This window comes from Sminthopsis crassicaudata, chromosome 2 (genome assembly GCF_048593235.1).
Source record: "Sminthopsis crassicaudata isolate SCR6 chromosome 2, ASM4859323v1, whole genome shotgun sequence".
NCBI classification, from domain to species: Eukaryota; Metazoa; Chordata; class Mammalia; order Dasyuromorphia; family Dasyuridae; genus Sminthopsis; species Sminthopsis crassicaudata.
In genome coordinates this window covers 273,890,337-274,120,935 of record NC_133618.1, presented here as the reverse complement: position 1 = coordinate 274,120,935, position 230,599 = coordinate 273,890,337, and the positions used below count along the sequence as shown (strand labels likewise).

Sequence of the window (230,599 nt, the reverse complement as noted above, 5' to 3'; positions counted from 1 at the left end):
ATGTTAAAGCTTGAAACAGGGGCCCAGGTCTGGGCTTTGCCTTCTAAATCTGCCCCTGAACAGGGGGAAGAGGATACAGCATATTGGAGGATTTTTTTTCTTGAATTAGAAACACTGCCAAGTGGTGATATGGAGCTGGTGAAGAGCCCAGTAAGAATAGGAATGAGCGGTTCCTATGGCAACGTGCTAGAGATGAGGCCCTCGTCTAGGGCTAGACCCTGCAATAGGGGTTAGCAGCATTTAGCTACAGGTTTCACTGTTTCTTCCAACCAGGCAAAGAGATCAAACTGCAGATGTGGTGATGCAATAAGAAGACATAAATAAAAGAATCCCTATCCTTGCATTTTACAGATCCAGATTACATGGCTTTTGCATAGTATATGATGGGAGAGTCCTAGTGTGTATCAGGATGGGTAAGCTTATGCTCGGGGCGGCCAGAAGACTTGCCAGGAAAATAAAACAGTGCATTTCATTGCTAGGCCACCACACCATCCACATATAGTTTCTTGGGAGTTCCCTTCCTTAATGTAGTAGAAAGACCCCTGGAATTACAAAAATTGGATTTGAATGATGTCATAGCTATTTGCGATCTTTGTCATCTTGGACAAATCTCAATCTCTTGGCTTCGGTTTTTTCATTTGTAACATGACGGGGTTGTACTAAATGATTTCTAGGGTTCCCTTAAATTCTATCATCCATTGATATTAATGCCAATTCAATTCAACAAACATTAGCTGTTTTGTTCAAGCCACAATAGCATGTGTTTGGATTACAGAGATAAAAAAATCTATTCTCATAGAGAATTTACAATCTAACGGGGAAGATGGTATAGGTATAGTTATATTCAGTTTTTAAGTAATCCCTCAATAACCATGATTAACATACACCTGTAAGAGGACAACATTGTGGTGTATACAAACAAGTGTGAACTACTTCTAATTTTGTTAAAGATTTAGAGTCAGCAGAGCGTACCAGCTGCCAAGGGTAGCAAGGAACATTAGCAATTGCAATATGGAATAAATTTGGTTGTTTCTCCTATGATCTCCACTTCTATCTCCCTAATAATAGGATCTGAGTTCCAGATGCCAAACTTTTTCTCCTTGAACTTCTTTACTGAAAGTTCAGGAAGCCATATCCTTGTAGTTTCCTTGTAGACTGCCTATAAATATATGTCTGATGGTCATTCTTCATAATCCTATGACATCATTTTCTCTGATTTGTTCCTTTATGCCAGAGATGATGCTACATCTGTCTGTACTCTTGATCTTTTCCCCTTCCATTTTCTGCAGCAGCTTGGCTTCCTACTTTACATCTTCATTTTCCCCTACCTACTCATTTCTTCTTTGCTGCCTCCAAACAAGCCCATTTCTTCCATTCTAAAAAAAAAAAAAACCCTAAAAACAAAAAAGCTCTCACTAGATACTATCATCCCATTAAGCTAAGTCCTTGATCTCTTTTTCCTTTCTTAGTCAAACTCTGTGAAAAGAAAAAGCCATCTATGCTGGATGCCTCTACTATGTAGCGTCTCCTTTCATTCTTATAACACTCTGAACACCTGGTTTCTGATTTCAGCATTCAAATGAAATAGATTTATCCAAAATTACCTATGATCTTTTAAATGCTGGATTAAATATCCTTTTTTTCAATTCTCAAACCTTTTTAACATGTGACATTGCAGAGCCCCCTTTCCTCCTTGACACTCTCCTTTTTGACTTTTCTCTCCAGATTCCACTCTTGTCCAGCTGTTCCTTCTTAGTCCTCCTTGGTGGATATGCATCCATGTTATGATTGTACTCTACAATCCAGTACTCCCTTGTCTTTCTAAATCTCCTCAACTGACTCAGAGCAGGGATTTTTATGTAGGACATAAAGACATGGATAATTCTGGAAGCCAGTTATTAAAGATCCTTGTACCCATCAGTTGCTGTCATCCAGGAACCAATACTCTATAATTTGATTCCTGAGGAGCTACTTCAATATGATCAGTGACTAACAAAGGTCTAACCTTTATTATGTTTTATTAGGTTGCCTAAGAAATGTCCCAATATTTATACCTCAAATTTGATCATACTTCCTCTAATCCTCCTTTTTCAATTTCCAGAGGAAAGATGCTAACAAGTAGGAGAATTAGGAAAACCTTGCGGGGGGGGGGGGGGGGGGGGGGGGGGAGGGGGGGAATAATCCCTCAGCTACTTTGAGGGAAAACTAGGGATTCCATGAAATTGGAATGAAGAGGGAGCATGTTCTAGACATGGAGGCTCAATTTTGTCAAGTCGTGGAGGTGGAATGGGAGATGCCATGTTGCCTAAGAGGAAGCTACCAGGCCAGTGTTACTAGAACTGAGAGAATGGAAAAAAAGTATTGGCTATTTATAGGAGCAAGTAAATCAAGGTTATTGATGCATAATTTCAGTTAGGTGTAGAGCAGATGACAATAATGTACTCTGTTGGGTGTAGAGGGTAACTTATGCTTTTAGGTAGGTACATGGTACAGTGGGTTGAGACTTGGCCTGGAATGAGGAAGTTCTGAGTGGCAAATCGCAATTTCTGCCTGCCTCACTTTCTTCAACTGTAAAATGGGAATAATAATAGCACCAACCTCATAATTTGTTATGAGGATCAAATCAGATAATATTTGTAAAGTGCTTAGCATATTGCTTGGCACATACTAGGTGCTTAATAAATGTTTATTCCCTTCCCCTTTCTTTATTAAGAGATCCAGATTACTGGAGAATTCGTAGCAGCCAAACCCTTTAGCAGCTAGTTATCTTTAAATAAATGATTTTTTAAAAAAATTTCGATGTCTCTTTCTGACCCTCTAAATTTAAGCAGTCTTCAAGGGACTCTGGCCTCTCTTCTTTGGCAGAATTCCGATTTGTCCTGGCTAGGTTGAAGGGTTCTATGACCTAAGGTTTCAGGAAAGCTGCAGCTCAGGTTCCCATTAACATACTCAGTTTTGCCCATGAGGCAGAGTCTTTATGCAGAGTTGTGTTAGATTACAGGATTGCAGTGTCAGAGACTATATCTTTAGCTTTTTGGAAAATATTGAGAGGTCATGATGCAGCTGAGCAGCAAGGGTAGGGTCACCTTCTGGCATAACTCAGGGATGGGTCTGAATTAGATAACCTCAAAGAATGTTGCAGAGGCTACTCAGTGTGAGAGAGTGAGTCTTGTGGAGGGTTCTGCATTTCTCAGTTAATGTTTCTTCACTCAGGCCAGAAGAGACAGAATATTGGCATCTTTTAAAATCGTTTCCTTTGGAATGCCAGCTCCTTTAAGTAGGAATTATTTCAATCTTTCCATTTGTTTCCAGCACCTAGCATCCTGCCTCATACTAGGTGCTTCATCAATACTTGATCAATAGATTGAGGGATTGATTTTTCCTCCCTTCCCTCCTTTTTACCCACTGACCTTCTTGTCACCCTACAAAGAGCAACTAACATTTTCTTTCTCCCTTTCACCTTTAAATGGTGAAGATGGAAAAGAAGCATTTATGGAGACCTGCTTCCCCTTTCTCAGCTTGGCCTGCTTCAGTCCCAACTCAGACTATCTGACTCTAGCTTCTTCATTGACACTACTACCCATCCAGGAGCTCAGCTTCTAATCTCTGTCCTCACCTCAGGACCTTCTCCAGTGCTCTGGAGAATCCAAATCCACCTCAAATTGTTAACTCTTGATTTTCTTCTGGACTCTCCATAGGCATATCATACCTTCACAGGCTCTTGCCTACTATGAATCAGCAGGACACCTGAGCCGCATAGAATACACCATTACTACCTACTTAGAGGCTGGATCTTGGGAAAAAGGGCTGGAACCTACCTCTTTCAATGGACCTCTCCACCCACTGATATTCTGCTTGGACTCATTTGTTCTTCAATGGTTAGTGTATTCCCACCCCCTCATCGTCTCAGTGATTCTGAATCCCTAAGTGACTTCATACAAACCATTCCCCATCCCCCACTGCCTATTCCCTTATTCTCATCCCCCTCAACTACCTATCCCATCCCCAAGTGTTCTATTCTTATCTAGAACACTCGCTCCACAATTCACAGACTTGCTTTCATTTTAAATCATTTTCTTTCTCACTTTCTCCATCTTATTGAGATCTCCGTTCTTATTGAGATCCAACTGTTATTTCAACACTTCATCACTGACTAACCCTTTCAAGTACTGGTTGTACTTGCACTCATTATTCCACACTCTCTCTCCCTAAAACAAAACAAAACAAAACAAAACAAAATTAGCTCTGTGGTAGGGTAGACCAAATGCTGTTTGTTGTTTGCTCTCTGTTATCTTCTTCATTAAATATCCTCCTTTTAAAAAAGTTCACTTTAAATACATCTGTCACCCCAATTTAAATCCTGGTGTTTGTCATCCACTGACCCTTAAAGAGATCTTTTTCCTTTTTCAATGAGTTCAATGTTTGGTTCACAGCTTTTCTTTCCACTTTAACTCTTGCCTTTATACTAGAGGACTTCAATGGACATATTGGTAATCCTTCAAATATACTAACTTCAAATTTTCTTAGCTTAATTAGCTCATGATCTACTCCAATCCATCATAGCTACACACAGAATCATGCCTTTAATTTTGATATCATTTATAAGTTTTCCATTTCTATGTTCATGAATTCTGAATTTCCTTTATTTGGTCATAGTTTATTATTATTATTATTATTATTATTGTTATTATTATTATTATTATTATTATTATTATTATTATTATTATTATACATTTTCCTTTTCCTTTCAATTCTTAAATCCACTTTTTTTTTTCACTGTGACCTCTAATCTCTTCACCCCTCAATCGTTTCCCAGGTCATTATCCCTGCTTTGGCTACTTTTCCCTGCTTTAACTCACTTCCTTGAATAATCAATTCAACTTTACACTATCCTCTGAGTGCTCAAATCTCTTGCCTTATTGTTGATCTTATCTTGCCAAACCTTACCTGTTGATTATTCCTATCCTCCACCACCTTTACTCCTATTTACATACATAGTGGATCTGGAGGAAATCATGACAGTTTGCTGAGAAGGTTCACTAAAGATTTATGTTATATAACCTCAACTGGGCCCTTACTGTAGTGAGATAATCCTTTTAAACATCAGCTATAAGTTATTTCTTCTGCTTATAGTAGATATCGTAAAACTTTTTCACCATTCCTTAGGCTTTCATTGACACTCCTTTTTCCACTTTCTCATTTGAACACCTTGCCCTATAAAATTCACCAAGACTGAGGCCATTCTCCAAATATTCTTTTTCTCTTCTTCTCCCACGATAGTCCTCATTCTTTCCCTAATCTTTAGTCTCTGTCTTTTGACTGCTTCCTTACTATCTTACAAATACACCTATGTATCTCTTATCCTTTAAAAAAATCTTTATTTGAGCTGATTACCTCTGCTAGCTTTCATCCTCTATCTCTTCTGCCCTTTGCAGCTAAACTGCTCAGAAAAAGCTATCTATAGTTATTTTCTCTACAGCCTTTCTTTTCTCACAATTCTAAATCCTCTGTTATCTGGCTTCCAACCTCATATCCAACTATAACTGCTCTCTCCAAGGTTACCAATGATTTCTTATTGCCATTCCAACATTTTCTCAGTCTTTGTCTTTCTTGATCTCTTTACAGCCTTTGACTTGTTGATCATCTTCATCTCCTGAATATTTTTTAGTTTTTGGGTTTTCAAAACATTGATCTCTCCAGGTTCTTCAAGGTCCGACTTGTCTGACTGCTTCCTTCAAGATTCAGTTCAAATCCCATTTTCTGCAGAATTTTTTTGATTTCCCCCACTGTCACTCCCTTCCTTCTCAGTTTGTCTTCTGTGTATATAAACAGGCAAAAATATCAAAAAATATATTTGTGTGTGTACATGTATATATACATATGGATATATTCAGAGAGAATTACATATATTCAGATAGATAGAATTAATACATTTTTGACTTGTCTCCATTAGATTGGAAGCTCCCTGAAGACAAGGACTATGTTTGTCTTTTTTTGGTATACTGGGTACTTAGAACTATTCTTGGCACATAATCATTCCTTAATAAATGCTTGTTGAATGATCCTTTTTCTTCTGCCTATAGGCTTAAAGGGCCTGATTTCTGGGGTGATCTCTGGCCCCAATATTTCTTCTTCAACAGAACTTTTACCCTATAATAATTTTAAAAGTTAACATGAAGGAGAAGAATGGAAGATAAGATTTAATCTAAGTGTATTGAATTAGAAGCTATCTCTGCCTTTGAATTAAAATTTACTTATTTTCAAAGTATCCTTAGCTGTATTCATAGGATTACAGATTTAAAGAAAGAAGGGACCTTAGGATTCATTAAGTCTAACTCTCCTATTTTCAGATAAGAGATGTAACTAAGACTCATAAAAGTTTGGGGAGAATGGGCTCAAACTTAGCAGTCTCTACATAGTATTGGTCCAACTAAGTTCCACTTCTGAATTCACCACTGAATAAGTTCTGATATCAGCCACTGCTGAGCAAGGACCTTTTGCTTATTCTTTGGGCCTTCCTTGCTGGGCTGAACACAAAAGCTGGTATGATCATTGATGACTTTCTACTCTGACCTTTCAAAGCTCACAAGGTCATAGCTGCCTCCAGTTTCCTTAACATAAAAGCAGAAAAGCTTAGCCACCACAGATGGAAAAATAGTATCAGGGCCATGTGCTCATAGGCTGCCTGCCCTAACGTCTCCCTTCTCAGGGAGAAAGCCTCCACACTCTTCTGAATCTAGATAAGAAAGAACCGAAACAAGAGAATCTCTGGCTAACACCTTTGAAATAGAATATGTTCCAATTCTAGCTCCACAGCATAGCCATAGAAGATTAAAATAGGTTCTTTTTCACCATGAAGTTATCAGACTGGAACCAGTTAAAACTGTCTCTGCATGCTCCAAAGTCCATGTGGAGATTTCATCAGCCAAGAACATTGTGCATACTCACCAGCCTCCTGTTACACCTGATAATGAGTTAGCCTTTTATTCTTCATACAATTTCAATTTGTTCATAGTGAATGACCTTTTCAATATATTGCTGTAACTTCTTTGCTAATATTTTATTGATTTTTAAAATTTATATTCATTTGTCTATAATTTTCTTTGGTTTATTTCTTTGCGGTTCAGATATTAAGGTTGTATTTGTTTCACAGAATGAGTATGGTAAGACACCTTTCTCTATTTTTTGGTAAACAATTTGCAGAATTTTGGAATTAATTATTCTTTGATAATTTGAAATAATTGTATGATTGGAGCCTGAAATTGTTATTTTTTTTCTCTGAAAGATCATTTATAGCCTATTTAACTTTTTTTTCCTGAATTTTAAAACAGTTCTCTATTTCTTGTTTTTTTTTACTTGAACATTACATTTTTAAAAAGTATTTATCTAATTATGTATACATATATTATATTTAACATATACTTTAACATATTTAACATGAATGGGACTACCTGCCATCTAGGGGAGGGGGTGGAGGGAGGGAAGGGAAAAGTTGAAACAGAAGTTTTTGCAAGGGTCAGTGTTGAAAAATTACCCATGCATATGCTTTGTATATAAAAAGCTATAATAAAAATAATAATAAAAATTTACCATAAGATTACATTATGATATATTATATCATATACTATGTTATATCATAGTATAATATAACATGCTATTTGTTGTTGTTCAACCATTTCAAAAAATAAAAAATTTAAAAAAGTATTTATCTATTTTGTTTAGGTTATCAGTTTTGTAAAAGCATAACCGGCAAAATAATTTCTAATAACCTCCTTTATTTTCTCTTTATCTGTTGAGATGCCTCTTTTCATTTTTTTATTCTGGCAATATGATTTTCCTCTATTTTTTAAAATGAAATCTCAGCTGGCTCAATTTTTAAGCTTTTATTTAAATAATTACAAAATGTTTTTTATTTTCAATTTTATTCCTCTTCTTTGATTTTTACTATTTCTAATCTTACAGTTTTTTTCTCAATTCTCATCTTTCTTGGTCTCTCCTTAGCCTTGACACTGCTAATCATCTTCTCCTGGATACCCTTTCCTCCATAGTTTTTAGTGACAAAGCTCTTTTTTTTGGTTCTTCTGCCTTTCTTACCACTCGTTAGTCTCCTTTGCTGAATCTTACCTTGCTATTCAATATTGTTTTGTCCAGGGTTCTCTTCTCTTTTCCCTCTGTACTATCTATCCAGCTTGATGATCTCAACTCTTATGGGTTTAATTTTCATCTCTTTGCTGATACTTTCAGATTTCTACATCTAACTCTAATCTCTTTCCTAAACTTTTAGTCTCACATCACTAGCTGTTTCTTGGACATCTTGAAGTGGATGTCCTGTGAATAGTATAAATTCTAAATATTCAAAACAGAACTCATTAACTCTTCCCCAAGACCTTTCCTCTTCCAAATGTTCCTTTTATTTATTATTATTAGTATTGTAGCTTTTTATTTACAAAACATGTGCATGGGTCATTTTTCAACACTGACCCTAGCAAAACCTTCTGTTCCAAATTTTCCCCTCCTTCCCCCCACCCTTTCCCCTAGATGTCAGGTAAACCTATACATGTTAAATATGTAAAATCCAATATATGTATACATATTTATACAGTTATCTTGCTGCACAAGAAAAATCAGATCTAGAAAGAAAGTAAAAAACCTGAGAAGAAAAACAAAAATGTAAGCAAACAATAGAAGAAGGTGTGAAAATGCTATGTTGTGTTCCATACTCTGTTCTCACAGTTCTCTCTCTGGGTGTAAATGGCTCTCTTTGTCACTGCACAAGTGGAACTGGTTTGAATCATCTCAATATTGAAGACAGTCACATCCATCAGAATTGATCATCGTATAGTCTTGTTGCATGAACAGAGGTCTTCTGGTTCTGCTCATTTCACTCAGCATCAGTTCATGTAAGTCTCTCCAGGCCTTTCTGAAATCATCCTGCTGGTCATTTTTTAGAGAACAATAATATTCCATAACATTTATATACCACAATTTATTCAACTATTCTCCAATTGATGGGCATCCATGTAGTTTCCAGTTTCTAGCTACTACAAAGAAGGCTGTCATAAATGTTTTTGCACATGTGGGTACCTTTCCCTCCTTTAAGATCTCTTTGGGATATAAGCTCAGTAGAAACACTGCTGGATCAAAGGGTATTTGCAAAGGTCTGGTCTAGCTCCTCTTGTCAGGATAAGCAAAAGTCCTTGCCCCACGTGTGGACGCCAATTGTAGCGAGCTGTCGTCTCCAGAAGCTGCTGGATCGCTCTCTGGGAAGAGATCTGCTGTGTCTTCTACTCAAATCTCTCCGACAGATTCTTCTTCCTGTAACGAACTGTTGTCTCCAGGCAGTTGCTGTTAATCCTGGCTCTGAATCTCCTCCAGCTCTTATCCTTCTCCAGGCCGATCTGCTCTCTGGGCCCAGTGCTGTCTCTTTTATCCTCCCAGAGAATGGGCGTGGGATAATGCAAGGGCTTCTGGGAAGAACCACCCCAGCCAATGAGCTTGCCCCCTCTATCAAGTCAACCTGAGTTCTCACCTTGTAATTGTCCAGAAAACCTGAATTCTCACCTTGTCACTGTCCAGACAACCTGAGTTCTCACTTAGTAATCCTAACATCTCCCCCTTTCTTTTGATTTAGAACATAGGACAGTCATGACCTTGAAACATAAATCCATCAATATGGGAAGTATTACAGATAATTACATAAATGACCTTAAAACATAAATCCATCAATATGGGAAGTATTACAGATAATTACATAAATTACATAAGCACATAGTAACATAGTAACATAACACATGCTAGAAGTATATAACATAATCATAAATTGAAAATTTATAAATGTCCATAAGTCCATTGTCCATTAGTCTCATCTTGTGTGAGGAAGTCCAATGATTCCTGCTGGTTTTAAAGTTCTTTAACAGTCTTCTTATTATCCATGCTCTTTCAGTGTCAGATGTTTCTTAGATCTTCTCCTTTATTTTGAGGTCTTTCTCTTTTTCTGTCTCTCTCTGATGGATAAGGCGAATATGACTCGTTGGCACCCATCTGATTCCTTCTCCTGCTGAAGAAATACAAGCAAACCCTCTCCCCCAGGCAGTTAACCTATCTGGTCCCTTCCATTCACCACTTTCTGGATCTCTCCACATCACCTGGCGATTATCTAAGGACAGTGGAGATGCTCGCACTGGACACTGCCCTTCTGGTGGGTTATAAAACCTGTCTGCCGGAGCCAGTGCATCTTTGTCAAAAATTAGAAAATTAATGGTATAGAGAACTAAATTTAGAAGTTCCCTAGGGCTACCTGTGGCTCCCCCTTTCTTTTGTTTTTGGAGGAGTGTCTTAATATCTCTGTTTCTTCTCTCTACTATTGCCTGCCCTTGAGGATTAAAGGGTATGCCCGTGGTATGTAAAATCTTATACTGTGCACAAAAGTGTGTAAAATATTTGGACGTATATGCAGGTCCATTGTCTGTTTTTATTGCTTGTGGCACACCCATAATTGCAAAAGCTTGTATAAGGAATTCAGTGACCACTCGGGCTGTATCTTTTGCTGCTGGCATTGCAAATGTGAATCCTGAAAAGGTGTCTACCACGACATGAATAAAAGATAGACGACCAAAAGATTTATAATGGGTCACATCCATTTGCCAGATTTCATTGGGTCTCAAACCACGAGGATTCTTCCCTGGAGGGAGTGTAGGAGCATGGAAAGGAAGACAAGCTGTACAGCTTTTTACTATGCTCCTAGCTTCCTCTCTTGTGATTCCAAATTGTAAACGTAAAGCTCGAGCAGCCTGATGATATTTAGAATGAGATTCTTGTGCTTCCTGAAATAAAGGACTACTGGCTAACATGGTTAGAAGGCTATCTGCCTTTGAATTTCCATCAAAAATGGGACCTGGAAGTCCACTATGTGAGTGGACATGCAAGATATAAATCTTGCCTGGATGTTTTCTCACTTGCTCTTGAAGTTCCTTAAAGAGCTGATAAATATTGGAGGCTGCAAATTTTATTTGGGCTGTGGCAATTCTTTGTACTACACCTACTGAATAGGCTGAATCAGTAATTATATTTACGTCTCCTGGGTAATAAATAAGAGCTAGCATGATAGCAAATAATTCATTCTGTTGAGTGGATTGAAAAGGAGTCCTGATTACTCTCTTTATGGTTAAATCATGAGAGTATATGGCACAAATATTTTCTTTGGAGGCATCTGTAAAGATTGTTGGTCCTTTAAGAGGACTTAGAAACCTTTTCTTCAAAAATCCATCGCCAATTATGTAGTAGCCGGGTAATCTTTAATGGAGATCCATGTGCAAAATTTGGAGCGGTGGCCAATAAAATTTGCCATTCTGGGATGGTCTCACAGCATACATTAATTTGTGCGTTAGTATAGAATGTGTATATTTTTTCAGGACTTATTCCAGATAATTGTGTTACTCTCTTAATAGCCTTTAATAAAATCCTAGCCACAAGCACTGGGTAAGGTGTAAGGCTTTGTTCTGGTTGTGCTGGGAGGTTCACCCACTCAATCACTCTGTCTCCTTGATGAAGGACTGCTGTGGGTGCCTCTTTTGTAGCAAAAACTGATATTTCCAAGGGTTTTTGAGTGACTCTTTCAACCACATTGGATAAAGCCAGTTCAACTTCTCTCAAAGCCTTTTGTGCTTCTTTTGTAAGCTGGCGTGGTGAATTTAAAGCACTGTCTCCCCTTAAAATGTCATATAGAGGTTGTAGTTGATTGGTAGTTAAGCCTAACACTGGACGCATCCATTGGATATCTCCTATTAATTTTTGAAAGTCATTTAAGGTGTTCAATTTCTCTGTTCTTAAAGAAAGCTTTTGTACTGTGAGTGTCTTAGGATATACTTCATATCCTAAATATTGAAAAGGAGCATGTCTTTGAATTTTTTCTGTAGCTATATGCAGTTTGTAGTACTTTAATGTTTCCATGGTCCTTTGTAGACATGCCTCTAACATTTGTTCCTCAGGTGCACATCCCAAAATATCATCCATATAATGTAACAATATTACTTTTGGAAAGGCTTTTCTTACTGGAGCAAGAGCAGCTGCAACATACATTTGGCACATAGTAGGGCTGTTTTTCATTCCCTGTGGCAAATGTCCCTGTTCGGGCGCCAAATTGCAAAGGTCACAGTTTGATAACTTTTTGAGCATAGTTCCAAATTGCTCTCCAGAATGGTTGGATCTGTTCAAAACTCCACTAACAATGTATCAGTGTCCCAGTTTTCCCACATTCCCTCCAACATTCGTCATTATCTTTTCCTGTCATCTTAGCCAATCTGACAGGTGTGTAGTTTTTCCTTTTATAATCGAAGATACCACTGTCTTCCCAAGTACCTAAGTTTTTAACACTGGTGTCATCTTCAATTCCTTATTCATATTCATACATTAATCTGTGGCCAAGTATTGCTTTTCTACCTTCACAACATCACTCATAGACCTTACCTTCTCTCCACTGCCACTCATAAGCCCCTAACCTGTTGCAGAACCTCGTTATCTCTCACCACGACTATTTCAGCATTGTTCTGGCTAGTCTTCCTTCCTCCAGTCACAACACGAATCTATGCTCTTGACATCACTCAGGTATCAGCATGATTTTCCTAAAGTGAAAATTTTGATTGCATGTGACTATATCTTTCATTCACATTATGTATCTTTTTTTTTCATGTTAGAATTTGAATTAGAGGTTCATTAGACTTTTTAGTATAGGGCCCTTGCGATCAGGAACTGTATTTTTGCCTTTCTGTGTTCCCCTATACTTAGAAAGTGCTAGTTATATAGTAATAACCTAATAAATGCTTATTGACTAAGTGACTGTTAGGGTATTTAATTGGGTTTTAAAATATTTACTGTTTTTTTTTTTCATTTTTAGGTTGCATTTATAATTTATTGATCAATTGTTTCTCTTTTGCTCATGAAAATATTGACAAATTTTCACTAAAAGACTATAACCTTAGACATTGTTGTCTCAATGTAATTTTCTTTGAATAAAGTATCATTTTTTCTTATGATTTGTCCTTTGGCCTGTATATTCTTTTGATTACATTATTTAGTCTCTGTTTCAGTTGGAATAATTTCTCTTATTTTTTATTATATTGTGAGTAAATGATATGTTTAATATTTATCTTTTTTGTATTTATTTATGAGATTTTTAGATAGTAATGTGCCACATATAGGTGAAAACAGTATATATAGTATGCCTTTTAATTCCCATTCAGTAACTGCCAAAGAGCTATCATATCTAATTTTTCTAAAATCCTATTAAGAGCATTAATTTCTTTTTTTGTATAGTGAATATCCTTTGGACTCACTACCCCAAAGAAATCACTGTCCATGATGTGGTTAGCAGATTAGAACCAGCTCCAGGATGTCTACACAATCTCCAAAGACTCTCTAAGGCACTTTAATTACATATTAATATAGCGCTTTTCTGCAACAGCTCTTCTGGGTTTTTTACATGGAGAATAGCATTAGAGTAGTTCTGCCCATGTACCCATCTCCTGTTACATTTATTTTAATTTATTATTTTTATTATTTTATTTTTGCTGAGGCAATTGGGGTTAGGTGAGTTGCCCAGGGTCACAAAACTAGGAAGTGTTAAGTGTCTGAGGTCACATTTGAACTTAGGTCCTCCTGATTTCAGGGCTGGTGCTCTATCCACTGCACCACCTAGCTGTCCCTGTTACATTTATTTTTTTTTGTTAGATTTATATGTATTGGAAAGGGGGTACACTGAAGCCCCCTATTATCAAATCAACTAAAATGAAATAATTTCCAGGTCCTATATTTGTCTTTATCTCCTTTGTGACTCTTAAATCAATCAATCAATCAATCAATAAACATTTATTAAGCACTTGTTATATGACAGACACTGTGCTAGATACTAGGAAGTTTAAGAAATGAAACAATCTTTATTTGTAAGGAGCTTCTATTCTAGTGGGGGAAAAGTATATATATACACACATATACATATATATATATATATAATTTACAATTAACAAATGCATACATACAAAATAGTTAAAATATAAGGTAGGATAGGAGAAAAGGGTTTAGTGGTTGAGAAAAAAAGAGAAATCAGGGAAGATTTCATGTAGAAGATAGTGTTTTAAGGAAGATAGATGACTCTAAGAGATGGAGCTTTGGAGGGAATACATTCCAGACATATGGGATATCCAATTCAAAGATAGAAGATGAGAGATTGGAATGTAGTTAAGTCCACAAGCCTTTATTAAGTGCTTACTGTGTTTCCAGGTACTGGGCTTAGTGCTTCAGCTACAAAGAAACAGTTCCTTCAAAGAGTTGACATCATAAATGTGGAGACAACAAGCAAATAACTACATACATATAAGGTAAATATAGGGAGAATTAGATGGATTATCTTAGAGGGAAGGCACTAATCATGGAGAAATTGGGAAGGTAATTGGGAAAGGTTTTCTTGCAGAAAATAGAATTTGATCTGCCTTGAAAGAAGATGAAGAAACTAATGAGGAAAGGTGAGGAGGGAGAGCATTTGAATATGGGAACAACACATGGTATCCTGTTCTGTGCTGTGCTAAGGGAAAATTACTTTGATAGCAGGTTCTAGTGGTGAGAGACAAGAGGACTGAAATAATCTAGGTAAGAGGTGAGATCTACTTAAACTAAGATTGCAACTGTGAATGGAGAGAAGGTAATGGATTGGAGAGAGATTGTGAAGGTAGAAACAGCAAGATTTTGTAAATGATTGGTTATATGTGGAGATTGAGGAATTGTGGATAATGGCAAGATTACAATCTTGGAATCCTGAAAAGATGTTAATGTTTTCAACAGAAATAAGGAAATTTATAAGAAGGAGGTGAGACCAAGAGTATAAGATAATGAGTTTAGGCTTAGATATATTGAGTTTGTGATGTTTCTGGGACATCTAGTTTGAAATGTCCATAAATCTGGGAGATCTATATACATAGAGATAAAATTAAACTATTGGAGTTTATGAAAATACAGAGAGAGAGAGAGAGAGAGAGAGAGAGAGAGAGAGAGAGAGAGAGAGAGAGAGAGAGAGAGAGAGAGAGAGAGAGAGAGAGAGAGAGAGAGAGAGAGAGACTGGCAGAGACAGAGAGAAGAGGAAGAAGGGAAAAGGCCTGAGAACAGAATATTTGAGCATCAAAAATTGGGGAAGAGTTATATCTCTTCTTCCCTCCTCAAATTCAAGTAATTCCTTATTATATAGCTCTTTCCAATTACTTAAATGTATTTACCTTTCTGGTTTTACTCATCCCTTGTGTTTGGATTGCAAAGATTCTAACCCTTTCTGTTTTTTTCTTCCGGAATGCTTAAAATGATTCTATTAAAGACCCATTACATTCTCCCCCCCCAAACATAGGATTATTATCAATTTTTACAGGGTATATTATTTTATTTTTTATTTGCTTTTTAGAATATTTCATTCCAAGATTTTCTATCTTTTATAATAATTGTAGCTGTCTTGTGTGATGGTGACCGTGGTGTGATGTGCGTGATGGTGTGACTGTGTGGTGATTGTGGCTTGAATTCCTTCAGGTTGCTGGCAGTATTTGTTCTTTGACATGGAAGCTCCATATTTCATTTGTGACATTCTTGTGTATTTCCAATTTTTATTTTCTTTCAGGAGATAAGCATCAGATTCTTTCTATTTTCACTTTGCTTTTTTGTTTGTTTGTTTTGTTCTTATATGTCTGGGCACTTTTCTTTCATTATTTCTTTTTTCTTTGTTTCTTTTTTTCTGTTAATTACAATTAAACATGAATATAGATATAAAATACATATACACACACAGAGATATCTATAAACAAACATATATATATATTTATATATATATATATATATACACACATGGTTTGTTTGTTTATTTCTTTCTATCTGCGGCAGTTGGGGTTAAGTGACTTGCCCAGGGTCACCTAGCCAGGAAGTGTTAAGTGTCTGAGGTTACATTTGAATTCAGGTCCTCCTGACTTCAAGGCTGGTGCTCTGTCCACTATATCAACTAGCTGCTCCCATTATTTCTTTTTTCTCCCCCAATTTTATTCTTTTTTTAAGAAATTTTAAAATTTATTTTAAACAAAAACAAAATGAGAAAAAATATTGCCATATACATGTCACAACATGAGAGGATTCAACATAAAACAAACATTTTAATTTCAAGGAAATCTACATAATAAATAATACATATTGTTTTCAAAGCTTTTCTTTGCTTCCTTGTAGATTTTCTTTTTTTTTTTCTATTGTACTTTATTTTTTCTCCTTCCTTTTCCCCTACTTAAAAGGTTATAATTAAACATGAATATAAATGTAAAATACACATACACACAGATATATTTATAAACAAACACATATATACTCATACACCTATATATAAGATAATATTATTCTTATTTACTCTTACCATCTGTTTCTCTGAAGTTTGATGGAATCTTTCATATGTCCAAGTCTCTCCATGTTTTTCTAATTCAACCTGCTCATTATTTCCTACCCCATAGCAATATTTCAATCTAATCATGTCCTATCTGCATTCTTTCTATTTTTGGCTGCCTAAGTTTTATTTATAAAAGAAATTTTTTTTGGATTGGAAAAAAATTAATCTTTATTTTTATTAATGTCTAACTGAAATTTAACATTTCCTTCATTTAGTTTTATTTATTTATTTATTTGCTGAGGCCATTGGGGTTAAGTAACTTGCCCAAGGTCACACAGCTAGAAAGTGTTTTTATTCTTATTAATTTTATAATTATACATTTTTGACAGTATATATGCATGAGTAATTTTTTTTATAACATTATCTCTTGTATTCATTTTTCCAGATTTTCCCCTCCCTCCCTCTACTCCCTCCCCTAGATGACAGGCAATCTCATACATATTAAATTTGTTACAGTATAACCTAGATATAATATATGTGTGTAAATCCAATTTTCTTTTTTTTTTTTTTTTTAATTTTTTTTATTATATATATATATATATTTTATAATATTATCCCTTGTATTCATTTTTCCAAATTATCCCCCCTCCCTCTATTCCCTCCCCCCGATGACAGGCAATCCCATACATTTTACATGTGTTACAATATAGTCTAGGTACAATACATGTGTGTGAATATCATTTTCTTGTTGCACAATAAACATTAGAATCCGAAGGTACATGCAACCTGGGCAGACAGATATTAGTGCTAACAATTTACATTCACTTCCCAGTGTTTCTTCTCTGGGTGTAGCTACCTCTGTCCATCATTGATCAACTGGAAGTGAGTTGGATCTTCTTTATGTTGAAGATTTCCACTTCCATCAGAATACATCCTCATACAGTATTGTTGTTGAAGTGTACAGTGATCTTCTGGTTCTGCTCATTTCACTCAGCATCAGTTGATTTAAGTCTCTCCAGGCCTCTCTGTATTCCTCCTGCTGGTCATTTCTTACAGAGCAATAATATTCCATAACCTTCATATACCACAATTTACCCAACCATTCTCCAACTGATGGACATCCATTCATCTTCCAGTTTCTAGCTACAACAAAAAGAGCTGCCACAAACATTTTGGCACATATATGACTCTTTCCACTCTTTAGTATTTCTTTGGGATATAATCCCAGTAGTAGCGCTGCTGGGTCAAAGGGTATGCACAGTTTGATAACTTTTTGGGCATAATTCCAGATTGCTCTCCAGAATGGCTGGATTCTTTCGCAACTCCACCAGCAATGTATTAGTGTCCCAATTTCCCCACATCCCCTCCAACATTTATCATTATTTGTTCCTGTCATCTTAGCCAATCTGACAGGTGTGTAGTGGTATCTCAGAGTGGTCTTAATTTGCATTTCTCTGATCAGTAGTGTAAATCCAATTTTCTTGTTGCACGTTAAGTATTGGATTCCGAAGGTATAACTAACCTGGGTAGATAGACAGTAGTGCTAAAATTTTCATTCAATTCCCAGTGTTCCTTCTCTGGGTGTAGTTATTTCTGTCCATCATTGATCAGCTGGAAGTGAGTTGGATCTTCTTTATGTTGAAGATATCCACTTCCATCAGAATACATCTTCATACAGTATTGTTGTTGAAGTGTATAGTGATCTCCTGGTTTTGCTCATTTCACTCAGCATCAGTTCATGCAAGTCTCTCCAAGCCTAAAAGAAAATTTTAAAGTAATAGAAATTATCCATTTTATACTTTAACAATGCTTAAATTTAAGGTCTGATACTGCTGAATCTATTTCCTGCATATTTTTCCCCTGGTTTCTTTGAAGTTCTTGACCTTGTGTTCTTTCATCTGAATTTTGTTAATTTTTTTCTAATTCACTAAGATAATTTTTTAGTAATTTAACTGAAATGATATTGAATAAATAGATTAGCTAAGTAAATTGTTATATTATTTTTATCTACACATGAACGACAAATATTACTTCAAATATTTAGATTTGACTTCATTTGAAAGTATTTTTGTTTATATGGTTTCTGTATCTGTTTTGGCAGGCATGCGCTCAGGTATTTTATACTGTTTATTATTTTAAATGGTTTAAGATTAAATAATATTGTTGACACCTAGCATAGTTTCTGTATTTTTCCTCTTTGGATTGATTCTATTTTAGCTTTAACCTTGTCTGAAATCATGATTACTACCCCTGATTGTTTTTTACATTATAAATTCTATTCCTGTACTTCATTCTGTCTCTCTTTGTATCTTATATTTATAACATTTCCTGAAAGCAACATATTGTTAAAGATTTTAATTTTTTAAAATTTGCTATTATTTTCCATTTTTTGTAGACAAATTCATTCCATTCACAAAGCCATAATTACTTGTATTTTCCTCCTTCTTATTTTTCCTTACTATCCTTCTCAACTTGTTCTTATCCTTCTTCACTCTTCTGCTTTACTTCTACACATTATCTTACCCTCCTATTCCTTAATTTACACATCCCTCCAATACTCCCTCCCTTATTCCCTTCTCCACCCTATCCCCTTGGCCTCTTCTTTCTTTTTGAATGCAGAAACCTTTCATACCCTTTGAAATATATGTGATGTTCCCTCCTTAACCTATTCCCAATGGTAGTAAAGTTCTAGCACTACCTCCCCTCTCTCCTCTACTATATCAATTTTTTCTTTTATGTCTCATTTGTATGAGATGATTTCTCCTTTTTATCTCTCCATACACAGTTTTATTTTATTTTTTAGAACCACTCTTAATATAAACAGCTCCATTCAAGCCTTTTTTTTTTCAAGCTACCTCTATAATAATGACAGTCACTAGAATACTGATATTTTCACATGTAAGAGGTAAATAATTTGACCTAATTGAGGCTTTAATGGTCTAATTTGTCTTTAATGTTTATATTTCTCCTGGATGTTTTATGTAGAATTTCCCTTTATGCTCTGGGTTTTTTCTTGCAAATACCCAAAAGTCTTTCAGTTCACCAATGTCCATTTTCCCCCCATTTAGAATTATATTTAACTTTTCTGGGTAAGTTATCCTTGGTCATAACCCCATCTCTTTTGCTCTATGGAATATAGTATTCTAAGACCTATGGTCTTTCAATATAGTAGATTTGGTCTTCTGTAAACCTTATTGTAGCTCCATGATTTTTAATTCATTTTTTCTTGTTGCTTCTAATTGTTCTACTTAACCTGGGAGCTTTGAAATTTGGCTATGATATTTCTTGTTTTCCTAGTGGCATCTGTTTCTATTTCTTCTTATTCTAGAATATACTCAATTATTTCTTATAATGTTGTATAAAGATTTTTTATCATAAATTTCAGATAATCTGACTTTTTGTATTATTTCTCTTCAATTTGTTCCTCAGATCAATTGTTTTTCTGATATTTCACAATCTTTTCTATTTTTTTTTCATTCTTTTTATTTTGTTTTATTATTTCTTGGTATCTTAGAATGTTATTAACTTCCCTTTGCTCAATTCTAGTTTTCAAGGAATTATTTTATTCCTCGAGTTTTGGATTCTCTGTTTTAAGTTGGTTAATTTTCTCGTCATAATTTTCTTGGATTACCTTTTTTCCCCCTAATTTTTTCTTGCTCTATCATTTGATTTTTAAAGTCCTTTTCCAGTTCTAAGAACTCTTGTTGTGTCTGGAACCATCTGACATTTCAAAAGGAGGGCTTTTAAAAAAATTAGTTTCATTATCTTGCCTTGAATATGAACCCAGACCTTTTGTATCCCCATTATAGGTATCTATGGTTGGGTACTTTCTCTTTTGCTTACTTGATTTAAAAAAAATTTTTTTTAGCAGCTTAGTATAATCAAGTAAACAATCATGAAGTATGGAGATTGATGCACCATGTCTCAGGTCTTTCTTTTTGTTATTTTCTGAGGCTCAGCCTTGGATTTTCCTCTCTACTCTTAAGTCATAGGTAGGATCCCCAAGTCACAATGTAACACAAAGGATTTTGCTCCTGGAGGTCCCTTGGGCAGCTGCAAACTACAGTCATCCTCTCTGCTCTCAGGGATTCTGCTCTCCTGCAAGTGCCCACATTCAGCAGCTACTGCTATTCCATTCTGTAGATGAGATCTAGCTTCTCTTCCCTCAGTTACAGCCTGGGACACATCTGGCCATCCCTCAGCAGTCCTTCAGTCTTCTCCCACTTAGCTGTCAGACCCCCACACTGTTGGACAGTAAAGTTTCTAAGCCTGAGGCTACCTTCCAACCCAGCTGCCCCAGCTTCTTTCAGGTTGGAAATCCACCCCTAGGAAGTATTAAGTGTCTGAGGGCAGATTTGAACTCAGGCCCTCCTGACTTCAGGGCTGGTGCTCTATCCAGTGTGCCCCTGAGTCAAAAGTTTTCTGACATACTCCTCCATCTTCCCAGAATCCTTCTTCAATTACTTCTAAAAGATGTTTTATTTTCCCCCCAATTACATGTAAAAACAATTTTAAAAACATTCTTTTTTTATTATTATTTTTAAAATTTTATAATTATAAATTTTTTTTGTCAGTATATATGTATGAGTAATTTTTTTTATAACATTATCCCTTGTATTCATTTTTCCAAATTTTCCCCTCCCTCCCTCTATTCCCTCCCCTAGATGACAGGCAATCCCATACATTTTACAAAAATTGTGTTTTAAATTCTCTCTCTCACTCCAATCCCCTCTCATTGAGAAGACAAGCATTTTGATATAGATTATATATGTGAATAATGCAAAACATATTTCCCTGTTAGTCATGTTATGAAAGAAAACCTAAGAACCCTCCCCGCCCAAAAAAAAAACAACTGAAGAAAAATAAAGTGGAAAATTTTGCTTCCATCTGCATTAGACTCTATCAGATCTTTGTGTATAGCATTTTTCATCATAAGTTTCTCAAAATTATCTTGGATCATTGTGTTTCTGAGAATAATTAAGTCATTCACAACTGATCATTGTACAATATTGCTGTTATATATATGTACTCTTCTAGTTCTGTTCACTTCTTTTTGTATCTGTTCATATAAGTCTCCTGTTTTTCTGAAAGCATCCTTCTCATTTCTTATAGCACAATAGTATTCCATCACAGTCATATACCATAACGTATTCAGCCATTTCCCAATAGGTGGGCATCTCCTCAATTTTCAAATCTTTGCCACCACAAAGAGAGCTGTTTTAAGTATTTTTGTACATATAAGTCTTTTTTTTTTTTAATAAATCTTCTTGGGATAGAGTAGTAGAATTTCTGAGTCAAAGAGTATATACAATTTTATAGCCCTTTGAGCATAGTTCCAAATTACTCAGCACTAATGTTGTTTTTGAGTTCCCATTTTCCCAAATCCTCTCCAACACTTGTCATTTTCCTTTTCTCTCATATTAGCAAATCTGATAAATGTAAGTTGGTATCACAGAGTTGTTTTACTTTGCATTTTTCTAATCAGTAATAATGTAGAGCAATCTTTTTATAAGATTATAGATAGCTTTGATTTCTTTGTCTGAAAACTCTCTATTCATATTTTTTGACCATTTATCAGTTGAGGAATGAATTGACTGAGTTCTCCATATATTTGAGAAATAAGACTTTTTCAGAACAACTTGGTGTAAAATTTTTTCCAGTTATTGTTACTGTGTATTTTCTTCCATCCTTTTTCCTATTAATACCACTGCTTTCCTCCCCTACTTCCTTGTAAAGTAAGCTAAATTTTTATAGTAAAATGAGTGTGTATGTTATCTTTCATTATTTTTTGAAATGTGATATTCACTTTTTATTTTTAGTCAATGGCTTTTTGGTAGTGTATTTATTTCATTCATTCATTCATTCATTCATTTATTTATTTATTTTTTTATTTGAGGCTGGGGTTAAGTGACTTGCCCAGAGTCACACAGCTAGTAAGTGTCTGAGACCACTCCTTTCCTCCTGAATTCAGGGCTGGTGCTCTATCCACTGCGCCACCTAGCCACCCTTAGTGTATTGATTCTTAAATAATGTCTTTGACCTGTTTTTCAGGCCAGTTGTTGTTGCTGTTTTGATAAGAAATAACTTACATTTTCTTCTTTTTTTTTTTTTCCAGTTTTTATCGATGTTTTATTATTTCTTATCCATGTTTTATTATTTCTTGTTGTCTCATGGAGTCATTAACTTTGGTTTGTTTAATTTTATTTTTCAGAAAATCTATTATTTGGATAATATTTTCTTTCTGTTCTAAGCTCTTATTCTCTTTCCAGTTTTTTCCCTATGTCATTCTGATGTCATTTTTTGTCTCTTGCTTGAATTCTTCCAGCTACTCTTGGCATCCTTCTAGCCAAGACATCTTTGCCATTTACCTTTCCCAGAGGTAGATAGGTGGTGTGATAAGAGTATTGGGTCTAAAGACAGGAAAAGTTGAGTTCAAATTCTGTATCACATACTATCTGTGACATTTGGAAAGTTACTTCATTTTTCTACTTCAATTTTCTCATATGTTAATTGGGAATAATAATAACATCTAACTCCCAGGGTTGTTATGAAGATCACATGAGATAATATTTGCAAAGCACTTAGTCCAGTGCCTGGTACATAGTAAGCACTTAATAATAAATGTTTGCTGTCCATATCCTTCCCTTGAAACAGTTACCACGGTAAGGAAGCTGGTAGAGCCCCCAAAACTGCTTCTGCCCACAAATACTTGATCTCCAGAGAGACATGGCATCCCAGGACAATTCTAGCTTAGAGTTCAAGCTTATTCCTCTCCTCACAATTACCTCTCTCCCCCCTCCTTTCCAGCAGCCCTTTTAGCTTATGAACAAACTAAGACATCTTGCTACTATATAGCATCAGCTATATAGACTGCACATGACCAAAAGCAGGCTCATCAAGCTCTACAACAGTTGTTTCCCATGGTGATGAGGAAGTTGGGCTGCTTCTCTACAAAAATTTCTCCTTTCAATGATATCCACAAGAATTTGGCTGGAAACAAATCTGGTGGTCTAGGAGATACTCTTGGGATTGGGGAGAGTAGAGAAGAAAGAGGGAAAGACAGTAAGAAGAGCAAGAAACTGGTAAGAGCAGGGAAAGAAGAAATAACAAAACAAAGCAAGGCAACTGAGGATCTCAGTCTGCCATGTGGGTAGGCAATAGCCTGCTTTGGGAATTACATCCCCATGTTGTTGGTAGTCATAGTCCATACTGTCTAATATCATCTGTACAGATGTCAAGACAGCAGAGACTAAATTGTGGGTGGTGACAGCAAAGTAACAGGCTTGAATCTGTACTAACGATGTTGAAGGGTTCAGGAGCAGAAGTAATGGGACCAGGCGAAGGGCACAAGGAGAAGATTAGGTTGAGTGGGGGTATTGGGATACTATCAGCTCTTGTAAAACTCAAAGAAACGAGCAAGCTAGGGAGGTTGGGAGGAGAAAGGAGAGGGAGAAGGCTTTGGACAGCAAGCATTTATTAAGTGCTTATTATCTGCCAGACACTGTGTAGTGCTTTACGAAAATATCTCATGTGATCTTCATAGCAACCCTGGGAGATAGGTGTTATTCTTATTTCCATTTAACATATGAGAAAACTGAGGCAGATAATTGAAGCAACTTTTCAAATGTCAAACTCTCTCCTTGTTAAACTCTATTGTTATAACCAGGGCCCCTTTCCACATGCATGCCTGCACACAAAAACACAAAATTACATACACATCTTTTGTCCTACTACATTAACGTGAATCCTGGTGCTTTGGGTTTTTCCTAGGCACTGAAGAATGGGAAGGTGTTTTGCAGAGAGCACTGGGTAGAATGAAGGAATGCTTAATGTGGAGAAACTCTTAACTGGCTTCTTTGATATTTTTAGACCCATATTCCATATAATTCTTCTTGCTTAAATTTAGAGCTCAAGTAGTAACCGCAAAAACCTGGGAATCTGTGGTCGAGGGAAGGGAGACATAGTAATCTGAGCGTTTGTGGGCTGAGTACCCCTGGGGCAAGCTGTTTTCTTTTTTCTGAGTTTCAACTTGTATATGTGGAGTTATTCTCTTCTTAATTTACTTCTCTTAGCCCACAGTGTTTTTTCATTGTATTTGGAGTTTCCTTCTTTTTACTTACATCTTCAGCTTCAGTTCCTGGATTAGGACTTTGTACCAAAGCTAGGGGCCATTGGTTCTGTTGCTTCTGTTGTTTGGGTGCTGATGTCACCACTCTTTTGGATGCAATAGCTGGTACTAGTTCTCATCCTTGCTACAATCTCTGGCTTCTACTACCCTCTCCTGGTGTCCCAATGTAGTTGTTGACCTCGCATCTATCTCTGTCTCCTTTGTTTTGTACAAGTTGGCTCCATCCCCTGCTGTGATCCTCTTCAGTAACAGCCAGATGTTGGGCTTCATGCTGGTCTCACTCTTCCTGCAAGGCTCCATGGTTTTTGGGCTGTGGTTCATCCATACTCTGGGGTATGCCTTACCTGACCTGCCCTTTGCACATTGACCTGTTAGAAACAGGCTCTGTTATAGTTTTGAGAGGTGATCCCTAAGATCACACTGGCTTCAATTTATGACCCCTTGGTATGTCCCTACTCAGAACCCCCACCGGCTTCAGGTCCTGTTTAGTAGAATTTAGGCTGATTTTTATCACACTCTTAGGATTCTGGCCATCTTCTTATGCAGTCTTTGATTGACTAGAAGAAATTATTGCTATTTCTTCATCATTGAATCACTCTTGGATATTTTCAGTGTTATTTATGGAAACTTATGCTAGTTTTTCTAATTTAACAGAAATTCACATTTTCATATCAAATCATTTCTGTTTTTATTTTTATATTGAAAGGTTCATGTTGATGATTATTTGATTCATTTAACCAACTGATATCAATTAGCTTTTACAATGGGATATTTACTTCAAAGTAAAAACAGAAAACAGAGGTAAAAATAGTTTCCCCCACCACTTGAAGGACATATTCTGCCCTATATTACTTCAGTCCCTGAGAAAGTGGGTTCAGACTTAGGACAATTTCTACAAAGCATTCACCCTACCAAGTTCACTTCCATATATAGTATGACTGACTGATTAACTGAGTCTACATCTATTCTTCTACTGGGTCATGCAAGAAGGCTTTTTAGGACATCTCTCCTCACAGTCTTTCAGAAAATTCTGGCATGGACACTGGGTTGTAGTTTCTATTGTCTCACTTTCTTGACCTTTCAAAGCTCACAAGGTCATAGCTATCTCCAATTTTTCTCACCTAAAACAGGAAAAAGTAAAAGTGAAAAGGCAAAAAACAGAAGTCCAACGGGGAGGGTCTGAGGCCTTTTCCCTAACATCCTTGACTCTTTCTTTGAGCAGCATCTAGGAAGAAAAAGAAAGGCCCTGACTGACTATATTGCCTTTTAAATGCATCCCATAATTCATACAATGAAAAAGCTGCCTCTTCAGAATATCCATACTAGTTCTACTACACTTGAGGAATTGTATCAGTAGATCACATTAGCCATTTTTATCAGGACTGGGCTCATTGGCCAGAATTTCATTATATGACTCTTTTAAAGTATCAATAAAGTCTTTGTATTTTTCCAATTTTTTATGGTACACAAATATTCCATTTTATTTATATCCTATAGTTTCTTCAATGATTCTCTGGTCAATAAGGACTCACCTTCTTTTTTTTGTTGTTGTTGTTATTACAAAAAATGCTGCTATAAACATTTTTTATATATGGAACCTTTTTTTGTCTTTGATCTTTTCACATTTTATACATAGTAAGAAATTATATGTATAGCTAAGCCAAAGGTTATTTACAATGGAATGACTTTTTATATTAAAATTTCAATTGTCTTTTCTTTTTTTTTTTTTTTTTTAAAGAATGATTCATGGTTCTACCAAAACTGGATTAATGTTCCTGTCTTCCCAAAGCCTCTCCAGTTTATCTTCTTTGTCTTTTGTTAATTTTACAAATCTATTGGAAGTAAAATCGAACATTAATGCTGTTCTAATTATCATTTCTCTTATTACTAGTGATTTATAGCTTTCTCATATACTTGATAGTACTTCTTTTGAAAACTGCCTATTCATATCCTCTGACTATCAATTGGATAATGCTCCTTAAATATTATATCAATTCCCTTTATATTTTGAATATTAAATCTTTATTAGAGGTATTTGCTGTAAAGATATTTCCCAATAAATTATCTTCTAATTCAAGCTGCATTGATTTTTATCCATGCAAAAACTTTTCAAACTTATGTAATCAAGTTGGGCATTTTATCTTCTATGAACATCTCTATTTTCAAGTTGGGATTTCTCAGATGCAGACATTGGAACATGGTAAAGTTGAGTAAATCTCCTATTAGCAAATGAATTTCCTCTAGAGTCTCATAAGTCTTCATCTCTATGGACATAGCCAAAGGCTGATTATGAACATTTAGGTCCTATATCTATTTGGAATTAATTATGGAGTAAGATTTTTAGTTTGTATTGCTAAATTGCTTCTGTTTTTCCTAATAGTTTTTTTTAATCAAATAGAAAGTCATGACTATTGTAGTTGGTGTCCTTAGTTTTATCAAATATTAGGTTGCTATGTTTAGTTGTTTCTGGAACATACTTATCTAGTCTATTTTATTGACCTTTTTTTTTTTTTTTTTTTTTTTGAATCAGCACCAAATAGCATGATATGACTGCTTTATAATATAGGTTGAGATTTTCTAGTCAATTTTATTCAGACTTTAAAAAAAATCACTTCTTTGAGATTTTAACCTTTTTTTATCTAGAGAAATTTTGTTTTCATTCACTTTATATATATATATACATATGTATATTCTCATACACACAAATCTTATTTTCTAGCTTCTATATTTTTATTGTTATTTTATTTTTCCAAATACATGGAAAGAGTTTTCAACATCCATTTTTGTAAGATTTTGTGTTCTAAATTTTTCTCCCTCCCTCTCTCTCCCTTGCCTTCCCCATTCCAAGACAGCAAGCAATCTGTTATATTATATATGCACAATCTTTTAAAATATATTTTCATATTTGTCATGCTGTCCAAGAAAAATCAGATCAAGAGGGGAAAAACATGAGAAAGAAAACATGCAAACAAAAAATGAAAATACTATACTTCAATTCATATTCAGTGTCCATAATTTTCTCTCTGGATGTATCTAGCATTTTCCATCCTGTGTCCACTAGAATTGCCTTGAATCATTGCATTGTTGAGAGGAGTCAAGTCCATCACAATTGATTATCACATAATCTTGTTGTTATTGCACACACAAAAATCTTTATGAGAATTAGCTACATACATTGAAGTTATCCTTATTGAGGTCTGAGATAAGAACAGGTAGGTTTTCAGCAATAGTATTCTACAATTGACCACATCTTTTGTTGTTGTTCATTTGCTTTTCTATTGTGTCTAACTCTTCATGACCCTATTTGAGGTTTTCCTGGCAAAGATACTAGAGTGGTTTGCTATTTCCTAATGTGGTTCATTTTGCAGATGAGAAACTGAGGCAAACAAGATTAAGTAACTACTCAGGGTCATACAACTAGTAAGTGTCTGAGGCCAGATTTGCACTTCCTGATTCCAAATCTAGTGCTCTATCCAGTGCGCACCGTCCAATTGCACTGACATCTTTACAGTCATGCAATTGTTTCATTTATAGCACATATAAGTGGGAAGGTAAGGTGAAGAAAATAAGCATTTATTATTATTGACTAGAGAAATACAAATTAAAACAACTCTGAGGTACAACCTCCCACCTGTCAAATTGGCTCAGATGACAGGAAAAAATGATAATGTTGGAGGGGATGTGGGAAAACTAGAACACTAATATGTTGTTGTGGGGTTATAAATGGATCCCACCATTCTGGAGAACAATATGGAACTTTGCCTAAAGGGCTAACAAACTGCACAGCTTTTGATCCAGTAGTGCCTCTGCTGGGCCTGTATCCCAAAGAGATCATAAAGAAGGGAAAAGGACCCACATGTGCAAAAGTGTTTGTGGCAGCCCTTTTTGTAGTGGCAAGAAACTGGAAACGGAGTGGATGCCCATCAGTTGGGAATGGCTGAATAGGTTATGGTATATGAATATAATGGAATATTATTGTCTTATAGGAAATTATGAGCAGGCTGATTTCAGCAAAGCCTGGAAAGACTTAACATGAACTGATGCTGAATGAAGTGGGATTTGAGTTTGCATAATGGGTGTGTAGGCTTGTCCATTTGGAGTTCCACTAGACTGTTCCTAGATTTAGTTACTATTATTGTTAATCTACTGGTTCAGAGGAATAGAACTGCAGATTTCCTTTTTGGTCTGGCATTTCTTATCCTGGTTACCTCATTGTAAGCTTTAGACTGTACTAGATATTGGAATTAAAACCCTGCACTACTCCTGGAGCTTGAGCCATTTCTAAAATTTCTCTTTACTCCTGGTTCTTTTGGAGTAATTTTCTTGTAGATTTGTGTCTTAAGGATCTCTATCACCATAATAGCTTTAACAGTAGAATTCTTTACTTTTCATTTGCTCAATCTTCTCAATCAAAAATATTAAACATATATTTATAGCCCATTTTCAAGTGTAGTTTAAATGTAATTGTGAAATATTTGGTAATTATATTAAATACTATGTAATAATAAGGATAAAAATCATAATATAAATAAAATACAGTTGAACATAAATATTATTAATATATATTTTTCTAAGTCAATGTATACATAGCCAGGAAAGACATGTAGTTTTCTAAATCAATATTTCAGTTGGCAGGGCTCCTTATGTATGGTTTAGGGGCTTTTTTGATACCATAGTCTAGACTACTTATTGACTTCAGATTTTCTGCTAGGGTCAAACTCTATATTCTCCTGGAAGGATTTCTCAACTGGTCCTAATGTTTCTTTTTTGGAGCATTGGATGTTGTGTTATTCCAGATTCTCATGGGACCCTGTAAACTTTCAGTGCTCCCAAAAGGTCTGATCTACGACAAAGTCTATTCATTGCTCCCCTGCAAGTTACTAGTAAGAATTTGGATTTGAGCAACAATACATTCTTATACCTCAATTTGTTCAGCCATTCCTCAATTAATGGGCATCCCCTCAATTTTCAATTTTTTGCTACCACAAAAAGAGCTACTACAAACATTTTTATACATATGGATCATTTTTCCTTTTTATGATCTCTTTATCCCCAACTTTATTTTTGTGGAAAACTAAGGCAAACAGATTAAGTTACATGCTTAGGCTCACACAGCTGATACATTTCTGAGGCTAGTTTTGAACTCAGATCTTCTTCACTCCAATCTTAGCACTATCCCCTACTAGATATCTAGTTGCCTCATCCTAGTGAGTGACAAAATTGCCAGTTAAACCCTGTGTGCAAGTTTGGAATCCTTTTTACAATTCTGGAACCTTAATGCTTTCCCTGGAGCATAGTTTCTCCTTGCATTGGAAAACTCTTGGCCAGTTTCCAACCCAGGTATCAGCAAATCTATATCTCTATGTCTACCTAGGTTAAAAAAATGACTCTGTGATTTTTTTCCCTTTGAATTTCCCAATCAGAATTTGGTGTGGTGCATTTTCTAGATCAGTTTGTAGGAATTCTTTTGCAGGAAGTTTACTGTACTTCTTGCTATTCTGTCATCTTGCCTTCCTCCCCCCCTTCAATTTGATTCAGTAGGGCAAAATCCTATTTTAGAACCTTTTAAAAACATTTATTTATTTATTTGTTCATTCATTCATTTATTTATTTTTGCAAGGCAGGTGGAGTTAAGTGATTTGCCCAAGGTCACACAGCTAGTGTTAAGTGTCTGAGGCAAGATTTGAACTCAGGTCCTTTTGACTTCAGGACCTGTGGTCTACTGTGCCATCTAGCTGCCCCTAAATTTTTAAAAAATCAAAACAAAAGTTTTCAATTGACAAGCATTTTTTTCTCTTTCACAACTCTTTCTCCATCAATTGGGTAAAAATATATGCACACTCAAGTAAAAGAAAAATTCTTGCATTTTCCATGTTCATAAATGTGTATTTCATTCTGCATCTTGAGTCTATCAGTTTTCTTTCAGGCAGTGGGGAGTACACGTCAACATTACGCTGGAATTTGACCTATAGGAACTCTTCCTGGTTGTACTATTCAATTGAGTTTCTGGGTTTTTTGTTTTGTTTTTATTTTTCAATAGTATTTTATTTTTCTAAATACATACAAAGATAGTTTTCAACTTTCATTTTTGAACACTTTGTATCCCAAATTTATCTTCCTCCCTTCCTTAACTCTCCCTTCTCCAAGACAAGAAATCTGATATACTTCAAATATATACAATTCTTTTAAACATATTTCCATATTTGTCATGTTTATGCAAGAAAAATCAGACCAAAAGGGACAAAACCATGAGAAAAAACAAGCAAACAAAACAAAACAGACAACAGCAAAAAAACCCAAAAGGTGAAAATACCATGCTCTGATCCATATTCAGTATCCATAAAACTCTCTTTGGATGTGGATGGTATTTTCCATCCCAAGTCTATTGGAATTGCCTTGAATCACTGCATTGTTGAGAAGAGCCTAGTCCTTCACAGTTGATCATCATATAATCTTTTGTTACTATGTACAGTGTTCTCTTGGTGTTGTTCAGGTCATTCAGCATCAGTTCATATAAATCTTTCCAAGCTTTTTTGAAATCATTCTGCTCCTCATTTCTTATAGAACAATAATATTCCATTACATTCATATACCGTAACTTATTTCTCAATTGATGGGCATTCAATGAGTTTCTGTTTTCAAAACCATGCTACTTTAAGGGAAATAAGCCTAATTTATCTCATTGAACTCCAGTGCCAAGGCAGTATCCTTCCTTTTGTTACTACTTCTTAGTGGGCTTGGAGTTTAGAGAACTCCCACTCTCTCTTTTTTAAAATTCAATTTTAATTTTTTCAGTGAACAAAATTTGGTTTTCTTTCTTAAACAGTGCATGCCATTTGACCAAACCATATTATATCTAGGTCTATACTCAAAAGAGATCAAAGAAAAAGGAAAAAGTCCTTTATGTATAAAAGTATTTCTAGCAAAAAACTGAAAAATGAGAGAATTCCCATCAATTGAAGAGTGGATGAACAATTTATTGTATATCAATATAATAGAGTACTATCTATCAATAGATAGATTTCAATAAGAAATGAAGAAATGGATGATTTTAAAAAGACATGAAAACAATTTAATGAACTGCTATGTAGTGAAGTAAGCAGAATTAGATGGATAATTTATTCTGTAACATCAAAAATATAAAAATGAACACTTTTGAAGGCTTTAAAATTTTATATTTATTATTTTTTCTGATTATACATATATATTTTAAAAATACACATTTTTGAATCATGCTGGGAGAAAAAAAGTAAAATAAAAGGGAATAACCATGGAAGAAAAAAATAGAAATTTTTTTTAAAGTGAACATAGTATGTGTTGATTTACATTCAATCTGCATAATTCTCTTACTGAACACAGATGGTGTTTTCTGTCCAAAGTTTATTGGGATTGCTTTGGATTACGGAATTGCTGAGAACTGTCTTTCATGGTTAATCATCTCACAATCTTGCTGTTACTGTGTACAATATATTCCTGGTTCTGCTTGTTTCACTTAGCACAAGTGCATGTAAATTATTCCAGGCCTTTCTAAAATAGCTTGTTCATCATTTTTTATCGAACAATAATATTCCTTTACTTCCATATACTATAACTTATTCAGCTATTCCCCAGTTATTGGGCTTCTACTTATTTTCCAATTTTTTACCACCACAAAAAGAGCTGCTACAAACATTTTTGCACATGTGGGTCTTTCCTCCTTTATTTCTTTGGGATATAGACCCAGAAATAGCACTGCTGGGTCAAAGGGTATGCACAGTTTTATAGTCCTTTGGGCATAGTTTCAAATTGTTCTCTAGAATGGTTGGGTCATTTTACAATCCCACCAACACTGCATCCTAGTTTTTCCTGCATTCTCTCCAACATTTATCATTATCTTTTTCTGTCTTGTTAGCCAATCTTAGAAGTGTGAGATAATACCTCAGAGTTAATTTAATTTGCATTTCTTTAATCAATAGTGATTTAGAGGTCGAAGGATATGAACAGACAATTCTCAGATAAAGAAATTGAAACTATTTCTAGTTATATGAAAAGATGTTCCAAATCATTAATAATCAGAGAAATGCAAATTAAGACAACTCTGAGATACCGCTACACACCTGTCAGATTGGCTAGAATGACAGGGAAAGGTAATGCAGAATGTTGGAGGGGGATGTGGGAAAATAGGGACACTGATACATTGTTGGTGGAATTGTGAATACATCCAGCCATTCTGGAGAGCGATTTGGAATTATTCTCAAAAAAGTTATCAAACTGTGCAATACCTTTTGATCCAGCAGCATTGCTACTGTGTATCCCAAAGAGATTTTAAAGAAGGGAAAGAGACCTGTATGTGCAAGAATGTTTATAGCAGCCCTCTTTGTGGTGGCCAGAAACTGGAAACTACATAGATGCCCATCATTTGGAGATTGGCCGAATAAATTGTGGCATATGAATATTATGGAACATTATTGTTCTGTAAGAAATGACCAACAGGATGATTTCAGAAAGGCCTGGAGAGACTTACATGAACTGATGCTGAGTAAAATGAGCAGGACCAGGAGATCATTATATACTTCAACAACAATACTGTATGATGATCAATTCTGATGGACGTGGCCTTCTTCAACAATGAGATGAACCAAATCAGTTCCAATAGAGCAGTAATGAACTGAACCAGTTACCCCCAACGAAAGAACTCTGGGAGATGACTATGAACCACTACATAGAATTTCCAATCCCTCTATTTTTGTCTGTCTGCATTTTTTATTTCCTTCACAGGCTAATTGTACACTATTTCAAAGTCTGATTCTTTTTGTTCAGCAAAACAACTGTTTGGTCATGTATACATATATTGTATTTAATTTATATTCTAACATATTTAACATGTATTGGTCACCTACCATCTGGGGGGGGGAAGGAGGGGAAAAATTGAAACAAATGGTTTGGCAATTTTCAATGTTATAAAATTACCCTTGCAAATATCTGGTAAATAAAAACTATTATAAAAAAATTTAGTGATTTAAATCATTTTTTCCATATGACTATAGATGGTTTTAATTTCATCATCTGAAAACTGTTCATATCCTTTGACCATTTAACAATTGGGAGAATGACTTGCATTTTTATAAATTTGACACAGTTCTTTATATATTTTAGAAATGAGACATTTATCAGAAACACTGGTTATAAATCTCCTTTCCCCCAGTTTTGTATGTCTCTTAATCTTGTTTGGATTGATTTTGTTTGTGCAAAAATTTTTTAATTCAATGTACTCAAAGTTGCCTATTTTGCTTTTCATAATGTTCTATAGTTCTTCTTTGATTATAAATTCCTCTTTTCTCCAAAGATCTGATACGTAAATTATCCCTTGTTCTCCTAATTTGTTTATGGTATCATCCTTTATGCCCAAATCATGTATTCATTTTGACCTCATTTTGGTATCAGATGTGAGACGTAGTTCTATGCCGTTTCCCCAACAATTTTTCTGGAATACTGAATTTTTATCCCATAAGTTGGAGTTTGAGAGTTTACCAAATATGAGAATATCATAGTCATTGATTATTGTGTCATGAATGTCTAACCTGTTATATGCGTCTAAGCCACTGATTTACACTCTATGCTTTAACCAGTACCAAATGGTTTTGATGACTGCTGCTTTATAATATAGTTTTAGGTCTGGTACTTTTGTATTTTTCATTAATTCCTTTGATATTCTTGCTCTTTTGTTCTTCCAGATGAATTTTGTTACTATTTTTTTATAGCTCTATAAAATAATTTTTTGATAGTTTGATTGGTATGGCACTGACCAAGTAGGCCAATTTAAGTAGAATTGTCATTTTTATTATATTAGCTTGGTCTATCTATAAGCAGTTGATATTTTTCTAAGTGTTTGGATCTGATTTTATTTGTGTGAGAAGTGTTTTGTAATTGTGGTCATATAGTTCCTGGGTTTGTCTTGGCAGGTAGACACCCAAATAGTTTATTTTATCTACAGTTATTTTAAATGGAATTTCTTTTAATATCTCTTGCTGCTACACTTTGTTAAGAATATATAGAAATGCTGACGATTCTATTTCAAAGTCCAATTCTTTCTGTTTTATTTATTTATTTCTCTTCAAAAATTTATTTATTTATTTATTTTTTCCCCTGAGGCTGGGGTTAAATGACTTGCCCAGGGTCACACAGCTAGGAAGTGTTAAGTGTCTGAGATCAGATTTGAACCCCGGTCCTCCTGAATTCAAGACTGATGCTCTATCCACTGTGCCACCTAGCTGCCTCCAATTCTTTTTGTGCAGCAAAATAACTGTATGGACATGTATACGTACATTTTATTTAACATACACTTTAACATATTTAACATGTACTGATCAACCTGCCCTCTGGAGGAGAGGGTGGGGGGAAGGAGGGGAAAAATTGGAACAAAAGGATTTGCAACTGTCAATGCTGAAAAATTACCCATGCATATATCTTGTAAATAAAAAGCTATAATAAAAAAAGTTAAAAAAATGCTGATGATTTGTGTGGGTTTATTTTATATCTTTCAACTTGGCTAAGGCTATTATTGTTCACCTAGGTTCTAGGATTCTCTAAATATATCATATCATCTGCAAAGAGTGATAATTTTATTTCTTCATTGCCTATTCTAATTCCTTTAATTTTAAAAATTTCTTTAACTTCTTTTTCTTTTCTTATTGCTAAGGCCAATTTTAAAAATTGATAAAGCCAGGAGAATAATTTATATAATAATATTGTAAAAACAAAGAACTTTGAAAGTTGTAAGAACCATGAGTGATACAATGACTCTTTATGATTCCATTATAGTAAAGATGACATATGCTATCTCTTATGCAGAGGGAATGGTACAGAATGAGACATATATAAATACACACATATATGTAAATTATATAGTCATATATATATATATAATATAGCCATCAAAGGAGTTTGTTTTCTTTGTACATATTTTCTTTTAAAAATGTTTTTTCTTTCCTTTTTTTGTTCTAGTAAAGTAAGGTTAAGAGGGAGAAAAAATAGATTTCTGTTAATTTTTTTTCCTAAGGCAATTGAGGTTAAGTGACTTTCCCAGGGTCGCACAGCTAGGAAGCTATATGTCTAAGGTCAGATTTGAACTCAGGTCCTCTTGACTTCAGGAGTGGGGCTCTATCCACTGTGCCACCTAGCTGCCCCTATTTCTGTTCGTTTTTAAAAATTGAAAAGTACATAGGGTGCCACCTATGTGAAATGTTACATGCACTTTCACATTAGATCATTTTATTAGTTTTACTTTGTTACAAGAGACTACTCATAATATAGGAGTAATCTGCAAATGTTTGTAATATAAAAACAAAATACAACAACTTTTTACGTTTTTAGGAACTTTTAAAGAAAAGCATAAAACAAAAACCTTTGCCACAAATATGCATAACTAAACAAAACAAATTTCTTCATTGTCTATGTCCAAAAGTATATCTCATTTTGCCCTTTAAGTCCTTCACTTTTCAGTCAGTAGATGGATGGCATAGTTCAGTCACTAAATCAATAAAGCATTTATTAAGTGCCTAAATGCTTATGTGGCAGGCATTGTGCTAAGCCTTGAGATACAAAGAGACAAAAGACATTCTCTGTCCTCAAGAAGCCCATAATCTAATGGGAGAGACAATAAGCAAATAAATATATACAAATAAGCTATATATGGCATAAATGGGAAATAATTAAAAGAGGGAAGACATTATAATTAAGAGGAGTTGGAAAGTGGGATTTGAAGAAAGCCAAGGAAGCCAGGTAGGCAGAGAATAGAGACCTGGGGCCAGTTAGACAAAATGAGGAAGCTGAGAAAGGGTCTTGTTCATGGAAAAGCAAGAACATCAGTGTCATTGGATCACATAGTACATGGTAGGCACAAGGACTGAAGGTCAGGAATGGAGGTTACAGAGGATTTTGTATTTGTCCTCGAGGCTTTAGGAAACCACTGGAAATGAAATTCACTCTGGTGTCTGAATGTGAAAGAATTAAGGTAGGCAGATCTACTATCAGGCTATTCCAGTAGTCTAAATATAAGGTGCTGAGGAATCAGTGTGGTGGAAGTAACAGAGAGTGAAGAGAAGAGCGGTATTCAAGAGATGTCACCAAGATGCAATCTATAGGCCTTGACTATAGGAGGATATGAGAGGGAAGAGACTGGGAGAAGCCAAAATGACACCTAGATTGTGAACCTGGGTAGTGGGAGGATGACTTGACCATCAATAGGGGAGTTAGGAAGGGGAGGATTTAGGAGGACACATATATAATGAATTCAGTTTTAGGCATGTGGAGTTTAGATGTCCACTGGCAATCCAGTTTGAGATGTCTGAAAGACAGTTGGAAATAATCATCAGCATGGAGAGGTTAATTATTCCCCAATGATTCCCAAATCCATGGGAGCTGATGAAGTCATATAGTGAAGTAGCATAAGCGAGGAAGAGAAGAGCACCCAGGATTGAGCCCTGAGGGACACCAATAGGTGAGATTGAGTGTGATCTGAAGATTTAGCAAAGGACACTCAGTGTGGTCAAGGAGGCAGAAGGAAAACCAAGACAGCAGTGTCCCCCAAAAAAGAAGAGAGGAGAAGAGGATCCACAGTGTCAGAGGCTGCAGAGAGATTGAAGAGAATGACGATTGAGGAAAGGCCATTGGATTTAACAATTAAGACATTACTGGTAATTTTGGAGAGAGCAATTTCAATGGATCAAGGAGGTAGAGAGCCTTATTGTAAGAAGTTAAGAAGAGAGTGAAAGGAGAGAAGGTGCAGGTACCTGTTGTAGAGGGTTTTGTCAAACAGTTTGCAACAAAGGACAGAAGAAGTATAGGATGATAGTTGGGATGGAAGGAGGGCTTTTTGAGGATAAGGGAGATCATAGGCATCTTTATAGGCAATAGACCAGGATTGAAGATGAGTAAGAGAAAAGAGATTACAGAGAAGGCAATCTATTGGAGGAGATGGGATGGGACGGGATCAGGTAGAAGGATTTGTTTTAGTAAAGAGTAGGGGCACCTCTTTGTTTGAGATGGAGTGAGGCTTTGATCCAGCAATATTACCACAGGGCCTGTATCCCAAAGAGATCACAAAAGGGGGGAAAGGACCCACATGTGTAAAAATGTTTATGGAAGCCCTTTTTGCAGTGGCAGAAAACTGGAAACTGAGGGGATACCCATCAGTTGGAGAATGGCTGAATCAATGTGAAGGGAACGGAATATTTCTGTTGTATAAGAAATGATCAGGAGAGTGGTTTGAGGAAAGTCTGGAACGACTTACATGAACTGATGCTGAATGAAGTAAGCAGAACCAGGCGAATATTGTACACAGTAACAGCAAGGTTATATGATGATTAGCTGTGATGGTCTTGGCCCTTCTCAATTATGTGGTGATTCAAGACAATTCCAATCAACTTTGGATGGAAAACATCATTCACATCCAGGGAGAGAACTTACAGAGACGAATATGGATCAAAGCATAGCATTTTCAACTTTTTTTGTTTACTTTTACTTTCTCATTTTTTCCCTTTTTGGTCTGATTTTTCTTGCAAAACTTGACAAACATGGAAATAGGCTTAAAAGGATTGCACATGTTTAACCTATATAGATTGCTTGCTGTCTTGGGGAGAGAGGAGATAAGGGAGGGACAAAAATTTAGAACATTTTCTTACAAAAATGAACACTGAGACAGGGTGAAGGAGGAGATATATGAATTATTTGAAATGAGAAAGAGGGGAGAAGCAGCTAGAAAATGGCCTCAAATTTTTTTCCCCTATAAAATATGAGGCAAATTTCTTAGCTGAGAGGGTGGGGGAAGGGGTAGCCATGGAAGGCTTGAAGAGGGAAAAATAGATTTGGAAGAAGCTTTGTGGAGAATGGAATAGTAGTTGATAAGGAAGTTCCAGAAGGATTATTTAGCAATAATGAAAGTCCAGTTGAGATTGTTAGCATAAATTTGTAGTGGATCTGGTCAGAATGGTTGCATGATATTCTCCTCCTTCATTTAGCAGTTCATGTGTAGGAATGAAGGTGAAGAATAATGGGAGTGACCCAAGGCTCATGATTGAGGTGATATGCTTATTCATTTGTTCTATGGAATTGTGGTTGATCATTAGAATGATCATAGTTCTTAAATGTTTTGAGGTTGTTCATACTTATAATGTTTTTATATCAGTTATTTTTCTGGATTTGCTCATCCCTGTGTTTGCATCCCTTCCTTGCATCATTTATCTTTCCAGCCTCTAACTTTCTTTTTTTTTTTTTTTAATTATATATATATATATTTTATAATATTATCCCTTGTATTCATTTTTCCAAATTACCCCCCCTCCCTCTATTCCCTCCCCCCGACGACAGGCAATACCATACATTTTACATGTGTTACAATATAATCTAGGTACAATACATGTGTGCGAATATCATTTTCTTGTTGCACAACAAACATTAGAATCCGAAGGTACATGCAACCTGGGCAGACAGATATTAGTGCTAACAATTTTCATTCCCCTCCCAGTGTTTCTTCTCTGGGTGTAGCTACCTCTGTCCATCATTGATCAACTGGAAGTGAGTTGGATCTTCTTTATGTTGAAGATCTCCACTTCCATCAGAATACATCCTCATACAGTATTGTTGCTGAAGTGTACAGTGATCTCCTGGTTCTGCTCATTTCACTCAGCATCAGTTGATTCAAGTCTCTCCAGGCCTCTCTATATTCCTCCTGCTGGTCATTTCTTACCGAGCAATAATATTCCATAACCTTCATATACCACAATTTACCCAACCATTCTCCAACCGATCAGCCTCTAACTTTCTATTAGGGTAGCAGGACTGAGCTATTAAAATTACCAAAAGGTTTCTTTTCAAATTTCCCCATGAAAGAGGAGATAAAGTTATCAAATCAAACCTACTTCTTGGCAGCCTAATACTTTTTTTGAAGTAGAGGTCACTGAACAGTAGAAAAGAATAGTTTATTAATAATGACATTTAATAGTGAATGCTTAGGATTAGGCAAAATAGCAGGAAATTCTCATATAAATTTTGTGAACACTGCATATAACTGAAGGAAATTATTTAGAGAACAGCACTGATTTTGTAATGTAATAGTCTAATAAAACACAAAATGCATTTATTGACTTGCTGGGCCAAGCTTAAAATTTATTTATTTAAGTTTCTGAAATTAATGAAGCAAAATATTTTTTCATTGTTATTCAGCTATTTTCTCATCAAAAACAGATGAGTCCAGTAATTTGTTATGTCATTGTTACCAGTAGGATTTCTGTAAAAGAACCTTTTATATATTTCATTAATGTGCACAAATGTTCTTGTAGTGAATTGGCATCACAAAAACTTTGTCAGTTAATATTGGTAATAGTTCTGGATTGCTTGGGAAGCAAACCAGGTATTTGCCTAGGTATCCCAAAGATTTGTGGAAGTATAGCTAGATGGTACAGGTTTCAAACCATTTGTTTATAGACCGATATAGCTTTTACTCTCTCTGCCCACATCTCTTACCTCTTGGAGCTCTGGTCTCTAGGTCTTGAGATGGCACAGTCTATGAGTAATCTACAAATGCCTTTGTCCACTTGCTGCTGCCTGAGTCTGATTCATTTCTACATGTCTTACAAATTGGGCTACATTTCTATGTGGATCTACTTTTTGTTCTGCCCCCACTTCTAAAGTGTTTCCTTCTAGTGGAACACCCACTATTTTTATGATTAATATGTACGACATAATTCTCATGTTATTTTGGAAAACTATGTTGTTTTGTTGAGATTTTAGAATTTATATATATATATTATGATTGTCAATAGTAACATTTTTGTATTTTATTTAATGATTGTCACTTTCTCAAATTTTCTTCGACTTAATTTTTTATTTCTTTGATTTTGAATTACTTTTTCAAATCAACTACTTTGATTTTCATCTAATAGTTCATTCAATTTAAAATCAATAAAAATTTCTATGTTTTCCAGATCCAGTTTTTCTTTTACAAATTTATATATTCTTGTTAGAGTCTAAAAATAAAACTAGAGAAATAATAATGGCTTATTTATACATTTCAATGCTAACATATAAATTAAAATGTCAAAAGCAGCTTATAAGAAACATAATGCAATAATAAGCCTTTTTCCCTTTTTAAAAAATGCAATAATATCTTAGAATAATATTAGAGTTCTTTGTATATTTAAAAAATTACAAATTATGAAGGAAGGTTCATAAACTCTTGGTACCCAGGGAGCATCAGGAGATCTTAATACACCATAGAATGAGATTCAATTCAATCAACTTATTATTATTATTAAGTTTTTTCTATGTTTAATATAAAGAAGAGTATAAGTAAAGATGACATAAAATACACTGGCAAATATAGTTCAGAAATAGAAATGAAATGACTGATTATTTATGAGGGAATCATTCTTGGGTTAACTGGTTATATACAATGAAATTATCAATTTATTAGAGAAAAGAAGGTAATATAAACTAGAAGGATTTAAAAAATAAGACATAGTGTTTAAGTAAAACAATTTCATGTGACCTATTTAAATAAGTTATTGGTGCCAAAAAAATGGGAAATGGTTAGAGAACAGGACATCAGGACTGATTGTGCCAATTTCATATTACCAGAATAATGAACTAAAAGAGTTTTAAAATTTAACTACCAGACTACATGCTAACATGCTAAGCAGAGACATATAACAATCAAAAGTAACATTGTTTTAGAATATAAATTAGTTTTTTTTTAGTTCTCAATCGCTTTTTGTGCCATAGACTCTTTTTAAATATTTATTTTCAATACATATTGTTTTATGAATTATGTTGGGAGAGAAAAATTAGAGCAAAAGGGAAAAACCATGGGAGGGCTAAAAAAAAAAAGCAGAAAAAAGAAGTGAACAGAGCATATGTTGGTTTACATTAAGTCTGCTTAGTTCTTTCTCTGGTTGCAGCTAGCATTTTCCAAAGTCTATTGGAATTGCTTTAGATCACTGAACTATTGAGAAGAACAAAACCTTTCTTAGTTGATCATTGCATATTCTTGCTGTTATTGTACACAATGTATTATGGTTCTTCTTGCTTTGCTCAGCATCAGTTCATGTAACTCTTTCCAGGTCTTTCTATAATCAGCTTGTTCATCATTTTTATCTAACAATAATATTCCATTATTTTCATATACTGCATGTTCAGCCATTCCCTAATTAATGGGATTCTATTCCTTTTCCAACTCCTTGCCACCACAAAAACGGGCTGCTACAAACATTTTTGCACATGTGAATCCTTTTCCCTTCTTTATAATTTCCTTGGGATACCCAGTAATGACACTGTTGGGTCAAAGGGTATGCACAGTTCTATAGTCCTTTGGGCATAGTTCCAGATGGCTCTCTAGAATGGTTAGATCATTTCATTTCACAACACACATTAGTGTCCCAGTTTAATCACATCTTCTCCAATATTTATCATTATTCTTTCCTGTCATTTTAGCCAATCTGAGAAGTGTAAGGTGGTACTTCAGAGTTGTTTTAATTGGTAGTTCTCTAATCAATAGCAATTTAAAGCATTTTTAAATATAACTGTAAATGGTTTTAATTTCATCATCTGAAAATTGTCTGTTCATATCCTTTGACTATTTATCAATTAGGGATTGATGTGTATTCTTATAAATTTCACACAGTTCTTTATATAGTTTAGAAATAAGGTCTTTATCAGAAATATTGGCTGTAAAGATTTTTCCTAGCTTTTAAAGTTTTAAAAACTTTTTAATTTAATGTACTCAAAGTTATCCATTTTACCTTTCATAATATCCTCTAGTTTTTCTTTGGCCATAAATTCCTCCTTTCTCCAAAGATCTGATAGGAATTTATCCCTTGCTCTCCTAATTTGTTTATGGTGTCATCTTTTATGCCCAAATCATGTATACATTTTGACCTCGTTTTGGTATGGCATGTGAGATGTTTGCCCAGTTTTCTAAGCAATTTTTCTGAAATACTGAGTTTTTAAAAAAATTAATTTTTTTATTATAGCTTTTTATTTACAAGATATATACATGGGTAATTTTACAGCACTGACAATTGCCAAACCTTTTGTTCTAATTTTTCCCCTCCTTCCCCTCCTTCCCCTCCCTCCCCCAGAGGGCAGGTTGACCAATACATGTTACATATGTTAAAGTATAAGTTAAATATAATATATGTATACATGTCCATACAGTTATTTTGTTGTACAAAAAGAATCGGACTTCGAAACAGTGTACAATTAACCTGTGAAGGAAATAAAAAATGCAGGTGGACAAAAATAGGGTTGTTGGGAATTCTGTGTAGTGGTTCATAGTCATCTCCCAGAGTTCTTTCTTTGGGCGTAACTGGTTCAGTTCATTCCTGCTCTATTGGAACTGATTGGTTCATCTCATTGTTGGAGAGGGCCACGTCCATCAGAATTGATTATCATATAGTATTGTTGTTGAAATATATCTCCTAGTCCTGCTCATTTCATTCAGCATCAGTTCATGTAAGTCTCTCCAGGCCTTTCTGAAATCATCCTGTTGGTCATTTCTTACAGAACAATAATGTTCCATAATATTCATATGCCACAATTTATTCGGCCAATCTCCAAATGATGGGCATCTATGTAGTTTCCAGTTTCTGGCCACCACAAAGAGGGCTGCTACAAACATTCTTGCTCATATAGGTAGGTCCCTTTCCCTTCTTTAAGATCTCTTTGGGATACAAACCCAGTAGCAACGCTGCTGGATCAAAAGGTATTGCACAGTTTGATAACTTTTTTTGAGCATAATTCCAAATCGCTCTCCAGAATGGCTGGATGTATTCACAATTCCACCAACAATGTATCAGTGTCCCTATTTTCCCACATCCCCTCCAACATTCTGCATTACCTTTCCCTGTCATTCTAGCCAATCTGACAGGTGTATAGCGGTATCTCAGAGTTGTCTTAATTGGCATTTCTCTGATTAATAATGACTTGGAGCATCTTTTCATATGGCTAGAAATAGTTTTAATTTCTTCATCTGAGAATTGTCTATTCATATCCTTTGACCATTTATCAATTGGAGAATGGCTTGATTTCTTATAAATTAGAATCAATTCTCTATATGAAATACTGAGTTCTTAATCCAGAAGCTGGAGTTTGGGAGTTTATCAAATACTAGAATTCTATAGTCATTGATTATTGTATCATAATATATATTATAGTCACTCTAACCTGTCATATGTATAACCTATCGATTCATCACTTTATGTCTTAGGCAGTACCAAATTGATGACTGTTGCTTTATAATATAATAACTTTTATATATTTTTCATTAATTGCCTTGATATTATTTCCCTCTTGTTCTTCCAGATGAATTTTGTAATTTTTTTCTAGCTCCATAAAATAAGTTTTGGCAGTTTGGTATGGCACTGATTAAGTAGACCAATTTAGGTAAAATTCATCAGTTTTATTATATTAGCTTGCCTACCCATGTGCAGTTGATATTTTTCTAAGTCTTTGGATCTGATTTTATTTATGTGAGAAGTGTTTTGTAATTATGTTCATATAGTACCAGAGTCTGTCTTGGAAGGTAGACACTGGAATTTCTCTTTCTGTCTCTTGCTGCTGTACTTTGTCAGGAATATATCAAAATGCTGATGATTTGTGTGGGCTTATTTTATTTCTTGCAACTTTGCTAAACTTGCTATTGTTCAACTAGGTTTTGGGATGATTTTCTAGGATTCTCTAAATATATCATCATCTGAAAAAAGTGATAGTTTTATTTCTTTATTGTATATTATAATTCCTTTAATTTTAAAAATTTCTTTAATTTCTTTTTCTTTTCTTATTGCTAAAGCCAATTTTAAAAATTGATAAAACCAGGAGAATAATTTATATAATAATAACATTGTAAAAACAAATAAAAACATTGTAAGAACTTTGAAAGTTGTAAGAACCATGAGCCATACAATGACTCTTTATGATTCCAGAACAGTAAAGATGACATCTGCTATCTCTTATACAAAGGGAATGGAATTAGGATACAGAATGGGACATACATACATACACACATATATGTATATTATATAGTCATATTTGCATACATACATACATATGTGAATTATAGGATCATTGAAGGAGTTTGTTTTCTTAGTACATATTTGTTTTTAAATTTTTTTTCTCTTTTCGTTCCAGTGAAGTAAGGTTAAGAGGGGGAAAAAACAGATTTCTGTTAATTTTTAAAAATTGGAAAGTAGATAGGGTGCCACATATGTGAAATTTTATATGCACTTTCATATTAGATCATTTTGTTATTAGTTTTACTTTGTTACAAGAGACTCATGATATAGGAATAATTCTGTAAATATTTGTAATATAAAAACAAAATACACCAATAGAACTTAAGAAAAACAAAACAAAAACATAAACTTTGCAACAAATGGGCATAATTAAACAAAACAAATTTCTGCATTGTCTATGTCCAAAAATATATCTTTATTCTGTCCTTTGAGTCCTTCACTTGTTAGTGGTAGATGACATAATTCAATCAGTAAGTCAATAAAGCATTTATTGAGTGTTTTTTATGTTATTAAGAGAATAAGTTAACATGCTAAGCAGGGACATATGACAATCAAAAGTAATATTGTTTTAGAATATAAATTAGTTTGTGAAATCTTAATGGAGAAGGATGTTGGAAGAAACCTCATAAAACAATGAGAAGCTGTGGAAGAAAAAAGAAATATAAAAGAAATCTGGGGAGACCGCAACTGAGCAAAATCTTTCCAGATGTATTTATAAGGATAAAGATGGAAGATAAATGGACAAAAGATGGGGAAGATCTGTGGAAATTTTAATAGCTTTTTATTTTTCCAAATACATGCAAAGATAGTTTTCAACATTCACCTTTGCAAAACCTTGTGTTTTTTCTTTCTCCCTTCCCTCCCATCCCCCCAACAGCAAACAATCTGATATAGATTAAATATATACAATTCTTCTAAGCACATTTCCATATTCGTCATGTTGAACAAGAAAAATCAGATCAAAAGGGGGGAGGAAAGCATGAGAAACAAACAAAACAAATTAGCAAACAAACAACCACCACCACAAAAAGGTGAAAATATTATGCTTTGATCTATATTCGGTCTCCATTGCTTTCTCTCTGGATACACATGGCACTTTTCATTTCAAGTCTATTGGAAATGCCTTGAATCGTGTCACTGTTGAAAAGAGTCAAGTCCATCAAAGTTGATCATCACATAATCTTGTGGCTGTGTACAACATTCTCTTGGTTTTGTTCATTTCATTTAGCATAAATTCACATAAGTCTTTCCAGGCCTTTCTGAAATCATCCTGTTGATTGTTTCTTATAGAATAATAATATGCCATAACATTCATATCCCATAACTTATTCAACCATTCCCTAACTGATGGGCATCCACTCATTTTTAGTTCTTTACCACTACAACAAGGGCTGTTACAAACATTTGCACATGTGGGTCATTTTCCCTTTTTTATTTCTTTGGGATATAGACCCAGTAGTAGCACAGCTGGATCAAAGGGTGTGTACAGTTTTATAGGCCTAATTCCTTTCCAGAATGTTTGTATCAGTTCACAGCTCCACCAACAATGATCTGTGTCAATTTTGAAGACAAACTCTTTTCAATATCAACAACAGGGGAGCCACTTCTTTTGGCCTTTAGAGTCAATTATCATTCTTGATGTGCTTCTTGAGAAAGTAAAAATGGAATGAAAGAAAACAAAGATTGGTAAAACTGCTGGACTAGTTCAAGTATATATTAATGAGGCCTATATTGGAAGTGTTTCTTTTAAGATTGATGAAGGATGAAGGATGAGTTGAAAGATACAGTATCTGGACACTAATACATTGTTGGTGGTGTGTACTGATCTAATCATTCAGGAGAGTAATTTGGAATTATACCCCCAAAATTATAAAACTATATCCTCTTTGATCCAGTAATCTCATTACTGGGCCTGTATCTCAAATAGATCATAAAAAAGAAAAGGACCCACTTGTGCAAAAATGTTTGTTGCTGTCTTTTTTTTTGTATTGGCAAGGAACTGGAAACTGAGTGGATGTCCATAAGTTGGGGAATGGCTAAATAAGTTATGGTACATGAATGTTAGAGAATATTATTATTCCATAAGAAACAATCAACAGGATAATTTCAGAGAGGCCTGGAGAGACTTACATGAACAGTTAAGTGAATAGAACCAAGAGGACATTGTACACAGCAACAAGGTTATGTCACCCCCTTATTCAATACAATGGTTCCCTGTTATTTCCAGGATCAAATATAAAATCAACTTTTAAGCATGTGGAGCCTTAATAATCTGGCTTTCTTTTTCCTTTCCAGTCTTCTTATGCCTTCCTTCTCTTCCCCTAAATCCCATACATGAATTCTGTGATCCAGTGTAACTGTTTCTTACAGTTTCCTGCACAAAGCACTCTACCTCCAATCTCTAGCAATTTCTCAGGTGGCTCTTTCATGCCTGGAATTTGCTCCCTCTTTATCTTCATCTCCTGTATTCTGTTACTTTCTTTAATTCAAAACAAAATGATTAACTGTATGGACATGTATGCATATATTGTATTTAACATATACTTTAACATATTTAACATGTATTGGTCAACCTGCCATCTGGGGGAGGGGTTGGGGGAAGGAGGGAAAAAGTCGGAACAAAAGCAATTGTCAGTGCTGAAAAATTACCCATGCATATATCTTATAAGTAAAAAGCAAAACAACAACAACAACAACAACAACAACAAAATTATACCTTCTACAGTAAGCCTTCCCAGGTCCCATTTAATATTAGTGCTTTCTGTTGATTAGTTCCAATTTATCTTATATGTGTTTTGTTTATACATATTTGTTTGTGCATTTTCTTCCCCCTATAAACTGTGAGAACCATTTAAAAATTTTTTGTGTCCTCTATGATTAATGTAGTACCTGGCACCTAATCAAGGTTTAGGGAATGCTTGTTGACTGACTGACCTTCATCTAGACATTTTTGATTACCAATAAGTTAAGTAAAGGATTCATTTTCTTACAGATTAATTTCTCTTCCCCATGATTATAAAATCATGTTCTTAGAAAGCAAAATATCTCCAAGATAGAATTACTTGGATCTCCCAGATCCTCTCTAGGAAGGATTTGTCTGAATCATCCTGGTGGAAAGAGAACTTGCCAATAAAGGAGAATCTGAACTATTTCAATGAGTTATATAAAAGGCCCTGTGGACTCATCACAAAATAGAAAATAATGAAGGGCTGGAGAAGGTTAAGTAGTAATATGTTTAAAAGTAGTCTGTCCTATATAAGATGAGTCTTTCTGAAGGTAAGATCCAAGAAACTTCTATACCAGAGTAGTACTAATCTTTCAAAGACAGAGCCTCTGGGAGGTGAGACCAACAAGTTTGATAGTCAAAAGTATGATGATGACACTGTTGATTTGAAAGGTAATTCTAGTGTTCAGTGATACCAACTGCCTAAGAATGACAAATTGGAAAAATTGGTTAATGTGATCATCATAGACCCAATATCAAATTCTCTCATGGTAAGATAGATTGCAAACTCTTTGATGGTAAGGACTATATTTTGCCTGTTTTTGCATCACCAGTGCTTAGCACAGTATCTGGCACAGAATAGATACTTAATACATATTTGTTGGTTAACTGATTAGAATGGTTGACTGATCAAAGTGAGTAATGCAAAGGGACCCAAAAAGAAGAAAAATAATTTCTCTAAGAACTTTGGCAATGACTACCACAGTGGAGAAGTTAACCAACATTCTAATCCCATATTTTTTCCATGCTTTATTTTTTTATTACTTTTATAATTATAACTATTTTTTGACAGTACATATGCTTGGGTAATTTTTTACATTATCCCTTGCACTCACTTCTATCCCGAATTTTCCTCTCCTTCCCTCTACCCCCTCCCCTAGATGGCAGGAAGTCCCATACATGTTAAATATGTTATAGTATATCCTAGATACAATATATGTGTGCAGAGCTGAATTTCTTATTGCATGGGAAGAATTGGATTCAGAAGGTAAAAATGCAAACAGTTTACAGTCATTTCTCAGTGTTCCTCCTCTGGGTGTAGCTGATTCTATCCATCATCGATCAATTGGAACTAAATTAGATCTTCTCTTTGTTGAAGATATCCACTTCCATCAGAATACATCATCATATAGTATTATTGTTGAAGTATACAATGATCTCCTGGTTCTGCTCATTTCACTCAGCATCAGTTCACGTAAGTCTCTCCAGGCCTTTCTGAAATCATCCTGTTGGTCATTTCTTACAGAACAATAATATTCCATAACATTCATATGCCACAATTTATATTCAGCCATTCTCCAATTTATGGGCATCCATTCATTTTCCAGTTTCTGGCCACCACAAAGAGGGCTGCCACAAACATTTTGGCACATACAGGTCCCTTTCCTTTCTTTAGTATTTCTTTGGGATATAAGCCCAGTAGTAGCACTGCTGGATCAATGGGTATGCACAGTTTGATAACTTTTTGGGCATAATTCCAGATTGCTCTCCAGAATGGTTGTTAATCCCATATTTTGAATAAAAATCAACTTCTGTTAGAGCAAACATCTTGTCCTAAAATAGTGAAAGAGGGTCAGTAAAATTAATCTGTAACCAGAGAGAGGTCGAATACCATATTAGATCATACTGTACTGATCTTGCCAAGGCAGATTGGCACGAGATGCATCACTGAACAGAAGTGGCTGCAATGTCCTTACTTAAGGGAATTATGTGGTCCCACACTCACAGTAACATAGCATAATGAGTCCCATGTCCCAATTTGCGTTGGAACTGGTCTCCTATTTCTATTCATTTCCTGTTTGTATCTGGATTTGGTTCATGATCCAAACATTCATGATCCAAGTGGCCTTGCTATTAAAATCTCAGCAGGGTTAGCAACTGGTAGAACAGGTAGAAAGATTCTCGAAAGTATGAATGTGGTGATTCTGTCCAAGTCACCATTTTTGTCCTCTTACTCACTTCAAAAATCTTCCCACTATATTCTGATATTTTCATTTCTCCCCTGTCTTTACCTATATTTGACCACAAATGAAACAAGTGAAATTCATGTCAATATTACTGTTGCTCTGGAAGATCTTTTATGTCTGGAATTATCAGTAACTTAATATTGTTGACAGCTAACAACATTCTCTAGGGTCACTACCCAAATGCAGAATTATTTTCAAAACAAAAACAAAATATCTTTGTTACTGATGCAACATTTGAAGAGCTTCAGAAAAACAGATGTTTATTTTCCATTCAATACAATATTGCAAACTAATAGATTTTGATGATGTTATCAATGACTGCAATTTATAGCAGTTAAAGAAAATAAAGTTTTAATTAATTATGTGGTACAATAGATAGAGTACTGGGCCTAGAGTCATGAAAACTTAGGTTCATATATGGCCTCAGTCATTTACTTGCTATCTAGTCTGTCTACTATGGCTAAAATTATTGGTGCTAGAACAAACCAGAACCAGAAAATTTAGGAACGAATGAGGATATATTGTTAGTCAATAAGGAAGCCATTGGTTGGTTATTGCCCTTTGTTCTTATAGATAACCAAAATGACATTTACCATGTTAGAGTCAAGTTACAAAATGTCTGACTTCACTTGCATTGGAGCCCTATGGAACAAAAAGATAAAGCTTACATAGGTTTCAATTAAGCAGGAGATAAACTGGGTCCAGTGCACCTCTTGAAAGGACAAGGCTTGTCCCCTGAGGTTTATCAATAAAATTGGGGGTATGTAATAGGAGGGGCTCTTGTTTGGGTAAGCTCTTTCTGGTAACCCTGACCTAGTAGCTTTTGAGTACTTGCTGTTTCAGCAGAAAAGAAGGTCATAGACAGGGCAGGGGCTGCAATATAAACAGGGTTAGAGACAAGATAGAGAAACTGCAAACAAAACTGCTTCAGTTTTCTCAGCTACCCACAGTTCTTCAGTTTCCTTTCTGTAAAATGGAGATCCTAACAGACATCTTCAGACACTTATTGTTAGGATCAAATGAGATAATCTTTGTAAAGTATATCATACAATATTGGCTACCTAGCAGGTGCTTCATAAATGTTGGTTCCCTTCCCTTCATTAGTTTGTGATATTAACTTGATAAGTCACACAGGAAAACAAATGGTCAACAAAAATCTTATTCTCATTCCCCTATTGTTTGCCCTAAACTTAATGAGTGCAAGCCTCTACAAAGGCTGGTGGGAAAACATAATTCCTGAGGAAGCTCATGCTGGGCAGGAAAATCATCCATCTTGTTTGAGAGGCAGACAGGATGCAGAAGTAGTTGGTGTGTCCCATCCTTCTTAGCTTAATCTTGATGTTTGGTGTACTGGAAAAAATTCAGGCCTTTAAATCAGAGGATCAGAGTTTGAATCTCCACTTTATCTTACTGGCTGTGTGACCTTGAACAAGCCATCTTGAAGACACCTGGATTAGATAGTCTCTGAGGTCCTTTGTAGATCTAAATTCATAATTTTATGATTTAACTTGGAAGTCTGTGGTTGCGTTTTGGGAGGCAGTTATCTACTTTGCTAACTTGAGAATCCTTGGGATTCTGTTGGTATGTCTCAGTTTGGGAATGTCATCATCCATGCAACCCCTTTTCCTTTTTTGTCACACTGGTCAAAAGATCATTTGTGTGCTCAGTCAGAAGACTGTGTTGCTACTATCATACCTCCTTCCTGTGGCTTCCTTTATCCTCTAAAGTTTCTTCCAGCTCAAGATCTTTGATGTCATAAATTTTGGTAAATAAAAAAATTGAAGTTCATAAGGACATGTATTTTCATTAGTAATATAATTGACATAGGATGTTTTCAAGAATAAAATTCTGTTGAAACAAACAGTATTGATGAGGAAGACAAGAGGTAACCATTAAAAAGATTGTAACTAAATGCAAACAAAATAACAAATCATTTGATTTAAAAAAAAAGATGTGTGGAAAAAATAATAAAACATAAATAACTATGGATGAAAATAAGGATAGCATCCTCCTTTAAAGATACTATCATGAGTAAAGCTTAGAAAGAGCTGAGCTGAAGTTAAAGATGAATACTTAGTGGCATAGGTAAATTTGAAATGGTTTGAATTTCAGCAGCTTGATGGCATAATGGATTGAGCAGAAGGTCTAGAGTCAGGAAGACTAATTTTTTGGAATTCAAATCAGATCTCAGACAGTTTCAAGCTATGTGACCTTGGGTACTTAATCTTGTTTGCTTCAGTTTCTTCATCTAGAAAATGATCTAGAAAAGGAAATGACAAACCATTCCAGTATCTTTGCCAAGAAAATCTCAAATGGAGTTAGAATCATTCACATTTAAAAATTTTTTTAATTAATTTTTATAATTATAACTTTTTTTTGACAGTACATATGCATAGGTAATTTTTTTTTACAACATTATCCCTTGTACTCCCTTCTGTTCTGAATTTTTCCCCTCCTTTCCTCCACCCCCTCCCCTAGATGGCAGGCATTCCCATACATATTAAATATCTTATAGTATATCCTAGGTACAATATATATGTGCAGAACTGAATTTTTTTGTTGTTGTTGTTGCAAAGGAAGAATTGTATTTGGAAGGTAAAAATAAGCTGGGAAGAAAAACAAATAAACAAACAAAATGCTCACAGTTTACACTTATTTCCCAATGTTCCTTTTCTGGATGTAGCTGATTCTGACCATCATTGATCAATTGGAATTGGATTAGCTCTTCCCTATGTTGAGGATATCCACTTCCATCAGAATACATCCTCATACAGTATCATTGTTGAAGTGTATAATGTTCTCCTGGTTCTGCTCATTTCACTCAGCATCAGTTGATGTAAGTCTCTCCAAGCCTCTCTGTATTCCTCCTGTTGATCATTTCTTACAGAACAATAATATTTTTTTTCCCCTGAGGCTGGGGTTAAGTGACTTGCCCAGGGTCACACAGCTAGGAAATATTAAGTGTCTGAGACCAGATTTGAACTTGGGTCCTTCTGATTCAAGGCTTGTGCTCTATCCACTGCGCCATCTAGCTGCCCCCAGAACAATAATATTTCATAACATTCATATACCATAATTTACCCAACCATTCTCCAATTGATGGACATCCATTCATTCATTTTCCAGTTTCTAGCCACTACAAAAAGGGGCTGCCACAAACATTTTGGCACATACAGATCCCTTTCCCTTCTTTAGTATTTTCTTGGGATATAAGCCCAGTAGTAGCACTGCTGAGTCAAAGGGTATGCACATTTTGATAACTTTTTGGGCATAATTCCAGATTGTTCTTCAGAATGGCTGGATTCTTTCACAACTCCACCAACAATGCCTGAGTGTCTCAGTTTTCCCACAGCCCCTCCAACATTCATCGTTATTTGTTCCTGTCATCTTAGCCAATCTGACAGGTGTGTAATGATATCTCAGAGTTGTCTTAATTTCCATTTCTTTGATCAATAGTGATTTGGAACACTCTTTCATACGAGTGGAAATAGTTTTAATTTCATCATCTGAAAATTGTCTGTTCATATCCTTTGACCATTTATCAATTGGAGAATGGCTTAGAATCATTTACATTTGAAAAATGATTGAATTATTGGACCCAAAGAGTCCAATGGTTAATCAATCCATGTCAACCTGATCGAAGTTCCTTAAGGATAGTCAGGGAACTATCTTTCATTCTATTTTTTTCAGTATTGTCTCAAAGATTTAAATGGAGATAAGGAAGGCACACAATAAAATTTCAAGTGATAAATAAAGCAGGGAGGGATGGTCAAGAGTGTTCCTGAGGCAGCTTGAATTTTGAACTCTCCCTTGAGTCAATTGTTCAGTTTTTTAGTGTGAGCATTTACAATTCATAAATGAGCAAATTTACAAAAAAGGATTTGAATTATTGTTTTGCTGATCATTTAGACCTAGGAAAGTGTTAATGATGCAGATTTCTTGCTGTTCGTTTTCTCTCTTCTCCCAGAGAGCCAGATGTTAAATATTTATCAGCATACTCCTAACAATAGCTAATATGTTAAATAGCTGAGTTTAGATCCAGAGAGAGGTTAGAACATTGGGTTGAATTTAATAAGGTAAAAATGAACAAGAATGAATACAAAACCTATATTTAAATATTCAAAAAATAAAGTTTCAGTGATGTAGAGGAGAGACATGGGTAAATAATCTTTAATATGAAAACATCTAGTAGTTTTAATGAATCAGTCAACAGTGTAACATGGCCACCAAAAAATCTAAAATATCCAGGACCAAGAGGGGAGAAACTTATCCTACTGTATTCTGCCAGAATCTAGAGGCAACATCTTAAGAAAGATGTTGAGAAGATGAAGTTGATCCAGAAGATGAGCAGAATGGTGTGTAGGCTGGAAACCATGCCATAAAAGAATCAGTTGAAGCAATGTAGACCTAGGTGGGACGTGTTAAATATCTTAAAACTTGAAGGCTGTCATGCAGAAGAGTGATGAAATTTTTTCTACATGGCCTCAGAAGGCAATATTGTAATTGATAGAAGTTTCAAATAAGCACAACATTATGAATAGTTTTTAACAACTAAACTACCCCAAAGCAGAATGGACTGCTTTGAAAGGTAGTAAGTTCTCTATAGTTGGTGAGCTCCTCAAAAAAAAGGAAAACTGATCATTTTGGGGGTTTTCGGGGAGGGAATTCCTTTTCATGTATTGTTTGGTCTAGAAGATGACTTTTGACATCTTTTGTAATTCTAATTTTCTGTAATTCTCTTTGTGCATAGACCTGATTATATCACTCCCATCTCACTTCAGTAGTTGCCTATTAAATGAAGTTCAGACACCATATCCTGAGTTTTAGAATCCTTGATAATCTGACACTTCTCTATTTTTCTAGACTGATGTTCTTCAGTGTAAAGGTAATCAGGAGTTTTGGTTGTGTGTTTACGTTCTACTGGATATCTTTGTGTAGGTCTACAGTTGGGTCTATGTTCATCAACCAGTACATAATGTACATTAAAGAAGGCATCTAAGTAATAACTATCAGATTTGGCCCATGAGCCATGAATCTGTTCTTTCATAACTGAGTTCAGTCGCTCATCATCTGAAAAAGATAATAAATGTGAGTCACATGTGACATTGTCATTCTTATACAGTCTGCATTTTTTTTTACTTCCTTGACTTTGCTGTCATAATGAGTATGTCTAATGCAAAGTCTTCTTTTCCTCTGTTCATGAGGCAGATGTAGATCAATATACAGGGAAGATGGCTGGTAACAAGGAGGAAAACACAGGGATGAAAATGGGAGAATATCTAAGAGTTATAACTTTAACTAACCATGTGTACCATGATTTCAGGAGTATGAATATTTATAACCCAGAGGCAAATTTCTACCCCTTTATAGCTTAGCTGGCTTTTTAGGAGTTAATATGGTCCCAAAAGATCATCCTTTGAAGGTCAACTTTTGGTAAAAGTATAGGTATAATAGAGAGGGAGATGTCACATATATACAGCTCTCAGCTCAGGGTCTATTATATCACTAGGGCTTAGAACAGACATATTTAGAGGTAAAAGCAGTACCACCACAGGAAATATAGGAAATAGGATTGTTTGGGCAAGTGGACAGATACTGTCCCTGCTAGTTCTCTTTGTGTCCCCCATGCTTGTCTTATACATCCAGATAGAGCCTGGGATGTGAGGCAGGGAGACCAATTAGGAGGTCGTCACAATAGTCTAGGCGAGAGATGAGAGCCTGAAACTAATGTGTTTGCCGTGTGAGTAGAGAATGTCAATGGCTATCAAGCCCCAAAGAATACTGAAGTAGAAAGCTTTATAATTGTAATAACCCAGCTATGATAGGAAATAGAGGCAGACAAGATCACAACTGAAGTGGGTTATGGATTCTGTCTTCAATTCTCCATTTTCATTCATATTGCTGGGACATACTCCATGGACATTGTGAGTTTTTTCTTTTTCCTACTGAACTTAGAATTGAATTACGAAAATATGATTATTTGCTTTATAATAAATAAGCTTTATGTTGAAAGTGTTGATTGATAACTTTTGTTGCCAGCAGGGGAGCTAACTGAATATCCTAACCTGCCTTCTTTCACAAAGCCAGACTGCCACATCAACCTCTCATAATTCTCAAGGGTATCCTCAGGCGACTGTAGTGTTTGTTTCATATAGTACTGGACTAATGTCCTTCAGAGATTGCTTCTTGCTCCCTAGAGTAAAAATGTTATTCTAGTCTTGAGTTCAAATTCCTGCGCTGTCTCCAATAGGATCTAAGGGAAGATGGCGGTCATGTGTTGATTGTGATGATTTGAATTGACTGGCACATGCGGTCTCCTGTCTTACTCTCAAGTGGGTGTATTTGTCTGTCCCATAAATGGCAATTAGTGGGGATCATTGACCTTTCTCTACTAGATTGCCTCCTCAGATGATGGCTGTGAGGGCTGGCTAGAAGCAAGACTAGTTGTCTAAATGTGTGGGGTCCTTCCATTCCTAAGGCTCTTGTGGTCATCCATGTGCCTGTGGATGGCACTGGTCAGTAGGGATTGCTCATGGTGATGAGGAAGGTGTTTCTACTTCTGAAGCCAGAAGCAGATCTGGTAATATGGGTTTTTCCTAAGGCTTTCAGGTTCAGGATCCTGAGCTATTTTCATCATACTTTGAGGGTAGAAGGTGGTCAAGGTAGTTAGTGGTGATGATTGGACTTGCCTGACTCATGCTGCTTCCTGTCTTTCCCACAGGGTATTTTGAGGCTTAGGTTGTATTCCAAAAATCTTAGTATATTGCCTCCTTATTTTTCATTTTAATGACCTGGTCTTTCACTTACCAAGTGTTTAAGATTAAATTATTTAGTTTTCTCTTTTAAGGTCATCAAAATAACAAAAATACTCTCATTTGACTCCCTGTATGACCTTTAATGATATTACTATTCTTAAGGAATGCTTATATCATCCCCCTTTTTTTCCATTAAAATGCTTATACTTCATCCTTATAATACTCTTATATAGTCTTTCCTCCAAATCTTTTCTGATTTCTCACTTCTATTTTCCTTTTTTATTTCTTTTTACTCCTATGATTTATTATCACATTTCTCCTCAGGTCTGATCTTTTCCTCCGGAATTCTTGGAAGCCCAATATCCCATTAAAGGTCTACTTTTTTTCTTTCATATGGTTTTGCTTTTTTTTTTTTAGGGTAAATTATTCCTGGTTTCAAGCTTATTATTATTATTTTACTTATTAGAATATCATATTACATGCTCCTTGCTCCTTTATGATGATAGCTCAATATTGTATGACCCTGACTATGGCTCCTTGGTACTTGAATTCTTTATTTCTGGCTGCTTATGCTGCATTTTTGTTGTTATTTTGGGAGCTCTAGATTTCTAGTATTATGTTTATGGGGATTTAATTTGGGAGTTTTGTTTAGGAGTAATTGGTGGATTTTTCCTATTTTCAATTTGCCTTTCTGTCCTTTTGAAGCAACCAGTAATACAGTGGACAGAAAGCTAGATCTGAAGTCAGGAAAATCTGAGTTCAAATATGGCCTCAGATACTTTTATATATGACCCTAAGAAAATCACTTAATCCCTGTTTGCTTCAATTACCTTCAATGTAAAATGAGGATAATAATTACAACAACTTTTCAAAGGTTGTTGTGAAGATCAAATGAAATAACATTAAACAAAATAAGAAACAAAAAAACCCAAACACTTAACACAGTACCTGACACATAGTAAGTACAACTTTAATGCTTATTTTCTTCTCATTCCCCTCCTTGTCCTAATATGTCTGAGTAGTCCCCCCACCCCCAGCCATAATGTCTTGAAATATGATAGCCAGGCCTCTTTTAAAGTCAAAGATTATGTAGTTCAAAAATCTGTACATTTTTTCTCTTCCATTTTCCAATTAGTACATTTTTCTATGAAATAGCTTACTTTTTTCATTAAAATAACCTTTCTAGTCATTTCATGTTGTTTTAAAATCGGAAATTAAATGAGGGAAAAACCACAAGGAAACAAATATAACCAAAGAGACAGTGTCTCCCAAAAATTCTGGGAATCTGGGGACAGGTGGAAAACAAGACCTTTACATCATCTACTGTGTAACTTAGTGAAGTAGCTCAAACTCACAAACACGACAGAGGCAGCACACCTCAGATCTACAGCTTTCCTCATAAAAAGGAAAAGTCCATCTGAACTTTCTCTTTCCTGCTGGTCATTCCCTGGTCTGTCCAGTTCTGGATCTTCTCGAATGTTGTTGTATCTTCAGATGAGCTGCATCTTCACTTTTCTCCCATATTATGTCCTTCCTCTTATTCTTTTTCCTCATCATTTTCCCTTTTCCCCTTTTTGGGTTGTGAACTCTATATTCAACAGAACTGAGATGACCATTAGGTTCTTTTTGGTCTTTTCCTTGGAGATCTTCCTTTCTGCCAATTGATTTTCACTCTTCATCTCTACTTTGACCTTCTCCAAGGCATATTTGTTAGCTTTCTGTTTTGCTTCAACCTCTGGTCCCAAGATCCTGGATTTGAACCTGGTGTGAATTTATGTTGCTTTCTTATCTCCTACTTTGGTGGTTGGCTTTATAATAGTGAATCTCTTTTAATATGGCTACCACATCTGTGTTCAATGAGACCATACACAAAAAAATTTTAAATTTCTTTGTTTCAATTTTTTTATTGCTTCATAGTCATCTAATTTTTTGTTTTGTAATGTTTTGTACCACTTAAACTGAGCTGTTTATTCCCTTTTCAAGACTTTTCTTCAAAGCTTTCATTTCTTTTCTAATTCATTGGGACTTTGTGTTAGAAAGAGTGGCTGTAAATTTTTGGTTAGTCTGGGGTCCTGTTGCTATGTTCTTTATATATTTATTTGGTGAACTTTGTACAGATCATAAGGGTGGCTTGATCAGGAGGTAGGTACAAGCTTTCAGTGGGTCCTATGTAGTCTATTTGCTTGCCTTCTGGGATTTCCAGGTTATAGAACCCAGTTTGGGTTTAAGCACCAATTTCCCTATAGAGAGTGGTTGGCCCCAGCTCTTGTCAGCTAGCTAAAAGGGACAGCACATTTAGAACAACTGTGTTGCTGGCGTAGTCCTGTTCTGTATATCTTTTTCCCCATACCTTCTTAGATCCATCAATTCATTTTTCTTCATCTCACATATACAATTAGTTTCTAAATAGTATTTTAAAAATACATTTTAATCACTTAACCCCAATTGCTTCAGCAAAAAAAAATTTTAAATGAAATATTTTGTTTATACTTGTCCTATGTTTCCCATTATATTCTTCTTCCAATGACTTCTGAAGCCTGTTGTAATAAAAAATTTTTAAAAGGAAAAAAAGTTCAGTAAAACTAAGCAACATATTGAAATATGATAATTCCATACTTATAGTACCATTGGGGATAGGTACTTTTTGTAATTTTTGGGGGGGCAAGCTTAGTATTAAAATTTTGTAGCATTCAACTTCTTTGTGTCTCCCCTCCCCTCTCCTCTCTCCCTGCTGCCACATTTATATCACTGTATTTATTCTTTGTTCTGCTTACTTCATGTTTTGTCAGTTCACATGTCTTCACATTTCTGTATTCGTTATATTCATTGTTTTTTACAGCAGAGCAATATTCCATTTCTTTTATATAATATAATTTGTTTAGCTTGATCAAGGATATTTACTTTGTTTCTATGTCTTTGTTGCTATAAAACATGCTGGTATAAATATTTTGTCATATTTAGGGCTTTATATGTCATTGACGCTTATTGGGATAAGTTGCTTAGCAGCAGAATCGTTAGGTCAATAAGTGTGCACATTTTAGTCACTGTCTTTACATAATCCAAAGAATTTTACAGAATGGATGGACCAATTCACAACTCCACCGACAATGCAATAGTCAATCTGTTTTTTCATAATCCCTCTAACAACTAAATCCCGTTTATTCTACCCTTACAATGTCTCCTATATCCATTTACTTTTCTTCATTCATGTGTCCACCACCCTGATTTTAGGCTCTTATTACCTTTCACTTAGGCTATTGCAACTAATTTCTTTCCTTATGTCTCTTTCTCCTAATCTGTCCTCCTAGTGGTAAGGGAGACTAATGAAAGTTTACTAGCATGCTTGTTTGGTGAGTCTTTTGAAAGAGTCTGATGACATTCAATAAGAGCATGCATATTGTTTTGTTTTATATCAATTTAGAAATGGCAATAATTAGTTATTGTCTTTACTTTTATCCATTTATTAGTGAAAAGGTAATTTAAATTGGCAGGGTTGGAGCTGTTGTAATTGAACACAGTGTTATCTCATCTTTATCCTTTTTCTCATTGTGTTAGGTTTTCTTTTTGTCCTTTTAACTGGTGATCTGGAGGCACATGGACAGTTAATTCTAAAAAAATTTCTAACTTCTGTAATATCTTAAGATTTAGAAAACACATTATCTCAGAACAGAGGTGGATAGTATTTCCCCTCCCCCCATTTTATAGATGAGGAAATGGAGGCTCAGGGATAGGCAATGATTTATTCATTATTATATGCTACTAAGTGGTTGAGTCTGACTCATAAAGCTTTACTCTATACAATGCTTTCTCAGGCTTGATATTTCATCTATAATTCCTGCCTAATTATATCTAATAAATTTCATTTTTTGGTTATTTCTAGTGTTTTTTCTTATTTTGAAGAAAGTATAATAATATAGAGGCACAAATTTTATTTTTTAAATAAATCTGTGTTTATTTTTATATGCATTTGTAAATAAATCTGATTCCCCCTTACGCTTCCCTCTCCAATCAAATAAAATTCTTATTATAAACCTTAATAGGCCAGCAAAATAATTTCCCACATTGCTCATGCCAGAAAAATCTATTCTTTTCTTCTACATTTTAGGTATTTCACCTCTCTGATAAGGAGGTGAAGAGCATATTTCATCTTTTGTCCTCTTGACTCATGGTTTATTTTTTACCAATTGGAATTTTAAAGTCTTTCAACATTGTTTTTCTCTGTAATGCTATGTAATTTGTTCTATTGCTACTTTGCTTTGCATCATTTCATAGAGGTCTTCTTTTTGAAACTATCCATTTTCCATTTCTTATTAAATAGTAAAATTATATGCATATAAAATAATTTGTTTTACCTTTCCCTAACTTGAAGACACCCCCTTAGTTTCCAATTTTGGGCTATTAAAAAAAGTTGCTATAAGTTATAGTTGTAGTTGTTTTTTCTTCTTTCTTTGATGTCTTTGGGAGTATAGTATGTTCAGTTTAATCATTTTTTGGCCATAATTCCAAATTGCTTTCCAAGGTGGTTAGGTCAACTCATAGATCCACAAAAAGTTTACTAAGAAGGCATAAAGCTTCTAAGTAATCTACAAAACTTTAATTTCTGGGTCTCAGTGAAAGTATGACATTGATGAATTGATCAAGGTTAGAATATAGGATCTCAGAAGAAAAGTTAGAATTTTCTCAGATGACTTCAGAGAAATTTGAGGAGAGACAATAATAACATTCAAATATTGAAGAGTTAAAGAATTACTGCACATAACATGGAATAGTGCTGGGCACATAATGGACACTTAATAAGTACTTATTGACTAGATGAATAAAATTATGAATTTGCAGAGGTGATTGAAACTATTAGAAGCATTATCACCCAGTTTGAGAATTTATTTAGGTTATTTAAGATCCTCATTAAGACTACTGTGAGGAACAAAGTGAGCCTAGGAAAGATTTAATTGAGATCAAAGGAAAATTCTTGACAATGAGGTATGTCAAACTTTAAAATGAATTTAAGCCCATGAAATAATGGAATATTCTTTTCTGTAAATCTTTAGAGACAGGATAATTTTATTTATCTGACATAAGTAAAACCTTATCTGAATGTACTTTGATTGACTAGATGATCCCCACAATGGTCCCTATAACTTTAAGGGTCAGTAAGAATATTTTTCTCACAATGGCCTCTTTATAATCTACAATGGAGACAAATACTTTGTCTCAGAGTATTTTCTAACTCAAGCTATTTAGATAATTTTAGTGATTGTTGATGGAATATAATTGCATATAATCTAACAAAGCATTTCATATTTTTTCTAGTTTTTCTAGCTATAATATTTAGCAATGGGAAAAATTCTGTCTATTGTCTTTATCTGACGAACAAAGTCTTAGGAATAGGCAGTGAAAAGTATTAAGAAAAGAGTTAGCATCCCATCTCCTCTTCATTCACTTGGCCATCCCTCTAAACAAGCCATCATCACCTATTGTGTGGACTATTTCAATAGCTTTTTCCTTAGTCTCCTTGGCTCAAATCTTTCTTTTCCCCAATTCATACTCCATGTTCTTGACAAAGTGACACCACATTTCTTTCTTTCACAATAAACTTCAGTGTCTTCCTATTATCTTGATAGAACTCCTTTGTTTCATTTATAATTTGGCTCAAGCATGCTTATGATGACACATTATTCCTCTTAATTTAGAACTTCAGCTCTGGGAAATTGCTGTCCCAGTTGATGAGTGACTCACTTATAGTGGTTGACTTACTTGGGCCTCTACACTTGAGTCAGGTTCTAGTCATGCTTCATTTCATTCCTCTGCTATCTTTTCTCTAGTAGCCTTGCTGGATCATGTCTACTCCCTTCCCACCCCGTCCCCATTTTAATAACCAAATCAACTCTTATTGCTTCTCACATGTCATTATATTACATTGTGGCTTTGTGCACTGCCCTCATAACTTTCTAAATCAAAATATTACTTTCTGACCCTCTCTCCCCTATGGATATTGTCTTCCCCATTAGAATATAAGCTCCGCAAAGTAAAGGTTTAATAAATGCTCATTCATTCATTCTACACTGCAGACAAGCAGGAATGCTTATTGTTCCTTGTATATGGCATCTATCTCACTAATTCCCTTTGCTTCTTAGAATTCCTAGGTTTCTTCACAGCTTAATTGAAAAGCCACCTCCTACAAGAGATTTTTTTTCTTCAGATCTCTCCAGTGGAAAGTGGCTTCCTCTGTTCTCCAACAATGAAATTATCTTGGGGAGAAAAGAAGGGAGGATGACAGTAGGGGAAAAAGGAAAAGGAAAAAGAATATGGATGAAAAGGACATGGTTTGTTAACTTGCTTTGATAAGTCTCTCAACCAATTATCTTGAATTCTTTTTTTTAATACCATGTGAACCATACCCATATTTCATTAGGAGGTGCCCCTAAGGTGCTTCTAAACAAAGGGTTATACTGTATAAGGCCAGCAGATTGACTGGGGAACTCATCAAATTGTTCAGGGACTTATTTGACTGAGCAATCTCCCTACCCATCATACCACACCCACACCCCTCTCTATCTTCAGCTTCTCACAAAAACACAATAACAATTTTTACCAAGCTGTAGACTTTTAGTATTGCCCTTTCTTCTTAGGGCTCTAGCTTGTGTGTAAATTTTCTCAGCTGCCATACCTCCCTCAGCATCCTGGCACCATAATTGACACTAGGAGGGGCAGCCTTTCCCCTCTTCTTAACAGAATCCCCACAAAGCATAAAATGTGGATAATGATCCTGTATTTGTCTTCTAGGTTAGTGCAGAGAGGCTTGTCCCCAGAAGGTTGGCCACCAGGTGATTTTTTTTTTGTTGCCATAGCAACTCAGGAAGTACTCTCTATTAAGGTGTGTGTGAGTGAGTTGTGTTAGAGGTGGTGGGGTTACATTCCGCACCAGTGGATGGAATACTCACATCAATGAAATCACAGATCTTTTGAAGCATTGTTGTTATTGTCTAGAGAAGGGTGGTTCCTGACCAGGGTATGCTTGAGAACAAAAGTCAATTGCCTGTATTTTCTTCAGCTTGTAAGGAAAAACTATTATTTCTCCTAATCAATAACTTTAGGAAACTCATACCAAATATCTTAGGATTGACTTGAGTTTTGCATCTTTAGCACTTTTGTTTGATCTGACGTTGATTAGTGGGTCTCATTGCATGAAGAAAGGAGTAATTTGAAAGTCAATGATATCTATTGATAGGAATAGAAATGAAAACTGCTAGAAATATATGCTTAATTACTTCCAGATCATTAGTTAATTATTAAATTATATGCATTTGAAGGTCGTTGGATTACATTCTGATGCATTCCTTTACATTTTTGCTCCTGGCAAAATATTCTAGAAGATAACAACTTAGATATGATAGAGAGGATTGGTTGGCAGGTTGTGCAAACTCAGCTTAACTCATGTTTTCAATTAATAAGGTTCATATAGAATGAATATGGTATTTACCAGATAGGGCCCCATTTTTGCAGGGCTATGTCTACATATTTTTGAGCCAGTGTCAGGAATGTAATACTTATCATTCATATGTTGTCATAAAAATAATGTTAATTCTAGCTGACATCAATGTATTGCTTTAGTTTTACAGAGTCCTTTGCATCTATTTTCTCATTTGAATCCCATAACAGTCCCTTGGGGAAGGTAGTACAGGTAGCAGTTCCATTTTACAGATGAGGAAGCTGGTTTTGAGATTGCTCACTGTCATAAATATTTCCTATCTTGTCAAAATTTCCACTCGTCTTCTGCAAGATTTGCATCTCATTCTTTGTCTTTAATACAAAAGGAAGCCTATTGGTGTTCAGACCTCACAAAGGGAGATCGGCATAGCGTGTTGGGAATTATAGACTACAGTTCCGGTCCTGTGAAAGACAGGGTGGCAGAGGAGGAGAAGGCTTGAGGTTTGCAAGCAGGGTCAGGTTAGAGAAATGTAACCTCAGGGGGCTCGAATATTCTAAAGAGGCCCCTGAGGGGAGAGACGACTGTGATTTGAAGACCCCGGTAGGAGTCTGGACTTCGGAAAAAGCCAACAAAGCCCTCTTTCTTTTCAGTCTTTCTACCTTCCCAGGGCATTGGCCATTTACATTCTGCTTACTGGGTCCTATTAAAAAGGTAACCCTTTTGACAATCCTCTGGGGGCTTTCAAAGGAGAGGGAGGAAACAGGGAAGAGGGTCTTCTCTTTAGGAAAAGATAAAAGCAGCTCCTGCTGGAGGCAGGGGAATAGATTGCATGACCTCTCAAGGTCCCTTCAGTTCAAGGATTCTCTGTCATTTTCTGGAAAAACTAGAGGGGGGAAAGGGCCAGGGGAAACCTCCATGCTGCCATGGTAACACGCCGCTGTCTTCCCTCTTCTTGCGCGGGGGCGGGGCCTTGGGAGGCAGTCGGTTTATTAGTGGCGGTGTGTGCTGAGTGACAGTTACTTCCAACCAATGGGGGATTCTTGTAGTGTGACGCGCGACGGGAAGAGGGGCTGGTTGTGGCGGCGGCGGCGGCGGTAGCTGCGGCGGCGGCGGCATTCTCAGTAGCGGCGGCATTAGCGACAGCAGCGGCGACTGCTTGCTGGGAGACTGAGCCGCGCGCGGCCTGAGCAGCGTGCTGAGACCGTCGCGGCCATCTCCCGCCGGGATGCCCGGTACTGGCTGGAGGGGAGGAGGAAAGAGAGAGAGGGAGAGAGGCTGCCGACGGAGACGGGGAGGGGAGTGGAGACAGACCGGGACGATGGCTGGCCGAAGGGGGCGGGGTGGCAAGCATGGCGGCCGTGACGGCGAAAGGGCTGGAAGGACCTGGGGAAGGGGTGCGGGCGGCGGGGTGGTCGCGGGGAGGGGGCGGGGCGGCAGAGGAAGGGGCTATGGAGGAGGAGGGAGGGGAGGGGCCTGCAGAGAGAAGCTAGTCGCCCCTGTAGAGGGGCGCTGTCGAGGGGCCTCGGGGGAGGCGGGGTCGGCGCTGGCGGCGAGAGAAGAGAAGAGGGGTCTCCTCTGGAAGGTGAAGGGAGAGGAGTGTCGAGGGAAGGCTTATCGGGCGGGCCAAGGGGCGGGAGATGTGAGGTTCGGGAGGAGGGGGCCTGTGGCTCTGGGGAAAATGCCATTTCCACACCGGAGGAAGGCGGGCGGGCGGGCTCTGCTCCAGAGGGGTTTTTGTCCTTCCCTGGCCTCCCCGAGTCTCCTACCCCGGGAGGAGTTAGACGATCGGTCACGCACCTCTCAATCCTGCGCCCTCCTGTTCATTCTAGGGGAACAGATGGACCCTCCTGAGAGTCAGGTGGATTCAGATTTCTCTCAGCAAGGGACACCTTGCCTGATCATCGAAGACTCCCAGCTTGAAAGCCAGGCTCAGGAAGATGATTCTGGTTCTCACTTTAGCATGTTATCCAGACACCTTCCCAATCTGCAGAGCCACAAAGAGAGCTCTGGGCCGGTGAGTTGAAATTCCCTGGTTGAGAACAATTGGGTAGGATTTTTTTTTTTTCTTTCTTTCTTTTTCTATTTTTCCCCCCTTTTTTCTTTCCTTTTGATTAGCCAGAATGCACGAGTACATTGGATATCTCTAGCTTTGCATAGGATCTAGGAAATGAGGGACTTGTATGTTGGTCAACAGTCTCCTCCTAGTCTATTGTTGGAACCGGGAGGTGGAGATGCTGAAATCTATTTGTTTTTTAGGATATTGTGGCAGATGCTGCACAAACAGCTGGAAAAGAAAAAGGAGATAGCAACAATGAGTTTGTGGAACACTTGAAAGAAAACAAGTCTGCAGGTGAGGGAGTTCTATTCTGTTGGATTTTTATGAATCTGGTTGCTGCTAGATGAATTAAAAATTAGAATGATATGCTTGTGTATTACTGTAGCTATCTTAGCTATTCTTGTTGGAGTTTGAATTTGCTTAGGTTTGTGGGTAAGTGCCACTTGTACTAAAGCCCAGTTATTTTTCTTTCCCTTCTCTATCATCCATAGATGATTCTTCTTTGGACACAGGAAATACCAGAAGTCAGATCATTGAACTTTTACCTCAACCCAGTAGGGAAAGCAGGTACATTGATGTTTGATATTTATTTCACTTCAGTTTCTAAATGATTCTTCTCTTATTTTGATTTTTTCTTTATACCTCCAGTGCATATAGGTAGGCATTTAATAAAAACGCTTGTTGAATTATTTTCTTACTAAGCCCAGAAACAAAGAAATTTACTTAGTGACCTTTTAGACTTTTATGAATTGAATAGGGAAATTATAGTTGTATTTGCAGTATCAGTAAGATGAATTGTCTCTTGTAGAGCTGGTAACCATTCATGTCTACACTGTTTAAAGTCTGACCAGACTTAACTATTCATATGAAATGAAACACATTCTCCCAATTCTTAGATTACTTTTTTTCACATACTCAGATGTATGCCTGGGTTTAGGTAGAGTTTGTTCTAGAAGTGTGGTAAAGCCTCTAAAAAAAAGCCAATGTTGGTTTTTTGTTTTATTTTTCTGAGATCCTGACCATAAAATCAGAGGACTTGGGTTAAGACCCATCTCTGGTACAAATAAGTTATATGACCCTAAATAATTCTTTGACCTCTCAATACTCTAGGTGACTCTCTGAATTTCAGAATATAAATTTCACAAAAGATAGCAGCTTATATTGGTAGAAGGATTTTCTCATTTAAGAACTTAATTAAGATCACAGGTCTAGTCATTTATATATCCATTTTCAAAAATGACATTTCCAAAGGTCTGTTTATGTAATAGTCCAACAGAAATTAAGAGAGGCTTAATCAGGATCTGGATGAAAGTAGACTTTTCCCAGTGGATTTTAATAAAAATAGTTTTATTCTATTTCTTTACTACTTTACTTTTTTAGCTTCATGATAACATCCATTTTACCATTACTAGGACATTCATAAATGTGGAAAGATTTTGGGAAATTTTATGATGGTATAAAAGCAATTAAAAATCATATTTGAAAATTTTAAGGAGCTTCATGAGGAAATGTGGAATTGGAATTGTTTTACTTTATCTATATGTCTAAAAAATCTGAATTAGTAACTCCTTTTATGGTTCATCCTTCCCATCTCTTCCTATTTAATCTTTTAACAGTCTTTTTTTTTTTTTTTTTTTTTGAGGCTGGGGTTAAGTGACTTGCCCAGGGTCACACAGCTAGGAAGTGTTAAGTGTCTGAGATCAAATTTGAACTCGGGTCCTCCTGAATTCAAGGCTGGTGCTCTATCCACTGCGCCACCTAGCTGCCCCAACAGTCTTTTTCATAGTTAAAGTCTGCTTGCAAATGTTTTTATTTTTCCACTTGAATTTTAATTTTCTTAATTTTTTTTATTCAAAGTTTTATTGCCCCAGAATTTTTTAGATATGTTTTTCTTCTTTGCCTTTGTGAAACTACTTAGTTGGCTTTTTTTTTTTTCCCCCCTGTTGGGTAGATTATGTCAGCTCTCCAAATTTATATTACTCTTTTTGACACAGAAAGTTATAACTTTGTCATTCGAATTACTACACAGGTATTCTGGTTCTATATTGGATTCATTCTAGAATATGGTACTAAAAAATAATCCCCATGAGTTTTCTCCTGTTTCATAGATTGACTTTTTCACTACATCTGTGCTTATACATGCCTTCTTTGTATAATTTTCACAATCTAAGATTTTTATTTAGATTGTTCATACTGATTCTCATTCTTCTTTCATAGTTATTCCAATGAAACATTAACTATTGTATCTGTATAGTATCTTTGTTGATTCTATACAGCATTTTTTTTTTTTTTTGAGTATTGCTTTCTGTAGAAGGTATTGAAGGGGAATTTTTTTTTTTCCAATTTGTGTAATAGATATTGGTGAGTAGAGAGACTGAAGTCAAAGAATACTTTGTCTAGAGTTTATTTTTTCATATCTTGTGTCACTTTATTGTTTATTTCATCAGCATCCTTGGAATAACAGTAATAGCTGATATTACTGCAGAGGAAGATGAGAAGGAAGAAGATGCTACAGACTGTACTACACATTCAGTTGGTGCTGAAGGTAATCCTCTGAATTCTTCAGGATAATGGATTAAGTTCTTACATGAGCTTCATAATTTTCTCCCTTTGATTAGATTAGATTTCTCATCAAATATCTTGTTAGCTTTAGATTGGGAGAAATGATCAAGAAATTTACTTGATCTATATGCTAGATCAAGAAATTTACTTGTCTATATGATAGTCCATCTAATATTGCATTTAGGAATTAGAAGCTCTTTGCATTGTTAATTCATTCTTTTTCAGTTCTTATTTTCTTTTTGAAAATTTTCTGGAGGATGTGCTTTGTAAGATATCTGTTGCTAGGAGTTGGGTGAGCAGAGGGATGATTGGTTAGAGCATAGTTTCTTAAACTTTTCCCAGGTGGGACCCTTTTTCTCCTTAGAAATTTTTATTTGACCCTAGGCATATAAGTATATAAAATAGGTATAAAAATCAAACACTTGCTGATAATAAATTATAATTTTTGAATCTTCACATTTAATTACCCGTATGGAGTCTTGAATCATAGTTTAAGAAGCTTTGGTTTAGGGTGTTAAAAAGTGGATTTTTTCACTAAGAAAGTCTTGTCTTAATTTTTTTAACATAAGATAGTCTTTCTTTTCTTTTCTAGTTTACTTTTACGATGTTTTTATTTCTGTTATTTTGATGAGTTGAGGAAGGAGGGATGGGTTGTCATCTGAAAAAACTTTGATAGTTCTCTTTCTACATAATATAGCCATTTGTGAATGCATGATAACTTGGGTTGATGTGTAATTTTGGGGGGTGATTTGGTCCTATAGACACTGGTTCATCACAGTTGGGCTTTGGGGCCCTGGAACTCTCACAGAGCCAAGATGTTGAGGAACAAACTGTGCCATATGAAGAAGACAAAGAGCAACAGTTACAGCCAGTAACCAAGGAGTCTAGTCTTCTCAATCCTTCTAATGTAGATGCAAATATAGGTATGTAGTAAGTTCCCTGGGGCTTGGCATATTTATAAATTAGTTGTTCTTTTCTTTCATAGTTATTATTCTTTCTATGTTTGCCCTTTTAAATAAATTTTATTTCTTCCCCAAGGTGAGATTCAGCTTATTGCTAGAATCATGTAGTAAAGTAATAGTAAGCACTGGAGCAGTAATCTTTTTACAAATTGAATCCTGTTGAATTAGTATATATACTAATATATATTATATTAATATATATATATTAATATATACTATAAATTAGTAGTTCTATTATTGGAATGCAGTCATATACTACCTAACATTGTTAATTGGTGCCCTAAAAAATTTTTATTAGGTGAAATAACAATACTAGGGGTGGTTAATTCCATAGGAACAGTACTATAAATATTATGCTATTATGCATCGATAATTAGCTGAATAATCTTATAGCAGGATTTATCATTGTCATAGTAGGATTATTGTATAGTGAATGGACATTGGTTAGAACAAGCCTTTATGGTATTTATTATGCCCATGCACATTTTGAATTAGAATGCTTTCTAGGAAAATCTTTGTGTTTTCTTTTTTATTTTTTCTGGCACATTGGGCATCTCCTTTCTTTTTTTTCCCCCAACAATATAAATTCATTTACTCCCAGAAATTGAAGAGGATAAAAATGAAGCTCAGTCCATTGAAGATATACAAGGGGCAGTCCAACAAGATACAGAGTCTGAGAGGTAAAAAGAACTTTTTTTCTAAAAGGTTTTTAGTTTTATTTGACAGGGTTTATAGTAATTTCATTTCACCAAGGGGAAAAAAAAGTTAACAATTTGAAAGTTTTTTCATACTTTTATTATCTCAAAGCTACAAGAAGCACTTTTTGATATTCACAGCATTGCCATTGTCCCTCACTTCCTATCTTTTAGCATATAACAAGGCTATTTCATTTTTGCATGCAAAACAAGGACCCAGAAACAAAGAATCTCTTAAGTTGCTGTAATTTTTAAAAAAAACTCCCTCTATTTTATCATACATTATCAGAATATCAAGCCATTTTTAGTGTATACTGACAACATTTGGCTTTTAGGGTTGACATTAGACTTTTAGCCACACTAACTGTGCTATTCCTAGCATGACTTGGTGTTCTATGTCTACAACTTCTTTCCATCATGACTGTTGCCTCATATAGGCAGCTTTATATTTTGAAAGATTTACAGTACTCTGGTATATTATGAAGCATTGGGCCTTTGCTGCATATGACAGCAAGCCTTTTCTATACCTCAAGAGACTCACTCCCAGTTATGTTTTGATTCTCAGCTTCCCTTTAGACTGACAGTTTCTGGGCAGACACTACAAGGATGTATGCACTTTCTGAGATCTGTGGTAAATTTTGGACTCTGGTCTTGGCTAGGTAAGATTAGAGTTAGGAAATGTTACATACCCTGTCTGCCGTCATTGTTGGGATTGTAATATCTATACTTTTGGCCAGTAGTAGCTTGATTGTGCCTAAAAATAGTATGAATAATAATAGTTGGAAAAATGGGCCTTTAAAAACTTGCATTTTCTGAGAAAGATAGAGGGAGGAGAAAGAGGGAGAGAGAGACAATGTGTGAGCATGTGAGTACTCAGAAACTTGTAAGAACTTGAACCAAGAAAAAGCTGCTTTTTGTAGAGAAAGCTTTTGGAATAATGGGATTTTCTTTGGATGGTAGTCATAAGTATATGTTCTAATGAGTTCTGTTGTAGGTTAGTTTGGGACTAAAGAGTTTGGAAACTGGCAAGATTTTGTGGCCACAACATAAAGGAGGCAGTGCAGTAAGTTATGAAGAAAGTGGAAGAGAACCTTCTTTAGGAGAACTTTGGGCATATGTGTGTGATAGGTAAGATGGGAAGAAACAACAGAAGGTAGTATGAAATAGGAAAGAGGAGCCAGAGATTACCTTAGTAGCAGTATTTTATTTAAAAAGTAAATTTTTATTGATATTTTCTGTTTCTAACATCATCATATATCCCATCATCCAATGTATCCTTTTCCTTCCAGAGAGTCAACCTATAGCTTATCGATAACATTGAAAAAGTTTGAAAACAACTGTGGACCTCCCATTTTCATTAAGGGATGCTTTGGCCATATCTTTTCATGTGTCTTCGTTTGAGTCCTGTTTTGATCTTTATAATTTAGATACACAGTTTTTTGTTTTGTGTGTGAGTGTGTGCATGTGAGAGATCTATCTATTTACATTGTTGCAGTTACAGTGTGCATTTTTTTTTTTTTTTGCTTTGCTTACTTCACTCTGCATTGGTTCGTTTAGATCTTTCCATGTTTCTCTGTGTACTTCGTATCACACATCATTTTTTAAAGCATAATTATATGCTTTAAAAAGCCACATTTTGTTTAACCCCAATGAATATCTAACTTTGTTTCAAATTCTTAGCTATCACAAAAAGTGATGAATAGCAGCATTTATAACAGAAACTCACTTCTGGACTTAAGTAGAAGTTAGTTATATGGTTTATTCTGAAGATAAAAAAATAAAAACAAGACAATTCTTGCTTTCAGTAACCTTATTGGAGGAAGAATTCATCTTGGAAAGAGATAAGGAAAGCCAAGGTAATTTGAGGAAGGAGAGAACACTGAAATTAGAGGGGATTATGAAAGATTTTGCATAAGAAGTAGCACTTGAGATGAACCTTGGAGGAAGATAAGGATTTTAAGAGGCATAGGTGAAGATGGAGGGTATTTCAGGTATTGTGATCCCTTGAGAATGTGTGGAGATGGAAGATTAGGATATCAGTTTTAGGAAAGAGCTAATAGGCCAGTTTTGTAGGAACACAGCTTCTGTAAAAGGGGAGTAGAGTAAAGTTATTCTGGAAAGATAGTTTGGGATATTGTGGAAGATTATAAATACCAAGCTAAAGAGTATTTATCCTAGAGCCAATAAGAACCCCCTAAAGTTTTTTGACCACGAAGTAGCATGATCAGAAAAACCTTACCTTATTGTAGCAGCTATCTGTTTAGGAGATGGGTTAAAGAAGAGAGAAACTAGAAACAGAGGAACTAATTGGATCTTTAGGTGGTGATTGAAATATTTGGCATTGGGTGATGAGGACTTTTAAATTGGGGTGTCTACATAGGTAGAAAATTGATAGATGAAAGAGATTTTGTGGAGGTAGGCTCAATGAGGCTTGGCAATTGACTGATTATATGTTGAGGGAGAGGGAGAAATTTACAATTGGGAAACTGGGTTAACTGAAACAATAGTGATACCCTTAAAAGAAACAGGGAATTTTAGAGAAATAGACGGCTTTAAGGAGAAAAAAATGGTAATTTCAGTTTTGGATATGTTGAGTTAGAGATGCCATTGGAATGCTAAACCAGATGGGATATGTAGCAAGCTGGAGTATAGAAAATAAAGATTTTTGCGTTATGAGTTAACTCTATATAGATAATGATTGAATTCATGAGAGCAGAAGAGATCTCTTTCAAAAGTTAGTCAGAGAAGAGAAAAGGGCCCAGGATACTTCTGGGATCACAATTCTAAAGTATCACTGGATTATAGATCTGGAATATTAGTCCCATCTGTTTAATAACAAATGGTAAGTGATAGTTTCTTCCAGACAAAACCACACATGAAATGTGACAGCAGCCAGTAAAGCTGAACAGAGATTTCCTACTTAAACTGTTCTATAAGACATTGTATGAAATGTGTTGAAACTTGGTCCAAGTGGATGATGTAGGCTTTCTCCAGATGAACTGTTGCCCTTTATAGAAGTACTTTTTGTACTATCATCTTTGTGTACACTAGTAGTTAAGAAACAGTTTGGTGAAATGGATAAAATCCTTGGCGTCAGGAAAAACTGGATTCAAGTCCTGTTTCAGATTCATACAGCCTGTAGTACTCTGGGCAGGTCATTTAACTCTCAGGATCTTAGTCTCTCTAAGACTATTAGTTGTCAAAACAATTGCCCATTTGTATTGGTAGAGGGAATTTCTGCTGTTTTCCAGTGAAGATCCCTTTTCTAGTGAAATCCCAGAACCAGGCAAAGACTAGTAAATATAGCTTTAAGAGGAGCTTTACTTCCTATAGGGAATATTATTATTTATATGTCCAAGATTAAAATTTTTTTACTTAATCTTTTTAATAAGAGATTGAAATATTTGGATTTAAAAATTATTTTATTGATCTGAATTTTGCAGGTCAGAGAATATGCCTTCTATTTCACAAGTACCTCTTACCTATATGGAAGCCAAAATCCAACTTTCAGCCCAGGAACTGCTAGAAGGTGAATTGCAAGTTCAGAAATCCCTTGAATCTGAGATTTTGTCAACCCAGGAAGACATGTTTGAGCAGAGTAGTAGAACAGGTATGTGAAGTACTTTTCTCTTCTTTTTGAGGCAGAGGAGGGGAATGCTAGGTTTGGAGTCCTGAAAACCTGACATCAACTCCTTACTGACATATAATAGCTATATGAACCTGGGTAAGTCAGTTACCCTCCATCTTGTCTGAAGACTCCCTAATATCTTTCTTATTACTTAAGTCACTGATGAGTTGTTGGGGGAGGGATTTCCTATGTTGAAAGTTGGTCATGAAGACAAAATCACAGATCCTTTTGTGTATTTACATACATTCTCCTCAAGATACAAACTTACTTCTGTGCTCATACTACAGCTTTTTTCATTGGATATACTAATTCAAGATGGGAGAAACACTGGTTTTAAAGGAGATAGAATGGAAATATTTGTGATAGAGGCTTTGATTCAAGAAAAATCATTCTGAAAGAAAATGTTTTCAGGGCAACCAGATGGTTTAATGAATAGAGCACCAGCCTTGAAGTCAGGAAGACCTGAGTTCAAATTCAGCTTCAGATACATGATACTTCCTAGCTGTGTGACTTTGGGCAAGTCACTTAGTCCCAATTGCCTCCACAAGACAAAAAAAGAAAAGAAAAAAAAATTTAGCTAAATATCAAGGACTTTCTAGATTATTATTGCTATTAATTTTTGAGGTTTTTGATATATTGTATATCTTTATATACTGTGATATCTATATGGAGTGTACATGTGTGTATATAGGCACTTATTTAGGGGCAAGCTACATTGAAGGAAATTGAGGTTTAAGTTTTAAGAAAGTGTCAGAATTGAGATTGTCAGTAACTGCAAAGTATTTGTTGCTTGAATACTGAATCCCATAGTGGTTGACTCAGTGAATCATTGCTTTCATCTCTATGACTTCAGTGATCTGAGATGAAATAAAAAGAAAGTTTCTGATTATACAAAGACTACTTTTTATGGGTCCTTATACTTAAATATGAAGCAGTAGGCACTTGAGAATCTGGTTTGTTAGCCACGATAGTGCAATCAGCCTCTTTTGAATAAATATGTTCTGGAAGATACGACTGATGTCTAGTTCTAAATCCCAATAGCTGTACATCTTAGCTAAAACCTTGTCAAGAGTGAACTGAATTTAATGCCTTTGCTAGCTCTCTTAAAAATTCAGGATGGTGGTTTTTTGTGCACTTTTTAGTTTCCAAAGTTTCTAATATCATTTCATGTTTCACATCCTTCCCTGTACTGACTTAACAAAAGGGGAAGGAAAAGGCTGCAGTTCTTTTTGTAGACATCTGCCAAAGCTTTGTAGGTTAGTGTTCCAGCAGATTTTCAAGTCTGAAAGAGAAAAGATCATAGAATCCTAACTTCAGAGGGGGGAGGGATCTTTGAATTTAACCATTTTATTTTATAAATGAAACTGAAGCTTGAAACACCATTTAATGATTTGACCCCAGGTCCTTTGACTCCAAATTCATGGTTTCCAAATGAGAGTAGATTGTTTTGTCCCCCAGTTATTGAGTTTGCAGCTTGTTTTTGTATGCAAAATATTTATTTTGACTCTTCAGTATCAGTTTCTGTAATTCTTTCAGGAATTCTCTTGCAGTTCCTTAGGTTCTCAACTTCAAGTTTGGCAAACCTTTTAAAATATGATTTGAGGTGGTTATATAAGGGTCTTCATATGCTTGCCAATTGAAAATTCTATTTTGATGTTTAGGCAAAGTGGCTTAGTTACTCTGAAGGCAAATAATTTAGGGTAATGTAGCAATTTAAAAATGCTTTGTAGTTCTTTAATTTATCTTTGCAAAAGCCTTATGATGTAATTAAGTGGCAAATGTTGGTCTCTTCCTTCCTGAAATATTGAAGCATAATGGGTCAATTTCATACAGTGATAGTGATTTAGTGCTAGATGATTAGGTATATATACTGCATTGCTTTTAATTTATGTTTACTACTAATAAAGGGCTCACACGCAGCCCTTTTCATAGTGGCTAGAAACTGGAAATTAAATGGATGCCCATCAATTGGAGAATGGCTGGATAAATTGTGGTATATGAATGTTATGGCATATTATTGTTCTATAAGAAATGACCAGCAGGATGAATACAGAGAGGCTTGGAGAGACTTACGTGAACTGATGCTAAGTGAAATGAGCAGAATCAGGAGATCATTATACACTTCAACAACAATACTACATGATGATCAATTCTGATGGATGTGGGTCTCTTCAACAATGAGAGGATCCAAATCAGTTCCAATTGATCTGTAAGGAACAGAACCAGCTACACCCAGAGAAAGAACACTGAGAAATGAGTGTGGACCACAACATAACATTTCTACTCTTTCTGTTATTGTTTGCTTGCATTTTTGTTTTTTTCTTTTTAGGTTATTTTTATCTTCTTTCAAAATCCGATTTTTCTCGTGCAACAAGATAACTGTATAAATATGTATACATATATTGTGTTTAATGTATATTTTAACATATCTAACATGTATGAGACTACCTGCCATCTAGGGGAGGGGAGGTGGAGGGAAAGAGGGGAAAAGTTGAAGCAGAAATTTTTACAAGGGTCAATGTTGAAAAATTACCCATGCGTGTATTTTGTATATAAAAAGCTATAATTAAAAAAAAAAAAGAATGAACAGAAAAAAAAGCAAAGGACTCACACCTGGAATATTATAATGCTTCAAATTTTCTTATCTATAATAGGAACTAAGTATGCTTCTAACCTAAGGGTAGTTTTGTTTTTGGAGAGTGTTTGTGTAGCTGCTTTTAATATGTTGTGTCACTTTGTATGAACAACAGAAGAAACCAGGACCAAAGGTAGAAATTTTTCTATCTTTTCCATAAGCCTAGACCCTGAGTATATGATTCTTTGTCAAAAGAGCTTTATTAATATATGTATATTTTTAGCATCATGCCCAGTCTTGTGTTATATTGGGATTTCAATGTTTATAATTTAGTTTTTTAAAAAAATTTTCCTCAACTTTATTTTTGTATATGCTAATTTATCTTAAGAAATATAACTTAGACAGTTTTACTCTAGTCTAGATTCCAACCTCTTAGAATCATCCATTTTTCTTATTGCTTTCACAAAAACTTCCTATACTACAAAATTATGATCAACATGAATTGTAAACATAACTTCTTCAATACAGATATTTCTCAGATCTTCTCCATTAAAGCCACCTGAGAGCTTTTGTGATAGGACCTGCATGAATTTTCAGTATGTCTAATCTTGCTTGTTCATTTCATAAACCATTATATATTTTTCTATTTAATCTTCCTTGGGCACAACAAAACAAGATCCAATGCGTCTGGTCTGTTTATAGCCAGGATCATTTTTACTGTGTGTAAAGTACCAAATCCATCTGTCTGATTTAATAAAGTCCATTAGAGTTCTCTGAATTTCTCTATTAGCTGAAGTATCCTCAGAAAAACGATAACCACCAATAGCATCTATTTCATCCATGAAAATGATGCGTGGTTGATGATCCCTAGCATAACTGAACCTTTCTCTGATCAAACAAGCACTTTCACCAATGTATTTGTATGTGATAAAACTGGATACAACCTTTAAATAAATTGCAGTCCAACTGATAGCAATGGCTCTTGCCAAGAGTGTTTTTCCTGTTCCTGATGGTCCATACAATAAATTATCTTTTGGATGTGTTATTCCTATATGCTGAAATAACTCAGGTTCTATAAGTGGTAATTCTATTATCTTTCTTAATTCTTTGATTTGTTAACATAACCCTCTAAGAATAAGTAACATTTACAGGATCCTTATAAGACATGATGTAAATGGATCAACTTCTCTTGACAAGTATCTTGTGATAGTATAGTCATATCCAGAGCAACTCTTGTGCGTGATTTTAGTTTAATTTTGTTCTGATAACCATCAACCCACAATATATTTTGGTCCATTTGTTGCTTTAACAATGAATTTTTCTTCTATCAATTGTTTAAGCACTTCACCCACAATCTGCACTTTGTAAGACCTTCAGATCATTTTTAGACTTTTGTATTGCAACTGTTCTCTTAATTCTGAGAGATTCATTGATCTCCTTGTACTCAAGCAGCTTTTTATGATAGTCCTGAAGAGCCTTATCTCTTGGGTCCTCCATAATGAGAAGCTATAATTTGGCTTTTTAAAAAATACTTAATTTTTTTAAAAAGAATTTTGAGTTTTAAATTCTTTCTTTTCCTGTTACTCTCCTCCCCATTCATTGAGAACATTGAGAAGGTAAACAATATGATAGCAACTATATATGTTAAATCATGCAAAACATTTCTGTATTAGCATATTGTACCAAAAAAAGGCATAGAAAATGAAGAAGAAAACTATACTTCAATTTGCACTCAGTTCATCAGTTCTTTATCTTGAGGTGGATAGCATTTTTCATCATAAGTCCTTTAGAATTTTCTTGGATCACTGTTTTGATTAATGAAGCTAAGTCTTTAATAGGCAATCATCGTCATGGTTACCACATACAATGTTGCAGTTATTGTGTACAAGTTATTACCTGGTGCTGCTCACTTCACTCTGTATCAGTTCATGTATATCTTCTCATGTATTTTTTGAAACCATACCGTTGTCATTTCTTCTCTTGTGATAGTATTCTTATCACAGTCGTGATATGCTTTAGGTATTAAAATAATTCTTGTCCTGAGGAACATAAACTCAGAAATCAGAAATACTGTTTTTTTAGAGTATGAAGAGTAGTCTTCTGAGACTTCAGTCTGTCCGAGAAACTTAACTAGGTTTCTTTCCTTTTCCTGCCTAGCTCCTGATAATTGCTCTGCTCCAAGTGTGGAAGATGGGTATTCTTTGGCTTCCACACCAGCTACCACACTGAAACTTCTGCATTTCTCTGGACAGGGTTCTCTTGTGCAGGAGAGTACCACAACGTAAGTAGTAGGAAATTTGTCTTGATGAAGAAGCATATATGTGAAGGTTGATGATGAGATGATGATAGTTAACATTCTTTTACAAATTTAAAAAGATTTAAGGTCTGCATTCTTATCTAAGGGTTTTGCTGGTGTTTATATGAATCCCAAAATTACACCTTCTGAAAAAAGATGGTACTCCCCATTATTTGGAGAAAGTCATATATCCAAAGTAGACATTTTCTTTTTCTGTATTGTTTAATAAGCACAGGCTTATTCTTTACTCCATAGCACAGGCTGAACAAGTGATCATGATATAAGTGATGGTGAATGGAAATCTTTTATTCATTTTCACCCTCATAATAGTTTAGAGATGAAGAAGAGTATTTGTAAACATCCACAAGGTTTTTCAATTCTTTGAAAAAGATTTCATGTCAGTAGACATTTTAGTAGTAGTTTTTATGCTTTTCAGGTCTAGTGTCTTTATGTCTAGGTCATTTACTCGTCTTTTGCTTGCATTCTTCTTTGTTTATTATGCTTTCTGAAATGTTTGAAAAGGGAAATAATGACTGTGCCAGAATATTCTTAGTGTTGTTTGTTCAAGGTGTTTTTGCTGTTAGGGAAAAAAACTCTGATTGTTAGTAAAATAACCCATTATCTTTGTCTATATAGGAGTTCACCAGATCCAGTTGCTCCTTCACCAGATGTTTTCCAACCTACTCCTTTTATTGTTCCTAGCAGTCCAACAGAACAAGAAGAAATAAAAGGTCAGAACTTTTATTTATATATTTTTACCCCAGAATAGTTTTGGACTAGAAGAAGGGACAAAAACTTTTATAGAGCCAGTGTTTTAAATTTCTTTTTAAAATGCCAGATGATGATGATTCATGCTATCTTTTCCTAAGCTCTAGTCTGTCTCCAGATGTCTTCTGGACATTTCCAATTGATGGTCTCATGTTCATTTCAAGCTCAACATGTCTTAAGCCCATTCATCCTAATTTCTCTATTTAATTTGAGTATAAGCCCATTCATCCTAATTTCTCTATTTAATTTGAGTGTAACTTCATTCTAGTTATTCAGCTTTACTAATAATAGTTATCCATGACTCTCAACTTTCCCAATACCATCATCTATCAATTCATTTGCCAAGTCTGTTTGATTGTGCCTGCACATTATTTCTTATATCTTTTCCTTCTCTCTACTTAGACCACAGAAACCCTAATTTACTATTACCTTCATCTTTCATGACTCATCTATTACTCTAGTCTTTAAACATTTTTAAAAATTCAATTTTATTTTCAATTTTCAATTTTGTCTTCTACCTCCTCTCCCTAATTCCTTGAGAAAGCAAGAAAAACAAAGCCATTACGGACATGTATAGTGAAGAAAGCAAATTCCTGTTCTACTCATATCATTTAAAAAAAAAAAAAAGAAGCTTTATTTTGCACTCTAGTCCATCACTTTTCTTTCTGCATGTGGTTTGCATGGTTCATCACAAGTTTCCTGGAATTATTAACCATTCTATTGCCTTGATCAGAGTCCTTAAGTCTTTTTGAATTGTTTGTCTTTACCACAACAGCTTTGATTTCCCTTCATCTGATATTTCCCTTCATCAAGCCATCTTCCATATAGCTACTAAATTGATATTCTTAAAGCCTGACCATGTAATTTCTCTCTTTAATAAGCTTCACTGGCTCCTTTTTACTTCCAGGAAAAATACAGACTCCTCTCTTTTGGCATTTAAAGCTTTTTCAAGATTGATTATACACTACTTCTCTTTACTTACTATTTCAGCCAAATTGGCCTTCTTCTCAGTCCTTATCTACAACATTAGATCCTTTGTCTTAAAGCCTTTGCAGAGGCTTTCTCCCATATCTAGAAAATTTTTCCTTCTTCATTGCCTTTTTGAACTCTAATTACTTTTATGGCTTATGGACAATGCCACCTCTTGTAAGAGGCTTGTCATTATTCTTTCCCTGCTGTTCTAGCCCTACAACTAAAATTACTTTGTGTTGGTTCATTTTTGTGCGTGTTGTTTTCCCCTAGTAGAAGATAAGCTTTATGATTATCTTGTTATTTTCTTTGTAGTTCCAGAGGCTATCATAGTGCCTGGCCCATAATATGTGTGTAATAAATGCTTGTTGAATTTAATTCAGTTGCTGGAATTTTGAAACCAAATATCCTTACTTTAAATCCAGGGTTTGATTCTCTGGTCTCTGGCTTCCTCTTTAGGTATGAGACTGGTATTGATGCTTGTACATATGTAAAAAATTTGAGTTTTTTTTAGGGGGAGTATCATTTCAAAATTTAACTCCAGGTAGACCTTTTGTTATTGTTGTTGTTGCTAAACACCAATTTGATTTCTTTCTTTCTCTAATTGATTGTTTACTCAAGAAATACTAGTAAAACATGATTGTCAGGTCTTAAAAAAAGGTCAGTGTCTTTTAAAAAAAAATCTTACACCATTCCAAAGCTGAATTAAAAAATAAAGTTCTCTGCTAGACTTTTTTTGGGGAGGGATGAGGACCTAGGCAGTTGGGGTTAAGTGACTTGCCTAGGATCACACAGTTAATAAATATTAAGTATCACAGGCCGGATTTCAACTCAGGTCCTCTTGACTCCATGGCCAGTGCGTAGTCTGCCCACTATGCCATCTAGCTGCTCCTAGGCATTTTAAAAGTGCTTTTAAAAAAAAAATAGTAAACTTAACCATCAAGAGAGCATCAAAATATCATTAATACAAACAGAATTTTTAAAAGCTTTGTACATGACATCTTAGACTTTTGTTATTTATATGTTTTTTAAAAGTTGTCTTATTTCCTTCTGTCTTTTTTTCTTTCCTGGGTATTTTTCAAGATTTTTTTGGTGTTAGTTTTTAATTATAACTTTTTACAAACTCATGGTCAGTGTATATCTTGTTTTCATTTTGCTGTCTTTATGGAACATCAGTTTTGTTTCCTCACAGTTCTTTGTAGTTTTCATTGTTGTCATTTTTTAATCATGGGTTTTGGATAGAGTCTTTGCCTTGGGTTTACTTGTCACCTGAGGCATTTGCTGTTTGAATGATGATGGATAAGTCACTCAAACACCTTGAGCTTCACTTTCTTCATAAAATGGGGGTGATGTGGTGACTACTTTACAAGAGTTATTGTGAGGCCTAAATGAGCTAGAGTGTAAGGTGCATAATAGACTTTAAAGTTTTATGCAAAAATTTCACTTGCTGTCATAAGGTAGTAATATTCCATTCTATTTGTGTATTATAGTTTGTTCAGTCATGTTTCATTCAGTTTTTTACTACTTGGAATGTTTTTGCTTAATAACATCTTTAGCACTTAAGTCTGATAGAGGAATCACTGAGACAAAGGGTATTTGACAGCTTTATGAGTCTTATTGTGTAATTCCATATACTTTTCAGAAAGAGTTGCTGTAATTCATGACTTGACCAGTGGTATTAAGAAAATTTTTTTCTACAGCCCCATCAGCATTGAATTGTATAATTTTTAATTGTTTTTTTATAGTTGAGTGATTCAGGGGTCTTTCAGTTAGTGGAATTTAATTTGTTTTAATATGCATTTTTTGGCAGAATTTGAACACTTACATAGTTATTGATAATTTTAGGTATTTTAAGTCTGCTTGTTTCTATTTTTTTTCCCTGAGGCAATTGGGATTAAGTGACTTGCCCAGGGTCACACAGCTAGGCAAGTATTAAGTGTCTGAGACCAGATTTGAAATCAGGTCCTCCTGATAGTTCTCTATCCACTGCCCCACCTAGCTGCCCCTGTTTCTGTTTTTTGATCAATAACTTAGGGAAGTATGGTACTTAAGTTTATAAATGTATATTCCTTATAGCTTTTAGATTTAAGACTTATAAATTGTTGATACTTATGTAATATTTTGCCAATGGTATATATTATAGATTTATTCCTTATTTTACAGATGAGTGAAATGATTGAAATGATTTATCCATGGATATGGGTAGTAAGCATAAGAAGCATGATTTAAATCCAGGTTTTCTTTTGATTCGAATTTTAATATTCTTTCTACCACATTATACTGCCTGTCTCATTTTGGAAATGTTTGCCACAAAGATTCTTTTCCTAGTATTTTTGTTTTATTTTATTCTGAATGCATAGTTGCACATGAATTTTGACACATCAAAATGTCTGCTTTCTATATTGTATGTTCAATCAAGAGTTGATAGCATTTAAATGTATTCATTTGGTATTTGTATATATTTTTTATTGATACTTAACACTCCTTTTTCTGTTTATCTGTGTCATCATCTGTCTTAGAGTATAATTCACAGGAAAAGATTATTCACATAAGAGCAGAGCAATGCCTTGTATAGATAGGATATAGAATTTGATAAATTCTTTTTAATGATAACAAAAAACAAGACGATGTCCTACAATATGTAGCACAATGACAATACTATCACAAAGGTTACATGGTAGTTCCTTTTCTCTGGCGTACCAAATTGAAATGTAAGGAAAGGGTCCCTTAGTTTGGAGGGAGGGTGAGGAAGGGAGAGAAAGAATTTCCCAAGTATCTTATCCCATCTCCTTCCTTTGCAGTTATTTAAACAAATTTACTTATTCTTGGAATATGTTTATTACTGTCTCTGCTCTTCAGAATCTTTATTTTCATCTAAAACTCATTTTAGGTTTGTTCTCTAAAATTTTAACAAAAAATTATTAAAACAGTTGCCTACCTTTTCTTTTACTTTCTTCCCCTTCTGGCATAAATTCCTGTTAAGTATCTAGCTATAGACTCTGTATCTCTGTGAAGTGGTAAATGGTAGACTTTGTTCCAAAATTTGTGACATCAATTCTATGTTACTTATCTGCTCAGTACTTGAAAAGTACTCAGTACTATAAGGGATCTAACAATCTTCTCTACATTTTATATTATTTTTTAGGACAAGGAAAGAAAAAAGCTCTTTCAAAAAAAAACTTTTACTTTTGGCTTTGGTACCCTTTTTTATTTTTTTAAATGAATTTTATTCAAGATTTTTGTCTTGTCAATCATTTCAGAAAATACCTCATCTTTTTTTCCTCTAGATTAAATTCTCCCTTGTAAAAAGAAAAAACTATTATATAAAAACATCCAATAAAGGGACTGTATCTGGTAACATTTTGCCCTAATCTCTCTGTTGTTAGGAAAAAACTGTTTGTTTATTTGTTATTTATTTGTTCGTTTGTTTGTGCCTTTTTGGTGGTTTTTCACTTAATTTGATCTCTTTTTAGTGATATTTATTATTATTATTCTTTTGATTCTGCTTATTTTTACTCTGAATTAGTTTATAGAAATCTTCTGGGTTTGTTTTTTTTTTTTTTTTTTTTTTTTTTTTGAGTTTCACTTGTCATGTCTTATTGTATGTAATATTCCATTAAATTCATAAAGCATAGTTTTTTCAGCCACTACGCAATTAATGGACAGTCATTTTATTGCTAGTCTTTGCTATCACAAAGAGAGCTGCTATGAAATTTTGGTGTATGATGAATCTTTGTTTCTGTTTTCTCTTTAATTTTATGCATACTATTGGGATTGCTGGGTCAGAGGCTATAAACAGTTTTGTCACTTTTCTGGTATAATTTCAAATTAATGTCCAGGCCAGTTTGATCAGTTTATAGTCCACCAATGATGTATTGCCTGTCTTCCCCATAGTCTTTCTTATATTGATTTTTTATATTTTTTGACATCTTTGCCAATTTGCAAGGTATGGGGTAAAAACTCAGAATTGTTTTATTTAATATTTCTCTTAACTTTAGTAATTTGAAGCATTCTTAATTTGCAATTTTAAGGAGTTTTTATTCATATCCTTTGGGGGATGGCTCTTGTTTATATATTTATGTTAGTTGCATATATATGTCTCTGTGTGTATGTATAAATGGTATGAGACTTATCGTAATATATGAAACAAATATTTTTCCTACTTGACAGTTCCCCCTTTATTCTCTCCTTTTGATTTTATTCATTTTTGTCCCTACTGTTTTTTTCGCCCAACTCAAAATGTTCTCTTCCCAATTAAATACAAAAAAATAACAAATTCCTCAATACATACCTGCATAGTACAGCAAAACAAATTCCCATGTTAGCTATGTCCAAAATATATATATCTATGTATTTCGAGCTCCTCCAGTCAAGAAATCAAGGTCATTGTTTTGGACTTACGGTTTGTCATTACGTTGATCAGAATTCTAGTCTTTCAAAGGGGCTCTTCTATATAATGTTATTACCATATGAATCATTCTCATTATATTAGCTTTATTCTGCATTATTCATAAATGCTTTTCCAGTTTCCTCTGAAATTGACTATTTTATCATTTCTTAGGATATAATATTCTATCACATTTATATAACACAGTTTGTTTCACTACTCTCCAATAGGAAGATACCTCCTCAGATTCTAGTTTTTGGCTACCATCAAAAGAGCTGCTATAAATATCTTTGTACATATAGAAATCCCTTTTCTATTTCTTTGATTTCTTTGGGATTATAGGACTATGTAGTAGTGTTATAGCTGGGTTGGTGGGTTGAATGGTGGGTTGAAAGTACACACAGTTTGGTAATTTTCTGGACTTAGTTCCAAATTGCTACCTAGAATGATTGCATAAATTTGCAGCTCTACCAATAGTGTATTTGCATTTCTGTTTTCCTATAGTCCTTTCAACATCTGTCATTTTCTTCTTTTAACTGTTTACCACTCTAGGTATGGGCAGGATCTTCAATATGTTTAATTTGCATTTCTCTAATTGTTAGGATTGTTGATAGCTTGAATTTCTTCCTCTGAAAATTTCTGCTTCTGTTTTTAAACTAAATATCAATTAGAGAATGGTATTTAGTGTTATAAATTTAAATTGCTTCCTTAGCTATCTTGGAAATGACACCCTTATCAGGGATACTTGTAGCAAGGTTTTTTGTTTTTCCAGTTTCCCATTTTCCCTTGTAATTTTTATTATATTAGATTTGTTATACAAAAAAAATTTTAATTTTATATGATCAAAATCATCCATTTAACTTTATGTGATCCTTTCAATCAGTTTTAAAATTATGAGCTCTTTTCCTTTTTGTAAGTAGGAAAGGTATTTTTTCTCCTTGTTGTTCTAATTTGTTTTTAATGTGACTTTTAAAAATATTATGTATCGGGGGCAGCTAGGTGGCGCAGTGGATAGAGCACCAGCCCTGAATTCAGGAGGACCTGAGTTCAAATCTTATCTAAGACACTTAACACTTCCTAGCTGTGTGATACTGGGCAAGTCACTTAACCCCAGCCTCAGGAAATAAAAAATAAATTAAAAAAAAATATTATATATCCATTTGGAGCTTAATTTGATGCAAGGTATAAAGTATTGATAAAAATCTAATTTTTGCCAGATTCCTAATTCTTCCAACAGTTTTTATCAAATAACAAGACCTTTCCCCAAGGAAAGGTTTTTTTTATGTTGTCTACCTAATCTGTTCCATTGGTCAACTTTTTTTCCCTCCCTTAATCAAATGGATTTCATGATTACTACATTAGACTATAGCTAGAGATCTGGTACTGCTAGATCCCCTTTTTTCCCCTCTCCTCCCCAAATGACCAAATTTTTCTTCAAATGATTTTTTTTTTTTTTTTTTTTTTAGTTTTAACCCTAATCTTAACTCTTCCCTAAACCATTTGCATTATTAATCTACACACCTTTATATAACCCACCTCATTTTATTCCTTCCCGCTTTATTTATTATAGATTTTGGAGGGCGCTATATCCTCCTCCTTCTTCTTCTTTTGTTTTTTTGTTATACCCTTGTATATGTGTGTGTGTGTGTGTGTGTGTACTCTCCCCACCACATTTCTCCATTTAACCATTCCCGATGTGAGTAAGTTTTCAGAACTACCAGCTGTCCTCCCCTTCTAATTCTGCTGGGTAAGTTCTTGCTATTGGACTCTATTTGTATAGCATACTTACTGTTTTTACCTTTCCCTAGACAGTTTTGCTTTTTAAGAGTCACATCATGCTCAGCATCACTCCAATTTTTCTTTTGGACTACCCAGTTAAGTAATATCAGTCATAGGAATATGGTTTTCTTGGGTTCAGGTTTGTTTTAAACTTGAAAATCTGACAGTTTGTTGCTGAATATCATTTTTTTTTTTTGTTCGACATATTTAATTTTGCTGGATATAATATTTTCATCCTCAATCCCAGTTCTTTTGATTGTTGATATTTAGTATTCTAGGACCTGTGGTTTTTTTATTGTAGCTGATGATAAGTCCTGTGCAATTCTTATTTTAGCTCCAGCATATTTAAATTTTTTGTTGTTGCTGCTTGTAAAATTTTCTCTTTGATCTTGGGATTTTGAAATTTATCAATGATATTCCTACATATTTTCCTTGTGGATCTTTTTGAGGTGGTGATTGGTGGATTTTTTCTATTTCTACTTTCCCTCTATAACTTCAGAACACTTTTCTTTAACTATTTTCTGTATTATTGTGTCAAGGCTTTTTTTATTTTTGGATCACAGCTTTCAGGTAGTCCAATTATTTTTTATTTTTTCTTCTTGATCTGTACTCCAGATTTGTTGTTTTTATTGTAAGGTGTTTCACATTTTCTTCTACTTTCTCATATTTTAATTTTTATATTTTGTTTTATTACTTCTTTATCCCTTAAATTTCACTGGCTTCCCCTTGCCCAATTCTAATTTCCAAAGAATCATTTTCTTCTTTAAGACTCTGGATCTCCTTTTCTAGTTGGTTGACTTTCTTTCATAATCTTGTTTTTTTTTTTTTTTTTTTTTTTTTTTTTTTGTTTGTTTGTTTGTTTTTCCTCAGTCTCATTTGATTTTTTAAAGTCTTTTTTTGAGTTATACCATAAATTGGGTTTTTTACTTTGGTATCCTCTGAAGGTGGTTTTCCTGGTTTTCCCTATTCTCACAGTAACTTTTTATTGTTGTTTTATTGTTGAGTTCTTTCTCCTTTGCTCATTTTTTTTTTTTTTTAAATAAATAAGAACTTATAAGTGCAAAACCCTTTTGTCCTGGGGTGGGGATGATGGTGCTTCTCTTGGCTCTACTATTTATATACTCACTGGGTGTGTTGGTTCCTTTTTATCCAAGCCCACATTTCAGCAACACAGGTGGGCTTGGCATTCCTTATGAAAAGAGGTTCCCTCAATCTTCCCAAACTCAGACCCCCTACTCCCAGTGCTGTCAAGGAGGTGAAAGTTCAACTTGAGGCTGTCTCTATACCCTAGGCTAGCTGCAGGGCTCCCAGTTTGCTGTTTCATAAAGCTATCCTGAATGTGTATATATTTTATACTATTTAAACCTCTGTTCTGGAGTATATCCTTTTTTTTTGTTTGTTGTTTGAGTTTTGAATAGTATTTTATTTTTCCAAATATATGCAAAATTGGTTTTCAACATTCACCTTTGAAAAACCTTGTGTTTAAAATGTTTCAAGTCCTCTCCCTTTATCCTCCTTCCTAAAGCCAGCAGGCAATTTGAGATACATTAAACATGTGCAATTCTTCTAAATGTATTTCCATATTTGTCATGGTACACAGGAAAAATGTGATCAAAAGGGGAAAAAACACAAGAGAGAAAAATAACCAAGTGAACAAGTAACAATAAAAAAAGTTGAAAATACTATGCTTTTATCCACATTCAGTCTCCATAGTTCTCTCTCTGGATGCAGATGGCTCTCTCTATCACAAGTCTATTGAAACTGTCTTAGATCATTATTGAAAAGAGCCAAGTCCATCACCATTGATCATCATATAATCTTGTTACTGTCTACAGTGTTCTCTCAGTTCTGCTCACTTTACTTAGCATTAGTTCATGTAAGTCTTTCCAGGCTTTTCTGAAATCAGCCTGTTCATTGTTTCTTATGGAACAATAATATTTCATTATACATATATTCCATAATTTATTTAGCCATTCTCCAATTAATGGGCATCCACTCAATTTCCAGTTTCTTGCCACTTCAAAAATAGGCCACAAACATTTTGTACATGTGGGTCTTTTCCCCTCCTTTATGATTTCTTTGGGATACTGACTCCTGGGGTCTTTAGTGCTTCTCTGTCCTAGGACTTTTGTGGGGAACATCCAGCCTGAGGGCCATTTAAGGCCCAAGAAATCATTTGAGCTGATCCTTTGAAGCCAACAACCTCCTATTGCTTGGGTTATTTAAGTTGATAATTTTGTAAGGCCCATGAATGATGTTATAAATATCCAAATAGCCCTTGACAGAAAAAAGGTGGTTCATCCTTATTATAAGAAGACCCCTATTCTGTCTTATCTTTCATCTGTCTTCACCCTGTGGCACAATTTTGTGTGGGAGAAATCTGGAGCACTTGGACTCCATTGTCTTTCCCTGCATGCTATAAATTTGTGCGTATTATCATTTTATTTAAATAAAATGAAATTTTGTTGTCACTTATATAATTTCATAATTTGTCCTCTGACTCGTTTTTAAAAATTATTTAGTCTGCAGTTATTTTTAAATGTTTTCTTTAAAGAACTTATATTGATTATAACTTTTACAGCAATAGATCTGTAAATTATGTGTTCAATGTTTCTGCTTTTCTATATTTTTGTTCAGCTCTTTATGATCCAATACATGATTAGTTTTGGGAAGGGTCCTATATATAGCTTAGAAGTATATAAATTCCTTCCTGTTGCAATTTAATAAATGCTAGAGACCTCTCATTTTTAATTTTTTAAAAGTTTTCCTTAGGTCTTTAACTTATTACTTTTTGGTTCTATGCAAAATCTTTAAAATTTTCCACAGTTGAAATTGTCCATTTTGCCTTTTATGTCGTCTTCTATTTTTTGCTTGACTAACAAATTCCCCTCTTACTATAGTTGTGAAAAATTCCTCTTTCCACTTTCCTCTTTTTTTTTTTTTTTTTTTTTTTTTTTTTTTTTTTTTAAAGAATATAACCTTTTGAGGGAAAGGGACCCTCATGTGCAAAAATGTTTGTGGCAGCCCTTTTTGTAGTGTCAAGAAACTGGAAACCGAGTGTATGCCCATCAGTTGGAGAGTGTCTGAATAAATCATGGTATATGAATGTTATGGAATATTATTGTTCTATAAAAAAACAATCCAGCAGGATGATTTCAGAGAGGCCTGGAGAAATTTACATGAACTGATGCTAAGTGAAATGAACAGAACCAGGAGATCATTGTACATAGCAACAAAATTATATGATATTCAATTCTGATGTGGCTTTTTTCAACAATGAGATGATCCAAGCCAGTTCCAATGATCTTGATGAAGAGAGTTTTCTATACCCAGAAAGAGGATTGTGGCAACTGAGTATGGATCACAACTTAGCATTTTCACTCTTTATTGTTGTTGTTTGGTTTTATTTTATTTTCTTTTCTCATTTTTTCCCCTGATCTGATTTTTTTTTTTTTTTGTGCAGCAAGATAATTGTATAAATACATACTCGTATATTGGATTTAACATATATTTTTAGCATATATTGGATTACTTTACATCTAGGGGAGGGAATGGGGGAAGGAGGGAAAAAATTAGAAGTTTTTGCAAGGGTTAATGTTGAAAAATTATCCATGCATATGTTTTGAAAATTAAAGAGCTTTAATAAAAATAAATTTAAAAAATAATCTAACCTTTTATAATTGAGGTGCATATCCATTTTGAGTTTATATCAGTATATAGTATAAAATATTATTCTAAACTTAATTTTTGCCAAACTGCTTTGTGGTTTTCCTAGAACTTCTGTCAAATAGGGAGTCCTTCATCTAACAAGTGATTTATGTTCTTGAATTTATCACAAACTCTTGGCTACTGTTTTCTTTTTTTTTAATTAAAGAAAAAATTTTCAGTTGTATTTTATTTTCCCAATTACATGTAAAGATAGTTTTCAACATTCATTTTTGTAAGATTTTGAGTTAGGAAATTTTTTGTCCCTCCCTCTCTACCTCCTCCCCTCCCAAAGATTGCAAGAAATCTGATATAGATTATACATGTACAATCCTTTTAAGTATATTTCCATATAAACCATGAAAAAGAAAAAAAAAAGTGAAAATAGTATGCTGTTGAAATATTTTCTTTCTCTGGATGTGGATGGCATTTTCTATCACATTTCTATTGGAATTGTCTTGGATCAGCTCATTATTGAGAGAGAGCCAAGTCCATCACAGTTGATCACCACATTATCCTGTTGTTACTGTATACAACGTTCTCTTGTTCTTCACTTAGCATTAATCCATGTAAGTCTTTCCAGGCTTTTCTGAAATCAGAACAGTAGTTTTCCATTACATTCATATGCCACAGCTTATTCAGCTTTTCCCCAATTGATGGATATCCATTCAATTTTCAATTCCTTGTTACCACAAAAAGAGTTGCTACAAATATTTGTGGGTCCTTTTCTTCTTTTATGATCTCTTTGAGATATGTACCCAGGAGTGACACTGCTGGATCAAAGGGTATGCACAGTTTTATAGCCCTTTCGTCATAACTACAAATTGTTCTCCAGAATTTCAGGATCAGTTTACAATTCTACCAGCGATGCATTAATATATGTGTTCCACTTTTCCCACAGCCCCTCCAACATGTATCGTTATTATCTTTCCTCTCATCTTACTGATTACTATTTTCAATTGCTTCCTCTTCCCCCCGCCCCCAATATTCTTTTCTGTTTCTTAGCTAGTACCAAATTGTTTTTTATTGCTTCATAATGTAGTTTGAGGTCTGGCAAATGCCATGACTTCTACATTGCTACTTTAAAATATTTCCCATAGCAATCTAGTGTTTGACAAACCCAGACACCCCAGATTTGGGGATAAGAATTCACTATTTAACAAAAATTGCTGGGAAAATTGGAAACTGGTATGGCAGAAACTAGGCATTGACCCACCCCTAATATCATATACCAAGATAAGGTCGAAATAGGTTCTTGATCTAGATAGAAAGAAGGATATTATAAACAAATTAGAAGAACATAGGGATAATTTACCTCCCAGAAGGAGGAGGAAGGAATTTGTGATCAAAGAACTTTGCGTGAGATCATTATTGAGCACAAAATAGAAAATTTTGATTATATTAAGTTTAAAAATTTTTGTACAAACAAAACTAATGCAGGGGCAGCTAGGTGGCTCAGTGGATAGAGCACCAGCCTTGAATTCAGGAGGACCTGAGTTCAAATTTTATCTCAGACACTTAACACTTCTAGCTGTGTGACCCTGGGCAAGTCACTTAACCCCAGCCTCAAAAAAAAACAAAACCCAAAAAAACTAATGCAGACAAGATTAGAAGGGAAGCAGTAAATTGGGAAAACATTTTTATATTCATAGCTTCATTTCTAAAATATATATAGAGAATTTACTTAACTTTATAAGAATTTAAGCCATTCTCCATTGATAGTGGCCAAAGGACATGAACAGACAATTTTCAGATGAAGAAATTGAAACTATTTGTAGTCATATGAAAAAGTGATCTAAGTCACTATTGATCAGAGAAATGCAAATTAAGACAACTGAGATACCACTACATACCTCTCAGATTGGCTAAGATTACAGGAAAAGATAGTGATGAATGTTGGAGGAGGTGTGGGAAAAATGGGACACTAATACAGTGTTACTAATATACTAATACTTTGGTGGAATTGTGAATGGATGCAACCATTCTGGAGACCAATTTGAAACTATGCTCAAAAAGTTATCACACTATGCATAACCTTTAACCCAGCAGTGTTACTACTGGGCTGATATCCCAAAGAGATCTTAAAGGAGAGAAAGGGTCCACATGTGCAAAAATATTTGTGGCAGTCCTTTTTGTAGTGGCAAGAAACTGTACACTGAGTGAATGTCCTTCAATTAGAGAATAGCTGAATAAATTATGGTATATGAATGCTATGGAATAACTGTTGTTCTGTAAGAAATGACCATCAGGATGATCTCAGAGAGGGTTGGAGAGACTTACATGAACTGATGCTAAGTGAAATGAGTAGAACCAGGAGACTATTATACACAACAACAACAAGACTATATGACAATCAATTCTGATGGACGCGGCTCTTCAACAATGAGATGATTCAAACCAGTTCCACTTGTTCAGTGATGAAGAGAGCCATCTCCACTCAGGGAGAGAACCATGGGAACAGAGTGTGGAACACAATATAGTATTCTCACTCTTTCTATTATTGTTTGTTTGCATTTTATTTTGCTTCTCTTTTTTTCTTGTGCAGTATAATATTTGCATAAATATGTATGCATATATTGGATTTAACATATATTTCTACCATGTTTAACATATATTGGATTACTTGCCATCTAAGGGAGGGTGTGGGGGAAGGGAGGGAAAATTGGGACACAAGGTTTTTCGAGGGCTAATGTTGAAGAATTGTCCACACATATGTTTTTGAAAAATAAAAAGCTTTATTTAAAAAAATTTATTTCCCTAAAAGCCTTCTAAAAATGTAATGGACTAATTCAAGATCTTCTGTCATTATGGATTTTCAACTGAAAACTAGATGACCATTTCAGTGTCTTTTAGGAATTCTCTAGAGGCATGAATTGAACTAGATAGCTTCTGTGGTCCCTTCCAACCCTGAAATTTTGTCACTGCTGTCTTTATTTCTGGTGGCTGGTATAGTGTCTTGTATTTGGAAGTTACTTAATAAATGTTTATGTTTTGAGACTAGGATGACTTGACATTTCTTTGGGATTTAGTAGTATAGCAATACTGTTTAGCAAGGGTAGATTTTAGAAGGAATATGTAACTGGATTGCTGAGCAAGGTTCTAGAGCAGTTCAGGTTAGGCAACAACTAGGATAAAAATGATCATTTTTTGAAGATTGATTAGGAAGAAGAGAAAGAGGAAAGTAAATGTTTTTTTTTTTTTTTAAAGTAAATATCAAGAGTTATTGTTCTACTTAAGTTCTTTTTTTGGTCTAACACAATCATGTTACACAATAAGGACAGAATGGCCTTTCTTCTTGTAATTTGTCTGACAGTTATTGCTACATCCATCTCAGTGACTTGGAACTCTGGGAAATGATGATAAAACACCAATAGGTACTTTTCTCTATTATGTAATAGGTAAAGTTTACACTGTATTTTGAATCATATAGAGTTAATATTTCTCTTATGTAATAATGTTTTTATACCTGTGTTTTTTTCTGTCGTCATGAAAAAATGTCATCATGGTATATAGGTGTCCAGTTTGAAGAATAGTAAACTTGTTTGCCATTCTTCAAAATGCTTGGCAGTTTACATAGATGTACAAATAGGATACTCTTAAGAGATGCATTTTTAGGCAAAATATTCCCCCAGACTGGGAATGCCTTCATTAAAATTCATTTTAACTTTTTAAACTTGCACAAAGTAAGAGTTTATTTTTAGTTAATACTACTTTGATTTCCAATTAAATTTTTAAAGGAATGTATATTTTTCATCTTGGTGGAAATTCCAGTCATTTTGCCTCTACATTTTTTGTTTGTTCTCACAATACAAATACTAACTACCAGGCACAAGAGTGTTTTAAGTTTTTCTTTTATCAAATGGGGTTAATATACATTGAGGAAGGGGAGTGTCTTGTGGCACACAACATGTTAGCAGGTTGAGTTACTCCTATCCTAAACTTGGGGTGGAATAATAACAATTGCATCAATTGGTAACTGACTCTTGCAGTGTTTTTCTTTTTTACAATCAGATGAGCCAATGGATATGTCAGCAATGCCTGAGGTGGAAGATGATGTTCTAAAGAACTCCCTGGAAGAAGAAGCAATGGAGGTAGAAAATCCTCCCCCTGAACCGACAGTGCTCCCTCAAGCCTCAACACCTGTATCACAGAGCACACCTCTCTTCACTTCTGAGCCACTTTCTGTCCCATCACAGCCTGACTTTTCTCATGTAAGTATTTCCAGGGGCTGCTTATTCCCATTTGTTTCACCATGTGAATCATTTTTAGACCATCATGCTTTGGGGTGGTTGGGATGGAGTTAGGGGAAAATAAGATATGTGCATATAGTTAATGTGCATATTTTCATGGAGATAAACACTTAACAGTTCAGTGCCTTAATTGGTACAGCTTTTAAATTTTAATGCTTTAAGTCATGAAATATAAAAATAAAGGTTCTCAATTTAATCTATCAGTCTGTTCAATTTAAGTGCTTATTCTCTCACAAATTTATGGAAGAGTTATTTTAGTGTTTCTAGAAGAACCTCTGCTCTTAGTATTTCATGCATTTTACTTTGCAGATATTATAATAAGACTTTATATTTAAATTAGCAATCAAGAAGTGGCAAGAATGGGACAACTCATAGAAAGGAATTCCAATTCTGCTATTAGAAATTACATAAAGATGTGTATTTTATTGAAGGGACTTCATCTTGTGTAGACCAGTGGAAAAACAGTGAAAAAACAAAGATGCAAAACTATAGAGACAGAATGAATTTCTTGAAGTATATGTATACATATATATGTGTGTGTGTATATATATGTGTATGATACATATACATATACACACATATATATATACACACACACATATACATATGTATACACATACACACCTATATTTTTATTTCAGTATTTGCAGAATTTATTTTGTTATTAATTAAAAGGCCAACTTTTTTTGGGGGGGCTCATTTTTTCTTTCCATATGTAACTCAGGCTACTGAATCAAGATCATTTGAATTCAGATAGTTATAAAAAAATGAAATTAGCACAGTAGTTATTTTGCAGTGCTTTTTGCAGTAGTACTTTGTGATTTATAAAGTACTGTATGACTATATCATTATTCTCTTCTAGAGATGGTGAAAGTTTTTGATAAAATACAAATGACTTTGGCACTTTGTGATTAATATGCATTTTAATTTGTTGACAAAGAGAGGTAAAATGTGGCTAATTGAAAGTCTGTTCAGCTCTGTCTAATAAATATTTATTAGACTGACACTTACTGTTTGATTGTGAGTACTTTGGATAGTGGCTGGTCTGGATTAAACTTGACCCTGGATGTTGACTCATGTAGATTTAATCCTGGGTGGTATTTTGCGGTTCACAGTTATTCCTCATTCACAGTGCTCCTGAAGCTCAGCTAAATTTTATACTGTAGCACTGATGTGTTGTCCTCATGGGATCATGAAGACCAAAAATGACCAAGGGATGAAATGGACTTAATTGACTAGTAGTACTTGTTATGACATCCAGAATTCACTAAATTCTACTCTGTTTGAAATGCTGTTACTAATATAGAAATTCCCAATTTATGGATTGAATGAGTTAATTCTCATTGAAGAAATTTTGTACGCCAAGCTCATGAATATTATTGAAGTTTGAAAGGCATTTGGTATTTAATTAGCTATCTCTCTTGTATGGTCCCTATTTTTATTAGAACTTTGCTTCACTGAGCCACATCTCTGGACTGTGTTGTCTTCTCAGAGTAGTATAATTTTCACTTGTGGAATTTCAGCATTTTGGGGGAACTAAGTTTTTTGTTCTGCTAAAAAAGACTGGTAATATAACAATCTGAGATTTTTTTCTAGACTTAGTGTTTTGGTTCCTAGTTTGAATAAAAGGGATATAGATTTCTAATGTGAATTACAGGTGAATAAAGAAATATGAATGTGAAGAAAAAATGATAATGTTTATTACTTTTTCTTAGGATATTTTTATTCCATCTCCAAGTTTGGAGCAGGGACCAAATGAAGAAAAGAATACTGAAGACAGATGCAATTCCTCTTTCACAGTAGAGTGCTCTAAGACCTCACAGACTGAGGAAGAGAATCCCACTGAGGATCTTGGACAATCACTGACAGCAGAATCTTGTAAATTGGTGCTTTCTGCTAGTGATTGTAGTCAGTCTACAAAGATGGAGAGTTTGAGCTCTCAGCAAATTGATGAAGATAGTAAAAACACACCGATTGAAGATACTGAACCTATATCTCAAACTCTGGAGTCTAAATTTTATTCCACAGAAAATTCTACTACACAAGTGAACCAAACAAAAGGCAGTCAAGAAGAGCTGAATGAAAACTGTAAAAACACAGAAGATGATGTAAAAATTACAAATGAAATTAACATTTCAGCTACTGAATGCAAAACCAGAGAAGAGATGGAACATGTTTGCATTGATTTTACATGTGATTCAGGAAGCCAAGTACTTCTTTCTGAGGATCTTCCATCTGAGAGTCTTCCATCTGAGGCTCTTCCATCTGAAGCTCTTTCATCTGAGGCTCTTCCGGCTGAGGCTCACTTAAATGATTTAGATCAGGAGGTCTCTATGGAGGCTAAAGAATATCATACAGAGGAGAAATCTTCAGTTTCTGAGGTTGAAGAAATTCCTGAAACCCCTTGTGAAACTCAAGAGGAAGAACAGAAAGAAGAGAAAGAAAAGACAGAGAGTAGTCCAATCCATCTTTGTCTGACTCAGACTCAATCACCAGGACTATGCCTTCAAGAGAAAATTCCAAATCAAGAGTGCCAAAAAGTCATGGAAGTTAATACCAGTGCTAGTGGTAGTGATTCGCCAAAAAAACTGCAAGTATATGAAGAAGAATTAGAACAGAAAGAACAAGAAGCTTGGAAGGAGACCACCTTAGAAGGTGGTGGTGTCATTATAGAAGAGAGAGTCACAAAAGGTGAGTCCCCAACTGATGTTCCCTCTCAGTCTTTTGTGGGAAAAGAGGGACACGAAGATATCCATTCTTGTGTGGATATTGATCCAGGAATAGAATCATGTACTAAGAGCAATCCAGATGCTAAGGGAGAGAAGAGCCAAGAATCTGAAGGAGGTCTGAAATCACCAACTGAAAAGGAGAACCCTCATCAAACTTCAATTTCTTTAGAAAGAATAGATGATGTACTGAGAACTGAACAGGAGAAACAGCTGCCACAGTCTCCAGAGAAAGCAGATAAATTGTTAATAAAACATTCACAAATGGATACTGAAGAGGAATTTGGAAGTGAAGTAAAGGCCCAGCAGCTTGAGAAAGCAGTTGACCACAGTCCACAGAGCCCCTGTGAAAGCTCCAATGGTGAGTACAATTTATAGATATGAATGTAAACCATTTGGCTCATTCAGCTGATAGATAGGGAAACTTAACTAGAATTGATTTTTGAGATGTGGAAATACAAAGGGCTGAAGGTTATTATTGGAGCTAATGCTAAACTTGGACAAATATTAATAAAGAGGGAATAAAAGCAAATTTGTTTGAACCTGATGTCTACTTCACTATAATCCTGCCTGCCTTGTAGTCATAAAAGTGCTTGAATTTCACAATGTAAATTATACTTGTCTTGCTTTTATTTTAGGTGAAGAAATTGTGGGAGGGGGGATAAGAGAGCATAGTTATACTGTATTTTCAGTTGAATTGTCTAGAATAATAATAATTCATTTGATTATTCTTCATAGTAGAACTACTAACTGTTCCAAATTAAATAATTTGCTAATTGTTGTTTTCCCTTTAGGAGTTTTAGACCAAGCTCCCAAATATGATTTCACACACACACACACACACACACACACACACACACACACACACACATGTATTTTAGAAATTAAGAGTTGGAAGATTTGTTATGGTGTATTCTCCACACTTCTTCTGGGATCCATTTTGGTATTATAAATTATTTCGAATATTGAGAGACTTTAGTAAATAAGGGTATATTACTTTTATGTGTCGTCATAGTGCTGAGATATTCTTAATTTTCCAGAGGTTATGTTAGTGGGATTATAAACTCTGGCAAGTCATTCTGTGTCAAAAAAGACTTCCCATTGCTGAAAGGTTAATTACTAAGTAGTTCTTTTTTTTTTTTTGTACCCAAAATCATCTATTAAGGTATAAAGGGGACTGCAATCTGTGAGGATGGATAGTGTATTTTTGCCAATAAAATCATGGATCCTTGAGGTTTAAATATTAAACATTAATATTTAAAGTCGTGCTATGTGAGAGAGCGTAATTGGAAAAATACTATTTGTAAGGGATCAAGAACTGATAACATAATGTCTATAAAGCTGGTTCTAGAATGACTAAAAGTAGATTTCAACATTTGGACATTTCCATGATATTAATTAGATAAAAAGACTCTTAAGAGTATAATTTAATGAATTTAGACCAGTTATGATAAGAGATACTAAGGCACTGTTTTGATTGTGAAATCTAATGGTCTTTTTCTCAATCTTCATCTTTTTTCACCTCTTTCTTAAATGTTTGACACATCACCTTTTTAATACTTTCTCTTAATGGTTTCCTCCTACTTGTTATACCTTTCCTCATTCTTCTTTACTAATTTTGCCTTAGGGTGCATCTTCTCCCCATAGGTGTCCCATAGGATTCTTCTAAGCCCTTTCTCTTACCTTTTTATATTACTTTACTTGGTCATCTTACTGGCTCCCATGGCTTTAATTAAAACTTCTGTGTTGATGATTCTCAGATCTACCCATCCTATTCTAACTTCTCTCCTGACCTTCATTCTTGCATTTTCAGTTGCCTTTTAAACACTCTAAACTAGATGTCCACTAGATATCTTAAACTCAGCATGTCCTAAACAGAACTAGTCTTTTTTTACTTCTAAATTTCCCCCTCCCCCACCTTCCTTTTTATTAATGAGGGCACCACAGTCTTCCTAGTCCCTCAGATTTGAGACCTAGGAGTAGTGCTGGACTTCTCCCTATCTCTCACACTCCATATCCAATTTGTTGCCAAGCTTGTTATTATCATCTTTGCAACATCTCTTGAATATCCTCTTCTCTCTTTTGATACTGCCACTGTTCTGGTGCAGACCTTCATTATCACTTTATGCTTGGAGGATTATAACAAAAGCCTACTGGTGGGTCTTCCTGCCTCAAATCTCTTCTTCTTCTAATCTTTTTTCATCTCTTTTGCAGTATCTTTATCCAGGTCATATCCACTAAGTATGGGTATCATCCCCTGAAGACTCTGCCCAGAACTCTTTCCTTCTTCCTTTATGGTACTTTGCTTGGTGATTTTTTTTCAACTCCAGTGGTGAATTTAGGTTCAGTATGAAAGAAAACTTTCAAAAATTTCAGTATGAAAGAATGAAATGAAAAGAAAGTATGAAAGAAATGAAAGAAAGTATGAAAGTATGAAAGAAATGAAAGAAAATGAAAGTATGAAAGAAATGAAAGAAAGTATGAAAGTATGAAAGAAAGTATGAAAGAAATGAAAGAAAGTATGAAAGAAAACTTTCAAAAATTAGACTAATGAATCAAGGTCAAAATGGAATAGGTTGTGGTAGGATAGGTTACTGAAGTCCTGTTCACTGGAGATCTTTAAATAGAGCCTTGATAGACTTGATGACCACTTGTTGGGATTAAATTATAGATTTAGCTTCATGCTTTGGAAAAAGGTTGAACTTGATGACTTTTGAAAAATTCCTCACAAATCAGCTAGTCTCTGGTTTTATTACTTTTATATAACTAGGATATTGTGATATGCTAGCAATATACTATTTTAGACAAAAAAGAACACAGTGTTGAAGATCATTAGGAAGATTATTTAGAAACAAAGTAAGCAACTTTATCCTATTCTTATAATTCTATTTGCAGCTCTCTGATTGTTGCATTTAATAGACAAGTAGTACTAAAAAAATGTTCAGAGAAGGGCAGTGAAAATGATTAAGGAAGTATAGAGTTTTAGTTATGTAAGAATAATCTAATAAAAATTTTAAAATTTTCAATTGGAAATCTCTTTGATTTTCAGAATTTCTATTTTGGTGTTTAAATTTATGGTTTTCTAGTTTTTTTAGTTGCATTCCCATTTCATTGATCTCTTTGATTCTTTAATTTGGATAGACAAGGGCTGAAAAATCTGCTTTTGCTTGAAATCTGCAACAATATTAAGACAGTGGGTGAGGTGAACTTGCAGTGGGCTGTTGGGTATTGTGGTGAATAGAATATTGGGCTTGGAATTAGGAAGATCTGACTTCAAATCAATCTTGGACACAGCCTAGCTGTGTGACCCTGGGCACTCTTCTTGCCTCAGTTTTTTCATCTGTAAAATGAACTGAGAAGGCAATGGCAAAACACTACAGTAACTTTGTTTAAAAAAAAAAAAAAGCTCCAAACGGAGTCACAGTGTGTCAAATAAGACTGAAACAGCGAATTTGAAAATTCTTTCAAATTCATTGAAATTGAAAATTCTTGAAAATAAAGGCGAATTTGAAATTCTTTCTTTTTTTTTTATAGCTTTTTATTTAGAAGATATAGGCATGGGTAATTTTTCAGTATTGACAATTGCAAAACTTTTTGTTCCAACTTTTCCCCTCCTTCCCCTCCCCCCTCCCCCAGATGGCAGGTTGACCAATACATGTTAAATATATTAAAGTATAAATTAAATACAATATATGTATACATGTCCATACACCTATTTTGCTATATAAAAAGAATTGGACTTTGAAATAGTGTACAATTAGCCTGTGAAGGAAATCCAAAATGCGGGCAGACAAAAATAGAGGGATTGGGAATTCTATGTAGTGGTTCATAATCATCTCCCAGAGTTCTTTTGCTGGGTGTAGCTGGTTCAATTCATTACTGCTCTGTTGGAACTGATTTGGTTCATCTCATTGTTGAAAATGGCCACATCCATCAGAATTGATCATCATACAGTATTGTTGTTGAAGTATATAATGATCTCATGGTCCTGCTCATTTCACTCAGCATCAGTTCATGTAAGTCTCTCCAGGCCTTTCTGAAATCATCCTGCTGGTCATTTTTACAGAACAATAATATTCCATAATAGTCATATACCACAATTTATTCAGCCATTCTCCAATTGATGGGCATTCACTCAGTTTCCAGTTTCTGGCCACTACAAAGAGAGCTGCCACAGACATTCTTGCACTTTCAGGTCCCTTTCCCTTCTTTAAAATCTCTTTGGGATATAAGCCCAGTAGTAACACTGTTGGATCAAAGGGTATGCATAGTTTGATAACTTTTTGAGCATAGTTCCAAATCATTCTCCAGAATGGCTGGATGTATTCATAATTTGGAATTATTTCTAATAAATAGTGAGAAAATTTATTTAGCTTAGCTTATTTAGCTATTTAGCTTATTTAGAATCTTAGTATCCTACAAAGAAGGGACAGCCTTAAAGCTTAAAAGATATAAATTTAGACCAATAAAGGAAGTAGTACTACTTTACAGAATACATTAATTTATAAGATAAGTTAATAAAAGAAGTAATTGGAGCAAAAAAAAAAATTGAAGTGACCTTAAGATTAATTTAAATAAGTTCTTTGGATTCTAGGCTAAAAATAAATCAGTTAGTTATAATTGGCATATCTATATGACCTTGTTTGAGGAGGATATAAATTATCATGCTCTCCCACAAATTATTTTTTGGTATTACTATCAGACACAAAATAATTAAATTAAATGGGCTGTTAGTCTGACCCATTATGGGAATATTTTGTATTATTAGATAGATGGCTTTTATTGATGTATAAGAACAAATGGTGACCAGCTGTTTTTTATCCCACCAAAGGATAAAAGAGGAGGAAAGGAGCTTATATTTAACAAAAAATTAGAGATAAAAGAGAGCTTTCCATCAGTGTTCTCAACACTGGATTGGCCTAATGAGTGAGGTTGTGGTTTTACTTTTCCTGAGAGTCTTTAGAAATATAGTAAATTTCCAAATTCCTGTGGTATTAAATTTCTCCCCATTTTCCTACTTCTAATACTTCTTTATTCTATAAGAGAAGCTCATTTAAGGTCAGTTTGCTAGCATATTCTATGGAGACCTAGGAAAGAAAAAACTTTATGGTTTTCATTCTAACTTTAGGGAAGAAATGCTGTAAGAGGCCTGTAATATAGCAGTTATGAGTAGACATGGAAAATTTTAGTAAGCTCAATGCTAAAAGGCATTCTTTAATAAATAGTCTGTTGTAATAGAAAAGGTTTGGATTTGAAATCAGAAGATCTGATTTTAAATCCTGACTGTATTAATTACTATTTATGTAACCTTGGGCAAATTATTTAATTAATTTGAGTCTCATTTTCCTTATCTGGGGAGAGAGCTAAACTAAATCACTAGGTCTCAAGAGTGTGAAGTGAAAAATCTCTGAGATCCTTGAAGTCAAAATTATTTTTTATAATAATGTTAAAATGTTTTAATTTTTAATATGGTATATATTTTGATAGGTATGACTTATATAAACAAAAACTCTTGAGGAGGATTTTCAGTAATTTTTGAATATATAAATGGATCCTGAGACTATGAAGTTTGAGACCTGTTGCATGCACCAAATCTTATCTATAAGTTTACTTCCAGCACTAAATCTATGATCCATTGATCAAAATAATAGTTCACTGTATGCTTGTTGAAGAAAACCAAAATCTGAGAAGAAATGGTTTAAATATTACAGGGTTTTTGTTTTATACTCTTTTTATTTAGTTTTTAAAAATCTTAATTCATGTGAAAGAATCACTTATTCCTTTATATTTTTATTATAGAATCATAGTTTTTAAATAAAAGGTTACCAAAGATTTATTTTCAGAATTATAGCACTGTGAAGGTAGTATCCAAATAAAAATTTCCAGTTATTTGTTGAAAAGACAAAAGAAATGGCTCACATAAAATTCCACATTATTTTAGAAAGAAATAGTTTGTGTTCTAAGGTTGATAAAGCTTATCTTTTTTCCCTTTATCTGTGGACATTTTGTGTCAATTAAAAGGGCAAGATTTGTTTTCTTTTGTCTTTTGTAAATACATATCTAACAGACTAAAGTAACTAAAAGATAACAATCATCTGAGAAAATTTAGGGAAAAAAAATTCCTGTAATCAATTTTTAGAGAAGTTTGTAGACCTTAGCTTTTTTTTTTTTTTCCTAACTTAAATTGTACATATCTTTGATAAATTCAAGAAAGTTTAAGGTTGAAATGCTTCTTTCACTCTATGAAATTTGGAATGAAAATTTGATGGCTTTTGAATTATAAACAGATTGTATTACTAGTTTCCTTACAAAAGGACTTAAAACACTTTCATAAAATATTTATACTTTGGTGAACTAATCTCTTATTGGTTATATATTTTCTTTTCACCTGGACATCTTGAGCACTAAACATTATTTTAAAATATAAATTTCATATATCTTAGCTCATTGGGCATGATTATTGAAGTTAAGTTTAATTTCCAGATAGAAAAAAAGAAGAAAAAAAAAGGTGAAATGATAGCATTTTGTGCTATTACAACAGCTTTTACCCAGGCTATTATTTATGAGATATATGCAAAAGTAAATATTTTGACTCTGATTATTTGCCATTTCTAAAGAGAAGTTTAATTGATAAAAGCAATCATCATAACAAGGAGGACAAAAAAGCCTAGAAATTGTTCTAGCCAGCAAACTATTTTGTTGTTCAGCACATTCTTTTAAAGAGTAAGCTTATTTGTAAAATGTTATGAGGAGAATGAGGGAAGATTCTGTGTAATAGTCTCACAAAACAATAAAAGATGGAGGGAAAACCAATCTGTAAAAAGTTTGGCCTGACACCTAGGTAAGCCTGATCATCTAAATAATGTTAATAGAGTGGAGGGGGAACAATTAGAGGTGAAATGGAACAAATCCAATTTTCTTATTGATTTATTTTAATTTAATTAATTAAATTTAATAATCTTCAGTATTATTATGCTCATAATTTTAAAACTCAAAACATTATATTCCATGAAGAAGTGGAATGGGCATTAAAGAAAATGAAATTGGAAAAACTGGTTTGTTATTTAGTTATATCTACTGCTTTGTGATCCCATTTGGGATTTTCTTGGCAAAGATAGTTGAGCATTTTTTTCAGCTCATTTTAATGATGAAGAAATCGAGGGGTTAAATGATTACCTCCCTCTAAGTGTCTGAGGTCATATTTGAATTCAGGTCTTCTTGATTCCAGGCCCAGTGCACTATCCACTGTGTCACCTATCTGCTCCTATATGGTACCACAGAATTGTTTTAATTTCCATTTCTCTAATCAAGATTGATTTAGAGGTTTTTTTTTTATTTTTTTTAATTTTTTTTTTTAAACTATGATTATAGATAGCTTTGATTTCTTCTTCTGAAAACTGCTTATTCACAACCTTTGACCAAAAACGACTCTATAAATTTGACTTTGTTCGACATGTATTTGAAAAATGAGGTCTTTCAGAAAAGCTTGCTGTATATTTTATACCACAGTCTGCTTTCTTTCTTGTTTTGGCTGCATTTATTTTGTTTGTACAAAATTGCTTTATGTTTTACTTCCTGCAAACCTCTTTGTTGTTTGATCATAAATTCTTTCCTTATTTGTGGATCTGACAGGTAGAATTTTCCATGCTTCGCTAATTTCTTTATGATATTATTCCTTATGTCTAAATCATGTACCCATTTTGATCTTATTTTGGTGTACACATTGTGAAATGTTGGTCTATACCTAGTTTTTGCCAAGAGAAAACTGCAGTTTTCTCAGCAATTTTTGTCACATAGTGAATCCTCCCCCCGCCCCCTCCCCCAAGCTTGGATCTTTGGGTTTATTAAACACTAGATTATTGTCATTTCCTATTGTGTATTGCCTTTCACTGATCTGACACTCTTGTTTCTTAGCCAGTACCAGATTATTTTCATGATTATCACTTTGTAAGAGTTTGAAATCTAGTACTACTGCATTGCCTTCCTTCACTTTTTTTTTTCCCCCATCGTTGCCTCAATATTCTTGACCTTTGTTCTTCCAGTTGAATTTTATTTATTTTTTTTTCTAGCTCTATCAAATAAAACTGGTAGTTTGATAAGGCACTGGGATAAGTAAATAAATTTAGGTAGATTTGTCATTTGTATTATATTGGATTGGCCTACCAATTAATATTTCTCTAGTTATTTAAATCTGTATTTGTGTGAAAAGTGTTTTGCAATTGTGGTCATATAGTTCTTGGGTTTTCTAAAGGCAGCTAGACTCCCAAATATTTCTATTGCCTTCATTTATTTTAAATGGAATTTATCTTTTCCTGCTGGGTTTTGTTAGTCTATAGAAATGCTGATGATTTTTGTGTATTTATTTTAGTCTCCTGTAACATTGCTATATTTGTTAATTATGTTGACTAGTGTTTTAGTAGATTCTCTCAGGTTCTCTAAGTATACCAACCAATGTATCATCTGCAAAAAAAGTTTTGTTTCCTCATTTACTTCAATTTCTTTTCTTTTCTTTTTCCTTCCTTCCTTCCTTCCTTCCTTCCTTCCTTCCTTCCTTCCTTCCTTCCTTCCTTCCTTCCTTCCTTCCTTCCTTCCTTCCTTCCTTCCTTCCTTCCTTCCTTCCTTCCTTCCTTCCTTCCTTCCTTCCTTCCCTCCTTCCCTCCTTCCCTCCTTCCCTCCTTCCCTCCTTCCCTCCTTCCCTCCTTCCCTCCTTCCCTCCTTCCCTCCTTCCCTCCTTCCCTCCTTCCCTCCTTCCCTCCTTCCCTCCTTCCCTCCTTCCCTCCTTCCCTCCTTCCCTCCTTCCCTCCTTCCCTCCTTCCCTCCTTCCCTCCTTCCCTCCTTCCCTCCTTCCCTCCTTCCCTCCTTCCCTCCTTCCCTCCTTCCCTCCTTCCCTCCTTCCCTCCCTTTTTTTTCTTTTTGTCTTATTTCTGTAGCTAGCATTTCCAGCACAATATTGAATAATGTGATAATGGTCATTCAAGTTTCACCCTTTATCATACTAGACAGGCTTTTAATTTATTCTCATTAGAGATAATGCTTGCTTTTCTCAATTTATTTCTGTTTCCTAGTGTTTTTAATAGGAATAAGTGTTATATTTTGTCAGAAGTGTTTTTTGCATCTGTTGAGAAAATCACAGTTAAAGGATTTTTGTTGTTTTTGTTATTTATGTGATAAGTTATACTTATAGTTTTCCTAATATTGAATCAGTACTGCATTGTAGCTGCTGTATTCACTGTGCCATATAGCTGTTCCACCTGTTTGTTTGTTTATTTAAAGTAGTTTATATTATATAGTATTAGGATTAATTTTTCTTTGAATGTTTGGTAGAGTTTGCTTGTAAATCCATCTGGTCCAAAAGAAACTTAATAGGCTTTAAAAGCTTTTCTTTTTAAGATAAACATCAAAAAAAAAAAAAAAAAAAAAAAAAGATATACATCCCATGGTTTAGGTATCAAAACCCTATTTGTATCATAGAAGGAATTTGGTAGGACTCATTCTTTATCTGTTTCTTTTGTGTTGTTGTTATTGTTGTGTTGTTTCTGTTGTTGTTGTTGTTTTTATTTTTGCTGATGCAACTGGGGCTAAGTGACTTGCCCAGGATCACACAGCTAGGAAGTGTTAAGTGTCTGAGATCCAGTTTGAACTCAAGTCCTCTTGACTTCAGGGCAGCTGTTCTTTCCACTGTACCATCTAGCTTCCCCACCTATGTTTGTTTAAAGTAGTATTAGGATTGATTGTTCTTTGAATGTTTAGTAGAGTTTGCTTGCAAATCCATCTGGTCCAAAAGAAACTTAATAGATTTTAAAACCTTTTCTTTTTTAAGATAAAACATTCCATTTCCACTTCTGTTACACACACACACACACATACACACACACATTCATTTTTTAAAAAACATATTTCCTCATGAATCATGTTGAGAGAGAAAAATCAGAACAAAGAGAAAAACCATGAGAGGAAAAAACCAAGGAAAAAAAAAGTGAACATAGCATATATTGACTTAGATTCAGTCTCTATAGTTCTCTCTCTTATATGCAGATTGTGTTTTCCATCCAAAATTTATTGGAGATTTCTTTGGATTACTGAATCACTGAGAATCAAGTCTTTCATAATTAATCACACAATCTTGTACAATGTACAATGTATTCCTGATTCTGTTAGTTTTGCTCAGCATCAATTCATGTAAATCTTTTCAGGTTTTTCTAAAATTGGCTTGTTCATCATTTTTTATAGAACAATAACATTCTATTATTTTCATATTTTATAACTTATTCATCCATTCCCCAATTGATGGGCATCTGCTGAGTTTCCATTTCCTTGCCAACATAAAAGAGAACTGCTATAAACATTTTTGCACACCTGGATCCTTTTTCTTCTTTTATGATCTCTTTGGGATAGAGACAGAAGCAACACTGCTAAATCAAAGGGTACGCATTTTTATAGCCTTTCAGACAGTTTAGAATTGCTTTCCAGAATGGTCAGATCATTTCACAACTCCAACCAACAATGTATTAGTGTCCCAGTTTTCCCACATCCCCTCCAACATGTATCATTATTTTTTCCTGTTATCTTAGCCATTCTGAGAGGTGTGAGGTGGTACCTTAGAATTGTTTTAATTTGCATTTCTTTAATCAATTGTGATTTAGAACATTTGGAAATTTTTATTTAAAAAAATATTTATCCATTTAATTTAGATGGTCAGTTCTATTGGCATATGATTGGATATAATACCTGCTAATAATTACTTTAATTGGTTATGATTCATCCTTTTTGTTGTTGTTGCTGGTAATTTGATTTTCTTTCTTTCTTGTTTTTTAAATCAAATTGACCCATTGTTTATCTATTTTATTCCCTCCCCCCCATAAACCAGTTTCTAGTTTTATTAATTCAGTGTTTTGTTGTTATTATTTTACTTTCAATTTTATTAATCTCTCCTTTGGTCCTCAGGATTTCTATTTTGGGGATTTAAAATCTGTTCTTTTTCTATTCTTCTAGCTGCAAACTAAACTTTCATTTTTATTAATTTCTTCTTTGATTTTTTCAGGATTTCTCTTTTGATATTTAATCGAAGATTTTTAATTTGTGCCTTTTTAATTTTATTTTTTAAATAGCATGTCCAGTTCTTGATCTGTCTTTTATTGATATAAGCACTTAGATATGCAAATTTTTTTCTAAGTACTGCTCTGGCTGCATCCCAGAAATTTTAGTATATTGTTTCATGATGGTCATTATATTTAATTAAACTATTTTTTTGCGATTTGTTCTTTGATCATTCATTTTTAAAGATTAGATTATTTAATTTCCAGTTAATTTTTAATTTAGCTAAAAAGACTTTTGCATTATGGTCTGAAATGGGTGTATTGAATACTTCTGCTTTCCTTCATTTGTTCATGAGGTTTCTATGCTCTAATACCTGGTCAGTTTTTGTGGTGCCATATACAACTATTCTCCAAAAATCTTTCCTAAGTGTCGACTAGTTTTCTCTATTCTAGTCATTAAGCTAAATGCTAAGGATACAGAATTGGCATTGAACCTGTCCCTCCCCTCAAGGAGCTTACATTCCGTTAGGAGACATGCATATGTACCAATTATTAAACCCCAAACACTCATCTCTTCATATCTAATTTTTCAAAAATTCCATTTAGTTCCTTAATTTCTTTCTTATTTATTTTATGGTTAGGGTTATCTAGGCTTGAGAGGAATAAATTGAGATCCCTCACTAATATAGTTTTACTGTTTGTTTCCTCCTGTTTCATTTAACTTGAATTTTAAGAATCTGGATTCTGTGCCATTTGGTGAATACATGTTTAATATTGATATTACTTTATTTTCTCTGATACCTTTCAGAAAAAGTAGTTTCCTTGATAATCTCTTTTAATTAGATCTGTTTTTCTTTTTGCTTTTAAGATCATGATTTCTAACCTAGTCTTTCAGCTGAAGTATAATAGATTTGGTTTCAGCCCCCCCCCCTTTTTTTTTTTTTAATTATAGCTTTTTTATTTACAAGATAATATGCATGGGTAATTTTTCAGCATTGACAATTGCAAACCTTTTGTTCCAATTTTTTCCTTCTTTCCCCCCACCCCTTCCCCCTGATGGCAGGTTGACCAATACATGTTAAATATGTTAAAGTGTAAGTTAAATACAAAACACTGAATTAATTAAAATACTTGTACATACAATTATTTCGCTGTACAAAAAGAATTAGACTTTGAAATAGTGTACAATTAGCCTGTGAAGGGAATCAGAAATTCAGGTGGACAAAAATAGAGGGATTGGGAATTCTATGTAGTGGTTCATAATCATCTCCCAGATTTTTTTCGATGGGTGTAGCTGGTTCAATTCATTACTGCTCTATTAGAACTGATTTGGTTCATCTCATTGTTGAAAGTGGCCACATCCATCAGAATTGATCATCATACAGTATTGTTGTTGAAGTATATAATGATCTCATGGTCCTGCTCATTTCACTCAGCATCAGTTCATGTAAGTCTCTCCAGGCCTTTCTGAAATCATCTAGGTTCTTTTTTTGATCATGGCTCTCAAGTATCTCTCCATGATCTATTTTTCAGGTTAGTTTATTTTTCCTGTGAGATATAAAACACTTCCTTCTAATTTTTTTTTTGTCCTTTTGATTTTGTTTTATTTTTTCTTATGGAGTCATTTAACTTTTACTTGACCAATTTGATTTTTAAGGAATTATTTTTTTCAGTGAAGTTTTATTCCTCTTTTGCCAGTTGGCCAATGTCAGATTTTAAAGAAATTATTTATTTATTTGTTTATATTAGTAATTTAGTAATGTTTTGTACTTTTTATCACTTTCGACTTATAAGATTTTCTTCAGAATTTTTTTGAGCCTCCTTTACCAAACTGTTAATTCTCTTTTCATAATTTTCTTATATCACTTCCATCTCTTTCCCAAAATTTTCTTTTGACATTCTTATGAGTTGGGCTCTTTTAATTTCTAATGGTGGGTGGTAGTAGTGGTGGGATGTGTGTGTGTGTGTGTGTGTGTGTGTGTGTGTGTGTGTGTGTTCAAGCTTTTATGTCCTGCTCTTTTCAAAGCTAGGTCTTGGGTGCCTGTAAGTTTTAGAGTCTTCCAGAAGTGGATAATCTAGGGAGAGGTCTGATCCCCTGTTCTCCTGATCTCCCTGTGCTCTGATCTTGTACCAGGTGAGACTTCTGCTCCCTTGTGACCACATCTCCTTTCCATCCTTAAACCCATATCCAAGTACCTAATTAATTCTTGCTCTCTTGGGACCATAAGCATTCTTCTCTGTTCTCCAACTACAGTTTAGAACTGTATAATGGGCAATGGAGTTTCCAAACGGCTCTTGGTTGTAATCTTATTTGGTTTTCTAGAGGTCTTGGGAATAGCCTTCGTTTCAGTTCAGTAATCACCACGAGAACAGCCAGGTGCTAAAGTTCAAATCCTGTATTATCTCCTTCACAATCTAGTTTCCTTGCCAGGAGCTCAGGCCAGCTTTCTGGAGAGCCTTTCAGCTTGGCCTTGGTCTCAGTGGGGGAAGTGCAGGAGGCCAGCCACCATGGTGCTGTGAAATGAAGGGAATGAATCTGGCTCTGCCACCCTTCCGAGTCTGTTTCTGGTCTTTCAGAGTCAATTCTGGCTCTGAGTCCCAGTTTATATGCTCTAACCATTGTCTCATCAATTCCACTGACTTAACACTTTGTAAGAATCCTTGTTTCAGAGTTCTGGCCCATAACATCTCCCGCTTTTTTTTTTTTTTTAAGTTTTAGAACATAGGTGGTCATACCCTCCCTGACTTCTCAAGGAGGTGAGAACCCCAAAAAGGAGGTGATCATACCTTCCCTGACTCCTCAAAAAAGGGGTGAAAACACTAAAAAAGGAGGTAATCACTGCCTCCCTGACGTCTCAGGAAGGGAGATGAAAACCAAAGGAAAATGGTGACTCAAACCAGATTAGCGGGTTTCTGAAGGGTCTCACTTGAAACAGGTATACGTAAAATCTATCAACTTGGGAGGTATTACACATAATTACATAACAAACAACATGAATCAACATGAGGAATTATACATGTTCATAAGTCCTAGGCAGCAGTCTCATTATTAGCCATGCTCTTTCAGTTTCAGATGTTTCTTAGGTCTTCTCCTTTGTTTTGAGGTTTTTTTCCTGTTCCTTTCTCTCTCCTTTGGACAAAGTGAATACAGCTCATTGGCACCCATCTGATTCCTTCTCCATCTGTAGAGATCCAAGCAAACCCTTTCTCCCAAGCAGTTAACCTATTATTCCTATTATTCCCTTCCATTTACCACTTTCTGGATTTCTCCTCATCACCTGGCAATTACATTGGAGCTGCTTGCACTGGACACTGCCCTTCTGTTGGGTTAAAAAGCCTGTATTCTCCCCAGTTGTAATCTCTTTCTTCTATCTGATTGCTTCTCTGCTGATTGATTATATCAGAGTTCTCAACTTCTAATACTCTCTGGGTGTAACCTTGGCTGCCATCATGCCCCACCTGTTTTTTGTTTGAGGTCTTAGAGCTGGGCCCCGCCTTTCATTTCCCTGGATCAATTTACATTCTGAGGCCCAGTAGAAGCCTTATTGCATTTTGAACATAGGGTTTTGGGTTTTCTCTCACCCTGTCTTCTCACTCTATCTCTATGCCTAAATTGAACTCTCAGATGCCCAACTTTACCACACTGAAAGCATCGACAAGTTTCTCTGGAAGTCCCTTGCCAAGAGGGACCCTGTTTTCCCATGTTCTGCATCATAGGTATGAAAGGCATTTGAGCCCACTCTGGCACAGCATCTTATGATCTCCTCTATAGGAGCATCTTTGTGGAATCCCCATATAATTTTTCTACAAACCTCTCTCTCTGTTCTCCTAAATAATCTGGGGCTGGAAAAATGAATCAATGTGACTTTTTGTTGGTTATAGCACTTAGAATTTGATTTTATGTACTTTTTAAAGTTGTTTAGAAGGGAATGTTGGGAGAGCTCCTCTTGATGTTCAGCTCCATCTTGGCTTGCAACATTATCATTTCTATAAAATCTTTAGGAAAAAGATCTATATGTGTGGAATGTAGTTCCTTGAAGGTAGAAACTGTTTCATTTTTGTCTTTGTATTCCTAATATCTAATACGGTGATTGGAGCATACTGACAAAATGCTTATTGATTGTTCTATCATGGATATATTTGAAAACATGAAAAAGGTATACCAAGTTAATAGCTGATTCAATATAGTGGACTATTTAGAGGTTAGGATAAATGATTCTGCAGTTTCTGTTGTTTGATTGGTAATCAGTCAACAAGCTTTGATTAAGCTTCTGCAGTGTGTTAATTCCTGGTAGGTATTGGGAATATACATTAAAGAAAAAGAAAACAATAGTTTTTATAAATTAAAATGCAGACTTTTCCCCCATAAGATGTATCCCCAAAGTATTCTCTTCTAATTTCCATTTTCTAATGTGAACTATATTATATTAGTTTAAATATAATTTGGGGGGGTTATTAAATATAGGGTTATCGAGTTGTATTATTTCTGAGTTTCTCTTGTCTAGTTTGTCCTATTGACAAATCAACTTTTCTATTTTTTTTTAAACAATTCAATGGTTTGATGATTGCCACTTTAAATACAGTTTGAAGTCTGGAAGTTCTTAATTTTTTTTCATTATTTCTCTTGATATTCTAGACTTTTAGTTTTCTTCAAATGAATTTGTTTTTAATTTTATTTAGTTCTATATTTTCCTTTTGATAAATTGATTAGTATAACGTTAAATCGATACATTAACTGATAATATTGTCATTTTTGTCCCAGCTGTGAGCACAAACTATTCCAATAGCTATTTAAATTATTTAATACTGTATGCTCTTCCTTAGAAAGTATGAGTTCTTAACTATTTTTGTGTCATGGACCCTTGTGAGTCCATGGCATTCTCATGAAATTTTTTTAATTCCTTCAGAGAAAAACATTTTAAATACATAAAATAAATTACATAGGATTTCTTCCTTTTTTAATTTTAAAAAAATTTAATACTTAAATAAAAATAAGAAAAGAAAAAAGAAAACATTAGCATATATACAGGAAACCATAAGAAAGAATTCAATATAAAATAATAAATTTCTATTTCAAGAAAACCTATGTAATAAATACTACACATTATTTTCAAAGCTGCCTTTCTTTTCTTTGCTTTCTTTTGTTATTTGGTTTGCACTTTTTAACTTTATTTTTTCCTTCTTTCTCCCTTACCCACTGTAAAGAAGGCTACAATTAAGTGTGTTTATGTACACAAACAGATATTTATAAATATGTACATATACACTCATATGTGTGTGTGTGTGAGAGAGAGAGAGAGAGAGAGAGAGAGAGAGAGAGAGAGAGAGAGACTATACTGTGCTTATTTCATCCTATCATCTGTTTCTCTGAGAGTGGATAATATCTTCCATCAAAAGTCCAAGTCTTTCCATGTTTTATTTAAATATGTGCAATTCTTTTAAAGATACTTCCATATTTGTCATGTTATGCAAGAAAAATCAGACCAAAAGGGAAAAGACCATAAGAAAGAAACAAACAAACAAAAAGTGAAAATACTATGCTTTAATCCATGTTCAGTCCCCACAGTTCTTTCTCTGGATGCAGATGGCATTTTTCTATCCCAAGACTTTTGGAATTGCCTTGAATTATATCATTTTTGAGAAGAGCCAAGTTTATCACAGTTGATCATCATATTATCTTGTTGTTATTGTATACAGTGTTCTTTTGGTGCTATTTGCATCAGATCATTTAAAGACATATAAAGTCTTCACAGGCCTTTTTGAAATCATCTTGGTAATTGTTTCTTATAGAACAACAGTATTCCATAACATTCATATACCATAACTTATTCAGCCATTCCTTAACTGATGGGTACCCACTCACTTTCCAGTTCTTTGCCAGTATAAAAAGGACTGCTACAAATATTTTTGCACGTGTGGGTTCTTTTCCTTTTTTATGATCTCTTTAGGATATAGACCCAGTAGAGACACTGCTGGATCAAAGGCTATTCATAGTTTTATAGCCCTTTGGGCATATTTCCAAATTGCTTTCCAAAATGGCTGGATCATTTCACAACTCTACCAGTTATGCATTAGTGTCCCAGTATTCCCCAATGTTTATCATTATCTTTTCATTTTAGCCAATCTGAAAGATGTGAAGTTTTCTGTGTTTTTCTGGATGAAGTAGCTCATCATTTTCTACACCATAGCAATATTCTTGTCTGGATTCAGATAACATTTTTCTTCATAAGATCTTTGAAATTAAATATTTATAAGTAGTCAGAATGACTTGGTTGTTAAAGTTGTTCTTAAACCAATACTGCTATCATTGTATATAATGTTTTCTTGATTGTGATAATTTCTTGTCATTATTTCATGGAGGTATCTCAAAGCTTTTCTTTATTTTTAAAAATTTATTATTTTCAACATTTACCTTTATAAGACTTTGATTTTCATTTTTCCCATATCCTTCCTTTTTTTACCTTATTTCTCTAAGTAGCAATCAGTCTGATACAGGTTATATATGTACAGTTATTAAACATTTTTCCATATTAGTCATAATGACTAATGTGGAAATGTGAAGAATCAGAACAAAAAGGGAAAAATCATAAGAAAGAAAAAAAACCAAAAACAATGAAAACAGTATGCTTTGATTTGCATTCAGATGCTACAGTTCTTTTTCTGGATATGGATAGCATTTTTTCATCATAAATCTTTTGGAATTGTCTTAGATCATTTTATTGTCGACAGAATTAAAAGTTGATCATCCCTACAATGTTGCTGTTACTCTGTACTTTGTTCTGGTTCTGCTCACTTCATTCAGTATCAGTTCGTATTAGTCTTTTTTTTTTTTTTTTTTTTAAATTTAAATTTTATTTTATAATTATAACATTTTTTTGACAGTACATATGCATGGGTAATTTTTTACAACATTATCCCTTGCACTTACTTCTATTCAGATTTTTTCCCTTCCTCCCCCAACCCCCTCCCCCAGATGGCAAGCAGTCTTATATATGTTAAATATATTACAGTATATTCTAGATACAATATATGTGTGTAGAACCGAATTTTTTGTTGCACAGGAAGAATTGGATTCAGAAGGTAAAAATAACAGTTTACATTCATTTCCCAGTGTTCCTTTTCTGGATGTAGCTGGTTCTGTCCATCATTAATCAGTTGGAATTGGATTAGCTCTTCTCTATGTTGAAGAAATCCACTTCCATCAGCATACATCCTCGTACAGTATCATTGTTGAAGTGTATAATGATCTTCTGGTTCTGCTCATTTCACTCAGCATCAGTTGATGTAAGTCTCTCCAAGCCTCTCTGTATTTCTCCTGTTGGTCATTTCTTATAGAACAATAATATTCCATAACATTCATATACCATAGTTTACCCAACCATTCTCCAATTGATGGACATCCATTCATCTTCCAGCTTCTAGCCACTATGAAAAGGGCTGCCACAAACATTTTGGCACATACAGGTCCCTTTCCCTTTTTTAGTAGTTCCTTGGGGTATAAGCCCAGTAGTAGTATGGCTGGGTCAAAGGGTATGCACATTTTGATAACTTTTTGGGCATAATTCCAGATTGCTCTCCAGAATGGTTGGATTCTTTCACAACTCCACCAACAATGCATCAGTGTCCCAGTTTTCCCACAGCCCCTCCAACATTCATCGTTATTTGTTCCTGTCATCTTAGCCAATCTGACAGGTGTGTAATGATACCTCAGAGTTGTCTTAATTTGCATTTCTCTGATCAATAGTGATTTGGAACACTCTTTCATATGAGTGGAAATAGTTTTAATTTCATCATCTGAAAATTGTCTGTTCATATCCTTTGACCATTTATCAATTGGAGAATGGCTTGATTTCTTATAAATTAAAGTCAATTCTCTGTATATTTTGGAGATGAGGCCTTTATCAGAACCTTTAACTGTAAAAATGTTTTCCCAATTTGTTACTTCCCTTCGAATCTTGTTTGCATTAGTTTTGTTTGTGCAGAAACTTTTTAATTTGGTGTAATCAAAGTGTTCTATTTTGTGATCAATAATGGTCTCTAGTTCTCCCTTGGACACAAACTCCTTCCTCCTCCACAAGTCTGAGAGGTAAACCATCCCCTGTTCCTCCAATTTATTTATGATTTTGTTCTTTATGCCTAAATCATGGACCCATTTTGATCTAATCTTAGTATGTAGTGTTAAATGTGGGTCCATGCCTAGTTTCTGCCATACTAATTTCCAGTTTTCCAACAGTTTTTGTCAAATAATGAATTCTTATCCCAAAATTTGGGATCTTTGGGTTTGTCAAAGATTAGATTGCTATTTTTACTCACTATCTTGCCCTGTGAACCTAACCTATGCCACTGATCAACTAGTCTTATTTCTTAGCCAATACCAAATGGTTTTGGTGACTGTTGCTTTATAATATAGCTTTAAATCAGGTACACTTAGACCACCTTCCTCTGACTTTTTTTTCATTAGTTCCCTTGCAATTCTCGACCTTTTATTCTTCCATATGAATTTTGTTGTTATTTTTTCTAGGTCATTAAAATAGTTTCTTGGGAGTCTGGTATAGCACTAAATAAATAGATTAGTTTGGGAAGTATTATCATCTTTATTATATTCGCTCGGCCTATCCAAGAACACTGAATGTCTTTCCAGTTATTTAAATCTGACTTTATTTTTGTGGTAAGTGTTTTGTAATTTTGCTCATATAATTCCTGACTCTCCTTTGGTAGATATATTCCCAAATATTTTATACTATCGACCGTTATTTTGAATGGGATTTCTCTTTGTATCTCTTGCTATTGGATTGTGTTGGTAATGTATAAAAATCCTGAGGATTTATGTGGATTTATTTTGTATCCTGTGACTTTGCTAAAATTCTGAATTATTTCTAATAGCTTTTTAGCAGAGTCTTTGGGGTTCTCTAAGTATACCATCATGTCATCTGCAAAGAGTGACAGTTTGATTTCTTCATTTCCCACTCTAATTCCTTGAATCTCTTTCTCAGCTCTTATTGCCGAGGCTAGAGTTTCTAGTACTATATTGAATAGTAATGGTGATAGTGGGCAACCTTGTTTCACTCCTGATCTTACAGGGAAAGGTTCTAGTTTATCACCATTATATATGATGTTTACTGAAGGTTTTAAATATATGCTCCTTATTATTTTAAGGAATAGTCCATTTATTCCTATACTCTCAAGCGTTTTTAGTAGGAATGGATGTTGGATTTTATCAAATGCTTTTTCTGCATCTATTGAGATGATCATATGGTTTTTATTAATTTGATTATTAATATGGTCAATTATACTAATAGTTTTCCTAATATTAAACCAGCCCTGCATTCCTGGTATAAATCCCACTTGGTCATAGTGTATTATCCTGGGGATGATTTTCTGAAGTCTATTTGCTAATATCTTATTTAAGATTTTAGCATCAATATTCACTAAGGAAATTGGTCTATAGTTTTCTTTCTCAGTTTTCGATCTACCTGGTTTAGGTATCAGTACCATGTCTGTGTCATAGAAGGAATTTGGTAGGACTCCTTCAATCCCTATTTTTTCAAATAGTTTACATAGCATTGGAGTTAGTTGTTCTTTAAATGTTTGGTAGAATTCACCTATAAATCCATCTGGTCCTGGGTACTTTTTCTTAGGAAGTTGGTTAATAGCTTGGTCTATTTCTTTTTCTGAGATGGGACTATTTAGACTACTTACTTCTTCCTCTGTTAATCTGGGCAAGCTATATTTTTGAAGGTATTCTTCCATTTCATTTAAGTTATCGAATTTATCGGCATAAAGTTGAGGAAAGTAGCTGCTAACTATTGTTCTAATTTCCTCTTCATTAGTGGTGAGTTCACCCTTTTCATTTTCAAGACTATCAATTTGCTTTTTCTCTTTCCTTTTTTTAGTCAGGTTTACTAAGGGTTTGTCTATTTTGTTGTTTTTTTCATAAAACCAACTCTTAGTTTTATTAATTAATTCAATAGTTTTTTTACTTTCAATTTTATTAATCTCCCCTTTTATTTTTTGAATTTCAAGTTTTGTGTTTGTCTGGGGGTTTTTAATTTGTTCCTTTTCTAGCAATTTTAGTTGTAAGCCCAATTCGTTGGCCCTCTTTTTCTCTATTTTATGCAAGTAGGCCTGTAGAGATATAAAACTTCCCCTTATTACTGCTTTGGCTGTATCCCATACATTTTGGTATGATGTCTCATTATTGTCATTTTCTTGGGTGAAGTTATTAATTATATCTATGATTTGCTGTTTTACCCAATCATTCTTTAGTATAAGATTATTTAGTTTCCAATTATTTTTTGGTCTATTTTCCCCTGTCTTTTTATTAAATGTTATTTTGATTGCATTATGGTCTGAAAAGGATGCATTTACTATTTCTGCCTTACTGCATTTGATTTTGAGGTTTTTATGCCCTAGTATATGATCAATTTTTGTATAGGTTCCATGAACTGCTGAGAAGAAAGTATATTCCTTTCTGTCTCCATTTAGCTTTCGCCAAAGATCTATCATATCAAACTTTTCTAGTATTCTATTTACCTCTTTGACTTCTTTCTTATTTATTTTGTGGTTTGATTTATCTAATTCTGAGAGTGCAAGGTTGAGATCTCCCACTATTATAGTTTTGCCTTCTATTTCCTCTTGCAGCTCTCTTAATTTCTCTTTTAAGAATTTAGATGCTGCACCACTTGGTGCATATATGTTTAATATTGATACTGCTTCATTATTGATGCTGCCCTTGAGCAGGATATAATGCCCTTCCTTATCTCTTTTAATTAGATCAATTTTTGTTTTTGCTTGATCTGAGATGAGGATGGCTACTCCTGCTTTTTTGGTTTTGCCTGAAGCATAATAGATTCTGCTCCACCCTTTTACTTTTAGTTTGAATGTCTCACCCTGTTTCAGGTGTGTTTCCTGTAAACAACATATAGTAGGATTCTGACTTTTAATCCAGTCTGCTAACTGCTTCCTCTTTATGAGGCAGTTTGCCCCATTCACATTTATGGTTAGAAGGACTAATTCTATATTGCTTGCCATCCTATTAACCCCTGCTTATGCTTTTCCCCTTCCTTCTCTTTTACCCTCCTATCCAGTATTAAACTGGTGAACACCACTTGCTTTTCACAGCCCTCCCTTTTTAGGATCCCTCCCCCACCTTAAAGATTCTCCCCTTATTTTACCCCTTTTCCTCGAAATTACCGTATTCCCTTCCCCTTAGCTTACTCCTTCCCTTTCACTTTTCAATGAAGTGGAAGAAGTTTCACCATAAATCGAATATGTCTATTGATACATGCTGTGTTCATCTCCCTCCTTTCTTTCTCTCAGATATAATAGGTTACCTTTGCCTCTTCATGAGATGTAGTACCACCACTTTACACTTTTTTATGATATAATCTCCTTTCCACCTCTAGTTTCTAAGACAATTTATACATATATTCTTTACATATTTTTTTGACAGAAGTATAGTTCTCAAGATTTCTTTTTACTTTTTTAGAAATCTCTTGAGTTCTGTATTTGAAGATCAAACCTTTTATATAGGTCTGGTTTTTTCATCAAAAATAGATGGAATTCATTTATTTCGTTAAATGTCCATCTTCTTCCCTGGAAAACGATGCTCATTCTTGCTGGGTAAGTTATTCTTTGCTGCATACCAAGTTCCTTAGCCTTTCGGAATATCATGTTCCAGGCCCTGCGTTCTTTTAATGTGGAAGCTGCTAGATCCTGGGTTATCCTTATTGTGGATCCTCCATATCTGAATTGCTTTTTTCTAGCAGCTTCCAATATCTTTTCCTTTGTCTTGATGGTTCTTGAACTTGGCCACTATATTTCTTGGCGTTTTGATTTTAGGGTCCCTTTCAGTAGGTGATCGATGAATTTTTTCAATGTCTATTTTACCCTCTGTTTCCAGAATGTCTGGGCAGTTCTCTTTGATAATTTCCTCGAAAATGGTGTCCAAGCTCTTTTTTTCCTCCCATTTTTCAGGGAGTCCGATTATTCTCAAATTGTCTCTCCTGGATCTGTTTTCCAGGTCTGTTGTCTTTCTGGTAAGGTACTTGACATTCTTTTCAATTGTTTCATTTCTCTGGTTTTGCTTGACTACCGCTTGGTTTCTCCTTGAGTCATTCATTTCTACTTGTTCCAGTCTAATTTTCAATGATGTATTTTCTTCACTCACTTTTTTTATATCTCTTTGTAATTGTCCAATTGAGTTTTTATCTTCTATGGAATTTTTTTCCATTTTATCCATTTTATTTTTTAGAAAGCTGATTTCTTTTTCCAGCTCACTAATCCTGTTTTCCTTGGAGTTGTTTACCTTTTCCAGCTCACTAATCCTGTTTTCCTTGGAGTTGTTTACCTTTTCCAGCTCACTAATCTTGTTTCTCAATGATTTGATTTCTTTATCCACTCTGTCTTTGAATGCATGGGATGACTTCTCCAGGCTCTCTTGCCAAGCTTCCCTTTCCTTTTCCCATTTCTCTTCCAGCTCTCTTGTGAGAGCCTTTTTGATTTCCTCTATGAGGTTCTTTTGTATTGAGGAGCAGCTTATATCCCTCCCAGGGGATACATTTGGGGACAGTCTGTTCCTAGTCTCCTCAGCATTTGAAGTCTGCTCCCTCTCCACACAGAAGCTGTCAATGGTTAGAGCCCTTTTGAATTTTTTGTTCATTTTGTCAGAGTAGGAATCAAAGAAAACAAACTGACAAGTGAAACAATTGGTCTGTTTTGCGGGGGATGGGGCTGGATGGTATTAATGGGCTTCCTCTACAGACTGGGGGTAGGGCAGCAGAGAGCCACTAACAGAACAGCAATGACTGTACTGAGTCTGTGCTCTGAGGCTCCGAGAACTCACCGAGTCAGTCCAGGTGGGGGTTGGGGGTGGCCGGGCTCTGAGAGACGCTGGCTTTCTGGGGTTTTAATCTTCACCTCCGGTGTTTACACCCTCTCCCCTGATCCTGGCTTGCTGCCAAGACGGAGCATCCACACTGGGGCAAAAGCCCTTTCACAGAAACGGCAGAGATCAACACCCCTCCCCCTCCGGTCTGAGCTGTGTGAGCTGCCTGTCTTGCTCTGGCTGCCTGCCCTCAGTCTGTGCCCAGTCTGATTGACCCTCCCCTGAGCAAACACCGACCTTTTCTGGCGACTTTCAAGGATGTCTTCTCTTGGTGATTATTTGTGGATTTCTTTCTGGGTCAAGCATTAAGTCAGAGGCTTGTTATGAAGTAAGTTCTGAGAGAAAACGAGGAGCTCAAGCAGCTGTCTGCCTCCACGCCGCCATCTTGGCCGGAAGTCCGTATTAGTCTTTCTAGATTTTTCTGAAAGCCACTTGTTTGTTATTTCTTATAGAACAATAGTATTCTATTATATTCATATATCCCAATTTGTCTAGCCCTTCCCCAATTGATGGATCCCTCGGTTTCTAGTTCTTTGCCATCACAATGATAGCTGCAATAGTCATTTTTGTACATAATAGATCCTTTTCCATTTTTTATGATCTCTTTTGGACACAGATATAGTAATGGTATCGTTGGAGCAAAAGGTTCTCCATACTTTTCTAAAATCATTGAGTAATATTCCATCACAAGCATACACCACTTTGTTTAGCCATTCCCCAATTGATAGACATTCTCACAATTTTCACTTCTTTGCCACTACAAGGAAAGATGCTATAAATATTTTAGAGCATGTAAGTTCGTTTCCATTTTCCCTAATCATCTTGGGAAGCACCTAATAGTGGTATTGCTGAGACAAAGGATATAGATATTTTAATAACACTTTGAACATAATTCCAAATCTCTCTCCAAAATAGTTGAAGAAGCTCACAAATCCAGCAACAATGAACCAAAGTCCCATTTTTTCATGTCCTTTCCAATATTTGCTACTTTCCTTTTCTTTCCTTTTAGCTAATCTGATAGATGTCAAATGCTACTTATTTCAAGATTGTTTTAGTTTACATTTCTCTAATCAATAATGATTTGCACTGAACTTCTGAGGGCAGAGCCAAGACGGCAGAGAAGACACACATTTCTTTCTGACCTTTTCCTACAACTCTCAGGTGAATTAGCAAATCCAGCCTCTGAATTAACTCTGGACCATCAGAATCCACAAATATTGTGAGTGCAACAAATTACTAACAGAAGATAATTTTGAAGATTGCCAGAAAAGATCTGTTTCAATCAGAAATGGAGGGAGGCGGCCAAATGCAAGCAGGCCAAGCACAGACAACAGCACAGAGTCTCAGGGCTGTGCAGACTCCATGGTAAGGTGGGTACTCCATGCAGAGGAGAATCTACAGGGAGGAATTTATAGCAGCAGTGTTGGCTATTCTGCCCCGGTTGCAAGCCAGTAGATCAGCAAAGAAGTTATAAAGCATCCAACACAAAAGGTAAATAGTGAACCCTGAAATGCCAGAATCTCATGAGACCTGGCCCACTTCCACACAGCACCAGGAGTGAGTCAGCACAGACTCAATGCAGTTGCAGCCATTTGTAGAGGAAGCTTGGAAAATCTCCCCTGCCCTAAAAGTAGAACTTAACTTTTTAAAAAAAAAAGTAAAAAAGCAAAGAGAACTCTAACAATAGGCAGTTTTTATGGTGAAAGTGAACAGATTTCAAACCCTGAGGAGACTAAAAGCATATCGTCTCCAGATGAAGTCCCAAAAGGTGATATAACCTGATCTCCATCACACAAAGCTCTCCTAGAAGAAATTAATAAGGATCTTAAAAGAGAGCTACAAGAAAAATGGGGAAAGGAAATGAAAACTTTGCAAGAGAGTTTGGAAAAGGCATATAGATAGATAGATTGGATAAAATGGGAAAAAAAAAAAAAAAAAAAAAAAAAAACTCCCAGAAAAACAGAATTTGCGAAATGGAAAAAAATTCCATAGAACAAAACAACTCATTTAAAAATTCAATTGGACAAATACAAAAAGAAATTTAAAAAAAATAAATGAAGAAAATAATTCACTAAAATTCAGAACTGAACAAATGGAAATGAATGACTTAATAAGACAACATGAATCAGTCAAACAAATCCAAAAAAAAGAAAAAAAATGTGAAATAGATAATTGGGAAAACAACTGACCTGGAAAATAGATCTAGGAGAGACAATGTAAGGATTATTGTACTCTCTGAAAACTATGATGTAAAAAAGAGGCTAGACACTTTTCCAGGAAATCATTAAAGAGAACTATCCAGATGTCATAGAATCAGAAGGTAAAATAACCATTGAAAGAATTCACCAAATACTTCCTGAAAGAGACCCCCCAAAATTAAAACCCCAAGGAATATCGTGGCTAAATTTCAGAACTGTCGGACCAAGGAAAAAATATTACAATCAGCCAGAAAGAAACAACTCAAATCCTGAGGAGCCACAATAAGTATTACCCAGACCTACCAGCTTCTACTTTAAATGATCGAAGGGCCTGGAATCTGATATTCTGAAAGCTGAAGGAACTTGGAATGCAGCCAAGAATAAATGACCCTTCTAATCTGAGCATTTTCTTTCAAGGACTAAGATGGACATTCAATGAAACAGGTGAATTCCATTTATTTCGAATGAAAAGACCAGACCTAAACAAAAAAATTTGGCTTCCAAATATAGAACTCAAGAGAAGTAAAGTAAAAATGAAAAGAACTCTTGAGAACTGTATTTCTGTTATGGTTATACATAGCGAGGGCATGTATAATATAATTTTATTGTTATAAAAAAAGAAACTAGAGGTGGAAAGGGGATTGTACCTGAAAAAAGGAGAAAGTGAAGGTAAAATGAGGAAAATTAAATCTCAGGAAGAAGGAAAGAAAACCTATTATAATTGAGGGAAAGAAAGGAAGGTGATGAACATTGTGTAAATCTTACTCTCATCAGATTTGGCTCAAAGAATATTAGACATATTTGGATTCATCGAGAAACTTCCCTCACATTATAGAAAAGTGGTAAGGGAAAGGAGAAAATTTCGAAAGGGAAGGGGTAGGCTAAATAGAAGGGAAAACAGAAATATTAGAGGAAAGATATAAAAAAGGGGGAGGGTCTCTAAAGGAGGAGGAGTGCTTGAGTAAGTAAAATACTGAAGAGAAGGGAAAAGGAAAGAGAAAGTATAATTTGGGGGTTAATAAGATGGTAGGAAATACAGAATTAGTAGCTTTAACTAAATGTGAATGGGGTGGTCTCCCATAAAATGTAGCCAGAGTCCTACAATATGTTGTTTACAAGAAACACATTTAAAGCAGAGTGATAAAGGTAAAAAGCTGGAGCAGAAAAAAAAAAAGCAAAGGTAACCATTCTTATCTCAGATCAAGCAAAAGCAAAAATTGATCTAATTAAAAGGCATAAGGATGGAAACTATATCTTGATAAAGGGTACCATAGATAATGAAGCAATATTAATATTAAACATAAATGCACCAAATGTGGTATAGTATCTAAATTCCTAAAAAAGTTAAGAGAGTTGTAAGAAGAAATAGACAGCAAAACTATAATAGTGGGAGATCTCCACCTTCCACTCTCAGAACTAGATAAATGGAATCACAAGATAAATAAGTTAAAGAGGTAAATAGAATACTGGAAAAGTTAGGTATGATAGATCTTTGGAGAAAATTGAATGGAGACAGAAAGGAGTACACTTTCTTCTCAGCAGTTTATGGAACCTATACAAAAATTAACCATATGTTAGGACATAAAGACTGCAAAATCAAATTCAGAAAGGCAGAAATAGTAAAAACATTTTTTTTTTTAGATCATGATGCAATAAAAGTTACATTCAATAAAAGGCCAGGGGAAAATAGACCCAAAAGTAATTGGAAACTAAATAATCTCATTCTACAGAATGAAGGGTTAAACAGCAAATCATAGTTGCAATCAATAATTTCATCCAAGAGAATGACAAAAATGAGACAACATACCAAAATTTGTGGGATGCAGCCAAAGCAGTAATAAGGGGAAATTTTATATCTCTAGATGCTTACTTGCATAAAATAAAGAGAAGATCAATGAATTGGGGTTGGCAACTAAAAAACCTAGGGGGAAAAAAACAAAACAAAACCCCCAAATCGAATACCAAACATGAAATTCTAAAAATAAAAGGAGAGATGAATAAAATTGAAATTAAAAAATTATTGAATTACTAAAAAAAAAAAAAAACAACCCTAAGAGTTGATTTTATGAAAAAACAAAAAAGATAAATCTTTAGTTAACTTAATTAGAAAAAAGGTAAGAGGAAAATCATTGTTAGTTTCAAAAATGAAAGGGGAGAACTTTCCACCAATGAAGAGGAAATTAGAGCAATAACTAGTAGTTACTCTGCCCAGTTTTATGCCAATAAATTTGACACCCTAAATGAAATGGAGGAATATCTACAAAAATATAGATTGCCCGGATTAACAGAAGAGGAAATAAATTACTTAAATAGTCCCATTTTAGAAAAAGAAATAGAACAAGCTATTAATCAATTTCCTAAGAAAAAATCCCCAGGACCAGATGGATTTACATGTGAATTCTACCAAACATTTAAAGAACAATTGACAACAGTACTATGTAAACTATTTGGAAAAATATGTAATGAAGGACTCCTACCGAATTCTTTTTATGACACAGACATGGTCCTAATACCTAAACCAGGTAGGACAAAAACAGAGAAAGAAAATTATAGACCAGTCTTCCTAATGATTATTGATGCAAAAATCTTAAATAAAATATTAGCAAAGAGATTACAAAAAATGATCCCCAGGATAATACACCACAATCAAGTAGGATTTATACCAAGAAGGCAGGGTGAGTTCAATGTTAGGAAAACTATTAGCATAATTGACTATATAACTAAATAAAACCATATGATTATCTCAATTGATGCAGAAAAAACATTTGATAAAATCCAACACCCTTTCCTGTCAAAAACACTAGAGAGTATAGGAATAAATGGACTTTTTCTCAAAAGTCGCTAGCATCTATTTAAAACCAACAAACATATGTATGGGGATAAACTGGAACCATTCCCAATAAGATCAGGGATGAAATAAGGTTGCCCACTATCACTATTACTATTTAATATTATATTAGAAATGCTAGCTTTGTCAGTAAGAGAAGAAAAAGATATTAAAGGAATTAGAATAGGTAATTCGGAAATCAAATTATCACTCTTTGCAGATGATATGATGGTATACTTAGAGAACCAATTAAAAAACGATCAGAAGTAATCCACAACTTTAGCAAAGTTTCAGGATACAAAATAAATCCACATAAATCTTCAGCATTTTTATACATCACTAACAAAATCCAACAGCATGAGATACAAAGAGAAATTCCATTTAAAATAACTGTCGATAGGATAAAATATTTGGGCATCTATCTGCCAAGGGAGGGTCAGGAAGTATATAAGCAAAACTACAAAACACTTTCCACACAAATAAAGTCCCATCTAAGCAATTGGAAAAATATCAAGTGCTCTTGGATAGATTGAGTGAATATAATAAAGATGACAATATTCCCTAAACTAATCTATTTATTTAGTGCTATACCAGTCAAACTCTCAAGAAACTATTTTACTGACTTAGAAAAAAGGGAAATCATCTGGAAGAACAAAAAGTCAAGAATTTCAAGGGAATTAATGAAAAGAAAAGCACATGAAGGTGGCTAAGCTGTATAAGGTCTAAAACTATATTATAAAGCAGCAGTCATCAAAATCATTTGGTACTGGCTAAGAAATAGAGAAATTGATCAGTGGAATAGGTTAGGTTCACAGAACAAAATAGCGATTATAACAATCTAGTATTTGACAAACCCAAAGATGCCAGCTTTTGGGATAAGAATTCACTATTTGACAAAAACTGCTAAGAAAATTGGAAAATGGCAGAAGCTAGGCATTGACCCACACCTAACATCATATACAGAGATAAAGTCAAAATGGGTTCATGATCTAGACATAAAGAATGATATAAACAAATTACAAGAACATAGGATAATTTACCTCTCAGATCTGTGGAGGAGGAAGGAATTTGTGACCAAAGAAGAACTGGAGATCATTATTGATACAAAATAGAAAATTTTGATTGTTTAAAAATTTTTATACAAACAAAACTAATGCAGACAAGATTAGAAGGGAAGCAGTAAACTGGGAAAAATTTACATTCAAGGGTTCTAATAAAGGCCTCATTTCTTTTTTTTTTTTTTTTTTGGAATTTTTTTTTTTTTATTATATATATATATATATATATATATTTTATAATATTATCCCTTGTATTCATTTTTCCAATTTACCCCCCCTCTCTCTATTCCCTCCCCCCGACGACAGGCAATACCATACATTTTACATGTGTTACAATATAGTCTAGGTACAATACATGTGTGCGAATATCATTTTCTTGTTGCACAATAAACATTAGAATCCGAAGGTACATGCAACCTGGGCAGACAGATATTAGTGCTAACAATTTTCATTCCCCTCCCAGTGTTTCTTCTCTGGGTGCAGCTACCTCTGTCCATCATTGATCAACTGGAAGTGAGTTGGATCTTCTTTATGTTGAAGATTTCCACTTCCATCAGAATACATCCTCATACAGTATTGTTGTTGAAGTGTACAGTGATCTTCTGGTTCTGCTCATTTCACTCAGCATCAGTTGATTTAAGTCTCTCCAGAAGGCCTCATTTCTAAAATATATAGAGAATAACTCAAATTTATAAGAAATTAGCATTCTTCAATTAATAAGTGGTCAAAGGATATGAACAGACAATTTTCAGATGAAGAAATTGAAACTATTTCTAGCCATATGAAAAGATGCTCCAAAATCACTATTGATCAGAGAAATGCAAATTAAGACATCTCTGAGATACCACTAAAACCTGTCAGATTGGGTAAGATCACAGGAAAAGATAATGACCAATGTTGGAGGGGATATGGGAAAACTGGGACACTAATACATTGTTACTAATACACTAATGCATTGTTGGTGGAGTTGTGAACAGATTCAACCATTCTGGAGAGCAGTTTGGAACTATGCTCAAAAAGTTATCAAACTATGCATACCCTTTGACTTAGCAATGCTTCTTCTACTGGACTTTTACCCCAAAGAGAATGTGAAAACTATGCATGTATTTTGAAAGTAAAAGCTGTATATGAAAAAAAAATTGCCGTCACAAAAAAACATGATATTTTTGTATATAGCTAGAGTTTGTTAAATAAGATATTCAAATTAGAATGTAAGCAATTTATCCTCCTTTTGTACCTTATAATTAGTTGTTCATGTTTGTTTTTTTATGTTTCTCTTAACTCTTATGTTTGAATTTTAAAGGAATGTTTGGTCTTTTCATCAGGATTGCTTGGAAATTCTCTTTCATTAAAAGTCCGTTTTCCCCCTTATTGGATTATACTCGATTTTTGCTGGTTATGTTATTCTTGTTTATAAGCAATATTCTAAGCTTTCAATTTCTTTTGAGTAGTGACTCAAAATCTTTTTTTCTGCCTGCTTGCAGTATTTTTTCTTTGATGTGAAAGCTCTGGGTTTTGGCTACAATGTTCTTGAGACTTCTCATTTTGGGGTTTTCTTCAGGAGTTGATGTGTCCGTTCTTTTTTATTTCTGCTTTACCCTATGGTTCTAAGAGACTTGGAAAGTTTTCTTTAAAGATTTCTTGAAATATTTCTTAGGTTTTTTTTAGCCGTAGTTTTCAGGTAGTCAATTCTTTTAAAAATTATGCACATATCTTACCTGTCTATTTTTTTCTCTTTTTTAGGTTAAATATGTACAGTTCTTCTAATAAGCATATTTCTATATTCATCATGCTGAGCAAAAAAAAAAAAAAATCAGATCAAAAGGGGGAAAAAACATGAGAAAAGAAAAAAGCAAGCAAACAAAAAACAACAAAGGCGAAAATTCTGTGCTTTGCTCCACAGTCAGTCTCCATAGTTCTCTCTCTGGATGTGCATGGGATTTTCCATCCCAGGTCTATTAGAATTGCCTTGAATCACCTCATAGTTGAAAAGATCCAAGTCCATTACATTTGATCATCACATAATCTTATTGTTATTGTGTATAATGTTATTTTGGTTCTATTCACTTAGCATTAGTTTATGTAAGCCTTTCCAAACTTTCCTGAAATCAGCCTGCTCATCATTTCTTATAGAAGCATCATATTCCATTACTCCATATACCATAATCAACCATTCTCCAACTGATGGGCATCCATTCAGTTTCTAGTTCCTTGCCATTACAAAAAGGACTGCTGCAAATATTTTTTGCATGTGTGGGTCCTTTTTCCCCTTTTATGATCTCTTTGGGATAAGTCTATGTATTTATTTCAATAATTAGAAATCTGCCTTCTCAACTTCCCACACCAATTCCTTCCCCTCTTTTGAGATCTAAAGAAAAACTTGTTCAAACACATATATTTAATCAAAACAAATTTCCACATTAGTTATGTCAGGAAAAAATTGGCTCATTTTGCACTGAGTCCTTTATGAATAGCATGTTTTGTAATCTGTCCAGTGATTCTTAAATTATCTCTCCTTGTTCTATTTTTCAGGTCAGTTTTTTCCCATGAGATAACTTTATGTTTCCTTCTTCAGTCTTTTTATTTTAATATTTCTTGTTGTCTCAGAGACAATAGCTTCTTTTTGGTGTATGATTTCTAAGATCTTGTCAAAATGTAAAATATTTTGATCTCTGATCCCTCAGTTCTTCCTTATTCTCTCAGTTCATCAGTATTTTCCTGGACTAACTTTTTTCCTTATGTTGACTTGATCAATTGTCATTCATTTCAAAAAGTCTTTTTCAACCTTGAATTGATAGTTCCTTTGATCTTGCATCATTTCTTCCCCATTAACACTTTTTTTTTTATTCTGAGGCTGGGGTTAAGTGACTTGCCCAGGGTCACACAGCTAGGGAGTGTTACGTGTCTGAGTCTGGATTTGAACTCAGGTCCTCCTGAATTCTATCCACTGCGCCACCTAGCTGCTTCTTCCCCATTAACAGTTAACTCTTTTTACATCTTCCATTTTCTGCCTCTTCTGCTTCTGTTCTCTAGTAAGTGAATCCTTATAAAAGAAATCATAAAACCATATTCACTGCATTCATTACAAATTTATGCTATCCAATCTTTATTGGACTGTTACTGCTTTATGACTGTTCTTTACTCATCTGATATTGATTATAATTTTCATTGCAGTGACTCTTTTTACAGGCAAACCATTTCTCTTTAAGCTTTCAATTCCAACCTTTCTCTGCTCTCAAGAAATAACCTCATCTGGTACTACTTCACACTTCTTAGATTGACTAAAATGATATGAAAAGATAATGATAAATGTCATAGGGGATATGGGAAAACTGGAACATTAACACATTATTGGTAGAGTTGTCAAATGATTCAGCCATTCTGGAGACCAATTTGGAACTATGTTCAAGGGCTATAAAATTGTGCATATAGTTTGATCTGGCAGTGTCATTATTCTTTTTGTTTCCCAAAGAAATCATAAAAGAGGAAAAAGGACATACATGTGCAAAAATGGTTGTAGCACTACTAGAAATTGAGTGGATGTTCATCAGTTGAAGAATAGTTGAATAAATTAGTATATATGAATGCAGTGGAATATGATGGATCTATAAGAAATAATGAGCGGGCAGATTTTCGAACATATTGGGAAGACTTATATGAACAGATGAACATTATACATAGTAACAACAAGATTATGTGATGGATTTGGCTTTTCTCAACAATGTGGTAATTCAAACACAATTTCAATAGACTTAGGATGGAAAATGCTGTCCATATCTAGAGAGAGAATTATGGAGAGTAAATATGGATTGAAGCATAGTATTTTTTATCCTTTTGTGTATTTATTTTTTCTTTCTCATGGTCTGATTTTCCCTTTTGGTCTGATTTTTTTTTTCTTGCACAACATGTCAAATATAATATAGTATGTTTAAAAGAATTGCACATATTTAACCTATATCAGATGACTTGCTGCCTTGGGCAGAGGGGTAGTGAAGGAGGGAGGGAGAAAAATTTGGAACACAAAGTCTTACAGAAATGAATATTAAAAACTATCTTTACACATAGTTGGAAAAACAAAATAGTATTGAAAATTAGAAAAAAAAATAACCTCATCTTTAAAAAAAAAATTCAGAAGATTATTATTCACCTCTCCCACCAAGTGCCTCTAAGCCATATCTCTTCTAAATTTCCCTTTTACTCTGTAGGACTACACTTTTCTCTTAGTCACTCAGACATGTATGGTATCTTCAATATTATTCTTATTTCCTCACTTGTATTTCCTCTATGTATCTACTCTGTTGCCAAAGCTTGTTGTTGCTACCTTTAAAATAACATCTTTCAAGTACATCTTCTTTGTTAACTCCCAGAGTACATACAGACATTTCTTGTCTGGACTATTGAAATAGGTTTTCAGTTTCTTTCTTCCTTGAAGACTTTTCTCTGTTTCAATTCATCCTCCACTGAGCTGTCAATGACTTTCCTAAGGTACTGGTGAAATGATGTTATTCCTTCTTCAATCTCAGTGAGAGTGACTCCATATTATCTCTAGTTTCAAATACAAAATTCTCTGATGTTTAAAGCATTTTACAGTGTGATATTTTCTTACCTTTCTAATCTTTGTTTTACATTTTATTCTCATGATCTCTTTCTGCTGACCTACCTACTTACTATTCTTTGTATGTAACAATCTATCTCCACACCCTGAGATTTTGTACTGGCTATCCCCATACCTGAAGTGTTTTCCTCTCTTATCATTGCCTTTTAGTTTCTGGCTTCCTTCATGGTTCAGCTTAAATCTTATCTTCTTCAGGAGACTTTTTCTTACCTTATAGATATTAGTGTCTTCCCTCTGAGTTTACTTTCTATTTTGTATATATCCTGTATGTACATAGTTATTTTCATATTATCTAGTTAGAATCTGAGCTCCTTGAGGACAGGGAGGATGCTTTTGCATTTTTTTTTTTAATTCACAGAATTTAGAATGCTTGGCACATAATAAAAACTTAAATCTGTTTGACTAGCAACATAATACAGTGGAACAATTATTGAATTTGTAATCAGAAGATCTGTTGCATGGCCTTGACAAGTAATTCATCTGTAAAACTGGGGGATTTGGACTAGATGACTTCTGAGTTCCCTATCAATTTAAGTGATTTATAATTTATCATCTCATGATCTGATATGAATTTCCTTAACTTTTCCTTAACTTAACTTTTTTTTACACTTCTTTGTCTTTGTTCATGTTTTCCTTCTTTTTTCATCCTTAGGGAAAAAGGTATTTATTCTTTATTAATGTTAGCTAAATATAAATCCTATATTTGTGACCTTGATCATTGTTTCCCATCTCTTCTCTTCCATTGTTCATCACTACTTTTTCTTTTTTGTCTTCAGTTCTTCCCTTAATTAGCCTCTCATCCTGTTAAATTTCTTATTTTACTACTCCCTTTTACTGTCATCTTGTCTCTTTCTTCCTTTCACAACTAAATATTAAGAAGAGGCTTCTGCTACAGTCTTCTATTCCCACAATTCTATTGAAACATCTTTCCTTAGGTTCCCCCTTTTTAGTCTTTATTCTTTACCTTTCTGTAGCATTTTGTTTGATTTATTATTTACCTGTTCTATCTTGATACTTTCTTTTCTTACTGTTTCCATGGTACTTCTGTTTTTTGCTTTTGCTCTGATCTTTTTTTTTTTTTTTAACTATTTATTTATTTCCTGCCCCATCCTCTTGCCCTATAAGAGAATTTCTCAAAACTCAATTTCCATTCTTCTTTCTTTCTCTGAAATTTCATCCAGTGTTATACCTATATTTATTATCTGTACAAATGTACAAAAGATGCCCAACTCTCTGACCTCTCCCTAAAGTTCCAGTGTTCCACTTTTACTTCTTCATCTGAATTCGAGCCTTATATTCAGTATATTTACAACTGAACTACCATCTTTTCCCTCTCTGTTCTTCTTCTCTTCCATCTCAGTTTTGCAGCAGTTCATACAAGCTTTCTCTGAAACTGCTCGTTTCACCATTTCTTATGGTACAGTAATTTTCTATTACATTCATAGACCATAGTTTGTTTAGACACTTCCCAGTTGGAGGATACTTCCTTAGTTTCTATTTTTCACAGCAGTTTTTTCAAATAGTAAATCCTTATCTCTATATCTGGCTTTTTAGAATTTATCAAATACTGTGCCACTGTTTTTTTTGCTTCTTTATGCTATCTATATTCCACTGATGTATGTACATATGTATGTATGTATATATTCCACTGATCAAGGTTTCTCTTTTTTTTTTTTTAGCCTAGTACCAATAATTTAGATTGTTATTTCCTTGTAGGTTAGTTTGAGATGTGGTACTACTAAACATCTGTTGTTTAACTTTTTTTTTTCATGATTTCTCATGAGAGTCACACCAGGTGAGTTTGTAATTTTTTTTTCTAGCTCTGTAATTAATCTAAGTAATTTTCTGGTAGTTTGGTAAATGTTGGCACCTCCTAGAAGTTTTCAATCATTGTTCACTCTTCCTTCTTCATCCTCATAAATAGTCATGTTAATTATACCTTCATTTCTGAATATATGCCTCTCTGCTTTCCCTACCTAGCAAATCATCTCTTATTATGAGTAATGGAAAAAAGTGGCTCATAACCCACCAATAAATCATGTTTAGGGCTACATGCAATATTTCTGTAGTTTCCTACCTCTACAAAGAAGAGGGGGAACTTCATTTTTTAAACTTATTCTCTAAGGTTAAGCTTTTCAGTCATAATTACATAGTCCTTTTTTGGGGGCGGGTAAGTTCTTTTCTTTTGTATTATATATAATGTATGTTTTTCTGGTCCTGTTTATTTTCATTTCTTTCAATTCATGTAAAATCATCTCATGTTTCTCTATTACTTATGTAATATTCCATGACATTTGTGTACTATAATTTTTTTTAAGCTATTCTCCATGTTGTTTTCATTTCTTTGCTACCCCAAAAAGTACTGCTTTGAATATTTTGCTGTACATGGACCTTTTTTGTCTTTACACTCACACACACGCACACACACACACAGGATTATCTGGGCTGTATATGGGACCTTTCTTTTATCTTTAAGCCTGCATGCGTGTGCACACACACAAAGACAAAAGAGTGGCTAGATTGATGTTTGTGACCTCAGATTAGAATGTTGAGCCAGAGTATTGATAATAATGAAATTGAGATCTTCTCACTAGTAACTAAATACTTTCATAGTTACTTAGACTTAGATATATAGGGTATTGCCTAGTTACCTGGGCAGTCAGTTAGAGGAGGTGGTATTTGGCTTAAGCTTTCTTGGTTTTATTAATGATTATGCTTTTCATAATGGAGGAATTTTACTCAGATTCTGATTTAGATGAACAAGGAAGAATTGGTAGACGAAATAGAAATGTTGGAAATGTTAGTCAAAAGAATACATAACATCTTAGCATTCATGTTAGATAAGGAGAGAACACTAGATGTAATATTATATGTAACCTAGATTTTAGAAGAATTAGATTGCAAGAAGTGTAGCATAAATATAAGTATGATCTCATTATTAGTCATTAAGCTAAATAGAATTTTAAGAATGAAATTTTAGTGGATAGAGCACCAGCCCTGAAATCAGGAGGATCTGAGTTTAAATGTGGTCTCAGATACTTGACACTTCCTAGCTGTGTGACCCTGGGCACGTCACTTAACCCTAATTGCATCAGCAAAAAAAAAAAGAAAGAAAGAGACATTTTAATGTGAGAATAATACTGAAGAAGAGGAGATATCTAAGGCACCAGTATGATTTATAAGGAGCTTAATGAACATAGAATTACATATACAAAAAATGGAAACAAAGCTGCAGGAATTGCATAATTCTATAAGAACAGTGAAGGCAGACTGTCAAGAATGTTGTAGAGGTCTATGTTGTGCTTCAGGCAGGAAATTTTATTAAATGATCTTTTTAGCTTCATTTTATGATAATCATGCTACTTTTATGCAAATTATAAAATAAAATATTTTATATTTTGTTGCTCTCACAGTTGTTAAGTATTTTCTGGAATCTTTCTCATACTTAAATTTGATGATAACAGGTCTGTCTGTCTTTTTGCCATGATTCTTTTGGGTGGAATTTTGAGATTTAAATGGTTCATGAAAAAACCAGCTTAATTTTTTCTTTTAATATTAATCTCCTCCTTTATGTAGGACAACACTGCTGGGTATTTCTAAAACCAAAGCCTATGATTTTTAAAAGGTGAGAAATATTTTGGAAAAAAGGGAGACTTTTTCACTGTATCTTTATAAAATTGAAGATTTGCTTTGAAAATAGGAGTTTTTTTAAGTTAACAAGAAATAAACCACAAACTGAAAATGTCATAGAAGTGAATAGTTGATAGTTGAACAAAAAAGCAGGTTATAAAGAAAATCTTTTAAGAGTGGGATTGGATTAAATTGCCTAGGCTGTCATTGCATCTATGATTCTATGGAAAGTAAAAAAGACAAATCTGCTGAGGAAATGAAAATTACAAAGGAAACATGATGGCTTGGAGAAATGAACAAAAGAAAAGAATGGCTCTTAATAGGTCTTCTTTAAAGTTCTTCTGTTGCTTATTTTGTGGGTTTTTCCCCCCCAGAAACACCATTTCATTTTACTTTGCCTAAGGAAGATGATGTTATCCCACCGTTGACCAACACAACCCCACCTTTGATTGGGCATCTTAAATTAAGTCCAAGGAGACACAGTACTCCTATTGGTGAGTAATATAAAAATGACACTCTTTGGGCAAGAAACTCTAAAGTGTCAACCTTTATAAAAATGATATCATTATGACCATATAAGGAATTGCAACTTGGTTATATCTTTTTTTTTTTTTTTTTTTTTCTTCTTCTTCAAGAAGATTATGACTGAGGTTCTCCATACTTTTCTTCTAATCCTATTGGGGATCTGGTGCAATTTCCAGTTTCTTAAGTTTTGGTAATTTTGGGGGCCAGTAATTGTATAATAGAAAATGATTGTGCTTGCTTTTTCACAGAACATAATTGGGGTTTAGAGGGGAGTCAGGTATAAAAAGAAACTAAACAAATACTGAGTTTCTTGAGGGCAGAAGATTTGTTTTTGTCTTTGAATTTCTAGAGTTTAGCAGAGGGCCGGGCATATAGTAAGTGCTTCATAAATATTTTTTCATTCATTTTTTGATTGAATAAGCAACTACTTTGTGAGTAACACTAGAGAAAAGGGAGAGTTAGAATGAGCATCAGAAAAGAAAGGAAGGAAATTTCTCATAGGCCTAAAAAGAGATAACCTAAGTTTTAGGCAGGGACATAAAACTAATAGACGATGTCTTCTTGTGCAACAACCTGTACAAATTATACTTCTGCTTGACAAGCAGGAATATTTAGGTAGCTCCCTCCTCTTCACCAGTTCAGTAGTGTTCTACATTAATCTATTTGTTTTCTCTAGTCAGTGCTGGGAGGTAACTGTCATGCCGTCTGGAGTTTCCTGCTACCTATGCCTGATGCTGGCAGATGTGGGTTGGATGAGGGCTCATGCAGCATCCTAAATCCAGATGTGGAAGTGGATCTGAATCCTGTTGCTCCTCTTAAGACCAGGTGTCATTTATAGCGTGTAGTTGTGGATATTTCTGACAGGATCTATTCTAGGTACAACTACGTGGATCTTGCAAACATATGGAATTATAGAGGGAAACTAATGACCCTGAGGTGCTGTATTTAATGTTTGTGTTTTAGTGGGTTTTTTTCCTTCTTCCTCCTCCTTTCTTTCTTTCAGTTGTGGACAGCTATTCAGAGAGCCCCTTAGCAACCAGTGATGTCATGGCTGAAAGTTCTATGGGTTCCAATGATGTTACTGTTGAAAGTGAAAAAGGGCATTCCAGAGTTGTCCCAGAAGTGGATGAAAAATTATGTCTGAGAATGAAACTTGTCAGCCCTGAGACTGAGGCGAGTGAAGAGTCCTTGCAATTTAGTTTGGAAAGTAAGTTAATTTTTTTTTGCATATCTGGGTAAGCTATGATAAAAAGCTTCTGACCCCTTATTTGTATCAGTAGAACAACTGAATAATATATCTTGATTATTCTTACTATTCCCTCTTTTTAAATTTTATATCAGCTTTATTGATGATTTTGTTTTTATATCATATGCCTTCTCAGATATCTCCCTCTCCTTTCCCTTTAAGCGTGCCTTATAACAAAAATTTAAAAAGAAATTTTAAAAGTTCAGCAAAACTAACCAGCACATTGATCATCTCTAATAATGCACATATATCATATCCACCCCACTATTCTCCAAATCTGCAGTGAAGGGAAGGAGATACAAGCTCTCCTTTTTTCCTAAGCAATGTGAATAGAACATTTGACCAGTATACATGAGTTTTAGAGCGTTAATTTTTGTGTTGTGCTCAATTTTCTGATCTTTGAAGCATTGGGATTGCTGTTTGTACTGGTTGCATTTTCATACTTTGATTTGGGGGAGAGTGACATCTAGATAATTAAATAATAATATGAAAGAAGTATTAAATATTCTTGATTGTTCAATAAAATAACTCCTAGTTGTTTGTTAGTGAATCTGACATAAAAGAAAGTGAATAAAATAGAGCCATAATGCCCATGAGGGGTAATTTGGGAAAACATCATAAAATTAGCATGGAATCTTTCTTTCTCTCTTTGTCTCTTTCTTGCTTGCTTGCTTTCTCTCTCCCTTTCTCTTTTTCCTTCCTTCCTTCCTTCCTTCCTTCCTTCCTTCCTTCCTTCCTTCCTTCCTTCCTTCCTTCCTTCCTTCCTTCCTTTCCTTTCTTCCCTCCTTCCTTCCTTCCTTCCTTCCTTCCTTCCTTCCTTCCTTCCTTCCTTCCTTCCTTCCTTCCTTCCTTCCTTCCTTTCCTTTCTTCCCTCCTTCCTTCCTCCCTCCCTTCCTTCCTTCCTTCCTCCCTCCCTCCCTTCCCTCCTCCCTCCCTCCCTTCCTTCCTTCCTTCCTTCCCTCCTTCCCTCCTTCCCTCCTTCCTTCCTTCCTTCCTTCCTCCCTCCCTCCCTTCCTTCCCTCCTCCCTCCCTCCCTTCCTTCCTTCCTTCCTTCCCTCCTTCCCTCCTTCCTCCCCTCCTTCCCTCCCTCCCTCCCTCCCTCCCTTCCCTCCCTCTTTCCTCCCTCCCTCCCTTCCTTCCTTCCCTCCTCCCTCCCTCCCTTCCTTCCTTCCTTCCTTCCCTCCCTCCCTCCTTCCTCCCCTCCTTCCCTCCCTCCCTCCCTCCCTTCCCTCCCTCCTTCCCTTCCTTCCCTCCCTCCCTCCTTCCTCCCCTCCTTCCCTCCCTCCCTCCCTTCCCTCCCTCCTTCCCTTCCTTCCCTCCCTCCTTCCCTTCCTTCCCTCCCTCCCTCCCTTCCTTCCTCCCTCCCTCCCTCCCTCCCTCCCCTCCTTCCCTCTCTCCCTCCCTCCTTCCCTTTTCACTGGTTTTCTCCTTGTTTTTTTTTTTTTTTTAAATAATAACAGCTTTTTATTTCTCAAAATACATGGAAAGATAGTTTTCAACATTAATTTCTGCAAAACCATATGTTCACCCCCCCATAGATAACAAGCAGTCCAATATAGTTCAAACATGTGCAATTCTTCTAAACATGTTTCCACATTTGCCATGCTGTGCAAGAAAAATCAGATCAAAAGAGGGAAAAACATGAGAAAAAAAAACAGTCAAGACAACAATAACAAAAAAAGGTGAAAATACTATGCTTTGATTCACATGCAGTTTCCATAGTTCTCCCGTTGGATGCAGGTGGCTCTTTCCATCACAAGTCTTTTGGAATTATCTTGAAAATCACCTCATTGTTGAAAAGAGCCAAGTTTGGGTATACTTTCAGATTGTTTTCCAGATTGGCTTGCAACTTCCCAAGTCCACTCACAGTGCATTTAATGTGTTTGTTCTCCTATACCCCTTCCAGTAATTGCCTTTTTTTTTTTTTTTTTTTTTGCTCACCTTTGCTATTCTGAAAAGTATGAAATAGAACTTCAGAATTGTTAAAACTTGAATTTTTCTTACTATTAGAGATTTCATATGATTGCTGGTGACCTGGATTTCTTTATTTGCAAGCTGCTTAATCATAACATTTGACCATATCGGGATGTCTTATTCTTGTTCTGTGTTTGTACCAATTTATGTAGTTTGAATTGCTATAGAGATTTTTTTTCCTGATTAGCTTTTTGTTCTAGTGGTACTTGCCTTGCCTTTTTTTTTTTTTTTTTTGTCCAAAATCTTTACAATTTTATATAATAAAAATTATCCAGTTTACTTTTTGTAATAATTTTTATTCCTCTTTGGCCAAGAACTTTCCCCCTTCCCTTTAGTTGTGAAAGTTCATTTGCTTTTCTTATTTGTTTAATATAATCTTTTATGTTCATCCATTTAAGCATATTGTGTAATATGGTGTAAAATCTTTCATTTCTCTCAGATTGCTTTCCATTTTTTCTAATAGTTGTAGAATATTGAGTTTGCACAAATAGATTTCACATTATTGTTTTAAATTTAATTTTTCTTTTTTAAAGTATTTTAGTTTTCCAAATATATGCAAAAATAATTTTCAACATTCACCTTTGTAAAACCTTGTGTTTTAAAGTTTTCCTCTTCTCTTACTCCTTCTCCTTCCCCAAGACGGCAAGCAATCTGCTATCGATTAAAACAGCACATTGTACTATGCTTGATTTTTTCTGAATTCTAATGCTATTTCCATTATCTTGTGCCCTTGTAGGCACATACCTTGATACAGTATCTATTTACCAGGGAAGTTTAGAGAAGTGAAAGGCAAAAATTTTGAGGCCAAAGAAAAGTCTCTTGGTCATTCACTCCAACTAATTGAGCAGAGATGCTAGTGCCTTGAGATTCTCACTAGTTCATTGAAGTCTTAAGTCCACAGCTGGAACTCAGGGGCAAAAAATGATGCATTAGAAGAGCAGATTTGGAGTCAGAGGACTTAGGCTTGAATCTTGGCTCTCTTAGCTACTAATCTAATTGCAAAATAAGAGAGTAAGACTAAGATGACTAAGGTCCCTTCATGTTGACTTGTTAGAGGTCTTAGAGGCCTGTAAAGGTCCTCTATGACCTTTACATCATTCAATTCAATCCAATAAACATTTGTTAAGTGCCTGATATGTGCCAGGTTCTATGCCAAACCATGGGGATAAAAAAAGAGGCTTAAGACAGTTTGCCCTTAAGGAATTTACAATCTAATAAGGAAGACAACATGCAAATAAATATATGCAAAGCATTCTATATACACAGGATAAATCAAATAATTAACAGGAGAGGAACTGAAATTACAAAGGGTTAGGGAAAGATAGGGAACTTTTTTGCCTTTTGTTTTTACTGTCAGAGATCATAGTCTTTGGAGAAGTGGTTAAGTGAGACTCCATGAATGTCTTATATCTTATATATATAAATAATGGAAAAAGTAAAACTAGTAATTGTTAAGTAATCTTTGCTACTACCCCTCAGAATTTAGTTCACTCTTGTTTTTAAAATTTTTTAAATTTATTTTTCATTTATGGAATAAAGCAAGCATTTCTGTAACATAATATAAAAATCTGTTATGCACAATGTGCTTTTCCCTTTAAATATGTAATAAAGTTTTATCATGTAAATTTCCCCCCTTTTTTTTCTTCCCTCCACTTTCTTCCTCTCCTCTAGAAATGGCTACCGTTAGATACAAATATGTATATAAATGGAATACTTATTATATATAATATATAATATTTATTAGTTCTTTCTCTGGATTGTAGATAGTGCCTTCAATATGACCTTTTTAGTTAATTTGGCTGTTTATAGTAGTCAAAAATAACTTATTCACTCAAAGTTGCTTTTAAAACAATATTGTTGTTATTGTATACAGTATATTTTTATGCTCATTTTGCTTTTCATTATTTCATCCAAGTCTATTCATGTTTTTCTAAGATCATTGAGCTCTCATCATTTCCTATGGCGTAGTCTGTATTCTATCATACAACTTGTTTAGCCATTCTCTAATTGATGGGCATTCCTACAATTTGCAATTCTTTTTTACCATAGAAGGAGCTAATATCTAAATATCTAAAAGATATTTTAGAACATAAGAGTTCTTTTCTTTTTTCCCTAATTATCTTTGGAAATAGACTTGGTAATGGTATTGGATCAAAGGATATAGGCAGTTTAATAACTGCATAATTCCACCAACAATAAATTAATGTCCCAATTTTTCTGCATTCTCCCCAATATGTTACTTTCTCCTTCAGTTATTTTAGTCAGTCTACTAGATATAAAATGATATCTCAGGGTTGTTTTAATTTATATTTCTATAATCACTAATGATTTAGGGCATTTTTTCATTTGACTATAAATTATTTTGATTTATCTGTTATTCTTAGGAACTCCAGTTTCTGTCTGGATTATTTTTATGGTATCAAGACAGCTATAACAATTATGAAGCTTACCTTATGGAGAATCAGAATGGAATAGCTAAGCCTTTGAATTTGGAGTCAGGAATTCCTAGTAGACTGTGTAAAATAATTGAAGTAGAAAGCAACATATTGGGGAGAATGCAGAAAAATTGGGACATATATCCTTTGATCCAACAATACCATTACCCCAAGTTAAGAATCCCTGATTTAGAGATGCAGTTTAGAACAGTGATTTAGGGGATTAACTAAGAAATTTCATGTGATATTTTTGGCTATGCCTACTTAGTCCACAGAAATGGTTTAATAAGGACATTGATTGTTAGGAATGGATAATATTTGTATTGTTAGATCATGGTTAATGATTTTTTTCCTATTCCTATTATTTTTCCCTATTTCTGTTCCTTTCTGCTGCAGTGTCAGGGAAGAAAGAGTAGAAAAATAAAGAAAAGCTTTTTAAAAAAGTAGGACACTAACTGGATTTTTTTCTCTTGTTTTTCTCCCTTTCTTCCTTGCCTATGTTTTTGTTCAGAGCCTGTAAGTGGTGAAAAGAAAAATGGATCCACTGCTGTTGCTGAGTCTGTTGCCAGGTAACCAGAGCTTGTTGCTATGCAGAGTAGTCTCATACAGAGCCACTGATAATGAAGGAAAAGATGATATATCAATAGTAGAAAAAAAATTAAAATGAAACCTAGAATAAGTTATTTTATAGGAAGAAAGTTGACCAAGTCACAGCATTTTTCATTAATAACCTCATAAGACCAGCATTTTGTTCACTAATCCTTGACTAAATGTTGACTAATTATTTTTTAAAAAATTTACCCCACTAATCATATAGGATCCTTATCCTGTATAAGGATAATGTAAAAAAGTATATCTTTTTAGTCTTGGTGAGGTTGTAACATGTGGCAGGAGATAGTTGGAAGGTCTTATATAGGATCATTATGGACTTTGTCTCTCAGGGATTTTAGCTGTTAGTCATTATATAAGATCATTTCTAGTCAGTGTTTCAAACTAACTGCTATTTTGTGATGTATAATTATTATTATTATTATTGTTAGCCATTACATAAGGTCATTCTGGTTTATGTCCCAAACTGATTGCTGTGTTGTGATGTTTTATTATTGTTTTGGTGATGGTGTAGTGTCTTATAGTTATTGTTGTTATTACTGTTTCTTGCTACAATGCCTTGAGGGTGACTATATCTCTAGACTCAGGCTTGTGTAATTGAGTTTTGCCGCCTGATGGTGGTGAAAGAGTATAAAAGTCTTCCATCTACTACTGATTATATTAATAAAACATTAAATTCCAGTAGTACTGCTTTAAGCATGGCTGAAAGGGCTTATGAGCTTTGAAATAATCCTAGTCCTATCTCATTGTTTACTACATATTTTGGACAAAAGGATTTCATCTCTCTGGATTTAGTATCTCTTTCTTTAAAATGAACTTGGTGTTTCTGGTGAGATTTATATATTACTTTTGATCTGTTAACTATTTCTTATGAATATCTTATTAGTGGAGAAAAACTCATTTTTACCATACAGTTTTTGCATTATTTTATTCCTGACATTGTTTATTGCAGGTCTACATATACAATTGAACTTACTTCTAAAGTAAGAAAAAACCTGAGAGTGTAGGAGAAAGAGAAGTCATGCAAAACAAGAGTGGGAGGTTAACAAAAGAAGAGATTGGAATGAAGTGAAGTGATTGTTGATGATTTGTGTTACTGATAGTGGTATGAGGGTATTAGTATGTTTGTCTTATTTTAAAAACAAATCCAAACTGAGGGAAATCTTGATCTGTAGAAAAAAAACAGATTGTGGGAGATACTCTTTACAAGTAGGTTTAACACAGGAGTACTTTAGTTTTCCTTCCTTCCTTCCTTCCTTCCTTCCTTCCTTCCTTCCTTCCTTCCTTCCTTCCTTCCTTCCTTCCTTCCTTCCTTCCTTCCTTCCTTCCTTCCTTCCTTCCTTCCTTCCTCTTCCTCTTCCTCTTCCTCTTCCTCTTCCTAGAAGGAATTTAAAGGAAGGATTATTTACCTGCAATGCTTGAAAGATATTTCTAATGTATAGCATAGTATCTGACACATAGTAGGCACTAAATGCTTGTTGCTTGATTAAAAAGTATTTCATCTATCTAAACAAATAAAGAATTATTGCTTTACTTCATCTTTCTTAGTTCTCAGAAGACAGTGTCTGTGTTTAGCCGTGTTTGTGAAGTTCAGCAGGATGATGAGGCCAAAGGCCATGTTCTCCCATCAGATCTTATCAGGTAAGCATTATTTTCATAGTATCTTTGCTCTTGTATCAAATTATGAATTGATTGCTGCCAAAAACTCTTTATGTTTTTTTCTTTGTGGTTTCCAATTTAGCTTTTCACTTGAGTATGGCATATTCAAGCCAGACTGAATTGTGTTTATTTTTAAAATAGTCTTTGAAAAAGAAAAGAAGTAGTCCTTTCTCCTTCCCATGGCCTTTATATCAGCATTAGATTCTGTCTTTTGTTCCATCTTCTCTAGATGGTGGCATCCTCAATCTCCCCCTCTCTATTAAATATTCAACCTCTCCCTATTTATTGGTTCCTTCCTTCCTTCCTACTTTCAAACATGCTTAAATCTACCACTCCCACATCCTTAAAAAAGCTTTCTTTAGCTCTACCATCCCTTTAGCTTTCATCCTATTTCTTACCTTTCTCAGTGAAATTCTTTAAAAAGCTATCTATACTTGCTGACTTGATTTTCTCTCCTCTTACTCTTTAATCCTTTGAAATCTTACTTTTTACCTTATCACTGAAATAAAACTCATTGCTCTGAAGTTATCAACCATCTTATAATTGCCAAATCTGTCTTCCTATATTGTATCTGACAATATTGACCACTCTCTGCTCCTGAATACTATGTCCTTTTCATGACCCTCTTGGTTTTTCTCCCACATGTCTGACTACTCTTCAGTCTTCTTTCCTGGCTTATTATCTATATTATGCTCCCTAACTATGGATGTTCCTCAAGGTTCTGCTTAGGTCCTTTTTTTTTCCTTCTCCTTCTATACGTTTTCTCATGATAAAACTTCATTAGCTCCCATGGATTTAACTGTCATCTATATATAAATGACTGTCAGAGCTACATATCCAGCCTCAGTCTTTTCCTGAGTTTCACTGGGAATTTCAGACTGGATGTCTCATTGACATCTCAAATTCAACATGTCCAAAACTGAATTTATTTATCTTTCCCTCCAAATCCATCCCCCCTCTTCTAAACTTTGCTGTTTCTTTTGAAGGCACTACCATCTGTTTGGTCTCCTAGGTTTGTTACTTCAGCATTATTCTAAACTTACCTTCTTTCATCTCACATATTCAACTGTTTTTCACATGTTGCCATTTCTATTGGCGCAACATCTCTTGAATCTTACTCCTTTTTCCTCATGCAGCTACCACCTTAGTTCAGACCCTCCTTATCTCTTGCCTAAATTATTGCAATAGCCTTTTTGGTGACTTATGTCTTTCTCCCTCTGTTCTAATACATGCTATCCGTTGATGCCAAAGTAATTTTTCTTAACCTCAGATCTGACTGTGTAATACCTCTACCTTTTCAAACCTTCTTGCCTCTAATAGCAAATATAACCTCCTGTTCAGTTTTTTAAATCTTTTACAACCTGGTTAATCTAATTTTCCAGCTTCAGTGAATAACTGTAATGGTCTGTTGCCTCCAGAAACTGCAGATCACTCTCTGGGAGGAGATCTGCTGTCTCAACTCAATCCCAGATTCGACCCTTCTTCCTCCAGAGAGCCATCCCAAATCTGTCCCAGAGTAGACTCACTCCTTGCTCAATGTTGTCTTCTTTTATCCTCCCAGAGAATGGGCATATGAGAACTCAAGGGCTTGTGGGAAAATTACTTCAACCAATGAACTTGCTCCTTTTAAAGGTTTTGTAAACTCCTTTTCATATGTAAACTCCTCCTCAGAAGTTCAAAGGGGTAAACTTCCCTTAAAGGCCGAACCAAAGGTGTGAACTAGAGAATTGTTAAGTACTGACTTAGCACTTAGTAAGAACCTAACAAATAAACTCCCTCTTCCTGTACTCTACAATCCACTTGACATTCATTTCTCATCTCTGTGCTTTTACATTGGACTTTTTCATACCTGGAATACATTCTCTCCTCACCTTTGCCTCAGAGAGTTCTTCTCTTCTTTAAGATGCAGCTCAAGCACTGTGTGTGTGTGTGTGTGTGTGTGTGTGTGTGTGTGTGTGTGTGTGTGTATGACATTTGTATTGTTGTCTAAAAGCCCTGTTCATTTTGATATGACTCAGTTTGCATAAATATAAAAATTTTTTGACAACTTTTAATTTCCACATATAAATGATTTAACAATACTGTATCTTTAAAATTCATATATAGCAACCAGCACAATGACACAACTCATATGTATCATCAATCTATAATCTGTTGGACAGTGTAAATGATAGATCATACCTCTATCAAGATTTGAAGACACTAATCATTTGATATGGTTTGCCCATATCGTATTATACAACCACTATAATGCATTCGCTGTTAGTTGGAGTGCTTTAAGTGTTGGTGATTTACTTTCATTGACTTTGATTTGAACTTTATTTTCATTAAAAAGAATGGCTATATTTGCATGTGAGTTGTACTTAAACAAGTACATTTGGGCACTTACTTCATGCCTCCATCCTTCAGAGGGTTCTTGTGCTTTCCAAGAAAGGAAAGCCATAATTTCTAAGCTACATAGTTTGGAAAACATTGACCTATAATTGTATCTGAGAACTTCTGTCCTTAATCAGGTAGCCATTATGTAATGTTTAAACTACTCTTAGGTAAAATCAGACTCCTTTACCTGTGTTATTATTGTTATCCTGTCTGACCTTAGAATATGTTGTGCCAGCTCTTATAGATAGCCATTATCCATTCTTTTATTTACTTTGAATACTACATGTGTAGCAAAGCAAAATAAATTTCTACATTGGTCATACCCATAAGGAGAAAAGAGAGAGAGGAAGAGATAAAGTGTGTAAGCATGTGTGTTTTATTGTGTATGCTGAGTCTTTCACCTGTTTATCAGCATGTAAGTAGCATTTTTCTTTATTACTCCTGAAATTGTCTTGATTTTTATATAGATCAGATTCATAAGCCTTTTTCCTTATAGTAATGTTGTCATTGTATAAATTATTCTGTTCTGTTTATATCATTTCATATAAGTCTTCTCAGGTTTCTCTGAAGCCATCCCCTTCACTTTTTATAGCACAATGTTAGATACTATATTTTCCCTAATTACATATAAAAACACTTTATGACATTCATTTTAAAAAATTTTTTGAGTTCCAGATTTTCTCACTCTTTTTTTTTTCTTTACTCCCTTCATTGAGGAAGCAAGCAATTTTATATAGGTTATACATATGCAATCATACAAAATTTATTTCCATATTAATCATGTTGTAAAAGAAAACAGACTAAAGGAAGAGAAGAAAAATAAAGTTCTAAAAAAGCATGTTTCTATCTGCATTCAGACTCCAAGTTTTTCTCTGGAGATGAATAGCATTTTTTATCATAAGTGCTCAGGAATGGTCTTAAATTATTGTATTACTGAGAATTGCAATAGCTAAGTAATTTTCAGTTGATCATATTGTATTCCTGTTATCGTTCTCATGGTTCTGTTCTCATGGTTCTCTTCATTTCAATTTGCTTCAGTTGATATAAGTCTTCCCAAGTTTTTCTGTTAGCATGTTGCTTGTCATTTTTTTTTAATGATACTGTAGTATATTCTATTACAATCATATACCACATATCCAATTGATGGGCATCCCCTCATTTTTCAAATCTTTGCTACTTCTAGACTTTTCCATAATCATTTAGCCTGGCCTCTTAAAACAGATGATATTTGTTTATATTATATTTTCCATCCTTTGTCAGGAAGGTATGCTGACTTTAAGAATATCCCCTATACCTTTTCACTGCCATTAGTAGTCTCCTCACAGTCCTGCATTCTTTGTCATTATCCTTAGTGAATTCAGTATGTATGTTGATAATTAGCATCCTAGATTCAGTGTTCAAACTTTCTGGACTTAAATGACTCATTTTTAAAATGTGTTCTTATATCTGAGAATTGGAGAGGAAGTCACATAACCCTGCCAGATTACACTAGAATTTGATACCATTTAGCTTTTCTTGTGACTTCCATGCATAGAGATGGTGCAATAGATAAGAGTATTGGACTTGGAATAAGGGTGCCTGAGTTAAAATCCTGTAGGAGATACTAACCCTGAGAACCTGACAAGTCACTTAACTTCTCACTTAAGTTTCCTTACCTGTAAAATGGGAATAATAATAATAGCCAGTTACCTCATAGGTACATAATCTCTCATAGAGTTATTTTAATGTTCAAAGCATTTGTAAAATGCTTTGCAAATCATAAAACTCAAAATTTTAGCTATTTTATTACACTCTAGTTGACTCCTTTTTTTCCTTCCATAATGGTCTTTTCACTCTATTCACCTTTTAGACTTTTTACTTAGTTGTGTTTTCCTTAAAAAATTTTATTTTATTTTATTTTTTACATCATTATATATATATATATTTTACCCCCCTGAGGCTGGGGTTAAGTGACTTGCCCAGGGTCACACAGCTAGGAAGTGTGAAGTGTCTGAGACCATATTTGAACTCGGGTCCTCCTGAATTCAGGGCTGGTGCTCTGTCCATTGCGCCACCTCGCTGCCCCCATCATTTATAATTTTCCCAATATTTTTCCTGGAGAACCATACTAGATATTGGATAGTGAAGGCTGAATGACTGTTTATCAAGTATGTTTTAAAGTGAATTATTTAGGGGCAGCTAGGTAGTATAATGGATAGAGCACCAGCCCTGAAGTCAGGGGAACCTGACACTTCCTGGTTGTGTGATTCTTAACCCCAATTGTCTCAGCAAAAATTATTTTCAGGCATGGGTTGATCTAAATGATTGCTGAGAAATCTCAACTCAGGTAATGATTCCTTCTGCTCATCCACAACCTGTCATTTTCCCATTTCCTGCCTATACTATTTATTCTATAATATCTCATTTCCATTTTCATTGAAAGGTCTTTGCATTGTTGCCATGAACTATTATTTTAATAATCTAACTAGCTCCTCCTTCTATTCTTAACCCCTTCTAGCCTATTCTGTACATTAATGTCAGATTTAGTCTCCTTAAGCCATGATTCTGATTATATCATTCTCCTATTTAAAAACCTTTTACAAGTCTTAATTATTTGTAGAATAAGGTCCAGACTTCTTATAACATTAGAGGTCCTTTACTCTTTGTTCTTAACCTGCCACTTTTCTCTTTACAAACCCTATATTATAGTCAAGTGGGCAATTGAAGCTTTTGCTTTTCTCCCATTCCATGTATAATAATTTTACTTATTATTGGGAATCAAATATAAATACCATTTTTTTTCTATGAAGTTTTCTTCATCCCTCACTATAATTTTTCCTTTTTTATTTCTGTTAACATTTTGCCTGAATCTCTCCTATATAGCACTTATCACATTTAAAATTATTTGTTTATGACTCTTCTTTCCCCTTGTAGAAATGAAATGGTCTGTGTTCATGAAAAATAATTTGTTTGTCTTTGAATCTTTCATGGGAACTTGTCTAAATGAATATTTATATATTGAATTCAATTAGTTGTTGTATCCTCTTTGTTATATAGTACCTTTGTTTGTAGAAAGAAATACTCAGTGACTCAGGTACTGAAAACTCTAATCCTCTTGTGAGCATTCAACATATTTTTCTAGGCCATCCTCCCCAGAAATTAGAGAATTCATTTGGATGATATATTCTTGACTGTGTACTGAAGCTAGAGCTATTTATGTGAGCATGAAAATGTGAATGCTTTTATTGCTTTTAGCTCCTTGAATTTTTTTTTTTTTTTGTTTAGTTTGTTTTATAGTGTCTTCAGAGATATGTATGTTCTGAATCCTTTGGTTTCAAATAGGAATACTTACTAGAATTTTATTATTCAGAATAATACATTTGTTTTACTGGAATTTGTTTCTTATCCTTCAGAAACATTCTGCCATTCTGCATCTGTTGCTGTCTCTTTTTACATATTTCTTTAAGTAGTGGAAGGATTGATTGCTTTGAAAAACTGTCAATTTTCATAGGATTCAGAGCTTATTTCTAGTTATTACTAAAAATTCTTAAGTATAAAATTTATATCTTTGTTTAATTTTACTTCTAGAGTGCTCAGTTTTTGAACCTGAAAAACGAAATGAATATGATATTGCATATCAAGAAGAAATTTATAGTTTAATCATCATTAATAAGCATTTATTAAGAATTGCATATGTAGTGGGCACTGTGAAAATCTTTGGGATTCTAAAGAAAGGAAAAAGCAAAATTCCTTCCCACAAGGAGTTTACATGGTTTCAGAGAGGACAGTATGAAAACAACTGTGTACATATACATGTGTGTGTGTATACATATTCACACATACATGCACACAGTGTTAATGGGAGGTAATTTCAGAGGGAAGGCACTATGGGGCTGGGGGATGTTCGGTGAAGAGGAGAGCAGGAAAGTCTTTGAAGAAAATGAGACTTGAGTGGAGTCTTAAGAGGGAGGCCAGATAAACTAGTAGACAGAAGTGAGAAAAGAGAACATTCCATGCAAGAAAGCAAGCTATTGAGAAGGCATAAGTCAAGATGGGTAGGTCATGTTTGAGGAAAAACAAGATCAGTATCAATGTATCCTAAAGTATGTGGAGAATAATAAATGTAAAGAATAGGAAGAGGCTAGGTTTATGTGGAAGGCTTTAAAACAGATTTTGTTTCATATTGAAGGCAGTAAATAAGGAAGCTACTAGAATATTTTGGGTGGGAAATTGATGTAATCAGCTTTGCCCTGAAGATCAGCTGAGTGGAAAAATAGACTGGAAGGGGGAGAAAACTTGTGGCAGGGTTACTAACCAGCAGATTTTTTGTAATTGTGTGAAGTAATAGTTTTGGCCATGGGTTGAATGTATGTCAGTTAGTAAATATGTATTACATGCCTTTTATTATGATAGACAACTGTGCTGATTATTGGGGATACACAACCAGACAAAAGAAGCTTATGCCCTCAAGGTGCTTAAAATCTAATCCAGGGGTAGTTAGATGACACAGTGGATAGAGCACCAGTCCTGAAGTCAGGAGGACCTGAGTTCAAATCTAGCCTCAGACACTTAATACTGCCTAGCTGTGTGACCCTGGGCAAATCACTTAGCCCCAATTACCTTAGCATAAATAAATAAATAAAATTAAAAAAAAATCTAATGGAAACAACAAACAAACAAATGTGTACAAACAAGCTATATATATGTATATATATATATATATATATATGTGTGTGTGTGTGTGTGTGTGTATATATATATATATATATATGATAAACAGAAGGAAGGCTCTAGAGTTAAGAGCTGTTGTTTGGAGGATAAGATTTTAGTTGGGACTTGAAGCTAATGAAACTATTAGGGAATATGAGAAGAGGAGAGCATCCCAAGCATGGGGGATAGCCAGAGAAAACACCTGGAGCTTAGAAATGAAGTGTATTGTTTTCGGAACAACAAGGAGACCAATGTCACTGGATTGAAGAACATAGATTAAGGGAGTAAGGCATAAGAATACTAGAAAGATGATAGAGGGGCAGGTTATATTTGGTCAGGGCCAAACAAAGAATTTTGTATTTGATCCTGATTTTTGGAGGCAACAGGAGCCACTAGGAGAGAAGGGGCAGTGAGGACAGGAAGGAAAGGTGAGCTATATGATCAGACTTACACTTTAGGAAAATCACTTTAAGTGGATGATTAGAGGGTATGTATGAGGAGAAGACTTGAAACAGGCCAACCCACAATAATTCAGACATGAGATGATGAAGATCTATACCAGGGTAACAGCAGTGTCAGAGGAGAGAAGGGAACATATTAGAGAAATGTGGCAAAAATGAAAATGGCAAATCATGACACCAGATTGGTTGGGGCAGAGCATGAGAGATAATGAGGATTCCAGGATGACTACTAGATTGGAATCCTGAATGACTGGGCGATGATGTTGTCCTTGACACTAATAGGAAATTAAAGGCGTATGTGTATGGGAGAGGGGTAATTTGAGGGAAAAGATAATGAGGTTTGGTTTTGGGTGTGTTTAGTTTAAGATGTCTCCTGAACATCCAGTTTGAGATATATGAAAGGCAATTGGAGGTGCGAGATTAGAGGTCAACAAAGAGCATAGGTAGATTTGAAAGTAATCTGCATAGAGATGATAATTAATCCATAAGAGTAAATGAGATCACCAGGTGATATAATATAGAGGGAAAAGAGGAAGGACCCAAGACAGAGTCATATGGGATCCCTATAAATAGAATTTGATTGAGAAGAGTATCAAAAAAAGAGATAGGTAGGAGAAGCAGGTAAGAATGTTGTTCCTAAAACCTATAAAGAAGAAATCATCAAGGAGGAGAAAATGATTTACAGTATCAGAAGCTACAGAGAAGTCAAGGAGAATGAGGATTGAGAAAAGACCATTTTGACAATAAAGGGATTGATTGTAATTTTTGAAAGCAATTTTACTATAATGATGAAGTTGGAGACTAGATTGTAAGGAGTTAAGAAGAGAGTGAAGAGAGGCGAAAAAGAGGAGTAACCTTTTGGGCATGACTTTTTAAAGGAGTTTAGCCTTAAAGGACAGAAGTTATAGGATAAGAGTTATCAGGGATGAAAGGGTCAAGGGAGGATTTTTTTTTTTTTTTTAGGATGAAGAAAGACCTGGATATGTTTTTAGGAAGAAGGGAGCTAGTAGACAGAGAAGAGGCTTGCTCTTGGATGAGATGATATGGAATAGGATTATTTGAGTGGGGAGATGATGTTAATCATGGTAATGAGTAAAGCCATCTTTTCATGTGAGATAGCAGTGAAGGAGGAGCTAGTGATACAAAGCATCTGAGTGATAGGAAATGAGGAAGAGGGATTGCTGTGAACTCCAGTTTTCTCTTTAGAATATGAGATAAATTTTTCTAAGCTAAGGGTATAGGAGAAAGGGGAAGTTATGAGAAGTTTGAAAAGGTATGAAAAGGTTTGGAAGAGCAAGTGAGATATTATGTTGATAAAGAAGGTATAGAAGAATTGCCTAACAGAAGTGAATGACCATTTGAATTTGGGTAACATAAATATATAGTGGACCCAAACAGAGTGTCGGTGACTTTGTGACTTTCTACACATTTATTTAACAGCACATGTGTAAGAGCAAAGGAGGCAGATCCTAGGAATTATCCAAGGCAGCGGGATCTTGTATTGAGTATGAGTGTGAGAAGTTAAGGATGCCATCTGGTTTGTGAGTCTGAGTGACTGGTGGTGTTGACAGTGACAGGCACCTGTTATAGATTAGTTACATTATCACAAATATTACAATTATTATTAGTAGAAGAATGTTAGTAACTCATGACTTTATGCCTAAGGATGGAGGAGCACAATGAAGTATATTTTTTAGGACCAGGATCTAATACTTCATGGGCAGAAAATCTTTTCTCATATATATTGAACATAGATGTCTTTATTACCTTTCATAGCTTCTTTTGAATCAACTTTAAGAATTCCTAATCATTGAAGATTTAGGTGAGTATAGCTACATGGCTAAACCATAAAGTTTTAAAAAGCATACTTACTTTTAATAATTCCAGTACTAATTTACTTTGAGAATCCTATGTGAGTTCATTAATCTTTATGTGTTTTAGTTTCCCAATCCATAAGATTTTAGAATATTGTAATGGTTAATATATTAATATATGTGAACCTCTTATAATATCGCAGAGAAAGTATGCTAAAATAAAAGACATCATATCTTGTTTGTATTATCATTTGGTACTCCATTTGTCTTACTGACTTTTTTTTCTTCTGATGTTGAAGCCCTGAAACCTGATTGCTGTTTTACAGGTGAGATATTAGAGCTATATGAAGAATTATAGCTTCAATCTACCAATCTCTATGCAATCTCTAAGCAACAGTGTTTTTGTTTATTTTTTTTAAAACAAATATCATATAAATTAGGCACTTACTTATAATATTCATATAGGCAACATGTATTTTGTGACTTCAAGAATTTGTACTGAGTTGTTAAAAATTCTTTTGGCATTAGAGAAATTGATAGTTTAATGGGACTGTTTCCCCCAAGTATTTTGTCTAAGTTATACAGCTGTCTGAAGACAATGTCAGTTTATCAGGTCACACTCAAATATAGCATAGAATTAGAGTGATATTGGTCACGTTTTAGATGAAATGATTTGTCCTCTTTTGGTGGCTTATTAAAATTATGAACATAAACATATTTAAATTGCTGGCCTGTGGGTTCAGAGTGTTGGTAGAACAATCCATATGAATTCTTCTACCTCATCTCAGCAAATTAATGGGAAGGGTTATTATATATAAAAAGATACATTCTATCATACATAGTAGCAGTTCTCCAAAATAACAAAGTCCTGAAACAGCTTCAAACTTTGGAGTGCAATCATTGGAATCTTGAATTCTCACTTAAAATATTATTAATGTATCAGGCAGAACCCTTACATTTGACATTAAGGAGGGAACTTTTTACTTTATTTTTAATGATTACTGCCTCTGTTGGTACAGTTCAAGTGTTATATTTGATGTTTAATTGATTGTCGTTCACTTGTTTTTAAATATCATTGTTCAGACATACCTAATGTCTGATTTCTGTTTTGGTTTTTTTTTTCCCCATTTTTCTTTTCAAGTCTGCTGGCTTTTCATTGCTGCAAGAAATAATTAAGACTGAAATTCCCATTTACTTTTGTCTTTTAGGGAAGCCAAGAATTAGAATTTGTTTACATAATTGTCAGCCAGCATTCACTACCTCTCAAAAACCAAACACAAACATTTTTAATACTATCAGGAGATGAGTTGAATTATCATCCATCATTGAAATAAATAGATAGAGAGGATGAGAATGAGAGCAAGAAAACAAACTAATAGTAATATAACATAGTTTCTTTGCTTCTCCTTAACGATATTTATTACTGTATGTCCAAATTCCTTAAAAGGAAGAGATAGAACAGTAATGTGAAATACTATTTTGCAAATACCTGTGAAATAAATGGCTGACTGAATCATTGAAAATAATTCATGGCATTATATCCTGTGAAAGGAAGCATTGAAACTTTAAGGCCAATTTGATCACTTGTCATTTCCCACTGTTTTTATTTCAAATCAAACTAACAGATATTTATTGAAAAATGTACAAGATATCCTATACTAGCCATGAAGAAGAATATGAAGGAATATAAAACATAAGACTCTGTTTTCAGTGAGCTAAGTTTATTAGGGCACTTACTTATAGTCTAGTTTTATTTGAAAAGACAAAAGCAGGCGGCATATTCCACTTTAATGATAAGTAAACTTGCCAATGGGCTGTGTTCTTTGATCTCTACCAAATTTACAAACATATTTTGATTTAAAACCTGAAATATGTTCATTTCCTTTTCATGTTTTACTAATATCAAACAATATTAAGGAAAAGATAAAACTTGGTTTTCGCAATAAAATTTTGGTTATTGGTTCTTGATTGTTATTTGTTGAATTTAAGCAGCTAAAGTTCATGTTTAGAAGGAACATTGTAAACCGATTTATATCTAAGACTGTCTATATACACAAATGCCACTCTAAATAATTTAAATTCCAAAACACTTTAACCTAAAATATCCCAGATAATTAAAAAAAGCTTGCTTTGCTCTTTTGTTAAGAAGGTGCAGCTAATTTTACATAACTTTCTCCATTGTTTTCAAAGACACTACTTGAGAATTTCTTTCCATTGTTTAGCTCCTACTTTAACAAAGAACTTTTAGGAACATTGTTTTTTAAGTATTTGTGTTTTGAAATCCTCCTAGTAATAATACTTAACCTAGATATTTTATATTAATAATTTGGTGTAAAGCCCCAAAAGACAATCATAAAAGTTTCCCATTTACCAACTATAAATAATGTGCTTATTATCCATGTGTCTATAAGCAAAAATCTCTTTGTTCTTTTAATACAGTATTGCATGTATGCAGATAGCTTTTTACATTCTGCGGCTCTCTTTACCAAATGTTTCATTTCAGTACCCTCTATACTTTTGTATCAATCATGAGTCACTGTATAAAGTAGCTGTACTTATCTTCTTTGTTTAGGACTTTTGAACTTGGTCTGTTATGATGACTATACCATCTCAGCTCTTTGAAAAGCTGTTATCCAAAGGTGGAACACAGCTACTACATACTACCACCATTACCATTTATATAATGCTTTAAGGTTTGCCAAACTCTTTACATGTTATCTTATTTAATCCTCACTATAACTTCATGAAATAGGTGTTATATTTATTACCATTTTGCATATGAGGAAGCTCAGATTAGAGATTAGGGGCCCCACATCTGATAAATATCTGAGGCAGCTTTCAAACTCACAACTTTTTGATTTTAAGTCCAACACTCTGTTCATTGAACTACTTCCCTAGATTACTTCCAGTTTAATCTATATTTCAATTTTCTCTCTGAATATATATGTGTGTGTGTGTGTGTGTGTGTGTGTGTGTGTGTGTGTGTATGTATATGTATGTGTGTGTGTGTGTATATATATATATATGTATATGTACATTTTTTTTTAATGTACATAGTTGTTTTGCATGTTTTCTCCCCTGTCAGAATATGAACCCCTTGAGTTCAGGGACTGTTCTTTACTTTCTTTGTATCCTCAGAGCTTAACATTGGCTGGTACATTTTAGGCACTTAATATAAATGCTTTTGATTTGATCACTATAGCTGATAGAGGTAGAAGCTTCACTGCAACTTACTGCTTTTTAAATTGGACTCCTTTCCCAAAAATAAACATTGGGTTTGATTAGTACTGTAAAAAAATAGAAATATTATTAACTGATAAATATTACTAATTAACTAATAAATATTTTAAAGGATCTATGTTCTTACCAATGTAAATGTTCTATCCAGCCACACAGATGGCTTGCCTATAGTTGTTTATGGTCTTTATCCATGTCATTCTGTTCCTCATAATGTCAACAAATTAATGAAAAACCTAAAATATCCCTATTTGCTTATGAAGTGTGAGCCCATAGCAAACTTGATAGAAGACAATTTAGATTTAGAAAATTATTAGAGACATTCACTTTATACATAAAATTGTGCTCTTCTCTTCCTTTTTAAAAGTAAATTCTTGCATTGTTTTTAACTGATAAGACATTCACTTTTTCTATTTTATTTTTCTTTTGCCACAAGTATTAAATTCATTGATTAAAATGAAAAACATTTTGCAAAAATAGTATTGTCATGTTGAAGTAACTGTGAACTCACCATTCTTATTTCACAGGAGCAGCTACTTAAGATCATGATATAAAACTTCATAAACACAATTACCAGTAAAATAATCATGTTATCACTATTTTCATTTCACTTCGTGGAAGTAATCTGGACACTTGCATTTTTTTATTTGGTGGAAAGATTGGAACTTGGGTCTGCTGGATCTACTTTATATATTTTAGTCTCACCAAGTGGTGAATGGGACATGGTGTCTGCTCATACTGTTAGGGTAACACCAAGGAATGGAAGGGGACATGTAGCTCTAGAAGGAGGCTTGTCTTTTGGGTCTTGATTCAAACAGATCAGTTTACTTATTACATGATCTCTCTGTATGGTTGCTTTTCAGGGGGGATTTATTCAATTTCCCAAGCACTCAAGAAGTGGAAGATGAAAAAATGGAGGATGACCCTAGCCCCTGGCCCTGCCAACAACAGCCCATCAAGCACACTTCTCATGATGAGGCTCCTGTTTCCCCACCTGCACAGCAGACTGTCACACAAGTGCCATCCAGTCCCAAAGGAGGTATTGTGGAAATTAATGTGGTAGGAGATCAACAAGAAGAATCAAAAAGCAGTCAAGACAAACATAGTAAAGTCTTGTCTATGAGCCCAGGAATTAGAGGGGAAAGCATTTGGGCCAATACAAATAACAAAGAAGTCCAGACAACGGAATATTCTCTTTGGGCTCCAACTGTTGTTTCAGTAGCAACACAAACCATGAAAGAAGTGTGTGAACACGTAGAGGTGGGGACCAGCATGGCTGACCAGAGCCTTGGGAGACAGGATGCTAAGGTACAGACTGAGAGGAGGAATGCTGAGAAACCTACAAATATTTCAGGAGATGATACCGATTCTTTGCACAGCCAGGTAAGAACAGGTGTGGGACTTCCTGGGGTCTTCTAAATTGTATAATCTTTCTCTCTCTATCTTTTTTTTTTTTTTTTGGGCTGAGGCAGTTGAGGTTAAGTGACTTGCCCAGGGTCATACATCATACAATCAGGAAGAAGTTGTATAAAACATTTCCATAAAAGTCATGTTGCAAAAGAAAACGGAGATTTCTGTTTATCCCCCCCCCAAAAAAAAAAAAAACCTCCAGAAAAAAAAGAAGTAAAAATAAAACGTGCTTCAGGCTGTATTCAGATATAGTCAGTTCTTTCTCTGGGTATGGATAGCATTTTTCATCATAAACCCCCTAGAATATTCTTGAGCTCACCTTTTTCTTGAAAGAGATGAGTAGATGAACAATCTGTACCCTATTTCATGTCTTTCAGAATATTGTTGCCTTGAGCATCTTCCTGTTTCTTACTCATCTATCAAAATTTAGTCTACTTTGCTGTATTTTCTGGGAATCTTTTTTTGTGGGAATATAAGGGAGGACTGAAAGTTGGTGGCAAGGGCTTAGAGGAGGAGTTGTTCATGACCAGGAAGAGCACTTAAATTGTAGGAATAAAAAGAAGTTAGAAACTTTGGGATATGTAGAGGAGGTATTAAGATTTGTAGTGGATGGGAAAATATCAGGAACTGGTAGGATTAGGGGTGGAGAAAGAAAGCTAGGAGAATAATAAATAAGATGCTAAAAATTAGATGGTCGTAAGGAAAGAGCAGTTTATATTAGATTAACAAAACTGAAAATAGATTTTAAAGATTTCTTTAGAACGCTGTAGGCAAAAAGATGGAAACTAATATAGGTTCAGCTGTGTGCTCTTTCTTATTAATAAATAATTTATGGATCCATCTTCAATCTACATGGAAAAGACTAATTTGTAATCATAAACCCCTCATTAGGTGTTTTCTAAGGATCCCTATGTTGAGCTGTAACACATGCTTCACATTTCATTTATCCATGCCTCTTTAGAAATGCCTGGATAAAAAGCTACTGTTTTGAAGAAGTGTATTACTACTCCAGCAGTATGAGTTTCAACACACTTGGAGTAGATTCCCACATCAGTCCCCTGTTTTGATCTTTTTGTTTGTTTTTTTGCAAGGCAATTGGAGTTAAGTGATTTGCTCAGGATCTCACAACTAGGAAATGTTAAATGTCTAAAGCTCGATTTTGAACTCAGGTCCTCTTGACTTCAGAGCTGGTGCTCTATCCATGGTGCCATCTAGTTTTCCCTCTCCTATTTTCATCTTTTAAGGTTTTAATTGAATCTTATAACTTAATGATTTGTGCCCAAGTTTTTAGGCTTTGGATTTATGGCATGGTGGATAAAGAGCCTGACTTGGAGTTAGGAAAAACTGAGGTCAGTCCTTGCTTCTGACAGATTCTAAATTAGTGCCTTGGATAAGTTTCTTAAATTCTAAATATCCTTAGAAACCTCTAAGACTATAAATTGCAAGAGATTTGTTGGTCTGTATCAGTAGAGGGAATTTATATACTGTATGTTCCCCACATAAATGAACTAATTGGTTCAGACAAAAAAAAAATTTAACTATTGCTTTTCTCTTTTCTCCCCTAAAACCTAGTACTATGATTTCATTAGTGTAGGGAAATTCCTTATACCAAATCTGATAGGCAACAATTCTACAACTTGTAGGTGTAGAGGGTTATCTGGAGGCCATGGGAAATTAAATGACTTGAACATTAGGTGTCACTTGAACACTAGCTTTCTGACTCATTAAGCCATGCTTTCCTTGATGTGTACTTAAAATGCAGAGCAGTCATCTGAAAATCTGGAGATTTGATTCCTTGTCTCTGTTTTTCCACCGACTGATGCTCCCCTTTCATCTTCTAATGCCTTCTGGTGATAATGCCAAGGATGTGAAAATTTTTAATGCTATACGTTGTTAGTAAGACTTGGGTCTAATTTGCTCCTGTAGTCCTTAAATTTTGAATTGTGCCCCTGGAATTAAGATTCTTTGCATTTAAAAGTGTTTTCTTTGACATTTCTCTTAGCACCTTCTTTTATGAATAACAGAATTAAGCTGTTCACTGTCATAGAGGTCTTTTTCAGGGAGGTATTCATGAGAAAAAACATTAGTTTTTCTATCCTTTCCTTTTTCATCTGACTCACCTGTTTTTATAATGTCTGTTGATTTCTCCTAATGTATGGTTTCTGTATTTGCACAGATTGCTTAGGTAGCTATATGATTGCATTTAGGGAGCGGACAAATGCTATGGGTTATTTTTACTCTTATATTTTTGTGACAGTTTGATCTAATACCAATGCCTTGTGGAAGTGTGTGGCTGGAACATTGAATTTGGGGTTAAGAATTCTTCAGTTCAAATTTTGCTTCAGACATTTGGTAGCTATATGAATCTGAGCAAGCCACTTAATCTTGTTTAAGTTTTCTTATCTTTAGAATAGGAAATGATAATAGTACCTGCTTCCTACAGTTGTTGTCAGGATCAAATAGGATAATATCTATAAAAGGCAAGCCTTTAAGCTATAAGTGCCAGCTATTTTCATTATAATCTATTATCCTAGTACTCGTCTATGAATAATAATGTTTAAATTTCAACCTTTGTGTTGGAATCTGTCTTATTTTCACATAGTAGCTTTTTTGTAAACATTTTTCTCACTTCAGGTATGAAAAGTAGAAAATATGAATTTATTTCACTCTACATTATTTTCCCCCTGGCAAGTGATCTCATTTTAAGCAATAGCAGCAAGTGAATATATTATGAAGGCTAGGTCTGAGCAGAAGAGATATGTGTAATCCTTTTACCTTTAAAGCAGTATTAGCAAAAGTGAACTGCTCTGAACAAGCATTTATTTAATTAGCAAGCATTAATATGCTTTCTGTGTATCATTATAATACTAGGAACTAAAATTACAGGGACAGAAATGAAACAGTGTATGCTCTCAAGTAGCTTACATTCTAACAGGGAACATCACATATTTATATACATAAATAGATATTGCAAAAGAAATATAAGGTAATCTTGGTAGAAAAGATACTATCAACTAGAGGGACTGGGAATAGGATTCATGCAAAAAATGGTACTTGAGCTCATTTTCTTTTTTTTTTCCTTATAAATCCAACAATTTTTATTTATTTATTTTACAAAAATTTTATGCATAGGTAATTTTCCAGAATTGACAATTGCAAAACTTTTTGTTTCAACTTTTCCCCCCCCTTTCCCCACCCCTTCCCCCAGATGGCAGGTTAACCAATACATGTTAAATATGTGAAAGTATAAGTTAAATACAATATATGTATACATGTCCAAATAGTTATTTTGCTGTACAAAAAGAATCGGACTTTGAAACAGTATACAATTAACCTGTGAAGGAAGTAAAAAATGTAGGCAGACAAAAATAGAGGGATTGGGAATTCTATGTAATGGTAAATAGTCAACTCCCAGAGTTCTTTCGCTGGGTATAGCTGGTTCAGTTCATTACTATTGAGCTCATTTTCTAAGGATACCATAGATTCTAAGAAGTGGAAGGATGGGAAGTAGAAACAATCAGTGCAAAGGCATGGAAATAGAAAATATGTTAAGTTTGAGGAATAGAAAGAAGGCCAGTTTAGCTATGCTTTAGAGAGGAGATTAATATGGAATAAAGATAAAAAGCTAAGCTGTGACTGAGTTACAAAGATCTATCGATGCCAAACAAAAGAGTTTATATTTAGTTGCAGAGTTCATAGAGAGCTGTTGGAATTTATTGAGGTTTGTAGTGGGGATTAAAGTGAGAGATTGACAGGGTTGGACCTGCACTTTATGAAAAAAATATGAAAAAAATCACATCAACATCTCTGTGGAGGATATATGGGAATGGAGCACAGAGCAAGACGGGAAGGTCAGTCAGGAGACTGCTAAAAAAGGCCAAGTAAGAGATGATGAGGGTCTAAGTGGCTGTGTAAGTGAAGAGAATGGGATAATAAACAGAAGTTATAAAAAAAAATAACTATTAGAAATGAAATCATGTCATGTTTATATTTAAGGGATTGACTTATTTGTTTGAATTTTATCCCTCCTTATGGAAATAATGATTAAATTTTGCAGGTGTATGTACTAGCTATCAGAATTTATCCTTGAAAGAACCCTTAATGTGGGAAAGATCATAGGGTTAGAGTTGGAAAGAAAGCTCACAGGTCCTCTAATCCAACTCTCTCATTTTATACATAAGGAAAAGTTGCTGGTATCAGAGCTGGGATTAGAACCCAGATCATTTGATTTCAAAGTTTGCTTTTTTTTACAACTTTACCAAGATATCCTCAAACCTTATTTCCCACCACAGAATTCATATTAGAAATAAACTTTATAATGTTTGTGGCAGCCCTCTTTGTGGTGGCCAGAAACTGGAAACTATGTGGATGCCCATCAATTGGAGATTGGCTGAATAAATTGTGGTATATGAATAAATAGTATGGAATATTATTGTTCTGTAAGAAATGACCAACAGGATGATTTCAGAAAGGCCTGAAGAGATTTACATGAACTGATGCTGAGTGAAATGAGCAGAACCAAGACATCATTATATACTTCAACAACAATACTGTATGATGATCAATTCTGATGGACGTGACCCTCTCCAACAATGAGATGAACCAAATAGAGCAGTAATGAACTGAACCAGCTATACCCAGCGAAAGAACTCTGGGAGATGACTATGAACCACTACATAGAATTTCCAATCCCTCTAATTTTGTCCACCTGCGTTTTGGATTTCCTTCACAGGCTAAATGTACACTATTTCAAAGTCCAATTCTTTTTGTTCAGCAAAACAACTATGTGGTCATGTATACATATATTGTATTTAATTTATACTCTAACATATTTAACATGTATTGGTCGACCTGCCATCTGGTGAGGGGGAAGAGGGGAAAAATTGGGAAAAAAAAAGTTTTGGCAATTGTCAATGTTGTAAAATTACCCATGCAAATTTCTGGTAAATAAAAACTATTATTAAAAAAAAAGAAAGAAACTTTATAAATATAAGGAATATAATTATGTCCTTCTGCCTGAAGTCTGATTCCACACTAGAGAGAAACTACATGAATATAAAAGTTGAGGGGAAGTTGTGGGGTTTTTTTTGTTTTGTTTTGTTTTGTTTTTTGGTTGTAACCAACACTTAACTTGTCAGTTCATAGCAGAATGAGAAAAATTCAAATTAAAAAAATTAGACTTCTATCAAAATTTTTTTCAAAACCCAAAAATTTGTTAACCCTCCCCCCCCTCCCCAGCATGGCAGAGAGGACTGGCGTTAAATTCAGGCAAGTCTAAGTTAGCTTTGCCTCAGACTTATATACCAGCTATTCAACCAACAAGTCTCTTTGTCTCTTAATACCTCAAACAATTGTCAAAATATAAATGCAAATTTTAGCTGTGCATGTAAATATGGAAGTTTTCATCATCTATACTGATGAAATTACAGAACTGAATGGGGAAAAATATCTATTTTCTAACATAAACCAAGCTTTACTTGATGTTTTTACATGTCAGCTTTCATAAAGGCATAAGGTTTTATTTGAATTAGCAATTTTTTTTTTTATTTAGGATAGGACTATATAAATAGGATTCTTGCTCAAAATTTGTAGACATTAACTCAGGTCTTTAGGTGTTATACATATATATCTATACATGTTATACATATCTGTTGAATAGATTATGTACTTGATATTTAAACTCTGGGAGAAATTTTATTTTTGATTCTAGATGTAATTCAGGTAGTTTACTGTATTCTGATTTAATAAACTCCATTAATATAATTTTGAATTAGTTAGGTCATAGTTATATCCATTTGTGGTAATGTGTTAATTTTTTTGTTCTGTTGTTTCAACATTATAGGGAGAAGAAGAATTTGACTTGCCTCAACCTCCACCTGGCCAGGTCTTACATCGCCACATGCGAACTATACGTGAAGTACGCACACTAATTACACGTGTTATCACTGATGTATATTATGTAGATGGCACAGAAGTGGATCGAAAGGTGACTGAGGTAATGATACACGAGATCTTAAAAGCATATTTTACTCAATAGAATGTTATCTTGGACATTATTTTTAACCACTCTATCTCTTCCTTTGGTTTCCATTATTCAGCTATTGATACTTTGTTTTTTGTATGTTTTATATCAGATGAAGTGGCTCAGGGACTTCAGCAGAAGGTTGGAAGTTAATGATTTTTATTTCTAATCTTCTGCAAGTCCTGATTTTCCTATGTAGCATTGAGCTTATCACTTAGCCTCTCAGTGTTATTTTTTACCTTTAATATAATATTTTAGAAATCACTATAAAGCTTTCTTTGATGTGAAGTATTAATTAAGAGTAGGAAACTAAAAATACAATTTAAAAATTTTATATAACATTTAAAAACTTTAACATAGGATCATTGCATTTAAAGTTAGAATGAACTAGAAGAGATCATCCATGATTTCAGAAAGGCCTGGAGAGACTTATATGAACTGATGCTGAAAGAAAAGAGCAGGACCAGGAGATCATTAAATACTTCAACAACAATACTATATGATGATCAGCTCTGATGGACGTGGCTCTCTTCAACAGTGAGATGAACCAAATCAGTTCCATTTGTTCAATGGTGAAATAGAACCAGCTACACTCAGCGAAAGAACTCTGGGAAATGAGAGTGAACCACTACATCGCATTCCCATAGCTATTAAAAAAAAAAGAATCTAATAAATTTGCATTAAGTGTAATAATATAACTTCCAAAAAAAAAGAGAGAGAGAGATAATCCAGTCCACCTCCATAATTTTGTGGATGGAAAAAATTTTGTGGTAAGGAACACCCAAAGCCATACAAGTACTAAATCTAAAAAATAAGATTAGGACCCAGTTCCTTTGACTCTAAGTCCATTATCACACTATATTTAATGTACAAGTTGTAATACAATTTTACATAACATCTTTTGTAATTACTTAATCATAGAATCTTAGATTTAAAGCTGGAAGGGATTGAGATGTCATCAAATCTAATGGCTTCATTATTTAAATGAGGAAAATGGGCCTGAGAAGAGGTTTATTTGTTCAGGGTCACACAGCTGTTACATAAGGTTAGCTTTGAACCCAGATCTTCCCAACTCCAAAACCAAAACTTTGCTCTATTCTAGGTGGCTTTCCTTTAGCTTTAGAACATTGGGAGTAGAATTCTTGTGAAATTCTGAAAGTTCATGTTTTTGGAACCCATCTTCATGATTGATATAACATCTGATCTTTAATGATCTTGGTGCCATTTGTTGCTCTGTTAAGTACTTACCTTAGGGATGAATTAGTGAAGAAATCAACTTTAGAAGTTCTACTGGTGAGTCTGATTCAGAATTGGAGGAAAAAAGCAGGAGATGGATTTCTTTTTGTATTTAGATGTCAGCAGAGTTTTCAGTTTCTTTGGATATTTTGAGATCCATTTTGAATTCATATTTTTACATTTCCCACATCCCCTCCAACATTCATCATTATCTTTCCCTGTCATCCTAGCCAATCTGACAACACCTAGTAAGTTTTACAGCTAGGATCTATCTTATTGGACTCTGTGTTGCTGTTTCTGCTGTTTGGATATTTATCACTAATGTTAGTGATTTGGAGTAATCTTTCATATGGTAGTTGATCATATTTCTTTTCATATCATATTTCTTCTTAAAATGATTTGCTCATTATATTTGGTTAATTATTTTAGGGGAGTACCTTTTGGTCTTGGTATGTTTGAGTCAATTCATTGTATATCTTGGATTCTTTTTTGGACTTGACCTCTGATTTTAATTGTAAGAGAAATTACTTTTGCAACTTGACTTGCTTGGGTCATCCAGCCAATTTACCTAACAATAGGAACTGGAACCTAGGTCTTCTTGACCCAAGGCCAGCTTTATCTACCATACCATGTGCCCTCTGTATATATTGATACCTGACTTATCTTAACCAAATCCATATTTAGTTAAGAATGTGTCTTCCCTCTCTCACTCTCTCCCTTTACTCTCACCAAGCCACAGTTATGAAAGAAATTTTTTGTTTTCTATTTGACCTTTTTTGTTTAAGTTGTAAATGTGAGATATTAGTATAATCTTAAATTCTACCAGTTGCTTTCCAATTTTTCCATCAATTCTTGTTGAAGAATGAGTTATTTACCCAGCTGTTTCATTTCTTGTCTTTACTAAATACTAGGATGCTGTTTTTGCTTATTTGGGGGCCTGATTAGTACCATTTAGCTACCTTTCTCTTTTGAATCACTCCCAAAATAATTTTCAAATTTACTTAATTTATAATATAATCGGATCTGATTATATGATCTGATAATGCCTATGCCCCTTTAATTCTTTCTTTTTTCCATTATTTACCACAAGGCTTCAGACCTTTTGTTCTTTCAAATGAATGTTGGCATTTTTTCTAGTTCCATAAAGTTCATCCCAGTTTGAGTGATGTTCACTGGACTCTGTTTCTACTTTCTTGGCCTTTCCCCCCATAGCCAGATCTAATGGGATGCTTGTACTCACTGATGCTTGCTCTGTTTTTGTTCATATTTCTTCCCATGGCCTTTCCACCCCCAAATTACTTTCCTCTAGGAGTGAGAGGGAACTCTCATTTTCTGTTTTAAGATTTTTCTTTGCCAGTTAAAATTTTCAACGTGTGTGCCTATATATTAAGTGAGTGTTGTGCTGAAACAGTCTGCCACTTGATCTAAGGCATTCACTTGAGTGCTTTTTTAGGAAAAAATAGGTTTTTATACAAAATTGGGTACTTTCCTGTTATTTGTTAGTATCACTTCAAGAATGAAAAAAAACACATCCTCCTCTAGACTCTGGTCACCTCGGTTGATTCTTTCCTTCTCCCCATACTTGCCCTGGAAAACATACTCTTTCGTATCTGAGAAAGGGCCAGTGTGGTAAAATGTAAATAGCACCAGACTTGGGATCAAAGGACCTAAATTTGAGTTCCAGCTCCATTTCTCACACCAGTTATATTGTACTCTTAGTTCTGCTGCTTATTTCCTCATAGATAATATATATCTATTATAGATATATATAATAGATATTATACAATAGATAAGAAAGTATAGATAAAGAAGCTTATCATGGGTAAGAAAGGAATTATTTTAAAATCTTTTTGACTTACTTTAGAGGCCAGTTAGGACTTACAAATAGACAGCCAGCAGAGATACTCTCATATTTTAATTCTCTTTAGTGATCATAAAATAAACTCGTCTCTATTGTTTTGCCTTAAACAGAGAAACTTAGATTTCCTTTTATCTTTTAGATGGAGAAATTGAGATACAGTGAGGCTGGTTAAGTGACATGCCAAAGGCACATAGGTAAATAAGTGGCAGAGTTGAGATCTGAATTCAGATATTCATTTCATAGCTACAGTCTTTCATCTACTTATCCTAGTGACCATTTGACAAAGAATGAAGCTATCTTGTGCAGTTTAAATAAAGTTTATTACTGCCAGTCTTGTTCATTGAACTTGTGTCAGGAATTTCCCAAATAAATGTTTGAAATTAATGTGAGGAGCTCTCTCATATTCTACACACCAGAAAATTCTTATTTAAGGTATTGATGTATTGGTGGTTATGGCTTTAGCCATTTACCAGATAAATTAAACTGTTGATATCCTAGTGTTTTTGTTTATATGTACTTAGGTCTTCTCAATCCAAGTTTAATGTTGTTTGCATTTCAACTCTCTGTCTCTCTAAGTCTCAAATAAGCAAGTTTTCAGCGATTTCTAGGTATACTTTATCTAGCAACATTTGAAGTATGTTTTGCAGGATTGTAAAATCAATTGTTTTACATTTCACAGAACAAAACTTCTACTATGTGTATTTTATCTAATAACGCTAATGCAGTTTTTTAGGTAGGTGCTTACATTTTTCTAACATGTAAATGGTGTTTATCATTTCTCTAATATTTGATAATGTTTATCATATCTCTAATACTCATTTTATCCTGTTCATGTTTATGTGAAGGAAGAGACTCATGAGGTAAAGGAAGAAACCCTGAGGAGTGAGCTAAGTTTCAGCTCTGTCACCAACTCCCTCTATCATCTTGGGAAAGTCATTTCACCTTTCTGGGTCATTTGCAAAATGAGGGAATTAAAGTTAGATAATTTCAAATTTTACTATAGCTCTAACATTCCGTGTAATTCATCAAAATCAGTGGTTAACAAAAATGTATGATTTCTAAAGAAATAGACCAACCTCTCATAAAAAGTACACCTTGATTTAAAAAAAAAAAAAAAAAGGAGAAAGTGTGTGTGGGGGGAGGTATGTGAAATAGATATTCATGTAAGTTGTTAATAACTTAGTATCCAGTACTCAAGGATCTGTGAATTCATTGATATGGATATTCCCTTCAATGACGCAGATTACAACACATCTCTGCAGATTTTTGTCCATATCCTAAGTTTGACAGAAGATCCCAAAATTTGGGAGGCCTTTGTCACTTTCTCCTGACATCTTAAGGATACTGGTGGAGAATTTTCTTTGTCTACTCATACCTTGCCCTTGCCATGTAATCGGAACCATTTTTCCCTCTTTTCATACATTTTCCTGATTACATCTTGTACTGTTTTTCCAAGTTCTTCCTTGGTTATGTTTTGCCGCCTGCTCATACCCGACATGGAAGAGAACCTTTCAGAGGTACTATATAAAATGCTTTTTCACCATTAGTAAACCATAAACATGATGGGATTATATGTTCTCTACATTAAAAGTTGCAAATTTATAGTCACTTGCAAAATTATAAAGACATGGTCCATTGTTGAATAATTCTTGGAAACAAATTATTTTTTAATTTTAATTTTCTTATTAATTTTTTTCTCAGTAGTATTTTTTCAAATATATATATAAATGGGTTTTCATCATTCACTTTTGTAAGATTTTGTGTTCCAAATTTTTCTCCCTCCCTCCTTTACCTCTCCTTTTCTCAAGATAGCAAAGCAAGATGATATAGGTTAAGTATGTGCAATCCTTTTAAACATATTTCCATATATGTTATGGTGTACAAGAAAAACCAGGCCAAAAGGGCCACAAGAACCACAAGAAAGCAAAAGCAAAAGAACAAAGTAAAAAAGGTGTAAATACTGTGCTTCAATCCTCAGCCAGTCTCCATAATTCTTTCTCTAGATGTGGATGGCATTTTCCATTCTCAACTCTATTAGAATTTCTTTAATTACTTCTTGCTGAGAAGAGCTAAGTCTATCACAGTTGATCATCATATAATCTTGTTGCCGTGTAAAATGGAGAACAAATTCTTTTTATTTCCTAAGCTATCCTTGTTGAGGATGCCTTCAGTTTATATGGAGATGAATCTCATAAAAATTTTTTATAAGTAGGAAAATATGCTTATAGATCTGTAGTTGATGTTTTTCAGTCATTTTAATTTGATAGTAATAAGGATCAAGATTTTTTCCCCACATCTTTGATGTCATCACTTAAATATGCCTTGTGTATTGATTTCTCCATATCTTGTAATCTGCTTGATTTTGAAAGTAACTGTCTTTTCTGTGTACACTCAGTCTATTTCAAACTATTTTCCATCTTTGTTTTCTTTATTTCCATTCCTGTCTTCCCTGTAAGCACATCTGGAATTGTGATGCTAATGACTAAATCTGATATCTCTATTGTTTTGATGGTAGAAAGCTTATTATAAAAATATCTACAATTTTTTTTCTTCTACTTATTTTCTTCTTCTACCTTAAACGTGATTGGCATGGCTTTTCAAAACTATTTCTTTCTGCTTTATGATGTGAAACTGTCCATAATCATCAATAATCCTTTTTTGTAAGATTTACAAAGGAGTTTATTTTAAATTGGAGCTACCTTTGGTTGGTAGCTCTCCCTATTTGGCACTAAAGTGAATGAAATGTTTTCCTGACTAATGTACTTTCTGCCACTTTTTGGACTTAACAGCAGCTAGTTTATGTTGATTAAACTTCTCTATGAAATGATGATCATAATCATGTTAGTGAAATTTCTATTGTTCATTATCAACTTTTCATTATTGCTTATTTAAAGAGTTCAGGATTGAGTGCCATCTTTCTCCCTTTTTTTCTTCTTACTTTTACTAATTCTGTTTATTTGGTATTCTTGTTATATAGACAAAGTAGCAATAGAGCCCACATAATTAATCTTATTTATAAAATACAGTCCCTTTTATTAAGCTGCCAGTTATTTCTTGAAAAGACGTTCATGATATGTTCAAGATGTGAGACTTCTATGTGTTCTTCAAATCTTTAGCAGTATTCATTTCTGCTTCCTGATCTACTTCTCACATTCTCACTGTTAACATTAACAGTCTCTACCTTGACTCCATTTTTTTGTCTTTATACAGAGGACCATTCAAGATCACCTCCCATTGGCTGCAACTTCTTTTTGCAAAGCCTCTTGTGGGAGTTAGTATTTCAGCTGAACTTTGAAGGAAGCTAGGAACATCTAAGAAATTGAGGTGTGGAGGAGATGCTTTCCAAGCAAAAGTAAACAAAAGGGGTATGGAATGTCATATATGAGGAATAGTATGAAAGCTGGTTTGGGTGAACCATTGAATACATGAAGAAATAACACATAATAAGACTGAAAAATTAGGTTCAAGTCAAATTTAAAGGGCTTTAAGTGCTAAACAGAAGAGGTTATGCTTTGCCCTAAATACAAAAGGGGGGGGGAACAAAAGTCTATAGATAAGGAACTATACCCCAAGTCACTAAATTGTATATCCTTTCTTTCTTTCTTTTTTTATTATAGCTTTTTTATTTACAAAACATGCATGGGTAGTTTTTCAGCATTGACCCTTGCACAACCTTCTGTTCCAACTTTCCCCTCCCTCCCCCCACCCTCTCCCCTAGATGGCAGGTAGTCTAACACATGTTAAAATATGTGTTAAATACAATATATCTATGCATATTTATATAATATATGGATACATATTTATACAGTTATCTTGCTGCTCAAGAAAGATTGGATCTAGAAAGAAGGTGAAAAAAACTGAGAAGAAAACAAAAATGCAAGCAAATAATAACAGTGAGAATGCTATACTGTGGTCCACACTTAGTTCCCATAGTTCTCTTTCTGAGTGTAGCTGATTCTCTTCTTTACTGAACAATTGGAACTGGTTTGGATCATCTCATTGTTGGAGAGCCACATTCATCAGAATTGATCACCATATAATATTGTTGTTGAAGTGTATAATGATTTCCTGGTTCTGCTCATTTCACTCAGCATCAGTTCATGTAAATCTCTCCAGGCCTCTCTGAAATCATCCTGCTGGTCATTTCTTATGTAACACTAATATTCCATAACATTCACATCCCACAATTTATTCAGCTATTCTCCAATTGATAGGCATCCATTCAATTTCCAGTTTCTAGACACCAGAAAAAGGGCTGGCACAAACATTGTTGCACATACAGGTCCCTTTCCCTCCTTTAAGATCTTTTTGGGATATAAGCCTAGTAGTAACACTTCTGGATTAAAGAGTATGTACAGTTTGATAACTTTTGGAGGATAGTTCCAAATTGCTCTCCAGAATGGTTGGATTCATTCATAATTCCACCAACAATGTATCAGTGTCCCTGTTTTCCCACATCCCTCCAACATTCATCATTATTCTTTTCCTATCATTTTAGCCAGTCTGAGAGGTATGTAGTGGTATCTCAGAGTTGTCTTAATTTGCATTTCTCTGATCAATAATGATTTGGAACACCATTTCATGTGACTAGAAATAGTTTCAAATTCTTGTCTGAAAATTGTCTTCATATTTTTTAACCATTTATCAATTGGAGAATGGCTTGATTTCTTATAAATTTGAGTCAATTCTCTATATATTTTTGAAATGAGGCCTTTATCAAAACCTTCGAAAGTAAAAATGGTTTCCCAGTTTATTGCGTCCCTTCTAAGCTTGTCTGCATTAGTTTTGTTTGTACAAAAACTTTTTAACTTAATATAATCAAAATTTTCTATTTTGTGACCAATAATGACTTCTGTTTCTTCTTTGGTCTCAAATTCCTTCCTCCTCCACAGGTCTGTGAGGTAAACTATTCTATATTCTTCTAACTTACTTATAGTCTCATTCTTTATCCCTAAATCATGAACCCATTTTGATACCTTATCTTGGTGTATGTTGTTAAGTGTGGATCAATACCTAGTTTCTGCCATACTAGTTTCCAATTTTCCCAGCAGTTTTTGTCAAATAGTGAATTCTTATCCTAAAAGCTGGGGTTTTTAGGTTTGTCAAACACTAGATTGTTAGTTATTGACTATTTTGTCCTGTGAACCTAACCTATTCCACTGATCAACTAGACTATTTCTTAGCCAATACCAAATGGTTTTGGTGAGCGCTGCTTTTAGTTTTAGATCAGGTACAGCTAGGCCACCTTCATTTGATTTTTTTTTTTTTTTTAATTAGTTCCCTTGAAATTTTTTTTTTTTTTTTGAGGCTGGGGTTAAGTGACTTTCCCAGGATCACACAGCTAGGAAGTGTTAAGTGTCTGAGACCAGATTTGAACTCGGGTTCTCATGAATTCAAGGCTGTTGCTCTATCCACTGCGCCACCTAGCTACCCCCTTCCCTTGAAATTCTTGACCTTTTGTTCTTCTAGATGAATTTTGTTGTTATTTTTCCTAGGTCAGTAAAATAGTTTCTTAGGAGTCTGCTTGGAATAGCACTAAATAAATAGATTAGTTTGTTAGTATTGTCATCTTTATTATATTCGCTCGACTTATTCAAGAGCACTTAATATTTTTCCATTTGTTAAACTTTGTGTGGAAAGTGTTTTGTAGTTTTGCTCATATAGTTACCGACTTTCCCTTGGCAGATAATGATACCCAAATATTTTATCCTATTGACAGTTATTTTAAATGCAATTTCTTTTTGTATCTCTTGCTGTTGGATTTTGTTAGTGATGTATTGTACATCCTTTCACTATTGATACTATTAATGATTCTAGCCATGTGTTACTAGCCATATGCTCCAAAGCAAAAAATATAGAAACAACTCACATACAAAAATGTTTATAATGGTTCTTTTTATTGTAGCAAAAAATTGGAAACAATGGGTGCCTATCTCAGGGGGATTGGCTGAACAAATTCTTATGAGTTTAATGGAATATTATCATCCATAAGAATTAACAGATAAGAATTCAAAGGAACTTGGAGAAATTTGAATGAACTAAATGAGTGAAATGAGCAGAAGTAGGAGAATAGGTATCACAATAACTATAACAACATAAAGGAAGGCAACTTTGAAAGACTTCCAAGAACTCTGATCAATGCAGGGATTGATCATGACTTCAGAAGACTGATGAAGCAAACATCCCTTATGCCTCTTGTAGAAAATTGATGAATGAGGTATAGAATGAGACAGTATGCTAGTGTACTGATTTTTTTTTTCTTGGTTATTTTTTTTGTTCCAAAGAAGGGCTTCTCTTAGATGAGTGGGAATAAGGGTGAATTAATTGGAAGTGATAGGGATGCTGCTTACCTCCCATTTTTCACTCCCCATCCCCTGGCAAAAAAAAAAAAAAAAAAAAAGGAAGACAGAGTATCAATAAAGCATGAAAACAATACACAGAAGAAAACAAAAAAAGTGAAGAAGGGGACGGAAACAGGGAAATTTTGTTATTGTCTTGTACTACACATTGTTTGTAAAGCTATCCACTTTTTCTTTACTTCCTTGTTGGTTTTCTTTTGTATTCCTGCTGTGTACTTTTTACTTTTTTTCTCTTTTCCCCCTCATCTTTACCCTAAAGGTGGCTGCAGTTAAGCACAATTACATATTTATGTGTACATACTCATAAGACATAGATATCTTATAAACATACATATACACACACACATATGCTCATATACGTATATGTAAAACCATACTATGCTTATTTCTACCTATCAAGGTGGATAGCATCTTTCTTCATAGGTTCAATTTTTTCCATATTTTTCTAAATCAACCAACTCATTATTTCCTTTACTACAGCAATATTCCAACCCAATCACATCCCATCTGAAAGATTGTCTCTGAAAGTTTTTTTCCCCTCAGTTTTCAACATTCCTTTTATTCTTGACTACATAGCTTTTTATGCATACAAGAACATTTTAATTTAAAATAATCAAAATGACCTTTTTTATACTGCAACAGTACTCTCCCTTATAACATAGTTTAAGTTCTGACACTGCTGAATATCTTTTAAATATTTGTTCCTGATTTCTTTGAAGTTTGGATTTTTTGCTCTTCCAAATGAACTTTGAATGAAATTTTTCCTAACAGTAAAATAATTTTTTATTAATTTAATTGGGATGACATTGAATAAATAGATTAGCTAAGTAAAATTGTCAGTTAAGAAATTATTTTTCTACCCATAACCAACAAATGTTACTTCAGTTATTTAGATCTTGAGTTAATTTGTGTTTTATTTTGTATTTCATTATGTTCAGTACGCTCTTGGGTATTTTAAATGATCTAAAACAATATTGAATAATATTGCTGATGCATAGCGTAGTTTCTCTGCTTCTTTTGATTAAGCCTATTTTAACTTTAAAACACTGAGTTCATGATTGTTATCCTTGCTTTTTTTTTTTTTTTAAATGTAATTCTATTCCTGCCTTTTTATTTATCTTTGTATGTATCTCATTTTTATGTTTCCTGAAAGCAACATATTGTTGAATTCACATTTTTAAGCTGCTACCCATTTTCATTTTATGGGCAAATTGTCCCATTCACATTCTAAGCTACAATTACTTGTATATTTTCCTTCATATTTTTCCTCACTACACTTCTCACCCTGTTCACCCTATTTTTCCTTACTCCTCTACTTTCCTTCAGCTTGCTACTTTGTTCTCCTATTCCTTTACCTACCTATCTCTCTAAAAGTCTCTACCTTATCATCTGTCCCCATCCTATTCCCTTGCCCTCTTATTTTTTCTGAATATAAAAGACTTATATATATATGCATATGCAAACACATCCACACATTCCATTTATTCTATTTATCTACCTGTCCATCCATCCATCCATCCATCCATCTATCCATATATCTACCTATGTTGTTCCCTCTTTAAACCATTCCTGATGAAAGTAAAGCTCTAACACTTTTATCTACCTATCTTGTTCCCTCTTTAAACCATTCCTGATGAAAGTAAAGCTCCAACACTTTCTGCTCTCTTCCTCACTAGCTTCTTCCATATCAGTTTTTCCTTTTATGAGTCATTTGTTTGATAATTACTCCTTATTCTATCTCTAGATTTTTATATTTTAAGAATCACCTCATCATACTTGCCTTAGCCTAGACTTTTCTTTCAAACTACCTAAATAGTAATGACAGCCATAAGAGGACTCGTAATTTTCACAAATAAGAGGTAAACAATTTGATTTCATTGAGGTAAACAATTTGACTTCATTGAATCCCATAGTCTTTAATATTTACCTTACATTTCTCCTGGAGGTATTTATATGTAGAATTTCTCTTAAGGGTTTCTGTCATAAACACCTAACTTTCAAGTCATTAAATAGCTTTTTTTTCCCCCCCCCCCATTCAGGGTTATATTTAACTTTTATGTGTAAATTACTGTTGGCCTTAAACTAACTCTTTTGTCCTACAGAATGTAGTATTTCAAGACCTATAGTCCTTCAGTGTAGTAGCTGCTTCATCTTGTGTAATCCTTATTGTAACTCCATAATATTTAAATTTTTTTGTTGTTGTTGCCCCAAATATTTTCTTTTTAACCTGGAAGCTTTGAAACTTAGCTATAATACTCTTGTAAGTTTTCTTCCTGGAATCTCTTTCAGGTAGTGATCATTGGATTTTTTCTATTTCTGTTTTGCTTTCTTAATTCTAGAACTTTAAGGGCAATTTTCCTTATAATTTCTTGTAATATAGTCTCAAGATTCTTTTTTTTTTTTAATCCTAATTTTCAGGTAGTCCAACTATTCTTATATTATTTTTCTTCAATCTAATCTCCAGATAACTTGTTTTTTCTGATGAAATGTTTTACTTTTTCTTTTTTTTTTTTCATTTTTTTGATTTTGTTTTTTCTTGTTTTTATTTATTTTGTTTTTATTTTCTTGTTAGAATGTCATTAGCTTTTCCTTGCCCAATTCTAGTTTTCAAGGAATTATTTTCTTCCTTAAGTTTTTCATGATCTGTTTCAGGTTGGTTTTCTTTCTTTTCATAATTGCTTATATTTTGTTTTGTTTTTTCTCAGTCTCTCCCATTTGATTTTTAAAGTCCTTTTGAGTTCTTCCAATAATTCTTTTTATGCTTAAGACCATTTGACATTTCTCGTTGAAAAAGGAATGGCTTTTTTAGCTCCATTATCTTTCTTTGAATATGAACCTAGATTTTTTATATAGTAAATACCTATACTTGGGTTCTTTCTTCTCTGTTTTATTCTCATTATTTTTTGTTTTATTTTCTTTTTTGGAATCAAATTTTAGTCATGAATAAATGATGCCCCACACCTCAGGACCTGTTTATTGTTATTTTTTGAGATCTGTCTAGTGGCTTGACCTTGGGCTGTTCTCTTTACTCCTATGGCATGGCTATGGCCCCTACAATATTGTCCTACAAATGATCTTGCTCTGTGCCATCTCTCCAGTAGCTACAAACTACAACTATCGTCTCTGCACTAGATTTGAAACCAGAGAATCTGCTCTCTTCAAGTGCTCTTATTCAACAGGGTCCCTAACTAGGTGTGTACTAGCTGCTCCTCCCCACAACAAAACCTGGGATATGTCTGGTCAAACACCACTGTGCTTATTGCTCTACAGTAGGGAAAGGATCTTCAAGTCATCTCCTGTTCAGTGGTCACTGTACTATCTGCAAAATGAAAGTTTCTAAGGCCCTCAACCCAGCTGTGCCCCCCTTTTTGTTAATTTTGCAGAAATGCTGAAGCTGAGTTTTTCTTGGCATTTTCTCATATTGTTTTTAGGAGGATAACTTCTTTACTCTGACTTTTATTTCTAACTCTCTGAGGCAACATTCAGTCTTTTTTTTTTTTTTTTTTTGAAGAAATTTGGAAAGCCAAAAATTTTTTCACATTTCTGCCATCTTCCTAGTCTTCTCCCCAAAATAATTTCGTTTTTTTTAAAAAAAAAAATTCTTGAGATACTGGTTGTCATATTAAAAAAAAACAACTGTTTTACAATCTGAATTTTTTTGTCATTTCTAGGTTTTGGCATCACTTGTTTTAATCTAATTGGTCAATTAAAATGAAGTCTGATGTAATTCCTGTCTTTTTTTCTTTTTTCTTCCAGGAGACTGAAGAACCAGTGGTAGAATGTCAAGAGTGTGAGACTGAAGTTTCTCCGTCACAGACTGGGGGTTCCTCAGGAGACTTAGGGGATATCAGCTCTTTTTCCTCCAAGGCATCTAGTTTGAACCGAATGTCAAGTGGAGCAAGTAGTGGCCTCTCAGCTGCACATAGCAGTAGCAGCTCAGGGAAAGGAACTGGACTTGTCAAAGGAAAACCAAGTGGGACAGAACCTGCAGATTTTGCCTTGCCCAGCACAAGAGGAGGCCCAGGAAAGCTGAGGTACAGATATTGTACCCAGAGGGAGAGACATGTGTTTAGGATGGGATGAGGCAGTTAAGAGGAGGATATATTTAACTTCATAAGGAAATTAGGGTGATGGGAATGCAGATAGAGAGCTAGAAAATTTCTACTTCCTTGACCCAGATTAAATTAGTTCCTTTTTCTTTCCTTGCTTGTAGATTATTATAGTAGATGTTACTTCTTTAGTTTTACTTTTTAGATGATCAGTTAAGAAACTTCCGGAGGATAAGCCTATCATTCTGAAGCAGTAGGCCCTGATTCTGTTGGCAAAGTAGCTTCCTTCATAGGCCAGAGACCCTGATGGGTTACTGGTGGCAAGGCATGGGAGATATATGAATGTTAGGAATGAAATAGTGTGTTATTCCCATGTTTCTTTCCCTGCTTCTTAGAAACTGCCTTGGAAACCATGGAATCATATAGATATAGAGGTGGAAGGGACCTTTAAAATTATAGAGTTCAGTCATTCATTTTTCAGATGAAAAAATTGGTTTGAGAAGTTAGGTTCTTTACCCAAGTTCATACAATTCGTAAAGTAGCAAAGTGAGAATTCAAATCCAGGTTTCCTGATGTCAGATCCAAAGCTTTTCCCACTGTACCATGCTGTTTCTCTCAATTCTGAAGTCTATAGTTTTTTTTACTAGGAATGAAACAGAGTTTTGGGCTTATAACTATACTCTGGCTGTTTGCTTTCTGATGTAGATTGTGTAATAGAAAGGAAGGCAAGACAGGAATAAAAGTAGTGTTGCTAAATTTGTTGATTATATACTGAAATTTTATTAGGAGGAATTTAGCTTTAACATAGAGAAAAAGAAAATTCTCCATTTCTTCTTTCTCGCTTCAATTTTTAACCTATTTCTCTTTCATGACTGAGATTTGACTGATATGAATTAGCTTAGCATTCACATTAAGGGTTAGTAAATGTTGACCTAGAATGTAGTTTGCCATATGTAGGAAAAAAGAACTATGGGTTTTGAGAAGATTTTGAGAAAGAATTCATTAATAGATGCTCTCTGACTAACTTACCTTCATTTCTACAGTCCTAGAAAAGGGGTCACTCAGATAGGGGCACCTGTGTGTGAGGAGGATGGTGATGCAGGTCTTGGCATCAGACAGGGAGGAAAAACTCCAGTTACACCTCGTGGCAGAGGGCGCAGGGGCCGCCCACCTTCTCGGACAACTGGAACCAGGTATTTGGGTAGTGAGCGGTATACTTAATTGCTGATTTGTCCATGAAAATAGGAGGAGAAGAGAGCAGAAAGAGGAGACCAAAATATATGGGGTACCAAGAAAGAAAGGGAGGCATATTTTCAATTGCAAGATGACATGGGTAAAAATAAAAGCAACTGAAAGACCAGGCTCATGATTGTTGAGATAAATGACTGATCATTCAGCTCATTTTCTTTTTTTCTTTTTTTAAAATAATTTTATAATTATAAAAAAATTTTTTTGACAGTACATATACATGAATAATTTTTTTTTATAACATTATCCCTTGTATTCATTTTTCCAAATTTTCCCCTCCTTCCCTCTATTCCCTCCCCTAGATTACAGGCAATCCCATACATATTAAATGTGTTACAGTATAACCTAGATACAATATATGTGCGTAAATCCAATTTTCTTGTTGCATGTTAAGTATTAGATTCCGAAGGTATAAGTAACCTGGGTAGAAAGACAGTAGTACATTCAGCTCATTTTCTAAAGAAGTAGTAGGAGCATTAGAGGTTGATGTGCTTGGGTTTTTAATCTCATTCTCACTTCATCACTCTGCATTTCCTTTTCAGAGAAACAGCTTTGCCTAGTCCACTTGGTGTTGAGGATATCTCAACAAGCGTCTCACCAGATGATAAACCCTTCACTCGCATTGTACCCCGTATGCCAGATGCCAAAAAACATGCAGATGGCAGCTCTGGAGTCTTACGCCGTAGCGACTCTCCAGAGATTCCTTTGCAAGTTGTTGCTGGCCAATCTGATGGACTAGACTCTTCTTCTCCAGGAAACAGCTTTGTAGGACTTCGAGTTGTAGCCAAGTGGTCCTCCAATGGTTATTTTTACTCTGGGAAAATAACACGAGATGTTGGAGCTGGAAAGTATAAGCTGCTTTTTGATGATGGGTACGAGTGTGATGTTTTGGGCAAAGACATTCTGTTGTGTGACCCTATCCCACTGGAGACAGAAGTGACAGCCCTGTCAGAGGATGAATATTTCAGTGCAGGTAATGAAAAGAGCAAGGTCTTTAGCCATTCAGAATGTCCCTTTTGCCAGTTACTGAAAAGTCACCAGAAATTTATTCACCTTAAACTAGCTACTCAATCACCTACTTTTTGATTTATTGTCTTGATGAGACCAGATAGATTACTACAGCTGAAATAAACCAATAATTGCAGGTGGGAAAAAGTTGTATTTCTATGTGTGTGTGTATCACATGTATTCAACAGTGCACACACCCAGGCTTCCCTGGTTTGAGGAACTGACTTTCTGTCCTCACTTCTCTAAGAACTTTTCTGGGGGGCGGGCAGTGAGGATCTTTTCTGTTCTGTGTATTTCATTGTTCCCTTTTATGGATTAACTTGGCGTAAACCCATCATTGTTCAGTCTATCACTTAGAAACAGTTTGCCTTTCTCAGTTTTTCTTTTCTCTTAGGTAGTGAGGGGGAAATTATTTTTCTGAGAACCCAGACAGAATTCTTTTATGATTAGGAATCTTTTGAGTTTTTATTGCTTGCCCTTTTCAACTTGGAGTAGGCTTGCTTATCTTAGAGTTCTTGATGGCAAGGCTGTTTAGAGAGATGATGTCTAGTAAGAGTTCCATTTTTTGTGTCTTGTGACTTAAGGAATACATAAAACTATGAATATATGAAACAGTAAATTCCAAAAAGTTGATCCAAAATATGTAACACGTTTTGTTCCAATATAGACCAAATATATATGTACCAAATTCTGAAACTTTGTTTTAGGTAAGAAAATAACTTATGAAAATCCACATTTAGTTGTTTGAACATCAAGGCTACAGATGCTGTTATCACCAGAATGAATCCTGGAGAAAATAATATAATTCTAAAAGTACCAGTGATTTTTTTTTAAAGACTATTAAGTATTTATATAGCTCCTAACCTGATTGATTAATTCTTGGCTTTTTTGTTTTTCTTTTGAGTCCTGTGATTTCTGTTGCTGAATACTATAGTGTGATCGGGTTCAGAAAGCATTGTAAAATAATTTATGACAAAGGGCAGAACTTAGTCTTACTTTCTTTTTTCTATTCTCTTTGCTATTTATCTCAAGGCTGTGATAAAGGATTCTGAAAGTAAGTTCCTTGTATGTTAGAGATAATATTTTCCCAATTTTATAATCTAACACAGGCTGGTAGAATATAATAGAACAAAATGTGTCGTCCTGATTATAGGTTTGAGGATAAGATGGTGTAAAGATTCCCTTTTTAAAAACTATCTTCTCCAATTAACTTTTTAGCATCATAGCAACTCAGCAAGTTTGGCATATAATTAATTATTGGCTTTTTGATAAGCTGAGAATTGTTCTAAGAGTGGGGAGTACTCAGGTTTCACAAAGATAGGTTGTGATAGAATCAAGATTAAAATCAAAATTATCGAGCCCAAGTCTCTTAAATTCTACCCCAATTTCTATACATATCATTGTGTATTCTTTATTCTAAGAAGTTATCATTAGAAATTGGGTCAGAATTAGAGTAATGATACTAAGAATAGTGAGAGATGAGCAGGCAAGGAGGACATATTTCAGCCTCATACTATTTTGTCTTTGCTCCCCCTTTTCTGATTCCTCTCTAGTTTCTTAAGATGCCTATATATTCCATACTTGAATACAAGAATTATATACTTCCCAAAGAAACAAAATTGAAAGGAACTACTGTATGCAGCACATCATAACTTTGAGAGAACTATTAGAACCATCAAAAAGTAGTAGTACTTAATTTGGGAAGTAACTTTTAATAGCTCTCATACCAGGGTCCTTTTTCCGGTACCCCAGAACCTTTCTTATTTCATCCCCAGCATAGTAGTTGAATATATTTTGGTTGGTATGTCACTAGTTGTGACAGCAATTGTTAGTCATATTTCAATGGTACAGTGTCTGTACCATCTAGTTTGGGTTCATGGGGCAGAGCACAGAGTGAGAACTAGAATTGGACTGTATGGAGTGACATTACTGGCTATAGTTTCCCTTAATTGTCTTTTTTTCCCAGGTGTGGTAAAAGGACACAGAAAAGAATCTGGGGAATTATATTACAGTATTGAAAAAGAAGGCCAAAGGAAATGGTACAAGCGAATGGCAGTTATCCTGTCTTTGGAACAAGGAAACAAACTGAGGGAGCAATATGGCCTTGGTCCATATGAACCAGTAACCCCCCTTACCAAAGCAGCAGACATAAGCTTAGGTAAGACTTATTTTCTCCATGCAACTAAAATTACAAGAGGTTTTGTAATTGTAAGCCCATATTAAAAGACAGTTTGGGGGAGAGCTTGAGCAAAACTTCATCAACTTTGTTGGTGTCATCCCTACTTATGACTGATCAGATGGAGATTTCCATTCTTCTCCCAGGATTTTCTAGTAAATCCTTATGCTGCTTCTTGCCTCCTTGGCTCAAGAGATAAAACAAATCTTTAACCATGGAGGTATGAAACTGAAGATGGAATGTTCCTAGAATGTACTTTATGCTGCAATGGAAGGTGTGAGGGAAGCATTCAGGACCTCAGAGAACTAATTATTTTCTGTCTTATTTGGCTATAGATAATCTGGTGGAGGGTAAGCGGAAACGACGAAGTAACCTCAATTCCCCAGGCACTCCCATTACGTCCAGCAGCAGTGCCACAGCCACTCCTCCACGTAAAGCCCTTGAAAGTCCCCGAGTCTCCATGGGACTTCTCTCTGGCAAGAGAAAACTGATATGCTCTGAAGAAGATCGATCGCCTGCCAAGCGAGGCCGCAAGTCTACCACAATAAAACCTGGTAAATCCTCTTCCTCAGATTCCTCCAGATACCTTCATGGCATGCAGAGGGTAGGACCCTTGGCAAAAGGTAATGAAAGTATTATAAAAGGTAGTGTAATTATGTTGCCTTCTGCTATGTGCTGTATTCATATATACAGGGCATAAAATACAGGAATGCCTCCTGTTTTAAGGCATTCCAACTCATTGAGGAGCTACTATACTCCTTTCCCAACCTCTCATCTTAATATCCCAGGCAGAGTAAGATAAAGAGAATGGAGATATTATCTGAAATATTAAATAAGTTTTGTGATGAGGGTAATTGGAGGGAGGGTGGGACAGAAAGAAGTTATCAACGTTGACTCTGGACAAAATTTAGAAGATGAAGTTTGTTGTTACTTTCCCATAGTACATGTACTTCTTCATGTCTCATTTGCTTTCAAAATCTGGAAGGTCATTATCTCATTGGCTGTCTAGAACCTTTTCCTTATGGCACCTCATATGGCTTTTACTGATTCTAGTATTCCATGTTCCAGTGATTGCTTTGATCTCTTAATTTCTCATTACTTCTTATTTCTTTGATTCCAGGAGTTAGAAAATCAGTTTGATTAAACTAAATTATTAAATTTTTTTTTTTAAAGGGTGACTATTTTTGTGTTCACACTTGTATTTTCATGTAGGGTATCAAAATGTCTTTAGAAGCAAGCTTCTTTCTGGCTCTTTATCTGGGGAAAAAGTTGCCTGTTTTCTTAGTTTTCATGAGTCCTACTGTCAATTTTTCTGAAAGATTTTTTTTATTTTATGCATATCATTGTGTCACTGATTTTCTTATGGTTTTTATTTAAGTTAAAAATAAATTAATTCTTCATGTATGTTCAGTCTACATAGTTGTTTTTGTTTTTGTTTTTTGCTCATGTAACATAGTTGTCTGCTCAGAACTAAACAAAATAGAGTGGAATTTTGTATACTACTTCGTACTCAGGCAGGTAGGACATATTCAATTTAACAAACATTTATAAGTATCTACTATATGTAGAGCACTACATTCTTAGGTTCCTTGGCTCTGGTACAAAGTAAAAGTTCTCTATAATAATGATGTTTTTGTTTCTATCCAGGTACTGTAGGAGTAGGAGAGTTTGTGAGTCCATGTGAAGGTGGAGATGGTGCTGGAGAGCCATTAGCTTTGGAAGATCAGAGGGGACCATTGCCTCACAACAAGACTTTGTTTCTGGGCTATGCTTTTCTCCTCACCATGGCCACAGCCAGTGACAAGCTAGCCAGCCGTTCTAAATTACCAGATGGTCCTACTGGGAGCAGTGAGGAAGAGGAGGGTGAGATCATTGTCCTCATTTCTCAGGGAAATTCAGAGTCTCTTACAGAGCTTCACAGTTCTATCATATTCTTTCTAACTTACTCTGCCTCTTTAGAATACCTATGGTTAGTCCCTTTTGTCATCTATAGAGGCTTTAAAACAAATGAAAATTGACCCTGAATTAAGGAATGGAGAAAAGAAAATTTGCCTCTTTCTAAATATTCTGACATTTTTCCTAGCCAAAGTTTCAAGGAAAAAATATAGCAAAACTGGTGGAAAGAAATAAAGGTCACTTTGACTTTCTGAGGACTTTGGAAGGGTGGGTGTGTGGTTATAGAAGGTCTTCTGTTGACTACTTTAAGCAATTAACTTTCATTCATTAAGCAGTTTTCATCTTCTCTCCACAAATTAAATGTATAACTGTATTATAACAACATCATGGGGAGTTAGTTATGAGACAGATTTGTTCCATGCCTTCAGAAAGTCTTGAGTCTTAAAGACTCTTAAGAGGGAAACAAGGCAAATATGAACTTAAATATGAACGGCTGGCAAAAATCTCTCCATTATAGTTAAGGTACAAATTTTTATCTAATGTGATGTTTGAACACTAGCTATATTTCTGGCTTCCTGGAACAGCAAACTATATTTGGTAGTAGCATTATGAAAATAGCACCATTAATAACCAACAAATATATTAGCACTTCAGTGATGTGTGTCTGAACCTAATAAATGAAAAAAAATTTTTACTGAATATTTAACATTAGCCATACTTCCCTGTACAATGTTAGAATTACTTGAATGTTAGCCAAAATTTGGATTTTCCAATAGGGATCTAGATAAGCGCTCAATATTCAGAGAGATGGGAAAAATTTAAAGGACAGTAGGATTTGCTGGAGATCTCTAAGTTGTCTAAAGGGAATCATGTTAGCAGAAAAGAGAAGAGACTGTGATTCATTGTTTGATACTTAGTGCTGTGTTTTATAACTTGGAGAATGAATAGGGCAGAGGCTCATATAAGGGTCAGGAAGTAAATGGGTTTGTCCTTCTAAAGAGAATTGAAGTATCATGGAAGTCATTTGAAGCCAGGGATATAGTTTGTTAACAGACTTTTAAGTCGTTTGTATGTTTTAATTTGATTCTATAGGTAATTTGTGTTCTGAAAAGGGGACATTGACATTTGGGGGCCCATTTTAAAAAAAATCTTCCCAATATTGCCAGATCTTGTTCTCATTCATATTCTTTCTCCTTTCTTCTTTTTCTGCCAACTTTATGCTCATCCCCTTAAGAATTTTGATGACAAAAGTCCCCATTTCATCGTCCTCATTTTCATGCACTGTAATCATGTAGCAGCATTTATTTCCAAATAACTGACCTCTGAGAAAGGAAGGGACATGAGAACATCCTGGGAATTTATATGGGATAATGTTTCAAAGTAGTTAGTTTTAGGGCTGTGAAGAATCCATTCAGTTTTTGATTGTACCCCATTAGGTATATCTCCAGATATTGACAATGAATCCAGAATAACTGGGACAAATTAGAGAAGTATATAATACATTTGGGAGTTAAAAATCTAAGTAGGCACAAAATCAGGCAAGCCTAAAAAAAAATAGAAAAGACATTTAAATTACTAATGTATTTACAAGATGAATATGAATTTTCATCATGGAATATTGTCAGCATGATGATACGGTATTTTGACTGATGAAAGTAATCTTTTTTTCCTCATAGTGTTGAGTCAAACTTTTACATAACATATTCAATTTTGATGTTTATTTTAAGAGGGATATAGAATAGCTAGAGTCTTAACAGAGAGGAATGATGAGATAGCAAATAAGATCTTTGAGAAAAGTATAATTAGGTTGGGGTGTTAATTTAAATTCAGGCTCAGGAGTTCCTTAAATGTATGAGGTAATACAGAAAGCTGGGCCTGCATCCCTTATTTTTTACTGCAGTGCTGTTTTATATTTAATATAGAATAGGAGAGAATAATATATGTACCCAGCAGTAGGTCACCTGGGTTCAATTTTTAGCTCTTTTACTTTTTAGTTATGTTACCGTAGGCAAGTAACTTAACATTTGTACTTTAGTTTCTTCTCTAAGATGAGGATAAAACTTTATTGTATACTTTACAATGGTTGTGAGGAAGTTGCTTTATAAACTTTAAAGCATTATATATGTACATATGAGCTATTATTATAGGATAAGGGGATTATTTCTGGAAATCTTTGATGGGAAGGGTGGAGGGTTAAAATAGAAAATCATGCACTGGATTGGGGTTATTTTTTACATTAAAACTTCAATTAACCAGAATCCAGTTGGCTAAAAGCCTTAACCAGAATTTTCTCTTTCATTTGTCATCTTTATACTCCATTTATATCAGAGAGGAGTAAGTGATTCAAAAGAATTCATTTAAAAACAACAGCAAAAAGCTTTGAGGATATAACCCAGTATTAATGACTGTCGTATTCTACAGCAACTTCAAGATTATGTGGTAATCTTAATATTTAGGTTTCATCTTAAGGCATTGTAATATCTGATTTATCAAATAACAAGTTATATTTTGACATCCTCTACTAAGACAGGACATAAGACTTTTTTAACAATGAAAACTGAAAGAAAATTTTTCTGGATAATCCACAGAAACTAGAATATTAAACTGGAATATCTCAACTCCCTTTTTATACCCCTGCTCTCCCCCAAAGCATTTTGGAATATTGAAGTTTTAGTGTAAATGGGGAAAAGAATGTGAATGAGGGGGAATTTGAAGGTTTATATAAAGAGAGTGCTGATCAGCTATTCTTCATCTCCACAGAGGACAGAACTAGAGGAAATGGGCTTAGTTTGCAGCAGGAGAGATTTAGGTTAGACATAAGGAAGAACTTCCTGACGGTAAGGGTTATTAAACATTGAAACAGACTACTCTGGGAAGTTGTGGGATTTCAATCCCTATAAGTAGCCATGGTTTAGATGCAGGCCTCCTGATTGGGAGGACTCTTGATGTTTCTTCCAGCTTTATCATCCTATCTCCTTTCCTCAACTATCCCACCACCCTTTCTTTTGGCAGCCTTTTTTTACCTTTCAACAACTATGATCCATGGGGAGGCCCTTGAACTGGCTTTGGAGACAGCTGGGGAGTGGGAGAGTGGGTAATAGGAAGCCAAGTATAAAGTAGAAGAATTACAAAGGAGAAGTCTTTTTTTAATCAATAACTGGATTTTATTGGTTCTTCTTACTTGATGTAGAATTTTTGGAAACTCCTCCTTACAACAAGCAGTATATAGAGTTCCAGCTCCGAGCAGGAGCTGGCTACATTCTTGAAGACTTCAATGAAGCCCAGGTGAATATTTCTTCTTGTTCGGCTCCCTAAAATGGTGATGGTGTGAGGACCTGTTCACTTCTGGGAAAAAGGGATCAAGATGCTGGGGAAAATATTTGGGGAGTAAGCAGAGAATAAAGTTTGGGCTTAGAATAGAGGGATGCCATTGCTGGGAACCAAAAAAAAAGATGGAGATTTGAATTTGAAAGAAATTTCCATTCCACATTTTTGATTCTTAGTTTATAGACTGGTATTATATGGAAATTTCTGTTAGTGAATTGGGACATCCTGAAGGTTGACAAGTTGAATGAATTGGGAATATGAAGCTTTTTGGCAACTAGATAGGAAGGATAAGTCATATTTGTTACTGTTTGGAGGGCTTTATCTTTCTCAATTTATTGGGACTACCTTTTAAGGACTATCTTAGAACAAAATTATTGCATATATTGGCTGAATTTCTTCCTTCCCAGTGTAATGTGGCCTATCAGTGTCTTCTGATTGCGGATCAGCACTGTCGGACTCGGAAGTACTTCTTGTGCCTTGCCAGTGGGATCCCTTGTGTGTCTCATGTCTGGGTCCATGATAGCTGCCATGCTAACCAGCTCCAGAACTATCGAAATTACTTGCTGCCAGCTGGGTATAGTCTCCAGGAACAGAGGATACTAGAATGGTAAAGACCCTGGAAATCATTTTTATTTTATTTTATTTTTTTTTATTTCATTTTTCCAAATTATCCCCTCCCTCCCTCCACTCCCTCCCCCCGATGGCAGGCAATCCCATACATTTTACATGTGTTATAATATAACCTAGACACAATACATGTGTGTAAATACCATTTTCTTGTTGCACATTAATTACTAGCTTCCGAAGGTATAAGTAACCTGGGCAGACAGACAATAGTGCTAACAATTTACATTCGCTTCCCAGTGTTCCTTCTCTGGGTATAGTTATTTCTGTCCATCATTGATCAACTGGAAGTGAGTTGGATCTTCTTTATGTTGAAGATTTCCACTTCCATCAGAATACATCCTCATACAGTATTGTTGTTGAAGTGTACAGTGATCTTCTGGTTCTGCTCATTTCACTCAGCAACAGTTGATTTAAGTCTCTCCAAGCCTCTCTGTATTCCTCCTGCTGGTCATTTCTTACAGAGCAATAATATGGAATTCATTTTTAATTCAGTAGGATAACATAATAGCATATATACAAGTGAGAACCTACTATGTGAAATGATAATAAGCTTTGGGTGGGAAAGGGCTGTTAAAGTCAGTAAGCATTTATTCAGGGCCTACTCCATAGAGAACTAAGTCTTTGGGAACTGGGATCATCAAGGGAAGGAGGATGGAGAAAAGAAAAAGGTGCAGGAGAGAACTCTATAGGATGTCTGTCATTAGAGGGCATGATCTGGACTCTGAGAAAGAGCTGTAGGAGAACCAGAAGAAAAGAAAGGGCCAAGGAGAGTGAGGTCAAAGAGAATGAGGATTGAGAAAAGGCCATTGGATATGGCAATCGGGAGATCACTGATAACTGGAGAGAGCACTTTAAGTGGAATGATGAAGTTGGAAACCAGGTCGCAGGGGCTTCAGAAGAGTAAGAAGAGAGAAACTTTCAAGTTTAGTTTTAAAGAGCAGAAAAGAGAGAGACTGATTTAAGAGAGAGAAGCATCAAATATAGGTTCTTTCAGTTTGGAGGATATAGATGGATGTGTTTGTAGGCAGTAGAAAAGAAACTAGGAGACAAAGCATGATCAGATGGAGCAGTCTTTTGGAGGCAATGGGATGGAATCTTTAGAACAACCATAGAGATTAAGCTTTGGTAAGAAGTAAGTCTCCTCTTCACGTGAGATGGGAGTGAAGGAGAAGATATTGTAATAGAAGATAACCTGAGAGAGTTCAGGAATTACCTCATTTTTTTCTGTAGAATGAGTCAAGGTTCTCATCTAAAGGGGGGAAATGGGAGGAGAGCCCAGGGATGTCTAAAAGAGGGATAAAAAGGTTTGGAAGAGCCACTGTGGAGAATGAGGCAATAAAGAAAATGTAGAATTGTCTAGCAATAATGAGGGCCCAATTGAAGTGATGGCACTAGGATCTAGGTAAATTTTCTAGGGACAAAGATCAAGTAAAGTTTTTTTATATGCTATACACAAAAACCAGTATAGTGGTCAGTAGTAAGGATTTAATAAATATTGTTAAGTTGTACAACGTAAATTAGTAGTGAACCCAGTCAGAATAGATGTACAATTTTCCCGCAGCATTTGTGGAGTAAGGTGGTGGAAAAGTGAGAATGATCCAGGGCTGAAGCTTGGCAACATGTTCTTATGTGATCCTGACCCTAATGAGCAGTTAGACCTAAAATGATTGTAAGCAGTGAAGGGACAAGTCTGCCACTTTCTCCATACTGAAGTCAAAGAGTAGAGTTTTGAAGCCTTTATTCACAGAAATTGTGATGGTGCACATCTTCAGAGTATGCATCTTCAGAAAGCTTATTCTAAATTTACAACATTCAAATAGTTATCAAAAACCTTTAGGGAAGGATTAAAGCTATACTATGGTTTTGGACCCAACTTGTTGCTCCTTTGAAAAGCATTTTCTCTTTTCCACCTCTGATTCTGTTCCCTTTTTTGTAGGCACCCCCGTGAAAATCCTTTCCATAATCTGAAGGTCCTTTTAGTATCTGACCAGCAACAAAACTTCCTGGAACTTTGGTCTGAGATCCTCATGACTGGGGGAGCAGCCTCAGTGAAGCAGCACCACTCAGTCGCCCAGAACAAAGGTACCTATGGAAAAGATGTTAGGAAACCCCTGTTTCCCCAAGGAGTGCATTATTCCTCCTGCCCATATCTAACCAGTTTTTATAACTGGGGGCTTTTGTTCAAAGTCCCTGTACTGACTGGTTGACCTTGCCCATATTCCTCTGAGAAAAGACAAGAAGCAACTTGATGAGGTGAGCCAAACACAAGAAAAGCACAGGGCTCTTCTTAGCTTCAGCTTGATTCCAGTGATATGTTGGCCAGACCTTTCCCTAAACTCACACAGGGGGACATTCATCATGGTGTATCAAAAGCCTTAGGTCAAATAGAGATTTGCTGGATAGAACAAATCTCTAGTTTGGGCAGAGTGGAATGGGCTGGCTGGAGGACACAGCTTTCCTCATAATAGAAGACTGTGATGTATTCCTTTTTTAAAAATCTGTTTTCTGCTGACTCTTTCAGATGTTGCTTTGGGGGTATTTGATGTTGTAGTAACAGACCCCTCGTGCCCTCCTTCGGTGCTGAAGTGTGCAGAAGCATTACAGCTGCCTGTGGTGTCACAAGAGTGGGTTATCCAGTGCCTCATTGCTGGGGAGAGAGTTGGATTCAAGCAGCATCCAAAATATAAACATGATTATATCGCTAACTAAAGATGCTCAACCCCATCAATTTCATTTCCTGCTATTGTGAAGACTGTGTTTTAACCAGGTTTTAAATGTGTCTTGTGTGTAACTGGACTTCATGCATGGATCATTGTATATAGTTTTCTTTGCTGGACTTTTATGATAAAATAAATGTTGAATCTCTTTGGTTGTAGTAACTGATTTCTTTATCCTTTTTTTTTGAGTTTTTCTTGGAAGGAAGGAATGGAAGAACATTGCCTCTAGGGCAGAGGTTCTTTAGCCACTTTTTTTAAAAAAATATTTTGATGAATGTATTTTAATATAATTGATTTCCTTTGTAATCCTATGTATTTTATGAATTAAAAAACAATTCTGAGGAGGGGTCCACAGACTTCACCAGACTGCCAAAGGGAGTCCATGTCAAGAAAAAAGATTTTAAGAACCCCAGCTATATAACTTATCTTGGAGATAAGGAGGATGGGCTTTCAAATTTGCTATTTGGTGATTAGGGGGCTTAGTCCTGGTGATTAAGGGGCTTAGTCCTGATCATTTTTTTTTCTAGTTAATTTTGTACCAAGACATTCCAAAGATAAATGGAGAATATTCTTTGTCTTAATGTATTTCTTTCCAGTGAGCATATGATTGGTAAGTTTTTTATATATATATATATATATATATATATATATATATATATATATATATATATATATATATATATATATATATATATATATATACTTTCTAAAAATCTGAAGTTATGAAATTTATTTAGGAGCTAAGATCCAACTGCACTGAAGGCCTTGATTGATTTTCTTTGATGTGTGGGTAAAAAGCTGTTCTGTGGAAATGGTGGAGAGTCTAGGACTGGACTGAGTGGGTCAAAAACTCTTGAGGACCCATAAAGTGAAGTAGCTACCTGAACATTTAGAAATTTTCAAGACTTCAGAAAGTCATATTTAATTGCTACTGTAGCCAAGACCTTTACTACCAAAAACCAGTTAGTTTAGTCCCTTTGCAGTCTGTAGTAGAGGGAAAGATAGACTATCTCTATCCAATCTTTTTTAGGAGATATTTGAATATCTCCTCTTTGATCTTGTTTTCTATGATACAACAGTCCCTACTAAATGACTAGTTAACTAAAAAGAATATAAGGGAATATTAGAATATCAAGTGATGACACTAAGATCTAGGTAAATTTTCTAGGGACAAAGATCAAGTAAGGTTTTTTATATGCTATACACAAAAACCAGTATAGTGGTCAGTAGTAAGGATTTAATAAATATTTATTCTTACAGTGTTATGAAACTCTATAAAGAGTTAGGTTTAAGCTCAACCTGCCACATACATTGTTTCCAGAAGTGTGGGCAAGTCACTTAACTTCTTGATGCCCCGGGTTTCTCTAAGACTAATGTACTGCAATCTGAATTAATAGAGGGGGTCTCCTACAGGGTACTGTTCTTCTCTATCCCTTCTCCCCCCCCAAATAATTGTTGAATGCTTCTACTTCAGTAAAGTACTAATATAGTTAGTTGGGTGTGGTGGTGTGATTTAAAATAGTAATATACACTTTTATGGCTAAAATTTTTTCATGCGATTCTTTTTCTGTCCCAAAACTCTCCATGCAGCTTATATCCTTTATTATTGACCCAGCCAACTTACTCAAAGTTTAAACTGAGATAGTTGGGACTTGTTGACAAATTCCTTTTGATTCACAGATTAAGATATTTAGTTTCTTCAAGGATGGTGGAAAATCTGTGAATAAGAATTGTTAGGATTACTAGGTGAGAACTCAGGTTGTCTGGACAGTGACAAGGTGAGAATTCAGGTTAAATTAAATTTAATATGTGCAAAAATAATCCCCTTTCCAAATTTGTGTGCCAGGCAGATTACATTACAATGATTATTCAAAATATATCTATAGCAGAACTGCTACATGTTCATTCATGGTCATCTGACTATTACCTAAGTCATGCTGTACCACCAAACTCCTAAAAGGAAGATTAATAAACTCTTCTAGAGACCAGAAGAAAATTTGCTTTTGTTTGGATGGTGTATGAAGTTTAACATTTTAAAAATGGTGACAAATGATGTCCTTAGTACAAAGTTAATAATGGTTCCATGACAAAAAGGAGTGGATTAAATTGTAGCCATTCTTGAAGAGGAGATAAAGAATTTCTTAGTTATACAAGTAGAAGAGAATGTTTCCATGAACCCTCAGCAACCAACGGACAAGATCACCAGGCTGGAAGGATGAAAACTGCCATGTTGCCAACACAGTTTCTGAATTCAGTTCTTGAATGCAACTTCAGCTCAGCAACAGGATTATACCCCAAAACTGCAAAAGAAAAAAAGACCTCTACATAGCACCAGCCTGAAGTCAGGAGGACCCGAGTTCAAATCTGGCCTCAGATACCAGATACTTAACACTTTCTGGCTATATGACCTTGGGCAAGTCACTTAATCCCAATTGCTTCAGCAATTATTAAATTAAAAAGAAAAAAGCAAAATTAAATTAAAAGAATACCTAATCAGTCTTCTATTAACATCACCAAAAGATCTGTTGGAGGAGGCTTAGAAGAAATAAAACCAAATAAGTCTTATAATGATAGAACTTAACAAATGATTCCTACTATACTCTTATTGACAAATCCACACTATAAGTAGGGAAAAAAATTCCTACCAAACAGACTTTTCAATATTAAAAAATACTTGATAATTTTACATGAGGCAGCATGGCACAGCAGAAGAGAGCCTGTCTACTAGATGGAGTCAGACAGAGGACCTGAGTTCAAATCCTGACAGTGTTATTATATGTATGACGTTGGACAATCTGAAATGTTGGATCTCTATTTCCTCAGTAAAATGAAGGGGCTGGAATAGAAGACCTCGGCAGACCCCTCCAGTGCAATCTCTGATTCTGATGAATCTCACTAGTGGAATATCACTTGTTCTTACCTGCCCAGAGTCCCACCAGCTTGAGTATAATACTTGTTGTAATCTAGTCGTAGCAGTAGTTGAGCCAAGTCTGAGTTTATCTGATGATTCCGGACACTGGAAAGGATCTTAAAGAGGAGTGAAGACTGTCGGCTAAAACCCTGTAGGAAAAAAAAAAGTCATAGTGATTGAAGTGAGCTCCCCACAAAACCCAATCCTTCATATAGCTTCATATAGCTGCATAAATCTGGGGAAGATGGGGAATTTCATAGGAAATACCTTTAAGTTTAAGGAACTGACTGTATACTAGAACAATAAGCGGTCCTAGATGCAGCACAAAAGGATCTGTCCTTGTATAGGGAACAGTAGCAAATACCAATTGACTGCTCTGCCACTCACTACCCAATGCTGGGTCACAGATCCAGAGGGATAGAGGAAAGATCCTATACTCAACCAGTAAGACTAGTGTTACAAAGGAAGGAGTGGTTGCAGGTTCTAATGTATACATGGAGCAAGCAACAAGTTGAGAAGCAACAGTTATGTGGTTCTGAGCTTTGGGAGTGAAGCTAGGGGTGAAGGAAGGAAGTGGTTTCCATTTCACATTAAGCCCAGGCTGAAGCTGGCAGGATAATAATCCCAGCAGGAATTCTCGATCAAAGGGAACTCTTTGTTTTGCCTGAATCTGCAGGGTTTTCCTGTGGGCTGATAGTGGCAAACATCAGTCCACTGGAACTCTAATGACAGGCAAATCTACAACTGTGTTGCTTAGACCCCAAATCAGGTCAGGATCTTGCAGAGCTTTAATCATGGGGACGGTGTTCAGATTTCACCTTGCATCACACTTCTTTGGGAACATTGAAAGCTTGCAAGTGTCCAGCCTGAGCTGTCCCTGAGATCCTGGAATAACATAACAATGCCCCAATAAAGCAGCATCAATAGACAAGAGGACACAAATATTGCCTAGATATTCCCTCCAAAAGTGCAGAAAATCTGGCCTTTACATAATTCAATAAGTAAGTTGGAAGAATGAAAAACAAATAACCACACCATAAAAAGTTATTATTGGTGAAAGGGTCACTCAAGCCACAACTCAGAAGAAAAGAGTAACAACAAAACACCTACAAGCAAAGGTCTCAAAGAAAAATACAACTTGAATAAGAGTTCCAACTAGAATTTCTAGAAAGAAAGATGCCCTTGTGTAGGAAGATGCAAGTTTGTTTTCAAAATTCAGAGACTTTTTAGTAACAAATTCTCACTCCCTCATTCCCCTCCCAACCTGGAAAAAAATCCCAAACCTATTACAAATATGCATAGTAATGCAAAAGAAACTTGCACATTTGCCTAATTGGTTTTTTTTTTTGTTTTTTTTTTTTGTTTTTTTTACACACGAAATTAAAGCATTAGAGGAAAAGAACTGGATGGAACATAGAATTAGAAAGAGAATCAATAGCCTGGAACAAGAGGTACAGAATCTTAACCAAGCAATGGACTTCCTGAAAATTAGAATGGACTAAATAAAAGATAATGACTTCATGACACAAATATTAAAACAATGTCAAGAAAACTGCCCACATATCTTGGAACCAGAAGGCAATGTCAGTTAGTGAATACTTATTAAGCATCTATTATATATATGGCAGCATACTAAGCACTGAAGATACAAAAAAAGGCAAAAGACAATCCTTGTTTTCAAGTTCAAAGTCTTAGGGGAGACAACATGTAAACAACTATTTACAAACAAGTTGGACACATGATAAATCTGAAATAATCAACAGAAGAAGACACCACAATTAAGGGGAGGATCAAGACAGATTTCCCGTAGAAGGTAGGATTTTAGCTGAATCTTGAAGCCAAGTGATGGAAATGAGAGAATTTCAAACACGAGGGGACAGTGAAAATACCTGCATGTGGGAGATGAAGTATCTTGGGGGAAGGAGGCCAATGTCACTGGAGAATAAGGTATGAAAAGACTGTAAAGATAGAAGGAAGCGAGGTTCTGAAGGGATATGAGTGGCAAACAGGTTTTATTTTTGATTCCAGGGGTGAGAGGGAGCCATTGACATTAATTGTGTAGGAAGATGATATGCTCAGATTTGCACTATTAAAAAAATGAATTTGAGAGATGAAAGGAAGATAGACTGGAATGTGGAAAAACTAGAGGCAAGAAGATCAACTAGCAGGCTATTTTAGTAGAAGAGGAATGAAATGATAAGGGCTGGTATCAGAGCATGAAGAGAAACATGTGACATGTTCTGATGTGGAAATGGAGTGCATATGGAGAGTAAAAGAGAGTAAGGACTTGAGGATGATGAGACCTAGGTCTGGTGTTATCCTCAACAGTTAACAGAAAAGTTCAGAAGGCTTTTTTTGGGGGGAAAGTTAATTAATTCAGTTTTGGACATGTAGAGTTTTAAAATGTCTAAGGGAAGAAGCCAAAATGACAGCATAGCATGAAGCAGTACAAGCTATCACCCTAAATTACTCCAGACAAACTAGAAAACATACCAGAATGAAATTGATGGATAAATCCAGGAAAAGTCACAGTAAGTCCTTTATCCATTCCATGTCCTCCTAAGGAGACAGATGGAGAGGACTGTAAACACTAGAGATGAAGTTGGGCACAGAGCCCCCCAGGCATGAAGGACTTTGCTCTCAGGAAGAGCCTATGTACCAGGGCAAGAGGAAATCTGGATCCATATTAAGGCACTGCCTGCAGGGTGCAGGAATAGATATCAGCTGGCATTTTTGGCACACACACTACCCAGTTTGGGGTCAGAGATCCTTGGCAGAATGAGAAGGGAATCTGCACCAGGGATAGTATTCCTGACTAGAGAAGAGCGAGTTCAGAAGTAGTTATGAATTGGCTCAGTGCCTCCCCCATCCCCTCGGATGGGGTGCCAGTTTCCAGCCCAATCTGACATCTGCAGAAGGTTAACTGTCACCATAATAGTTTATGGTGGGATTCTTCCAGATATTATGGAAATCTTTGCCTAAGTAACAAATTCCCTGAAAATCAATGACTTTATGAGGCATCCAAAAAAAAGTTAAAAGACTGAAAAAAAAAGGGAAAAGAAAATGCAAGAAATCTCCTAGTAAAAACAACTGAATTGAGAAACAGATCAAGAGAAAAAAAAAGTAAAAATAACTGATGTAAAACCCATAAACAAAAATAAGAGCCTACACATCTTATTTCAAGAACTCTTAAAAGAAAACTACCCATATCTCTTAAAATTAGAAGGCAAAATAAAAACAGAAAGAATTGACCAATGGTTCTCCAGAAAGAAACCCCGAAATGAAAACTCCCAGGAATATTACAATCAAAATCCAGATATTCTGGGTCAAAGAAAAAAGACTCCAAGTTCCCAGAAAGAATTTTATGTATCAAGAAGTCACAGTCAGAATCATACATGATTTAGAAGGCACCTCTATAAAAAAATAGACACTTGGAATACAATGTTTTAGAAAGCCAAAGACTTAGGGTAACAGCAAAAAATAACTTATCAGTAGAACTAAGTATAATAATCAGGAAAAAAAATGGATTTTTAATGAAACAGAGGACTTCAAAGCAATCCTAATGAAAATAATAGAACTTGGTGAAACTTTGAATTTCAAATACAGGAATTAAGAAAAATTAAAAAGGTAAACACAAATGAACAATGATAAGAGACTAAACAAATGGAATTGCTTATGTACAAAAATATGGGGAGATTATATATATCCCCTCTGAACCCTATCATCATCAGGAATCATAGGAATTCTAATTGGCAAAGCCTAGGAGTGATTTTGTTGAAGTCTTGGTGATTTTAAGAGAAGAATGGAAAGAGAGGGAGAGTATATTAGTGAGGAATGAAAGAAGGAAGAGAAAGATTAGAAAAAAATTACTTTTGGGGCACAGCTCCAAATTGTTTTCCATAATAGCTAGACCACTTAACAATTGGAGAACTAATTCTTGTGAAATCTGAAATCATTCCCTTTATTTTTTAGAAAGGAAGTTCTTCGTCAGAGAAAATCGTTGCAAATGTGTTTTTCCATTTTTGCTTCTTTTAATTTTAGCTGCACTAGTTTTGTGCACAATCAAAATTGTCCTATAGTCCTCTATTCTTTGGGCATGAATCTCCTCCTCTCAAAAACAGGTAATTTCTTCCGACAGGTAATTTCTTCCGTGCTTTTAAAATCTATTTATAATGTTATCCCTTATGTCTAAAACACAAACCCATTTGGTCAGTATTGTGGTGTATATATATTGTGAAATGTTGAAACTAGATACTAGCTTCTGATAGGCCCCTTTCCGGTTTTCCCAAGTTTTTGTCAAATAGCAAATTCTTATCCCAATGCTCAGGATCTTTGGATTTATTAAATATTAGATTACTGTGCTGAATGGCTTTTGTATATTATGTGTCTAATATGTTCTAGTGATTAACCTACTTCTTAACCAGTACCAAATCATTTTGATGACTACTGTTTTGTAGTATAGTTTAAAATCTGGTACTGCTAGACCTGCTTTTTTTCTACTTTTTAAAAACCATTTCCCTTTTTATTCTTCCAGATAAATTTTGTTATTTTTTTCTTAGCTCTATAAAGTAATCCTACACTGAATAAATTAATTAATTTAAGCAGTGCTGTCATTTTTATTATGTTGGCTCAGCCTACCTGTGAGCAATGAATATTCTCCAATTATTCAGATTTGTCTTAATATTAAAAATATTCTACAGTTGTATTCATATAGCTCTTGTGAGCACCTCAGCAGGTAGATTCTCAAATATTTTACACATTCTATAATTATTTCAAATGAATTTCTCTTTCCTGCTGAGTTTTGTTGGTAATTATGCAGAAATACTAATGATTTTTGTGGGTTTATTTTATATATTGTAAATTTGTTGAAGTTGCTAATTGTTTGAATGAATTCTTTTGCTAATTCTTAAGAACTTTCTATGTAAACCATTACAGCACATGCAAAAAGTGATAACTGTGTTTCTTCTCTATTTGTATGTATTCTCTCATTTTCTTGTCTTTTTGCTATAGTTAGCATTTATAACATTAATAATCGTAGTGATGATAACTGACATCCTTGCTTTATCTTTAATCTTATTCAAAGGCTTCTAAATTTATCATTAGATATAATGCTGATTCTTGGTTATAGATAATTACTACTTATTAAATTAAGGATATATTTATTCCTGGGCGAGTTCCTCATCTTTTCAACAAAAATGGATGTTGTACCTTGTCAAAAGCCTTTTCTGAATCTTTTGATATAATTATATGATTTTTGTCATTACTATTAACATGGTCGATTATGTTTATAATTTTACTAATACCAAACAAATCCTTAATCTTGTTATAAATTTATCCTGGTCATACTGTGTGATCTTTGTGATATGTTACTGAAGTTTACTTGCAAATATTTTATTTAAAATTTTTGCATTATTTTCATTAGACATCAATCTATAGTTTTCTCTGTTCACACACACACACACACACACACACACACACACACACACACACACACACACACACACACACACACACACACACATTCATTGGTGGAGGAAAGTGGGAGGGAGAGAAGGCCAATTTTGGTTAATTGAAAAACCTACAATTGAAAAAAATTCCACTGAGTATGGAAGCTCTCCCTTAGCTGACAAGATTGTTCCTATCCAATTTTATTTTGGAAGAGCTGTCTAGTTTGACTGAAAGACTTACCTTCACTAGGATACTCAACTGGGCAGCCCCACGCTCATCTAGAGGTCCCAGATTTTGACTGACCAGTGAACAGAAGCTATGACAAAGATCTAGGATTTCATTCAGGCAGTGGAACACCTATATTTAAAAACAACAGTAAAAAAAGGAAAATAGGCATGTTATATGGGGAATGATAGATTACAGAACTCCGGGATTTCTATTCCCAAGAACACACCTGCAATATTGACCTTTCTTCTTGTGCTCCAGGCTCACATCTCTGACTACTAAATATACATTTCAATTTGGATATTTTTGTTTTCTCAGATTTAGCAGGTTTGAAATAACTCATTACCTTTATTTCCTCAAAACTACTATGCCCTTTAGGATTACCAGTTTCTATTCATGCCACAGATATTCCATGGATATGTCTTTATTCACTCCATATTCCCTGTATGGCAGGTACAAATACATTACTCTTTTCTTCTCCTTATTTTTCCACTTCTTAAATCTTTTCTCAAGGTGTAGTTAAATCCCACTTCTTCCACAAAACTTTCCTTTACTACACCCGAATTCTCAATGATCTCTGTCCATACTAAGCACTCTAGCCTTTGCTAGTCATGCCATTTCTTTGGCACTATAGTAGCAAATCAAGGTATTATGTTATCTTGTGTGTGTGTGTGTGTATATACATATATATATGTATATATGTATGTATGAAATTTGTATTCTCAATTAGATTTTAAACTCCTTGAGAGGCAAAACTCTGTCATTTCTCTCTGATTCCTGAATGTCTAGTATAAAGCTTTACTAGAGCAGGTTTTAAAATAATATTTGCTGATTAAGTTGTAATCCCATCATCCTCTCTTCCTCTCTCCAAGGTAGAATTGAACTCATAGTACAAGACTGATGGGTGATCAATTCTAATGGTTCTCAAAGCTTTTTTAGTTCACAGACATCTTTACTGGAAGAAGTATTTCACTCACAATTACTTTTTATCACCATGCATACTCACTAAAATTCTTCCTGCTATGAGTAAAGCAGTTTCCATTTCTTTTGTCTTAAGCTATTCTTGAGACTCTATATTTCAAAAACTTGAATACATATCATCTGTGTTTTCTGTCTTCTATTTATAAATATTGCCAAAAATGGGGAATAAAGATTTGCTTAATGGAAGTTTGTGGTTTTGTCAACTCAATCAACATCTGAAGAAGGGTAAGACTTGATTCTATAAAAATTTTAGAAAACCAAACTAGTCCCACTTACAGGTTTCAGCAAGATGAATGACTGAGCCAACAAGTTGCTCAGGAAATGGTCATGAGCCAACTGGATACTCTCAAAATCCCTAGTGGAGTTAATCTGATGGAGGAGCTGGGAGAATTGGGACTCCAGCACATCTACCTGAAGAAGGATTAGAAGTAATTAAAGCATTTTGGATGACATGATCATTTTAGGATAGAGACAGTGAGGTATCTGGAAAATAAACACAGAAAATTCCCCTCCCCTCAGCTCATCCACTTTCTTCTAAAAGTGATTTTGGACTGATCAAAAAAGCCCTTATTATTTGGCATGGCTTTGATGCTAAGCTTCTCCTAACTTAGTGATGCTGGTTTTTAGACAACTGATAGTTTGTCATTTAAAAATTTCAGTCTGGTAAAATGTGTCAGAGTTTGTATTTTATTGACATAGCCTTTAAAAAATTCAGTCAGCTTCCTGCCACAACAGAGCAGAGTGAGATTTTAATGTGCCACCAATGCTGTCACATCCATAAGACCTTATCAAGTGCTTTAGTTGTACTGCTCACATAAGATCCTTAGTGCTTGTGAAGCTCTTTATGCCTCATCAAAATCATTCCCCTGCAAAGTAATCCTCAAAACCATGCTCAATGACAGCCCATTTTTTTCTCTTATGAGCATTTCACACAGGTCCCTACAAGACCTTTCTCCTGCCCTTTCTTCACCACTCCACAAATCTACTACTCAACTTTCAGCACAGACCTGGAGATAATATTGAAGATTATCCACCAAGAAGGCCATGTGGTTCCGTAGGCGCCATTTAATGGCGTCACTCTGGTTGGACTTGAGGTGCTTGCGCTGCATCTGGAGAGCCCAGCAGTGTTGCAGTTCTGCCTGCACTCGTCGCACGCTGAGTAAGTACTTGAAGACAACATTGTACCTAGGCCCCAAACAACCACCATGATATTAGAATCTTCCATTCCTAGCTACTGCCTTTTTCTCTGAGTTAAATTCCTGATCCTATCTTTTCATCCCACTTTCCTTCCCATTTCCAAAAAGAAAAGATATGAGGAGAGCGAGAATTAGGTTCTCTCTGCTGGAGGCGAGGTCATTATTCCTCCTTCCTGAGGCTCAACTCATTACATGTGTCTGTCCCAGGATTTCCCATTTCTCCAGCAGGAGAAACCCAGAACAGCCTCTGATCCTTCCACCTTTACTTTGACAAGCTGTACCAAACAACAGCTGATCTACTCTTTCTGAGGAAGAACTCTTGCCCTGGGAGTGAGGCCATACCAAGTAACTCGTGAGGTCCCTTCTACTTCTAGAGATTGTAATTAAACTTTGTATTCCTCCCTAGTTAATGACAGTTACTGATGTGGGAGGAATGTTAGAGAACACACAATGAAGACAGGGTAAGCTTGGAAGAAGAGTGGATTCCTAGGGGAGCCAGAATTATGTGACCACATATCTAGGCATGTATTCTCTTTTCCTTTTTTATAAAGCTTTTTATTTTCAAAACACATGCAAAGATAGTTTTCAACACACATGCAAAGATAGTTTTCAACATTCATTCTTGCAAAACCTTGTGTTCCAAAATTTTTTTTCTCCCTCCCTTCTCACCACCCTTACCTCTGACAGCATGTAATCCAATACAGGTTAAACATGTACAATTCTCTTATACATATTTTCACAATTATCATGTTAGACAAGAAAAATCAGACCAAAAAGGGAAAAAAATGAGAAAGAAAAGAAAATTCAAGTAAGCAACAACAAAAAGAGTGAAAATGCTATGATGTAATCCCCACTCATTACCCACATTTCTATGTACAGATGGTTCTCTCTCTCTCTCTCTCTGTGTCACAAGACTATTGGTATTGGCCTGCATCACCTCTAAGCATGAGTTTTCATACACAAATCAGAAACTTAATTTCCTTAAATTCTAAAATAATCCATCTCTAAACATGCCTCCTTCAAAGGAGTTAAGGTCATATCCAGCATCAAGCTGATTATGCTCATCAATGCCACTAGAATCTTCTCCCCAGACAAGTCTCCAGCTTCCCCCAAATCAACTTAAAAATCAGGCAACATGCTATTTGAGAAGACTCAAGTTTGGAGGCCACTTAGTCCAACTCCCTCATTCAACAGGTGAGGAAATGGAGGCCCAGGGAGTGTAAGTGACTTGTACATTATCACAGAGGTAGCCAGTGGTCCCACCAGGACTCCATCAGATTCAGTGCTTCCAAGTTGAGCACTTTCTACTAACCCATACAATTTTCCCAAGGGCTTTAATCCAAAAAGACCCCTTTCTCCAGAAATTCTTTAAAAAGTTTTAGGTTAGGCATCTGCTTATTAAATATAATGGGATAGAGATGGCCAGATTCTATTTCCTGGCTCTGCAGACTACTAACACCTGCTCAGAGGACCACTGTCTTCCTCACCTAGATCACCTCCTTCCCGGAGCACCTAGAGAGTTAGTGATTACTAGTAAAGAGCTCACAGAGGCCTTGTAAACCTACTTCTCCAGGACAGCAGGAGTGAAGAGAATATGGAGAGGCCACTGCACTTTGTAGGAAAGACCCAAGGCTGCCCAGCCTGATGCAGGGGCTTCTCGGGGAGAAGTGTCTCGAGAAGGTGCTTCTCGTGCTTGAGTGACATCTAAGTCAAAAAAAAAAAAAAGAGAAAATGCAGAAACTTCAGCTTAATTAAGATAGTGTGTTTTGTTAAAAGAAGAATGTACATGAACAACAGGAGAGAAAAGACAGGAGGATGTCGAAGGCACAAGAAGACACATCAGGTAGAGAACAAAGGAAAAAACAACATAGATGCACGCAATTATTTTATGCCTTTAAATAAGGCAAGAACTGACTCATCTAACAGAAATGCAGCATGTACAGGGAAACAATCCTTGGATGGGCAATGAAGTAGTCTTGATTCTAATCCTGGCTCTGCCACTTACGGGTCTGGGTACTCTTTTTGCATTCCTGTTTGTTAATACTTAAAATCAAAAAGTTGAACTAGAGGATCTTGTAGGACTATCTGAGTGTTAAAAGGAGATAACTTTAAGATAAAGATCCAAGAAAACCATGTCAGTGTCTTAAGAGAAGGAGTTAGGGCCATTAAAAAAAAAAAAAAAAAGAAAGAAAAATATTGATATGGGCTGGAAAAAGAAAAGGAGTTAATACCTTTATGTTCCTTTCCATGGTACTCAATTGTTAAATGGAGGAGAGGGAGAAGGTTGTCATCATCTAACAATACCTTGTGGGCAGACTGCTGGAAGGCCACATTAACATCTGGCAAAGAAAAAGCATAGGAAGCAAATCATGGCACTGGGCTACATTATCCATGCCCAACCCTGCCCAACTGTAATACTGTCAAGGACAAACACTATCTGACGTTAATTTCCAGATCAAACCTTTTCACACAGATCTCACTGGTTATGTGGCTGTTTGTCCCATGGGACAGCTACAGCCTAATGGGAGTTACCAGTCACTCTGGAATGACTCCTAGTCAGGAATAGAGGATAAGGAGACTGCTTCTTGACTCCTCAGTGAAGAAGCTGAGAATTGGGGTTTTCTCTCATGGAAAGGCACTTTTATAACTCAGTCATCTACTTTTCTGTTGACTAGACTCAACAGTGTAGTGTAAATGGTATCCCAAGAATATGTAATTTCAGAAGGCAAAAGATACTTACCATGCTCAGTTACTGCAGTGGGTGGTGTCTTTAACATATGCTGGGCTGTGTCAATGAAGGCCTGGAATAGTTCTCCTCGTCCCAGAAGGTAAAAGTCTTTAATAATCTTTATAAGTATACAAGTCAAAAATCATACAAGCCTAGTTATCTAAGAGATGCAATTCAATTAAAGCATTCCTGAAGCTCTTGTTATGTGTAAGGCACTGTCCAAGGATTAGAAGATAAAATCATCCCTACTGTCCAGTGGCTTATAGTCTATTTGGAAGAGTGAATTTATATCTAAGTAAGTAAAACTAAATATAAATTAGGGGCAGAAAGCATGAAAGAAAGCAGAAAAATGAAGAAGCTTTGAAGGAAGAAGACAAGGACTCTCGAAAAACAGAGGTGAAAAATATGGATGGCTCATGTGAGAAGTTAGATGAAGGGTTTGAGAACAGCTAGTAATCATGGTGGGTGGAACACAGAGCTCATGAAAGGAAGTAGTATGAAATAATGCTGGCACAGGTTTCCAGATTGTAGAAAGGCCTTTAAACTGGAAGAAACATAGAGCTGTCTCCTTAATTTTGATACAATCAACACACTGATCTGAGGAGGCAGTGTGGTTCAGTATATAAAGAGCAAACATCAGAGTTGAGAAGGCTTAGGTCCAAATCCCTTTTTGATACATCTTGGCTATGTGACCCTAGGCAAGTCTTTCAATCTCTCACTGACTCCAGATAAATTTTCTAAGATAAAAAGTTGCAGAGAAGGTACCCATCTGCCCTGACAGAATTTTTTTTTTCATACCAGTAAACACTAGGCCACTTCCCTCCTATCTCCAACATACATATGTAAGATTCTGCCATTCTAAACAGGCACATCAGCAACTGAAATTTTAGTGATGCTGTTAATCCAACAAGATTACAGTGTGTTTGGTATCATTTATTCAGTGGTAACACAAAGGATCAAATTATAAAAAAAAACTTGCGTCCATCTCTTTGTGCTATAATATATTTGTGCAATCATGTCTGTATTCACAGAAGCAAATCATAGAAGAAATTGTTTCTTCAGACTGACATCCATCCAGAAATGGGATACTTTGGGAAAGAGATACAATGTCATCATATGAATCCGGGGAATAGGTTTGCTTCCCAAAGTCAGGAGAGTACGGGGAGACAAAGTAATTTCCTATTAGCTACATTTTATTTGAAAAGGAAAATAAATGAAACCATTACCTTTAGTTGACCCAGTAAATCTGACTCTTCTACCATGAGCTTCCACAGATGCTGAGGAAACAAGATCAGTGAAATCTCATTTTAAAATTAAAACACCATTATGAAAATATTATCAAAAAGTTACTTTATATATATAATATATATATATATTATATATATACATATTATATGTATATACATAATGAGTGACTCACAAACAGATACTATTCTTATGATCATTACAAAAAATTATTTATAAAAAACTTCTGAAAACTGATACTAGACTTTCTACATGCCAAAAATAGGAAAGGTGAAATGAGCACTAGCTTAGGCTTTTTTTTTTTTTTTTAATTCTTTAGTGGCAAACCAAATTTTTGATCAAAAGTTACTGTGAGCAGAAATACATATACAACATGCTTAACAGTTCAAATCAAACAAAAACCTTATTTTTTTTCTTCAACTAAAGAAAATTTCATGACATAAGAGGCTAAGCCAATTGTATCTCTGTCACTTTGCAGGTAGCAAAACATTCCATGTCTTGGCCCTCAAGAGACTGAGTTTGACAAAAGGAATGGATACTTAATGTTGGATCATTCATTCAACCCAAAGATAGAAAAAAGATTTGGCCTGAGAAATCATTCCTTTATTCTGGTCTCTAATGCCAGCTGCAAGAAACAGCTGCTGTGCTCCATTTTCTATCCTGTTAGGCCAATCCACCCCCTCAAAAACATCTACTGGATCAGACACTTAAAAGGCAAACCTCAGCAACAGTGCTGCGTATCCGGTCCACCACCAGTTCAAAATCCACAAGGCTGAAAAGAGGTTGCTGCTTGAGGCGATGCAGCTCTGCAGCAAAGGTATCTTCTTGATTCTTTAAAATAGATCCTGTGTATCATGGATAGTAGGAGGAAAGACCCTTGGAGCTATGCTATCAACAATGATTTCGTTCTTTCATTTGCTATCAGAGAATCTAACTATTCAGGGTCTAGTAAACACAGGACAATAACTTTTGCTCTTAACCACTGGTGCTACTTCATATGCTTTGATTACTGACTAGAAGCATCATGGCACCCTCTTCATTATTTATTTCAGAATAGGATGTACTACACTGATCATTGCCTTTGCCCATGAGACACTAGGTAATAAGATCTGCTTTTGACCAGCTCTTGGGGATGAGACATCAGAGCAGGACTTCTTACCTTTTCTGGTCAGATTGACATTCTGATTCTCAAACATCTGTACAGACTCTCCTACAAACAGGATTTTTTCAGCGACCCTCACTGGAATATAGGAAGGAAGTATCTCCACCCGAAGAGAAAACTGCTTCAGAGAAGGAGCAAGCATATTCTCTTCCTCAATCAGTCGCTAAGCAAGAAGATGGAGTTAGAAAGGAAACTAGAAAGAACACAGGAATTGTTTATTTATTTATCTCTATTAATTATATTTTCCTCAATTAAAATATTTGGACAATAGGGACTTTATACCCAGGAATGTACAACCCTGCACTCGCCCTAAATCACCAGATGTATAATTGTACACTTGTAAAAAAATTAGTCTAGCCTAGTGGAAAGAGCAACAGACAGGAGAGTTACAACATGTGGGTGGTTCTAGTCCTAGCAATGCTATTAACGAGTTATAGGGCTCTCTAGCAAATTAAGTACTCTTTTTAAAAAATCCTAAAATCCTATTAGCCTCAGTTTTGAGAATTTATGATTCTTATATAATACACTAGCATCTATATAGGGTTTTGTGAATCCCTAATCTAACAGCTGCCAGGGAGACATAGGTTAAGGAGTTTGAAGGTGCTACCTATCCACTTCCTCATATGTATCAATATGGTATGAAGAGGGCTTTACAACTGTTTGTTCTAATGGATTATCAGGCTCACAGATCTTGAGCTGGAAAGGACTGAAAAATCCAACCTCATTTTATAGATGAGGAAAATAGGCCTCAGGGGGACTGGCCCTAGACAAAGTAGCAAGGAGGTGGGGGCTTGCATCCAGGCTCTCATGGGATGGCACAGTCAGTGCTCTTTCCCACATAACCTGCAAACCTCATTCAGGCAAAGACAAATGTTGGAATGGACAGGTTAGGGAAAGTGGCCCAGACTGCAGCAGGGTGGCAGGCCCAGTAGAAGCTCATTGAGAGGGCAAAGGGGTCAGTTTCTGGTACAATGTTCTGCATTCCCCATTGAATCCTCACCAGATCCTGAAGTTCTCGTAATTGCTTCCCGGTCAGGCCTCCAATACCCAAATCCTCTTCTTCCTCTTCCAGCTGAGTGGAGACAAGACCAGAAGATGGACCCTGTTTAATAAAGAACTCTTCGTGTTGGTCCAAGAGCAGGCCATGTAGCATCCAGGCAGAAAGCTGTTTGTACATGACCCCATGGCACACAGCCAAAATTCTGAATGGAGAAAGGGAAAGAAAAATCAATGCCATAAAAGTCTCTGCATTGAGTATCCAAACTCCCAAATGAAAGCCATTCTAGTATATTAATAGAGGATACTGGCTAAGATCTGAATAAGAATTTGGTGAGTCAGAAGGAAAATTGCCCATTATGATAAAGATAATGATCCCATTTTTATTCCTATCTTTTTGAATTTACTCAGTCATTAAATTTCTTAGAAGTAAAACTCAAACATTAAAATTTAAAATATTTTTCAGTTACTCTGACAGCTTCTTTTAGAAAATAATTTTTTTCATGTGACTTTCCTTCACCCTCTGTAAGAATTTCAGAGCAGAAAATCCTGCTAAAATGAAAGGAAATGAGCTTAGAGAAGCTACTTCTTTGCCAGCAAAAGCTGTTTGCTTATTTTCTCTTGCTTTACCAAAAAGGATGGTAATGGATTTGAGAAGAGAAGAATGACAATTAGAAATATAGCAATACAAAAATACATGGAAATAGAAGAGCAAGCATCTTTTGTAGAACTATCTGAAGCATTTTTAAGGCTTTCTTGTGCAATAACCAAATGTTAGAATTAGAAGGAAACTTAGGGATCACATAATCCAATCTTCCACCCAGTAGAGAAGCTTAATTTCAAGTTTTAAAGAGGGCAAGATAAAATAAAAGATAAAAGAAGTTGGGTCCCTATCACCTCCAGGATCAAATAAAATTTTCTCTAGCACTTGAAGCCCTGACAGCCTGGCTTCTTCCTACCTTTCCAGTCTCTTCATGTACTTTACAATCCAGAACCTCTTGCCTTCCTGACACCCCTTTTCTGACTCTACACCTTGTTACCGACTATCCCAAAGCCTGGGAGGTTTTCCCTTCTCCCCTCCACACAGTAGCTTCCTTGGCTTACTTCAGGACTTGGCTCAAAACCCAGCTTTGGCTGGAGGCCTTTCCTGGTCCCTCTACATTACAGTACCTTCCTTCTCAGATTACCTTCCTTCTTCGCTATATATACAGTATCTTATATGTAAGTGTGTATATAGTTGTTTAAAAGTTGTTTCCCCCATTATAAAAGTGAGATTCTTGATGACAGGGACTGTATTTTTACTTTTCTTTGTATTCTTAGACTTAGCAAAGAGTCTGACAAATAGTAAACATTTAATAAAATGCCTGCTGACTCACTGACTGAAAATAGTAGTGATTTACTCAAATATAGCCAAGCAAAACTCAGCATATATAATGGTGACTCCCTGAGGATGAGGGAATCTAAAAATTAGAGGGACCACAACGCCATCCAGGCTACTTCACTCTCCTTCACAGATTACCATCCTGGCATCTTCTTTATTGGTTGGCATTCTGGCCTCTCTTACTTGACTCACATAGATCCATCTGTTCAGTGTTAGCTTTCCTGTCCCATTTATTACTGGTCATTTTGGAGAAATCTTACACAATTTGGAGAAGTCTTAGGGCAAATAAAATGTTCTTGACAAACTGTGTCAATCCTAAGTTTTTCTGGTAGAATGTACTGTATTTCCATCACATCCTCACCAGATCCTGAAGTTCTCATAATTGATTATTTTATGAATTCTAAAGATAAATCATCTTTAAGTTTCTGTGACTTACTTTTCTAATGCACTGCGTACAGGAGGCAGACCTCCACAGCTGTATTTGTAGACTGTTTCCAAGATCTGACAGCCATGAATCTGAAGAAAAGATAAAGTTGTAAAAACTATATTCTATTTTAATAGTGCCTACTGTAAACATTTATATTTTATACTGTGATTGGTCCAGGTAGGCCTTATTCCCTCAATTCCAGGGGCTCCCCGCTGTGATCACAATTAAATATAAAATCTTGTTGGCTTATAACTTGGTCCCTTCTTACCTTTACAATCCTCTCACACCTCAACATCGACCTTGCAAAAGCTTCATTAAATATTTTTGGGATTAGGAGTGGATGGATAGAGGAAGAGAAAGAGAACAGGAATGAGCCAATTGGCTCACTGCAGATTTTTTACCATGCTATAGATAAATTTGTAAAAATTATGCTACTTTCAAGATTGCTTACTGTAACTGATTGTTCAATTCATGAGAAAAATACTTATTTAAATCAGATCACCAGAGGATACTTTTCCTAATACAACTTCATCAGGTAAGCTACTCAGTGTTTGCAGGTTTCAAAATTACTAGCTCATACCCAAAATGCCAACAGTCTCTTAGAATACTTGAAATAAATTTTTCCATGAGACTAATAATAGTGACAACATAAGTAAAAAGTACATTTAACAAACAAAATAGGGTATTGGCTTAGGCATAGTGATCTCTTAATACTGAAATATGATTTTGAGGAAAAAGTTTCTTGCTTCCATAAATGATAAATCTTCTCCTTCTCTTCTCTAATTTCATGGTTTCCTCAAACACAACAGTTTGAAGAAATATAATTAGTGCAAATCACTAAGCACAATATTATTAATCAGAACAAAGAAGTACTCACCTTTTGACTCTTAATCTGTTCAACCACAACCATTACTGAAGGAAAAAGAAGCTGGAACTACAAAACAAAGCAATCAAATGTTAAGAAAGGGAGTATAAACATAAAGTCAGGAAATGATAGCATTTCTAAGTGAAGATAAAGAGGCAAGAGGTCCACTCAGAAGAGGCAAGAAAATAATCTATTATTCTAAGCCTATCTTAACTTCTAAAGTACTAGGCAGAATAAGAAAAATAGAGAGAAAGATAATATGACATCAGTATGTACAACTTCATTACCAAATGTTAAGATGATTTATCTTTAGAATTCATAAAATAATGCTGACATAGTTAAGCATATTAAATAAACAAAATATAAAATTTTAGATTCAATTCTGAATCTGGAAGTAGGAGGGTTCTTCAAAATATCAGAATAATCACATATGGCCTAAAAGACTGAGAGAACAGATTAAAAGAATCTAAAATATTCCATTATCTATAAAGCATACCTGATCCAAGGAGTAATTGACATGTGATATGGAAAGATGAGGGTCAGCAAGGAACTGAAAAAAAAAAAATTTAAAAAAATAAAAAATAAAAAAAAAATCATCTTAGAAAGTTTCTAAGCTATGGTATAAGGACACTAGTTGGGGAGAGGGAAAATATGGATCTTATGGTAATTTGGGTACTTTTAGGTTCCCACATAGGAATAAGGAAAGTAATAAAGGTCATTAAAAACTAAAGGCAAATATGAAAAGATGCTCCAAGTCATTATTAATCAGAGAAATGCAAATTAAGACAACTCTTGATATACCACTACATACCTGTCAGATTGGCTACAATGACAGGGAAAGATAATGCGGAACGTTGGAGGGGATGTGGGAAAACAGGGACACTGATACATTGTTGGTGGAATTGTGAATATATACAGCCATTCTGGAGAATGATTTGGAACTATGCTCAAAGAGTTATCAAACTGTGCATACCCTTTGATCCAGCAGTGTTACTACTGGGCTTATATCCCAAAGAGAAGTTAAAGAAGGGAAAGGGACCTGTATGTGCAAGAATGTTTGTGGCAGCCTTTTTTGTGGTGGCCAGAAACTGGAAACTACATGGATGCCCATCAATTGGAGAATGGCTGAATAAATTGTGGTATATGAATATTATGGAATATTACTGTTCTGTAAGAAATGACCAACAGGATGATTTCAGAAAGGCCTGGAGAGACTTACATGAACTGATGCTGAGTAAAATGAGCAGGACCAAGAGATCATTATATACTTCAACAACAATACTATATGATGATCAATTCTGATAGACATGGCCCTCTACAACAATGAGATGAACCAAATCAGTTCCAACAGAGCAGTAATGAACTGAACCAGCTACACCCAGTGAAAGAACTCTGGGAGATGACTATGAACCACTACATAGAATTCCCAATCCCTCTATTTTTGTCCGCCTGCATTTCTGATTTCCTTCACAGGCTAATTGTACACAATTTCAAAGTCCGATTCTTTTTGTACAGCAAAATAACTGTTTGGACATATATATATATATATATATATATAATTTAATTTATGCTCTTAACAAATTTAACATGTATTGGTCAACCTGCCATCTGGGGGAGATGGTGGGGGGAAGGAGGGGAAAAGTTGGAACAAAAGGTTTTGCAATTGTCAATGCTGAAAAATTACCCATGCATATATCTTGTAAATAAAAAGCTATTAAAAAAACAAAAACAAAAACAAAAACAAAAAAACTAAAGGCAAGGGGCAGCTAGGTGGCACAGTATATAGAGCACTAGCCCTAAAGTCAGAAGGACCTGAGTTCAAATTTGACCTCAAACACTTAACACTTCATAGCTATGTGACCCTGGGCAAGCCATTAACCCCAACTGCCTCAGCAAAAAACAAATAAACAAACAACTAAAAGCAAAACTTTCACAGAATACCCTGACAAACTGATATACACAGGAAGTTTCTTGATCATTATATGAGCAACAGAAGAGAGTTTATAATGTTAATAAATAATGTTTATAAAGTTTATAATTGAAGACATTTTCTATCTCTGAAACCCTGAGACAGTTTCAAGATGGTATCGGAGGGCATTTTCTTTCCAAGGATGTGTTTTGGAAAGGGAGTAAAGGAACGGGGATGGGGATTTAGAAATCCTGTCTCTCATTTCTTCTCTTCTCTATCTCACCTCTTGTTCCAAGTCAAGCAGTGCTTGGCGATATGGCTGCAGGATTGAATCCAGACCTGTGCAAAAGGCCCGCAAATAAATTCCATGTAATCCACTTTGGCCTGGCTGGGATTGATGATGATCCTGCAATTAAACAAAGTCAAATTAAATTAGCCATATTGTTGAGATTTTCAGATCAATTGCTGAACCTGGAGTCACAAAGTCCTTAGTTAAAATATGACATCAATATATTTCTTAGTTGTGAAATTCTTGATATGTAAAATATGCTGTCTGCCTCAGTTTTCTCATTTGTGAAATGAAAATAATAATAATGTCTATTTCCCAGAGTTGTAAGGACCAAGTAAGATTATATTTATAAAGTACTTTGCAAAAACCTTAAGTTCTATGCACATGCTGCTATTTTTGTTATTATTGTCATCATTAGTTGTATTGTTGATGCTTGAATAACTGTCAAATTAGTACCTCTACAAGAAGAAAAAACTGACAAAATAATGCAGGAAATAGTTTGCCCATTAATATTATAGGATCATAGATTTAGAGTGGCAAGGGCTCTTTAATGTGCTTCTAGTCTAACTTTCTAACTTCAGAGATGAAGAAAAAGTTCATCGAGATTAGGTGATCTGTCCAAGGTCATAGAGGTCAGACCATTGTTTTTAAAACAGAGATCCTGAATTTAGGTTGGCTCTAACCCTGACTAGATGAGCAACCTGAAGTAAAGTCACCTCACTACTCTGAGCCCACGTTTACTTATAGGTAAAGGATGAATAATACATTTATTATTTCCTACCTCAAGGGATGTTGTAAGAAAAGCACTTGATAAATGTTTATATTAGTGTGAATCATAATTCCCATTCCCACCTGACATCTTGTTCATTTTATGCCTCGATTTTTTTTTTTCCCTTCACCTTAAGGAAGAATAAAAGCTTTCTGAATTAAAGAGAAAAAGGAAAGAATTTCCTCTTCTGATGAAAAAAATCCATCTTCCTTGAGAACTACTGTATTTGAATAACCCAGATTTTAAAAAAATTTTTTTTAATCTGAGCAAAAGCCCAACTAGAAGCCTAGTTTAAAAACCAGTCTCCAATTTCCTTTTTTCCCTTTCTGCTATCTAATATAATTCCCATCTAAGTCAGATGTTTTCCTGAGGCCAAAGAGATTCAGTCACTTTCTCTACTTTTCTTACAGGAAACATGTGATAGAACCAGATTTCCATCCAGCACTTTTCCCATCACATAATGCTGATTCTTAAGTCACTTACACTATGGAACAAAAACTTTCAAAAGTTATAGGAAAAGACAATTCAAATAACAAGATACACTTGTAAATAACCTTAGGTGAATTCTATCCCAAAGATGACTCTGTGATCATTCATATGGACTGGTTCTGCTTGCTTTCAAGGAGCTAGGAGTAGGAGCAATGAGTTAAAATCAGAAAGAGGCAAATGTATGTTCAACTTTCCTAATTCCTAGACCTATCCAAGCAAGGAGTGGGCTACTTCAGCAAGAAATGAATTCCCTGCTAGAAGTCTATAAAGATAGGCCAGATTTATTTTTATTTTTAACTTATTAATAGAATTAGTAGTAAGAATTTGATAGTCACTATGGCCACCAAGATCCCATTCAGAAATTCAGTTATTCTATTATTGTTACTATTATCATTTATACTTTGGCACTATTCTGAATCGAAAAGGTCTTTTGCAAAATGTGTAAAAAGTATCACCACTGTCCTCAAGGGGCTTCTATTCCCTAAGGAGTAGCCACTCACCTGCTGTTGTACATGACCTGTATATTGTTCAATAAACTCTGTAAATCGGATATAGTCTGTGCCAAGACGACAAAGGCGATTCAGCACACTAGTCTCACTGGGATGGAGAAATGGAAAGTCTTGTGACACCTACAAGAGAAATAACAGCATTAGGGACAGGGATGCCTCTGATTCATTTGGCTTCTTTCCCAAAGATATTTCAAACACTTTACAATAATGATATAACATTTTTCTCCAAAAGTTTTATGAACCTTTGTATTTCCTCATTCTGTTTTGTGAGACAAAAATTTATTTTTCAAAAGAGTTCTATAAAACATAAACTATTTCCATATTACTGATTTCTTTCTAAACTTTTTAACACAAATTCATTATAGTTGTAAAAAATTGATTTTTTTCAGTCCCTGTAAATATCATTTAAAAAAGAAATAGTGTGTATTTAACATGTAATTTTAGTTATTTTTAAAATGTAATTTGTCAATTAACAAGCATTTATTTTCTTTCTCTTCTTCCCTCTCATTAAGAAAAAAGAAAAAGAAAAAGAAAACCCTTGTAATAAATATGCGGTTAGGTCAAAAAATTCCTGCATTGTCTAGGTCTAAAAAATTTCTCATTCCTCATTTTGAATCCATTATACTTACTGGACTGACATAATTTTGGAAGGGGCAGAGGAGGCTAAGTAACAAGAAATTACTTTTTCTTTCCTAAACCCTTCTAATTTCCCATCTCTAACACTTACGCACTGACTAAACATTTATTAAGGATCTTCTGTGTGCACAATATTATATTACTTATTACAGGGGATAGGAAGAAGCACACTAACAGATACTCATGAAAACTTTTTAAAAAACCCATTCTCATTAAGAGATAATGCAAGATAATACTATGAATAAATTACAAAAAAAACAGTAAACGCGTTGTGCTATTCTCAAACCCTATAGCTTCACAAAATATAAAAGATGAGAAAGTCCATAAATAAGACTTGTCTTTCTAAGTTCAAAACTTGAAAAGTTTAGGGAAAAAAATCCACCCAAACCACAGGTTAAACACAAAAAAAGTCAAGAATGAAAAGGAAGAACAATGTCAACACCTTCCTCTGGGCTGAGTTTGTCAATTTAACAATCACTTTCTAAGCACCTCTGGACAGGTATTAGGCACCACAACAAAATGCACTGCAACAAAAATGCAATCTTACTGAGAGGGGAAAATTGTACTCAGGTAAGCATAAAATAAAATAAATACAGATTAATGGGAGGAGAGTATCTACAAGTGGGGAAATGAGAAGAGATATCTTTTAAGCTGAAATCTGAAGAGAGCCAGGGTTCCAAAAGGAAGAGTGAAAAAGAATTGCAGTTCATAGGAGCATAGCCTGGGCAATGCATTTAGAGGGGAGATGTAGTATCTTCTACCAGGAATAAACAGAACCCAATATGGATGGAACAACTAGCACATACGGAAAATAAGGTATAACCACAGTACAAAAACAAACTGGAGCCAAATTGGGAAAGGCTATTTAAGTGTTTTTGCCCCCAACACCCCTAACACACTTCCCCCTCCAAAAAAAAAAAGAGTCTGAATTGGTTTCCTAGTGCCAATATGTCACCATTAAAACTCCCTGAGTAGGCAAGTGACAGGGTCAGACATATATTTTAAGAACGTTATTTGGCAGCTTTGTGGAGGGTGGACTGAAAAAAGGGAAACCAGATGCAATGAAAACAATTAGAAGGTTACTGTAATATTTTAGGAATGCACTGGTGAATTCATATTTGACTTTAGAGGCAATAGAAAGCCATTAAGGCTTCTTGAGTAGAAGAGTAGCCTGGTCAAAACTATTCTTTAAGTATATCATTTTGGCAGCTCTAAGAAGGATGAACTGAAAAAATGGAGGAGACTTGAGATAGGGAATTCAAATCGGAGGCTACTACAATAATCCAGGTGAAACTTGATGAGAGCCTGAATTAGGCCAGCTCTCTAAATGCAGACAAAGGGATGTAGGTGAGAGAAGAGGTATGGCTTAGCAATACATTGAACACTGAGGAATAGAAAGGCTGAAAGAAGAATCAAGGATGACTCTTGGAGATGTGGCTGGGTTATATTATAGAGGGGAGAGTCATCTGCCAAGAGATAATACTTGTGCCCACGGAAGTGAGAAGTGGACACTGTGAAAGAGTAGAAGAGGGTCCAGCATACAGCACTGTAGCATGGCATCTGCAGGAAACTGACAAGGATGGGTAGAGTAGGGAGGAGAAGCATGACAGAACAATGTCATGAGCTCAGAAATGGGAAAGTATTCAGAGAAAGGAGGGCATTAAAACAGAAATCATTACAGAGAAGTCAAGACAGTAAAGGATTGATAAAAAAAAACCAATGGAATTAACAATATAGAGATCAGTGGTAACTTTAGAGAAAATAGTTTCAGCCAAGTGATGAGGACAAGAACAAGAATACAGGAGGCTGAAAAGTATGTGGGAAATGACCAAGTGGAGGCAATGAGTGTAGACATCTTTTTCTAGAAGCTTAATAGAAAAGAGCTTGCATGTTTCTGGGGCATCAGGGAGGGGGCCAATGGACAGGGAGAGATTGGAAATTTGCTAGAATGAGGAAATATTTGAAAGAGCAAGCTCCAAGAGAAGGGGAAGGTGTCAAAGGAACAAGTAGAAGAGGAACTTCATTTTTCATGATTCCTTTGGCAGATCATGTCTGGTGAAGCCTAAAGACCTCTTCTCAGAATAAAGTTTATAAATATGCAAAAATAAAAAGCATACGATTGCAAAGGAAATGAATTATGTTGGAAAAGTTATCAAATTATCAAAAAACCAACTTCACAGACCCCAAATTACGAATCTCTGAAGTCGTGGATCTGGCATTGGTGAGAAGAGTCTCTGCTTCCTGCTTGACTAATGCAAAGGAAAGGATAACACTGAGATGATGAGTCTATAATACAGGAGAAACTCAGGATGGATAGCCCCAATGTGTTAGAGAAGTGTGAGTTGAAATCTCCTGTTTAGAGGGAGCAGAGAAGGCTGATAGAAAAGTGCAACAGAAAGTCAACAAGAGAAGAGAACTGGCAGGAAGTGAAGGCTCAGCTAAGATTAGATAATATCCATTTGTAGCCAATCTAGTTTATCAGTGTTGGGACTTCCATAGCAACATTCACTGGCATGCAAGTAGAAGCAGATAATCAATGAACAAGTATTACCGTCTCCTTATAGCTGAGCACTGTGCTAGGCAAAGACAAAATAGTCCACTGCTGGAAAGGATCAAGACATTCCATTAGGAGGATACTATATATTTGCAAATATATTTGCAAACAAGTAAATATAAAAAGTGAGCAATATAATTTTCCAGGGGAAGCACTAACAGCTGGAGGCAGAGCAGAGATGAGGAAAGGCCTCATGTAGGAGATGGTAGTTGGAGCATAAGGGAGAGAAGGCTTCCGTAGTTTGTGCCAGGGACAAAGAGGAAAAAAGAAATTTCGAGTCAGCCCAGTGCAGCTGGAACAGAATTCATAAAGGGACTATATAGTCATTGTGGAGCTGAAGTGTGAGTGTGGTCAATACCGATACCAATGGAGGAGTTAGGCTGTAGAGCCAAAGTGAACACTGTGAACACTTCTTGAGCAGGGAAATGAAATGATCTTATCTGTGCTTTAGAAAGAGAGCTCTGGGGAGGATTTTTTTTTTCTTTTAATAGTATTTTATTTTTCCAAATACATGCCAGAATAGTTTTCAACACTCACCTTTGCAAAACTTTGTGAACCAAATTTTTCTCCCTTTCTTCCTCCCTCCCCAATACAGCAAGCAATCCAATATAGAGTAAACATATACAATTCTTTTAAACATCACAGTATTACATTAACTGGGAGATGGGATGGGAATATGATTTTTGCCTTTTGTTACCCTAAATATCCAAGCTTTTCCCAAGGTTAATTATGGTAAAAATAAATAAGTAAATAAAAATAATAATAATGCTGTATTTGCACTCAGCTCTGGGTTCAAGTCCCAGGACAACCACTCATTATTTGACTCCAGTTTCCTCAATTGTAAAATGAAGATCAGCTTTAAATTGTGATCTCTTGCTATTCCTATAGCACCAGGATTATGGAAATTCCCCAGAGAAGAATCACCGTGGGGCCGCGTTTTCTTTTAGAGGTGGGAGAACCACAACCCAGAAGGGCTGGAAGAGGTTTAGGGTCGACTCTGGAAGCTCCCACTCTCAGCCAGTTCTGAAACCGCTACCTGGGGCAAGACGCCCTCAGCTAAGGCCGGAACCCACCGTGGCCCATACCCACGGCCCTAGTTTTGGCCAGCACCTCCTCCTCCCCCACCATAGCCCCGACTCTTGGAGCCTTCATAGCATTTCCGTCTAGCCTGACTCTTCGTGAATCCATTGCGGGTTTCCTTGGCCATTTCCTTCTCCAGCTCATTTTACAGATGAGGAAACTAAGGCAAGCAGGGTGAAGTGACACAGCTAGAACCTGAGATCTTTTCATTCTATCTTTGTTAAGCCCTTCACCCCTTCCACCTTCCAACCCATCCTCTTTCCTCACTCCTTCCTCCGCTACCGCGGCTCCGCCCCTCCGCCCACTCGGTTCCTAGCCCTTCCCGCCTCCATTCAGCAGCGGAGGCCACTTCCTCGGACCCCCCTCCCGCCTTTTCCAGGCTCCGCCCCCTCTTATCGGCTCCCATGACTCCGCCCTCCATCCCTCTTCCGCACGCCCCACAGTCCATTCAAGCACTCCGTTCCCACGGCACCGCCCCTCTGACCTCCTTACCCCCAGATCCTGCCCCCGGCTTTCCACACTTGCAATTTTAACTCCGCCCCTAGCTTTCAGTCAGTCAGTTGGTGTCTCAGTTAGAGCTCCCTTTAGGATGAAGATTACCTGGAGGCCGCTCCGCTTGTTCCAGGTGAAGATGGCACCCGGGTACCCGCTCAGCGCCAAGAGCAATTCGTGGATCATCCCCACGGCGGGCAACGGGCAGCTGAGAACGCCCACTGCCTCCTGCGGCGCGAACCCTACCGCCTTCTGGGAAGAGCACGGCTCTCGCCGATATGCGCAAAGCCCGCTGGGGAGTGTAGTTCTCGTCAAACTAACTAGCCTGGAAAGACAATTCCATTGCGAGGAAGAGAAAAAGGCACCGGTCAGCGTGAGGGCTTCCTTTTTCCCCCGCCAGTGGAATCCCGGAAGTGTTCACGTAGCTTGTCTGATTGATCTCTTTTACTTCTACTCCAGCGAACTCTCCGAGAGACGTAGTTCGGGCAGAGGCATTGGCGCACGCGCCGTAAAGTCCTTGGTGTCTCCCGCGCGGACTTCCGGTTTGGGAGCTGGACAGGGAGGCTGGAGAGCGGGGGCCGGGGCCGGAGCGGGAGCGGGTGAGGCCCGCCGGGAGGCGGGGACGGGACTAAGTCGGAGGGGAGCGGGAGGAAAAAGTGGGGTGGAGGGGAACGGATAGGTTCAGGAAGCACGCTGGAAGAGGGATTCCCAGAGTTCCCCTAACCTAGTCAGTGACCGTCTTCAAGGTACGGGACGTCTGCAACGCCTAGAGTGACCCGGCCGGAGGGAGCGGAGACAAAGAGGCCGAACCCTGGGCTCCCTCTCCTCTCCTGAATCTAGATATCTCTCGCTCTCCGAGACTCCGGGACACTCCTGGTGTCCTCCCCAGAATCCTGCCCTCCCTCGAAGCGCTTCATCCCTCTGACGTCCCCCCATCTGCCCTGTCACCCTCAGCTCGGGGTGACCCCAAGAACCACCTAGCCCCGGCGAAGGACAGGAGCTGCAACCCTTGTCCCCCGGGGCTGAACCACCCCCCCCCCCTTGAAGTATCCCCACCGAGCCTGTACGCCGAGATTTAAGAAATGAGAGAGAAAACAATGACAAAATCTTCTTTTATTGTTAGTTGCCTGAGGTGGTGAAAGTGGAGCTGGGAGGGGGGCGGGGCAGGCACGGAGGCTCTGGAAAGGGTTCGGAATTGGGGCGGGTAGGTAGAGGGGACGGACCGTGAGGGGCCAGCTGCATGGAGCTTGGACCGACTCTTTTGCTGTCCCCAGTGAAATTGTCCCTTCCCCTGACCCTCTGGCTGCTAGGCATTCCTTGAATTCAGACCCTCTGTGAATTTCTGAGGGTGCAGTCAATTAGGACTCGGGGGAGGGAGCATATCCGGAAACACAACACAGTTAGACTATCCTACAAGCCAGACCGGAAATGCAGCTTTTAGGCAAAGTTCACTGGCTCCTAATCCTGGGGTTTTGTTCTCAGGAGAGTGCTCCCTAATTCGGCTAGTTTCTTCCTGAGCATGTAGATAGGCTAGCCCTATGAGGACTTTGGATGAATGTTTGCATCCTTTTGACGCTGTCATTCCTCTCTACCCTAGGGAGAAACTCCTCTCGAAGGTGCAGTGATTTCCCCAGGGATAGAGAGGAGGCAGGTAGAAGCCCTGGCTCCCAGACCTCCAACTGATGTCAAGCTGCCTCCTGTGAATGATGGCCAAATCCACTCTGAGAGGGGATGGGAGGAACTCTGAGACCTTTCGACAGCGTTTCAGGAAATTCCATTATCAGGAGGTGGCTGGGCCCCGTGAAGCTTTCAGCCAACTCTGGGAACTTTGCTGTAGATGGTTAAGGCCAGAGGTTCGAACCAAGGAGCAAATTCTAGAGATATTGGTATTGGAGCAATTCTTGACTGTTCTACCTGGGGAGATTCAGACCTGGGTACAAGAGCATTGTCCAGAGAGTGGAGAGGAAGCTGTGACCCTGGTAGAAGATTTGGAGAGAGAACCCAAAAGACCAGAGTGCCCGGTGAGAAGGGTTAGCCCCTTCAGAAACATGAATTAGAAGAAAGCAGGATGTGAGGACCAAATTAAAATAGAAATGGGGATAAGATAGTGTTTTTTGTCTCTCTGTGTGATGCTTTTTATTTCTGACCATGTAGACAAGTGATATTTCTTTGAAAAAGAGACTGAAGTGACCATTTGACTAATGTTCAACCTACTGTATCACTATGACTTTCAGCAGTTTCTTGTGCCTTGGATAAAAGGAGAGTGTTGTTTTGAACTCTATTACTAAGTTTAGGATCTTGCTCTCTCCTTTCTAAAGCTTTTTGCTGCTTGGGGAATAGAATATGTGTGGTTCCTTCCCTTATTCTCTAATCAAACCCCAGTGGAGATGATCTCCTTTTACTTTAAAATATTTATCTTTGGAAATCCATCCTATTTCATTGTGAATTAATGGGCGTTCTTTATAGGTCACTGTCCCTGTGAAGGGACAGGAAATTCAGCCAGAGAAGATGGCACCTCTAAGATCATCCCTGGAGTTACTAAGTGTCCAGCAAAAAGCAGGAGAATCCCAGCCCAAGGTTGTGGCCAAGAAACAATGGGCAGGTTGCCCAGAAATAGGATCACAGGAACAACTTAACCTAAAGGAAAAGCTCCGATCTCATCAAAGGACTGGTAAGAACTGGATTCATTTAAGTAAAAAAGGAAGACAACTTAGGTTGAAAGTGGTAAGAGTGAAAATGGGAAAGGTCAAACATCAGACATTTCAAAAATATGAAATTTGGTGATTAAGTATAGAGATGAAAGAGAAAACATTGTTGAAGTTGAAGATGACTCTAAGAGCATCAGTTGATGTAGACTCCCTTCAACCCAAATAATAGTGTAGTTTTCTAACCACATGTAAAAAATACACTAGAATAGAGATGGCCATTTTTATCATAGAGGTGGTTAGATGATAATCAGTGCATGAGAGCTTCTATAAATGGTCATGGGTCCTGAGTGTGAAAGTTAGGCTTCAGAAGGCTAAGGTGGGTCTTTCCTCTCTTCATCTCTGCCATGATACCATTCTGTGCTCCCAAACAAAATCTTGCCATTCTCTGGAGTTTCAGACCCTTAGTTTTCTTTTAAATCTCTCCATATTATTGGACCCTTTTAAGATATCTCTGGATATTTTTCTTATAATCTTTCCTAAACTTAGTGGATAAAAATGATAGTGTCAACCTGGGGTTTTCTATGATCATTACAAACCATATTATCCTTTGTTTGCTTCCCTATGAGCAGGATTTTCTTTTCCCAAATCTGGTATGGTTTCTGGGATGGAGCGAGGAGAACCATGGGTCCCAGATCTTCTGGGCTCCAAGGAGAGGGAAATCTCAAGAGGCAGTCACACAGGTGACAAACGAATACACTCTGATTTTATGCCATCAAGGAGGGAAAGAAAAAACTGGGGAGATCAGGAGCAGTGGGGCTTTGAGGATGAAAAGGTAGCTGGTGTACACTGGGGGTATGAAGAAACCAGGACTCTACTTGCAATTTTAAGTCAAACTGAGTTTTATGAAGCCCTCCGGAACTGTCATCGTAATAGCCAAGTGTATGGAGCTGTTGCTGAAAGATTACGGGAGTACGGCTTTCTTCGGACACTTGAACAATGTCGAACTAAATTTAAAGGCCTCCAGAAAAGTTATCGTAAAGTCAAGAGTGGCCATCCACCTGAGACTTGCCCCTTCTTTGAAGAGATGGAAGCCTTGATGAATGCCCGAGTCATTGCTTTACCCAGCAATGGCATGGAGGAAAAGGTGGCAGCATCTCGCCCCAGCTTGGGGTCCAGTGATGCTGAAACAGAAGAACAAGAGCAGGGGGGCTGGCAGCAGGAGGCAGCAGCAGAAGAGGCTGCAGCTGGAGATTCTGAGGGGGAGGAAATGGGTACTGAAGCAGGCCCCCAGGAGCCCGGGAGCCCCAGTGCTCCAGTTCTGTTCCGAAGCCCAAGTGGTAAGATTCTCTTTCTTTTTGGGGTTCTGGTATTGAAATTAAGGCATTTTCTATAGGAAACAGGACTATGTTAAGAATCAAGAAATGTGAATTCAGTTCCTAGTTTCTTATTGTGTCTAGTTATTTCTCTGCTTTGTTCCAATATTGCACTCTGTGGTAAAAGGATCTATGAAAAAATACAGTGAACTTTTTAAAGATTTGGAGGTGAGAGAATAGCGGTTCAAAGTAATTTAGCAAATTAATATCTTTATAACCCTGCATTACTAGGATTGTGACTGCCAAAATAACCTTTACTCTTCCTCTCTCATTCTTTTGTGGGATGGTGAGGAGGAGGAAGAAAGAATACAAACTTTTGATTTCTTTGGAGTAAAGATCTTCCAATAATAAAAATCCACCAATGTCCATAAGCTAGTTTGCTACTTAGTTTCCTGGGAGCATTACATACAGCCATTGTGGCTGACCTTTCTACCTCCAAGGCTAGACCTCAATCTAAAGTTATGCTACATCTACATTTGTTACATCTATGTTTCTTTTCAATTTTTTTCCCAGCTGTTTTTTCCTTTTGCTCCTCAACTCTCCCATCCCCCTTTTGTCATATGGTTTTCCTTTGCTGTGTTGTACAGAGTAATGTAATGGAAAGAGCTGTGAATCTAATGGATTAGGAGTTAGGAAACTTAAGATTCTAGTCCCAGCTGTCTCAACTATGAGGTAGGCAGCATTGGACAGGTGACTTAACCTTTCTTGTCAAAGAGTTACTCTAGCTTTTATATAGCATTTTAAGATTTGCAAAATGCTTTTATAGATGTTATTTATCCTCACAATCCTAGGAGTTTGGTACTACTATTACCATTTTATAGACTAGAAAACTGAAACAAAGGTTAAGTTGTATGCCCTAGGATCACACAGGTAGTAGGTGTCTGATATGGAATTTGAACTTAGATCTTTCTGACACAATTCTATCTACTGTCACCTATAGCTATTACATCATTAGGAATAAATAATTGTTAAGGTTTATCTCTTGAGTTTCCATGATTGATATTTTCTTTTGTCTTCAACTCCTTCATCTTTATAACTTTTTTTTTTTTTTCTGGTTTCCTTTCTTCACCCCCCCCACTCCTATTTTCTCATCCCATGACTTTTTTTTTTCTTTTCTTTTTGAAAAGACTGATGAAAACTTGAAGTTTTACAAGGAGCAAGCCTAATCAAAGTGATTAGGCTTTCCTAATTCTGTTCTGAGTCTGGAGGAGAAGTTCCAATGTTGCTACCTCAACCCTAGAAGCCCTCAGAAAACAGATGATAATCAATATTCTTATGGCTTCCTATCTGTCCTGGCACCTTAGAACCTGGATCTACAGATTAAGCAAATCCTTAAAAAGAAATCTTACTCATCAGATGTTTTCCTTACCAGGTTCCTGTGAACATAATGTTCTAAGAAAGAGCAAGATTGTCATGTGTCTGTTAGGGATTATGCTGAGGTCTCATTAGGAAAAGCATACACTGAATGGTTTAGTGTCCCAAAATGGTAGCTGTTTGAAAGGCTCCAGTGCTGGGATTTAAAGACAAAATGGTTGCTTTGTACCTTGAAGCATTGGCAAAAGCAATGTTTTAGTGGTCTGAGCCCTCCTTTGGAAATATGAAAAATCTGAGATAATTATGAGGATAATAGAAAAGAGGATGAGGGTTAGAGTAGTACACAGAGACATACCATTGCTAATGGGAATTGAATTTGAATCTGTCCCTAGTCATTTGGTCACTTTTTACTTAGAATCACGTTCCTAAAACAAGTTGTCAGAAGAATCTAAGAGGGTAATACAATAGCTATGAGAATGTCATGTATGGAAGGGTAGGAAAGCCCTTTCTTATGTGGTTAGGCAGTCTAAATAAGTTTCTAATGAATTAATATAAAATTCAGCCCTAACAAGTGAGTAAAAGAACCTGATTTATCAGATTTTATAACATGCTGAAAAAAGGAAATATTACTTTTTAAGCAATCCATTTAAAGTACAAACCCAAATGATTTCTGAGCAAATGGAAGTTAAGGTAACAAAGCTAAGTGTTTAGAACACTGAACTTTCTCTTCGGGTGGCAGGTGTACACTGGGGCTACGAAGAGACCAAGACTTATCTTGCAATTCTCAGTGAGACTCAGTTTTATGAAGCACTTCGAAATTGTCATCGTAACAGCCAATTATATGGGGCAGTAGCTGAGCGGTTATGGGAATATGGTTTCCTTAGGACACCGGAACAGTGTCGGACTAAATTTAAAAGCCTTCAAACCAGCTATCGGAAAGTTAAGAGTGGCCATGCCCCTGAGACCTGCCCTTTCTTTGAGGAAATGGATGCCTTGGTGAGTGCCCGGGTTGCTGTTCCACCTAGTGATGGTCTGGAGGAGGAAGCAGCACCTCGCCCTGAATTGGGAGCCAGTGATGGTGAAATAGAAGAGCTAGATCAGGAGGGCTGGCAACAAGGAGACACAGCTGAGGAGGCCTCAGCCACAGCAGAAGATTCTGAGGGTGAGGAAGTAGGTGCTGAGGAGGCACCTGGAAGTTCTGGGAACACTGGTGCTCCAGTCCTCTTCCAAAGCCCAAGGGGTAAGATAAACTTTATTCTTTGGGTCTGGATGTACAGAAAATTATGATGTAGAGGAAAAAGCACTATACTAGTTCTATATAAGACTTGGGTTCTACTCCCAGCTCTTCTGACTCAGTTTGTGAATACTTTCACTCTTAGCTCAGATTTTCTAACTTATGAAGCTTCAGGGCAGTAGTAAATATTGTTCCCTAGTGCATTCTGTTTACTCCAAAGATAGCATTAGCCTAAGGAATTCAACGCATAAAGGTTGAGAAATAGCTGAATTCTTTGATCCCACCATCTCTGTGTGGGCTGAAAGGCAACAAGACAATGAGTCTCTAATATCTCATCCTAGACAGCATGTTCATCTCAGGTGTATGCCTAGTATAAAGATAATTTTGAAAATTTTTATCATCCAAATGTGTTTTCTTCCATCAACTTTACTCAGTTTTCCGTGCTCAGTCTTGTTTACTTAACTGAAACCCTGTTTCTCTTTTCTCCCTTGCACCTACCCTCTTCTAGAGAAGAAATTTAGGGAGATTCTTTTAACTATAATAATTACATACAGTCTCTGGAATGTCCCTATAATAGGAGAGATTAAAAAAAAACCCTCAGTTTTTAATGGCCTAGAATTATACTTAAATTTAGCAAAGATCATTAATCTGGTCAGAACTAGATAGATCTTTATCAGATAAGCTGGAGCATTTCAGCTGCATAACTTCAGGAGTCTAGACACTGGAATGTTCTGCAAAAGATGCTTGAGTAGTTTTTTATACATTTTGCCTATAAAAAGTGCTAAGAACTCAGTTGAGTTTCTCTAGTGTGAACCTAGCGCATTCTGGCAGCTAATCTTTATCTTATTTTGATATGTTCTAAAAAGCTGATTAGCAGAATGCTTGGGTGATTTTTAAACACTTATGTGATTTCTCCCCTCCCCCACAAATTTAATTATCTTTTAAGTTTTATTCTTAGAATGCCCCTTTACATTATAGTCTCCTTGAGGACAGAGATTACAATGCTTTTTCATATATCTAGTTTCTTATATATACTATTTAATCATGTTGTTTAACTTGAAATAGAATACATGAATTTCTGAGTGTTCTGCTATCCTCTTCTTATTCCTGGCATACATTATCACCTCAAGGCAAAGGAACCTGTGTCCCTCTTCCGGACACAGGAAGAATGTATCTGGGCAGAGATATTTGGGGATTTGTGATCAGATGTTGAGTTTCTGTGGAATGGTCTGGCACTAAATTAAAAATCAGAATCAGGGATTCAGAATTGTTTCAAGTAACATTTCTCCAACAGTTACTGTTAGTGCCAAAATAAGAAAAATTATAGTTCTTAAGTCTAACGTACTCATCTTTCCTTGCCCCTTTCTCTCCCCTCTCCTTCCTCACCCCTTCCTTTCTCTCCCAAACATGCTTAATAGTACAGAATACTACAGAATAGTACAATGAGAACTCAGTAGTTTTCCTAAAAGAGAAATAAAAATTCTAATTCTAACTTTTGCTCTTTTCTGATTTTCTTATACTCTGACTTGAAGAACTGAGGGAATGGATGACTTTCTGAAATTATGTTCATTCTTTCAGGTTTTGAAGCTGGATTTGAGAACAAGCAGAACACAAAACGGGATATTTCTGAGGAAGTAGAACTGCACAGGACATTACTTGCAAGGTCTGAAAGGAAAATTCCTCACCGTTTTAAACAGGGAAAAGATGATGACAGTGATTGCAGGACAGGAAGGCAATGGCCAAAGTCCCCAGTAGAGAAAAAAGGAAAAACAATACCCCCAGAAAGGGGCTTAGGAAAAATCCTAAGTCATCAAAAACCTCACTTGGGAGAGAGACCCTATAAATATCTTAGATATGGAAGAAGTTTTGGCCCTAATTCACACCTCCTCATGCATCAGATACCCCACCAGATAGAAAATCCATATACATGTGGAGACTGTGGGAAAAGTTTTAGTCGAAGTGCACGTCTCATTAGACATAGGAGGATACACACTGGTGAAAAACCTTATAAATGTCTTGACTGTGGGAAAAGTTTCCGTGACAGTTCCAACTTTATTACTCATAGGAGGATTCACACAGGAGAGAAACCCTATCAGTGTGGTGAATGTGGAAAACGATTCAATCAGAGTTCAAGCCTTATCATACATCAGAGAACCCACACTGGAGAAAAACCCTATCAATGTGAAGAGTGTGGGAAAAGCTTCAATAATAGCTCTCACTTTAGTGCACATAGGCGAATCCACACAGGAGAAAGACCCCATGTATGTCCTGATTGTGGGAAAAGCTTTAGTAAAAGCTCTGACTTACGGGCCCATCACAGAACCCATACAGGAGAAAAACCCTATGGATGTCATGAATGTGGGAAATGTTTCAGCAAAAGTTCAGCCCTTAATAAACACCGAGAAATCCATACAAGAGAAAAGCTTTTATCACAGTCAGAATCTAAGTAAAAACCTGAGAATCTGCAAAGAGCCTTTAAAAAGTATATTATTTGGGAAACATCTAATAGATTCCATCTCCAATGCCCACCTGGCTTAGGAAATTACCTTTAGGATTTACCCCACAGTGGTGCTCTCCTTATAATCATTTGAGTCTGAAGCCACAAAGCTGAGGCAATAAGATCTAAGGAATGAAGGTCAAAAGATCTAAATATCATCCTATCTCTGCTTTTGATTTGATGAGAGAGTTCCTTATCCCCTCTCAGTGCCTATGTCATTCCTTCAGTAAAAGAAGAGGATCCTGTGAGTTTCACTTATCCCTGTCACTGTTCATCTTGTCATTTTGCTGCATCTCTGGAAACATTTCAGCAGTATCACAGGGGAAAATGTTATGGATTTATCTCATGACTCCAAGTTTTTCCCCTCTACAAAAAAAGGGAAATACTGAAAGGAATGGAATGACTTTTCTTGTTCATGTAAATCTGTGTTCAGAATATGATATGATTGAATTTAGTCTTTCCCCCTCCCACTTTACTCTTAATGAGACAAGTTTAGTATTCCTCTTGGTCATGTCTTATAAATTGTCTTAAGAGTCTACGTGTTATTATGGGGAAGCTGTTACAAAACCTTGTGTAAAATTGACGTGTCAGCCCTGTATGGCTGTTAAGTTTCCTTCAACCCTCAGAAAGAATTCCTACAGTATCTAGTTTCTTACTTCCCTTTTATCCCACCTCATCTGTAATCCAACTGTCCCTTGTAGTCCATCCCAAAGAGCAAGCCAACTAGGCAGGCAGTGGTGGGTAGGAAGGGACATTATATGGGATTTTCCATATTCCTCGTATTCAGTTCATCTAGTATAGTATTATGCACCTGTAGGCAACAAATACTTCTTGACTAATGAGCAGGACATTTCTATATTACTATTTATTAGGAGCAGAGTCCACCAGTGCCAAAAGCTTTCAAGCCTGGTTAAAGATCAATTGTCTTTACCAAGTTGGTGGAGTAGCCAATCTGTATTAAGTATTTAAAAAATATATATACATGGAATAAGGAATACTTATTTGCTGCTGCTTATCAAATAGTAATAACTGCTCAAGAGTGCATAATACTGTAGTGGACCATGTATAAAAATGAGGTAGAATTGGGCCTTTTCCTCTGGGAGCCTACAGTCTAAAAGTAGGCAATTTTGGACATAGACAAAAAATAATTATCACATATATATATTTACAAGTTTGGCATATTACAGTGCAGCACAAGGAAAGATACTGGGAAGTGCCCATTCAATTTAGATAGTTAACAATCTTGAAGGGAATAGGAGAAAAAAAAATTTCAAAAGTAGAAACATCCCACTTAAAAGCTAGAGTTTTATGAGTGGAAAGAGTCTAAAAACTAGAAGGTAGGGTGTTTGGTATGAATAAAGCAAAGGAAATTAGTTGGGCTTTAGGGAGCTAAGGAATGATTCATTCATTAGGGTACTTAAAACCACAATATAGTGAACTTGACACCATTGAAGGGCTTTAAAACTGTAATTGAAGAAATGACTTTAACTGAAACTTGAAGGTATGCCAGATGTAGAGAAACCAGAGATGCAATAATCAATTAATTGAAACATTACTATGTTTGGAAGATGGCTTCCAATGTAGAATAAAAGTACTATTTACTATTTGGGAAGTCAAGAAATCGGGAGTTGATTGTAAGATACATAACTTAATGGGTGGGAGAAGACACTTGACTATGTTAGGTGAAAAGAAAGGTATTATAAGGAGCTGAGAGTGATGGACAGTGTTTACTGGAAAGATAAGCAGCTCTGTCTTCCTCACATTTGGTATTGAATTAATTGCCCTGTAGTTGGAGTCAGAAAATTGGCTAGCAGGTGAGGTAGACTATTGCAGATGGTTAGTTGGTAGATGAAGATGTTATAGTATTTAGGTGGTTTTGATGGAGGAGGAATACTGGGATCCAGAACATACTTTTATTAGGAATCAGTGCTACCTTTCCCCCAGATATCAAATAAGCAAGCAGTAAAAAGTATATGAAAACCAGTCTAAAACTGCCTTAAAGCCAAGCTCTGTAATGGTGTAGTATGTGTGATTAATAGTATAATACTGTCTGTTTAGCATATTCATGTATGATCTGGTGGAAAGATCATGGGAATGGGGTTTAGAAAGACAAGTTCTTGTCTTTATTGTCATGTATAAGTCATACTGCCTCGTTTTTCCCTATTTGTAAAACAGAATCATGTTTACACCTTAAGCTGCCTCTCAGGGATTCCATGTGAATAAATGAGATGATGTCTCTAAAATGTTTGGAGTTTTTCAAAAAGGAAGTGCTAGAGAAACATTTAATCATATTGTCATTTTATGAGGACACTTTAACAACTTGCTTGTGTGGCTCCCTGGAGTCACTGGTTTACCCCAACTATTAAATTTTTATGTCCTTGGAAAAAACGTGGCAATGTTTGTCAAGTGGATTACCCCAAACTAAGATACTATTATGAGCCTGCTAAGTTTGTTACCTATCTTTGTATTTATGATCTGGGTACCTAGAATAACTATGGGAGCCAGCTATAACTTAAAAAAAATTAAGAAGTAGTAATGCTACCTACAACTGGAAAAACTGAGAAGAGGGAAAAAGTGAAAAATGTTGCATGGATGAGGTAAATCTCAGGCTACTCTCAAGCCCCATCTCAATTTTTTAAAATAAAAATTCTACTCTTTAGCTGTGGATGAAAGCAGTAAGAAATGTCAAAATTGAACATAATCACTAAAACATGAAGAAAGTGGGGAGCAATACAGGACCTATGTTTTTTCTTTTAAAATAAATGTTCAAAAAATCCTAAAAGGAATAGGTTATAGCAGCAACAAAAGCCAGAATGGAATAGCATTATCATTCCTTTTGGCAAAAACTTGCGGTATACTTTTCCAATCTCCCGACAATCTGTCTTTTTTTCTTTTTCCCCTTTTAACAATTTCTTTTATGCTCTCATTTTGAATTCTCTTCTTACCAC

At 35.3% G+C, this 230,599-nt stretch overlaps 3 protein-coding genes and 1 pseudogene across 10 annotated transcripts; 2 read left to right on the top strand and 2 right to left on the bottom strand.

The window, feature by feature from the left end:
* Positions 1 to 64,777: 64,777 nt before the first annotated feature.
* TP53BP1 (tumor protein p53 binding protein 1) lies at positions 64,778 to 190,455 on the top strand. 4 transcript variants are annotated; one of them, XM_074289425.1, is made up of 28 exons: positions 64,799 to 64,953; positions 65,551 to 65,735; positions 65,978 to 66,071; positions 66,269 to 66,344; positions 68,225 to 68,322; positions 69,101 to 69,262; positions 69,903 to 69,981; positions 73,440 to 73,606; positions 78,357 to 78,480; positions 79,132 to 79,226; positions 94,115 to 94,314; positions 96,069 to 97,440; positions 135,704 to 135,823; positions 136,858 to 137,061; positions 142,021 to 142,078; positions 143,667 to 143,759; positions 157,221 to 157,740; positions 163,610 to 163,762; positions 177,002 to 177,279; positions 178,338 to 178,487; positions 179,085 to 179,515; positions 181,517 to 181,708; positions 182,062 to 182,280; positions 183,374 to 183,589; positions 186,813 to 186,907; positions 187,357 to 187,556; positions 189,513 to 189,658; positions 190,098 to 190,455. In XM_074289425.1, the coding sequence occupies exons 1-28, from the start codon at positions 64,947 to 64,949 to the stop codon at positions 190,283 to 190,285; spliced, it is 5,922 nt and encodes a 1,973-aa protein (XP_074145526.1). In that variant the 5' UTR covers positions 64,799 to 64,946; the 3' UTR covers positions 190,286 to 190,455. The 4 variants fall into 4 exon arrangements, with proteins under 4 accessions (XP_074145527.1, XP_074145526.1, XP_074145524.1 ...); XM_074289423.1 differs by having other exon boundaries at positions 182,062 to 182,349; XM_074289424.1 differs by lacking the exon at positions 64,799 to 64,953 and adding an exon at positions 65,285 to 65,303 and having other exon boundaries at positions 182,062 to 182,349.
* On the bottom strand, positions 76,607 to 77,699 carry LOC141555481 (26S proteasome regulatory subunit 10B pseudogene; annotated as a pseudogene).
* A 1,058-nt stretch (positions 190,456 to 191,513) lies between the features above and the next one.
* TUBGCP4 (tubulin gamma complex component 4) lies at positions 191,514 to 219,073 on the bottom strand. The gene is made up of 18 exons (XM_074289434.1): positions 218,694 to 219,073; positions 213,815 to 213,943; positions 212,051 to 212,173; positions 210,355 to 210,408; positions 209,871 to 209,927; positions 209,003 to 209,082; positions 207,190 to 207,391; positions 206,187 to 206,352; positions 205,748 to 205,872; positions 205,009 to 205,059; positions 203,795 to 203,900; positions 203,286 to 203,393; positions 202,620 to 202,758; positions 200,866 to 201,043; positions 200,135 to 200,269; positions 198,893 to 199,009; positions 193,214 to 193,353; positions 191,514 to 192,593 (listed from the first exon to the last, which is right to left on the bottom strand). The coding sequence occupies exons 1-18, from the start codon at positions 218,769 to 218,771 to the stop codon at positions 192,581 to 192,583; spliced, it is 2,001 nt and encodes a 666-aa protein (XP_074145535.1). The 5' UTR covers positions 218,772 to 219,073; the 3' UTR covers positions 191,514 to 192,580.
* On the top strand, positions 219,046 to 229,894 carry ZSCAN29 (zinc finger and SCAN domain containing 29). 5 transcript variants are annotated; one of them, XM_074289428.1, is made up of 7 exons: positions 219,125 to 219,184; positions 219,332 to 219,703; positions 220,183 to 220,606; positions 221,052 to 221,256; positions 221,863 to 222,570; positions 224,660 to 225,160; positions 226,733 to 229,894. In XM_074289428.1, exons 3-7 carry the CDS (start codon positions 220,289 to 220,291, stop codon positions 227,602 to 227,604), a joined length of 2,604 nt encoding a protein of 867 aa, XP_074145529.1. In that variant the 5' UTR covers positions 219,125 to 219,184; positions 219,332 to 219,703; positions 220,183 to 220,288; the 3' UTR covers positions 227,605 to 229,894. The 5 variants fall into 5 exon arrangements, with proteins under 5 accessions (XP_074145531.1, XP_074145533.1, XP_074145529.1 ...); XM_074289430.1 differs by lacking the exon at positions 219,332 to 219,703 and having other exon boundaries at positions 219,046 to 219,184; XM_074289427.1 differs by lacking the exons at positions 219,125 to 219,184; positions 219,332 to 219,703 and adding an exon at positions 219,242 to 219,331.
* Positions 229,895 to 230,599: the final 705 nt, after the last annotated feature.

Excerpts from the sequence above, each read along its gene's own strand:
- ZSCAN29 (XM_074289430.1), top strand. The coding sequence starts at position 220,289 with ATGATGGCCAAATCCACTCTGAGAGGGGATGGGAGGAACTCTGAGACC. Across the intron at positions 221,257-221,862 it reads CCGATCTCATCAAAGGACTG|GATTTTCTTTTCCCAAATCT; the intron begins GTAAGAACTGGA and ends CCCTATGAGCAG. Across the intron at positions 225,161-226,732 it reads CCTCTTCCAAAGCCCAAGGG|GTTTTGAAGCTGGATTTGAG; the intron begins GTAAGATAAACT and ends TCATTCTTTCAG.
- TUBGCP4 (XM_074289434.1), bottom strand. The coding sequence starts at position 218,771 with ATGATCCACGAATTGCTCTTGGCGCTGAGCGGGTACCCGGGTGCCATC. Across the intron at positions 203,394-203,794 it reads CACTGCAGTAACTGAGCATG|ATGTTAATGTGGCCTTCCAG; the intron begins GTAAGTATCTTT and ends TTTCTTTGCCAG. Across the intron at positions 200,270-200,865 it reads ATCTTCAATATTATCTCCAG|GTAGATGTGCTGGAGTCCCA; the intron begins GTCTGTGCTGAA and ends ATCCTTCTTCAG.
- TP53BP1 (XM_074289423.1), top strand. Across the intron at positions 78,481-79,131 it reads GTGCAGGAGAGTACCACAAC|GAGTTCACCAGATCCAGTTG; the intron begins GTAAGTAGTAGG and ends TTGTCTATATAG. Across the intron at positions 135,824-136,857 it reads GAGACACAGTACTCCTATTG|TTGTGGACAGCTATTCAGAG; the intron begins GTGAGTAATATA and ends TCTTTCTTTCAG.